General features: G+C 51.2%; 17 protein-coding genes and 3 long non-coding RNA genes across 37 annotated transcripts in view; 14 read left to right on the forward strand and 6 right to left on the reverse strand.

Annotated features, from left to right (window-relative positions):
• LOC127603506 (dentin sialophosphoprotein-like) overlaps positions 1–1,070 on the forward strand; it is a 7,662-nt gene extending 6,592 nt beyond the window's left edge. For all 4 annotated transcript variants that reach the window (XM_052069809.1, XM_052069808.1, XM_052069810.1 and 1 more), the window contains exon 4: positions 1–1,070. This exon is cut by the window's left edge. In XM_052069809.1, the coding sequence (XP_051925769.1) occupies positions 1–924 (924 nt within the window). In that variant the 3' untranslated portion in view covers positions 925–1,070.
• A 5,288-nt stretch (positions 1,071–6,358) lies between these two features.
• rps18 (ribosomal protein S18) lies at positions 6,359–7,614 on the reverse strand. The gene is made up of 6 exons (XM_052069894.1): positions 7,526–7,614; positions 7,156–7,254; positions 6,998–7,084; positions 6,821–6,922; positions 6,563–6,654; positions 6,359–6,491 (listed from the first exon to the last, which is right to left on the reverse strand). Exons 1-6 carry the CDS (start codon positions 7,526–7,528, stop codon positions 6,416–6,418), a joined length of 459 nt encoding a protein of 152 aa, XP_051925854.1. The 5' UTR covers positions 7,529–7,614; the 3' UTR covers positions 6,359–6,415.
• A 480-nt stretch (positions 7,615–8,094) lies between these two features.
• vps52 (VPS52 subunit of GARP complex) lies at positions 8,095–18,173 on the forward strand. Its single transcript, XM_052069851.1, has 21 exons — positions 8,095–8,113; positions 8,206–8,296; positions 9,195–9,276; positions 9,464–9,516; positions 9,587–9,662; positions 9,775–9,842; positions 9,924–10,099; positions 10,766–10,916; positions 11,625–11,725; positions 11,806–11,938; positions 12,964–13,021; positions 13,956–14,089; positions 14,476–14,631; positions 14,930–15,048; positions 15,148–15,271; positions 16,612–16,707; positions 16,774–16,881; positions 16,960–17,025; positions 17,102–17,213; positions 17,464–17,582; positions 17,668–18,173. The coding sequence occupies exons 2-21, from the start codon at positions 8,222–8,224 to the stop codon at positions 17,812–17,814; spliced, it is 2,154 nt and encodes a 717-aa protein (XP_051925811.1). The 5' UTR covers positions 8,095–8,113; positions 8,206–8,221; the 3' UTR covers positions 17,815–18,173.
• A 530-nt stretch (positions 18,174–18,703) lies between these two features.
• LOC127603510 (F-actin-uncapping protein LRRC16A-like) lies at positions 18,704–27,694 on the forward strand. 6 transcript variants are annotated; one of them, XM_052069816.1, is made up of 36 exons: positions 18,704–18,861; positions 19,245–19,342; positions 19,821–19,871; positions 19,931–19,990; positions 20,158–20,270; positions 20,370–20,467; positions 20,552–20,622; positions 20,807–20,880; positions 21,035–21,110; positions 21,187–21,275; positions 21,354–21,448; positions 21,558–21,644; positions 21,722–21,825; positions 21,891–21,968; positions 22,038–22,114; positions 22,251–22,355; positions 22,462–22,531; positions 22,616–22,697; positions 22,984–23,083; positions 23,157–23,211; positions 23,288–23,460; positions 23,537–23,605; positions 23,776–23,869; positions 23,951–24,049; positions 24,115–24,243; positions 24,326–24,436; positions 24,571–24,746; positions 24,841–24,928; positions 25,049–25,168; positions 25,236–25,302; positions 25,370–25,641; positions 25,718–25,818; positions 25,895–26,234; positions 26,586–26,616; positions 26,807–26,989; positions 27,365–27,694. In XM_052069816.1, exons 1-36 carry the CDS (start codon positions 18,828–18,830, stop codon positions 27,487–27,489), a joined length of 3,795 nt encoding a protein of 1,264 aa, XP_051925776.1. In that variant the 5' UTR covers positions 18,704–18,827; the 3' UTR covers positions 27,490–27,694. The 6 variants fall into 6 exon arrangements, with proteins under 6 accessions (XP_051925776.1, XP_051925777.1, XP_051925780.1 ...); XM_052069817.1 differs by having other exon boundaries at positions 25,895–26,225; XM_052069820.1 differs by having other exon boundaries at positions 23,200–23,211; positions 23,320–23,460.
• Positions 27,695–27,850: 156 nt separating this feature from the next.
• Positions 27,851–35,560, forward strand: LOC127603517 (venom phosphodiesterase 1). Of its 2 annotated transcripts, XM_052069835.1 has the most exons (25): positions 27,851–28,264; positions 28,903–28,990; positions 29,536–29,670; positions 29,749–29,874; positions 29,942–30,002; positions 30,082–30,179; positions 30,321–30,400; positions 30,489–30,608; positions 30,669–30,778; positions 30,853–30,918; positions 30,989–31,061; positions 31,191–31,299; positions 31,379–31,501; positions 32,151–32,182; positions 32,245–32,372; positions 32,445–32,514; positions 32,593–32,680; positions 32,761–32,933; positions 33,253–33,307; positions 33,381–33,535; positions 33,966–34,101; positions 34,161–34,229; positions 34,611–34,743; positions 34,945–35,101; positions 35,279–35,560. In XM_052069835.1, exons 1-25 carry the CDS (start codon positions 28,142–28,144, stop codon positions 35,447–35,449), a joined length of 2,679 nt encoding a protein of 892 aa, XP_051925795.1. In that variant the 5' UTR covers positions 27,851–28,141; the 3' UTR covers positions 35,450–35,560. The 2 variants fall into 2 exon arrangements, with proteins under 2 accessions (XP_051925795.1, XP_051925796.1); XM_052069836.1 differs by lacking the exons at positions 32,151–32,182; positions 35,279–35,560 and having other exon boundaries at positions 34,945–35,090.
• A 1,003-nt stretch (positions 35,561–36,563) lies between these two features.
• LOC127603518 (ectonucleotide pyrophosphatase/phosphodiesterase family member 2-like) lies at positions 36,564–43,485 on the reverse strand. 2 transcript variants are annotated; one of them, XM_052069838.1, is made up of 25 exons: positions 43,336–43,485; positions 43,082–43,187; positions 42,708–42,857; positions 42,513–42,638; positions 42,370–42,430; positions 42,192–42,289; positions 42,009–42,088; positions 41,345–41,464; positions 41,212–41,267; positions 41,054–41,119; positions 40,899–40,971; positions 40,397–40,505; positions 40,205–40,330; positions 39,845–39,876; positions 39,653–39,780; positions 39,443–39,521; positions 39,286–39,373; positions 39,044–39,222; positions 38,900–38,960; positions 38,393–38,532; positions 38,093–38,234; positions 37,930–38,007; positions 37,625–37,757; positions 37,397–37,550; positions 36,564–37,323 (listed from the first exon to the last, which is right to left on the reverse strand). In XM_052069838.1, the coding sequence occupies exons 1-25, from the start codon at positions 43,351–43,353 to the stop codon at positions 37,153–37,155; spliced, it is 2,574 nt and encodes an 857-aa protein (XP_051925798.1). In that variant the 5' UTR covers positions 43,354–43,485; the 3' UTR covers positions 36,564–37,152. The 2 variants fall into 2 exon arrangements, with proteins under 2 accessions (XP_051925798.1, XP_051925797.1); XM_052069837.1 differs by lacking the exons at positions 43,082–43,187; positions 43,336–43,485 and having other exon boundaries at positions 42,708–43,056.
• A 2,979-nt stretch (positions 43,486–46,464) lies between these two features.
• On the forward strand, positions 46,465–63,154 carry LOC127603509 (collagen alpha-1(XIV) chain-like). The gene is made up of 46 exons (XM_052069815.1): positions 46,465–46,766; positions 47,130–47,246; positions 47,321–47,464; positions 47,535–47,615; positions 48,743–48,901; positions 48,987–49,106; positions 49,182–49,346; positions 49,435–49,584; positions 49,989–50,158; positions 50,212–50,338; positions 50,429–50,574; positions 50,652–50,781; positions 51,140–51,279; positions 51,371–51,497; positions 51,574–51,728; positions 51,821–51,953; positions 52,085–52,129; positions 52,213–52,352; positions 52,709–52,838; positions 53,060–53,182; positions 53,267–53,416; positions 53,505–53,621; positions 54,117–54,266; positions 54,344–54,418; positions 54,518–54,657; positions 54,770–54,893; positions 54,988–55,131; positions 55,210–55,374; positions 55,444–55,482; positions 55,562–55,700; positions 55,781–55,923; positions 56,001–56,110; positions 56,266–56,424; positions 56,496–56,573; positions 56,681–56,821; positions 56,926–57,021; positions 60,271–60,324; positions 60,429–60,482; positions 60,570–60,623; positions 60,831–60,902; positions 61,524–61,559; positions 61,637–61,703; positions 61,794–61,982; positions 62,074–62,151; positions 62,222–62,377; positions 62,609–63,154. The coding sequence occupies exons 1-46, from the start codon at positions 46,688–46,690 to the stop codon at positions 62,809–62,811; spliced, it is 5,514 nt and encodes a 1,837-aa protein (XP_051925775.1). The 5' UTR covers positions 46,465–46,687; the 3' UTR covers positions 62,812–63,154.
• cibar1 (CBY1 interacting BAR domain containing 1) lies at positions 59,605–84,917 on the forward strand. The gene is made up of 10 exons (XM_052069902.1): positions 59,605–59,608; positions 82,715–82,759; positions 83,102–83,336; positions 83,490–83,558; positions 83,627–83,728; positions 83,912–83,917; positions 83,986–84,090; positions 84,157–84,270; positions 84,420–84,533; positions 84,600–84,917. The coding sequence occupies exons 2-10, from the start codon at positions 82,731–82,733 to the stop codon at positions 84,708–84,710; spliced, it is 885 nt and encodes a 294-aa protein (XP_051925862.1). The 5' UTR covers positions 59,605–59,608; positions 82,715–82,730; the 3' UTR covers positions 84,711–84,917.
• On the forward strand, positions 63,950–71,767 carry LOC127603523 (zinc fingers and homeoboxes protein 2-like). 2 transcript variants are annotated; one of them, XM_052069849.1, is made up of 3 exons: positions 63,950–64,753; positions 67,091–69,617; positions 70,299–71,767. In XM_052069849.1, the coding sequence occupies exons 2-3, from the start codon at positions 67,297–67,299 to the stop codon at positions 70,306–70,308; spliced, it is 2,331 nt and encodes a 776-aa protein (XP_051925809.1). In that variant the 5' UTR covers positions 63,950–64,753; positions 67,091–67,296; the 3' UTR covers positions 70,309–71,767. The 2 variants fall into 2 exon arrangements, with proteins under 2 accessions (XP_051925809.1, XP_051925808.1); XM_052069848.1 differs by having other exon boundaries at positions 63,950–64,235.
• LOC127603520 (zinc fingers and homeoboxes protein 1-like) lies at positions 73,638–79,094 on the reverse strand. 2 transcript variants are annotated; one of them, XM_052069840.1, is made up of 6 exons: positions 77,817–79,094; positions 76,626–77,261; positions 76,438–76,564; positions 75,123–76,223; positions 74,933–75,058; positions 73,638–74,738 (listed from the first exon to the last, which is right to left on the reverse strand). In XM_052069840.1, exons 1-6 carry the CDS (start codon positions 77,921–77,923, stop codon positions 74,409–74,411), a joined length of 2,427 nt encoding a protein of 808 aa, XP_051925800.1. In that variant the 5' UTR covers positions 77,924–79,094; the 3' UTR covers positions 73,638–74,408. The 2 variants fall into 2 exon arrangements, with proteins under 2 accessions (XP_051925800.1, XP_051925802.1); XM_052069842.1 differs by having other exon boundaries at positions 76,626–77,219; positions 77,805–79,094.
• LOC127603533 (major histocompatibility complex class I-related gene protein-like) lies at positions 79,240–82,721 on the reverse strand. 2 transcript variants are annotated; one of them, XM_052069871.1, is made up of 10 exons: positions 82,209–82,721; positions 81,392–81,667; positions 80,948–81,238; positions 80,589–80,873; positions 80,361–80,477; positions 80,265–80,291; positions 80,116–80,148; positions 79,930–79,986; positions 79,816–79,851; positions 79,240–79,750 (listed from the first exon to the last, which is right to left on the reverse strand). In XM_052069871.1, the coding sequence occupies exons 1-10, from the start codon at positions 82,300–82,302 to the stop codon at positions 79,734–79,736; spliced, it is 1,233 nt and encodes a 410-aa protein (XP_051925831.1). In that variant the 5' UTR covers positions 82,303–82,721; the 3' UTR covers positions 79,240–79,733. The 2 variants fall into 2 exon arrangements, with proteins under 2 accessions (XP_051925831.1, XP_051925832.1); XM_052069872.1 differs by lacking the exon at positions 82,209–82,721 and adding an exon at positions 81,783–81,804.
• A 590-nt stretch (positions 84,918–85,507) lies between the features above and the next one.
• Positions 85,508–88,763, forward strand: LOC127603529 (gastrula zinc finger protein XlCGF57.1-like). 2 transcript variants are annotated; one of them, XM_052069862.1, is made up of 3 exons: positions 85,508–85,837; positions 87,063–88,250; positions 88,626–88,763. In XM_052069862.1, the coding sequence occupies exons 1-2, from the start codon at positions 85,582–85,584 to the stop codon at positions 88,202–88,204; spliced, it is 1,398 nt and encodes a 465-aa protein (XP_051925822.1). In that variant the 5' UTR covers positions 85,508–85,581; the 3' UTR covers positions 88,205–88,250; positions 88,626–88,763. The 2 variants fall into 2 exon arrangements, with proteins under 2 accessions (XP_051925822.1, XP_051925821.1); XM_052069861.1 differs by lacking the exon at positions 88,626–88,763 and having other exon boundaries at positions 85,509–85,837; positions 87,063–88,573.
• A 76-nt stretch (positions 88,764–88,839) lies between these two features.
• Positions 88,840–94,378, forward strand: atf6b (activating transcription factor 6 beta). 2 transcript variants are annotated; one of them, XM_052069857.1, is made up of 16 exons: positions 88,840–89,118; positions 90,161–90,237; positions 90,368–90,449; positions 90,713–90,804; positions 90,897–91,047; positions 91,139–91,270; positions 91,579–91,700; positions 91,816–91,995; positions 92,077–92,159; positions 92,231–92,410; positions 92,485–92,598; positions 92,841–92,931; positions 93,010–93,077; positions 93,166–93,265; positions 93,360–93,444; positions 93,895–94,378. In XM_052069857.1, exons 1-16 carry the CDS (start codon positions 89,043–89,045, stop codon positions 94,131–94,133), a joined length of 1,872 nt encoding a protein of 623 aa, XP_051925817.1. In that variant the 5' UTR covers positions 88,840–89,042; the 3' UTR covers positions 94,134–94,378. The 2 variants fall into 2 exon arrangements, with proteins under 2 accessions (XP_051925817.1, XP_051925816.1); XM_052069856.1 differs by having other exon boundaries at positions 88,841–89,118; positions 92,074–92,159.
• On the forward strand, positions 94,342–97,057 carry LOC127603549 (uncharacterized). 2 transcript variants are annotated; one of them, XM_052069896.1, is made up of 5 exons: positions 94,342–94,422; positions 95,857–96,011; positions 96,082–96,194; positions 96,263–96,337; positions 96,609–97,057. In XM_052069896.1, the coding sequence occupies exons 2-5, from the start codon at positions 95,882–95,884 to the stop codon at positions 96,735–96,737; spliced, it is 447 nt and encodes a 148-aa protein (XP_051925856.1). In that variant the 5' UTR covers positions 94,342–94,422; positions 95,857–95,881; the 3' UTR covers positions 96,738–97,057. The 2 variants fall into 2 exon arrangements, with proteins under 2 accessions (XP_051925856.1, XP_051925855.1); XM_052069895.1 differs by lacking the exon at positions 94,342–94,422 and adding an exon at positions 94,631–95,032.
• A 34-nt stretch (positions 97,058–97,091) lies between these two features.
• Positions 97,092–98,655, forward strand: qrfp (pyroglutamylated RFamide peptide). Its single transcript, XM_052069897.1, has 2 exons — positions 97,092–97,880; positions 98,132–98,655. The coding sequence occupies exons 1-2, from the start codon at positions 97,875–97,877 to the stop codon at positions 98,534–98,536; spliced, it is 411 nt and encodes a 136-aa protein (XP_051925857.1). The 5' UTR covers positions 97,092–97,874; the 3' UTR covers positions 98,537–98,655.
• Positions 98,656–98,962: 307 nt separating this feature from the next.
• On the forward strand, positions 98,963–106,373 carry ints3 (integrator complex subunit 3). 2 transcript variants are annotated; one of them, XM_052069827.1, is made up of 30 exons: positions 98,963–99,124; positions 99,539–99,954; positions 100,162–100,245; positions 100,717–100,800; positions 100,885–100,998; positions 101,067–101,151; positions 101,234–101,300; positions 101,371–101,512; positions 101,591–101,720; positions 101,816–101,913; positions 102,017–102,208; positions 102,268–102,355; positions 102,433–102,512; positions 102,611–102,702; positions 102,775–102,881; positions 102,966–103,082; positions 103,166–103,295; positions 103,376–103,430; positions 103,510–103,613; positions 103,695–103,859; positions 104,064–104,217; positions 104,297–104,365; positions 104,425–104,500; positions 104,586–104,699; positions 104,838–104,886; positions 104,959–105,126; positions 105,313–105,413; positions 105,484–105,556; positions 105,932–106,091; positions 106,158–106,373. In XM_052069827.1, the coding sequence occupies exons 2-30, from the start codon at positions 99,871–99,873 to the stop codon at positions 106,233–106,235; spliced, it is 3,060 nt and encodes a 1,019-aa protein (XP_051925787.1). In that variant the 5' UTR covers positions 98,963–99,124; positions 99,539–99,870; the 3' UTR covers positions 106,236–106,373. The 2 variants fall into 2 exon arrangements, with proteins under 2 accessions (XP_051925787.1, XP_051925788.1); XM_052069828.1 differs by having other exon boundaries at positions 104,431–104,500.
• Positions 106,374–109,599: 3,226 nt separating this feature from the next.
• Positions 109,600–110,498, forward strand: LOC127603556 (uncharacterized). Its single transcript, XR_007963089.1, has 2 exons — positions 109,600–109,755; positions 110,342–110,498. It is a non-coding gene; the product is annotated as an uncharacterized LOC127603556 (long non-coding RNA).
• A 2,461-nt stretch (positions 110,499–112,959) lies between these two features.
• Positions 112,960–175,117, forward strand: khdrbs3 (KH domain containing, RNA binding, signal transduction associated 3). The gene is made up of 9 exons (XM_052069875.1): positions 112,960–113,395; positions 143,213–143,331; positions 147,349–147,465; positions 153,845–153,991; positions 154,665–154,804; positions 156,915–157,098; positions 165,746–165,828; positions 171,378–171,430; positions 173,642–175,117. The coding sequence occupies exons 1-9, from the start codon at positions 113,305–113,307 to the stop codon at positions 173,731–173,733; spliced, it is 1,026 nt and encodes a 341-aa protein (XP_051925835.1). The 5' UTR covers positions 112,960–113,304; the 3' UTR covers positions 173,734–175,117.
• Positions 131,510–135,138, reverse strand: LOC127603560 (uncharacterized). Its single transcript, XR_007963093.1, has 2 exons — positions 135,045–135,138; positions 131,510–131,685 (listed from the first exon to the last, which is right to left on the reverse strand). It is a non-coding gene; the product is annotated as an uncharacterized LOC127603560 (long non-coding RNA).
• A 30,407-nt stretch (positions 175,118–205,524) lies between the features above and the next one.
• The window catches only part of LOC127603561 (uncharacterized), a 4,820-nt gene continuing 2,844 nt past the window's right edge, over positions 205,525–207,500 (reverse strand). The window contains exons 1-2 of the long non-coding RNA XR_007963094.1: positions 207,332–207,500; positions 205,525–207,040 (exon numbers count right to left, since the gene is read on the reverse strand). The exon at positions 207,332–207,500 is cut by the window's right edge and continues 2,844 nt beyond it. This is a non-coding gene — a long non-coding RNA (uncharacterized LOC127603561). The remainder of the gene's footprint in view (positions 207,041–207,331) is intronic.

The raw sequence follows: 207,500 nt of genomic DNA on the forward strand, positions 1-207,500 counted from the left end.
GATGATGACGGCGATGATAACGATGACGACGATGATGATGACAACAATGATGATGACGATGATGATGACAATGACGATGATGATGACGATGACGACGATGATGATGACAATGACGATGATGATGAGGATGACAATAACGATGATGACAATGATGACGATGATGACGACGATGATAATAACGATGATGATGACGACGACGATGACGATAACGACAATAACGATGATGAAGACGACGATGACGATGATGATGATGACGACGATGATGATGACAACAATGATAATGACGATGATGACGATGATGATGACAATGACGACGATGATGATGAGGACGATGACGACGACGATGATGATGATGATGACAACAATGATAATGACGATAACGACGACGATGATGATGACGATGATGATGAAGATGATGATGATAACAATGATGACGATAACGACGACGATGATGACGGCGATGATGATAACGATGACGACGATGATGATGACAACAATGATGATGACGATGATGATGACAATGACGATGATGATGACGATGATGACGATGATGACGACAATGATGACGACGATGATAATAACGATGATGATGACGACGACGATGACGATAACGACAATGACGATGATGAAGACGACGATGACGATGATGATGATGACGACGATGATGACGGAGATGATAATGACGATGACGACGAGGATGATGATAAAGTCGATTGCAAGAACTCCCGCTTGGTGTTGAAGGTTGCGGGCAAGAATATCGTGTTGGATGACTCGCATGGTTCAGTCAACATCCAAGCTGACCAATTGGTCATCAAGTTGCCTTCGTCACGGTGCCCGCACAAGTGCCGGCGCGGCAAATGGCGGGGCGGCTCCCACGTGCATTCCGAGGTGGGCCCCGACGACGGCTCCGACGCGGCGCCTTAAGCGCCCGCACATCTCGGCTCCAGGCGTATCGGGAGTGCCTGGGTGTGGACGTAGCGAAGGGTCGGCAAACTGTGCTGCCACTCGTGCATTTTGTCTCGATGGCGTGTGAGGTTGTCGTTGCAAAATAAAAATGCCTTGAACGATAAGCTGCCTCGTGTCATTTGGCCCGTCTGAAAGGGCAGATTGCTCTCCCTGTTTGTACCGTACCGCGGTTCGATTCTGATTCTGGAGGTGGTGTCTGTGAGCCACCAAAGTGCGTGAAAATCCCCCCCCCCGCCAAGTAATCGGCCATTGGATCTGAGGGCGGAAACAGGAGGGAAAACCCTATTGGTGAGCCCGGAAATCAGGAGACCGAACCGATTGCGTGCAGGGCGGCCAGTCGGACAAGGCGGGCCTTGGGACATTCTGCATGCGCACGTGCGTCTCGGTGGACCGAGGGTTGTCTCGGACTCGGAAAAGCAGGCTTCTCCTTCGCGTCGTCATTTTCAGAGAGGCTTCGGTGGCCAAGAAGTCGCCCACTGGTGCTGCTCCCCCCCTGCCGGTGCGATTCTCCTCTCACGCTTGAAAATGGGAAGAATGGACTTTGGGTTGGAATATTTGAAACGAGAGAAGATGAGGGAGGCGGCCCGGTAGTCCAGTGGTTAGCACGTGGGCTTCACAGTGCAGAGGCACCGGGTTCGATTCCAGCTCCGGCCTCCCTGTGTGGAGTTTGCATGTTCTCCCCGGGCCTGATTGGGTTTTCTCCGGGTGCTCCGGTTTCCTCCCACATTCCAAAAACATGCGTGGCAGGCTGATTGAACACTCTAAATTGTCCCTAGGTGTGACTGTGAGTGCGAATGGTTGTTCGTTTCTCCGTGCCCTGCGATTGGCTGGCAACCGATTCAGGGTGTCCCCCGCCTACTGCCCGAAGACAGCTGGGAGAGGCTCCAGCATCCCCCGCGACCCTAGTGAGGATCAAGCGGCTCGGAAGATGAATGAGTGAATGAATGAAGATGAGGGAAGCGAGCGCGGCGACCGCAGCCACATTGGATTCTTTGGCTTCACATTTTAAAGATTGATCCGGACGATCACCCCAACCGCCTCCATCAGTGGCGCACCTAGCACCAAAATAGTTTTTCTTTTGTTTTTGTTTTTTTCTTCCCCGAGGTTCCCAAGTGATTGGTGGCAGCCGTCCAACCTTGGACTCGGTCCACGGAGTGACGGTGGCGAAAACAAGCCTTCAAACTGGCTCGGTGATGCGGGAGAGCGTGTCGTTCCGCATCGCACTTTTCGCCGTGCCTTTCTCCGTCGACGGGGCGAGGTACCAATTCAATCAGCCAAGCGAGGGCGCCCGAGATCTGGCAAACGCCGAGCGTCAGACTCGCCGCCCGACCGGCGGGCGTCTCGATTGGTTGCGGGAGAATGCGGGACCGAGGCGGCGCTTTCCCGGCCGCGCCGTCGGGAACGCGAGCCGGCGCTTGGACTACTCCATCGCGGTGGGATGCCTCGACGAGCGGCGGGGGGGCACAAGGGGGGGCCCCCGCGCTTGCTGTCGCGGCTTCAAAAAGGAGAGCGAGCGCCTCGGGAGCAGCGCTTGAGGGAGACAAACCGGTTTGTCCTTGTCGCCGAGTGACATTGGCCTTTTTCACATGGCGTTCCCCCATGTTCAAAGTGACTCATGTAATTGATTCATTACAGTAGGAAAATGTGAAGGTGAAATGTGGCTCGACAAGACCCGCCTAGAAGAAACCAAGCGCTTGCGTGAGAAGACAAGGGGAATTAATGAAGTGCCCCACCTTAAAGAGGGCCGCACAAAGCGAACCGACTCCTTTGTTCCCGGCTGCGAGGCACCATATAAAAACCTCGGCGCGCCACTGACGCCAACCTAGAGGCAGACTGGATTCCGCGCGGTGAGTACGTTCTTCGTCTTGACGGCCGTTCGCCGAACGCGACCTGTGTCTTGGACATACTTTGCCGTCGGGTCGAGCGATTGGGACCGGGAGGGTCCCGACAGACGTTGATTTGTGCGCTTGAGGAACTTTGTGGCGGTGGCGGTGTTTGGACGCCGCGCGAGCAACGACTGGGACATCCCAGCGCTGACAAACATTCTCGCGGTGCCTCTTTTTTTGGGGTGGGGGGGCGAAATCCAACGTTGGACGCCGAGCCCTCCTTTCTTTCATGTGCATTGAATGTGGTTTTTGGCTGTCTTACAGAATGGCATCTGACACAATGGGGAGCTTCAAGGTGTTCACGCTTGTCCTTTTACTGCTTGGTAAGTCATGCCGCTCTCGAACCGGCGCGCCGCACATCCCATGACAGCGACTAACCTGACGGAGAAACGTTGCCATTGACAGGAAGCATCAGCCTGCCCGCCTCTCTGGGACAAATTACTAACGATGAAAACGATCCACCCGGCCCCGCCCCCAGTGCGGCAACCAATCCTACATCTCCCGCGCTCGATCCGTCGTCATCAGCCACTCCGCTTCCCCCGACCGGCGTCCCACCTTCATCCGACATCCCTGGGGGATTGACGTGTGTGACTGAAAATTTCCTTCTCGGTTTAAAGCTCAACCAGGGTGTCGGCCTTGCCGTGCGTTTTTTTGGAAACAGAGTTTGGATTGAGGGAGTGGATTATTCGGACGGATACGGAGACCTAAGCACGGTTACAGATGGAAGCCCGGTTTCGGGTTCAAATTCGGACGTGCCTCCTCCTCCTCCTGCTCCTGCTCCTGCTCCTTCCGGCGGTGTCACCCCAGATGAGAGAAAGTAATCGGCACGCCTACCTTCCAGCTGCAGCTCCATTGTTACTTTCTTTCCTTTTGAAACTTAAGACGCCATCAAGACTTTTCTTTCGCTTGCCTTCTCCTCAAATCGGTTGCTCGTAATCATCATGTAGTCGTTCCGCGGTGTCATGAAAACACTCGATTGGTTTCCATGCCGTTTGCACGCTCATTTCTGGTAAACTTTTGTCGCTTCAATAAAACTCATGAGCTCAGGCTGTTTGTGGCTTTTTGTCTTCGTGTGCACGGTCGCACCAAAGTTGACGCGTCCCGCCCACGGTTCTCAGGCCTCACTCGGAGCCGGCAAATACCGATGTGTAATGAAGTGTAAATGTCCATCGGCGCTTCGTGGCCAGCGCTGAAAAGGCCTCGGCCGCCCCCGAGCAAACGGCCTTCGGGCAGCAATCCCAGCACTTTGGGGGCGTGCGGCAAAAATCCAGGAAACGTTGTCCGCCCACTTTTTGGGGCCGCGCCCCTAAAGGAATCGCTGCAGCCTGAAAATCTGCCACGACTTGTCAAATGTCCGTCGGTTTTTGACAAGCTGGAGAAGTTGCTGTGTACATTGCGACGCCCCGCTGGCTCGCATATCATCCTCGGCCGGCGCCGTTCCCCAGCGGCCTCCGAGCGCTCGTACGCTCACGCCGTAAAGCCATCGGCGGCAAACTCCGGTCCGGCAGGGTCACCGTCCCGCATGTTTTCCATCTCTCTCTTATGCACACACACACACCTGCTTCAAATGAGCTCTGTGGAAGCCTGATAGCCGCCATGTTCATTTGAATCGGGTGTCTTGCAACAGGGAGACATGGAAAGCATGCGGGGCGGCGGCCCTCTTTGGACCCGTGCAACGTTTTGCTTTTCAACTTCTACCACCTGCATACCGACGCGCCAACCACTCCCTTGGCCGGTCCTCATTTGTTCCGCTACGTGATCAGACAGGAGTCAGCGGATGGTTTCCCTCGCTGGGAAAGGGTTCAGGCGGGGCCGCGTCCTTCGTTTGAATTGGAATGAGAAACGATTCCGGTCGAGTGAGCGAGATCTCATGTTCTGTGAATGCGTTTTTCACCTTGGCCCCGACGCGAAGCTGGAATCTGCACAGGTCAGTGGCGTTCCGTCAGGGCCAGCAAGGCCTTCTCTGCTGGCCTAAACATTTTCAGAAAAGTAAATTTAAACAATTTGCTTTTCTGAGAATATCATAAATTTAATTTGTTATTTTATTTTCATAAATATTTCAACAAAATGATTCTCTGTATTCTTTACGTCATATTATTTACACTTAGTCGAGTGGCTTATTTTAAATAACATTGAAAGCCACTCGATAAATAACTCATTTATTATGGTAGAGTTTTTAAGATTTCAGCTAGCTTGTGTTGCCAGGTAAACTAAACTTGCTCGGGACCTTCAGGTTAAACAGAGCAGGCCCCTGTGCACTGTAAATGAACGGGCACAGTCGGGTTGCAATAGCCAATCAGATCACGAGTCTGCGTAGCAGGGCCAGCTCGAAGGCATTATGTCGACACTGGACGTTGCGTTCGGTGATTGGATTAGCGCCTGCTAGAGGGAGCTATCGCTGCATTTTAACCCAAAATGGCAGAAGAAGAAGACTTTGATCTGGTTGCAGGCCTACTTTCCACACAATTCCACTGGATTTACCAATTCAAGTTGTTTTACCAAGGCAGCAAGGAAAAATCAGAGCATGGCTGGGCACTTACACGCTACGGTGTGTAGTGTAGCGAGTTTTAAACGGTGCGTTTTAAAACGTTTGGGGACACTCGCGTAGGTCTGCGGCTCGGTGAACAGGCACTACGTTGGTGAGTAAATGAACTTTATTTTACATTTCTTCTTATTTTATTTCATTAGTATTAATGGTAACGAAATAAAATGACAAAGATACAAAAATGTATCAAATAAATCCGCTCACCTGCAATTCATAATGGCGCATTGTAGTCAGCTGCGTGCACTAAAGTTCGTTCAATCTCAGCTGCTCAACATTTTCAGTTATTTGCTGTTGTATCGCCAATTTTCAAAATGCAAATGATCTGTTTCCTTTATTTTCAAAGAATAGTTTTTGTTAATTTGTGGTTGGTGTCTTATATGAAACTGCGACATTGCGCAATTTAATGGACAGACTTGTTTATGATCACACAGCGTAGTTTGGGTGGCATTTTATTTTGTATTTTTTTCAATCTTTTTAGTTTTGACAATATTTGTACATTTAGTTTCCTGCTCTTAATTGTGAATGCATACTTGATGATTGATCTCCTGAAATTAAGTGCTGCCTGACTAGCCTATATTGTGTTCATGTATGTGACGTCACTGAAGGCCTGAAGATTGAAATGCACGGCCCGCCACTGGCACAGGGGAAGCTTTTTTAAACTTGGTTCTAAAAGTCCCAACGCCTGCAGCTGGCCAGACGTTCAATACATTGACCAATGAGCGGATGGGACTTTTAGGTCGGGCACCCCGCCTCACCGGACTCAATCAGTAGGTTTCTTCCTCAAAGCCATTGCGCTCTTCCACCTTGGCGGTGCAATTTTGCGTTCGACTGAACATCTGCCACCGTCGAACATCTCCGACGATTTAACGCCAAATCCCAAACTCGCAAGCCCGCAAATCCATCCACACAACGCAACTTAGTTGCATTCCAATCAGCCCACGAGGGAACAGATGACAACATGTTTTCGTTTTTGGGGGGTGGGGTGCTTTATTCAAAGAAAAGGATGCTCGCTGCCAGTTTACTTCTTCTTGGAGACTCCCACAGTGCGACCGCGGCGGCCGGTGGTCTTGGTGTGCTGACCGCGCACCCGCAGGCTGGAAGAGAAAGCGAGTTCAGAGGAGAGCTCCCCAGGGTTCAAAGTTCACACGGACCGACGAGGCCTCACCCCCAAAAGTGGCGCAGGCCGCGATGAGCTCGGATCTTCTTCAGCCTCTCCAGGTCTTCTCTCAGCTTGTTGTCCAAGCCGTTGGCCAACACCTGAAAGCAGGGCGCACGCATCAAGACCGCTCAACAACGCCCAGCCAAGTCGGGTTGGAGAATGGTGGTGGACTCGTATTTAGCGATTTCCATCAAATGCGGCTTTTCGCCTGTCGCGGGTGGATCTGCCGGAATGGGAAAGGTGGTGTCCTTTCCGTTGACCCACCTGACTGAATTTCCCGTCTTTGACATCCTTCTGCCTGTTGAGGAACCAGTCTGGGATTTTGTACTGGCGAGGATTCTGCATGATGGTCACCACACGCTCCACCTGCGAGACACAAAGCCCTCAGTCCAGCCGCAGCCGCTGAGATGAGACGCTCTCGCCCGGCACGGCGCAGCTCACCTCCTCCTCGGTCAGCTCGCCGGCCCTCTTGTTGAGGTCGATGTCCGCTTTCCTCAGGACCACGTGGGCGTAGCGTCTGCCCACTCCCTGGCGACAGTCCCCGAAATTAAATACGAGAGCAGAGAGCAGCCACTTGGCGGACTTGCTCCCCCACTTACCTTGATAGCAGTGATGGCGAAGGCGATCTTCCTCCTTCCATCTATGTTCGTGTTCAAAACACGAAGAATGTGCTGGAACTTCTCCGGGATAACCAAAGCCTACACAAACAACACAGCGAGTGTTGAAAACAACGCCGGAGCTTCGGTGTACATCGAGACTGCGAGTCGGCGAGAACGAGCCACTTGGAACGCTTAGCCGACGCGGTAACTTTGTTTTAGCGGCGACTGCGAATTCGCCTTGAAAGTCCACAAATTCAACGGGTCATCTGCTCACACACACGACGCGCGCCCCTTAAAGAGCGTCATGCCGCAGATGGACGTCTATTTGCAACGGATGGCGTTTGATTTGTATCGTTCGGCAGAATCTCACCATCTTGCAAGCCGCTTCAACGCAAAGAGGAAGAGACGCAATTCTCGCGACAGTTTGACCGCGCTTGGGCGGAAGTCGGTCCTTCTCGTTAAATCGTCCGATTTATTTGCCAACGCGGACAACTTCTTTAACGTTTGCCTTGGAGAGAGCATTCTCGTATTCATTTAGCTGTTTTCTCCTCAATTTGCCGAATGAAAATGCTTTCATTAAGTTCATTTTCCCTCATTCGTTTGTCGAGTTGTATAATTTATTGGAAAGTGGAAACAACAAAATGACACATGCGAGTAAAATAATGAATGTTAAACTGTACCTCTCATAAAAAAAAGAATTGCAGAAAAATACAGCATGAATTTTATTTTGACAATAAGCTGCATGTATTTAAATTGTATTTGTATTCATACCCGAAACAATTAAACATTTTGAAATTGTTTTACCATATTTGCGCTTGCAAAATAAAATGGCCACAAACATTTGCCCAACTCTAGCATGGTTAGAATGTCATGCACAACCCCAGACGAACACATCATTTTCAGAATTCAAGACAACGTGTTAAAATAATCACGAAATATGCAAGTACATCCTGAACAAGTAAGATTTTTTATGGTGGCGCATTAGCGAAAAACGTATGTGATTTTGCGTTTTGCTCAGGGTTTGTTTGGGGTTTTTTTCGTGCCTCAGAGTGACGTCACTTCAACAATGGCGGAGGCTGCAGCGGACGCGAACACGGCGGAGAGGATGACACAAGCGACCATGGCCTTCTTTCACGACGAGGTGATTTAAAAAAAAACTCTCGAGCGCTTGTAATGGCGGCGTCGTCGTCGTCGTTGGTGTTGTTCGTCCAGCAAGCCTTCCTCTTTCTCATTCGCCACCGTTCTTTGGCGTTAGCAAAACATGATGATGTCACGAATTGGCCGGTGGGGGTTTGTCGTCAGTCCACTTGAGTGGCACATGAGTTAGGACACCTGTTTGTAGTGCCGTTGTTCTTGTTTTTTTGCCGAGGAAATTTCCTTTCATATCTCTTCGGTGAGCGAGATGAGCTGACCCGGACGTACTTGTTCACTTGGCTGATGGCGGTCAGTCAGGCCACCCGGGAAAAGACTGATAAGATAAGAAGTCTCGCAATGGTGAATTTCCCAATTAGCAGCACCAAAGTTATGAAAGGAAGAAGTAGAAGAACAAAATATAGGAGCTGCTGGAAAGGCAGCCACTCTCGCCGCCATTTTGAAGTCAAAATAACACAACATAACACATAGGACACAGACAGTCGTCCAATCTTCAGCACTTTTCTGCAGAGTTTTAGAGTCCCGAATGAACAAACACCTCACAAATAGTGAAAATATGGCGGCTGTCATGAGTCGTACGCAGTCAGCAGGCATTTGGACTTCATGAAATGAGTGCGGGATGCGATGGCAAAGACGAGCTCTCATGGTGGGGTCAGAGTAATGCCACAAGTGACTTGGCGCAAAATCAGGGCTCTTAGGTCCTGTTCCTCGAAGGCCCCTATCCAGTCTGTTTTTGATCCCCCCCCCCCCCTCCAAAAAAAAATGCGTGCGCAAACAGCCCAATCAATGACAATGCATTTTGGGCAGGACTCTCGAAAAACAGAGGATTCGATACAAATGTACTCATGGAAAGAGTGTGAGAACAGGTTGCTTAACTTCCCCGCTAGATGACCGACGGGGAAATGGCCCAGCTGCACCTGGGAGAACTGGACCTGACAACCGATGAGCTGATCTTGGATGAAGTGGACCGTAAGACCCATCTTGGCACACACCCAGTCCAGCCAGTCCAATACATGAATACAACCCAAGCTTTATTTGTCTAGCACTTTTGCAACAGCCGCAGCTGTAATAAAGTGTTTTACGGAACATTTATCAATGTGTGCGCGGGTGTGCGTGTATAAGGCTGACTTGTTGACATGGCGTCTTGTCTCGTCAGTTCACATCCAAGCCAATCTGGAGGACGAGCTAGTCAAGGAAGCGCTTCAGACGGTGAGCATTTTCTTCACGATGGTACCGCCGTCTCTCACGTGACCTCGGCGGTGACCTGCTTTTTCGGCAGGGCGTGGACCTTCGCCAGTACTCCAAACAGGTGGAGGCGGAGCTTGAGCAGATTGAGCAGGCATCCATCAAGGACTGTATCCGAAATGTGGTCGCCGACAGGGCGCGGTGGGTGGGTGGGTGGGTGGGTGGGGGCGGGTTACAGCAAGTTGTTCTTTTTCCTGAGTGAGTGTGTGTGTGTGTCATCAGACATCAAAGAGAGCCAAAACATCGCTCTGCTGCACCAGCAGATCAGTGCCTGTGACGCCATTTTAGAGGTAGGCCTGGTTTCACGAGGGCGCTCCGCCGCCCCCTGTGCCCCCCGGCCGGCTCTGACCCGCGTTCCGCCGCCTTTGCAGCGGATGGAGGAGATGCTGAGCGGCTTCCAGAGCGACCTGTCCTCCATCAGCAGCGAGATCCACACGCTGCAGCGGCAGTCTCTCAGCATGAACGTCCGTCTGAAAAATCGCCAGGCCGTCCGCAGCCACCTCAGCCAGCTGGTGGACGAGCTGCTGGTGCCGGGCGCCATGATCTCGTAAGACCCCCCGCTTTGCCTCTGCGGGTGAAATTTCAGGATGAAATGAAGAGGGGACGGCGAGAGGCCATACGCTGTACCTAAAAGGAGGGGGTTGGTGGGGGGGGTGCGTTCTTGGAGTTTGGCAGTAGTGATAGTCTCGTGAGTGTAAAAGTGAGAAATACTGCAGAGGTATTGCACAGTGTAAACATTCAAGTTTTCACACCACGGGGGGGCCTCGAGGTTGGGCCGGCATCGGCCAAGTGTTCCCCTCCGAGTTCCTTCTGTAGGCCCCGCCCATTTTATTTAATTGATTTAATGAATTTGGTTTGTCACGTCGGCTTCACAGTGCAGAGGTACCGGGTTCGATTCCAGCTCCGGCCTCCCTGTGTGGAGTTTGCATGTTCTCCCCGGGCCTGCGTGGGTTTTCTCCGGGTGCTCCGGTTTCCTCCCACATTCCAAATATATGCATGGCAGGCTGATTGGACGCTCTAAATTGTCCCTAGGTGTGAGTGTGAGCGTAAATGGTTGTTCGTCTCTGTGCCCTGCGATTGGCTGGCAACCGATTCAGGGTGTCCCCCGCCTACTGCCCGAAGACAGCTGGGATAGGCTCCAGCACCCCCCGCGACCCTAGTGAGGATCAAGCGGTTAGGAAGATGAATGAATTTGGTTTGTTTGTTTGTCCAGCACCATCCTGGACAGTCCGGTGACGGAGCAGCACTTTGTGGAGCAGCTGCACGAGCTCAACAACAAGATCAACCTGGCCAAGGAGCTCAGCTTCCGAGAGACGCTGGCCTGCTCCGACATCCAAGACGTCGTGGACCGCCTCAAGGTCAAGGTGAGCTTGCGCCCGCTGCACCTGAACGGCAACCGTGACGGTTTCTCGCTGCTCGCCGGCTTAACCTTTGGCGTCGTCGTGTCACAGCCGGTGACGCGTCACGTCTTCATCATCAAATGCAGGGTTCACGTCATGTGTTTTTCCATCATTGGGGAGTTTGCGGCTGTCTCCATAACAGGGTCGACCTGTCGATCTTGTCCCGTCGACTTGCCCAGCCCGTGACGAGCAATCAGAGGCAGGGCCTGAGATTTTGCCTTCTGCGGGGTTTGCGTGTGCGCGTGCGTGCGTGCGTACGTGCACGTCGAAGGAAGTGCAGAGTGTTGAACGTTTTCCGGGAATGCAGGAAGCATTTTGAGTTGTCCTCGCTTTCAAAGCATGTGAACGGACGATGCTGTCAAAAAGGTGAGACAGAAAAGCTCTCTTTCGTCTGCACACCCCTGGACAGAGAAGCTTCAAAATCGTCACGTCCAGTTGCTCGCCCTTGTTTATATAGTAACGATGGAACAAACCGGGAACAACTCCCAAACCCCTTTGGGGGAAAACGGAGGGAGGGGCACAGATGGGCTGAAATGATTAGCCGATATTTGTCGACCCATGATTGACTTTTTTTTTTTTTTTTGCCCGCCGACACTTCTCTGCGTCGTTTTCTGAATTGATTCCTTTTTTTTTTTTTAATTTTTGTTTTGTTTTTCCCCTCCCTCCTCCCAGGCAGTGTGCAAGATTCGCGAGTTCATCCTTCAGAAGATCTACTCATTCAGGAAGCCCATGACCAACTACCAGATCCCGCAAAACACTCTGCTCAAATACAGGTGGGGTGGGGGGGTTCCGCGCGCGCCCGTGTGCGCCTTGCGCAACTGGCGTGAACACCTGCGCGCGTGTGTGCGTGCAGGTTCTTTTACCAGTTCCTCCTGGCCAACGAGAGGACGGTGGCCAAGGAGGTGCGGGACGATTATGTGGACACCATGAGTAAAATCTACTTCAGCTACTTCAAGTCGTACAGCGGTCGGCTGCTCAAAGTGCAGGTGAACAAACTCCCCCACGCACAAAAACACACGCTCAATGTCCTCTGTGTGTGCGCGCGCGCGCGCGTGTGTGTGTGTGTGAATGCAATGCAATGCGCACACACCCTTTAATTAGATAGCAGGTGGCTAATTATCTTTAATTGACTGAAGGTTTTGTCTTGAAAGAGTTCCAGACGTTGAGAAAAAAAAAAAAAAAGCAACACGGTCGCTGTAAAGGTGAACTCGACACGTGACGGCTGCGGCCGGAAACGTTCCTTTTTCCCCACTGAAGGCCTAGCGCAGGTGGGCGATGTATGTTCTAAAGCGGCCATGTGGGAAACTTGTCCGGGAGAGGGGAGGGGGGGGGGCACTGTTGGTGGTCCTGGTTCCTTTCAGGCGTTGAAATCTGTATAGTAGGACAAAGGCAAGAAAGTATCATCCGTGTGACACGTACACACACTGGGCGCCGCCCTTTTTTTTTTTTTTTGTCATTTGGGAGTGGGGGACCGAGTGACTGAAACTGCGGTGACGATCATTTTGTCTTTCCTGACTGCTCAGTCGCTAGAATTATCGCCCCCCCCCCCACCCAAAAAAAAAAAATCAATTGATGGAACGCTGCCCATGAGTCAATGTAACTCGATTGCTTCTCAATGGACCACCTTGGTCGTTGGGCTCGGTCGGCTCCTCGAGGGCGAGTTCTGATTGGACGGTGGGCGTCAAATTCCGTGGGGCTTCTCCCCAGTGGACGCCGCGGTCTCAACGGCCCACTTCAGAGGCGCCGACGGAAGCTTTTTGCTTGTAAACGCCACATCGCTGGGAGGAAAAACACAAAGAATGGCTGGCTTGGGCGCACGCTCCCTTTTGTCCAATTCCGAAGAACAAAGCATTTGTCTGTCTTTGTCTCACGTAGCTGAACATGGATAACGTTTGTGGTCAGGCGACTGTCATTTGCCCATTGTGAGTCATCGACGGTCAATTACGGGACGAACGCCTGCGAATCGCTGCTGTGAATCATCGTCTTCCTCTCTCTCTCTCTCCCTCTGTAGTACGAGGAAGTCGCTAACAAGGACGACCTGATGGGGGTCGAAGACACCGCCAAAAAAGGTAACGCTAAAAAGCAATGGGTGTGTGTGTGTCTCGGTAACGGCAGCTTTCCAATGGAATACTGTGTGTGTGTGTGTGTGTGTGATCTGATGACCACTTGGTATACGTGTGCAAACGTGTGCGCGCACGTGTGAGTTTCGTGGTACAAGTTGCACACAAGCATGTGAAGAGAACACAAGAAATGCCTGGAGCGTCTTGAATGTGCGGGTGTGTCCACCCGAAAAGTGCTTCATCACCTAAGGTGCAGCAGCGCAGCCGCACAAACGCTCTTCTGGGGCACAAGCGCGGCAGCGGCGGCGCCTCGACGGACAAGTTGAATGGCGCTCGTAAGCCCAAAAGCACTCCGATCCCAAAACCTCGGGAGAAAAGTCTTGATTGTGTTTTGGTCTCGGGCGGCGGGCTCAAGTCGATCTCGTCCTTTCTCCGCCGTGCCACGCAGCCGTCGGTGGCCGGATGACCGGAAGGTGCTTGACTTTCGAGTCGGTCGGTCCTCGGCGCGGCGTCGCCGCTCGGTCCGGAAGGCCGCCGCCCGACTTTCGAGCGCTACTCGCGCCACTCCTACTCTATCTGGCCTCCTTTCGGCAGCTCATTTTCGAGTTCTTTTGAAGATCCTCCCATTCAAAATGGCGCGCTCCCACCGTGCCTCGGCTCCTCCGCCCCGAACTTGATGAGAGGTAGTGAGAACCAAGTGGGGGTCTAGGAGGAGACGAAACCCTTTTCTATGGCCACCCCGTCCCCCCCTCGCTGCCAAACTCATTTGGACTCTCTGGCTGTCTTTGTCATTCATGTCGTGGTTTTTGCCGCAGCGCGTACGGCAAGCGCTCGGTCCACAGCGGCGCTTTTCGTTTCAAAGTGCCCCCGAAATTGACGCTTGAGTTGCACCGAGACTCAGCTCGCGCGATTCCCATTGCGCTTTTTGTCTCTTGGCCCGCAGGTTTCTTCTCCAAACCATCTCTGAAGAGCAGGAACACCATCTTCACTCTGGGCCAGAGGGGCGCCATCCTCAGCCCCGCCGAGCTGGAGGCTCCCATTCTGGTTCCTCACACGGCGCAGAGAGGCGACAGCAGGGTGAGCGCCGCCCGCCACCGACGACATTTCCCAAAGTCGCCCCAAGTTTGGTTTATTTGGTCCCCCCCCTCGCCATCCCCCCCTGCACTGGGTGTGTCGTGGAAAGCGGCAGATGCCATTAAAAAAAGGACTTCCCGTTTTCTGAATAATGGCAGCGTGGGAACGGTATTCTGCATGACAATTTCTGCCTCGCGTATTGCGGGCGTGGGTCTGATTTTTATCGAGCTGGAGAAAAGCCACAAGCGATACCGGATTTACACGGAGCTCAAATAAAGTGGCGGGTGTGCGAGATGCGTGAACGCCGCCTCAAGGTGCGATGGAGAATGTCAAGAATGGCGGCGGGCGTGGCGGCGCGCACTAACGCCGAGCTTGCGCTCCATCCTCAGTACCCGTACGAGACGCTGTTCCGCAGCCAGCACTACGCCCTGCTGGACAACGGCTGCCGGGAGTTCCTCTTCCTGTGCGACTTCTTCATGGTGGCGGGAAATTCCGCCCTGGACCTCTTCAACAGCATCATGGGAAAGACACTCGGCATGTTCCTGGTGCGTTATGTGACCTCGCTGGTCTTGTCGCGGGCCCCGTTGAGAAACGAGACAAAAGCCGGGGAAACCACAAGATGGGGTGCCCTGAAAAAGAGTCTGGGGTGGGGGGGGGGGGGCTTTTCTCCAATTCTCACTCGAGAGATACTCTAATAAGAAAAACTTTATTTGTCGCACAACGTAGACATTTCTAATCTCCAGCAGCAAAATTGAAATCAACTAGGAAAAAAAAGCCACTGACTAGCTGACCCCCCCCCCCCCCCCCAAAAAAAACCTGTGACCTGCTGTTGTGTGCACGCAGAAGAGTATGTCGACGTACGTGGCGGACTGCTACGACGGCATCGCCGTCTTCCTGTGCATCCACATCATCCTGCGCTTTCGAGCCATCGCCGCCAAGAGGAACATTCCGGCTCTGGACAAGTGAGCGCGCCTGCGCCTGCGTCCGCGTGTTGGCTGCCCGGGCCCTGACCGCCGCTGTGTGTTTGTGCGTGTTGGTGCCCGCCTGCGTACTTGCGTCAGGTACTGGGAGGCGGTGCTGGAGCTGCTGTGGCCGCGCTTCGAGCTCATCCTGGAGATGAACATCCACAGCATCAGGAACAGCGACCCGCAGAAGCTAGGGCTGCTCGACAGCCGGCCGCACTACGTACGTCACGTGCGCGCGCTCACTCTCCGCAGACGTGGTTTTTCCCAAGCGGCCGGCCCGTGTTGGCTGGACCATGTGAATGATTTCAAATGGTTGAGCTTAAGCATCAAAGAGGAATTGGCTCAACTCAAAAGAAACACATTTTGAGGGCCAATTTTCCAGAAAACATAATGCGGCAAATATTACCAGTTATTTTACTTTTTGGGTTTATTGGTTGGGATTGTCGAAAATGGGTGAAATTGTGTGTGAGAGACAAAACACGATGTGGCTTGATGTCTGAAAACGATGAGCATATGATGAAAATTCCCAACTGCCCACCTCAACCTCCCCCCAGCCCCCATATTTGGGATTTTCTTTTTTCCCCCTCCCTGTTGAAGTCACGAGAGAGGGGGGACAAAAATCCGATACACTTTGGCGATTGTTTTGCTATTTTCAGAGGTTGAAGTGTCTTTGCAGAACCGAGGCCGCGCTCAAGCTTTCTTTCGCGTTTAGCCTCTCGCTTTTCGTTCTTTTGGATTGGGCAGTTCCTGAACAGTTGTCGATTTTGTTGTTTTGTGTGGTGGCGGCGGCGTTGTTGTTGAGTGCCCATGCTCGTCAACACGGTGCCCGTTTGAGGTGGAATGAAACGTACGGCCAACGGTTGGTCCCTCGTCATCCAGCTCGGGGCCGCCGCGTTGGGCGACGTCGCCCTCTGCCGTTCAAGCGAAGGCGTGAGCTCGCCCGGAAAACGGGACGGCGGGACCGCTAACCCCGCTTCGACCGCGCGAGCCGGCAGAACGCCGCCGACGTCGAGTGAAAGCGAGCTAAACTCGTTCAAATAACGCTCGGGCCGTCACGTCACCGGGCCGCCGTCGCGCTCGTCGTCGCGGCGTACGCGGGGGAGGGGATCCGACGTTCCCCCGTCGCGCGCCCGATACGAACACGACAGTTGTGACGTTCGTTGCATTTGCCGGCAGAGGGCGATGTTGCCTCACGACAGGGATGGATGAAAGTGGATCCACAAATAATAATAATAATACATTTTATTTATAAGCGCCTTTCAAGACACCCAAGGACTGTCCCCCGAAGACAGTGGGCACCCGCAACTTCGTGGATTTATTACAATTGGTTTGTTGGTTTGCTTTTAATTAATTAATTTATGGGGAGTGTTGTAATGTTTGTGGCAAACGCCCATTGCGGTATTCCACTGCTCATTCAAGAATTTGGGGGAGTTAAAAAAAAGTGTGCGTTGGGGTGGGGGGTGGGGGTCCCTATTGTTTGGCTTTTCTCCCAATGCTGTTCCTTGGTTTTCGCCAAGCCGGCCGGCGTGCCACACGTCACTCGCGCATCTTCCGTTTCAGATCACGCGTCGCTACGCCGAGTTCTCGTCGGCCGTTGTCAGCATCAACCAGACGTTCCCCAACGAGAGGATCAACGCGCTGCTGGCTCAACTGCAGGTGAGGCGCGCCGCCGAAACAGGTCGGGCTCCGACCCGAGCGGGCCGTGACGCTGTTTTTTTACAGGCCGAGGTGGAGAACTTTGTGCTGAAGATGGCAGCCGAGTTCCCGTCCAGAAGGGAGCAGCTCATCTTCCTCATCAACAACTACGACATGATGCTCGGCGTACTCGCGGTGAGTCCAATTGGAGATGTCCAAAAAAAACAATTCACGACGACGACGCAGCTGGAAGTCGACGCTGTGTTTGTCTAGGAGAGGGCAGCAGACGACAGCAAGGAGGTGGAAGGCTTCCAGCAGCTTCTGCTGGCCAGGACGCAGGCGAGTGCTGTTCTTGCCAAACGCGCACGTGCCGCCCGCACTCCCGCCGAAACGCTCTCTGTCACGCTGCCGGCAGGAGTTTATTGAGGAGCTCCTGTCGGCGCCCTTCGGGGGGATGATCGCCTTCGTGAAGGAGGCCGAGGCGCTGATGGAGAAAGGCCAGCTGGAGCGCCTGAAGAGCGATGAAGGTGAGGGGGCGGCCGCTTTGCCGTATCCGAGCGCAAATCCTCCAGAGAGGCCGGCATTTCTGTCTCACGAGTGAATGGGAATCGGAACCGCGCTCGACAATCACTCAAGTACTTGTTGCATCCCGAGCGCACCTCCTGCAAATTTCGCCCGCATTTTTCACACGGCTGTGCTTTACTCGAGTATCTCGAAGTAGTGAAGAAGCGAGGGTGCGTACTTGTGGTGCGCTTCCTGACGCCTGTCTGCGTTCAGCTCGTATCTGCCAGCTGGTGCGAGGCTTCTCGGGCTCGTGGAAGCAGTCGGTGGAGGCCATGAGCCAGGACGTCATGAGGTCCTTCACCAACTTCAAGAACGGAACCAGCATCATCCAGGTGAGGATGAGGGGAGGGGTGGGCGGGCCGCCACTCCTTGGCGCCTGCGCGCCGCCTCCTTGACGTCTTTGCCGCCGCCCCGCAGGGCGCCCTCACCCAACTGATCCAGTACTACCACGGCTTCCACAAGATCCTCAGTCAGCCTGTGTTCCGCAGCCTGCCGGCCCGCTCCGAACTCATCAACCTGCATCACCTCATGGTGGAGGTCAAGAAGCACAAGCCCAACTTCTGACCGCCGTCCGCTTTCCAAGCTTGTGACGAAAAATCTGTGACGCAAATTTCATTTCAGCCGAATTGAAATAGAAAGGTCCTGGAGGGCCGCTGTCCTGCAACAGGGAGACTTGGGAAAACATGCAGGACGGCGGCCCTTCAGGACCCGAGTTTGACAACTCTGGACTACCTCAAGCGACACATTCAGCAGAAAAGTCACTCGAATGATGTTGGAGTGATACAAAGACTCAAATTGGGCAAAGCAACCCGGGAGGAAAAAGAACCGGCTGTCGCACAGAAAAAAAATCCAACCCTCGAGCAAGTTAAACTTCTCATTGACTATATTTTACTTGCCATTAAAATGAAAATGAATGCGCCGAATATTGATTCCTTTCAATGTGTGACAATATAGCGTTATTTTGCAACGTAAAAAAAAAAAAACGCCATAGTAAGAATATAACAATTGTTAATATACGATTTTTTTTTTCACATTTTCAGGTCGTGGTGTGCCGCGGAATTTTTGCAATGAAAGAAATGTGCCTTAGCTCAAAAAAAGATTGAAAAACACTGATTTAGAGAATGGCGCTAGGCGAGAAAGCGATTCTCAAAATGCTTGTCGATGAGTTTGATGATCAAAACATCAAAAAACTTGGCCTACAAATTGCTCCGTGTTAGCGAGTAGAATTTTTATTATTTTATTTTTAGAATTTTTATCCTGTCACAATGAGGTGCCCAAACTACTTTTTCGCCTTTCTCGAGGGACGCCAGCGTAGCCAAAAAGACGCTGCCGCCGCCCCCCACCGCCCAGGAGGCTGCACGGCTCTGTTCCGCGCGTGCATGATGCCGCGTTCTCCCCGCGGCGTCTTGCAGGCGCGCGAAGTGGGGGCGGCGCTGTTGGGGATGCTTTTTTTTTTTTTTTTTTTTTTTTGCCTCTCGGACTTGCTCGGGCTTGTGTTTGGGTGTTTCTGTTTCCATGCTGGCCGCGGAAGAAGGAGAAAAGGCGAAAAGGTTCCTCCCGGACGAGCGAAGACAGAAATGGAGCCGTCAGAATTCCCAGAAGACTTGCTCGGTGAGAACAGACGCATTACAGGGGGGCGAGCGGTGCCGGTACCGGTTCTTGTAGTTGTTGAGCGATCCCCAACTGGGTCCCAAAGCGGCTCCTAAAGCCACGGCGACCCGGCTGCCAGAAGACCCGATTGTCGGCCGTTGACTGGGAACAGTTCGTAGCCCGAAAGCATGCCCAACGCTGCTTGGAGGTCGTTCCCGAGTTGGGCGCTGGTGCTGGTTCTGGTGCCGTCTTGCAACTTTGGCAAAAGTTTGCCAGTCACATGCAAAAAGAATATTGCCACAAAACATACGCATGGCTCGATTGATTCGCTGATTTTTTTTCTTCGATGCCCCGGAGAGTCGTTTTTTTTCTCCCTGCCCATACCGTATGTCGTCGTCGTGCAGAGAGCGTTCGGGAGGCGGTGGGGCCGAGCCTCAAGTTGACCCTGAGCTGCCAACTTCAGCTGGAGGTCAAAGGTGAAAAGGTGGACAACAAAGTGCTGGTGAGTGACCTTTGACCTCCGCCACCTCACGGGTCTGTCTTCCCTTGCTGCGCGAGGCCTCATGGAACGGAACTTCATCCAGCTCCTCTCGGTTTGCGGCTTCCTTGTTTGCGGAAGCGCTGCGCATCGGTGAGGTTGCTGGTTCAATTCTATTCCATCAGCCGGTGCCCGCGTGAGCTTCACGCTGCCTTTCGCAATCTCTGTCTCGGGCGACATTCCCCCGGAAAGTGAGCGCATGTGGGCTTGTACGGACATGACCGCTGGCGCCCGCGTACCACGGTGGAGCCCACGCATGGTGACATGCGCCGAAGCGTCAGCGGTCGAGGTGGTGAAGGGCCCCCTGGCCGACACCACCTCTTGGTCATGCGACAAAGTGGGCACGTCTTCAGAAGAACGCCTTAGCTTTGAAACACTTACTTTGTGTGCGTGTGTGTGTGTGTGTGTGTGTGCGCGTCTGTGTGTGTGTGTGTGTGTATAGGCCTTGACATCACATCGAGCCTTCCTGCTCTCAGCACGCATCCCTTCCAAGGTCAGTGGATGTCTCGGTTGCGTGTGTGTATATGTCTTTATGTGTGGTGGCGTGTGCAGGTGGAGCACTCCTTCAGCTACCTGGACATTCTCGGTCTCCATAGCAACAAGCCCACTGAGGTGAGATGTCAGATATGACTGGCTGTTAGCAACACGCTAGCTGTTAGCGGTTAGTGCCACATTTGAAAGTCACACTTTCTTCTCGAGTGCTCTCCATGGAGCAGGGTCATGAGGCCATGTGCTGTGTGTGTGTGTGTGTGTGTTCCTGTTCGTGTGCGCACGCGCAGGTGCTACTGGAGTGCGGGCGTGGCCCTTGCACGCTGTGGTTTAGTTCCCAGGAGGACAGTGACCAGGTCATCACCCATCTGGGCTCGTGTCTCACCAGGATCTGCCCGGACACGTAAGTAGCAAGCGGGGGGGGGAGGCTGAAAATGTCGCTTTGGTGGCCTCATGCTTCACAGGTGCTCTGTCTGTCCCCCCCCCCCCTCCCCCCCACCAGGAACCCGCTGAAGAAGTTTGACGTGGCGCCTTGCGAGCGACGGGCCGCCCTCCAGGCCGTCTGGGAGCAGCAGGACCCTGCCGATCTTGGCCCTTGCGGTACGGTCCCTTGGCCGACGGGGTGGGGCTCCGGCGTTTTGATCTGCAAACAGACCGACTGACTCCAAGTCCTGTTTGGTCCAGGAGGATTCTCGGATCAGTACCGGGCCGTCTGTGACAGTCTCAACCTGGCCTACAGGGAGGAGGTCCAATGGGTCAGTGCCGCATAGTAAACTTTTCTACTGTTCGGGATTCTATCTTGATCGTCACCTCAGATGAAATCGGATCACGCTGGGTTGGCCGCACGGGTGGGAACCGTTCCACAAGACGATCACATATGATTCTCGATCGAGATTTGCGCGCGGTGTCCAGCCATCTCGCGTTGTGTTGTTGCGTCAGGACGTGGACACCATCTACCTGAGCCAAGACACCACAGAACTCAACCTGCATGACTTCAGTCACCTGGATGGCAGGTGAGTGCACGCGCGGCCGCCGATGCCGAGACCCCCTTCAAAAGGTCTCGCGCGTTGTCGACATGATGGTGTTTTCCTCTCATGCGCGGTCTGGTCCAATGTTGCCGCGTGTTTTGCGACCGCTGCCGCTGCTGTCTCCTTGCGTGTGGCGCAGGGATCTGGTGGCCATCGTTGGCACTCTCGAGTACAACAAGTGGTTCACCAAGCTGGTCGCAAAAGATTGCAAGCTGGTAAGACTGGCAAGTGCCGGTGTGGGGGGCGGGGGGGGCAGCGAAGGTTAACCTCTCTGCGCATGCGTGTGTGTAGTCGGCAGACGTGTGTGAGCAGATCCTCCGCGTAATGTCCCGATCGAGTTGCCTGGAGGAGCTGGTCCTGGACAACGTCGGTCTCAGAAGGTCAGAGCGGGCGAAATGACGTTGACTTGCTTCGATGTCTTGTTTTTTTTCCCCCATCTTTCCCTCCCTCCCCCTCAGTGACTTTGCTCACAAGCTGTCCTTGGCGCTAAGTCACAACCCCGCCTCCGCGCTGCACACCCTCAACCTGAGCAACAACTCTCTGGATGATAAAGGTTCAGCACACACGCGCACGCACACACACACGCATGAGAAAATGTCCACAAATACCTCACATATGTGCGTGTGTGTGTGTGTGTGTGTGTGTGCGCGCACATGCTGAAGGCATGTGGGCTCTGGGCGCTCAACTGGGCAAACTGGCGACGGGCCTGAAGAAGGTGAACTTGAGCAGGACCTCGTTGTCCCCCAAAGGTGCGTCCCGTCCGTCGCATCCGCCCCCCCCCCCCCCCAGCGCCCGCCCCGCTCATCCGTGTCCGTGTGGGCGTCAGGCGTGAACCTCCTGGCTCAGGCGCTGCTTGCCAACCCCGCCATGGCCGCCACCCTCACACACCTCCACCTGGCGGGAAACTCGCTCAGAGGGGACGACCTGCAGGTGGCGCTCCAGGTGAGCCGCACGCTCGTGACATGTCAGCAACTGGATTGTCTTGCTCTTCGCAGAACCTCCACCACTTCCTGAGTCAGGACAACAGCTTAGAAGTTTTGGATTTGTCCTGTACTGACTGTTCGTTGGAGCAGGTGAACACGCATGCGCTCTCGTTCCAAAGTCTCCAGTCGACTCATTGTTGCTGTGTGTGTGTGTGTCAGACATCAGCGTCTCTGCTCAGAGGATGTTTGAAGCGTCTACGTGTCCTCAACATGTCCAAGACACTCTACTCTCACAGGTGAAACACGTGACCAAGACGCGTAACTGTTGCGTGACGAGCATGACTATCCGTCACCGCGAACCGGATGTCACAGAGTTCTCGCCGACACCGCCCATTCATAAATGAGGCCCGTGTTGCCTGGTCGTGCCCTCAGGAAGTGCAGGGAGGTGCCAGCGTCTTTCAAGCAGTTCTTCAGCTTGAGCCAGGCTCTGAGCTCCGTCAACGTATCCGGATGCAGACTTCCCGCCGAGGCTCTGAAGTGCGTAGGAGCGCCGACCGATCCACGGGACCGGTCGATGGAGTGGTCCATCCCCTTTTGCCGCACACGTCGAAAGCTCTTCACGCGCCCGTTGATGTCTTGTCAGGGCGCTGCTGCTGGGCCTGGGCTGCAACCCCAACCTGAGCGACGTTTCTCTGGACCTGAGCGGCTGCGAGGTAACCATCAAAAAGGCAACCGGGTCCCGTCCCAGGCGGCCCCGCGGTTGAGTCACTTGCGCCGCTCTCTCCTTTGACTTGCAGCTGCGCTCGGCGGGCTCTCAGATTCTGGAGGGCTGCGTGGCCGAGATCCCCAACATCTCCAGTCTGGACATCTCCGATAACGGTGCCCGCCTATCTCTCCCCCGCCCCGCGTGTGGCATTTGCGGGAAACGGCCATGCTCGCACGGCTTCCTCCCGCGTTCGCAGGCTCGCTTCATTCAGAGACAAAGAAATGGCCCTTTGGTGGTTGTTTTTCCCGCGATTGACCGGCGACCGGTCTGGGGTGCGCCCGGCCGGCCTCTGGCAATAAGTCAGCTGAGATCCGGCGCGATCTGCGATCAAAACGAGGCGCATTAGCACACCGGCGAATCCACCCGAGCTGGTCCTCACGTCGTCTTGTATACTGTCAGGTCTGGACGGGGACCTGAGCACCCTGCTGGTCTGGCTGGCCAAGAACCGCTCGATCCGCCACCTTTCGTTGGGCAGAAACTTCCAGAGCATCAAGTCCAAGTGAGTCCTCGAGCAGCGGCGGGCGGCTCGTTATCTGGGCGAGGCGCTTGACACTCTTGTCGCCTCGTGGCAGGAACGTGGCGCCGGTCCTGAGCGACCTGGTCCGTCTGATCCAGGAGGAGGAGTCGGTGAGTGAGCGCCACCTGCGTTCCGACTCCGACCGACGATTGCGGCTCGCGGCTTACGTCGTTTGGCGTCGCCTAGCCGCTGAGCTCGCTGTCGCTGGCCGACTCCAGGCTGAAAGGGGACCTGGTCGTGGTCCTCAACGCCCTGGGAAGCAACACCTCACTGACCCGGCTCGACATCAGCGGCAACGCCATGGGTGACATGGGCGCCAAAATGCTGGCCAAGGCCCTGCAGATCAACACCAAGCTCAGGTGAGCGCACACTTGCGCCGGTCTCGTGCCGCGGTCCACGTTTTGCTGCCCACAGGCTTTTTGTCACCTTTTGTAGGACACTCATCTGGGACAGGAACAACGTCAGCCCTCGGGGTCTGCAGGAAGTGGCATCTGCCTTGGAGAAGTGAGTCACGCTCTGCCGGTCCAGGCCGGAATCGACTCGGATCGAGCCGGAAAGCGAGTCAACAGAAGAAAGACATTGAGCGCATAAGCGACATTTCACGTCGAAACCGCCAGTGTAACCGCTATCGCTCGATCGGCCGATGACGCTCAGTCGTGTTTTCTCGCCGTCAGGAACTTCACCATCCGCTTCATGCCCGTTCCCATCGTGGACGCCGCCCAGGCGCTCAAGACCAACCCAGAAAAGACGGAAGATGCTCTGCTGAAGGTTCCGGATCCTTTTTTGCTCGGGGAATTGCCGAGCGGCACTCTTCTACCGTGACCGTTGGCGTGTTGCCTCCGTGTGCAGATGGAGCACTTCCTGCTGAGGAACCACGAGAGCCGCAAGTACCTCCGGGAGCAGGCGTACCGGCTGCAGCAGGGCATCGTCACCAGCGCCACGCAGCAGGCAGGCCTTGGCGGGCGCCACGACCGGGCACCGGATTCTCGCTGACCCTCCGGTCCTCTGTGCAGATGATGGACACCATGTGTGTGAAGGTTCAGGATCACCTGAACTCGCTGGCGTTCTCCCAGGACCGCGCGGTACAGGAGGACATGAAAGTGGCGGAAAACCTGATGAGAGATGCACGGAACTCCAAGACCGTAGGGGGACTTGAGCTATGAACCCACGCCGGATCCGAGTCCAACTTTGACTCGCGCTTCTTCCCGCTCTGAACCCCTCCAGCTGCTGCCCAGCCTCTATCGGCTGGAGGGGGACCGTCTCCGCGGCGCCGTCCGGGGCAAACTGGAGTCCGTGGCAGCGGAGGTGGCGGCCGTGATGGACGAGGAGCTGGAGGTGGGCACACACCCCGAAAGCTCGTCTGCGCACGCACACTTTCAAGCCAGTCGCAAGTTCTGCTGGCAAAGTTCTGGGAGCGCAGCGGTGCGCCTCGCTTGTGGCATTTGTGTGGCTTCTTCTGGTCCCCGCAGACGATGCTGGCATCCATGTTGGAAGCGGCCTCGGTTTCGTGTCCTCACGTGATGAAGATGAGCGGTCTGGGTGCAGACCTGCTGAAGGCAGGCGCGGGGAAGATGAGCGTCCCTCGCGCATTCATCACCAAGACGCTCCTTGAACAGGCAGGCGTGGACATCCTCAACAAGATCAGGTGGCGGCGGGCGCGCCCTCTGCTCATCGGCACCTCAGCCTCCGCCTCGCAATGAGCTCCGATGGTCCTTCTCGGCTTGTGTCTCGATCCCCAGTGAGCTGAAACTCAGCGTGGCGTCCTTCTTCTCCGATCGCATCGTAGACCGGATCCTGGACTCTTTGTCCATGTGGCGCCACACGCTGGTCAGTTTCCATTTTCCTCTACTTTTCAACCGCCGGCCGGCCCCCCTCGCTTCGTGGCTTCCGTCCTTCACCCGTCTTGCCGCCATCTGTTCCATCCCGCTCGCGTCCGTCCATCTGCAGGCCAGCCACGTGGCGAGGCAGGGCCAACCCGCGCTACGTCCCGAATCTCAGGAGGTTTTGGAAGAGACGGTCCTTCATCCGGAGGGCGGCCAGGCGGAAGGCCAAGCGGACGCTTCCGTGGTGGGAATTTCTCCTCCTCCCGGTGAGGTTTCTTGGCTGAGTCGTAAAGGCGCATCTTTCCGCCCAGGTGACGGCCAAATCCAAACGGAAGAGTATTCTGGTGCGGATGCTGCGACCGGTCTCCGTGGCCTTTGGTAAGTTGCGGCGGATGCGCTCCCTCTTTCTTGACTTTCCGTGGGAAACCTGGGGCGTTCATCTCAGAGATGGAGTTTGACCTGGACAAGGCCCTGGAGGAGGTCCCTGTTCATGTGGTGGACCCGCCGCCCTCGTCCCTGCCACCCTCGTCCCCGCCGCCCTCGTCCCCGCCGCCCTCGTCCCCGCCGCCCTCGTCCCCACTGCTCTCGTCTCCGCCGCCCTCCTCCCCGCCACATCCGATGGTCATTTTCCCGCCTCTCACCTCACCGCCGCCTCTGCAGCATCACACCAAAGTGCGGCCGAAAGCCAGGAGGCGAAACAAACCCAGTAGAGTCGGCGTAGGTCACCGGGAACACAAAGGTCGGGCGGGGATACCGCGTGAAACTTCGGGTATTACCTTCTGGTTTCTTGCAGCGTGAGGCACCGCAGCAGCTGGGGCTTCAGGGCACCATGGGAAAGCTGGACGAGGGTGTGGACGAGTTCTTCTCCAAGAAAGTCCTGCAAGTCAGCTTGAAGTGAGATCCTCACGGCGCCCGCTCCCTTGAGCGAACCCGATACGCAGCAATCACGCGCACCTTCTTCGCCACGCAGACGCCGTGCCGCGCCGTCAAACGATCACCAGCCGGCCGATAAGAAACGGGGTTCCACGAGGAGTGGCTTCTTCAACCTCGCCAAAGGGCGGACATCCCGCTCGGAGAAAAATATAGGGGCCGCGTCCCCCGTCCCTACGCCCGCGCCCCGCCAGGGTATGTTCGCGGACGAGTCGACGCCCGCGTCGCCCTTCTCGCGACAGCGGCAGTCCCTCAGAGCGCGTCCCCAGGAGGACGGCCCCCCGCTTCCGCGGCACGTGGGCATCCCCGTCATGGGCGCCGACCTCCTGGCGGAGATCAAGGCACGGCAGGAGAAAATGGCCGCTCGCAAGGTGAGCGAGGTAACCGCGATACAAAACCATTCACTTCCATGGCAACGGGGTCAAGGATTCCCAACTGTCAGGGGGAGGGGACGTGCCGCTGATTGGCTGGCAAACGGTTTCGGGTGAGCCCCGCCTGTTGCCTGAAGACGTCCGGATACGGAGGGAGGGAGGGTGGAGGCGATATTATCAGTTGATAAATGGGGCGCTAAGAACAGTCAGTCAGGCTGTTGTCAGTGGGGAATTACTCCAAGTAGGTACTGGAAGTATGCGAAGTGTGTGGTTGGCTGCTTTTCCTTCTGGAAGCCTTGGAACGCTTAACAGACAGAATGAAACTAAAGAATTCCTTTTTTTGGGGGGGGGGGGGTCTAGTTGGAGTCATCAGAAGAAGAAGGCCACATGGGTAAGTCCACGCTAACGCTAATGGAAGCACTGATGCTACTGCCTAAGCGTCGATCGCTTTCAGTGGCTATTCAGTGATGCAACCCAATTCTTAATAACTCCTTAACATCACAATATGGCCCCCCCCCCAAAAAAGAAAAAGAACACCACTGCTCATTTCCTACATTTGTGATCGCGCAATGTCCTTCCAGCCAACTTGGCCATGGACGCAGACCGATCCCTAGCTGAGGCCGCCCCGAGGTCCAAAGCGCCCGCCGGTGTCGTCCCCGAGTGGCCGCTCTCCCCGTCGGCCGCCGAATCCCCGACTGCCCCCGGTCCCACGGGTTTCCCCAGTCTGCCCAGTCCCCTGAGCCCCAGTGGCGCCGTTGTGCCAGGTAAGGAGAGGCGAAAAGATGCTCCTGAGAAAACACATGACACACGAGGATGCGCTGCAAATGCTGACCGCGTTATCCTCTAACGTTAGCCTCCAACAAAGAAACTAAAACGAGTCCAGTAAGACACCACCAATCTATTCCTACCACTCTGACCGAGACTCGGACTGTGACAATTTTCTTAGACCTCGACGACTACGACGGTAAAGCTGTGAACACTTTGACGATGACCGCACCAGTAGTACTCCAGACACGTCGGTACTGTCCTACGAATCAACTCCTACTCCAGCAGTATTGTAGAATACGGCGCTCCGGTCCAAGCGCGCTCCGTGTTTTTGGGTGACCTTTGTAACAAAGTGTGTCGTGAATTCCCATTAGCCTGCGGCGTTCCCGCCGTATCGTTGCCCCGGCGACGCTGGTCCTCCCTCAAGACGTCGCCGCGCCGGGGTCCGGATGGGCGTCGGCGAGCCAAGTCCCTGCCCGCCTCCGCTCCGGCGCCATAGGCTCGGACGTCTCCCCAAACGATGCCAACGACGCGACCGCTGAAGCGCCGTCGATCGGAGACCCGACGGCTCTATCAAAAGGAGCCCCCGCCGGCGAACGCTTGGGAATGGCGCTCAGAATGAACGCTGGCAGTCCCTTTCTTCCTTTTCCAGACCGGGCGCTTTTCCGAAGACGGTATTGGTGAATAAAGTCTCGTTAACCCAATGTTACCAAATCATCTTCTCTTGTCACGGGCTTTGATTTGAATGGACTAACAACGGCGCTTACTCGCCGTTGCGAGGATCGAAGCCATCGGCGGCCATCTTACGTTGCCAATCTCAAGCCCTTGAACTTGAGTACTTTTGACGAAGTCGCACGTCCATTTCTGAAGGTGTGTCTCGGCTGCTCGGCCACCTCCGCCTACGTGGGAATGATTTTGGTGGGGGTCCAGTCCCATTTCAGCGTTCATCTCTCGCCATCGTCATGTCGCCTGGCCGAGGCCTCCGGACAGCACCGAATGGCAAACCGACTCTCTCTCTCCTTGCATATCTCGTTTCAATTCTCTGACGCCTGATTAGGCTCGACGATGTTTGGCCGCGGCGGCGTGCGTGGGTACATGCGTGTCCGGCCTTATCTGCGTCTCCCGCTTAATCAGTGAACGCAGTCACGCCCATGCAGTCCGGAGGTCGCCGGCCGCCGTCCTCGCTCACCGCCTCAACATCATCGCCGTCATTTTCTCCAGGACTCGCGTGCGCCATGAAGGCAGCGCCGAACAAGAGGAAGCTGATCCTGCTGGTGAGTAACCATCTTTGCCTTCACGCGTGGGTAAAAACCCGCCGCGGTTCGGGCGACGGAGGCTCAACAGTGTTGATCGGAAAGGAATCCCAGACTCGACGGGGAGCAGGGGTGGGCAAGCGCAGTTCCCGGAGAGCCGCGGAAGCCTGAAACGCCGCCGACGATTGGTGTCGGAGATGGCGGGTCGCGCCGCGTTTCAAGCGCCGGTCCTCTCTCGCCGTGACCTTTGACCCATACAGCTCCGTTGAAAAGGAGACCAAATCAAACCGAGTCAAACGTGGCAAGTGGTTGTCTGGGATCGTCCCGACGCGCTCCACGAAACACAGGTGAAGCAAAGTAACGTGGTCCTGGGGAGTCAAATACGCACAGTACAAAGGGGGCGGCATCTCAAACGTCACTTGCGGGAATGTAACGGAATGAATGCGGTGAGCCTCTTGAGTCGACTTGCCCCCTCTTCGTGGCCAATCGCATTCGAGCCGGTCTCGACTCTGAGTCGGCGGCCTCTCGTTAGCAACAAATGAGCTTCAGCTGGCCTCGGCAGTCTTTTCATTTGCTGGCGTTGCCGCGCTGTTCGGGAGGGTTCCCGTCCAGGACCCGAGCAACAACAACATGGGTTGTGAACTTGTTGTTTTTCTCAGGTGTGCGTCTTGTCCGTATCCTTGGTGACGCTGATCCTGGGCCTCGGACTGGGACTGGGTCTGGAACTGCGGAGGTGCCGAGACAGAGGTGAACTCCGAGTCGCAGAGCGACTTTCGCGCTGCCGCCGTGGTTGTTGCGTCATCAAGGAGATGACCGAATCCACACAAAAAAAAAGTCCCTCAAGTGTTTGAAGAGGTTTACCGCTCAGCAACTTCCAGGCCATCGGGAGGGAATGAATATTTGCCCAATGATTGCCGGCCTTTGCAATCATTCACTCATTCCTGAGTCCCTATCGCTAGCTCGGGATCTTTATGAGGTCAAGTCATCGAGTACACTGAGCGTCCTTAATGACATTATTGCCGCGCCCTTTCCAAAACGACCGTGAGCCAATATTGGCCAGCGAGTCTTTCTCAAGTCTCTCTCGGAAAGCCACGTGCGAGGTGCGGGGATGCTTTCCGGGATCGGGCCTCCCCGCATTCTGCACCGCGGACCGCCTGCCTCCGCGTTGACTTCCTGGTTGGGTTGCCGTGTCGGCATTTCCCCACGCGGGCATTGTGGCGCGGCGCCGACCTCGCGGCCCTTTCACACCGGGCAAACGCCCCCAACTCGGCTTTTGCTTTGTCGCCCCAAAGTGGGACCGCGGACTTCGTGCAGGAATCGCTGCTACCAGCCGTACGACGGTGACACCCCCGGGTGCAGATGTGACGACGCCTGCGGGGACAGCGGAACCTGCTGCCCCGACTACCACGACCTCTGCAAAGCCCCCGGTAAGAGAACGTCGGAACCTCGGCGCGAGCGGTCGCCCTGGCCGAGCGGCTGGCCAAACCCTGCGTGCGTGTGTGCAGCGGAACTGTGGGAATGCACGCGTCTGCGCTGTGGCGAGACCAGGCTGCCCACCAGCAGGTGCCACTGCTCCGACGACTGTTCTGCGAATTTTGACTGCTGCAGCAACTACCGGCACGTGTGCCAAGGTGAGAGGCGGCAAAATGCGGCGCCTGCGCGGCGAAGCTTGACCGTGAGACTCGTGTGCGCCGGCAGGACAAAGCCAGTGGGTGGAGGACGAGTGCGAGGACCTGTCACGCCCCTCCTGTCCACCAGGGTAGCGCAAACGCACACTCGCACGCTCGCGTACTCGTGCCTCGGCAGGCGCTATGACGGGCCTTGTTCTGGTGCGCTAGCTTCAAGCGCCAACCGCTGCTTCTGGTGTCTCTGGACGGCCTGCGGGCCGACTACCTGCGCCTGTGGAACCCGCTCATCCCGGTGCTCGCCAAACTTCGTGAGTGCTCACGATCGCGTTCTGCCATCTTAGGCCCTGCTACTCGCGTGAAGCCCCGACTAGCATGCGTCTTCCTTCGAGATGATCCTTTTTTTTTAATAATTGGTTTTATAGTTGTTGGTTTTTGTTTTTTTTAATCAGAGAAATGCGGAGCGTCAGCTTCATACATGCAGTCATCTTTTCCCACCAAGACTTTCCCCAACCACTACAGCATTGTGACGGTAACGTGCACACAAAAACACGCTGACACACGGTCATGGTTGGGCTGCGGCCACACCACGAAATCGACCCCCCCCCTTCTCCTGCCAGGGTCTGTATCCCGAGTCCAATGGTTTGATTGACAACGTGATGTACGATCCGGTGATGGACGCCATTTTCACGCTGTCGGGTCCGGAGAAGGAGAACCCGGAGTGGTACCTGGGACAGCCGGTAAGTGGCCAAACGTCGGTTGGCTGCATCGCGGATGACGGAGCAGGATTTCCTCTGCAGATTTGGCACACGGCAAAGTACCAGGGGCTGAAGTCCGGGACCTTCTTCTGGCCCGGATCGGACGTGAAAATAAACGGCAGCTTCCCGGACATCTACCGGCCGTACAACGGGTACCGGGGTCTTCGGTTTGCGTGTCGAACGGACGTCGGGCTCGCGCTGTGCATTTGACTGCTGTTCCCCGCAGGAAAATCCCGTTTGAGGAGCGAGTCCTGACGGTATTGAAGTGGCTCCAGCTGCCGGACGGGCAAAGGTGCCTCGGCTTCAAGTCCCCGGTCGGAGCTCGTGAGCCTCGGTTTCATGCGCTGTCCCTTCTCCTCCAGACCTGACTTCTACACCCTGTACCTGGAGGAGCCGGACAAATCGGGACACAGCTTCGGTCCTGTCAGTGGAGGGGTACGCTCGCCCCCCCCCCCCCGCCCCCCTCCCCCCGTCGCGAGAATATTCTTGGCCGGAATGAGAGAGAGTACTGTGGGGTCAGACGGGCGACACAGCGCCGACTGTTGTCATGTGACTCCGCTGCAGGTGGCCCAGTCCATAAAAGCCGTGGACAAGGTGGTCGGTCAGCTGATGAACGGACTCAAGCAGCTGGGACTTCACCGCTGCGTCAACGTCATAGTGGTCGCCGATCACGGTAACTGCTGCGACGTTTCAACCGCGGCGGCAGGAAGTAGCTCGGAAGCAGGAAGTAGCTTTCGACTGTGCGTCGACAGGCATGGAGGAGACCAGTTGCGACAGGAAGGAAAACCTGCAGGAGCTTCTAGGGGACGTCAGCGACTACATCGCTACAGAGGGACCCTTTGGACGCATCCGGGCCAAGAACCCGGGCGCCGACTGTGAGTAGAGAAGGGGGTTGCCGGGGGGTGGGGGGGTTATCTCTCCAGCAATTCTGCTACTGTGCCCAAACGATTTCTGCCAACTTGTCAAATGAATGTATTAAACTGTGGCAGCAGATGGGGAGGATAGCGGGGTGGCCTTGCTCCTGCCCCTCCCTGCTTGCGTGTCTCTCTCTCTCTGAGAAGGCAGCATTCCAAAACGTGTCTTTCCCGGGCGCCAGTCGCGTCAATGGGAAAACACGACAACGTTTATTGGTTGTTTGCGCTTGAGAAAAGGTCAGGCGCTTATTTGCAGACGCCAGGCCCCTTGGATGGCAACCGTCTCCTCGCAGGAACAGGATCACAACAGTTAGACTCCCTAGTAACGGGCCAGGAACGGAATCTTGAAATGCTAGCGCTGGGCCTCTTGCAAAGAAAATCCGCGTTGCTCTTCATTTATCCTGCAGTGACCCCCCCCCCCCCCAACGCTTCGCCATTCCAACACTCCGGCCACACTAGTACCACAAAAGCATTTGTACCCCAATTAGTAAAGGAAAATAGGCAGTAACTCCAGCTTTGATATGAACAGGAACAGAAACGGTTCCATTTACCCTAACTAGCAACAGGAACGGGACCAGGATCAGTCGCGTGTGTGTGTTGTGCGTTTCAGTGGATGCTGCCGGACTTGTCGCCAACATGACGGTAAGCATGTATTGTACATGGCACGTTGGAGATGCGACATTGCGGCCACTGCCGTTTGCCAGTGCAAAGGTGCGACGCAGAACCTGCGGCCGTACCTGAAGTGGCACCTGCCCAAACGGCTTCACTACGCCAACAGCCGTCGCATCGAAGACGTCAACGTGCTGGTGGAGCCAAAATGGCTGCTGGAGAGGTGCTCGCCTCACGCCCCCGACTGTTGCCGCCGCCACGCAGCCCCTCATCAGTTGCCCCGCTCTGCTTTCAGGCTTCCGGGGTCGCTGCGGTTCTGCTCCGGCGGCCAGCACGGTTACGACAACGATGTGGCCAGCATGCACGTGAGTCCCGACCGTCTCGCGCCAGCGCGGCCGGCTAACGTCACACGCCGACGTGGCCGCTTTGTTCCTTCCCACCAGGCCATGTTTGTCGCCCACGGTCCAAAGTTTGCCTCCGGCACGGAAGCGGAACCCTTCGCCAACGTCGAGCTCTACAACCTCATGTGCGGTCAGTCCGCGCCACCGGCGCGCCGCCTCCTTTGCGACGGCGCCGCCCTCACGAGCCCTTTTGTGACTTTTGGACCGCAGACGTGCTGCAGATCTCGCCGGCCGCCAACAACGGGACGCACGGCAGCCTGAACCACCTGCTGCGACTGCCTTTCTACACCCCGCTGGCCCCGCCAGAGCAGAACGTGCCCGGCGAGTGCCGCCTTGGCACGTTGCAGCCGCAAGACCCTCTGGCCTGTTCCTGTCCCCACATGGTGCGTGCCCGCGTCCGTCCGTTACGCTTACCGCGTTGGGGCCGTCGTTGTTTCTGGCACAGTTCCTGGCCCGGTTACGCTTTGTCTGACCGGGCCCGTTCCGGATCCTGTGCCTGGGATTGTGCCTGTTACTGTTACTTGGCATGCAGTTCACCGTTAACACCCTGATGTTGTGTCTGGAGCGGTTACTGGCCCCGTTACCCTTTCTATTACCGTTATTGGGACTGCTCGGCATCGCCTTTATGGTGACTGTAAGCGTCTCCGGCGTTCCTGGGGACTGTTGTCATGCTTTCTGCTGGCCGCCGGTGTTCCCCCTTAGAGCGGAGACGACGTCATGGCCGCCAACCGTCGCCTCAACATGACGTCCGCTCAAGGTGAGCCCGCCTCACGCGTGTTGGCCCGCCGCCTTTGCGCAAATGAACCTTCCGCCCGTTCTGATTGCCGCAGAGGCCGCGGCGCGACGGAAACACCTGATGTTCGGCCGGCCTCGCTCGCTGCGGCACCGGGAGCGTTACTGCATCCTCCACCAGGAGGCGTTCGTCAGCGCCTACAGCGCCGACCTGAAGATGGCGCTGTGGAGCTCCTTCAGCGTGGACATGCCGGTAAGCCCGCCGGCAGAACAACTCGCTTAGTTGTCGCGCCGCAGCTAGACTCTCAAGTCTGGACTTTCAGTACCGCTTCATCTCGTCGCAGGAAAGAAGTCTGAAATGAACCCAAGCGTATTGCTGCCGCCGCACACGGGTGAAAATAGTTCACCGTCACACGATCGCACAATTAAGTTCACATTATAAGGTTAAAGGTTCCTCATGAATGGAGCGCCAGATCCCGGGCGAGGGTCTGGGCCAGCGTCTAGTGCCTCGCAGACTCCATCCGTGCGGTTCTGCGGCGGAGAAGAGGGGAGCTAATCCCAAAGGCGAACCTCCTGTTTTACCGGTCGATCGTGGGACTAATATTCCAAGGGGAAGCGGCAGTACTGGTACTTGGTTACTTGCCACACGTGCTGATGCGGTTTCCCCACCCTTCTTTTGGTAGAGCAACTCGGAGCCGCTGCCGCCCGTCGGCGCCGACTGCCTGCGGGCCGACGTCCGAATTCCTCCGGCCGACAGTCGTCGTTGCGACGACTACGGCGACTTCCGCCGGGCCTTCCTGTACCCGCCCGGTACGCGTCGTCCACATGCTACGCCGTGACCTTGAGCGGCCTTGGATGACCTTCCTGTGGTGTTGCAGGTCTGATGGCGGAGCGACGCGACGCCTTGCTCAGCAGCCACTTGGTGCCCATGTACCCCGAGTTCCACAGTACGTACCGGACGCTTGTCGCGTGCCGAGCTCTTGGCGTTGCTAGCGCGCTGGCCGCTAGCTTCGACCGACAGCGTCAGCGTCCACCGCGGTGCCCATTCTCTGGGAGCTGATCCGCCTTCCGCAATGCGGCGAACAAAAAGAACGCCCAGTTGAAGCGTCTGCGCCAAAATGGAAAAGATTTCCCGGAAACGACAGCATCACGGCCCGTCTGCTACCGGGCGCTCTGGAATGTGAAGTCGGCCATTAGACCGGCGATTACCGTTGTTCGGCCCCACATTTAGCTCCTTCTGCAAATTTCTCCGTATGCTGTTGTAATAGTTAGTTTTGGGTGGACAAGAATATTTCACTTGTAATGTTGGACTTGCGTCGTGCCTTCAGGGATCTGGGCCTACTTCCACGGCACCCTGCTCAAGAAATACGCGGCCGTTTACAACGGCGTCAACGTGCTGACGGGCCCCGCCTTTGACTACGACCATGATGGACGCCATGACCGGCCAGAGCTCATCAAGCGGTAAGAGCAGCCCAGGGCGGGCGGGGGGGACCAAACGGGGACCGCATTTCCCTTTCAAAACGGACTCGAGGGCCGCACCATTTTCAAATGTTAAAAGAAGAACCAAAAGTGTGGCGATATGGTTCAAAATTGTCATTCAAATTGTTGACATAGCATGAAGGTCCGCCGGCCTATACGCTCACGCCACGCGGTGTCTTCCAGGTGGGCGACACCGAGCAACGTGTCGGTTCCCACGCATTACTTTGCCGTGCTGACCAGCTGCCGGAACGCAGGCCGACCGCTCCGAGAATGTGACGGGCCGCTGCGCGCCGTGGCCTTCCTCTTGCCTCACCGGCCGGACACCTCTGAGAGCTGCAAGGTAGCGCCTCACTTCCCAACGCGCGCGCCAGATCTGATGCTATCGCCCGCTCGAGGCGATGATCAGACCGCTCAGATCCACGCGAGCTTCGCGATCGTGTCGATGCCAAACGAGACCGAAAGGTCGGGGAAAACGCTCGCTACCGTTGCCAAAGTTCCAATGAATTTGCTTCAACAGAGCGCCGAAGACGAAGCCTCTTGGGTGGAGGATCACATTTGGTTCCATCAAGCCCGAGTCCGTGATGTGGAGTGGATCACAGGGTTGGACTTCTACCAGGAGAGTCAGCGACCGATGCCTGAGCTGCTGCGGCTCAAGACCCGCCCCACGGCCGCCACTCAGAAGCCTTGAATGTGTACGAGAATTAAAAAAAAAAAAAAAAAAAAGCATCAACACGTTCTGGTTTATTCAACATCAAACGGGAGGAGGGAAAGACGAGACCCGCTCCCCCACAAAAAATTTTAAAAATCCTAAGCGCGTTTGTCATGTCCCGTGTTTGCCAGCAGGGGGCAGGCCCTGTTGCCACCTACACACCTGTCACCCATTGGGGACTAATTACACGGGCTTTATTTGTGCGCTCTGGCAGTTCACTTACTGCCGGAGTATTCCACGCCGTGCCAATTCTCTCGCTTACTACTAATTCCATTCGTTGCCTTGTGGCTGTAATTGCGCGTCTTTATATCCGCTCGTGTGAATTTCTATAGTTGCCAATTCATTGTCCTTGCTTTTTTTCCCGCAAGCGTTTTCTGTCACCTCCTTAATTCATTCCTGGTCCTTATTTTTGAACAGCGCTTTTTGTTGTTTCTCCCGGATGGGTATTTTGTGTTTTTGTATTAAACCCTCGTTTGTTCTCTGACAAACCTTTTCTGTGTCTGCTATTTCGGGGATCCACTTCCTTATTTTGTTGTGCACGAAGCGATCATTCTATCGCTTCGGGCACAACGTGACAGCGTTGAAAGAAGTCACTGTTTCCCAAGACGCCGAAGATGGAGACGCACACGCCGAGTGTTCGACGGAGGGCTTCGGCGACCTGCCACCAAAAGGACCGGCCTGTCTCGTTGGAACTGTCGATGGAGTCAAGAGGGCTTTGGGGCCAAAAGGAGGCTTTGGACTCAAGCCATTTGGTGTTCGTGCACCTCAGGTAGGACCATTCTTGCCTTGTCTCGTCTTGCGTTCCGTTTCAAATGCGCCTCAATCAATCAATCAACTCGTTTTGCACACAAACATGTTTAGTGTCTGTGGCGGGAGCGCTTTGCCCGACTTGCTCAGCTTCTGTGCGCTCGCCAATCGGAAGCGGTTCGGTTCTGGCCGCGGCGTCGGCTTCACTCCGAGCAACGATCCAATTTCAGGCGACGCAAAAACCCTTTGTCTACACATTGCTAAATGGCTTTTCGGGTGCGCCCATCCCCCCCTAAATTCTTTTTTCTGAAAAGTGAGCTCCGACAAATTGGAAACGACAAAAGAGTTCACTCTACACGGCAAAGTCCTTTACTGGTGCCAATGTTATTTTGTTGCATGTGTTAAATAAGAGCCGGGAGCCGGACGGTGTTCCCCCGAGCGCAGCGTCAAGCCCGGGAGCCGCCATGCCGCGGGGGGGCTGCTGACGACAAAGGCGCTGACGTCAGAGCGAGCAAAAAGTTCAGGAGTTGAACGCACGCGTGTCCACATGTTGCCTTCACTGGATTTGGACACAATCGGACAAGAACTCGGAGAGAACTCGGTTCCGCTACGCTCCCGTCTTAACGTTGAAGGAACACCAAAAGTAAAGAGTTTGAAGCTTGTACCCGTTTTTTGTCTTTCGGTCAGTTGTGCGGGGTGGCGTCTCTTGGTTAGGCATCTTTTTGTTTTGCTCAGGTGTGCTGTGTCGGGTCAGGGGTCGCTGGGTCCGCTGGAAGCTGGTCACTCATCGGGAGGTCAGGCGGTCGGCCGTCTGATTCCGCCGGCTGGTCTGTCGGGTGTCGTTGGGTCGGTCGGTCGGTCGTCTGTCTGTCTCGTTTGGGTGCCGGGAGGTTTGGTGTCAGCCGGGCCTACGCTTAGAAACGAGCGCTTAGGCGTCAGTCGTCCGTCTCAAAGGTGTGCAGGTACGTCTTGAGGCTCAGGACGGCGTCGTAGCTCTGGTTGGTGGCCCGGTAGAGGTCGAGCCCCGTGAGTATCTCCACGTCTCGGACCCTGGCCGTATGAAGTTGCAGCAGCTCCTCCACCCAAAGCTGCTCGCCGTCTCCGCTCTGCGCGCAGGGCGGGCGCACGTGACCGAGTCCGCCTTAGCCGGCAACCTCGTCACGGTGGGGCGGAACTCACCTTGCAGGTCTCGCTGTTGTCGTCGCGGTGAGGAATCAGGAAGGCGAAGACGCGCAGATCGCCGTCGCACTCGTCCAGCGTTTGGTTGGCTTGGCGGCAGCCGGTCACCACGGTGAAGTAGTGGGTGGGCACGGGCGGCGTGCCGGGAGACCACCTGCGCACGCGATCGCGGTTACCCCGGGTGACTGTCGGCGCTCGCTCACCTCGCGCGGATTAGTGCGTGCTCACTCTCGAATCTCCTCCAGGGTATCGCGGCGTCCATCGTAGTTGTAGTCAAAGACGGGTCCCGCCAACACATTGATGCCGCGGTTCTCTTGTGCGTAGCGCCGAAGCAACGCCCCCTGCAGGTAGCGCCACACTCCTGAGGGCAGGCGCAGACGCGTTAGCTCACCCAAGGGCCGCGTTATGGCATGAACCCGAGACGCGGTGGGACGCTTCATCCCGGGAAGGACAGCGCCTCCTTTGTCTGGCTAGCAAAGACGCCGAGAGCTCTGCTCCGACATCGCGGGCGATGCAGGCGGCGCCTGACTTACTGGTGAAGGCGGGAAACATAGGTGCCGCGTTGGTGATGAGGAAGGCCTCATATTTGGACTCGGGTGACGACGCCAAATCTGTGGACCAGAAACCGAAAAAAACAAGTTGACTTGACACGCAGGCGCCGCCGCCGCCACGTTGCCGCCGCACGCACGTGTCTACCGGGTGGGAAGAGGAAGCCGTAGTCAAGGAGGCGGTTCTGCTCATAGGCGCCGCAGCTGGCGGCGTGCTCGGCTGACACTCGCTGGTCTCGCCGCAGGCACGGGCTGCCGGCGGAGCCTTCCGCAAGAGGAAGCGTATCGTCCTGGTGAAAAATAGCTCGGTCACGTTTGCCCAAAGGCGCGCCCGCTCATCGACTCCCTCTGTCACCGTAGCCCACGCTCGCGTCACCCGGCCGGCACGTGACAAAGGTGGAGCGGGCGCTGGCCGAGCCGAGGCGGCGGCGCGGGCATGCCGGCGTACCTGCGACGGCAGCGTGAAGGACGTCCACAGCGGCATGGCCAGCTGGCGGCTGTACGCGCTGATGAAGTCGTAGTGGCGCAGCAAAGCGTAACGAGCGTCAAACATGACGGCGGGGCGGCCGAAAGGTAGCTGGGTCACGTCTGCGGAACAAGCAACAGATGAGGGCTGACGGCATCCGAGGGAGCGGGGGTCGGGGGTGGGGGGCAAGGTTGGGGATGATGTCGAGGAGGTTTGGGCAGATGTTCGGCCCGTGTCCAACGATGGTTTCTAGTCGGGGTTGCTTCAAGGTTGCCAACGTTGCCCCCCCCCCCAAAAAAAAAATGTCGGCGACCATGAAAACTGTTGGGCGCCGTCTTTACGACCCTCAACGAACCTTGACAAAAAGCGAGTTCCGCTAGCCTAGCAAATAACTCTCAAACCTTCACCGCTCCGTCGGATTCGGTTCGGAGAGAGGCGAGTTGCGATACGAGCGGTGACGCGATTGAGGGTCGGGGGGGACACACGTACTGTAGTCGTAGAAGCCATCTTGGGCGGGGCCAAAAGCCTCCACGTTCGGCTCCACTTTGTTCTGCAAGCAGCCGCAAAAATGTCAAAGACCTTTTTGGGGGCGGGCGCCACTTTCCCCCACCCTAGTGGGTGTCGTCACCTGACCTCGTCATCGCAGCTGCAGCCGAGGTCAAAGGCGGCCGCCGGCACCTCCGCCGGCTCCTCGTCCCGTGCCGGCGGCGACACTTCCTCCGGCATTCGCGGCTGGAAAGGCGGCGACTTCAACATGCCGTTCAGGCTCCCATGCGTCCCGTTGTTTGGCGCCGGCTTCACGCCGAGAAGGTCTGCGATTGAGCGAGGGGCGGGGTCACCTTCGCTTGCGTGCTCTCGGCGCTCGCGTCACTTACCGCACATGACGTTGTACAGCTCGATGTTGTCAAACTCCGGCACTTGGGTGCGGAACCGGAAGCTGGGCCCGTGTCCCATGAAGATGGTCTATAGGTCGAGCAAGAACTTGGTCAGGACTCGCGTGGAAAACCACCACCACAAATCAAGTCGACGCACCCGCATGCTGGTGATCTTGTTGTCAAAGCCGTGGTCGCCGAAGAAACCGCAGCGCGGCCGCATCTTTTCTGGCATTTTCCTGCGGACGCGGGATCGAGGGCGTCAGGCTCAGGAAAATCAAAGGTGACGGGCGGAAGCGTCGCATGGAGCGTTAGTGAGCGTGTGAGAAAGGTGGCGGGCCGACGAGCCGGTGATGGGGGACGGCGTTACCTGGCGACGTGCCACTTCCTCTCCATGAGCAGGTGCACGTCCTCGATGCGGCGGTTGTTGGCGTAATGGAGCCTCTTGGGCAGATGTTGCTTGAGGTACGGCGTGAAGTGCTGCGTCGCCATCTTGCACTGCAACCCCGCAGAAGGTCAAAAACCACCCGCAACGCTCGCCGGGGCGGCGCCCCGCACTCACCGTCAGGTTGGCGACTACCTGCCGGGGGTCGTCTGTGGGGCGACACACATGCGGGCGCTCAGAACGGGGCGGCCGAGCTTCAGCGGGAAGCGGACCAAGTCGAAGCTTTGTGAGCAGGACGTTAACGCGGAGCGGAACGTGTCTGGTGGTCTGAGATGACCAGATGGCGAACCGGCGCCGAGCAGGTTGGCGAACGCGGAGCAATAAATCCGAGCGCAACCGAAAATGGGCTCCGTACGAGGAAGTCCAGGCAGCGGTCTGCCTCTGCCTCGGCAAGTCGAGTAGGAAGCGGTGGCTGCCAAGTCGGCAGGAAGCAGACGCCGAGCGGCGCGAAACGTGTCGCGGCGAGCGGTGACTCACAGGTGGCGGACTTGGCGTCCCGAGGCCGTATCCTGCCCAGCGAGCCCGGGATGAGCGTGATGTCGTCGATGTTGAGCGGGTAGCTGCTAAGGAACTCGGTGCGGTCGCAGTGCGCCTCCTCCATCCCTGCGGGGGAGCATGCCTAAATTGTCATGACGGTGGTCGTCCTCGGGTGGCGGGGGGCGGCCTCACCGTGGTCGCCCACGACGATGACGTTGACGCAGCGATGGAGGTTCATCTGCTTCAGGCCGTTCATCAGCTGACCGATCACGCCGTCGATTTGCCGCAGTGTGTTGTCCAGCTGCGCAAACACGCGGGATCATACTTGGCCCGAGTGTTATTTTCTGACGTTTCCGTAGCTACCGCCGAGTCCCTCCGCTCTCGATGGGGACTTTCGTCGGGGAAGAGTGGCCCCGGATCGTTCCGTCACGATCCTTTTGTGCTGATTATGGAGGAAGGAATGAGAGCAAGGCCGATGGATGCTTCATTCTTCCTTCCCCCCCAATCCTGAAACTCAGAGGTTGATGCGGAGCTTCTTTCGCGGTCTCCAAATCGGCCAAGTACGCGAGAGACTTGTTTTACGTTCTCACTGAGTTTCTGATGCTCATTTGGAATTTTTTTGTTGTTGCAGGGTCACCCACTCCGGAGGGATTCGGTTTTTTCCCCAACTAGTGGATCACAGAGTTGTCCTCACCTCGTTGCTCAGCGGGCCCCAGCGATGTCCGAATGTGTCGGGCTGCTCCGAGTGCACCGCGTACACGTAAGGCCTGTGGACACGCCAGCAGCGTACGACAACACAAAGGGGTTAAAAGCGGACGCCGAGCCCGGCTGAAGCGCGTTGTCTTGGACCTTTGTTGGTCAGGCAGTTTCAGCCACTGCAGGATAGTGAGGATGCGTCTCTCCAGTTCGATGACCCTGAACCCACGGTGATGACATCATCAGCAAAGGGGAGTCCACGCTAACGGAAGCGACCGGTACCGAGTACGTCAGTAGCAGAGTCCACGTACCAGGGCCAGAAGAAGGTTCCGGCTTTGACGCCTTGTTCCTTCGCTGTGATCCAGATCTGCGGAGCAGACCGACGCGTGAGAGCAAAGAGCGGGTGACGTCGCCGCCCGTACGCCCGCCGCCGCCACCACTCACCGGCTGCCCGCCCCACCAGCGATGGTTTAGTTTCTCTCGGGACCGCAGATTGAAGGTGGCGTTGAACACCGGGTCGTGCATGGTGTTACCAACGATCCCGTGAGATTCCGGGTAGAGGCCCTGCCGAGGTGGGACACGGTGGAACGTCACGTGCGGTGAGTACCGTCGCACCACCGCCCCTGGCGAGCTCCTGAGGTCCTGGCAGATCGCCACCCACCATGAGTCCTGAGTGCAGGGCGGTGGAACAAGGCAGCTCGACCCCATGCGCCCCAAGTCCCCACGAGGTCGTAGTTGGCGTGTCGGAAGCTAGTGGTCTCCACACACCAACCACGACCCCACGGGGACTTGGGGCGCATGTTCCTGAGGCCCTGACAAGGCGTCACCATCCCTGTCAGAACATCAACTGCCCAGCCCCGGTGGACCTAGCCCCCCATCGGGGCCAACCGCCACGGGGTGGTGCCTGCGCGTTGGCAATTGTGGCCCCTCGCGACTGCCCAGGTCTCGATGTAGCGCAAGCCCCCGAGCGATCTCTGGCAGACCCCTGGGACGTCGCCAAGGTCCTAACTAGCCGCCGTCGGCTGCAGTGCGGGGACCCCTGGCACGCGACCACCGGTGGCCCCCCGGTTTCGACTCAGCGCATATGGGCGGGTCACACCTCACTCACCGTGGCCAACGTGTACAAGTTCGGGAAGGTCTTGGTCGGGTAGACGGGCCGCATGTACGGAGCAGTCGTCCCGCATGATCCTGGTGGGAGGAAGCCGTTAGACCGAAACTGCAGAAGACGCGACATGGCGCCGCGCAGTGCACTTTGGGGTCAAGGTGCAGAGTGGGTTCTGGGGCCACCTACTGAGTTTCTGGATGTTGGGCATGACAGACACTCCCTTCTTCAGGTAGGACGCTCGGAAGCCGTCCACGGACAGCATGATGAGCGGCGGTCGGACAAAACTGCGGAGCACCAGAAACGACACAAAACATTTGCTTGCCCCACGCCAGCGGAGGAAGAGAATTTCTTTCCGCCGACTCACCCGGCAGGACACTCGGCAGTGATGATCTCCTCGCAGTCTCCTTGGAGCCATGACTCCTCACCTGGACAATGGCGGCAAAAGTAGTCAACTTGAGACGGGAGCGGGAAGGAGTCGGCCATGTCAAGCGGGACGTTCGGCGCTACCTTTGCAGACCGCCTTGTAGTTGGAGCAGCAGTCTCCTTTCTCCAGGCAGTCATCGGTGCAGTGGCAGGCGTGTTCGTCTCTCCTCTCCTCACCGCAACGCTCCGGACGGCACTCGAAGCGCCCCGCTAGCGACACGGGCCGCACGCGGGATCAACATGGACTCCGTGCGCGCCGGCGCGCGTGTGAGGACTGACCTGTTTTGAGGCAGTGCTGATCAAAGTCGGAGCAGCAGCTGTAGTAGGTTTTACACAAGTTGTCGCAACGGCACCCCGGCGGCTGGGCTTCCTCCAGCTCGAAGCAGCGACCTTTGCACGAGCCTGACGAGCTCACCCATTCGGACACCACTGCGGGAACACGGCGGAGGGGAGCCGGGACATCGCGGGGAGGCGGAGCAAAGCAGGAACACGAGACGGTGGGCATCGAGAAAGCGGACATGGGACGCGGCAGATAGCGGGGACGCAAGAAACCGGACACGTAGGGGTCAGGGGAGGGGGGGTACATGGAAGCGGGGACCGGGGAGGAGCCGGTCATCCGTGCCGTTCCAAAGTCTCCCGGGGCTTAGTCTCACCTTTGGTGTGCGCGGGCGGGGCGTCTCCGCCCTCGGCCGGTCGGCTGGCCTGAAAGACGTACGCCACCATGATGTCACAGCGCCACCCGCTCAACGCCAGCAGCAGCTGCACACGGACGTCATCAAAAGATACTTTGGCGTCTTTGTTGACACAGTCAAGCGCTTCATTGTCTTCGCCGTCATGATCGAGCCGAGTCGGCGCACGCGCTGATGTCCCGCGTGAGAACAAGACAAAGATGAAAAGAGACGCTTACCAAATAGTTGACGAGCATGTTGGTCGGCCAGACAACAAAGTGAGAAGTGAAAAGTGTCCAACGTCCGCCAGGAGAACTCGGTGCGCCTGTGCAGATCGATGCGCGACCACTCGCGCTCTGTTTCGCACTTTTTCTCTCTCTCTCTCTCTCTTTCTCTCTCTCGTCCTCCTGCCCCCGCTATGTGCTCCCCCCCCCCCTCCAACTGGGTCATTGTTTGTCTTGTCCAGCCAATGAGAATGGAGCAAAGGGGGGGTGGGGGGTGGTTTTGTGTGTGTGTGTGTGTGTGTAAGGAGGGCAAGCGTGGGGTAGGCGAGGGGGCGGGGGGGGTGGTGGTGTTCCAACCATTTCTGATGTGCAAGAGCCACCTGACATATGACCTCTGACCTCTTTCTTTCTGGTGTGCCCATCAACGTGGATGTTGGTAGTGGAGACTAAACGCCAACCAACAATGCAGCAGCAAGCATTGACACAGTGTGTGTGTTTGTGTGTGTGCGTGCACGCATGTCAAGAGCATGACGAAGTTGACAGCACATCACTGAGAACCTTCCGGAACACTGCGTTCTTCCCTCTTATGTCATTCAACATTCTCCTTGTCTTACATGGACCACACACACACACACACACACACACACACACGCCCCAGGGCTGGATTAACTTGCTCAACCAGCCGATGCCGCGATTGGCCATGCCGGCGGCCGTCACCCGAGGCCGTGCTTAGTGCTGTGATCCCGGCAGGAAGTTGAAGACTGAGGCGCACCTGTGCTGTGCCACCCCCCCCCCCCCCCCCGCACCCCCGCGCCGCAAGGCAGCCCCCATGCATCCCCATCTTTATCCCAGTGCTTCCCTCTTCCTCGTCACTTTTTCTCAGCGCCCCTCGGCACCCGTTGTCCCCCTTCACCGCCGCCCACGTTGAGGCCTCACCTCCCCCCCACGGCGGCACGACACCAGCCCTCGTCAGCGCTGCCCTTGGCTGCCTCTGGCCCCGTCTTCACCCCATCCCCATTGGCACTTTTAGCAAGCCAGCATTTAGCATAGCGCCGGCGGCGCCAGGATGGCGCCGGCTCGGCCATCATCGTCCACATTTAGCCGCTAAAGTGCACACCGGGGCCAATGTGGTTCGATTCGGCGTGTTTGTAGCACCGTTGGACAGCGTCACGAGCGGAGCGTACGCTGGCCTCTTGTTTCTGGATCCCGCTCTGCAATTGGATTTTTAGTGAGGTGTACAAAAACAATGGCTTGTTGCTTTTGTCAGGTCATCGTGCTTGAAAGTCACGTTTCTGGTTTTGCCATGTTGTTGTCGTTTTGGAACTTGATTCTTCACCTTGCCTTGCCTCCCTGGTTCCTTGTGCACATTGTGCACATTGAGCCATCTTCCTCATTGTTGCACTGACTCGCACAAAAAGTCAAAAGTGTGCGTGGGTGCGCCTTTGCGGCTCCAACTCGGCTTGTGTTGCGTGACTTCAGCTTGTGTTCGTTGCGCACATACACAAACTGTGTTTGGACTTCTTTTCATGTACTTTGGACAGTTAATATTTGCCCCACTGTGGCCTAAACACCCCTCCTGCGCGCGCGCGCACGTCAACGCTGTTGCAATCTTCGCATTGCTAACCAGTATAAATGAAAATCATCAAAAAATGTTTTTTGATGTTTTACTCACATAGGATATTTAATTGGGAGGATGGCAACAAAAAAAATGCTCATCTTAATCTTCTCTTCCTCGTCTTTCTCGCCAGCATGTTGACGCCTCGCGCTTTCTTTGGGAAGGTCCCAGAAGCAGAAGCCGAGGAGTTGTCGCGCCTGTACTTTGCTGCACCCTTTTGGCCAACAGAAGTAGTGCACATTTCACGGGCACGTCTCCGTGTTGTTCGTCAACAGGAGGCGCCAGTGGAGCGCCGGACGGAGAAATGGAAAGGTGGACGGCGCTCGATGGAAAGTCTACTCTCGCCCACTCCCCAAACTCTTTGACTCCTGTCAAAGGTTACCCGGGACCTCGCATCTGTTTTCGCTTGTCTGGTGAGTGATTGACAAGCGCTCGCGTGCGTGTGTCGAGTAAGCAAATTGCCGGCTGGCTTTGCTTACTTTTCGCTTGAAATTATGAAACTTGACTGGCAGTCTGGTGTAAAGTGCGAATAATTAACGCAAATCTATAGAGTCGAATCTATCGATTCAAATATTGACCTCGTTGCCATTTTCAACCGGGCAAAGCATCTCCCTGTTCATTTGCCGTCTGTGAATCTGTCGGTCTCGATATGTCATGTTTCGGTTTGTGACCAACAGGTGGCACTGTAGGGCTCCCGCTGCAGCTGCACACCTGTTGCTCGTTATGTCGTTATGAATTTGAAAGGACGCCCGGGCACAACCGCTCAGTGTTGCAAGTGCTGCTGTCATGTTTGTTTCAGTCGTTATGTTTGATCTTCAGTCATGTGTTTGGTTAGATACTTTGGATTTAGTTTTCTGAGTTTTAATACAATCTTTCAAGTACAACCTGGCTCCTCCCTCCTGCCTTCTTTTTGGGGCTCCACCACCACGCAAACGTGACAATATGCACTTTCAAACCGCCGTCTCATCAGCCGTTCCGTATTCCTTAAAGTAAGATTCCCGCAGAACACCAAGTCAAGAAGAAAGGTTCGATGTTGCGGAAACTTTGGCAAATCAACCCGTACGTAGTCCTTTCCGGCGAAAGTATTTTTATCAACCTGCCAACGTAGCTCGGTGCTAGCCACAGAGGGCCGGACTAGACAATGTGGACAGGCTGACATTCTGTCCATTTGGAGCGGCACCGGCGTGCCCGCTCAAATCAAACGCGTCGGTCGCTTCATTTATTCAGCTTTAATCGAAGAAAACGCAACAGAAAGGAAACGAGCCAATCGCAAAGGCAGAGAGGAAAGCTCCAGCTCATCGAGCCTTCACATGACCAAGTGGATTTTGGTCACAGTTGAGTACACTAACATAAAGTTCATCATCTCACAAAGTAAAATGAAAGGATGAAAAGTTTTTTTTTTCCTTTTAACGGATGAAACACGACGAAGCGCAATGAAAAGTGGGAAAGTTGCGCAGGGCCGACGTCCCGCAGAAGCGAAATGAGATTACGTCACGGCGGTATTTTGAATGCACTTCCGGCGGCGCGCGGTGCCGCGGGCGAGTGGGATTCAGGTTCAGATGAGCGGGACGCGCGGAGCGGGTCGGGCGTTTGTTGGGGGTTGTGCGAAGCGGAAGCTTATCGCGCGCGCGTGCACGCGCCGTCATCCCGCTGTGTCTGTCCGACCGACGCGGCGTTTCGCGCAGAGGAGAAGTTGGCCGCCAACTTTTGTGTTTGGATCCTTTTCTCCCCGAAGTCTAGTGCCGCTCCGCCATGACGTCACGCCAGTGGATGGTCACCGTGGGCTTCCTGCTCTTGATGCGCGTCCACGTCGCGCGTGTACAGGGACAAGGTCAGTTGGGGGCCCGGCCACGCACTCTGTCCGACGGGCTCGGATTGATGTCGACGTCATCGCGCGTTCACATTGGCGCGCCTTGATCGCCGCGGGATGCAGGCGCAGGCACAGGCGCACGTTTGCCTTTCTGCTGCAACCCATTTTTCTGCATTCGTCACTGTCGCTGCCTAAAATATGGACGAGATCGTTCATCTGCACAATTGACTTTGTTCTTAATTGGATGAAAAGCCATTTTGGCCTTTAATTGGAGGGGTGGGGGTGTCGTGCAAAAATATATTCACTTGTTCATTTCCCTGCGTGTGTTTGTCATCCTGCGCTCATCACGTTTGCCGCCGGTCACGGCGCATCTCCGGCGGTCAGTGTCTTCTCCGAGAAGGTTCCGGAGCAAAGTTCTCAGTCCCACACGGCTTTTGGTGTCCTGGAAGGAGCCCAAAGGTCCGCTCGACGGATACGTGCTGGCCTACAGCACGCGCCCCGGTAAGGCGGCCGCAAGCGCATACGTACGCACGGCGGCGTACGCGTGAATCTGACGGCCGTGCACGCGCAAACAGGTGGCGAGGAGACGGAGGTGAGCGTGGCGAAGGAGGACGCCGAGCTGCTGATCGACACCTTCGACGCCAGCAGAGACTACGCCTTCAAAGTGTATGCCCTCCGGGGGGCGCTAAGGAGCAAACCGCTGCTGGCCAGACACCAAGGTGAGGCGCCAGGTGACGTCACCCAGAGTGGACACTGACGGCTTTTTTTTTTGCTTTTGTCGGGGTTCAGCCGAGCGATCGGGACAAGAAAGGCTTCAGTCCCAAAGTCCGCAAGACGGCGGCCCCCCGCACGTCAACGCCATCACTGAAGGTAAGGCGGACCGGAGGTGACGACGCCCGAGGGTGTGACATCACGGCAGGAAGTCGAAAGGTCAACGTGTCCGTGACCGCCTTGAGTTCCGAGTTTGATTTGGGCGGTGGCCGAGTCGGCACCTCGCCGTACTGGGACAAGCAAATGAATTTTCCGCAATGGAAAACCACCGGTTTTGGTTTTGCCAAAGCCAAAGGACCAGTCAGACAGGGATTTGATGGACCCCTGTGGGAGCGGCGAGGCGCCGACCGGCATTCCGAGGGCTGCTCGGCCGCCACCGTCTTGTCGGCACTTGCCGAGCTGGCGGGCGTGGCTCGCACCTCCGCCGCCGACCCGTCAATCACGCCGGGGCCTGTACCCGCACGTTTGCTCCGCCGCCAGCCGCTTGTTTGTTTTTCTTGTCTTCTGATTGAGAAAAAGCCTTTGCTCGACTCGTGCCTGCCTTTCAATGACACGCCCCCCATTTTACGACTTTGCGTGACATGCACGCGCCGCACGAGAAGGTTGAGGCCGGAATCGAACCCACGGCCTCTGCGCTGTGAGGTGCAAGCCGGTCACCCACCGACGTGCCGCCCTGTAAAGATGGACAAAAGAAACGGGCGAACATCAAGATTTGTGCCCATCAAGTGTCCTCCTCTTTGAATGTTCAAATGCCTTCTTCGGGGTCCTGCTGACTTGTCCTGACTTGCGATGCGTTGGAAGGCAAAACCGAGCCCGGCCCCGGTTGTCATGACGAACACGACGGGGGAAAGGCGAGAACATTCCGCGGTCTTTCTGAAGCTTCCGCGAGCCCGGCATGATTCTGAACAAGTTGCGTCGCGTTGGGCGCTGAGACGAGCTTGCGGAACACGCCAGGAATTGCAAGAAGCTCAACTTTGACCTGCTGCCGCGTACCGCGTGGTCTTCCGGCCCATGTGTGTGTCTGTGTGTGGTGCCCGAGGTGTTCCGGTGCGTTGCTAAAAGTTGCCTTGTATGATGCGCATTCTTGTAAAAAAGTTCACAGATGACTGGCATTGAAAAACAAAACAAAACCCAACAAAAAAGATTTGATTCCTTACCTCCCGCTCGGAGACATTGTGCAAAGTCTCCACGGGTGCATGTGAGCGCTTGTGCCTGTGCCTGCTCAGGTGAGGAAAGGTTCACCTGCGACACGTCGGCCACCGCCGACGTGGTGATCCTGGTGGACGGCTCGTGGAGCATCGGCCGCAGCAACTTCCGACTTGTCAGAAGCTTTCTGGAGAACCTGGTGCAGGCCTTCGCGGTGGATGCGGATGGCACGCGTGTCGGTGAGCTCGCTCGCTCGCTTGCTCCCGGCCGCCTGCCTTTGATGTTGATTAAAGGGCGCGCGACATGATTTTGGCGCGTGCGCAGGCTTGGTGCAGTTCAGCGGCGAGCCCAGGGTGGAGTGGCACCTGAGCAGTCACGTGACCAAAGCGGCCGTCGTGGACGCCGTCAGGAACCTGCCCTACAAAGGCGGAAACACGCTTACAGGTACGCTAACGTCGCCCACCGCCGTGTTTGAACTTGCTTAGCGATCAAGGTGATGCGAAGATTTCCTCGCCGCAGGTTTGGCACTGACCTTCGTCCTGGAGAACAGCTTCAAAGCCGAATCCGGATCCAGGGCCCGTGTTCCCAAGGTCGCCATCCTGATCACGGACGGGAAGTCCCAGGATGATGTGGTGCCGCCCGCCCAGACCCTGCGGGACGCCGGGATCCGAGTCTTTGCCGTCGGTACGAGTCGGCGTGGCCGCCACGCGCTTTCCTGCAAGGTAGCGTTGACGTCCTTCCTTCCTCCCTACCTGCCGTCCTCGCCGGGCAGGCGTGAAGAATGCGGATGAGGACGAGCTGAAGGCCATCGCCTCGCCGCCCACCGACACGCACGTCTACAACGTGGCCGACTTTGACGTGATGGGCGACATCGTGGACGTTCTCACCAGGAGCGTCTGCCGCACAGTGGAGCAGCTGGCAGGTGCGCAAAGTCGGACGTTGACGTCGCGACCGTATCGGATGCGGCCATGGGTGAAGATGGGATTAATCACGCGCGGAGGTCGATGCGATGTGCTTTCAAGGAGGGCGGACAGTCTGACGTCGGCCTGTCAAATCTCAGACACGAGCGGTGCCGCAAGAATCATTGCGACGTCCGGCACGCAATCGAGCCACCCCGCCGGGCTCTCCGTTTAGGCGGTGGCCGTACGGCACATTGATTTCAACAAAGTGGGAGTCATAAGACATGACATCTATTCAAATGGACCGACTTTCCTGCGGGGTCAGCCCAAGGGAGGTGTGTCACATCCGATACGGACATGCCGATGAACCCTCGACCCGCCCGGAGATACGTCTAGTCCCCTCTCGCCAAGTTTGTTTGTTTCCTAGCTGGGGGCGATGCGGAGCCACCGCCCGAAAATGCGGCTCCTCCCCGTGATCTGGTGATCTCTGACATCACGGCTCGGAGTTTCCGCCTGACCTGGGCGCCGCCGGATGGCGAGGTGGAGCGCTACCGCGTGGTCTACTACCCGGCGAGCGGCGGCAAGCCGGAAGAGAAGGTAACGGCTGCGGCCTTCCCGAATGGCGCGGCGGTGACGCCTTGTGCTCGCAGGTGGTCCCGGGGTGGGAACGCAGTGTGTTGCTGGAGCACCTGAGCTCACTGAGCGACTACCAGGTGGCCGTGTTCGCTATCTACCGAAACGCCGCCAGCGAGGCGCTGAGAGGGAGCGCCAGCACGTGTACGTAGACCCGTACGCTGACGCCGAGGCCCCCCCCCCCCCACCCCCACCCCCGAGCCGAACCCTAACCTCGGCCGTGTCGACTCGCAGTGGCCCTGCCGGCCGTGGAGCGCCTGGACCTGTCCGACCCCACCCATGACACCGTGAGGGTCCGCTGGAGGGCCGCCCCCGCCGCCTCAGGATACATGATCCTCTACGCGCCGCTCAGTCAGGGAGAACCCGATGACGAGAAGGAGGTGAGGGGTGCCGAGCGTTGGGCGCGAGGGTATCGGGGTGTCGTGATGTCACCGTCATCTGATGACGTCGTGCGCAGGTGAAGGTGGCGTCCGATGTGGAGGAGGCGGTGCTTGAGGGTCTGACGCCGTCGACGGAGTACACGGTGACGGTCTACGCCATGTACGGAGAGGAGGCCAGCGACCCCGTCACCGGCCAGCTCAGCACGTGTAAGTTGGGACGGTGCTGCGGCCCAGAAGGCCGCTCGGTCTGCCGGGAGCCCCGGCGTCTTGTCTCTTCCCTGCCACACCCTTTTTTTGCCGCTTTCCGCTTCGTCACCTCAGCCTTTCATTAAGGTTCGTGACGGCTGGCCCGACGACGTCTGCGGCCGACGGCGCCGCTTCTTTCGTGTCGCGTCTTCTTTAATTCAAGTTGCCGAGATAAGCAGATTCCCAACATTCCTGAGGTCTCTTTGAGTTGTTGTCGCGCAAAACTTTGACGGATGGCTGAAACCGGGCCTGCTCGGTGACCGGCCCACCCGCCCCCGATTGGACGCCCGTGCCTCAGATGTGTGCTCGTCCCCCTCAGTGGCGCTGCTCCCGCCGACCAATCTGCGGCTGACGGACGTGGGCCACAGCTCCGCCCGACTCAGCTGGGACTCCGCCTCCGGGAAGGCCACGGGCTACAGCGTCATCTACGCCCGCAGTGACGGCGTCGAAAGTAACCAGGTCCAAAACAAGAAGACCAAAACAACACTGATAAATAGAAAGTACGCCTGTGAGCTGATGATGACGAGGAGGCCTTGGCGTGCATGCGTAGGTGGAGGCGGGCCGCGATACCTCCTGGTTGCTTCGCAACCTCAGCCCCCTGACAGAGTACACGGTGGGCGTGGTCGCCACGTACGACCAGGGGCGATCACAGCCGGCCACGCAAAGCTTCTCCACGGGTAAGCGTCGGGCCCCTCGCCCCGACGACGTCAAAGTCGCATTACGCGCCCACTCACGCGGGGGTTCCGTGCGCAGGGACCGTTCCAGAACCGGCCGACGTGAGGATCCATGACGCCTCCACTGTCGGCTTCCGGGTGTCGTGGCAGACCCCCGCTGACGACGTGGCACTCTACCGCCTCGGGTGGACACCCGCAGACGGTGGCAGTGATGGTGGCAGCGACAGCGGAGAGGTTAGTGTACGTGGCCGTGTGTGTGTGTGTGTGTATACTTGACGTCAAACACGAGTGTCGGCAACCTTCAAGATGCGCGTGTGCGCCGTCAGGTGCTGCTCAACGCCAACATAAACACCTACACGGTCACTGGACTCCGCCCCTCCACCGAGTACCAGGTCCTCGTGAGCGCCATCTATGGGAACGAGGTGGAGAGTGACCAGGTCGTGCTGCTAGAATACACCGGTACAATCCGCCCACACGCACACACACATCAACAGACACTTAACATGTACGCGGACGCGCGCACGCTCAGTCGCACACGTCGATTTTGGTGTTGACTCGAGTGTTGCTTTTTTGGGGGGATTCATTTGTAGTGGAGAAAACAACCACTGCCGCTCTGGTAACTGCCATCGTTCCAGGTGAGTTTTCTTTAGCCCCACCCAGTCGAACAGTGAGCACCCCTTTAATGTCTCTGTCGTTTTTGTTGCTTTTGCGAACGCAGCACCCCGCGGCGGTGTGCGGGACATGACCGTCGATGACCAAACCGCCTTTAGCCTGCGGGCGTCATGGCAACACTCGGACGCCCACGACGTCCGCCATTACCGCCTCAGCTACGGCAGTGCGGATGGCAACCAAGAGACGGTAAGAAGGGATCGTTAAAAGAAGATGAAACTGCGAGACCACATGCTTAAGGGAAGATAAGATAACATAAGAGGTCAATTGAACAGAAATCTAGAGAGTCACGTCGTCCAAGTCCACCCCTTGTGGCAAAATCGGGCCTGCGACATTCAACACGTGTCAGTTTTTGGTGGCCATCCGCAAATGTCAAAACTCACGTGATCCCGTTCAAATGTGGAACGGCGGCGAGACCCACGTTGTTGGCCACTCGCCAAAAAGCGCCAGCATATAGACCGCTGTACCGCGCCGATATTTGTGTGTGCGAATCGGGCAGTCGCGGGCCGAGATGAGCTGACGTCTTGTTTGTTTTGCCGTGTCAGAGGACGCTTCCGTCCACCCAGACCAGTTTGGTTTTACAACCGCTGTTGGCCGACACCCTGTACAAAATGGCCGTCACGCCCGTCTATCCGGATGGAGATGGAGCAACGGTCACGGCCAGTGGACGCACGCGTACGTTGGTTGCCGTGCTGAGGAAAATCAAGGCGCTGATTCTCCTTAGCCTGTAATCCTGGGCGCTCTCCCTGTGCCGTCTTTCTACCCGTCTCTCTTCTTTCTCTCCATTTTCTTTCTGTCTCTCCATCTTTGTCACCCTTACCTTTCCGTCCGTCTGCCCGTTCTTTCTGGGTCTCACTGGATCTGTCCGTCCCATCCTCTTTCCGTCTGTCTCTCAGTTCCACCGCTGCCTCCCAGGAATCTGCGCGTTTCGGAGGAATGGTACAACCGTTTTCGGATTAGCTGGGACCTTCCCGGTTCTCCCACAACGGGCTTCCGCGTGGTGTACCAGCCACTGTCGGGTGAGTGGGTCCGGCGGACACCGGCATCGTTGGCGCCGCCGCTTGTGAGATGGTCCTCTCAGGATCGCCCCACGCCACCCGCAGGACCCGGACCCGCACTGGAGACCTTCGTGGGCGAGGACGTGAGCACCATGATGATCGTCGGCCTTCTGAGCGGCGCCGAGTACGGAGTCAAAGTTCTGGCGTCTTACGGCGGCGGATCCAGCGAGCCGCTGTCGGGCCGGGCCAGGACACGTGAGTATTTCGGAGCCGTCGCCTTCGATCCCACCTTTCGACCTCCGTGCCAGTTGAAGATGAACGACGCGCACCGGTGCCCCGGCAGTCCCGTTGGCCGTGACCGAGCTGAGCGTTCACCGGCGGGGACCGAGCGGCATGTGCGCTCAGTGGCGGCCGCAGAGACACGCCGCCGCCTACAGAGTCGTCATCGAGTCCCCCGGCGGTGAGTCCCGGTGCCGCCTGCCGACGACCGCCATTGATTCCTCAGGTGTCTCAAGTACAGGGCAAAGCAAATATGGTCAGGGGCGGGCTTTGTGTCCAGGCTACGTGGTCGTTAAAATGGATTCCAGGTTTCCTCTCGCCGCAGGGCGAGTTGCCGTTTGATTGTGGAGACCCGGACTGATTGTGGCTTTTATCTGAATTTGGAGCAATCGTGTGACAAGTTGACCTCGGGCACGTTCCTTGTTGGTCGAAACAAATCGGTGTCCTTGAGTTTTCGTTTTGAGACTCTGTCGCGTTGTATTTTTCATTTGCAATCGTTTGCACTTGGAAAGAGAATGTGGGTAGCCGGTCACCGGTGAGATGGCTTAAGCTTGAAAATGTTTTGTCAGAGAAGTATCACGATCCGATGTAAAATGTCCGAGGGACAACAATAGAAAAGCAGTTGATTCCTATGAGTTGAGAACAAACAACACGGTTGCCACCCTCTTCGTGGCAGGCGGTCACGTGGAGGAAGCCAAGCTGAGCGCAGGATCCAGCCGGCACTGTTTCGGCAACTTGAGACCCGGGACGTCGCACAAGGTCAGCATTTACGCCCGACTGCAGGACGGAACGGAAGGCCCGGCCGTGTCCGCCACCGACGAGACTGGTGAGTGTCGGCGGACCGATGGTAAGGCGGCTTGACCCGGAAACGTAACTGTCGCGGCTTTGCCACTCCTTGTCCAGAAGCCGTCCCCGCCCCGACGACCGCCCTGCCGCCAATCACCACCCCGCTTCCCACGGTTCCCCCTGCCAAGGAAGGTAAGCGCATGTTCAACCGACCACCTGCCTGACAAAAAGATGAGGGGATTACTGACGTTATGGGGACATTCTCTCTCGCTCTCACACACACATACGCAGTCTGCAAGGCAGCCAAGGCCGACCTGGCGTTCTTGGTAGACGGATCCTGGAGTATCGGTGATGACAATTTCCTGAAGATCATTGGGTTCTTGTCCAGTACCGCCGGGGCGCTGGACCAGATTGGACCTGATGGCACCCAGGTAGGCTTCCCAGGAACGCCGCAGCTTGGCCTTCACCTCCGGCCAGCCTGTCGGCTTATCTTCACTCGGGTCACATGATCAAGATGGCGAGTCCACGTGCGATGTGCCACAGGTTGCCATCGCTCAGTTCAGCGACGACACGCGCACTGAGTTTGCGTTGGACGCGTACGACGACAAGGAGCGCCTCCTGGACGCCATCAACAAAATCTCCTACAAGGGAGGAAACACCAAGACAGGCAAGACATGATCCGTGATCCGTGATCACGCGATGGGATGACAGCGATGCCGTGCTCGGAGCGCCCTCTGCAGTGATGCGCTCTGTCTGCTTAGGTCGCGCGATCCGGCACATGAAAGACAACATCTTCACAGCAGAGGGCGGAGTCAGGAGGGGAGTCCCCAAGGTGCTGGTGGTCCTCACCGATGGCCGATCGCAGGATGACGTCAACAAGGTCTCCAAGGAGATGCGGATGGAAGGTCAGGAGAGGTCCCGGTGGAGCTCGCTGTCCCGCAATGCCCCCATGCTGAGCCGTAAACCCTGCGGCGTCCTGACAGGCTTCATCATCTTCGCCATCGGCTTCGCTGACGCCGACTATGGGGAATTGGTGAGCATCGCCAGCGAACCCAGCGACAGACACGTCTTTTTTGTGGACGACCTGGACGCCTTCAAGAAGATCGAAGAGAAGCTGGTGACCTTCGTTTGCGAAGCTGCCACGGCCAGTGAGTGAGCGGCGGCCAGGAACGTCCCCAATGACTTTTTGCTTCAAGACCGTTTTGGTGTGTCCGCAGCCTGTCCGTCAGTGGCCATGACCGGCGGCCCCGCTCCTGGTAAGACTCCGAGCCATTTTACCGGGGTTGCTCGTCCCGGATCTCCCCAGAAATGACGATGCCTCCGGCGCTTGCTTAGGCTTCCGCATGATGGAGCTTTTTGGGTTGTTGGAGGAGCGCTACAGCAGCCTGGCCGGCGTTTCCATGGTACCAGGAACCTTTAACGCATTTCCGTGCTTCCGCCTGCACGACGGCGCTCTCCTGGCTCAGCCAACCAGGTTCTCCTTCATCTCGGCTGAAAAAAGAGCACGCCTGTGCTGAGAACTTGTCATGTTCAGTACGCTCGGCCTCCCTTCAGGTTGCTGCACCCTGAAGGACTTCCGTCAGACTACACCATTACGCTGCTGTTCCGCCTGCTGCCCAGCACCCCGCAGGAACCTTTTGCTCTTTGGGAGGTCTTGAACCAGGACCGCGATCCGCTGGTGGGCCTCATCCTGGACAGTGAGTCTGGAATCTCGAGTGCACAATGTCTGGAGGCTGGCGGAGTTCTACGTCACCGGTGTCGATTCACGGCGCAGATGGAGGAAAGACCTTGACTTTCTTTAACAACGACTACAGAGGACACTTTCAGACCGTCACCTTCGAGGGTCCGCACGTCAAGAAACTTTTCCACGGGAGCTTTCACAAGGTTAGCATGCCACTGCTGCGTTTTGCCTCTGTGATTGTATCCCGCTTTGGCGGCCGCAGCGCCCCCAAGTGTGGCCGCGTACAAACGTAGAAAAGGGCCACATGGTTGTCCTCCGGTGAAGAAACCTAGTCCACTAAAAGGCGTCCTCCGCGCAGCTTCACGTGGTGATCAGCAAGACCAGCGCCAGCGTGCTCGTGGACTGCCAGGCCGTGTCCACCAAAGCCATCGAGGCGGCGGGAAACATCAGCACGGCCGGGATGGAGGTTCTGGGCAGGATGGTTCGCTCCAGAGGGAAGAAGGACAACTCGGCACCAGTAAGACCCGAGGAGACACCGCTGGCTTTTGCGCTGGGTTAGGGCAGCCACTGACGATCACCGTGTTGCAGTTTGAGCTCCAGATGTTCGACATTGTGTGCAGCACCTCGTGGGCCTCCAGAGATCTGTGCTGTGAACTTCCTGGTTTGGTTAGTCCTCCGTACACGTCCGGGGCCATATGCTCAGTGATCTAACGGCCGTGCCTCCCTCTTCATCATGCCGACGCCACCGCATCTTTATCGCATGACCACCAAAGCGCAACGAGGCCCAGTGTCCTGCCATGCCCAAGGCCTGCACCTGCACCCAGGACAGCAAAGGTCCCGCAGGGCCAGCTGGACCCCCTGGTGGGCCGGGAATACGAGGAGCCCGTGGTGATCGTGGAGCACCCGGTCCAGTGGTGAGTGCTGATCCGAATGGAGACGGGGATTTCGGGTCCAGTTCTTGATTGGGAGGGACCTTGTGATCCAATCTCTGTACAACGTGACGTCAACTCTTCCCCAGGGGCCGGCTGGACTGGTCGGTGAGCCCGGAGCACCAGGAGCCCAGGGGGCCCCAGGACCACACGGGCCCAGCGGACGCTCCATCAGGGGTGCCCCAGTAAGACCCCCAGCATCTTTGCATGCGCGCAGTCACGTGCATTTCAAATGCAAGTTCGGCCATTAACAATCCTTTGTCCCTTCCCAAACCAAGGGCGTCAAATGGGCGACGTCAAATTGTCCCTTTAGATCAGGGGTGTCAAACACATTTTTTATCGCAGGCCACTTTGGAGTTACGGCTTCCCTCAGAGTGCCGGTGCAAAGTCGCAACGTTATTTATCAGAATCAGAATCAGAATCATCTTTATAGGCCAAGTATGTAGAACACACAAGGAATTTGTCTCCGGTATAACACGCTGCACTAGTATCATCGTAAACAACAAAATCATTGAACCATTTTAGAGTATACCAGTAGTTTTGTAGTACCATTTTGTGGTGCAAGAGTGACTATGTCAGTGACTGTTTAAGGAGTTAATGGCTAGAGGGAAGAAGCCGTTTAAATGTCTACTGGATTTGGTGCGCATGGATCTGTAGCGTCTGCCAGAGGGGAGTGGCTGAAAAAGGTGGTGGGCAGGGTGCGGGGGATCCAGGAGGATTTTCCGTGCCCTTGTCTTGATTCTTGCAGTGTGCAAGTCCTCAAGAGTGGGTAGGGCGGTGCCAACGATTTTTTCTGCCGTCCTAACTGTCCGTTGAAGTCGGATTTTGTCCTTTTTTGTGGCGGCCCCAAACCAAACCGTGATGGAAGAACACAGGATTGATTCGATGACTGCCGTGTAGAACTGTCGTAGCACCTCCTGTGGCAGGCCATGCTTCCTCAGCAGCCTCAGGAAGTACATCCGCTGCCGGGCCCTTTTCAGGATGGAGATGGTGTTGACTTCCCACTTCATGTCCTGGGAGACTGTGATTCCCAGGAACTTGAAGGTCTCGACGGTTGACACAGGGCAGTTGGATAGTGTGAGGGGCAACTGTGGAGAAGAATGTTTCCTGAAGTCCACGATCATCTCTACAGTCTTGAGCGTGTTCAGCCCGAGGTTGTGTCGGCCGCACCAGAGCTGCAGCTGGTCCACTTGTTGGCGGTAGCGCAGACTCGTCGCCGTCTTTGATGAGACCGATGACCGTGGTGTCGTCTGCGAACTTTATGAGTTTGACAGCTGGATCTGTTGAGGTGCAATCGTTTGTGTAGAGAGAGAAGAGCAGTGGCGAGAGGACACATCCCTGTGGGGCTCCAGTGCTGGTGGTGCGTATTGATGATGTTGTTGCTCCCAGTCTCACCTGTTGTGTCCGTCCCGTCAGGAAGCTGAGGATCCACTGGCAGATCGTGGGGGCCACACCGAGGTGGAGTAGTTTGGGGGTGAGGAGTTCCGGGATGATGGTGTTGAACGCATAGCTGAAATCCACAAACAGAATCCTTGCGTAGGTCCCTGTGCTGTCGAGGTGCTTGAGGATGTAGTGCAGACCTATGTTGACTGCGTCTTCCACAGACCTGTTTGCCCGGTAGGCAAACTGGAGAGGGTGCAGCAGGGGTCCAGTGACGTTCTTTAGGTGGTTCAGCACAAGGCGTTCAAAGGACTTCATGACCACAGACGTCAGGGCGACAGGCCTATAGTCGTTCAGTTCCGATGTTGCCGATTTCTTGGGAACTGGGATGATGGTAGACTGTTTGAAGCAGGATGGGACCTCACACAGCTCCAGGGATCTGTTGAAGATTTGTGTGAAGACCGGAGCCAGCTGGTCAGCGCAGACTTTCAGGCAGGAGGGGGACACTTTGTCGGGCCCCGGAGCTTTCTTGATCTTTTGCTGCTTGAAGAGCCGTCTCACGTCCTGTTCGTGGATCTGTAGTGGAGAAAAAGAGGGTGGGGGGGTAGGTAGAGTGGTTTCTGGTAGAGGTGGGTGTGTGTGGGAAATGGGGGTGTCCTTTTCAAATCGGCAGAAAAACATGTTTAGTTCATTAGCAAGACCCTTATTGTTCACTGTTTGGGGGGATGGCATTCTATAGTTAGTGATTGCTTTCAGGCCATTCCATACAGATGCAGTCGTTAGCAGAGAACTGGTTTTTCAGCCTCTCTGCATAGCTTCTCTTTGCGATGTTAATTTCCTTTGTCAATTGGTTTCGGGCATGTTTGTACAGTGCCCGATCTCCACTTCTAAATGCGGCCTCTTTCTCTTTCCTGAGTTGCCTGAGTTTGGGAGTAAACCATGGCTTGTTATTGTTGAAAGAGCGGAAGGACTTCGTTGGTACACACATGTCCTCACAGAAACTGATGTATGATGTTACAGTGTCTGTGTATTCATCCAGTGTGCCCGTTGAAGTTTCAAAGACGCCCCAATCAGTGCATTCTTGTAGAGCTAGCTTTGCTTCATCTGTCCATTTTTTCACAGTCTTAACAACCGGTTTAACACATTTGAGTTTTTGTCTGTATGTAGGTATTAAGTGGATTAAATTGTGGTCAGAAAGACCCAATGCTGCACGGGCGACCGATCGGTATGCATTTTGATTGTTGTATAGCAGTGATCTAGAATGTTGCCTTCTCTGGTGAAACAGTCGATGTGCTGCTTATATCTGGGAAGTTCACGGTTAAGATGTGCTCTATTAAAATCGCCCAAAATGATCAGGGGTGACTCTGGGTATTTTAGTTCGAGTTTGTTTACTTGTTCGGCTAGCGTTTGTATCGCCGTGTTAGCGTTAGCTTGTGGCGCAATGTAAACACCGACTAGTAAAAAGGAGGTGAACTCACGTGGCGAGTAGAATGGCTTGCAGTTTAAAGATAGCGACTCCAGGTCCGGGCTGCGGTGTGCGTCGAGCTTCGTGACATCAGTGCACCATTCTTCGTTGATATAGAAGCAAATCCCACCACCTTTCGATTTCCCTGATAGCTCCGTGTCGCGGTCGGCTCGGAGAAGGCGGAAGCCGGGTAGATGTAGCGCGGGATCTGGATGGCGGTCACTGAGCCAGGTTTCAGTGAAGCAGAGCGCAGCAGAACGTGCAAATGTTTTGTTGGTCTTTGCGAGGAGACCATTATTACACATGACAATTTGACATTTCAGTATAGATTTCAACAAGAATCATGATAGTTGACACACATGATTTGCTCCCGCGGGCCACGTAAAATGACGCTGGGGGCCGGATCTGGTCTTGACACAAGCCCACCAAGTCCATTCAAGGCCTGTTCTTTAATCTCTGTGTGGGGTCTGCCAGCGAAAAAAAAAGTCGAAAATATGAAAAATCCTCCCGTGTGTACATGGCCCTCGTGTGCATCTGCACGTGTGTGTCTTCTGGTTCTACGTGTCTTCATGCCTGTCTTCACGTGCAGGGTGCTCCGGGTGAGCGAGGACAGAAAGGAGAGTCAGGTCAACAAGGTCTGCAGGTAAATGCTAGCAACGTGCACGCACTCAGGTGCACGTGAGTGACATGAAACACGCCTTAATGTGTGCTTGTGATTTAAGTGACCGTGAGTGACCTCTATTTCAGGGCGTGGCCGGACGAGTGGGCACTCCAGGCAGAGAAGGACCCCCCGGCCCCAGAGTGAGTCGCCTTGCACCCTCTCTCGTCACCACGCTTTGTTGTGACTCACACACACAGACACACCGCCGTTTTTTTTCTCATCTGCAGGGGCTGTCGGGCAAAGACGGTCCTCCCGGCCAACCGGGCCCCTCCGGAACTATTGTAAGTGGTTACGAATGACGCAAAGTTGTACTGTGGGGATTCTTGTGTTGCGACATCAACGACGTTCCCAGCAGGCGCTTTGTGGGATTGCCTCGCCGTCAGCAGGCTTTTCTTGACTCAACTCAACTTCAGTCTGTGTGGTACCACAGTCTGTGTGAAAACACCAGGGGCCCCAACATTGAACCTTGATTTTCCTCTCATCCGCAGGGAAGTCCAGGAGCTCCGGGGGCCCCCGGTACCACAGGACCCCCAGGAAAACAGGGCGACCTTGGGCCGCCGGTGAGTCCGACCGCTGAACATCAGACAAGCCATTTAGTCATCATGGCTCTGACCAAATTTGCCAGGGGGACAGGAAGTGCAGGAGATTGCTGGTGGCGGACCTCCTGTCCTGTCCAGCCCAACATTCCGGGACTTCTTCTCAGAAGAAGTGTCTTTCTTGTCGTCACCACATGCGTACGGGGTTTGTTTAATCTGCCCTCGCATTTTAACCCATCACAGTAGTGAACCACGATAAACACGGCCGCAACGAGGCGACTCGCAGCAAGCTCTACCGACTGAACTAGCCGGACGTGAAGGAAAGGGCTGGTCGGGGATTTGAATCGGGGACCACTCCAAGTGGTCTCTGAGGCCAACAAAGTTCAAAAGGCGCTCTCAACTGTACCGGTGTCAAACTGAGAAGGTTGTGATCCAGAGACACATTAGCCCTTGTGCCATGGCCCCACAAGAAGAAACTCCAAATAGCAGAGGATGCTTCCCAGCCGTCCGCCCCCAGCTCCTTTCTGCCGCCCAACTGCAGTCAGCCAATTGAGGAATCTTATCAACATTCCGACTGGTCGTCATCCATCTGGGCAGATCGAGAGTGTTTTCTTTCCATTGTCACTGTTTTCCTTCTCGCCGCAGGGTCCTCCAGGAACCAGGGGCGACAAAGGTGAACGGGTATGGCATCTTCTTTCCAACCCGCCGCCATTTTTAGTCTCCTCCTCTGAAGTGACTTTGTTGTTTGGCATTGCTAGGGCGACCTGCAGTCGTCGGCCACAGTCCAGACCATCGCCAGGCAGGTGTGTGAGCAGCTCATCCAGAGTGAGTATGGTAGCATGGCATGCTAGCCGTCGGAAAAGGTGCCACGGACGCCCACTTCTCCAAAGCTAACCGGCGCCACGCTGGTTGCAGGTCACATGGCTCAGTTCAACGCCATCCTGAACCACGCACCGAGCTCATCCGTGACTATCCGCAGCGTCCCGGGACCTCCTGGAGAGCCTGGTCGAAATGGATCCCCAGGGCCGCAAGGGGAACAGGGCCCCTCTGGAAGGCCCGGTTTCCCCGGACAAAACGGCCTGAATGGCCAACCTGGAGAACAAGGTGCGCTGCCCCGAGCGGATGAACTGGCAACCCCAAACTGGAATCTTGTCAACTAATGTGCGCGTCCATGGCGTGCATGTGGTGTGCGCAGGTCCCCCGGGCGAGAGAGGAGAAAAGGGCTCTCCTGGTGTCGGGGTTCAAGGCCCCAGAGGACCGCCGGGACCTCCTGGTCAGCCTCTCATGATCTTTGTCCTCCTCGCCAAGAGGTCGTGTCCTCACGTCGCGCCATCTTGCCGCAGGTCCCCCGGGCCAAGGCAGACCGGGCAGCCAGGGACCGACCGGAAGACCCGGGAACTCGGGGGTCCCGGGACGTCCCGGGGTTCCCGGCCCGGTGGGCTCTGCCGGGCCTCCCGGTTACTGTGACCAGAACTCCTGCGTGGGCTACAACGTCGGAGGTACGACGTGATGGCCGCCCACCGGGAGTGGTTTTAGGTGCTTTGCGTTTGGGGGCGGCTGTATTCTTTTTCCAAGCTCTCGTCAGCCTCTTCCTGTCCCACTAACCAAATCGAGACCTATTCGAGTGTCTGCGATGCCTGTATTCGGGGCTGACACTCATGCGGACGCGTCGCTCCGACGCGGCGCAGACTGACGGGCTGAGTTGAGTGTCGGCATTGCTGTTCCCGCAGTCCAACTGCCGTCCAACATCTTCCCCAACTATGGCGAGGTGGAGGACGAAGACCCGTACCGCTACTACCAGCCCGACTACCCGCCGCCGCGGCCCATCCAGCATGCAGAGCTTGACCCGGACCGCTCAGTACAGGAGCTGAGCCCCCAGGATGAGGGAGCGGGGCCGGACAGGAGGCTGAGGAGAGGAAGCGCCAGGAAGTGATGTCACCGAATTGTCAGAGTGAGGCGGAGAGCCCGCGGACGGAGCGTAGCTAACACATGTAATCTCTGTACATGATTCTCATTCAACAGCATTTCAGGAGCTCAGGTAGTTGCCCCACTCCCCCATCTACCCACCCACACCCCGGTAGGCGGAGCTAATGGGCAGATGTGACCCCAGCTCTCTGCGTCTGACCGGCCGCCGTCCATAAAAATGTTGGCCGCTCAGAAAGGGGGCACGTGATGACGCTTGACATCCAACAAGTGTTTGATTGAACTTGTGGCAGCAAAAGTAATTTATTTGGACGACTTCCTGTCCAGTTTGTCAACACAATAAAAGATTGACAGTACAGTCAAAGTGTGATGCGTCATGACAAGACGGTCAAGAGTGACGCCCGCGTGCGTTTGCAAACGTCATCCTGGCTCACCGCAGTGAGACCCCAAGAACCGTGTGAAAAAAGCTCTTCCGTTTGACACCATTCATGTCTTTGTGACTTCATCATCCACATCTTTTCATGTCTTCATACTTGAAGGTTTCCTTCTCCGTCCTTGAACCGACCTCTTGTCGCCTCCTGGTGACTTCACCACCTTTTCATGTCGTCATCTCCTCGTGTATTATTCATTTCTTCATTGCTGTGCCATTCATGTACGCATCTTTTCATCACATCTTGAAAGGTCCTCGCCTCTTTGGATTGTTCTCACTTGTTTTCATGCGCACTTGTTTATTTTCTAATTACTTCCTCTGTTCCTGTGTTCATCTTTTCAAATCTTTGTGATGACCACCGCTTCATGTCTTCACCCCAGTGCCTCCTTTCAGGCAGCTGCACTTTTTTTTCCTCCTAGGTTGCCAAGCAGCGTTGGCCAAGCTCTTCCCCTATTGGCTGGCGCTGGCTGCCTGGCAACCTCATCTGACCCCAGTCCTTCGGAGACCGCGCCCACGCGAGCTCCACGGTGAAAAAAAGAAACATCATTTTCAGCAGCAAAAACTTGACAGGTAACCCCCCCCCCCCCCAAAAAAAGGAATGTTCAAAATATGTACCCTCACTAGGGTCTTCATCACGTCCCGGGGTCGAAGGCCACGTGTAGTTCCTGCAGCGTCGTGCAGGTGTCGCCCCGCTCCAAGATGCGTCATCACTCCATCACGATGGGTTCAGAAGTCGACGAGACAGGAGGGGAGCCGTTTGTCCGGCCGTAGAACTCTTGTGACGTCACGACCTCCGCGTCCCGGTGATCTGCACGGGTTGAGGGCGAGGACATTAAATTTGCACAAATGCGAATGAGTGATGACGTAGGAGGGCCCGTGGTGCTGAACGAGCGCCCCTCCTTCCCCCCCAATGAGTGTGCGTGCGCGCGCGCGCCCTCTCGCCAATTGGATGTTTGCTGCTCCACGCGAGACTGCTTGACGGCTCCTTGACGCCACACCGCCAGGTAAGAAGCAAGACGGACACTTGGGCAACTCGTCGCTAGTCCGTTCGGGTCTATTTGAACCAAGTGGGAGTCGCAAAAGTCAACTTTGAAGCGCGGCCGCCGTTCGACCGCAGGCTAGGTTCGGCTCGGTTCGCCCGCCCTCTGGTTCGCTCGACGACGGAGCCGAAAGTGTCTGGAGTGGGGGGAGAGTTGTATCGTCACGCAGTCGCGAGCGCCGCCGCCTTTCCTCGACTCGGGGGGCAACTTTGGTCGCCCCCCACCCCCGCCTTCCACCCCTCGCTGGTCTAGTGAAAGTGCATCCCGAATGTTAGCCGTTAGCCGGCTAGCTTCTGGCTGAAGAGGAGGCTAACTTGTTTAGCTTGGCCGAGCCGTTCCGGTTCTGCTCGGGCTGTTTTGCCCGGCCGAGTTTACGGGCTCGCTCGAGTGCTTGTCGTCCGCCGGCGCCGCCGCCTACTCCTCCTCCTGGAAGTCTGCGTTTGACAACGCTAAGCTAACACCAGACGCCGGGGTCATCCGAGGTAACCTCACTGCGAGTGTGTACATGTGAACGCGATGTGTTCGAGTACATCTTAGTGTATTGTGTGCGCTTTTTGATTGTGTACATGAATGTGTGTGTTTGTGTTAGTTTTTTTGTTTGTGTCGGAGTAAATTTTTGTGCGTGCGCAGTGCTGCGCCCGGGCTGTCATTTTGTCCAGTGGAGCTCACGAGCTGAGTAAGTTATGTGATTGACCCCCCCCGCCCCCCACACTTTTTTTTTTAATATGATTTTTGAAATGGTCACTGCGGTGCAGATAACTGATCGTCTTCTTGGACTTGAGCGTCACATGAACGTCACATCATCCATGTGTCGGGAAAGGCGCGGCTCGCCACCGACCTCGACCAAGGGTAGACCTGTTGTTAGTTTTGGGGCAGTTGTTCGTCACGCCATCAGAACGGGACTCAGCGGACACTTGAATCGCGTTCGAGGCCGCAATGGCACGCCGCGACCTTTGCACTTTTGTTGTTTGTGTTCTTGCGGCCGGACGCGTCTTCCTCTTAAGATCGGGATTGGATGGAATGGCTTCAGAGCTCCGCGTGGCGGACAGACGGCGCAAGTACGCCGCTCTGCGCGACACGCGCTTTCCGGAGCCGTGCGGTGAGTTGCTGTCAGTTGCTCCGATGTCGATAAAGAATGATGTTTAATTCATGTAATTTTTTTCGTTTTGTACTTTGGGGTGTGGCAAAACGGCGGCGTCCCAAGTCGCCGCTCTGCGCGCCACAGAAAAAGATGCTTTTCTCCACTTTTGGCTCAGAAAGTGGCCTTCTGGCTGAAGCCGGCGAACGGTCTGCTGCGGATTAGCGCCGAACCGAAGAAGCTTGAACCAAAGTTTGCTCTTTGTCACGGTGAACGGGTGCTGAGCTTCTGACAGAAGCCCTCTTTTGCCGGATCTCGAAATGCTCACCAACAGACGATTGAGACGCAAATGCGACTTCTCGCCGGGAGCTTCGGTCCAACCGGCGGCTGCCTTGGCCACGCCCCCTCCATCCAAACAAACATCATGTGTCTGCCTATTGAGCACAAACGGCTCGCTGTTGGCAAACTGGCGCCATTTCCAGACAAACCCGTTTCACCAAAAGTGCCCCGAGGGAGCCAGGAATCGAAAAAGAAGCGACAATATGTCCTCAGACCTCACGGGATGGCGGCCGCCGCGCAGCCTCATTGTGTTTGCTCACAGCCCAGGCGGCCTGCATGTGCCGCTCGCCGAATGTCGAACCAAAAGTTCCAAAGGCTTCACGTGTTTTCGAGGGCGGTTTCCACCCTCGGAGATGAAAGGTCACCTTGTTGAGGGGCTGCGTCGACCGCCACGGCACAAAATATCAAGGACGCGATCGGAGAGCCCCCGCAGTAAATCGGCTTCAGCCACAACGGAATCGATGGCTATTTTGATCTCAGCCGTTCTGCCCCCAAACTCTGGAACTCACTTCCACCCAACATCCGAAATATCGATTCTCTTCCCACATTCAAAAGCCGCCTCTTCAAAATCGCATCCTCCGTTGAAATTCATCTCTTCTTTGATTATTTCTAATTTTATCCAAGCGAAACGGCGAAGCGCACAATGCGAGCGCGGGAGGTCCGCTCATTTTTTCTCGGTGGTCACTTCCTGCTTGGTGTGAGGCCCCCCCGATCGCTTTTTCCGCGCGCCTGTCGCTTCACTTTCTGCGGTGCGGCAAGGGCAAATGGTGTTCTCTGCTGCTGTTGCCACGGCAACAGCAACACAATGTTACCCCCCTCGGTCCCAGATAACGCGCGCACGCGCGTTTTTCATGGTGCTCGAGCGTGTGAAGTCATGCAAATGAATGGCAAGGAAGTTCATTAAGGGAATGATCAAAGGGTGTTTTTTTGCGATGCTTGAAGGCTCGTCATCTCGCCCTCTTCTCATCTTCCTCTTCAAAGCGCGCCCCCCCCCCCCCCCCCCCCCCCCGGCTGAAAGGCCGCCCCCACCCCACTCCCCCACTTTCCTACCCGGCCGGCCCCGGTTGCGGCTGTCGCTCGTGTGACGCCGACGGGGCTCGATGGGCTTCAGGTTGCCTCTCTTGGAGGTCGGCTCCGATGACGGCGACCTGCAAGTTAGGGGGGGGGGGGGCAGGCCCTCCAATGTGCTCAGTCAGTCCCCACACGGGACTCTCTTTTGTACGAATGATTGTGGAATGCGTCGTCAGCGTGACGGGAAGAGTTCCGTTGGGGGTCCGACGGGCGGGGGGGGGCGAGGAGAAAGCGGGGTGCGAAACGGGAGGAAGGAGGAGCTCGGTCTTGTTGGCCTCGCCAAAATGGCTTCCCCTGCATTGACTCTCTATCGTCTCTTTCTCTCGGCCAGGTCTGGAACCAGCCCAGGGAAAAGCCCCCCCCCCGCTCAGCTGACATTCCAATGTGTAGCGGGGCCCGGGCCGCCGCTCGCCCGCCCCCGCCCTCTCTGTCCCACTCGGGACCCTCCCCGGCCCGGCCGTCGCAGTCCATGAGAAGCACTCGAGCGGCGCGCCTGGCCGACGCCGGCCCCTGGTGGTCATCGCCCTGAAGGTCGCTATGCCCGCTCGCAGAAAGTCCTCCGCCCCCTGCGTGGTCCGAGCGCTCGGACCGAGTGACCCCGAGGCGACGCCGGACGCGGACATCTTCGACGTGGAAATGTTGCGGCAAGACAGTCCGACGGACAGGACCGAGCCTGACGCCAAGAGCCATTGCCCGCGGGATGCCCATCGTCCGGACCAGGAAAATCTCCACCCTGAGCCATCGGAAGAAGAGCGGTCCGGCGAGCGGGGAAAGGATGCGGCGCGCTCCGAGCGCCAGGCTCCGAAGAAAGAGTCCAAAGGCTACGAGTGCAAGTGCTGCCCGTTCCGCTCTCCGAACCTGACAGACTTTCAAGAGCACGTGGACTCCAGCCACCCCAACGTGATTCTCAATCCGCTGTACCGCTGCGCCGCCTGCGACTTTGACGCCAAGAAGTTTGAGCTTCTCACGGAGCACAACGACAACCTTCACCCCCACGAGAGCAACTTCAAATTCAAGAGGATCGAGAGGAACAATCGGACCGTCCTGGAGCAGACCATCCGATCGCAGGGCCGTCCTGGTCCCGAAGAACGCGGCGGTGCACGCGAGGCTTCGGGGTTCCCGCCTCGCTTCTTTACCGCGGCGAAGACGCCCGACCCCGTCGAGGGTCTCTCCGAGCGGCGGGATGGGATCGCGGCGCTCAACATCAACGGCGCCGTCATTATTCCCGAGCCCTCCGTTCTGCGGGACCCGTCGTCCCATGTCACCCCCGTGCTCCGCCGCCCGCCCAACTACCACTGCCAACCCAAAATCGCCGTTCCTCTGAACAGCAGCAAATATAACCCGTCCTTGGACCACAACCCGACTCTGATCGCCTCCTTCCACAAGTTCCCCTACCCGACGCACGCCGAGCTGTCCTGGCTGACGGCCGCTTCCAAGCACCCGGAGGAGCAAATCAAAGTTTGGTTCACCACCCAGCGACTCAAGCAGGGAATCACGTGGTCCCCGGAGGAAGTGGAGGAGGCCAGGAAGAAGATGTTCAACGGCTCCGTACCGGCGGACCATCACACGTTCGCGACCCCCGCCCAGCCTCGTTTCCAAAGCGTCGCGTCGACTCCGAACCCGGCCGCCGGGGTCTCTGCAGGCTCCGCTCACGCGCCGAAACGATCCCTGGCGGCTCACGGCGGTCCCGAGTCCAAGCGAGCCGGCGCGGCGGTGGCCCCCGGTCAAGAAGACCCCAAAGACAAGGCGCCCAACGCTCCCCCCCAACCGGAGTCGCCCGCCGTTGTGCCTGTGGTGACCTCGTCCTTGTCATTGTCGTGCGCCAAGGGGAAGCTAGGAAACCCCAAAACCAAACCGGTGGTCTCGCTGCCATCCATGGTCTTTCCGGAGTCCTTAACGAGGCCGACCATCGCGCCGCCCCCCGTCTTCGCCCCGCCATTTAAGAGCTCATTACTTCTGCCCCGACTTTGTAGACCTCTGCCGGCCGCCAACGTGACATTCCCCAATTTGCCTTCGCCTGTCAGCCCCGCCGCGGTCAGGAGGCCCCCCGTCATCCGGTCGGCAGCCACTCCGGCCAAGGTCCCCGCCGGCATCGCACAAGAAGAAGAGCGCAGCGACGGCACGGGCGGGACGCTCTCCGAGTGTTCTCGCGAGGCGGCGGCGCTCGGGATGGCGGAGGGCGGCGAGCTTCCGCTTGTGGATTCGCAGCGGCGCTCCCCGGCCCTCGCGCAGTTCCCGCTGCTGGAAAGGATGCGGGGCAAGACGGCCGAGCAGCTGAAGATCCTGGAGGAGCATTTCCTGAGGAACGTCTTTCTCTCGCAAAGCGACGTGGACCGGCTGGCCCTCGCCGCCGGTCTGTCCCGTCGGGAAATCGACGGCTGGTTTGCGGAGCGCCGGGCGCTGCGGGATAACATGGAACTGGCCCTCCTCAACTCCATGGGAGCGAAAAAGACCGAGGCCGACAAAGACGCAACCCTGCCCCTGAATGGGATCCGCCAGCCGGGCTCGAGCGCGCCGGGTGGCAAAAGTGGCTCGGGGCCGCCGCCCCGCTCCGTTCAAAGTTCCCACTCGCCGGCGCTTCTGAAGGAGCGTTTTGCTCAAACCGAAGGGGTCGCCGCTCTGTCTGAGGTTTGGCCCGGATTGGCCGGTGTGGACGTGGCGCGCTGGTTCTGTGACCGCCGTTCCACACCGCACGCGCAACTTTTCCATCGTGGCGCGGCGAGCGGAGGTGCGGGGCCTCCGGAGAAAAGCGCCGCGTCGAGCCCCGCCGAGCGCTGCCGGGAAGGCGGCGCCGAGCGTCTGGAGGCCCAACCGGGCTGGCCGCCGCACGCCGAGCTGCAAGACCGCCTCGCCGGCAGGTATTCCGTTATCCGCGCCCCCGCACTACTTTTCACACGCTGACCAGGCGAAGCCCCGCCTGTTGGCCAATTTTTTTTGTTTGTTTTTCTTGCGTACCCGAAAATAGTTTTTTTCTGGCAGAACCCTTAGCACAACCCGCTCTTGTAAGGTGCCAAGTTAGCAGCGTGACGGAAGATCCCGGTCAAGGTCGGAGGAAGCTGCCGGTGGCTAAAGATGATGGAAGCTGTTAGCGCACCCGCTGCGCTTCGCTAGCTGCTCCGACCGAAGTAGTTGTCTAAAAAAAGTCAAGAGTCTCCGATGAGTCTCATCAAACGTCATCGTTTTGATGCATTTCTTTGAAAGTTATTTCTTAATTAACGATCCGGCTGTGTTTCGGGACCATGTGTGCTATTTTAGTGATTGGCTTAGCCTCGGCTGGGCGCGTTGGGTGTGATTTTCATACTTGGATCGCGTCGCTCCACTTTGTGCATGCTCGATCAGCGTTTGTGCCCAAAATAGCGGCGGCGGCGCCCCCCCTGTGGTGCCCAAGTCCTGAAAGCGTTACTTTGACTCGCGCCTGAAAACGAGATGTCACACTCATCGGCATCGTCACTTCCATTTGCAAGCGTCACTCACTTCCCACTCCTCAAAACACTTTTCGCGTCGATCAATGTTTTTTACTCTTTGGTCTTGTTTTTCAGGTGCGAATGACAACGGTGGTCTTTTTCATCTCCCCCGTCGAGGACACGTCGAGAACAACGCCGCGTTGCCATCATCCCCTCCCCCCCTGTCTCCGCTTGCCAAAGGATGATTGACAGGAGGCGCGTCCCCACAACGATTGCTACGCTTAGCTGGTGCTGCTAACGCGCGCTAACGCCTTCTCTCAGGTTGTCTTGCTTTCATGGGTTGGGTTGGCAGCCATTTTGATTCCCCGTGTGCTGATTGATGCTGACTTTGGGACTTTTTTGGGTGGGAGGTGTCACCATGGAGAATGAACGACAACACCTTTGGCACTGCCCCCTTTCTACTTGCTGGAAGTCGCCACTCACGTGTGTGTGTGTGTGTGTGTCATTGTGAGAAATTATTTTATTTTTCAATGGCCTGCTTCCACTGGTTTGCAAACAAAAGAATGCCGCACACACACACCGCTTGGCAACAACAACAACAAAGTCAGTTGTGAGCCCAGACTTTTGTCTGCCACTCCCCTGCTGAGAAGGGGAGGCGGGGGGGGGTTCTCCACATAAGATCAGACGAGAAAAAAAAAGGAAAGGACTTTTTTGTTGAAGGGTGCATCGGAGAAGTGCTGTTTGGTTGTCACGTTTGGGCCAGCCAGCTTGCGGCTGTGTCCTCACGCGACATGTCACATGTGGTGTCCATGCTCCACTTGTTTGCTTTGCTGCCACTTGAGACAAGCGGCCCAAAGGACACCGAAAAAAGGTCCTTCTGCTACAACCGCACATGTCCGCACACCGCATGTACTTTTGCGTCGGGATGCACCGATAGCCGTACGTCTGTGCCGGTACCGCCAAGCCGCCATCTTATATTCCGCCTGCTTGGAGCATGCGCTGTGGCACGCATTTCATTTCTGTTTTTTGAAAAATCCGCTAGCGCCGCGTTGAATGCACTGAGGTGTTTTTGTCTTTTGATGTGGACCGTTTGAAAAGCCGAGTAGCAAACCTTTTCGTTTAGCTTCAAGCGTTTAGCCTCCGACCGTCACAATACGATTGGCGGTTGATTCATGAAGCGCATCTTTGTCGCAGTTGCGACACGAGATGTGACGGCGATTTGCTCTCACCGCGCAGTAAATGCAAGGATGAATAGCGGTTGTCATCTTGGCCCTCCCCAAGAAGGGATATCGGTGCATCCCTACTTTTGTGTCCTTTGACTCGATGAATGTCAAATTCCCCCTCAGTTGCCGTCACGCGTGGGCTTGACTTTCTGATGGGACGCCATGAATGTTGATGCTAAGCTAACGCACATGTGCTAATTAGCACCTGTTTCCTATCAGCTAGCTTTTGGACCAGGCCACGCCCATTCCTCTCACACACGCAGGCACGCCGCTGCTTTGATGAGCCGACCTTTTTGTCTCAGGCGTCACTTTTGGCTCACGTTTGTGATTTCAGGTCAAAGTCATGTGATGTCCTTCAATAAAGCGCTTTTTACACCGCCATCTTGTGCCTGCCATCTTTAAGGGTCGGTCAGGCAATCTTAGCGGTCGATGTTTGACGCAAAATAAACAAATCAATCATTCGCAATCCGCTGGAGTTCTGCCGACGAAATGCTGATGGAATCCAAATTTTTCATGGAGCGGTAAATGCTGCCAAATGTTTTGCAGAATGATGTGTTTTCAATGATTGTCCACTAGAGGGAGCTCTGAAGGGATGCAGTCCAAGCTCCAAGCGTCCTGAGTCAATGACTCGTTGTCCCACGCCGACATTTGCAACAACGGTGACGGCTGATTGAGTTGCGTTGGTGCCGCCACAGCTCCCCAGCACGATTTTGCTTTGCCGGCTAAATGCCCGGGGTTTCTTCCCATTGCCGGCAAATCCGTCACGTGTTAACAACCACGAGGCCAAACGGAAGAAAGTTTAGGGTGAGTTTGCGTGTTTTGTGCTTGAAAATTCCTCTCTGTTCAGTTCGACAAATGCTTACAGGACAACGGCGGAAGAGCTGGCCCACTTTAGCCGTCAAAGGGATCCCAAAATGTTTTATTCGTTGAATCAGTGAGTGGACATTTTGTTTCCTTCCAAATACGTGAACCTGCTTTGTTTCCAAGAATCCACATCGATCGGGCCCCGCCCATTTTACTTGCGTGCGAGCATCGGGACTGCTTTGATCAATCGTTGACCTCGGTTGATCGCATGTACGGCTGCTAGCATGTTAGCATCTGGCTAACAACCTTTTTTGTCTTTCAGGCAAAAAGGCGGCGAGCGGAGTTGGGGAATAAAAAGAAGACGCAAAGGCAAAACGCCGGATTGGTGATCAAAGGCGAGAAAAGCTGAAGGTGACTTTGTTCCCGTCAGACACGTTCAGGCTGACGAGTTAGTCACGAGAGCGCTTTGATGACGCCGACTTGATTTGTCTGCCTTTGAAGCGAGAGCCGCGCTCGGCGTTCCCGCGAGGCCGGTCGCCGTTTCTGTTCCTGTCAGGACGGCGGCTCTCGGCCGGCGGGCGCAATCGCTTTCATCGGTCGCCGTTTGAACCCGCTGTCGAGAGGCGTCTCGCGAACACAAAGCGTCCCGGCACCTTTTCTCCGCTTGGCCCCGAGAACCTGCCAGCGGTCCGTCACGCCGAGCCTAGAGATGGCGTCCTGAAGCGTGCGGGCCGGTCGATGGCGCGAGAGCGCAAGCGGGTCGTCCGTCATCCCGGAGGAGCCGGCCCACAGGACCGGCAGAGCCTGGCGGGCCGGCGCGGCGCGGGCTCCTCCGGGAGTTGGCTCGGCGAACGTCAGGAAAAGACGAGCGCTTAGTAGGAAGTGACAGACTCAAACGACACTTTGAAGCTCGTCAGACGCTTGCCGAGTTAATGCAGGTTAATGCCGACGCGCTATACATCAATCGCCGATGTGACAGACGCCACGTGTTGACGCGGTATACGCTCGGCGCTCGTCCCCGCCGCGTTTTGCGCGTCTTCAGAGCCACCTGTGCCTTCATGCGTCGCGCGGGCCGCTCGCTACCAGCTCACGAGCGCAAGGGGGGGGGGGGAAGCTGGCAAATTGGAACAGGAGGCGAACGTCCTGACGGACGAGCTGTGCGGCGGCTAAAGGCCGCCGCTCTCTGACACCTCACAGAGGGAATCCAGGGAATTTATTTGGAAGAATGTGAAATCCGTGTCGAGACCGACAACCATTTAGGCGGCGGTTCGTGTCGTCTTTGTGTGGCCATGAAGATGGAAAAATCCCCGCAGCTCTTTTCAATGAGAGGCGTGGCCACAGTCAGAAAAAAAAGAAATTGCAACATGATGTCTTTTGTCCCCCCCCCCCGTCCCAACAATCTTTTTCAAATTTTCCTTGCAAACAAAGGACGAGGAGAATAAATAGGTGTGCTGAGAAAGGCTTTAGTAAACGGGAAGTGGAAGGAAAAAAATAAAGCTGGCAGGCTTTTTGGCGCGAGTGTTGTTTTTGTTTTTTTTCTCTGCTGGATCGTGGCCGCCAGCCTTCCGATCCTGGAAATCATCTTTTAACCTGACGTTCCTGATTTTTTTTTTTTTTTTAATCTCAGGTTTTTCGCGGACGCAGGAACGTCGTCGGGTCTGCACCTCGGACGGAGGAAAAGCGCCACACGGGTAAGAAGCGGACACTTGGGCTGGGGGCCATATGGCTGAAAAGTAGATGGCGCCACAAATATTTTCAGAACGGGAAATGTCGAGAATTTGACTTTTTTTTACTCTTCAAAACCAGCACCCGTGGGGGGTGAGTGGGTTGGGGGGGGGTCAACATGTAATACTTGACCTTCGTGTACATGCAATGATGAGAAAGTCAAATGAAGCGGTGACTTCTCAAGGTTAAAAGAAATGATCGGGACAATCACGTTTCCAAGGACCGTCCGCTGTTGCCGTGTCCGTTGGCGGTCACGTGCAATGTCGTTGCCGCGGCGGCGGCGCAGTGGGAATCCCGATTTGCAGCCATGGTCGAGTTGTTGAAAGTCCAATGTCGGCGTCGCCCACGAATAGTCTTGCGTGAGCCTTCGGGGTGCCACTTGGGGGAGCCGTCGAGTCTTGATACTTGTGCATCACCCCGAGGCGTCCCATCGTCTCGGGATGCGGAAGCTCTTTATTTTTTTTTTTTTGCTCAAGAGTCGAGCAGAGTCGGCTCACGTCGGGCACCCGGATCGGTTCCTGCCAGGAGACGCTCGGTGGATCACGTCGTTCTCCGGGCGCCCTTGACCCTCCTCTTCGGCTTCCTCCCCGCCTCCTCGGGCGGCCGCTCGCTCTTCCGCGAGCTGCTCTTGCTCTTCCGCTTCCTGGTCGAGGTCACCGAAGGGCTCCCTCCCCTCGGCCGCCCGGCGTCCCACCTCAGAGAACCACTCCCTGATTTGCTGCTCGCTCATGTCCGACTTGGCCGCCAAGTCGCCCAGGTGGTCCTCGCTCAGAACCCGCCGCTGGAGGAAGTAGGCCCTGAGGAACGCCTTGCCGTTCTTGGCCTGCGGGCACAGACATGCATCATTTTCTCGGTTGAAATCGAGGATCTCCCCAGAGCACGTTTTTCGCAATCATGACCCCCCCGTCCCCCCTTACTCCGCAGTCTTCCATGTAATTGAACTCCACTTGTTCTGTTTTAGGTCAACTAGGATGACTGTTTTTCGAAGCACGTGTGCCCTTTGTTGCCTATACAGACCTTGCCAGGCGCCCGCACGTCCTGTTTTCCGACGTACGCCCGCCGCGTCCTCCTCGACCAACCCCGAAAACGCTTCCTGGACTTCTTGGGCATCCCGGCGGCTCCGTCCGGCGAGGTCTCGTCCACCTGCGGAACGCAAGACAAAGTCGGGTATGGCGCGGGGCGCTCGCGCGAGGCCGCGTGCCCCCACCTTGCCGCTGTGGTAGAGATCAAACCACTTGAGGTTGCTGTTCTTGGCGGCGTAGCGCGTGTCCCCGAACCAGTTGACCACGTAGTTACGAGGCAGGCCGCAGTCCCGCGCCATCTCGTCGTACTCCTGGGCCGTGGGCCAACGCGAGCGCACAAAGGCTTTCTTCAGGATCTCGAGCTGCGCCGGAGTTTTCTTCAGGACCCTGCGTCCCGCGGGCGGCGGGGACGCGGCCTCCTCGCCGCCTCCCCCCTTGGGGACGACCCCTTTACGCCTGTCGCTGAACCACGCGTCCACTTCGCGCCGCGTCAACTTGGTCTGCGTCCGCAGGCGCATCAGCTCGTCGTCGGAGGGCGTGTCGCATTTGCGGAAGCTGGACTCCAGGATGAAGAGCTGCCCGGACGTCTTCTCCTTAAACTTCTGAGGTGTGAAGTCCGGGAAGGCGTGACGCAATTTGACACGACGCTCCCTGGGGACGCGGGGCGAGCCCCGGTTGCCGGAGGCGGCGCTCGGCCACAAGTCGCCCGTGTCGTCGCTGGAGTCGACGACGACGGCGGGGGCGGCGCCGTCTTTATCGTCGGCCCGGACGCCGACCGCGCCGCTACCGTGGTGCAGGTCTCTGGAGTTCCTCTGGTTGTAGCGCGTGTCGCTGAACCATTTCTTGATGGCGCGCTTGGACAACCCGGTGACCTGCATGAGGCGGGAAATCTCCACGTCCGTGGCGAACCGGCGCCGGCCGTAGCTGGCCTTCAGCTCGGCCAGCTGCTCTTTGGACTTTTTGGTTTTGGAGGCGGAGTCCGACGCGGCGGACGAAGACGCCCTCTCCGCGGGGGATTCGGCCGCAGCTTCCGGGGCTTTGGATCGGGGCGCGGGGACACCGGCGACGGTGAGCGCGACTGGGGCCGCCGCGGGAAGACTGACGTCCGCCCGGCCCCCCACCTGCGCCAGGACCAGGCCCGGCGGGCCCACGATCTGACACGTCTGGAAGATGGACCGCAGGCCGTTGGCGCCCACGCCGGCGGGGATGACGGCGATGGCGTGGGGGACGCTCGGATGGAGAGTCTGGACGGCGCCGTTGGCCGTCTTCTTGCGTTCCTCCTCCACCTGCCGCGACAGTACAAGAGATCCACATCTGGAATCGGCCCATAGTTGGACTTCTTTCCTTTCGCTATTGCCGTTCCCTTTGAAGGCTCGCCAACGATTCAGAACCAATTCCCCCTCGTGAGAACACGTGTTCCCGCGGCGCTAGCTTTTTCACCGAGCGGAACCTCACGTGGATCATCGGATCCGAAAGGTGGGGAGGGAGCCCGGTACCGACCTCTTCGGGAGTCCAGCTGACGCCGTGTTTCAGCCGCTGGGCGGAGAACCACACTTTGACGTTCTCCTCGCTGAACTTGGTCTGCGACGCCAGTGCCGCAATCTCCGATGGCGACGGGTAAGGAAACCTGCACGTGGGCGGACGGGTCAGAGTAACGCCGCCGGCGGGCCGCCGCGCCCCCGACCTACCTGTTGTATGCCCCCAGCAGGAGGACGTTGTTGTCCATGGCGGCGTGGTAGGCCGGGATGCTGCTGACGGGGATGAGGAGCTGGCTCTGATTCTGCTTCTGCAACGCAGACAGGACCTGGGCCAAGGTCCCGGCCGACAGGGCGCCGCCCCCACCGCCTTTGACGTTCAGCGCGTCGGGGCAGTTGAGCACCAAACTCTGCGGCAGCCCCGTCAAGACTTGCAGCGGCGCAGGTACGGGGAGCTGCGGAGGGGCGGCGGCGGCGGCCGAGAAGGCGAGGGCAGCGTTGTCCTCGTCCATCTCGTCTTCGCTCTCCACCTTGATGACGTCTTCTGCAAACGTTCTGCGCGAGGCAGTGAACTTCTTGGGTTCCGCCCGGCTTCTCATGATGGGCGTCTTGCTGAGGGCGATCCCTTGACAGCACGCGTCGTCGTGCCCCCTGCCGCCGTCCTCCATCTTTGGAGGCTCTCCGTCCTCGCGCCGCGCGGCGTCCCTTGTCTCGAGCGGGCGGCCCTCCGGGGCCGGGTCGTCGAGGGTCCGCCGGTCGCCCGTCTGGTCACCGTGTCCCGCCCCCGCGTGCGTCAACTTGCCCTGGCTGGGTTCATGCCGCAGGTTGCGCATCGCGAGCGCGTCGTCGCTGCGGGAGAGCGTGAGAGCACACGTGTGAGGAGCCCACCAACCGACCGCAACGTTTGGAGCTAATATTTATTTGGAGGTGAGGGAAGAATGTTGGCGTCAACGTTGTGAAGAAAACAAGCCCCGGCCGGCGCTTTCTTCCCATGGCTTGAAGCCTCAACATGTTTTTGGACGTCTTTCTCTTGGGCAACTTTGCTTTCAAATGGTACCTTCTCAAATAGCAACTTTCACGTGCCTGACAATCCAAACGTTTATTGTTGACTGACAATTTGCAATCTGAAATTGCTTCAAATGCTTCCACAGGAGATGTGCATTGTTTTTCCTTTCAACAACACAACAACGCGTTCTCTGTACCGCCCACCGACGGGCCGGCCCTCTTTTGGATGTGTATCTGAGTTTTGCGTACTTCGGCCACGTGCGGAGGGATCCTACCTCCTAGTGCGGCGGTGACACGCCACACAGACGTACGACGCGTCAGTTACCGCTTCGGCGTGCCCCGAGTCCACGAACAACTTGTGCGTTTGCGCGCCGAAAGCTGCAGTACTTGCACTCGTACCTTCTCGAAGACGGCTCGGCGACGCCCCGGTCCGCATCCCCCGCGTCCCCGCCCGACGGCGGCGGCGGAAGCATACACGGAGTGCTGGACTTCCTGCGGCTCGCCATGACAACTTGTGGCCGAAAAAGGGCGGCTTCAGTTGTGGGCGCCTCGCTGTGGCATCTTCACGTCCATGGGCGGGGCTCGGGGCTTTAACTGCGGTCAGGGGTTCGAGTCAGGGTTCCATCGCGGTTGGTCCGCCTTCCGAGGCTCAAACAAACAAGCTTCTTGGGCGAACTTCCTGTTGAACGCACCGGAAGCGGAGTGGAGGCGATCCCAACAAGTCGAGCCGAGTCAAATCCGCTTCCGGTCGCGTTGGTCTCGAGCAAATTGGGTTTGCGATCCGGAGCGCTTGTCCCGCGGCGAGCTCGAGTGGCTTGCGGTTTGCTCGCCGAGTGCGTACGCGCGTGTTTTTAAGCGGCCGGTGGCGAGCGTCCTCGGCTACAGAGCTCGCGGTTAGCCGTGTAGCATCTGGGCTCGGGCGTCAGTCGAGCTGCGTCTTCCGCCTTGCCGACGACCAAGAGTCCATCTGATCTCGAACCGGACGGAACCGCGAGCGAGCCGCCTTCCGGCCGCGGTAGCGTCTCTCATGTTTTGTTTTGGTCGATTGGGCAACAACGATGGTTGGTCGAGAAACGCTTTCGGGGCTGGAGGCAACGTGACGGGGTACATTTTGAATGGCAGCAACGGCCAACGCTGACTTCCGCTTTGGTCCTTTCCGAGTAAAAGCTGAAGCCACCCGACGCCTGGCTTTGCTCCACGACAACGGGTGGATTTTCATTTGTTTTTTTGATCGTATGGCCTTTGTTTCCTAAAACTTAGCAAAGAACGATCAGTCATATTATTTGCGGGTCGAAATGTCATCGGACCGACTGACACTTTTCACAGCCTGTGCGATGACGTCAGTCGAGAGACAGCGCTCAGTTCATGGACCGTCGATTTGAATCAACGCGTCTGCATACGTGTTTTAAAATAATGCGTATTTCAATGTATAGCTGTCGAATTAAGATGAGGCGGAAGGCAAATTTACGCGGCGCCAGTTTTGACATCCAATTTAAATTTAGATTTCGTCAGTCTTTTGACTAAAATGCCATTTAGTTGAAGCCGCGACTGGTTTTGAGTCGACGGAAATTGTAGCAGAGTATAAATCGAGTGTCAATTCTAATCCGAAAACCTGTCCTTGCCTCTGCGACAGTCACGATTTGGACGTCAATGACCGGAGCTCCAGACTTTCGACTTGCGGTTGGAGTCCACCAGTGCGGCGCGGGCTTTCTCCAGTGCATGTGCGGGTAAACAATCACCTAATGAATGTTGGTTGCCTTTATTTTTTTTAAAGATCCAAAACTATTGTTGTTGAACTTCCCATGTCTTAAAATATAAAATTCTGGTTAAACACGTTTGGAGTTCATCGTTTTGAGTCGCACACATCAAATTTAATTTTTTAATTTTAATGGGGGGGTTGAGCACTGCTATCTCACTTTGTATTTCTTTGGACCCAACTTTTATTCACCCGCAAAATGATTTATATTGCACTTATATTGAAGTGTGTACAGCTCTTCTGAAATTTTGTGCAATGAAACACTTTATTGCACAAAAATTATTGCACCCCCCATCTTGCTGCTATAGACTGCAAATTTCCCCAGTGTGGGACTACTAAAGGTTATCTTAAAAGAGTCGAATCCGCAGCCCAAGCAATCGATCATTTGCAACGGAAAAGCGGATCAGCTCCCATGCCATGGCTGTGTCCAGAGATGCAAATGGCAACGCTGTGTTGTGCAACGGCACCATCTTTTCAAACACGATCGATGATTGAAAAGGAGCTCCAAAAGGGAAGCGGAGGCGAGTCCATCCACACCGATAACGTCACTGGTCCAGAGGTCAATGGGGTCGCTCGTCTGCGAGGGCGAGCCGCATGTTTCAACCGGCGTTGGTCAACGCCGGCAAACGACTGGGATCTTACCTGCGCCGGCCATCAGCGAGTCCTGCGAATTGGCAGCTGCAACGAGGCAAGATGGCGGCGGTCAAGCACATCTCGACGTGTTCCGCGAGCAGCTCGGCGACACTTTTGGCCTACCTGAACTGGAGGAGGAGCCAGGGTCCAAAGACCTGACGGCGGCCGGCGGGAGAAGGCCTGGCGAGACAAGAGTTCAAGAACGGTCACTACAGAGCGGATGGCCAAGTGACTTTGCTCGAGACGTCAACGAGAGTTTTGTTTTTTTTCTGGAGGGTGGCCGGCGCTCTTGGATGCTTTGCTCATTACCTTGCTTGTTATCGAGTTGCTGGAGGTAATCCGCTTGAACAGTGACAAAAGGAACAAGGACAGAAGTGTGCATTAGTTACATCGTCGTCATGTCGGGCTGATGATGTCATCACCCCAAGGTTGCATTTTTGTCAGCGGACGCAAAATACCCCCGTCTTTGGCCTTGTCAGTAGCACCTGCGGACAAAGACGATCAAGGCGTTAGCATATGACGCTTACGATTGGGGAAGCCGGCGTTTCCGCTACCTTTGAACTTCCTGCGCAAAAACCAGCCCAGCGCAGCCGCCAGGGCCGCCACCGAGGCGCAGCCAGCAATCGAGCCGCCAACCACGTTAGCTGCGGGAGCGCTCGAGATCTTGCCATCTGGGTAAGAAAAACATTGTCTTAAAAACAAAACAACACTCTATACTTAGCACAGCCAGTTGGGATCGCCAATCAAAGACCGCATGGGGGGGGGGTTATGTGCCGCCTCACCCCAAAGCGTTTCCACGTGAAGTCCGGTCGCGCGATGTCGCAGGACGCATGTGAATTGGGCGGCGTCGCTCGCCAGGACCTCCACGCTGTCACGCCTCTGGAAGGTGTCGTCTTCGTTGGGTCGCACGCCCGACGACGTCACGCCGTCCTCTCGGGCGAGCGTGCGGCCGTTCCTGCGGATCTCCAGGACGACGTCCTTGAGGGGGAAGCCGCTGGCCAGGCAGGTCAGAAGAAGCGTGCCCGGCGCGCGCGCCTTCCTGCCGATCATGTGCACGGAGGGCGGCGCTGTGGACGCACGCGGGCATCGCTCAGCACCAAACTCGAACCCAGAAAACGTGTGTGGAGGCCGGCGTACATACGCGTGCGCTGCCTGTGGTTGCTCCGGTACCCGAGGAAGCGCTGCATCCAGGTGATGCACTCTTTGTTCAGGTAGGCGCGCGTGTAGTCCTTGAGGAGCGCCACGTCGTCCCACTTCCTTTTGGTCTGCAGTGCCGCGGGGGCCGTCGCCACCCACTTGGCATGCTTGTAGTCGAAGGAGAGGAAGTCCAGGCCGTCGAAGCTGTACGTGTCCACGCCGCCGCGGAACGACACTGTGCCGTTGGGATGCAGGTCGCCGTGGCAACCGTGCAACCACTGGAGGACGTGCATGTCTGAGGTGGGTGGGGAAAAAAAAAGGCGCACGCCTATACATGGGAACCCGTGTTGACATGACCGAAAACATTGACTCCGCCCACACCTTAGCTGCAAGCCAATGAGAAAGTGATAGGATGGAAGGTTCCACGAGCGGTCGACCGGCTTCCTACCCGACCGGTTGTGTCCCATGCGCTCGAGCAGGATGTCCACGTTGACCTTGAACCACTGCTGTTTTCTCCTCCTAGACTGGGTGCCTTGCTCCCAGTAGGTGGCGCTCAACTCCTTGGACATCCAAGGTTGCTTGGGGACCTTCCTCTTGGTACCGCTGTCATAGTAGTCAATCACGTGACCGTCCAGCACGCCCATGGCCATGAAGTCGTACACGCCAGCTGGGAGCGACTCCCCCCCCGAAAGTTGGGTGTAGATGTACGTCAGGGTGTGAGTCTCTGGAAAGGAATTGTGTGTGTGTGTGGGGGGGGGGGGGGGGAGTTCAGGTGATGACATCACTCCCACACACGCACGCACACAAACATACTAGTCTAATGTCGCTAACACACACACATCACTGGTGAAGACGGGGGCTGGGTGAATTAAATCGGGTGTGTCAAAACCCGGTCCTCGAGGCAGCAGGTCCCCAAGATAAAGTCGACCTCCGCCACGGACCGGCGCATATGCATGCGCGCACGAAAAAAAATAAACCCAAAAAACGCACGCGCACACTTGTCGTGTCTGACACCCAAGTGACGAACTTGACACACGCACGTTTGTAACAAAAATAAATAACAAACTGTTTGTTATTTATTTTTTAAACTTCTCCTTTTGTTCCACCTTTTGGATCTTTCTGTCTCTCCCACGCACGCACACACACACAATTTGTCGGCCAAAGCCAGTTTACTGTAGCTTTTGCGTCTCATGGGCCTTCAAAAGTTTACTTTCTCTTTTGAGTTGAGATGACGTCGGTCAAAAAAAAACACCAAAACAACTTACCGTCATTTGCGATCAATGGCGCGCCGAACCCGAAGCACAAAACAAAGACAAGGACGAACATCTTAACGCTTGACCGAAACGTCGCCTGCCACATTGATAAAGCAAATGGCCAAATTTCCACCAAGAGTCAACAATCGGTCCGACCCGACAGTCTTCTCTCTCAAGGTGTCTCAGGTGATGCGTTTCTAATAGCTCGGAAATACGAAAGTCATACCGCCCTTCACCTTCTAGTGTCTGTTCACACATTGCTTTCATTCCAAAGCGCGCATAAGACCCGGATATAAAACCGCCCTTTCTTTTCTTTCTATCATCGACGGCGCGTTCAAATTCCACTCGCCAGACTGGCTCTTGCTCGCTCGCTCGCTTCCAGCGATAGCGTCAAATCCTACCTTTTTCTTGGGACCGGAACGCCGCGGCATCCATGGCAACGCTTGCTGCCGCTCGTGTTAGCTAAACTGCACGTCTTGTGACGTTCGGTTGACTGCTGTTGTTCTTGTTTGTTTGTTTTTTTCCTCGGCAGAGATGAGTCGAACTCCGGATGCGCGAGCAAGGTCACATTTGTTCGTCATTGGCTTGGCTTGTGTTTCAACGTGGAAGGCTCTTAGCCGAACTAGTTAGCCGCGTGTTGCTAACACCCCCGAAAAAAAAGAAACCGACCCGCTTCCTCGACGTCCCTTTGCGGCGATCGGGCAAGGGATAAATGATTAAATGATTGCGAACCCAGCGGGATCTTAAATGGACATTTTTTGGGACAACCTCGCTTTGCGAGGGCTCGTCGTCCATCTCGTGGGAGGGCATTTCACGATTGTGCCCGTCACTCGTTGTATGTCGCTAGCATGGATCGATAGCCCAAGACGTTATCGTTGTTCATGTGCGTTTGTTTGCTTGTTCAGGGACAACCAGACCAAGAGGATCCAGGAGAACATCAGCAACGTGGAGAAGCATTTCGACGAGATGTGTCAAATGTTTGCCGCCTACGGCCGCAAAGCCGCCAGGCTTCGCGACAAGGCTGATGTCCTCGTGCGGGAGGTGGCCGACTACGCAGACACCGAGACCCCCGGCCTCAAGAAAGGCATGAAGCGGTTCGCCGAACACCTGGCCCAGATTCAGGACTACCGGCAAGCCGAGGTCTGGACCCGCACGGGAGTATTTGTGGACGCATGCCGCATTAATTGGACGAATCGACAGATGCATCGGCGGTCAGGGGCAGGATGGATGGATGGATGGAGGTCAATGGAAGCAAGTCTGGCGTAGTGGTGACGCGGGGTGCTTGCTTTCCAGGTGGAGCGACTGGAGGCCAAGGTGATTGAGCCGCTGAAAGGTTACGGCGCGGTGGTGCGACGCAAACGGGTGAGGCGGCATCGCGTTGGCGTGAGCAGGGCCAAGGGCCGGCGGGGTGACGGATGCCGCTTTTTCAGGAGGACGTCAAGGCGGCCCAGAGCGCCAGGTCGCGTGAGTCCAAGCAGATGCTGCAACTGGAGCGCACTCGCCAACGAAACCCGTCCGACCGACAAGTCATTGTATCCTTCACGGACAATTACCGCGCGGTGGCACTTTGCTCCGAATTCGATGGACCCCCCCCCCCCCCCCCCATCGGGATGCCACCGCCTTGGCTTGATTTATGAAAGCAAAATTGCAGCGTTGGTCTATCTGGTGTATCTGAAAGCAATTGCTAATTCCTCTTTCCTTGACCCCGCCTCCAGTCTCAGGTGGGCTGTCCGTCACGTGTGGTGCATTAGATGATGTCGATGATGATGCCGCTTCTGGTACGCATCAGGCCGAGAGCGAGTTGCAGCGGGCCACCATGGACGCGGCGCGCACCACGCGCCAGCTGGAGGAGACCATCGATGACTTTGAGAGGCAGAAGATGCGAGACATCAAGGTGGGACGCGGCCAGGGCGGACGGACCGCCACCGCGTACGTCGTCTCCAGCGTCTTTCTTTTTCAGAGAATCCTGTGCGACTTTGCCAGCCTGGAGATGTGCTTCCACGCCAAGGCCTTGGAGCTGTACACGCTGGCCTACCAGAGCATCAGCAGCGTCGACGAGGACAACGACCTGGAGGTACGCCACATGCTTGTCCGCGTTCCGAGCTTCCTCGCTTGGCTTTTTGTTGCGGGCGCGTTGTCCTCACGGCATGAGAAATGACTTTAAATAGCAACAAGCCAGCATGCGATTTCCTCCCAAACGATTAAATGCGTGCACACGGTCAGGTGTTCAGGAGCTCGCTTCACCCGCCCGACTACGCCGAGCGCTTGGATGTGGTGCGTAGCAACTCTCTGGATGGGACCGCAGCCTCCTTCCTGACGCCGGCGGGCACCTTCCAGGTAGGGCCGAAGCCCGCCTTGCTCCTCTGCGCCGTCACACGTTTTTCACCCGATTGCTCGCCGTAGCAACAGAGAGGCTCTGGGAGGCAAGCCGAAGACGAGGAAGATGAGGAGGACGAGGAGGAGGAGGAGGAGGAATCTGAAGAAGAAGAGGAGTCTGATGAGGAGACGCGATGATGATGATGATGATGATCCCCAAATTGGAAAATACTGTTGAGGGACACATTTGGTTCAATGAGTCTGTCATTGAACCAAATGTGCTAACTAACCAACAAACATGCCGTCTTTGATCCACTGGTGAAAAGGACACTTTGATTCGCTCCTCTTTCATTTATAATTGTTTCAAACAACAAAATGTATGCAGGCAAAGTGGTTAAGATTGCTTGACTGTTTGTGTCTTATCTGTTATATTATTTTGTCATTTTATGTTAACTGTGCTTTTGATGGCGACGCGGGCACCTGCACCGGCTCCTCTTGTTGAGGGGGAAGACATTTCAGCTGTGCTTTAAATTGCACAATTGACAATACAGTTGGGCTTGACTTGACAAACACAAGTGAGTGAGTGTCAGTCACAAGTAACACAATATTATGGATTGGTATCATACATGTCATAACTATTTGCGTTGTTGGAAGACCCCCCCCCCCCCACACACACACACACAAACATACACACAATTGTATATTTGGAGCTTTACAACTACTTTTGGGAAATGGCTCATTTGTTGCCAAAACGTGCCCATTTTCTGAATCAAATATACATTGTGTGCCTGTGCATTGACACATTGTTTAATTTTGTTTTCCGTCGTTTTCATGGTTCAATGGAATTCTCTCTCCATGAGACAATGGTGTGAATCAAACACATGAAAATAATGCAATAAAATAAAACAGGCTACTAGGTTTAAAAAAACACAAATGTTTCTGGAAAATATAGCCGCGTTTGAACAAACCAAAGGGACGTCGGCCGGCGTACTGCGCATGCGTTCATGTCAGGTGACCAAGGCAACGCGGAAGTCTCCCATGTTTACGTTTCGTTTGCTTTGTGGTGCAAATGGCGGACGAGGACAAGGAAAAGCAAGGCCTCGTTCGGCGGCGGCCGGAGCCGGGCGGCCGAGACCGAGAGAAGAGCCTGAGGGCGGCCGTCGAGCGACAACTTTCGGCGGCGGCCGAACGCGTCGTACGGCTACTGCAGGAGCGGCCCAGCTCGGGTGACCGTCGGCTCAGGCGGATGGTGATGGACGCCGTCGCCGCCGCTGTCGAGCGAATCTTCAGCGAGTATCAGGCGGTGGCCGCGGGAACGGGAGCTGGTCGGTGTGAGCGAGTCCTTCGCGTTTGCGCTTACTCGAACGTGACCGCATTCGCCGACAAATCACAACCTGTCAAAATGCGGCCCATTTTCAAAATCTCATGAGTTATCACAGAGAAAGTTTCTTGTGGCGGGGGGGGGGGGGGGGGGTAATCGTCTATGTCGTGTTATCAAGTCAGGCACACGTGAGTCCAGCTGTCGTGTTAACGTGGATAACTTTTATTGATCTTTCCCGAAGCATGTATTCTCTCTCCAGTCACTCTCTCGTCTCCCGCTCTCGACGCACCCCCATGACGTAGTCGCCCCGCGACTCTATCGTCATGCTGTACACCAGGGGTGTCCAAACTTTTTGCCAAGGGGGCCAGATTTTATGTGGTAAATTTTCGGGGGGCCGACCTTGGCTGACATTCTTTACATTGAACAACAATATTGTTCAACAAATTTTAGTAAGCCAGTCTGTTTCCATTTTTATTTTAATTTCAACAATCTTAAGAATTTCTTTTGGTTCATTTGAAACAGGTATATCACATGCAACTGCTTATTCACTTGACTTTTTCTTAAACAGAAGTCTCCTGAGTGCAAATTGATTGATTTGAAACATAAAATGTATCACCATGACTTTTCAATAGTCACAAAACCTTTGACTCGAACAACAGGGAAATGAACAAGCAATACACATATCCACAACTGCAAGGATCATTTGAAATATGACATATCAGTCAATATAAACACGTTAACTTGTGAGTGATGCCCTCTAGTGCCTAAATGCTATTACTCATTTAGTGAATGCCATTACTCATTTAGCCACTAGAGGGAAGCAGTACTCTATGAAACATCACTCACCAGTCTACGAGACCTCAGTCAATGCAACACGTGTTCCATTGCGCCCAACCTGCGGGCCAGACGGCACAGATTTTATGACAGGGGCCGAGGGCCCGATGAAATTCGACCGTGGGCCGGATTTGGCCCCCGGGCCGGACTTTGGACATGCCTGCTGTACACAATTACACCACAGTCTATAGGGCAGGAAAAGTCAAGCTTGATCGTTTCTCAAGATGTCTCCTTTAGCGAATAGCTCATGTGCGTTCGTTGTCCATTAGGAACTTCTGTTTCGGACAATTTGTGGGGCATTTCATATGCCTGGGCATCAATGTTTTGGGGAAATTGCCCCCAAAGATGGTGGCCAATTGTCACATTGCTAATCACTGGTGCCCTTTTCCTTACAGATGTAAATTACACAGAGGTTGAACCCGCTACGTCGGAACGGGATCGCCCCACCGGCTTCCCCGCCCACGATGGGCCAAGAGATGTCGGCGGCAAGCCGCACCGATGCCGAGTGTGCGGCAAGTCGTTTGGCAGAAAAGGCTTTTTGATGAGGCACGTGGACAACCACGCCGATGACGCAGAGCCCGCATGCGGCCTCTGTGGCGTCCGCGCCACCTGCGGCGAGGACCTGCGGCCCCACCTGCAGACGCACCGCGACAGCAACAGGACCTGTGACGCCTGCGGAAAAAAGTTTCTCTCCGCCCGAGCGCAGGAAACGCACCGGCAACTCCACCTGTGCCGGCAGAATGCTCAGAGCCACCGGCCCAGTGGGCCCCCGGAGGTCCCCGTGCCCACGGCCCCGATGGGTCTGCAGGTTGAGGGTCAGGGCCGCGGTGGGGGCGCCATTGAGGAGCAGATCCAGGACGGCGTTAAGGACCGCGTTCAGGACCGCGGGGAGAAGCGCGTCCGTGGCTCGCGTGACCGGCCCTTCCCCAAGAGTTCGCCGGCGTCGGCGTGCAGGGGTGCTTCGGATCGCCAGCCCTTCATCTGCGAGTTCTGTGGGAAGACCTTCACGGAGAAGGCGGCGCTGAAGCGGCACCTGAAGCGGCACACGGGGGGCAGGCCGCGAGTCCACGGCTGCGACGAGTGCGGCAAGAAGTTCACCATGAGCCAGCACCTGCACGTGCACAAGAGGATCCACACGGGCGAGAAGCCCTACGCCTGCCGGGTGTGCGGCAAGACCTTCCGGCAGGTGGGGAACCTGGACGCGCACGCCAAGATCCACACGGGCGAGAAGGCCTTCGTCTGCAGCCTGTGCGGGAAGAGCTTCCGCCAAAAGATCTCGCTGGAGACGCACGAGCGCTTCCATCGGAAGGACAAGGTCTTTGCTTGCCACGCCTGCGACAAGAGCTTTGTGCAGAAGGTGGACCTCAAGAGGCACATGCTGACGCACTCGGGCGAGAAGCCGCACGTTTGCCGCATATGCCAAAAGCGCTACCAGGAGAAACGCTCGCTGGAGGCTCACATGAAGGCGCACGTCGCCGCCGCTGTGGCTCACGACGCCGACAAGCGCCCTGAGCGCCAAGACTTGCTGGAGCTCTGAGTCTGGGGACAAGTACATCATCCAGGCCTCCCAAAACAACAGCGAGGTGAATTTGTTTCGGGACCGCTCTCATTACTCCAAACTCTCCACCCTGTCTCGGCCGAGTGTGATTTGATTGTTTTCGCTGGGGAAGTCAAAGAAAAGACGAATATAAATTTGTATATTGCCAAACGTAAAATTGTTCCACTGGTGATTTGTGTAAATACGTATTTTTGACGTCCGTCTGAAGCACATTTTCATTCTTGCTTATCGAAGAAAAGAACCGCTCAGATGTTTGAGGCATCACTTCGACTTCAAACTGCCCCCCAAAAATTTAATATGGAAAGTCGAAACGTGATGCTTGGGTAAATTCTCGGTTGTGTCTCTTTATGTTTGATTTCTTCATTTTTGTCTTGTTTGTTTTCACGGGATGTTATGGCAGGAAGAGCACGTTTCGAGCACGCGATAGGATTTTGGTCGAACGTCATTGGCTGAGCGAGTTCAAGAAGGTGTCGTAAATGTGAACGCTGTCCGTGCTTTCTTCCCGTCGATCAAAAGCGATGACTTCCTGCTGCCTGACGTCACCACTGCTTGCTGGCGTCATTGGCGACTGGGCCTGTCAATCACCGTGATCTCGGTTTATGAGCGCTGGATGGGCGGAGCTTCCCGTGGAGGACATTTCCTCGTCGCTTTCGTCCAGGCGAGTGTCGAAGCAAATTCGGACCAGCTGAGCGTCGCGTCAGGATGAGAAGGTCGCAAAAGGTGGAGACGAGCTGAGATGAAAGAGCCGTGGCGCGCCCGCAACAAAGGGATAACACGCCTGAAATAATTCCCAACAAATTGCTGCTCCCGCTGCGCGATGAGTCTGGACATGCTGTGCGACTCGGACGTCGGGCGATTCTTTGCCGACAATCTGCTCACCAGCGAAGATTGGGGTGAGTCGTTAGGCGCTAGGCGTTCGACGCGATTCCACATTGGACACCTCCCTTCCGACCATTGTCACTTTTGTCTTTTTGTTCCCCCCCGCCCCCATACATACACACGCGCGCACACTTTCCGCCCTTCCGGCGACGTCAAACGTCACGTTTCATTCTTATTGACGTCGTCACACTTGTTTTTTGCACGCTGCCTTTAATCTGACGTCACGGATGCGTTGCACGCGGCCTTGTGCTTCCAACCCGGATATGGCCACTTGATTAGGTACCCCGAGCGGCACGCTCGTAGCCGTCGCTTCCGCTTAGAGCCGAGCGAAGCGAAACACACCGACGCGGTTGTCTCTTCTCGAGTTGTCCACCAGGAACTTGACCGTGTGTGACGACCAAGACCGTGACTATGACGACGCTGATGATAATGACGATGATGCAACAGTACTAGCAAAGCGAGAAATATTATTGCTCGGTTCTCCCGCTGTGACTAGAGAAATCACGCCAAGAGCGTTGAAACGCGACATTCCACGGAAGTTTGCGGCCCAGTCATCACTGTGTTCATAAAATCCTCAGAATTAAAATAAAACGAGTAATTTCAAAGATTGAAAGATGAAAACTGAGTCGAGAGGGGGAGGGGCGGAGCACGGCAGTCTACACAAGTGCAGTTTAAAAACCATGACCAGCTGGCGCATTCAAGTTTGCCAGTTGTTCTGGTTGTACAAAACAAAAAATCGATTCAGTGGACTTCTGTGATTCGTTGGAGATGGCAACTGAACCGATGCTTAAATAGCCAAATTTCACAAAGAATTGAATTTATTTACTTTTCGGGGAACCCTCCAAAATTCTTCAGTAAATGGAAGTTTAATGCCAAGAATTGTTTTCCACCGACTATGCTCAGAATCGCTTATCTAGTTCCCTCAGAGCTTGCTGATGAGCCAATTGTTTGAATCGGGTGTGTTGCGGCACGGTGAGATTGGACAGCGGACCGGAGCGAAACGTGGGGTTTTGTTGTCTTAAAACGTATGTGTGTGTGTGTGTGTGTGTGTTTCAGACGCGTGTTTGTATCGCTGCGACGGCGTGGAGGATGATGACAAACAACTGGGCCTGGCCCCCGAGTATGACACTTTGGTACGTTAACAGCGCCGCTTAACCTGCCTTAGATCTGGAGGCCGCTCTCATGTGGAGTCAGGACACATACATGCACCGCACGAGACCTCCTGTCTTTCTAACCCCCCCCCCCCCCAAACCCCCCCGCCAGTTGGACGACGATCTGGCCCAGCCGCTGGATGGCGAAGCCTCCTCGTGTCCATGGCGATGCATGCCCGACGATCGGCCGGCAGGTGAGCAAACGTCTTACCGCCACTTTGCATTGTCAACCAAACACGCAAACTTTGCTGGCAGGTGGCGTCAGCGCGCAAAGCAACGTCCAAAGCATCTCAGCTGAGCCGAAGGAGCTTTGTCCATTTTTTTTTCCCACATTGGGATGCGTGTCACGGTTGTCACGGCAATGCCCGTTTGACCGTTGTCGCGACAGTGTGAATTTGAGTGCCTGGGTTGTCACGGCAACAGCAATTTGACAACGCAGGTTTGCACGTGCGCGCAGTGTTGCAGGTGAAAGCCGAGCCGGCGTCCCCCGTGTGGTCGTCCGAGGCCGAGCGGTCGGTGGCGGCAGGGGCGGCTCCTCCTGATCCCGCGGTGGGTCCGACGACCGTCCGAGACGCCGCGAGCCATTCTTCACCCTTCGGCTTTCTCCCGGTTTCACTGCCGTTTTTTTTTCCGTCTCGCAGGTTCCCATGAAAGGTGAGAACCCCCCGACGCCTCCCTACGCATTTGGAGACGTGATGTCCCCCCCGCCCGATCTCGCCGCGGCCACGTTGACGCCCGGCGTGGCGCCGCGGCTTCCCGCCGTGGTGACGTCCATCCGAACGCAGGCGACAGGTGCGCTTGATGATGTCATCCGGTCAACTGCTCTTGCGTTGTAAAAAGGCGGCTTTGTTTGACGCCGCAGGACCCGCTTGTGCGTTCTCAGTGGTCCCGGCGCTGAAGACGAGCACCCTGGCCGCCAAACCGCCCCTCCAGCCACGCCCCTTGTGCCTGGCCGCCGTGCCCGCCAAGGCCCTGCTCCTGCGTGGCCTTCCCGCCATGGAGCCGGCGCGACCCGGTGAGGTGATTGCCAGCAAGTGGCAAAACGACGCAAACCAAATTGATGGAAAAAAAAAAACCATCATCTTCGATCAGGCAAAAAAATTGAGCGGCGTGCTCATGAAAACGGACAGAACTCGCGCAGTCCCACGCGGCCAGAACACGGCTCAAACTGAACTCCTCCCCGCGCATGCGGGGACAATGAGCGCACTACTGCTAACTATTGGAGCGGATGTGCAATTGCAGTTTCTTCTCATCGTGCCTCAAAGAAGGCGCCGCCACCGCTCGCCCAGATTGCGCTTTGTGACGTGCGGACGATGTTTGCAGTGGTGTGCCTGGCGTCGGCCCCCACCGTGGTCAAGATGGAGCACGCCGTCTCGCCCGCCGCCACCAAGCCCATCGTCCCGGCCAGCGCCACGTTGCCCGGCAACGGCCCCAACGACGTCGACGTGAGTTGGATCAAATAATCCTCCGCATGGGAAATTTGGAGTTGACGGCAGCAATGCGGGGGGGGGGGGGGCATTTTTGGGAATGCTGAAGTTTCCGGCGTGGCTGGTGTCGCAGATGAAAGTTCTGAAGCGGCAGCAGAGGATGATCAAGAACCGCGAGTCCGCCTGTCAGTCGCGCAAGAAGAAGAAGGAGTACGTGCACAACTTGGAGCTCCAGCTGAAGGAGGCTCAGCAGGAGAACCAAAGACTCCGTCGTGAGAACCAGGAGCTCCGCCAAAGGCTGGAGGCTGGCCGGGTGCGCCACCGTCGCCGCCGCCTGCTCTTTGCCTTTCAATCCGGCAAGGCGTGATGCAACTTCCCTATCCGTTTGTAGCAGGGCGGCGAGTCTCCCGGGGGTAAACGAGCCGTGTGCGTCATGGCCGTCTTTCTCTTTGTGACCTTCAGCTTGGGACCGGTCAGGTAACGCCACCGAACGGGGGGACTTCTAGTCGCTAGATGCGCCGTCACCTCAAAATTTGTCCCGCCCGCAGCATCTTGGACAGGAAGTTGACGGCGGGCTTTGGCGACGGCGCCAGATCCTTGACGGGTCGGCGGCTCCTGGAGATGGAAACGGCAGAGCGGGTGACGCGGCGCCAGGAAGTCCCCGCCGGCGTCGCGCCGGACGATGGCGGAGAGCTGGAAACTTTTGCGGCGGAATCTTTACCGTTCAGGTGACGACCCGTCCGGCCCCTCAGCTCTTGACCCGTGACCCCGCCGCTCATCCGACGTTGACCTTCCGGTGCAGGAACGCCAGTTCGGCCTTTGGCGCGGCCAAGGAGGAGAGCAACCTGCTGCGCCGCCTGGAAGGATACTTTAGCCACGCCCACTGCCCGCAGTTCAACCGCTCGGAGTCACTCAGGTCAGCCACGTCGCGTGACGTTCAGGGTGGACTCAAAATGCAGTCGATGCGATTGGGGAATCTTGGTGGCAACTCCAAACGTTGCCCCCGCCCCCCCAAAAAAAAACACAGATTGAAAATGGATAAACAACAACTAAAAAAAGAATTGTTTCCTCAAATGGGGTCTGCGTAATTTCTATGCCGCCTGCCTTTGGTTAAACGTTCTTTGCGGGGGGGGGGGGGAATATTTGTTTTATTTGCAGGCTGGCGGCAGAACTTCGCGGCTGGGTTCAGCGCCATCAGATCAACCACAAGAAGTCAGGCGGGAAAGTCAAGAAGGCCAAAATGGCTCAGGTGGGTTAGCTCCTCTTGCCGGACCGCCGGCGGCCGTCCACGCGACCTCTGAGAGCATCGTGTGCGTCTGTCCGACAGCGGGCCCAGCTGAGGAAGGCCAACGTGTCGCGATACCTGCCCATCCAGACTCACCGCTCCATTGAAAGGTGCGAAATCAAGCAGAGCCCATACCGCCTCCTTTCTTCCCTCGGCTGACTCTTGTGCCCGCACACGCACGCAAACGCTCTCTCGCAGTCAGCTGCAGCTGCTTCCCGGGCCCGAGTTGACCTACGGCGACTTCCTGGACTCGATCGACCGGCGCGAGGACACCTTCTACGTGGTGTCCTTCAGACGGGTGGGTGTGGCTGACCCGGCCGGCTCGCTGCCCCCCCCCCCCCCCCCCCGGACGCTCCCTCGTCCGCTTTTTCACGCTTGTCGCATGGCCGCAGGACCACCTGCTGCTGCCCGCCATCAGTCACAACAAGACGCGCCGGCCCAAGATGTCGCTCGTCATGCCTGCCATGTCGGTCAACGGTAAGCGCCAAACCTCTTGCCCCAAAATGTACAAACATCTGCGCTTCCGTCCCGAACGTCGTTCATCATAATAATGATAACAGATGCAATAATGTATTTGGTAGTCTTTACCAGCCTTCGATGCAGCATCAGGTCAAAATTATTTTCTGAAAGGTCACAAGGTCAAACTTAAAAAAAAAAAGGGAAAATCTTGCCAAACCCGATGAGCTCAATTAAAAAGTGAAGACGTTTTTGAAATCGGGGATGCATAAAAGCTGACTACAATTCAAATTTGCTGTTGACCAGTGTATTGGGTTTTCCTGATTGAAATGGAACTGGAATCTCTTAAAATGACCCCCCCCACTCCCATCTTCAAAATATTCTTGAATCTCTTTGACAATCTAATTTGTTGTCGAATGTCATCTTGACGTGCTATCATTCCCGCTGTTTTGCTTTGCCCCCGGCCACTAGAGAGCCTGTACAACGCGTCGCATGGCTACGAACTCATGATGCAGGTGGACTGCGAGGTGATGAACACACGCACCGTCCCCATCAAGTCGTCGTCCGTGCCCCCCTCGCGGCGGGACCCGCCGCCGACGTCCCCGCCGCACGCTGCCGCCTCCAATCACTCGGCCCTGCGAGGACGCCACCAGCATCAACCGCCGCGTCCCCGCGCCGAATACCTCCTCAGTCAGTCCGAGGGCGTCTGAAGCGCGCAAACGGAGGACGCTTGGTGTCCCCACATGAAAGCATGCTGATGAGGGGGGGTTCTACTTGTATTTAATGTTTGTACATAGTGATATGTAAATATTTATTTTATTATTTTTATTTTTTGCATTTGGTCTTTGGCGAGAAAAGTTGTTTTCATGTTTGTTTTTGACGTCCTTAAAAGGCCTTGTCCGCTCGTCACTTCCCGTTTACCCGTTCGGTCGAATTAAAGCTTGAGCGCCCTCTACTGGCGGCCCGGAGTGTCTCTTTGTACCGGGAAGTACAGTCCAGGTACAGGTACAGTTTCTTTCCTCCATCCCCCTAACAGGAAACATTCGAGGTCCAGACCCAATCAAAACTCGCCAGTTGCTATGAAGTTTCCACAAGCCGGAAGTGTCCCTTTTGGGGGGGGGGGGACAAGGTTGTGTTCGCGTTTCAATGGCTGCTGTGGTTGTTGAATTTGAGTTTTTGCCCGCACGGTACGTCACATGATTTTGACACGAAAGTGGTTTTCTCTTTGGGGCGGCGGCATCTCCTTTGCCCCCCGCCCGGTCCTGTGGCGCAGGTAGGAATTACGAGCGCGCCCGGATGCTTAGTCCCGCCTCCTAAATTTCACTGCTGAACGCTGATTGGCCGAATGCTGAGCGATGCGACATTTGAATTTGGACTGGCTTTCTACTCGACTTGGCATTTAAAGTTGCTTTTTGCCAATCTGCTCGGACTTGGCAACTTCTCGGCGCACGTCCTGGTAAATTCAAGAACCGCGGCGAGTCCACGAAACGGACGACACGAGATCAAAGAACGACAACTCGGAAGTTCCTTCTTTGGGCCGAGCACCGAAGACATTTCAGCGTACTCGCAGAACTACATTCGACTACTGAGAAACTGCCCTCGTTTACAGGTATGGGTATACCTGTCAACTTGTACGTTTATTAATCATTTCAAATCATCATGTACGACGTGTATTGCTCTATAAATACTGTTGACTTGACTTTTATACGGGGCGAAAAAAAACTATTGTACAAACCGATCTCACAAAGACCATTTTGGCTCAAATCCAGATCGTCTCCCTTGCTGGTAGCCAACCACAATGCCGTCGTAGATCGCTACTATTGTCACGGCTAACCAGCAAAAGTAATCCTCAATCGTATATATATTTTTTTCATCACTGCGTACGGTCGGATTGATAAACAGCGTTGTGCGCATGCGCGGTAAACCGTTGTAGGTTTTTTTGTTGCTTTGTAAGGGGAATCGTACCGAGATTGACAGGTATGCCAACCACTGGGCCGTTCAGCTGACAGGGGGAAGAAAAAAATCTTACTGTACTTCCTGATTTATTATTTTAGTACTAGTAGTATTGTAGTGTGGATTTTTTTAAGTGGGTGTATGCGATTCTGGGATGTTCTATATATACATTCAGAACATCAATCATAGGCCACAACACCAGTTAAACGAACGTTAAATTTAATGTTTTACTACTCCAAAATAATCACAGGCCAACGTTATTAAGCATAACTCGCATTAGAACAATGATCAACAAACATTTCAATCACCCGCAGACAGCGTGATTGAAATTGAATGTGGCGTCGGGAGAAGTGGGTGGACGGCGTAGCCACGCCCACTACACCCCTGATTAATACTACTTGTAACGGAGTGGCAAGGTGTCTTGGGTGTTGTTGTCATTCATGTGTCGCGTGACCAGTGTGCGATTTGTGGTCGCGGCAGGGTTTGCGTGTTTGCGGGCGGCGTCATGCGCCACGACTCCTCGTCCAGCCGGAGGAAAGCCAGCCACCCGCAGCGCCGCCCGCCGCCGTCGCCCGCGGCTACCCCCCGCGGGCACCGCCCGCCGTCGTCGCCGCAGCCAGGCCCTTCCGGGGCCGGTGAGCCAGCCTCTCCGCCGTCCCATCCTGTCCCGACGACGGCTTGTAAAACAGGTTTTTATGTTTGCAGGGCCGTCGCCCAGGAGGCGAAGGTACCGCCCGGGCACCAAGGCCCTGATGGAGATCCGCAAGTACCAGAAGAGCACCGAGCTTCTCTTCAGAAAGGCGCCCTTCTCTCGCCTGGTGAGGTGTCGTCGGCTCACGAGTTAGCTTCTTGGTTTATCGCCTCATGTGCAAAATCCACCCCACAGGTTCGTGAAGTGTGCCAGGCTTACGACAGAGGTGCCCTCCGGTGGCAAGTCTTCGCTCTGATGGCGCTTCAGGAGGTAAGGTTGCCCAAGGGGCCCAAAGGTCACACTTAGGCCGCCATCTTGGTGGTACCCGCGCAGCTGCTCAGCGCTCCAAATTCCCTTCCACATCAGTTTGCTTGATGGAACCACACAGTAGCCACATCAAAAGCATGCCACTGAATGACACTTTGAGCCCGAGTCTTTGCTTTGAAGTGTCTTCCTGATACCCAGCTCCACCCGAACCCATGAAACAAAAAGAGTGTGCATCGTTCGCTTGCGTGTTGACGGCGTGTTGGGATCCTTGCAGGCGGCCGAGGCCTTTTTGGTGATGTTGTTCTCCGACGCCAACCTTTGTGCCATCCACGCCAAGCGTGTCACCCTGTTTCCCCGCGACCTCCAGCTGGCCCGACGCATCCGCGGCACCCAATGCACGTGAGGCGGCCATGCGGCGGCGCGAGCACTGGACGCTGACCGCCCAACCCAGCCCGTGTCCTCGAAATCCTTCAAATTGCCAACTTTGTGTTTTCCCAATAAAGTCATGTGACAATGGGGTGGATCATTTCTTGGCCCCGCCCAGCCAGCCAACCAGGTGACTGCTCCGTTTGCCGTGTCAAAGGGGACATTTTGGCCCCGTCTCACCCCCCCAACCCCCACCCCCCCCAACCGACGCTTCCCTGATGACGTCGGGTCTCGGACACGACAACTGCATCCCCGCAGCTCTAACGTCAAACAAATAAAGGATGCGCGTCGCCATCATTGCTGTTTGTCGGTGTGGTTTGTCCCTGCTCTCATTGTGATCATGTGACCACATAAGCCAATCAGAACGCTTGTTTGATGACGCAGCCCAACTCATTCAGTAGTGGGGAAATTTGACTCCCAAAGGAAAGTTTGTCAGACCCGATGGACGCAGTCGCGCTTTTACCTTCTTCTGGAAGCCGCGAAGTGAAAAGCGGCGCTCACGTGTTTTGGACTTGGCTTTTGACTGGTCGGCTTTGCCAATCGAAGCATTGTGAGGTTGAGAACTTTGCCTTGACTTGGCCGCCGGACCGAAGATCCTTCCGACGCGCCCTCAAGTGTATCAGTCCCAACGCACTTTGCCGATAAGCGAATGACTTGGAACTCCGTCGCTGGGTTCACAAGGATTTGCCGACTCTTGAGTCACCAACCACCGCGACGGGATTTTCGATGAGCCCTCCGCCATACAGGCTCATGGCTTCTATCGGGAAATGAGTCGCTCATTCCCAGCGCAGTGGCCATCTTCGAGCCGGGCCACCCGCAAGGACATTTGGAAGGGCAAAGCCTTGTTGTGCCTGCTGGGCGTCTTGGAGATGTTTTTGTGCTGACGAGCATGTTAATGAGTTGCCGTCTCGCCACCAACGCAAATCAAGCCGCTAATTAGGCCAAAGAGTGCTCGTTGGGAGGCGCCTGCAACCAAAATGGCTCAAAAGGCTCGCCAGCGTGCGTCAGCGGGGCGGGGGGTGACGCCCACCGTTGACCTCCTGTGGCAGATCGCCTTTAAAAAGGGTCGGCAGGCCGGCGCCGGAGAACGCCGCCGCTGCACCGAGCCGAGCCCATGACGGTAAGGAAGCTTTATCTATTCCAACGGAAACGAGACGTCAGCCTCATCGCATCCTTGCGTCTTGTTGGTTTTGAACCTGCGAGCCCCAATCGTTCAAAAGATAGCAATTGGAGTCTTGAAAAGTTTCCCTGTGGGTGCAGTCGGTACTTGTTCCAGATGTTTGACTTCCAATTCAAATGTCTGAGCCTGCGCCTGTATTTGCCTGCTCGGTTGTGTGGGCAGTGGTCCTGATGTGCGCGCTTGCATTTCAGATGAAGGCGCTTACGTCTGCGGGCAGCTCCCAGCTGGCCCTCCTCTCCCTTATGCTTCTGCTGCCGGTCCCCCGCAGCGTGACGCCGCACCCCGGATGTGGGCCTGAGCCTCCCGCCGTGGGGCTCCTGCGGCTGCCCTCGCCGTCCTTCCGGCTCTCCAACTCCCTGGAGCTCGCTTCTTCTTCTTCCCTCTCCTCAGAGGTATGGGGGGCCTGGCCGGGAGAAGAGGCGGAGCTCCAGAGGCGGGCGAGAAAAAACGCCAACCAGGGCGGCGACGGCGGCGGCCCACCCGGTGAGGCCCTCACCTCCATCCTGGGCGGCCTTCAGAGCGTCAGCCGAGAGAAAGGCGGATTTGGCTTTCGTTTTGGCAGGAACTCCCGGACCCGAGGGCGCGGGCCGCCCTGATGCTACCCAATCGGCCACCACCGGGTCTCTCTTCTCCGCTATTAAATGCATGAAACGTCCTCTTGTCCCAATGAATAAAGCTGTCATTGGGAATCTGGTTTACAGCCCGATACCACAAAGACTGGATGTGTGTTCTTCTTTCATAAGGCAGCAGACACCGTCCGTCGTGGTTCATGGAGGGAGCCTTGATGTTGTCGAAAAAGTCACATCTTGCCTCAAATCTATCATGTTTGAATCAATTCATTCGGAGGAGAAACCGTGAAGGACTGACAACTGGGGCCTTGACGAGAGGTGATTGCAATAGAACACAATTCTTTCAAATTGAGCAGCGCGATCCTGGAATAAGTTGTCGCTGAATTTTTTTCTCAAATCTGGAGGTAGCGCTTTTATTGTGAAGGTTGACAGCGTTTCCGGCTTGCTCGGCTCGTTGCGGTTGGATACTGGTGCCGGCGCGCGCACGAGTATCGAGGGCGAGCAAATGACGTCACTTCGACGCGTCGCCGAGGAGCTTTGTTTTCACATCTTTTATTCAGCTTTTGTTTTGCCGGTGGGAACGTCAAGCGGAGCACGCGACCGACGTCAGAGGAGGTAAACATTCACCCGCGCGCCACACAAACGCGACGTAACACGATAATCGTCGCTCAAACTTTCTTGCCTAAACGGTTCTGACGCACATTTGCACGCTCAATGGATTTTGTCCGATAGAGAGGAAGAGCTACTTTATTGTAATGTGCCACGAGTCAGCGACGTAGAGAGGATCCCCGCCTATTTTTAAACTTGGTTGAACACACGAACACACACGCTTAAACAAGTGTCTTTTGGCTCTCCAACAACACATGTCCAGTGCTCGTCACCTCCTCAGCTCACACCACACTACAACATGGCCTTGGTTTTGTGTACAATCATACGTCTTTTCTTGCTGTACGTTGTTGCTGCCATGTTAATGCTCTTATTAAATATGATTTAAAAAGAGAATATTTATTTGCTTCGCCGTATCACAAGGAATTTCTTGAAGTGGACGTCAAGGTTTCCAGCCCAAATCGTTGATTGGCTGCGGCTCAGCCAGAAGGACACCCCACACCGCCCCCTCCTGGCCTGATTGGGCGATAATCGCGTCACTCCGACGCGTCGGGACAGTGATTGGCGGCAAGGCCGGAAGTAATGTCCGTTCTCTTCCTGAAGTGGAACAGTGGCACGGAGCGGGACAGGAGGAAAGCTCCTCGAGTGGAAGTGTGACAAAATAAAAAACAAAACAACCTTTGCGCCACTTCCACGCGCGCTCTTCCGGCGCCTGCGTTTTCGGCGTGGAAGGCGAAGCGAAGCAGCCGCCGCAGATGGAAGCTGTATCGGCCAAGAACAAGGCGCAGGGCCGCCTGCTGGTGTCCACGCAGCTGGACGCCAAAGACGAACTGGAGGAGGTAAACCCGCCGCCGACGGCTCGCTCGACGTTCGCTCTCCTCTTCTCGCAAAACCTCACAGGGACCCGCGGGCTCATTAGCATAGACACTCCCTAGCTTAGCCCGCGTCTCTGTACCTTTTCACTTGGATCCGGTAGACAATCGCACAAGTTTAATCGGAACTGCGCACGCGACGCCTGCTCACTTTTTGTTTATGTGGGTGTGCAGAAACTGGAGCGTTGCGTCGGGGTGGTTCACTCGATGACCAATGGCCTTTCAGAGAGAGAAGCCAACGACGCTCTGACCGCCTGTGTAAGTTCATGACGTCATCAGGTGCAAAACACACACACACGAGGCAGACAAGGAGGCCGACTCCATCTCATTTGTTCTTTGCAAGCTCCTCACTGCTCACTCCTCCCGAGCTGAGGAGAGCAACAGAGCAGCCAGGACTAACAGATGCTTAGAAATAAATGGCTCGCTCGCTCGTTCCTCGATGATGGCAAAGCTGTGTCTGAGTGCAAAGCGGCCTTTCAAAAAGCTCGACGAGAACCACATCTTGTGTACTATTGCCAAATTGTTGGGGAGGGTTTCGTTTCGTCAACAAAACAGACCAATTTCCAGTTCGCAGTACAATACAATACATCCTGATATAAATAGCGCTTTCACAACAGCTGCAGCTGTAACAAAGCGCTTAACAAAACGGTTCACATCAAGTAAAACTCTGACGTGAAGGCAATTGAAATGCAATCGCAGCCGACTGGTGGAAATGTCGTTGTTGTCCAGGCGTGTAAAGGCCAGCAGCAGCACGAGGAGGTTTGCCTTGGACTCTTCGCTTTGCTTCTCGCCGAGCCAGCTCAGGCCCAGAGGGTAACAATGCACGCACTCACGCATTGCCGTCATGTGTGACATCACCACGACAACTCTTGGGCGTGTGTGTGTGTGCATGTGCAGTGTTACAGGGACCTGACTCTGGTGAACAGAGATGGAATGAATGTGGTCCTGGTGAAGATCAACCAGATCTTAATGGAAAAGTTCCTCAAGCTCCAGGACGTCCCCAGAAAGCAGGTAAACTGGCACACGCGCGTGTGTATCCAGGAGGAGGCTGGTGCTGAAATGTGTGTGCGGGCATACAGTTGGTGTGGTTTGTGCGAGAGCTGGTGAAAAGTGGTGTGATGGCAGCTGATGGCGTTGTCATGACTTTGCTCAAGCAGATTGCAGGTCGGACACACACACACACACACACAAACACACACACACACACACACTCGCACAAAATGCTCACGTCACTGCATGCATGCAGGCGGAGATGTGTCCACAAAGAACTTGTGGTTGGCTGAGAGCGTCCTGGACATCCTGCTGGAGCAGAAGTATGACACACATGCAAATGAGCCCTATTCCAAAGCGTCTTGTCAAGCCTGTGTGTGCGCGCGTGCGCAGGGAGTGGCTTTTGAAAAGTGGGATGCTGATCGCCATGTCGGTGTACACGTACCTGCGCCTCATCGTGGACCACGGCGCCCCCAACCTGCTTCCTCTGCGCCAGAAGGAAGTGGACTTTTGCATCGGGATGCTGCGGGAGAAGGTGAGGAGCGCGGCGGCGGCGCTGCGACAACAAGGCTCGCCTCCTTCAAGCCGCCCCTCCTCCCCCCGCTTTGCACAGTTCTTGGAGTGCGTGATCATCGGCCGAGATTTGGTGCGCCTGCTGCAGAACGTGGCCCGGATCCCTGAGATGGATCTTCTTTGGAGAGACCTGCTCCACAACCCTCAAGTCCTCAGTCCGCAGTTCACCGGTAAGACCGCCGCCCTGTCTGTGCTCGTCTCCGTGGCAACGCTCTGGATCACGAGTGTGTGTGTATGTGTGTGTGTGTGTGTGTGTACGCGTCAGGTGTTTTGCAGCTGCTCACGGCGCGGACTTCCAGAAAGTTCCTGGCGTGTCGTCTGACCCCCGACATGGAGACCAAGCTCCTGTTCATGACCTCCAGGGTAAGAAGCGGCGAGTTCCCGCGGCGGCGAGGTCAGGCCGCCGCAGCCGGCTTCCCCGCCCGCCTGGCCCCGCACCCCCTCGCTCTCTCTTCCGTGCGCGCAGGTGCGCTTCGGGCAGCAGAAGCGCTACCAGGACTGGTTCCAGCGGCAGTACTTGTCCATGGCCGAGAGCCAGTCGCTGCGCTGCGACCTGATCCGCTACATCTGCGGCGTGGTCCACCCGTCCAACGAGGTCCTGAGCTCCGACATCCTGCCGCGCTGGGCCATCATCGGCTGGCTGCTCACCACCTGCACGGTAAGCGCGCTGAGCCGCCGTAAGCCTTCCGCCTTCTCACCCCAAATGCCTTTGCGCAGTCCAACGTGGCCGCCTCCAACGCCAAGCTGGCGCTCTTCTATGATTGGCTCTTCTTCAACCCGGATAAGGACAGCATCATGAACATAGGTGATACGCTCGCTCGCTCGCACGTCAACTGGACTTGCTCGATGACTCGTAACAAAAGCGCCTGCGGCGCCACGCAGAGCCAGCCATCTTGGTGATGCATCATTCCATGAAGCCCCACCCCGCCATCACGGCCACGCTCCTCGACTTCATGTGTCGGGTGAGACTCCGCCTCCTCCCCCGTGTCGCTTTGCCGCCGCGAACGTCCCGGAATAACATAATATAATAAATAAAAATAATTTCCTCCTCCACCCTCAGATCATCCCGCACTTCTTCCCTCCGTTGGAAGTTCAGGTCCGTCAGGGCGTCTTCAACTCGCTCACGTTCATCATGGAGAAGCGAGTGCTAGCGTAAGACCCGCGCACGCGCGTGGCGAATTCCTTGTGTGGGGCTGGGGGTTAAAAGGTCATGTGCTCCTGCAGCCACTTGGCGCCGCTGTTTGACAATCCAAAATTGGACAGAGAACTTCGCTCCATGCTCAGGGAAAGATTTCCAGAGTTTTGCAGCGCCCCCTCGCCGCCCATGGAAGGTGCGCCCACACACGCTGGCACGCACGCACGTACGCACTCACTCGGATGCCGCACAAACTGTGTGTGTGTGTGTGTGTGTGTAGTGAAAATGGAGGAGATGGCGTCCATGGAGATGGAACACATGATGGACAAGGAGGAAGGTTGCTACGACAACACAGAAGCAACCTTCAGTGATGATGAGGAGGAAGTCAACAGCAAAGGTCATCATCTCGATCGTCTTCCCAATGATTCGATTCGTAATTTATATTCACGTTAGCTCGTGTGCGTGTGTGTGTGTGCGCAGGAAAGAAGCAGGAGTTCAGATTTCATCCAATCAGAGAGGCTGTGGTGGAAGAGCCCGCTGACATCACACCCTGGCTCGACCAACTGGAGGACACCATGAAGGACAAGGTCGTCCAGCTGCAGAAGTCAAGGTCAGAGGTCGACACGGACGCCCAAGTTGTGACTTTCGGTCCATTGCTCGGAATCGGTTAATTGTGCCAATTGCTCCCAGTGACACGGAGACGCAGTGTGAAGTCATGCAGGACATCGTGGACCTCATCCTGGAGGTCAGCGCGCACGCACGCGCACCCACGCACGCGCGCGCACGCACAGGTTTAAACCACAGGCCCGCCGCGCATGTTGCAGGAGGACTTTGACACGGAGCAGATGTCGGCCTTGGCGTCGTGTCTGGCGGAGATCTTCAAGGAACATTTCCGAGGAGACGTCCTCCCCGAAGACATCACTGACGAGTAAGAGCGGCCGCCGGTCGCCGCCGCGTGTGCGCGCGCACGCGCCCAGCGCGCTCCTCGTCAGCTGCACGCCTGCCTCAGATCGCTGGAGGAGTCGGTGTGCAAGGCGGTGTGTCTGGTCTTCCGGAACCTGGTGACCATGCAGGAGGACAACAGCGGCTTTGCCGTTCTTCTGGAAATGCTGGCGGAGCTTTACCAGAAGCAGCCCAAGATCGGTTACCACTTGCTCTACTACCTCAAAGCCAGGTGACGCCTTGACGCCAAATGACAGCCGACGAATCGCGTGGCCGCACTCGACAAAGAGTTGAAGCAAAATCTGCGGCCGGGAACTTTGCCAGCGATTGGACTTGCGCGTCGAGTGCAGGCGAATTGAAGCGAGCGTGCCCGGGTGACGTGTCTAACGTGTCTAAATGTGCAATTGTGTGTGTGTGTGTGTGTGCGCGCGCTCAGCAAAGCGGCCAACGGCAAAATGATGCTGTACGAGTCGTTCGCGCAGGCCACGGCGCTCGGAGACCTTCACACGTGTCTGATGATGGACATGAAGGCGTGTCAGGAGGACGACGTGCGCTTGCTCTGCTACCTGACGCCCTCCATCTACTCGGAGGTACGTTCGCGCGTTCGCGGGTAGGGGGTCGGGGGGGGGTTGGTGTGGGCAGCCGACTCTGAGCTCTGCCGGGTTGCAGTTTCCAGATGAGACGTTGAGGAGTGGCGAGCTGCTCAACATGATCGTGGCCGTCATCGATTCCACTCAGGTGGGTGAGAGGACGCGGCGGGCCGCTTCGCCGGGCACTAACGCGGGCGTGCGGTGCAGTTGCAGGAGCTGATGTGTCACGTGATGATGGGGAACCTGGTCATGTTCCGCAAAGACTCCGTTCTCAATATCCTGAGTGAGCGCACGCGCACGCTTGACGCAAACGGCAGGGGGGGGGGGCGCCCTCTTAAACACTTTGTTTTTCCCTCGCCCCCGGGCAGTCCAGTCTCTGGACTGGGAGACGTTTGAGCAATACAGCACGTGGCAGCTGTTCCTGGCGCACAGCATCCCTCTGGAGACCATCATCCCCATCCTGCAGCACCTCAAGTACAAAGGTAGCCCTCCTCGGCGACCCGATCGTCACTCCGACGACGGCAGCCGGCGCCAGCGATCCGAGCGCGCGCTGGTCTTGGTTGGATGTCGCTCCCGCTGATGCCGCCTTCCCCTTTGGCGCGTTTGCCTTTTTCGTGCAGAGCACCCCGAGGCCTTGTCCTGCCTTCTGCTACAGCTGCGGCGAGAAAAGTAACACCGCAACGGCGACCGCCGAACCTTGCGGCGGCGCCTCTCTCATCCGTGCGTGCGTTTGTGCATCAGGCCCAGCGAGGAGATGGTGAAGATGGTCCTGAGCAGGCCCTGCCACAGCGAGGACCAGTTCACCACCAGCCTCCTGCGCCACTGGGCGTCCAAGCACGACGACGCCCTGGCCGAGCACATCAAGGCGCAACTCATCAAGAACAACAACCAACCGAGAAAGAGGCAAAGGTGCGCTCGGCGAGGCTCGCATCCAGCATGCGCAAAGCCTCCAGTCCAGCAGGGGGCGCACACGCAAAGAAAGACTATCAAGAGTGACTCCAGAAGATGCTGAGGATGACGCTTCCATGACAACAAAACACTATCCGTCTTCGCATTACAATCAGTGCGTGCGTGTGTGTGTGTGTGTGTGTGCAGTCTCCGCAGCTCGAGCAGCAAACTGGCTCAGTTGACGCTAGAGCAGATCCTGGAACATCTGGACAACCTCCGATTGAGCCTGAACAACACGAAGAACAGCTGTCAGTACACACGCGCGCGCGCGCGGGGCTCCGTTGACCCGTGCTAATTCTTGACCTTTGGTGTGCTCAGTCTTCAGCCAGACGCCCATCCTTCAGGCCCTGCAGCACGTTCAGGCCAGTTGTGATGAAGGACACAAGATGAGGTACGTGCCTGCGCCTGCGCCCGGCTGCTGCTTTTCTGGGGAAATTTCCGGATGAACCCAAAATGCCGATGGAGTGTAGTGGGCTGGCTCATATGGCAAGGCGCCACCTAGTGGTAGCGTAGCGTCGGACAGACGTCCACTTGTCCCTCCAAAATGCAATAAGGAGACTTCCTGTTGGGAATTTTGTCATCCGAGAGCAAACGGTGAAAAGAAAGAACAACCCCCCCGCCCCCACCCACCCCCATTTTTTTTGAAAATCAAGGTCAAATTGGAGTGACCCCTAAAAGTCCAAGCGCATTTTCGGTTCATCCAGAAACGTTGACCCCCGCCCGCCCCAAAAAGGCGCCGCTGGTGACGGGGCGACTGGCCGTGCAGGTTCAGCGACCTGTTCGCCTTGGCCGAAGAGTACGAGGACTCGCAGGCCAAACCCGTCAAGTCTCGCCGGAAGGCGGCCGCCACGTCGCCGAGGTCGCGCAAGGGCGCCGCGCCGCCCAGCAACAACAACGAGGAGGAGAGCGCCTCCAGCAGCGCCTCGGTAGGTTCGCCCGCCGACCCCCCCCGACCCTCCCACGTTGATCTCGCCTCCCGTTTTGTGCTTCAGGAGGAGGAAGACTCCAAGCCCAAAGCGCCCAAGAGGAAGAGGAAGTGCTCTTCGGCCGTGGCCTCCGACAGCGACTGAACCACGTTTGCCCGCCATGCGCTGTGCCCCGACTTTTAATTTTTTTTTTTCGGTGGGGTGGGAGGGGGGGGACAACTCTTTGCTGTTGTTTTTAAGCTGCCCCTTCCTTTGTCGCTCCAGTAAAAGACTTTGTATGAAGCCGCCACATTTACTCTTCTTTTCAACACTTCCTGTTTAGTATTGTGCACTGCGAGGTGCGGGGCTGGTTTGAGATCCTTTAGATGCCCCGCCCACATCATCACTCGTGATGGGCATCATCAGCCGGCCGGCTGTCCGAACGATCTCCTTGAGGCGGACGCGCCGTGTTTAGTCGCCTCCAGACAGGAAGCGTCTGTGATTTCTGTGTGGCTGTCATGTCAGCGGCCAAGTCGGGAACGCATCCCTGAATTCTCCATCCCACCTCGCGGTCCGCGTTTCTCTCCTCGCCACGCCCTCGGTCCTCCCCCGCGAACAGGAACGGACTGCGCGCCCACCACGGGCGTTGTGACCGAGAGACCTCCCGCCCGTCCCTGCTTTCCCGCCGCTCGATGGCCAGGACCGAGAAGGTCGGTGCCAAATGTCCCTCGCCGCACCTGCCCAAGGTCACGACCCCCTACGGGTTCTGGCACGGAGCCCCGAGAGTCCCCAGGGGGTGACGGCCATCTCCCCCCAGGCAAGCTCCAGGCATGCGATGGGACACCAAAGAGACGTGAGGGCGGAGCTACGGTGACATCACTTCCCGGTCAGCCACTTGTAACTCTTGTTTCTAATAAAGCGAATTTGAAAGATGACCTGTGAGCTATGACCTTTTGGTTTCCATCAGAACCTTTTAGACGGGCGCGGACAGCTGTTCGTCTCCAGACTGTATTCGGATAACAATCAAAAGGTAAAAAGAAATAACCTGTCGTACTAAAATACTGGAATCCTACTTTTTAATTTTAAGAAATTGGAAGTGTTACCTGTTACAACATTTGAGTTACGTAACACCAAATGTAAAATTTTAGCACGCAATGTTGTCGATGGGAAGGGTATGTTGTGAACAATTTGTAGGTCAGGGAAACATTTGCTCTTTTCTGCAACTGCTGAGGATCAAGCGGTACAGAAGATGAATGAATGAATGAATGCAACTGCTGCCTTTCATTCTGTCTATTTTTTAAATTTTTATTTTTAAACAAAATGCACATGAATTTTTGTTGTTTCTGTGCCAAATGATTCCAACTTCAGTCAATCCGTGAAAGCAATTAAGTGAGCCACTCGAGTTAAATACGCATGATTCATATGTCCAAAAACATGTGCTCTGCGTGGAAGACTAAATCAAGTCTAACTTGGAATGTCACTTCGCCGGTGCGGCATTAATTTTCATTAACATCACTTTGACATTGTCACCTGAGTGCAAAGAGAATTACCCCCCCCACACCCCTCACCCCCACTATGGTTTTAAGGCTTGAGCGTCATGTGATGGCCATCATTTTTGACATATTGAACAATTTATGCATCCATTAGCTTCATTCATGATTTAATTAGACCACCATGTTTTCTTTTTTTTTTTTTTGACAGGTTTGACCTCCTTATTTCCTTCACCCGAGCTCATTACTTCCCCGAGAGGAGGCTTTGTGCACGGCACGAGCAAGAACTGTCGAACTCGCAGCCTTGCCAGCATATATTGACTGACAAATGAAGGCAGAAGGTAAACTTGATTTCCATCAAGGTAAATAAATAGACATGACCTCAGTTGAACTGTTGGTGATCAGTACAAAAAATCTCCACAAGAGGTCAGACTGGACCGTTGTCACCCATGACGGACCGTGTGGCGATACTTGACAACTCTTCGGACAATCATGCAGATCGTAAGGTACGATTAACAAACACATCCAATTACCGTCAAAGCGGCATCCGTTGAGCAAAATGTGCACTCTTGTATTTCTGCTTTCTCTCAAGATTTCTTCATATTTCCCATGACATATCTTCACTCCGTACTTATGAAAAGCCCCGGTGGAGAAAATCTATAACCCAACCAGGAAAAATGGATTCGCTCGTCGTTCTGTGTGGTCCGAAATTGCCCAGAGCCATTACAAGGGAGACTGATTTTCTCGGCGCATTGAAGTGGAACATTCACTCCTTGTAGGACTTTTCGCCACATCTGAAGAAAATTATCAGCAATAGCAACGTTGCTCCGTCAGCTCAAACATCGGAAGAATTTGAAACGGAGAGCTACTTCTTCGCTCGTAATTTATTCAGGTAATACGTACCAGTTTCATATACACTCCTGAAAATAAAAACACATTTTGCACAAATTACCTCAAAATACACAATATCCTTTTCATTCGTTCATTCATTCATCTTCCGAGCTGCTTGATCCTCACTAGGGTCGCGGGGGGTGCTGGAGCCTATCCCAGCTGTCTTCGGGCAGTAGGCGGGGTACACCCTGAATCGGTTGCCAGCCAATCGCAGGGCACACAGAAACGAACAAGCATTCGCACTCACACCTAGGGACAATTTAGAGTGTTCAATCACTCTAAATTCCACGCATGTTTTTGGAATGTGGGAGGAAACCGGAGCACCCGGAGAAAACCCACGCAGGCCCGGGGAGAACATGCAAACTCCACACAGGGAGGCCGGAACTGGAATCAAACCCGGTACTCTGCACTGTGAAGCCGACGTGCTAACCACTGGACTACCGGGCCGCCCGAAATAGACAATATCAATCATTATATTCCTCAAAGTGAAAAAACACTCCACGTTATGATCACAAAAACGGTATGGAACACGTTTTTTATAAAGCTTAGCGGGTGTTCACATCTTCAAATGATTATTTCCTGCAGCTACCAGATTGAAAACCTCTGATTTTATTCCAATGCAAGTAGTCACTATTTTAGAAGTATAATAAATTGATTGGGTTGTGGGGGGTGGTGGGGGGGGGGGCGATATAGTATGTTGAATTTTAAACAAATATAAAGATATGTAACCTAAATGCATCATGGACACCTCACAAGGTACCAAGTGCATTTGTGTGAATTGAATAAGAAAGTGACAAGCAAAGTAAAAGCATTTTCATATTTAATGTCATTTGAAAACAGTTTATAGATAGATGAAACACCTGTCGGCATAATTCCCCAAACCCCCCCCCCCCCCCCCCCCCCCCCACTGCTACTCTTGTTCTGATTTCTATCAGTTAATTTATTTAACCCTTCAGTCTAAAAAAAGCAGCCCGGCCGGCAGCGAGCTGGTGACAACTCACTTCCCGCTCGCCTTGAACCTCATTGCTCTTGGAGGATTTATGTTTTGTGTTAAGTACGGCCGAAGCTACTCATGTTATTTCACTCCGTCGATAGCAAATACATTAACAATATCCAGTCGCTTGCAAGCACACTATTCATTTCGGGACACAGTGTCGCTACTGCTCCAATCGATGGCCATTGAGTCCGAAGGCCAGCCAGGCGAGCATCTGGCTTCCCCCCCCCCACCTCAGCTCGTTGTCACCTTAGGCCGAAAGAGGACGGAGACCCGGGACATCAGCCCTAAAAGGGTGAAGAGGTGCAAGGTAAGAGAGGTGAAGGAGCGCTTGTTCTCAACAGGAAACACCTGCTACCCACCCCACCCCCCTCAGATTCCCAAATGTCCAAAAGATTAATCAATATCAGAGAACGCAACATTTGAATTGCCGCGCACTCGTGTAACCTCTGTCCCCGAAAGTTCTAAAATAGCACAAAAAAAAACAATCATGAGTACAGTATAGCCCATATGCACTTTTTTGGGTTCGTAGTTCAATTTAAAAAGTGACACTCGGAGACCGTGTGTCCCATTTTCTTTTCTTTGAAAACAAATCGTGTGTAAAATGAATTCCTCATTCAAAAAATAGAAAACATGTTTGTCACGGTGAACGTCAGCCTGTAAAGACCACTGGACAGTTTGGATGATGACACATCAGACAGGCAGAAAATGGCACCTTTGATTGCTTCCATCATGAGCGATCACACTGTTCATAAATATTAATTTTGTGTGACATTTTCCATCTTGGGTTTTGCTGATGCGTTTTCTTTTCTGTTTGATGTTGGGGGGTCACTTGATGCGCCTTTTGTCTTTCGCTGAGGATTTGGCGTATGAAATGTTATTTGACGTGATTAAAGGCCACCGTTGAGTGGAGCGGACACTTCTAATGGGGGGGCAGAAAGTGGCGGGGCCGGGCCGAAGAGCGACACGAGCCTTCTGACAGCCCCCCCCCCCCCCAGAACAGCTCAGAGAGACGGCCCGTCAGGAAGACCGTACTTTGTACCATTTGTGTCCCCCAAAAAAATAAAAATAAATTACAAATAAAGACATGTTGTGTCAAGTCACAGGCAGATTTGAAGTCATTTTGGCACTATATTGTTTTTCTGTCAACGTAGCTATGAATCCCCACAATTACTTTCGCAACGGTTCCAATTTAAAGGGCTCTTTGGCTCGCATTAAGACAGAATCCAAAGTACAATGTTGTGAACCGATGAGACGCATGCTCAATATTAACCGGCAGTTTAAGTAGAGTGCCACTCAAGCGGGGGGCGGGGGGGGTTTGTTATCAAAGGGTAAAACCCCTCCCCTACAAAATCCACTCCCCCAAAACAGAAAATAATCGTTATTTTGCCCGTCTGGATTTATTTCAAGCAGCTACTTGTTGTTTCATGAGTGCGACATAAAGAAATATTTTGATTGTGAACTTGGCCACTAGGAGGCGGTGTTATCACTCTGCCGAAGCGAGCAACCCACTCGTGCGGAAAGAGCCAATTCGGGTGTTGAGGGGATCTCCGATTTGCTACCGCGCACTTGTTTTGTGTTGCGCACTAACCGCCAAGTGCACCGCCCTGCATCATTTGCCCACATTTGCGTTTGTTTGTTTGTCACTATGCGAAGTGACGCGGCATCGAATGATTCCTCAGTTTGACGTGAAGCACACTCGGTTGAAAAGCTGATGAGACAAGTCAGTCCCTTCTCATCATGCAAGATGTCACAGTTGAGGAAGTCGGCATTTCACTAATGCGTCCTTTTTCCGGTGTTGTGGGTGTGTGTGTGTGTGTGTGGGGGGGGGCGCTGCGGTATAAGAGCTTGCTATTCTTCTTCCCCGTCTGACAGGACATTCCTCATCGGTTGTGTTCGCACTGCTCCTTCTGGCCTTGTAGGACTTAAATAAAAAAGATCTCGCGGAGGGAGGGGGGGCCCTCTGATCGGCGCCTCTGATCGGCGCCTTAGATGACGGGCTCCGGCACAAGTTTTTTTTGTTTTGTTTATGAAGACAGGGCGCAACAGCTGGCAAGCATAACTATAAATAAAGTGCTCCCCTGCACGGAGAGATTAGTGCATTTGAGCTTTTTTTTTAATGGTCTCCGGGAGAGATTAAAAAAGTAAGCTGATTCATAATGCGCTTCTCTTTGCGGTGAATCACTCATATACCCCAAGAGGGAAGTCGGGTGGGGGGGGGGTGGGGGGGTCGAAGACAAGAAGTTACATGGATAAAGAGGAGCAGCTTGTCTCGCTGGCTGCAGTTTTGTTAATCACGCACCGTTAGCACCCGCACGTATTCGTTAAAGCACTTTCGGAGCTTTTATAAGTTACCATCCGACTGCTTGCGCGTCTAACAAGCTAAAGAAGAAGAAGATTTAAAAAAAAAACAAAAACGCGCCAGCCGTCTCACACATCATAATTTATAAAGAGGGTACATATTTCCCGCGTGGGTCTCACCTCTATGTCGCATATTCGCCACAAAATGGAATTTTATGAAAGGAGGAGAAAAGAAAGCAATTATGTAACCGGCGTCGATCGGCCTGCAGATACAGAACTGTATATCCACCCACCTAAAGGCTATCTCGGCATCCTCGGCAAATATTGACACTTTTCTTATCTCTTTGCACACCTTCTAAGAATGATGGAGCTTGTTTAGGATCCGCCAACAAACGATATAACTATTTGCAGAAAAAAAACAAGAAGGAAATTGGCTTTTCGCATCCATCCCGCCTCATCACACTGTTCTCTAAAACACACCGTATATTATAAATCTTGTCTTCTTATTTCATTAATTCATAAACACGGCTGCTGGTAAAAAAAACACGCCTGACCTGCAAGAAGGTGATTGGATTGCCGGGGAACTATTGACAACATGTCCGTACAATTCCAAGCGATCAATGGTTTCAGTAAGCTTAAGAGGACAATCGCAGCGACGACGCGGGAGGCTTCTGCTTGTTAATTTTTCCTCAAGTGGTTCAAAGAAGAAATGTGCGCAGTCATTTCTAGACCGGTTCATCTCTCAAAATAGGGAATACGGTACAGTGCGTTCAACTCAATCTGATTTATGGCTCTTAATCACAGAGGCTGGTTTATCCGCTTAGCAAAACTCCCGATGGCACCGATCCACGTGTACCTACAATATGTTGACCATCAAACAACAGCTACCCAGCATAACGTGATGTGAGGTCAACAGTCAAATGATAAAAAAAAAAGTTTGGGAAAATGATTGTCACGGAGCGCTGTCTCGAAAAGACCTTGCGGAGTTCAACTCGCACGTAAATATCTGCGTGAACAAACGGAAGACTGCTTTTTCACATCGACTTTGAAGACACGAAAAGAAATTTGTCGACGAGGAACGAAATTAAGTTTGTAGGTCAAGGTACCGCCGCATGCGCTGGCTGCGATTCAGCACGACGGACAGTTCTTGGCATTAGCCCCGCCCCCTTCGCTCCTCCGCCGTCCAATCGGGAGGCGTCGCTTTGGCCCGCCGGGTCCGTTCCGTGGCGAGCTTCGGGCAAACTGTCCGCCCACAGAGGAGAAGGACAAACGCGGCAGGGGGTCCACGCGGCGTAGATTCTCTCGGATGGGATCGATACAACAACATTGAAGCTCCCAATTCATCCTTTTTTTTATTTGCATCTCTGCGCGCGCGAGCGAGACCAGCACTGGAGTGGAAGAAAATGGTCTTCTAGCGCCAGACATTACGTCGTTTTCTCCAATTATTATTTTTTTTGGACGACGGAACCGCTCGAAGCGTGTCCAAGTTTTCCCCGAAGTGCACCTGAAGAGGGGGTTTTCTGGGGGGAGGGAGGGGGTGGGCTTGGGCAGGAACGACATGGGGAGCGAACAATACTTGCCGGAACTTCAGGCGGAAAAGGAAATGCTGGACCCGGCGTTCCAGCACTCTCTGCGGCTACTGGATCAAGGTAAGGTTCGGCCGTTCGAGTGACTGCACGCACAACGATGAAATATAAGAACTGGGCATAGAATTCTTACCGTGGGATTTCGCAACACCTTATTTAAAAAATGTGGATTGTTTCTGCACTATACCTTGTGATGTGTGTGTTTACTTGCAACCCTATTGTTCACGCCAAGAGTATGATGCAGGACAGTTTAACAGCATTTTAATAGTTTTTTTTGGATCTTATTCGATGGTGGACGCTCATCACGTCGGAAAATGACTATTAAACTCATATAAACGAAGACATGTAGCCTGTTAGCCTCGTTGCTACCGGCCACAATTACTTCCGCGTCGTTGTCTTGCCAAGTCACTAATTGGCGCAGCTGGCTTGGCTTCTGGGTCGACAAAGTGACAAGGTTCAATTTCCAATCGGTGAACGTTCGCGAGCCCTCCTGCTGAAGGTGTGGCAGAAAACGAACCAGCAGATGGATGGATAGATGAGTAGTTGGTTCGCCTGCCTGACAGTTTTGAGGTTCACGTTTTTAATCTGCCCAGTCCAGTTTGCTCTCCAAAACGTGCATCTATGTTCATTACAGACCGCATTGTCCATAGGCGTGCAAGTAAGTGCAAAAATGTGGACGTCCGCTCTCTTTTTTCTCTAATTGACTGGGTGACCAGTCATGGGTGTTTGCCTATCACTCTAAGTAAGATGAAATAAGCACCAGTTGCCAGTGACAGAGAAGGCACTTTTATTTGGATCCCACCGGTCATGCAGATACAATACAATACAATACAATACAATACATGCTGATTTATATAGCGCTTTCACAACAGCGGCAGCTGTAACAAAGCGCTTTACAAAACAGTTAACATAAGGTAAAATAATAAACACAACACATAACATAAAACACAGACAATAGCATCCATAGTGCGAAAAAAAAAAGAAAACAAGGTTGAAGTTGAAAATCAAGATAAAAATTCCGAAATAAAATGATGAAACGGGAATACATAAAACAAAACGGTCAATTTAATTTAATGAAGCCGAGGGTTGTCCCTCCTTGATGATCAAATGAAAAAATAAAAATCACAAAATAAAAGCAAGCTCTTGAAAGTGAGAGCTAATATTCTTGATTTATGAAAAAGCAGCAATTTGCACAAACCTTAAATCTGTGACGTTTGTTCCACAGTTAAGGAGATGAAAAAGAGAATGCTGCTGCTTTTGGTTCGCTTCTGGTTTTATTTGTTATTCTTATTTTTAAATGAAAGAGTCCCGTAATTCTCGGGCCATTCAGAGCCTTGTGGGCCAACAAACTAATCGTGTGGTGTCGTTTTAAATGAAACATGGCGGCCTCCGTCGACCACCGTAGTCTGTTCTCTTTCCCGATTTTTGTCTGTCGATAATTTACCTCGGCAAAGCCCTGCGGAACGCCTCATGCGGGCGGCGCGCGCGTCCAATGTAAACATTCGCTAACTAATTCATGCTTTCATGCTCTCTGCTTGTCCCGCGTTGCCTCCGCTTCCCCAAGCCGGCTTCCTTCTGGGCCATAAAAGACGCTCTTGAAAAGTGAGGCAGAGTTTGTTTGCTTCCTCCCCAGCTCCAGTCCATGCATATTCATCTTTGCTCGTATAATTTATAATTACGACCACCAGCCACAGAGATAACAGATTGTGTACAACTCATCTGCCCACAGTTTTTCTTTCCTTGCAAAAACAATTCACCTATGTCGCAGCTAATTGACAAAGATCCACGATTGTTGTCACATGTACTAAATTGCGAGCATTCCCGCCGCGTCGTCGTGGTTGCGGTCGAGCACCCGGCCAGCTGTTGGTAATAACACTTCTTTGAGATACCCTTGCGCTGTTAAAATCTTTTCTGAAAGCGAGTTTGCCCTATTTGTGTGAGAACAAGAAGTGCAGTTAGACACGACGGCAAGTGGAAGCATTAATCCGTGACCTTTTATAACGTGAAAATGTCCGAAAAAACAGTCTGCCGCCACCGTAAAAGCCGCAAATCCCGTTATCTCGCTTTCGCGCGGCAGATGGAAGATGGCACCGTTTAATACGGCATTTTCCTCTGCCATCTTGCTGGTGAATTTTCAACTCGATTAGGCCATTGGCAGGAGTAACTACAGTTAAAGCACACAAAGCGGGAATATAAAATTATTCCAGGTCTGGAGAGAGTTCTTTTCAGATGAAATTCTTTCATTGCGTTTCTTTCCCCGCATGCAAACAAGCGAGGTGGCGAAAGGATGAACAGGAAGGTTTGCCGCGCAGGCGATTGCATGAAACGGCATTCATAAAGACGACAGCGCAAAACTGACCCTTGTGAATGAAGAGATCCCCCACGGCTCAATCTGCAGTACACTAGAAATGAGCAGAGTTCGCAACAAGGGGAAGTCGCGAGTCAACGGCGTTGGCGCGAAATGAAATTGCCCATCCGTCGTCGATGGCGCTTGTCCTCATTCGGGCTGTGGGTGTGTTAGATCCTATCCTAGCTGAGATTGGGCGAGAGACGTGACACACCCTGGACTGGTCAGGCAAGTCGGCCGATGACAAGGCACATGGACACAAAGATTCACGCATCAGGCAATTTGACATCACCGGCCGTCGGCAAATCGGTGTGTCTGTCATTAATCTTGGGCTAGATAAAACCGAATTACGCTTATCCTTGGGTGTCTTGAAAGGCGTTTATAAATAAAATGTATTATTATTATTATTATCCCCATTTTTTGTTTTGGATTTAATCACAACTGTGGCACAGATATCTTGAGTGACAATTCCAAGTGAATAAAATGTTCTGTACCTCTAAGCCTCCCCAACCCCCCACCCCCTCCAAAAAAAAAATCTCGTTCTATCGACAGTGTTGATTCTGCTTTGTCAAACCTGAATCCACTTTCCATCCAGCTTTCTTCGACGCCCATGCAAATATCTGTGCACAAAGGCGGGGCATCAACTGGAGTTTGATGAAAACAATCTCAAAAGTTGCTGGTGTGACATCATCAAAACTTTGTCCCCGTTTGGTTGTCGCCTCACCCCTTCAAGTACATTTTTAATCGGATATTCCACAGTAGCCGAGCGCCTAACTTCCTCAGCTCGTTTGCCCTCCAAGCCAAAAAAAAAACCCGGCAACTCTTAATCTCTTAAAACTCTCCGTTTTGGGATAAGCATCCCCATTTTCAGGAAAGATGCCCCGTCGTTAATTTATACGTTCCCATCTCATCAACAGAGCAGCAGGGTATTTTTTTTACCCGCGCTTGAAATTGGCCTCGAGTGTGAGCACTTCCTGGGTGAGAATGCCCAGAAGTGAGCAAGAATCAGCTCTGGCATGCGATCAAAGGCAAGCCATAGCGATTTTTTTTGTGGCGGGGAGGGGGGGGGGAGAACAGTACTCTCCGGCGATAATGATCTCCCGATCCCCGGCTGGCTGACGTGCCGAGCCACCCAGCGAGCGGTCCTGAGCGGCCCCCTCGAGAGCGCCGGCTGGAGACTCGACCCCCCCCACCCCCCAAGCCTGAATTTGTGAACTTGTTGTAAGAGGGCAGACTGGGGGAAGAAGCACCAGCCGGCTGCTTTGCATTCAGACGAGCTGAGCGAGCAAGAGCCTTTGCACAGTTCTTTGCCTCGCCCCCGATCCGGAGAGGAAATGTGGACCAACAGGCAGCTGCGAAAACCAAATAGCACCTTTTTTACACTCCTGTGCTCGCTAATATGGGTGGCGTGCTATTCAAAATGAGAGCGCCATAATCTTCTATATATATATATATTGCGCGTCGTCCCGCACGCGGTCTGTCCTTCCGTCTGTCCCTTTTCAAAACGTACCTACTTCACCGCGCCACTGCGCCGCTCAGGCAGTGGCTCACTACGATCGCGCGGGCATCTTAGCGAAAAAATGTTGTCTACCCACAAGCATAGCAATAAAATTGTTAGTTATTTAGTAGAGCTAAACATCTCTTTATTTTCACGATAAGCAATGAAGATGAACAAAAAGTTGAACCAAGCAACAACACTTTTGTGGGCCCAAGGCCCACCTTACCAGCCTTCCGCAGGAACTAGCTGATGAGCCGCCCGGAGGGCGGCGAACCAGCTAGTGATGTCATATTTGTGAATAGTGTCGCATCTCGGCAATCTTGTTTGTGCGTTTTAACCTGAAAAAAAGGATAAAGTGGGGAAAAATGTTGTATCATGGTCCACACGATGATATCTGATCCCAGGTACACTCTCGTCTTTGCTTGAACTTGTGAAAAGTAGTTCATTTTGTACAAAGAGAACGCGCGCCAAACTTAGCTTGCTGAAAAGAACGTCCACCGAACTCAAATGTCAAATCAGCCTGCCACGCATATTTTTGGAATGTGGGAGGAAACCGGAGCACCCGGAGAAAACCCACGCAGGCCCGGGGAGAACATGCAAACTCCACACAGGGAGGCCGGAGCTGGAATCGAACCCGGTACCTCTGCACTGTGAAGCCGACGTGCTAACCACTGGACTACCGGGCCGCCCATGTTGCCATCTTTATTGCACAAATAACACATTGGACATGGTCGTCACGCCAGATATGCTTTGCTTGGTCGTCAAACTCAAACACCTTTGAAAGAGGCTCGTTAGTCAGAGCGCGCGCGCTCGTTGCTTTCCCGTTTGGGCGCCGCCGTTGTCGTCCGAACGATCCGTCGACACGTTGCGAGGATGCAATTTCGCCATTTGCCGCCTTTGCGCTCATCGTATGCGTTCAAGCTGTCGAGACTGTCAAATTCGCCGACGCCGGCAGACGCTCAATCAAAGCTACGAGATGAGGCGCCTTCAATAATACGTGACTTTTTTTTTTTCATCCTTGCAAGATGATCGTCGTCCACAGCTCATTGGTTCACCTCGATGCTGTTTTAGGTATGACCTTAAAATAGGCGATTGGAATAGTACAACGGATTCCTCTTCGGCCTTTCGTTTAAACTTGGCGAGCGCCATTTTCGATTCGCAATTAATGAGAATTCTGGACTGGTCTCAGACCTACAAAGACATTGCTGATGCCAGTCGGTCGTTACAACTCTTGGTTCAATCTTCCAACCCCCCCGCACCTCCGAAAAGCCATTTTATATTGGCCGATTGACGCGACGGATTCCAGGTAATAGTCACGTATGATGTCGACCCAGCCCCAAGGTTTTCGATCACGGCCAAATGGCTCGGCTGCAATTTCACCCACGATTTCATCACTGTCATGACTGCGGTGACCAAACGACAAGTTGGCCAAACCTGACCTGCTCCAAAAGGCAGCAGTGGTCTAATGGTGTTACTTTGTCATTTGTGACAGTATGTGCACTTCCCACCTGCCTCCCCCCACCCCCAACCCCCCAAAAAGGGAAAAAAAAAATCACACATGCCTCAATTGCACACTGAGTACACTGAATGTGTTTAAAAGGTTAGCCTGGAGGGTTCTCTCGATGTCCCGCGCTGAAAAAAAAAATGTTAGAAGAAATGCAGAAGTCTACTCAAAGTATCTGGAGCCATATGATTTTATTTGATGAAGTAAAATGGAGTCATTTCAACTTTTTTCTTTATTTTTTTGCCCGTTTGACTTTGGAAAACGTCTCGATCTTGCCGCGACAGCCGCCGTTTTTCCTTCCACCGCATCTTCATTTCGTTAGCTGGCACGTCTGTAGAGGATTGCGCTGGATTAGCTTCTCCGCCTTCCCAACTGATCCCATCCATTTTGTGTAATCCAACTCAATTTAATTATGTTTATCGTTCCACCTCGCCGGCGCGGCGGCGGCGGCGCACCTCGGCCAAGATAAGCCTGCGCGTCCTGCGTCTGCACGAGCCTGTTGCTGCTTAAACAGATGCTGCGAGTAGAAAAGATGCTGGACAATGAAACCGATTCCCGCCCCCAGGTTGTAGTAATGCTCTCTGATTGACAGTTGAGTGCACATTCAGCGGACGCTCCCACACGGTTTGGGGGCTCCAGTGACCCAACTCTTTGTATCCAAAGAATGAAAGACAATTTTTTTTTTTGCACCATCTGGATGTAGTCTGTATCCATAAAAGTGTTCTGTAGTGAGAAAATATGTTTTTGTGCCGTGACTGGTTGTCTGTGCAAATTCTCCACGAGACCTTTACGGTGTCCCGCTGCTTCCTTGTGTGTCCCGACTCTATTTTAAGAGCCTGATACTAAAAACCAATCGTGCAGACTTTTTAAAGGACGTTGACTTTACCCCCCTTTTTTTTAACGTGCCAGGTTGCCATACAAGCCAATAAAACCGAGTAGCATGCCAAACACAATATGTCCTTAATTTTTTTTTTTTTTGCGAGGCTCTGCTTTTTAGAGCAAAGTTTATAAGATATTTCCGGTGGGGCGACGCCAGCAGATGTGTATCGTTGCCATGTTGCAATTGGCTGTAAAACATTCATTCAAGTCTTACAGCGGAACCATAAACAAGAGGTCAGATCAGGGGGAAATGAGCATCATAACAAGCGCGCCGTCGACTCTTTTCCTCTTGTTACACAATTACCGTAACCGTTGTGAGTTGGAACACTTGGAACCGCCGGCTCATGTGTGCTTCTCGCCGTGTCGCTTGGCCGGCGTGTCTCGTTAAAGTTCTGCCGTGGCTTAGGCCAATAAAAGGCTTGCTTGGTGGTGGTGGTGGTGGTGGGGGGGATGTACATCTCTGCCTGCTCGTTAAATTTGGAGCTGCAGCCACATTGTTAGTTACTGTAGTGCCCCGCGTGTGGGGAATTTTGAGGAGAGTTTGGTGTATCTTCAGCAAATTAAATTTTGCTTTTTGCTGTGGAAAGTCCGCGGCTTCACAAAATGAACTACATTTTGTTGGAGGCATAGAGTTAAATGTGACACAGTGCCCCCCCCCCCCCACCCCAAAAAAAGTAACAATTTGAGCCATCTTTCAATGTCCTGCAGGCGTCTATCTAGACTCGGGTTTGGCGTTGGATCAAATTGCCTTGAGTTTGTTGTTGTTGGGATAATCAACAATAGCCGCTCCAAAAATGTTTCCACATTTTTTAAAAATTATTATTCATTCTAGTTGCTTTAAGCTGATATTATGTTGCGCCTTTCTTTCTTCTTGGCCGTGGCAAAGAGCCGCGGTGTTCTTGCCGTAGCTCCGATGAATGATTCCGTGCATTTTAACGTTCTCGGTCTTGACATGTTTCCATTGACCCCCCCCCCCCCCCAGCCCCAAAGCACAGCATCTCCGTCACTTTGTCTGACAGTTATGAAATTAGAACCGCCCCGCTCCTCCTTCCTCGCTCGCAGAAGTTTCAGCTATTGATCAGACACCTCATTCATTAGTTGACGGGATCACACGTCGCGCTCTCGTGCCATAAGTCATGCACGTCTGCCACAGACGAGTGTAATTACAGCGGGCGTCCAAGTCAACACTTGCAAACGTGTCGATGAGAGGCCGCCGGGGAGGTGAATGGCTAGAAATCAACTTTATAGATCTGCGGTTCGCGCCCGCGCCCCGCCGGATGGCCGAGGTTTTAATTACTGTCTGACCAGCGGCTAATCCTGCGTGAAGATGGGCCACGTTGATATGAGGCTATGAGGACGTTAATGGCTTTCTTTCACCGCGGTTGTTGTATTGACGGCTTCTCATTCCGCAGCGCCCGATCGGGACTTAAGCTGTGAGCTGTTGTTGTTGCGGTTGCGGGTGTAGAGAAACTCGGAGGCCTCGCCTTGGCGGTCTCGGTCCCCTTCCCGAAATTTGACGGAAGCTAACAGTGTTAGCGCAAGCCCACAGCTGTCAGTGCGAGTACTTTAGCAGGTGGCGTGCATGAGCCGGTAATAAAACAAACTCCAGCACGTAAATGAAACAGCTGCCCACACTCGGAGTAACTTATTTATGGTCAGCGCATTGATTTTTTTTTGCATTTTTTTTTAACAACCAAACACAAAGGACCTTGACGCATTCTCTGTCTTAGGTCATCGTTTCATTCAGTAAGAGGAGTTTCCGATCAGCTGGAAACTCTAGGCCAGGGGTGTCAAACTCATTTTTGTCGCGGGCCACATTGAAGTGACTGTTTTCCTTGAAGGGCCGTTATGACTGTGAAAGCATTTAAAGAAGCCAAGAATAATGGTTGAGTCAATGATTGTTTAAGTTACTGTGATGAGGGATTTGGTAACAAGAAAATGCTCCCATCATCTCTCTTATTTATTACATCAGAATCAGAATCATCTTTATTGGCCAAGTATGTAGGACACACAAGGAATTTGTCTCCGGTATAACACGCTGCACTAGTATCATCGTAAACAACAAAATCATTGAACCATTTTAGAGTAACCAGTAGTTTTGTAGTACCATTTTGTGGTGCAAGAAGAGTGACTACGTCAGTGACTGTTTAAGGAGTTAATGGCTAGAGGGAAGAAGCTGTTTAAGTGTCTACTGGATTTGGTGCGCATGGATCTGTAGCGTCTGCCTGAGGGGAGTGGCTGAAAAAGGTGGTGGGCAGGGTGCGCGGGATCCAGGAGGATTTTCCGTGCCCTTGTCTTGATTCTTGCAGTGTGCAAGTCCTCAAGAGTGGGTAGGGCGGTGCCAACGATTTTACATATGAGGAGTTGAAATTTTGGTTCAGATTTTAGCAATCATGACATGTAGAAGTTGACATGTCTGATTTACTTTTGCGGGCCACATGAAATTATGTGGCGGGCCAGATCTGGCCCCCGGGCCTTGAGTTTGACAGGGCAATAGATGAACTCGAGGCAATGGATGAAAAAAAAATATATTTGCTGCTGCGGTAGTGAAACATGTAGTGCTCAAGAATTTAGTAGAGAACCGTACAAACGGCATGCCTCGAACATGGCAGACATAATGCATCCATAAAACCGATCAAATGCAATCTCTCGATCACTGATCTTATTAAGGATTATGCCACAAGTGGTTTAGTCAGGATGGGTTTTCTTTGGCTTTTTCATGTGACGCCACGTACAAAGAAAAGAAAAAGTGTCAGGGCCGAAGCAGAGACATTTTATGGCGACCATAAAACCAGAAATGGATCTTATTGCAATGGTAGCATAGCGGCTAACACACCTGTTCATAAAGATTTTATGAATGTAAAACAACTTTACAAAATCCTACCGTCTCATTTAATAATCTCATAGAACAAACAAAAATATCATTGCAAAAAAATAAAAATAATTTAAAAAAAGCAACCTTCCTGAAATGTGTTGCAATGACACGATTGGCTTTTTCTTTCTACTCGGCCTCTGTTTGGGAAATCCACACAACTGCATGACGCTTTTGCCCAGTATGTGTCATTGATCTCACTGTCACAAATAACCCCCCCCCCCCACACACACACACACACACACACAGGCACGCGCGCATCCATGCGATTGCACGGCAAGGGGTAATTGGCAGCCTGCTGAAGGGGACCAGTGCCATATTGAGTGGCCACCTTCGATTCATCACCTGGCACGGGGTGGGGGGGGGCTGATTCCTTGTGAGTCAGTGTGGTAATCATCTTCATGAACCGTTAACACCGACCACGCCATTTGATTGGACTTTTAAATTATAATACGTACAACATTACTCCCTCAACCAAGAAGTGTTTCATATGTGTTCATTGAAGAATGCAAGTTGTTTCCGCTTCAGTCATTCTGCCAATTTTGACTCTGCATGCAATTTTAATGTACAAGAAGTCATTTTTAATTGCGAGACACAGCTCATCCCAACCCGCACGTGCATCCCATCACTGCCTACGAGACATGCTGGTAACTTGAGTATGAAACATCTTTGGAAGAAAAAAAAAAAAAAATCTCGGGCAAATTACAAACAGATAAGAGTGTGACTAATGTAATCTGGATTAATTATGCTAAAATCATGCTAATCATTTCACCATTTAAGGGCGAGTGTACACAACACTCAAAAATGTGGATGCTGCCACACAAAAATCTCATTGACATATAAACAGAGCAAAGCGTATGATCTACGACCAGTCTTGGCTGCTCTTCCCACCAGATATCACAAATAACCCCCTTGGGCAAGTCGCTACTGTCTGCCTCATTATCATATTTATTTAAAGTATCATATGACCCATTTTATTCCAACATGGGATCCTCTTGTCTTGATTGAGCGATCCCGTATTTAAGGGCAGTCTCTCCGGAGAAACTGCTGTGCAGCAAAGGAGCATTACTGTTCAACATTATGTTGGGTCTTGGGGCTTGGGCCTGTCCCGGATACAAGTGGCCGAAATGAGTTTTCTCCGCAGGGTGTCCGGGCTCTCCCTTAGAGATAAGGTGAGAAGCTCAGTCATCCGGGAGGGGCTCCGAGTCGAGCCGCTTCTCCTCCACATCGAGAGGAGCCAGATGAGGTGGCTTGGGCATCTGATTCGGATGCCTCCTGAACGCCTCCCTGGTGAGGTGTTCCGGGCATGTCCCACCGGGAGGAGACCCCGAGGAAGACCCAGGACACGCTGGAGAGACTATGTCACCCAGCTGGCCTGGGAACGCCTCGGGATCCCCCGGGGAGAGCTGGAAGAAGTAGCTAGGGAGAGGGAAGTCTGGGCTTCCCTGCTAAAGCTGTTGCCCCCGCGACCCGGCCGCGGATAAGCGGTAGATGATGGATGGATGGATGGATGTCCTTGCCAATGCAACGGAGGGAGGGAGACGCCTCCAAACTAAGCAGTGTTTGTAGCGGAATACAATACAATACAATACATGCTGATTTATATAGCGCTTTCACAATAGAGCAATTCCAATGCTTATTGATTTGAAATCATTTTTTCGGTGCATGTTTCCCCTGCGCACTGATAGCAATTTTAGTAAAATTATTTGTCAGGCAAGACATCATTCCCATACATTTTTCTGTTACAGTATCAATGGATGTTTTGTTAAACTTTCGTCAAAATGGCATTCATTAAAAAAAAAAAAAACATCACAGTCACTTGATCACGTGAGCGCGGCATGATGGACGGCGAAAATTAATGGCTGCCGAATCCAAGGGGGCGAAAACCGGTGAGATTTCGCGAGTGTATGTTATTTTTTGCCCATTTTGCCATGACATTAAGTACGTCAACTGCTGCCTGCTGTGTGCACAGTTTTTTTCAAACAATCGCCGACTTTACCGGAAGTCACGGCATACGAGCTTTATAGTTGTTTTTTCGTGATCACGTGAGTGCGCCATGACGGACGGTGAAAATTAATGGCCGCCGAATCGAAGGGGGCGGAAAAAAAGGTGATATTTAGCGACTGTGTATGTTATTTTTGCCCATGTAGCCATTCTATCAACCATTTCAAACTGCTGCCTGCTCTGTTCGGCGTTTTTTAATCATATCGCCGACTTTACCGATTTAAAAGTTTATAAAAGTCTGGACGCGTACCATTTTTTTTGTCACAGGCTGGTTCCCTGGGATGAGATGCTACGCTCACACCGTCGGGAAAGATAACTTGTAATGGCTAAGGTAAAACTTGCTTATGATGCCATCTGACGTTTTTTTTTCCTTTACATATTCCTTCCTATGTTTGCGACCAGCTACGTGCAGTAATTTAATGATTTTGAGTGAAATATATGAGCAATGTTCGAATCACCCTGTAAAAAAATGATAGATGCGAATTCTCGAATACTTTGAGGTCTCCCAGTCCATCGCAGTCTTTTATCTTCGTCAGCAGTTACGTGATTAAAAAGCCCAGTTTGCTTCACACATTTATCAATTAATACATCCGACCGCACAGGAAAATACCGTTTTGATAAATAGATACAGGACTAGACACTTTCCAGGAGTTTCAACTGATGCAAATAGTTAAAATTTGCAACTCAGTGTAGACTGAGATTGGTGAACGTAAACACTTAAAAGGAGCGCGTCTGATGATCCCAGCAGTAGCACAACGGAAAAAATCCATCCATTCTCCACCTTTCCACGTCAGTGGCACCCCAAAGAGCCAAATATGTCACGAAACAACTTGTTAGTGGCGGTTGGCCTGTGGCCTGTAATGGAAGATATGAATAGCAATCCAGCCGTCAGATTCAGCTTGCAGTTATTGAATAGTTTCTCTGGATATGTTTCTCCAGACGAAGCCACGGCTTGCCTGTATTGATTTGCCGCTTGGAAAAAACGAACGAATGCTCTATTGGTGTTCTGTTTGAACTGATGCAGAAACACGCTTGTCGGTCATTGACTTTGGATGAGGCAGAAGGTCTCAACGTGGTCCATCTCTTGATCCCGAGAGTTCGCTCCTCACTTCTGCTCCGGCTGGATTCTGTCCTACAGCGCTCCCGTTTAGCTCGGACGCAAGGTTTCATTACCCCTGCCTGAGTCAAACTGCTGCGAGCCGTGCACTGATACTTGAACGGAGACATAATTAATGAGTTGTGCTGAAGTCTGCTTCTCTCCTCCCCCCCCCCCCCTCCGAGGGAAATTCTGTTTCGCGTCTCCTCGAAGAAAGCAATGCAGCTGCCGAGGTTGCCGCGGCAACCGCGATAACAAGCCGCGCCATAAATGAACTATGGAGAAAAGGAAGCTGCTCGTTGAGCTGAATCTGAATGTTCTGTTTTTTTCTGGACAGGGTACTGTTGAAATTACCGTGGCAAGTAACCGTATTCAAAATCTTCGGTCGAGATGATAGGAGTTTGTATTTTCACAACCATCCAGACATTACCGCGATTGTACAATTAGCCAAATGAAGAGACACTTTTTCCAGACTCTATTCACACAACCAGCCGTTGGAACCAAGTCTGACTTTCGATATCCTTAAAACGTGCGGGGTGGAGGTGATTGTTTGCCGATGCGTCCGGTCCAGTCAGGTAGAATAGACTTCGGTTCTCCTTGACCCTAAAGAGGTGAGGTGCTATCGAAAATGGATGGACGGTTTCAGCTCGGAGCCTGTTCCAGCTGACCGAGTGCAAATTCCACCGTGGGCATTTAGTGACTTGGACTCATTCCACGCCAGCTGTATGAAAGCCAACTCTGCAAACTACGGTAGTACCGGTGCCTCCACCCTCTTCCCCCATTTTGTTCAAACTTTCATCTGCATGTAAAGTTTTACTCCTAAAATCGAAATGTGATCATCTAGGGGCCAAATCCGGTCACTCGCACTTTCAATTCAACAGCTGTGTTATGAAGTGAGGTGCGCCATGATCTTTGTCTAACGGCAGCTTCGAGGGAGGCCGTAAACCAGCTGTTACGCTCTCGCGTCGACGCAGACTCGTTTCCCTCAATTTTGCAACTGTTGCCAGCACGCAATCATCACAAGTTGCAAAGAATCATTCGTTCTGCTTCGACGGCACGCCATCCTTAAACCTGGTCCTTGACACCGTAAGGTTCAAAGTAAGGTGATATATTGTTTATCCATCCATCCATTTTCTGAACCGCTTAATCCTCACTAGGGTCGCGGGGGGTGCTGGAGCCCATCCCAGCCGTCTCCGGGCAGTAGGCGGGGGACACCCTGAATCGGTTGCCAGCCAATCGCAGGGCACACAGAGACGAACAACCATTCACGGCCACACTCACACCTAGGGACAATTTAGAGCATCCAATCAGCCTGCCATGCATGTTTTTGGAATGTGGGAGGAAACCGGAGCACCCGGAGAAAATCAACGCAAGCCCGGGGAGAACATGCAAACTCCACACAGGGAGGCCGGAGCTGGAATCGAACCCGGTACCTCTGCACTGTGAAGCCGACGTGCTAACCACTGGACTACCGGGCCGCCCTGATATATTGTTTAATTGATGAAAAAAAAATCTTTAAAATCCCCCAAATTGGGGCCCTGAATCAGATGAGTAAATAGCATTGTATAAACATTAACATGGCAGCTTAAAAAGGGGGGGGGGGGGGAAATATGTTGACAGACTGTTGTCTCCAGTTTTGAATCGCCTTTAGCATTTTCGGTACAGCAAATAACAGCCAGCAAAGGAAATTGCCTTGAAGTAGACGTACGCATTGTTCTGTCAGCCCCGTACGATAAAACAGATTTACAGATTAAAATGCATGCAGTCCCGTGTCCAAATTTTAACTTAATCAAGACTTATATTTATATTCTTAACGATCTGGCTATGAAACATTTCGAGTCTGTGCCAAAGAAACGAGATGAAGGGACTAGAGCAAATGTGCACGTTGTAAGTTGTATTATGAAGACTCACATTTTCATGTACCATGTTTGTTCATTGGTGACTTGGATGTAGAAATGTAGAACAGGAAGGGATGGAAAACAACTTTGGTTGGATTTTATTGATACTTTTTTTTCCTATGATGTCAGATTTGTTGAGGCCCTGGGAGGGGGAAGCTTGGCCACATGTATAACCAACTAAGTCAATATTTCCATTTCGTGTAACGTAAATGAGGGGTGATTTTGTGTCACTTAGCTTCCTCTCTTTGTGAGGGGAAAGGCTTCTCTCGCTCTTTTCTTTTTTTAACTGCATTCCCTGTTAAAAATAAACAAGCGATAGAGATCATAAATGGCTTAATCTCCTTATATTGTTGCTATTGATTTGCGAGCGAAAAAAGATTTGGAGAGCAACTATCACGATATGACAATACCAATTGGCTGAAAGTCGACTGCTGTACCAACGGCGCACTTTCCGCCGCAAAGTGAGTCTGACCTTTCGCCGGCGAGTTTCCATTATCCACTGCACACACTTTGCACGTGGACACTTTAAGAGCTCATTTCACACTTAAGCGAGGCGGCCCTTTTTTATTATTATTATTATTTTCAAACAGAAAATCATTCTCATTTATTGTCCCAGATGTTTTGGCGCGGGTTTTAAAAAAAGACCGCTAACCCGACAAAATTGTTTGCCAGTTGGGCGTTGCAATGCTAATGACGGTCAGTGGCCGGTTATGCTCGGAGGCCTTGCGCACGCCTCTGCTGTGGCGTGAGAGAGGATTCTCACTTTTCCATGACACGGAGCCGCATCTTTGGTGTGAACTGTCAGCCTGCAGATGATGCATACCGCTCACCCCCAACGCCCCCCCCCCCGCCCCCCCACCTCCCCCGTCTCATTTTCCCAGCCATATTTGCTCATATGCATGTCTCAGGTCGCTGCTCTGACATTGACAAAGATTACTGTCACGCAACGTCTTTCTGGCACGAGTGGTGGCCTACATCTCGGAAGGACATTTGAATGGAGCAATGAGTGGTTAAGATGCTCGGAAGTGGGTGGGGGGGCGAGAAGGGGGGAGAGACGATCCTTGTTATTTTGACGTTGCCCCTCCCTTTTTGTTGTTCTTGCTTTTCGGGATAACTTGATGGAAGAAACACGCCGGTGGGTGACAACAGGCAGCAGAATATGGTTAAAATGTTGATGTGACACTTCAATTTCCTCTCCGTCAGTCAGCGCAGCTGCCGGATCTTTCTTATTGCCGAGCTCGACTGACAGCTCCAGATGGATTAGAGACCTTCGGTTAGCAGCAAAAAATATGTGATTACTTTCATGCAGATACTTGCTTGCAAGCGATGCTAAAAAAAATAAATAATAATAATTGTTATTAAGAATTTAAGTGAGTGCGTTACAGGGAAAAAAGAAACCCTACTTCAATTACTGTCGAGGATATTTAAACGTGTCTTGTTGTATATTTGATGCCGGAAATGCTTTCCTCAATAATGGCTGCCGTTTTGAGAAACTAGTAATCAGAATCATTCATTCATTCATCTTCCGAGCCGCTTGATCCTCATTAGGGTCGCGGGAGGTCCTGGAGCCTATCCCAGCCGTCTTCCGGTAGTAGGCGGGGGACACCCTGAATCGGTTGCCAGCCAATTGCAGGGCACACAGAAACGAACAACCATTCGCACTCACACTCACACCTAGGGACAATTTAGAGTGTTCAATCAGCCTGCCACGCATGTTTTTGGAATGTGGGAGGGAACCGGAGCACCCGGAGAAAACCCATGCATGGCCCGGGGAGAACATGCAAACTCCACATTGTGAGTTTTTCGTGCTCACTGCTGCAACACTTGCACAGAGGAGCACAGAGTGATTGATCAACTTCAAAAGCCGTACCGGCATCGAGGAGGGTCAGAACGTTCAGTTTTCCATTCCTCGTCTCCATCACTTTGAGGGAAAACGCCAACCATTTCACCCTGACGCCGCAATACTAGTTGAACCGCAGCATTGAATACGTACGCTTCTGCTTGTGGAAGAATCTGCAATATTGTTTACTTTAAATACAGAGCAATCGCAGCATGAAGGTGATGACCCCCCCCCCCCCTCCTCCCGGGGTCTCTATTTGCCCTCTGCGGCCTCTGTGAGATTGTCATCAAACGGAGGCGTCCTGGAGAGACAGCCGGCGGCACTGCTGAGTCAACAGCCCCCACTGTGGCCCAGAGTGCTCCATTAGCTTTACCTGCCACCTCTCGCCACAGGACGCCCACAGCGCTAAATGAAGCCCAGGCATATTTTCATCTTCCCGACAGCCTGGCGGCGGCGGCGGCTGCTGCTGCTGCGGCTGTGAGAGATGGAAGTCGTCGGCGTTCAAACCCGCGCACTCTTTTAGTTGCAAGGCATAGTGGATGGGGGAATGGCTCTTCTAGACCTTTCAGCTTGGCTTGCCGCGCCTCGGTTTGTACTCGAGCCGCTCTTGATGGACAAACAATTTGCGACTCAGACCAAGCCTGCAAAGTAACAAGGCTCTTGTTATGCGCAACATTTTCTATTATTTAAATCGCAGACTTCCATTTGCCACCCGGCGCATCATCGCGTGACCGCATTCGGCCGGCGAATCGATACCATCTTCACGATGAGATCGTGAAGAGTTTACAGCAAGGCGGGCGGCATGCTGACGGAACTTTTTCCACACTTCAGATGAGCATGAAAACAGTCTGCCAACCTTTTACTGCTCACGTCGCGACTGGTAACGCACCCACGCGCAGATCCGGTAAAAACAACCCGCGTTCCCGTGGCCGATGTCATTAAAAAACAAACAAATAAATGATTAAAAAAAATCTTCTCCATCCCGATATTGTTTACTGAGGAAGTCGGTGCGAAGCCACAGGTGCTGCGAGCCAAAGTGTCGCCCCCCCCCCCCCCCCCGACACGCCGGTCGATAATGAAACAGAGTGAGCGACGCAAAGAACCGGGCAAACTCCTTTTTCATTTCCTTAATCTCTACCCGCAGGCTGGTCCAGTGACGCCCAGCCATTATTTTTCCGGCGCTTGTTCACTCATACGGTCTCCTATGGGGACTGGATTAAAGGCAAGAAGAATCCACTGCGCCACTTAAAGAATGTGCCGTGATTCCATCACCTTCATAAAGATGGAGGTCGACCGGGACTTTTGACCACCAAATCGCAAACATTTTTCATCACGTTTGCGTTTGTCTTGGACGAATATCGGCTTTCGCTTCCCTAAAAATCAGACTTTTTCTCCCTGCTAGTTTTGAAATCAACAGGCTGACACCATCTCACCTCATAAACACTCGCCAAATGATTTAATCACGCAGGAAGGCGGACTAAAATAGAGAACCTTTTGTTCCGATTTGGCAACCTGCGGCAAAATGCTAAGCAAATATGCTAATCTATCTCCCGACTGAGCGGCGATGCTTATTTTCCCAAATTACAGCCAATTAATCCACCATTAGTGCCATCAGTCGGGTCGCCCCAACACCGAAAGAGACAATTTACCCTTTTAAATCAAATTTCCAGAAAGCTCTCCTGCAAAATGAGGGCTGACGCTAAACTGAAAGTGACAATTAGGCTCGCTAATTGAAGGACAGTACGAAGAGATCCATTACCTCCTGAAAGGATTGCCGAAAACGGTGACTCGATGGAGTGACTGACCAGTTAATTGCACCCGATTTAACATATCGTTACGTTTTTAATAAGAGGGCCTAGAGTAGCTGTCATTGAGTGGGTCAATTGACACTTGATGAACGTAGTTTGGAGGGGTGGGGGGTAAATGTCGAAGATGGTCGCCGTAGCGTCATGTTGACATGGAAGCAATGAGTCTAGTTGCTCGGGCGTCGGGTTCATTTGCTCTGCACGTTCCCTCCTCTCATTATTTATTTAGTCGGAGTGCACTCTTGAGCAGCGTGACCTTTAATCGCAGGCTTGGCCGATGCAACCGCAGCGAACGCTCGCAAGCCCTTCAAAGCGCTTCGTCCACGCCAGGCAGTGAGGATCCCTTGCGATGGAAGCGCTAAAAAGCGCAAGACAAGCTACGGATATGCAACTGGGGGGTCATGGCGGGCTGAGGAGTTTAAAAAAAAAGAAAATGACCGTGTGTTTTGAAACACTTCTGATACTCAATTTGAATGAATATCAAGTTTTATAAAGGATCGTCGGCGATAGGCACTCAGAAATAATGACAAGACACTTCTGGCTACCAACAATAGGCACTTTATTGGTCCCACACAGAAATGATAACACAGTTCAAACAAGTTGTATGAAGCTAAAGAGGATGGAGAGCCAACACCCTCAGCAGAGTGAGCTTCAATACGAGCTGGGCGTTCGTACGCTAACCCACAGCAGACTCTACTGAGGAGCATCGCTCCCCTCCTTTTATCCTCTAAAGTGTGTGCATCGGGAGGGGTGAGTGGCCATTCTCATCCCTCCCTACGCCACACTGTTTGTTGTGTAACCAAGTGGCATTGATCACAATCAAGTTTCGACAATTCAAGCAAAGCAGACTAGACAAGTAAAGTCGTCAAAGCAGGCTCAAGAGTTTATCTCTGAAGTCGTCAAGGCAGGCTCCAGAGTCCATCTCTGAAGCTGCTTAGGCAAGCAAGTCACCAAGTCATGCAATCATCCCAAAGCAGTTTTTCACTGAGAAGATATACATTGATTAAAGAAAACATCACAAAATATCTTAATATACCACCGTGAATTCTCATAAACTCGGGTCAGAATCGGGCCTTTTGCAGATAAAAATTTAGTTGAAAGTAAATTGAATCCAACTCCAATCCGACTGTATCGCTAGCACACGGATTAGATTGCCTCCGTCATCGAAATACGGTAATTGTTGAAACATGCGCAAGCAGGTCGCCACAAACAAAACAATTATAGTACACACACACACACACACACACACAAAAGTTTGGTAAACATGCAAGCTGAGTAAAGGCAAAGATAAGACTGCTTCTTGAGAATACCCCAGGTGATTAAATCGGTATGCGAGAGCAGGAGTACAGATGCATAGTATCGGAGGTATCGGTATCGGTCCTTAGAAAATTAACAAACACTTCCAAATCTTTTTGAAAGTCTTCCCAGTAGAATAGAAGTTTTTATGACTGCAAAGGGGGGGCAGGCCAGCTCCATATTTTCTTTCATTTTTCAGTCGCTGTACAGCGGGCGCAATGATCGGATATCCAAATACTTGCGTCCGGATTGAGCATTTCTGAAAACAATCTGGGGCTCTCAATTAGTCTTGACTCAATCAATGAGCGTCTGCCTCGCTCTTGTCGTACAAACGATATTAGATTAGCAGACAAGGAGGATATCAGATTTGGGTAGAAAATCTCTTTTGCCGCTTGAATTCGCCGCGCGCGTCTTACCGATTAAGCCGCTCAGCTGCGCGTTGGCCTCCATCTTTGGAGACCTTTCAATGACGATGCAGGCTGAGGCGTTCAAAAAGGGGGAGGGGTGGTGGTGTCCATTTACCCCCGAGAGGGAGCCGCTGTAATCCATCAGCCTGGACGCTGCCCGCTGAGCACCGTCCGCCCCACCCCCCCGCTAACCGCCCCCTCCACACCCTACCTCCCTTCCAACATCTCTTTTTCTTTGAGGCTCCCCGCAAAGCTTCATGGGAAATACTCCCTTAGGTTGATCCAGTTTGACATTTTTCTGTCTTCGCCATCTTTTTTGTGTGTGTCGAAAACACATCCCAGGGCTCGCAACTGGACCCTTCGGCTGAGGTGGCCATCGACAGACCCTACACACTCGCACCCTCAACGGGAAGTTGTGGCTCTCAAGGCCGGGGGGAAGTGTGACTATCCAGACGGGGCCTTTTTCACTGTCGTCTTCATTCGTTCTTTTCTCTGTTCCCTCGGTGAGCGGGACAAGTTGAGAGATCATCAGGCGGCTGATTGCGCAATCGTTGCCTCGCCACGCATCCGTGCAGGGCGCCGTTGGTTCCATTGCCACTCGGCGATGGCGTGATTGTGAGCGTGAAAGAGCTTCCATCTCTATATTCATTCATTCATTCATCTTCCGGGCCGCTTGATCCTCACTAGGGTCGCGGGGGGTCTTATCCCAGCTGCCTTCGGGCAGCAGGCGGAAATGGTTGCCAGCCAATCGCAGGGCACACAGAGACGAACAACCATCCACGCTCACACTCACACTCACACCTAGGGACAATTTAGAGTGTTCAATCAGCCTGCCATGCATGTTTTTGGAATGTGGGAGGAAACCGGAGCACCCGGAGAAAACCCACACAGGCCCGGGGAGAACATGCAAACTCCACACAGGGAGGCCGGAGCTGGAATCGAACCCGGTACCTCTGCACTGTGAAGCCGACGTGCTAACCACTGGACTACCGGGCCGCCCTCCATCTCTATATGCGCCCTGTTATTGACCGATGATCAAGTTGGGATCTTGCACGTCGACCCCCCCCCCCCCCCCCAGTCTGCCGCAAAAATGCACGTGAGAAGCGGAATCGAAAAGGGATGGATGCCAACTAATCATCCGGCGTTTTAGACGCACCCCATTTAATCCCCAGTGGGTCGTCCAACCTGGGATGCTGCGGAAGCTTGACTTTGAAAGTGAAGGAGTAACCGCTCATTATGATGATTTCAGCGTGTATCTTGATAAAACTGCCGACGATGAGGTAGAGATAACGATGTTCATTAAGCCCCGCAGTTTTATCCTCGGATCCCCCCCCCTCCCCACCCTGACCGGCCCCCTTTCTCACAGCCTAATGACGTTTTTATGGGTAACTTCATTAGGGGGAAAAAGATCCCGAAAGCATAAACATCAGCGCCTCTTAATTGTGGGATGTGGTGGCCCTTCCAGTGGTTCCTTTTTTTTTTCTTGAGGTTGAAACTAAAAAAGAAGGCAGTTTGGATGATTTATTATTCAAATGTTGATTTTTATCTTTGGGGCTTGATTCTTTCTAAAGCCTGCCCCCGCCCCCGCCCCCGCATCCAGAACTTTCGGCATCTTCTGGCCTTGCAATTTTGTCGTACACAGCGGTGTGCTGATAGCCTAATGAAGACAAAGCAAGTGGAGGCTTGCCGGCGCTGATCTCAACAGAGACGGCGATTGGTCGCCACTTTGCCGCTTGTGTCGTATAAGCTCTGCGTTTTCCTCATTATGTGCGCGGCAACTCACCCTGTTAGGTTTACACCGCACTTGTGTGTTTTTTTTTTTTCTTCTTTTAAATCAGCATAATTGTTCCATCATAGACTGGCGGGCGCTCCTTTGTTGGTTCAAGAGAGCGAACGGTAGTTTCCAGGTAAGGGCACTAGGGGGTGTCGTTTTCGGTAAGGTTATGAAATGCAAAGCGTTCCACCGACGTAAGAACCACTTTTGTTTTGACTCCTCCATGACCCCAAAGTGGCAGGCTGTTTTGAAACACTTCTGCTACTCAATTTGAATGAATATCAAGTTTTATAAAGGATCGTCGGAGATAGGCACTCAGTAATAACGACAAGACACTTCTGGCTACCAACAATAGGCACTTTATTGGTCCCACACAGAAATGATAACTTAAGAAGACTTAAGAAAACCTTTATTAGTCTCGCAATGGAGAAATTCCAGATTCACAGCAGCAAAGTAGTTCAAACAAGTTGTATGAAGCTAAAGATGATATACTCTTACCGTATGCCAGTAGGATGGAGAGCCAACATCCTCAGCAGAGTGAGCTTCGATACTCGCTGGGCGTCCGTACGCTACCCGCAGCAGACTCTACCGAATGATCTCGGTCCTCCTCCTTTTATTCTACAATGTGTGCTAGGGAGGGGGTGAGTGGCCATTCTCACTTCCCCCCAGCCACATTACTCTTGTTGTGTAACCAAGTGGCATATCTTATGAGAACATCCTGTTTTGTACTTTTTCCACATACTATCAGCAGATGTACTTCTGCTTTTAATCATGAGTTTTCGGCAATAACGGGATGTGTCTCAAGAGTTTCAGTAAAAACATGTTATTCAAGCATTTATGCAATAGACAAACTTTAAACACAATAAGCATTAATACAACGATATATATTGATTAATGAAAACATCACTACACTATTTATTATACCACAGGCTATTTTCCAATTGATTTTGGACATCGGACAACAATCATTCACGTTTTTGATGTCCCCCAAAGTCGGGATAGGTCGATTTAATTTGGCGAATTGACCATGAGGATTGTAATGGAATGAGGATTGTAATGGAGTGAAAATGAAGTTCACCGTTTGGCTTATTAGTGATGCGTATCGCGTTGCAACTTTGCGATCGTTTAGGTTTGTTGTTGCTCCTCACAATCCCCGCTGCAAACATGCCGAGCGTCTGGTTGTGATTTGTGGCCTCGGCCGCTCTTGACTCTGACTCGATTGCACAGTATTGATCAAGTAAGACAATAATCAAAACACCCCCATTCCGTCATCAGAAACGATTTAGGAGCCTTCAAAATATTTCCTAGTGGCTTTGTGTCATCTTAAGAAGAATCCAAAGCAACTGTAATTTGTTCGGTGTTTATTAAAAATTGCCTGTTAGACAAAACGTGGGAAAATCAGCGAGTTTTATTTTCTGTAAACAGTACCCAGTTTTTCAAGCCGTCACGCAAATAAAAAATGAAAGCCCTCGCCACGAGCGCGGAGAAGAAGCTCACTTGCCCACCCTCACCGTTTCTGAAATGTCAACGGTCCGAGTTGGAGAGCGGGACTTTGTTCGGGGGGGGGGGGGGACTCTTTGCTCATTTCTGATGTCTTTAAACAGAATATCTAATGACGTCGTGTTCGGATCAGGACTGTTGGAATACTATTAACCTATTTCTGACGCCCGAGGAGCAAGCTAATTCCACATTCAGAATTTCAAAGTAGAATTTTCAGTGATGTTTTTCTTGATTCCGACGAGACTCGCGTCTACGAAACAGCTCGTAGCATGAGGAAGAATAAAAAACCCGGCGGTCTTGATAATTTACCGTAACTTCTCAGAATCCTGGCAACCTAACTTTTTTTTTAAAAATTTCGACACCTCAAGGAGTGGCGCACACATTCCTCGCTGCTTCCCCGTGATTTGGTAGATGAGGTGTGAGGATTTTGGCAGGTCGAGAACACTTGAGATAATCCCTTTCGCCAAAGTGTGTCTTCAAGTGAACAGGCGCCAAGATGAATTCACCCCGCAACTCTCGAAATGCTGATCAAACAACGCGGCTCTCAAGTTGATGACGCAATGTCACACGGGAAGCGGGAAGCCTGCAGCCATTCTGCCAGTCGCGTCCCAAGTACAAATGTCGCCGAAAATTGCAATCGCCGCAGCTAAGAACGGCAGCTTTTACACACGCGTGCGCGATTTAGAAGACGGACGACGGTGTCTGTTGCGAGCTAAATGGATCCCTGACACTTCACGGGCCTCCGTGTGAAATGAAGGAAGCACCACTCAGGGGGCTCTCTGTCTTAATCCGCGGACATTATCTCGACGCTGTAAGCGGGTCTTGGCTCGTTACCTCGCAGTCGAGAGCCAGTCTGGCAGGGCTGCAGAGAGACAGTCGCAGGCTAAACGAGGGAGGGAGCGAGGGGAGGGCCTCCCCGACCGCTCAGAATGTCATCTTCAGATTAGGGGGGGGCGAGACGAATTCCTGCTGCCAGCCCGACCTTGTCGAGGCGTCGGAGGAGCGGGGAGTGAAAATGACGATTTCGGCACAGGAGTGAGCGGAGGAGTTTCCGTTTTGGTCGCGTTTCCTCTTTTGAGGATCACGGCGTTGACTTTGCGATTCAGGCGCACGGGCGGCGCTCTTGAGATGTGTGCAAGGCAAAAACTGTGTCTGGCGCTGACCAGACCGCCTGCAAGCCTTGGCAGACGCTCGCCTGACAAACAACAGAAACATAGATGCTCGTTTGTCCTAATTTATCGAGACGCGGGGAAGCATCGCCTTATGCAAATACAGTTTTTGCCCGGCATTAATGACGTTTTTACCGCGTGCGTTCCCTGTTATCTCTCCCCTAATGAACTTAGGTATGACCTCACTCCTTTTAAAACGTTTGCTTTACTCGCATGCTATGCGTACATTAGTTTGCCCTCTTTGAAAAAGTAAATATGCCAGACATCGTTCTGCCGCGTTATGGTGGTTCATCATTTGCCTCTTTTGTAATATACTGCAGAGTCCAAATTTAGAGGTGTGCGACTTGTGTAGAAGGAGCACCGAGATCTCCAAGAAGACAGAAAGCTAGTTTTGCCATGTGGTATAATAAATAGTGTAGTGATGTTTTCATTAATCAATATATATCGTTGTATTAATGATTATTGTGTTTAAAGTTTGTTTATTGCATAAATGCTTGAATAACATGTTTTACTGAAACTCTTGAGACACATCCCGTTATTGCCGAAAACTCATGATTAAAAGCAGAAGTACATCTGCTGATAGTATGTGGAAAAAGTACAAAACAGGATGTTCTCATAAGATATGCCACTTGGTTACACAACAAAAGTAATGTGGCTGGGGGGAAGTGAGAATGGCCACTCACCCCCTCCCTAGCACACATTATAGAATAAAAGGAGGAGGACCGAGATCATTCGGTAGAGTCTGCTGCGGGTAGCGTACGGACGCCCAGCGAGTATCGAAGCTCACTCTGCTGAGGATGTTGGCTCTCCATCCTACTGGCATACGGTAAGAGTATATCAATCTTTAGCTTCATACAACTTGTTTGAACTGTGTCATCATTTCTGTGTGGGACCAATAAAGTGCCTATTGTTGGTAGCCAGAAGTGTCTTGTCGTTAATTCTGAGTGCCTATCTCCGACGATCCTTTATAAAACTTGATATTCATTCAAATTGAGTAGCAGAAGTGTTTCAAAACACCATGATAGGTTGGCAATCCGTGAGAAGACTTGACAAAGTTCAATGTTTTTCGCAAGTGACTTTGACAAACGACTTGAAGCAAGCACGCTTTGTCTCTTCACGCTGCAAACAAGATCGGGAAAAGAGGCCCTAAGGATTCATTTATTTTCATGGGTTGTAATAAGTTTGAAAGTCGGTATGCTGCTGTTGGTTCCTGAATAATCCGCGACGTCTTTGTGTCAAGTAAACCCGATAATACTGACGGTGTCAATTAAAAAAAAAAAAAAAGCGTCTTTTCTGGGAAATCCGTCAACGTGTTTCATGCCAAGCACTCCGGAATCTTGTCGAATCTGGTTAAGCTCCAGAATTTTACCAAATTAGTGGAGTCGTGTGAAACCGGTGCGTCGGAATGGTTCACAAAATAGCGACCCAGTTCTTTGTGGTTTGGTCTCGCTCGAAGCTTCTGTTATAAGATAATGTGAACGGCTAAGAAATAGTTATTATGGGTATTATGAGTCCATAATATTCATTGCTTTGGACACGTAGCTTTTTTTTTTTTCCCGCTAAGGTATATATTTTTCTGCAGATGAATAATGAATGCGACATTTCTGCTCCATTGCAAAACAAAGTAATAAGTCTGTCGGCAACAGATGCACTAAAGAGTAACATATAAACTCTGCGCCGCGTTTCATTTGACTTTCTTTTATTTTTTTAAACTGTGGGCACTGAGGGTGCGACTCGTGCCGTCTTCCTCCCTGCACGACTCAATTATTTTTCGGCAGATGCACATTGAAATTGATAAAGCAGCTCAGCAACAACAACAACAAATATCGTGTCACCCGCTGTCACGCCGCGTGATTAGAAGTGAGCGTAGCATGGCCGGGAGGTAACGTACTGTATGTGACAGCAATTTCGCTGCAAAAAAAAAAAAAAAAACCCGCGCTGTGTTGCTTAATTGAAATGTCATTTTTTTTCTTATTCTTCTCGACCAAAGAGATCATGAATGCTACTCTACCTCCTGTCAGCATGTCTTTATTGCCGCTGAAATGTTTTGCACGCCAGGCAGGCATCGCCAGAAGACACCGCGCGTGGATAAATACCACTGTGAGATGAACACCGCTTTGTAGCTTGAGCCACTAATGCGCCAAACATATGCCATGAAACAGTTTTATGTGCAACTAATTGTAAAGCGCCAGTCGGTTCCGCTGCATTGAGTGACAATGAAGGTCGCATGCCGACTCGGTGCCTCCTGACGCGTTTTTTTTTTAATTTTAATGTCTTCGCTCCCTCTTGTATTTTTGTGTATTCATTTAAAGCGCGAGACCCAAATTAATGTTGCAGTTGCCTTGAAGAATATTTTTGTAGTTTGTAACCTTGAGGAAAATGAATTCATTACACGGCTATGAACATTGGCCTCACACAAAAAATGAAAATAATTTATTTTTGGCTGTATTCATACGAATGTATAAGGCTGCAGCGGTTAGCCACCGATGCTAATAGAGCACGCAAGGTTTTGCATCGGGAGGTGACTTCTTGTCCGACATGAAAGAAATAACTTGACCGTGCCACAAAAATCGTAAAAACAAATGTTTAACATAATATTTTTACCCTTTCAGGCACAGCGGTTACTACGGTGGACACCTTATTATGTTATCAAGGTATTATTATTGGTGCATGAAAGACACAAAAAAAGCACACAATGCATTCATATCCTATTTGGTTTATTTTGAAGTTGGTCTTCTCACCGCAGTGGTGGCACGTTACCGTCCTGCAAATAATTGTTGCTAGAGGTGGCTTGACTTCTTCCTGGCTGTGCACAATACTGTTAAAAAAATAAATAAAAGTCCCTCAATAAAGTAGTCAGAGGTTAACTGAGGTTAACAAAGCTACTCAAATTACTAGGGGATTCGTTTTACCCTATTTAAAAAAATCTTGTTGCAAATTTTGCAAGTTACTTGGAGGCCAAACTCAAGTTTTAGGACCTTTGACTTCAGGAGATTCCGCTGCATTGTAAAATTCATCCATCCATATGGAGACAATTTTTTACAGCCTTTTATTAAACGTCTTATCACCACTTAGCATTCCAACAGGCCGATTCATTCAAGGTCTTTGTCGTGCTTCTCCGAGTGGCCACATTAGAATATTGCCGCATTTGCAGTCACTGGAGAATCTCCTAAAAACAAAACAAAAAAAAAATCCTCATCACAACAGACGCATTATGCTCGCGTCGGCGTTTGGATCTCCTCCTTCACAACAGCTGTTAATGATGCAGAGGTGGTGCACAGTTCAGGTTTTTTCTGTTTTAGGTTTTTTTTATAAACGTCGCCCAGAAAAAGCACGGTGTGTTCGCAACCACCGGCTGACAACTGATCCGAAGCCGCGTTTAGGTTGCACCTGCTGGCCAAGTCAAAGGTCAATTCGGTTGCAAAATGCAAAGTTCTACTCCGGTCAAATCTTCGATGAGAGCAAAAGCGGGCCAAAAGGAAGTCGAAACTTGTCTCGGTAACAATCTCAGCCGCGACGCATCTCACTAGAGGATGGGGGGGGGGGTCTCTCTGGGCATGTTGCTAGGTGATGCATTAATATTAATGTTGTTGGATTTTTTTTTCTTCCTCAGAATGTTGTTTTGCGCCACTCTGACTATAAACTGGGGCTCTGATATCTCAATCTCCCTGATAGATTATTCTTTATCCTTGGTGGTGGTGGGGGGGGGAACCCTAAGAAAAGAGACTCCTCTCAAATAATTGTAATTAGTTCCTGCAATATTAATGCAGCTGGAGCTTTATTGATTAATCACTAGCCCCCCTCCCCCTTTTTTTTCCGCATCCAATTTGCACATCTGGCTTTGCATAATCGAATAATCTTGTGTATGTGGTTGCGCCGTCGACGTGTACAACGTTCGATTTCTATGTTCTCACGGTGGTCAGTTAGGAGAAAAATAATTATTCAGGCTTTTTTTAAAAAACTTTTGTCATTCAGTTTTACTCTCAAGACCTTTTCCTTCGGCGAAGATTGCACTCACAAACTATTTCGTGAATAAATTAGTTACTCTAGTAAACTGCATCATTTTCATATTATAGTTTTTTTCATGCGATACTACTAACCATGTGACATGTAAATGTATGACCCCCTTTTTAAGAATATTTTTAGAGTCTGAATAATACAATTTTATTCAGGTGAAATTTTGAATTATTTTGTTGATATTTTTATTTTGATCGATTTTATGCAAATTTATTTTTACAAATAACATGAGAATTGTGTTGTCACACAAAGAAAACAGTATTCAAAACAATAACATGACAGTGTGCTAGCATGTCAGCATTTAGTTTACTCGGTCAAAATGTGACGGGAATAAAGTGGAAAGAAGGATCTGCCGTTTTTCACTCGTACACATTTTTTGCACTTTTTTTTCTTTCTTTTTGGCATATTTCAAACTCCTTCACAGCAAATGAAACAGTCACCCAAAAAAAACCCCAAACAACAATAATAATAATAATAAAACACTGGTGGCTTGGGGCACTGTCATCTTTTTCTAAATCATTTTTATGCTACACGAAACAAATCTGAAATGGAGTTTGCCCTCCGTCTCACCCTTCCTCTTGCCATTAGTTTTTTTTTTCTTTCTTTCTTCTTTTTCTCGTCGGCTCTCCGCATTCATAAGTTGCCCTTTCCGCAAAATCATTTTACCACCACCGAAAGGCCGCTGTTATCCATCTGATTAAGTGTTCAAGGTTATGCCTCTAAATACATCACAGTCCAGCGCCTCGACAAGAAAAGATGGCGAGAGCAATATATATATATATATATATATATATATATATATATAGGCGGCCCGGTAGCCCAGTGGTTAGCACGTCGGCTTCACAGTGCAGAGGTACCGCAGAGGTACCGGGTTCGATTCCAGCTCCGGCCTCCCTGTTTGGAGTTTGCATGTTCTCCCCGGGCCTGCGTGGGTTTTCTCCGGGTGCTCCGGTTTCCTCCGACATTCCAAAAATATGCGTGGCAGGCTGATTGAACACTCTAAATTGTCCCTAGGTGTGAGTGTGAGTGTGAATGGTTGTTCGTCTCTGTGTGCCCTGCGATTGGCTGGGAACCGATTCAGGGTGTCCCCCGCCTACTGCCCGGAGACAGCTGGGATAGGCTCCAGCAACCCCCGCGACCCTAGTGAGGATCAAGCGGTTAGGAAGATGAATGAATGAATATATATATATATAGGGCAGCCCGGTAGTCCAGTGGTTAGCACGTCGGCTTCACAGTGCAGAGGTACCGGGTTCGATTCCAGCTCCGGCCTCCCTGTGTGGAGTTTGCATGTTCTCCCCGGGCCTGCGTGGGTTTCCTCCGGGTGCTCCGGTTTCCTCCCACATTCCAAAAACATGCGTAGCAGGCTGATTGAACACTCTAAATTGTCCCTAGGTGTGAGTGTGAGTGTGAATGGTTGTTCGTCTCTGTGTGCCCTGCGATTGGCTGGCAACCGATTCAGGGTGTCACCCGCCTACTGCCCGAAGACAGCTGGGATAGGCTCCAGCACCCCCGCGACCCTCGTGAGGATCAAGCGGCTCGGAAGATGAATGAATGAATGAATGAATATATATATATATATATATATATATATATATATATATATATATATATATATATATATATATATATATATATATTTTTTTTTTTGCTGTAGCTTGTAAGGACATGCTCAAATGTCCAACTCCACTGGGCACCGGAAAGGGCCTCGGTAAAGGTCCTTCCGAGTAAATCCATATCGGCTCTAATGTGAACCAAATACACTGGAAAAATGGCTTTGAGGTCGGTAAATTATCACTAAATTTGAGCAAAGCAAAGTGTGGTGCAAAAAAAAAAATCAGCAAATCAAAATCACTGAATGTTCAATTGAAACAGAGTATTTAATACAACGTTTCTAGGAATGAAGCCAATTGACAAAATGAATCAATCACATGACCCACACCGACCCCGCCGATAACGTCTCCTTTTGTCTTTCAGAAATCGACAAGATTCAGAAGGAGGAAGGCAAGGAGGAAGAGAAGTTCATCGACGTCGTCATCAACAAGAACATGAAACTGGGCCAGAAAGTTTTGATACCAGTCAAGCAGTTTCCTAAAGTAAGCCGACACACCCAACATGCGCCATTTATTTATAGACAAATGCAAACCTGCTCCAGTTTGCTTTTTAGTTCCTCACTACTGCCCCTTGATATTTTGTTGTTGCAGTCGCCTAGACTATATTGTTTGATGTCACATAACAACTACACCTACTGTAGTAAGTAGAGCGGCATTCAGGAGTTGTTCCTCCCACTTTCTGTCGTGTGCGCGGACACACACACACGCACGCTACATCTCTATTACACTGACCTTGATCAATGCCACTTTGATGTCTCACCATATTCATACGTCTATGAATATTTATGAATAAGATTGAGGGGGAATTATCTCACAGCCGATTTCATTTTCTCTCCTCTCGCTCGAGGTAAATAACAGCCATTTTCGGGGTGCTTGCACTAAGACATTGGCGGTGCCCCGTTACAAAGCAAAAACGGGGGCACTGTCGCCAACTGCAGCTTGAGGTCACGGCCATGCTTCATGTTGGCCAATGAGTGTTTGCGGTTTTGGCTTTATTGAACAACCAGTGGTTTACTGTAAAATTGTAAAATTAAAGCGTGAACTGTGGATAATGCGCTCTGCTCGGGAAACATTCTCATGACCGTGCTGGGAATTTGTTTGCAAACCAAGTCGCAACCGTCACTGAGATTCAGATCATGGCGTCCACTGTAAATAAGATGTAAGAAGGGCTCGAGTTAATTGGACGAAAGGGACGATGAGCGTCGATGCTTGTGTTTTCGATGCATCGAGTCCGGCTTCAGAGCTGAACGCGTGCGCTTGGACATATTTGATAAGGTGACGAGCCACTGATACGCTGTTTAGAGCTCCAACAAGCCACCGCGGGGAAGACAAATTCAATTTGTTCTCTTTGGCAGGAAACAATGGCGGAAGTCATTCATCTGAATTGATTTTTTTTTTCTTCCCCCCCTTCTCACTCTCATTTGTGTTGCCGAGCATCAACTTTCGGCTCTGGTATTCATTCAGATGGCGGAACTCTTTCCAAATGACCATTTCGGGATGTGTACGCGTGTGTGTGTGTGTGTGTTTTCCCTGTGCAAAGGGAGCTCTTTGCTTTCCAGTGAAAGTGCACTGCACAGATGGGCGTTCCATTAAACCCCAGGTAGTAAAAGCACTCGTAGACTGTACTTAAGTAGATGTAATTAAAATAAAAAGTGCAGATGAAATAACTGCACCGTAATGAGTTACATCCTAAAGTAAAAATGAAGATATATATATATATATTATTTATTATTTTTTTATATTTGTATTATATTTCAAAAATACAATACAATACAATATAAATCAGCATGTATTGTATTGTATTGTATTTTTAACATTTGGTTTTACAACTTAAATTCTTGGCAAAATGGGGGAGTGGGGGTATGGCACCAAGTACTAAGTTTCCTCTTTTGTTAACTTGTTTTCATACAATAAAAAAAAAGGGGGGGAAATATTTTCCATGTTGTCGTTTAAGAGCTAGTAGCGGGATAACTTTTATAACAGACTGCCGTAGAAACCCTCTAAATTAAAAAAAAAAAAAACTCAGAAGCTGTTGTGTTTTTTTTTTTTAATTGACACAAGACATAATGTATTCGTCACGAATCCTTCTTTGAGCAGACATCATCATTTACCTTAAAAGAAAAAAAAAAGAACTATAGATGTGGAGTGAATCTGTTGGCGTTGTTGTTCATGCTTCCTGATTTCTGTTCTTCCTGATCTGTCTGGAAATTTTTCTCCCTGGCGCCATTTTCATCAAAATCGAAACTCACATTTGTTATAGTTGGGATTGTTTTTGCGTCAGCCCGTCAGCTCCTTGTTTGTTTTTACCCTGCTGTCTCGTGTCACCATCATCAGTCTGTTTGTCCCATCTCCAGATGAACGTGACAACAAATTAGTGTCTGCGCGTTTACCGTCTTCCTTTTTATGACCTAAGCACAGTGAGTAGTGGCTAGCTCGTGCGCCGGATCTCGTGGCGGAAGCCCATTAGCAAGGCGAAAGGAGTCCCACTGGTTTCTTTCCAGTGCTGTAGTCTTCTTCCCCTCTCTAGAGAAAGAAGCCATTTTATCCCAAGACCCTCCTTCTTGTCTTGCTGCCCCTCAGCGCGACGACTCCGCTCGGACTCTCTTTGAGCACCAGGCCGCGGCTCGTGAGACATTCCGCGAATGATGAAAAGATTTCATGCGGCGTAGCCATAAAGCAAGCGCCACCACACGTTCTTTCGCCGGTTTCAAGATGACGCTTAGAAACGACGCCTCCCCCCCTCCCTTGCTTTTATCCGAAGAAAGTGGAGGTTCTGGTAATTCTCCCCCTCCCCCGGCCCCTCCCCTACACATCCACTTTTACCGCGACCGTTTCCCAACATAGCATCACAATCCTCTCCCATGACGCGGTGACATCATACGAGTTCAGACGGGTCACATAATCCCTCATGATAGCGAAAGCATTAGTCACAGGACAGATTTTTGTCGATGATAAACAGCGGGGGATTTATTTGTTTGGAAGACTCATATATTTGGATAATTTTTTTCCATATGAAAAATGGTATTACCGCTCAGACCGTATTGACTGACTGATGTCAGTTTGAATGCAGCGAGGAAATTGCACGCACTCCACGTTCGCAAATTAAGTTGGTGCGTCTTACGAATGAGAATATTGAGTATATTTTAATCGCGGACATACGATTTCTCTCTGTGGGCATCGATCAAAATAGCATTATTATTTCATACGTGGGCGGCCCGGTAGTCCAGTGGTTAGCACGTCGGCTTCACAGTGCAGAGGTACCGGGTTCAATTCCAGCTCCGGCGTCCCTGTGTGGAGTTTGCATGTTCTCCCCGGGCCTGCGTGGGTTTTCTCCGGGTGCTCCGGTTTCCTCCCACATTCCAAAAACATGCGTGGCAGGCTGATTGGACGCTCTAAATTGTCCCTAGGTATGAGTGTGAGTGCGAATGGTTGTTCGTTTCTGTGTGCCCTGCGATTGGCTGGCAACCGATTCAGGGTGTCCCCCGCCTACTGCCCGGAGACGGCTGGGATAGGCTCCAGCACCCCCCGCGACCCTAGTGAGGATCAAGCGGCTCGGAAGATGAATGAATGAATGAATGAATGAATATCATACGTTAATATAACAAGTAGAAGCCGTCGCATGTTAAAGGAGGTCCTGTAAATTTAATGCGCATCCACTCATAATTCTCGTTTGCGTTCTGCTGAAAGGCTCCATGCAAGATCACGATTCAATTCTGCAAATTAAGTTTTAGGAACGCAAAAACACAGAAAATGCAGATCCCCTTTGATGCTTTCAGCAATGAGCTTTACTGTAGAATGCGGAATGAATGAATGAATGAATGAATGAGTGAAGTAGGAATTGGCAGGTGCCTCTGAATAAGCTCCGTGAACAAAAGGCACACATGAGAAAAGGGCGAGGTGAGGTTGTTACCTCCCGCCAGCTAATTGATGACTTTGGCTGTAAAAAGAGACGGCCGAATAAGTCACTGGCGAAGGGACCATGGAACAAGTCAGAAAAAGGTTTTGGCCATCTTTTGTCCTCACTTTGACCGTCTCCGGCTGTGAGCGGAATTGGGTTTTGGCGAGTGTTACGGTTTCTCTCGCTTTGATGGGTCTCTGAACGCAGCGCCGCTTGGCACTGGTGATGGCACAGCATTTGGCTTCCTTTCACGGACCTTAACGCCAGCGACCTTGCGAGTTCATCTTCGCTCGGTGGTTCCTGAAAATTCAGAGAATAAAGACTGTAATTCAGTAACCCGAGACAATTTGATCACCAGCGTGCGATCGACGGTGACTCGGATGGCTCTTGTGTAACAAAAGCCCCGACGGTGACAAAATACGGTTGATTTACCGCCTGTATCGATCCGACTCGCCATGCAAAGAAAAGGTTTTATTAGTTTCGGTGAAAAGCTTCTTCGGGTTAAATCTACATCAAATAGACGCCGGGCGTCTTTGCGCTTTATCTCGAGCAAACAGCTGCTTGATTGATCCAGCCCAACAACTCTGTTTTCTTTCCTGCAGTTTAATTTTGTGGGCAAACTTCTCGGGCCACGTGGGAACTCATTAAAGAGGCTACAGGAGGACACCCTCACAAAGATGTCCATTCTGGGCAAAGGATCCATGCGGGACAAAGAGAAGGTAAGTGAACTCTCCGCTTTACCTTTTGAGCTAAGTGACCTACTCCATTTTGAAACGTTGGTTGCACTTTTTGTTTTTGTCGGCGTAAACACGCATCATACTAATCAAACATGTTTCAGGAGGCTAATGCTCCTCTGTTGAGTTTTTAAAATGTCAGTCAGATAAAGTACAAGAGTCATAAATTCATTCATTCATTCATCTTCCTAACCGCTTGATCCTCACTAGGGTCGCGGGGGGTGTTGGAGCCTATCCCAGCTGTCTCGGGCAGTAGGCGGGGGACACCCTGAATCGGTCGCCAGTCAATCGCAGGGCACACAGAAACGAACAACCATTCGCACTCACACTCACACCTAGGGACAATTTTAGAGTGTTCAATCAGCCTGCCATGCATATTTTTGGAATGTGGGAGGAAACCGGAGCACCCGGAGAAAACCCACGCCACGGGAGAACATGCAAAACTCCACACAGGGAGGCCGGAGCTGGAATCGAACCCGGTACCTCTGCACTGTGAAGCCGACGTGCTAACCACTGGACTACCGGGCCGCCATAAATTCATTATAATTTTGTTTTCCCTCAAAAGAAAACCAGTCACTTGTCACGAATATTCATTCCAATAAAAAAGGCTGTGAAAAAATGACGGACGCAGTGGCCACTGGTCCGGTTTCAACTTGGCGCGTTTTTCGGACCAAAAAAAAAAATTCTGCCTCGAGTCCATTTCAATTAGACAAAGGAACGTTTTTTTTGTGAGAAAATGTGGACACTCGCGCAGCGGGGAGAGACAAAAACAGACAACAAACACATCGTGGAGCCGAAGAATGCGCTCGTGTCGACCGTCAACGGCAGCCAGACAAGAAAGACTTAATTCGCTCGAATTCAGTCGGTTTCTGAAAAGAGACATTTGGAGCAAAATTCACGCTTAACAGGGCCCTATTTATCAATTATTATGTGGATGTCTGAAGCCAGCATATAAATTGACGCCAGCGGCAGCTCAGAAGGATCAGAATTGATTGCGGACTTTGTTAGTGGGGGTGGGGGGCGGGGTGTATAAATCGACTTGGCCGGCCGAGCTCGTCGGCGTCTGCGAATTGTCGGCCACAATGACTCTTGTTATTAAATAGCGCGTTCTTTTTGATTCCGGTGATCAATAGTCTCAGACGATCCGGGAAGAGATCCGTCACGGAGATGCGCTGACCTCGGCACCTGCACCTGTCCGCACATGCCTGCTGTGCGATTTAAGACCCGGCAGCTCAGCTTCTAGCCGCTTTTCTCTTTTATTAATGTCGGTGAGAGACTTGCTCCCTATCTTCAGCCCTTTTGCTGACTTTCCTGCTGTGGATTTAAGGAGGATGTGCCACTGTAGTTTTCAAGGCCTCGGAATTCCTGCGAGCGTGAACCAGGAAGTCAGGCCGCTGCACGGGCAGAGAACGCACGATGGCTCTTTCAAGCGGTAGTAAAAATACAGCCCCGCCTCCTTTCCAAAGACACGCTCCGATGCTTGCTTCTATTTATATAATTATATTTCTATGCTGGTAAAACGTTGCATCCGAGGCTGCACTTTGGGTGGGGAAGTTGCCACGCCGCGGTGGACGGAAATGCCATTGCACGAGTCACGAGATCCGGCAGTGCGTCGGGATACAATACAATACAATACAATACAATACAATACAATACAATACATGCTGATTTCTATAGCGCTTTCACAACAGCGGCAGCTGTAACAAAGCGCTTAACAAAACAGTTAACATAAAGTAAAATAATAAACACAACATATTACATAAAACACGGACAGTCATGCAGTTCTAACCACTTTTCCGTCACATGCTTTGTTGTTTGAAGCAGTCTGAGATGAAAGAGGAGAGAATCAAAGTTTCCTTTAACCAGTGGATCAGAGACGTCATGCTAAAAATGTGCACACGTCGGCTACAAGCTAAGTTTCAAAGTCAACAAGAAGCTGTAGCATCCATTGACGAAAAAAGAGATTGGTTCACTTCTCCTGTCCCATGGAAATCCACTTCAATTCCAAGCGGCGACTCACGGTTCCAAATACGCATCGGCGCTCTTCGCCAACGCTCCTCTCTCCTCATCCTCAACTTCAGTGGCCATCCATTCAGCAGCACCAACGCCGACTGTCCAACAGCGCCAACATAGCCACTGAACAAAACGGGGTTGTGAAAAATGCTGCCCATTACAGGCGCAAAAAACGCAAGCGCCCCAGGTCTGTCCAGCACCGACAGTCAATGGCGCCGACATCCCTCCCAATCAAAATCTGTGCTGGTACAGTCGTTCTGCCGAGAAGGCGCAACCACCAAGCACAGATACTTCTCCTTTGACGAATGTCGTGGCCAAAAAACGCTGAAAACAGTCCATATCAGGTCCGCATGATGAAACAACAAACAACATGTGACAAAACAAAAGACAAAAACACCAAAAAAGAACAAAAAAGCAAGGCTCTTGAAGAGCACTTGCTGAAGGCTGCCTACTCGGGCGCCATCTTCGAAAAAAAAAAAAAGATGAGAGCGCCTCGCTCTCTTGTTTAACTAAGACGCTGTAAAGCGGCGGGATTATTACCCGAATATTTGCCGCTCTTGTTGACAATAGCGTCAGGGCCGGAGGTGTTTGAGAGGCGCCGAGCTGTCGGGACCCCGAGTTGGGCCCCGCCTCGTTATGGCACCTCAGCTGTCCCCGCCGCTGTCAAGGCGCCATGATGTAGAGGCATCTGTGCTGCCCACCCCCCCTCCCTCTTGTTCGCGCCATAATTAACTCATCCATTTTCTTCCCTGGGACTTTCTCTCACAATCCCCACGTAGACCGTAAAATTAATTTACTATGCTTCGCTTACGGCGAGCCCAGTGTGATTGAATTCTTGTTTTAATTGTCAGGGTGTATCCCTTTTGTCTTTTTCTGTGGACTTTTTGGTGTTTCTTTGGAGAATAATAGCGTCATATGTAGTGCTTACCTAACGTATTAGACTCCTCGGCATCCAAAGAAAGACGGCTTGGAGTGCTGGCATGCAGGCTTTTAGCCGGAAGAATTGGTTTGCGATGGAGCACGCAGGAGGTTAACCGAGCAATTGCGGCTTCTATTCCCGCCACAGATGATGAAACCAAGAGCAGAAAAGATGAAAGCGTGCGCGTTGTCATTGCAACCGATAATGTCTTGCTTCACCTTGTTGACGCATCCACCAAGCTGACGCAAATGTATGTTTTGCAGAATCGGAATGTTCGGACGATGCACAATTCAGTTGAATTTGTGATTTGCCTCAAACTTCAAAACATCTTGGATGTACAAACAAGCTGCTATTTTTGTTTAAAAAAAATGCCTTCTTTGCTCTATCACCACCAGTCAGAATTATGAGTTGCACGTCTTCCATTGAGCACATTTTCGGTTGGGTTCGATGCATTCATTCATGTGCTCTAATTATATATATTCATTCATTCATTCATCTTCTTAACCGCTTGATCCTCACTAGGGTCGCGGGGGGTGCTGGAGCCTATCCCAGCTGTCTCCGGGCAGTAGGCGGGGGACACCCTGAATCGGTTGCCAGCCAATCGCAGGGCACACAGAGACGAACAACCATTCACACTCACACTCACACCTAGGGACAATTTAGAGTGTTCAATAAGCCTGCCATGCATATTTTTGGAATGTGGGAGGTAACCGGAGCACCCGGAGAAAACCCACGCTAGGGCGGCCTTGTAGTCCAGTGGTTAGCACGTCGGCTTCACAGTGCAGAGGTACCGGGTTCGATTTCAGCTCCGGCCTCCCTGTGTGGAGTTTGCATGTTCTCCCCGGGCCTGCGTGGGTTTTCTCCGGGTGCTCCGGTTTCCTCCCACATTCCAAAAATATGCATGGCAGGCTGATTGAACACTCTAAATTGTCCCTAGGTGTGAGTGTGAGCGTGGATGGTTTTTCGTCTCTGTGTGCCCTGCGATTGGCTGGCGACCGATTCAGGGTCTCCCCCGCCTACTGCCCGGAGACGGCTGGGATGGGCTCCAGCACCCCCTGCGACCCTAGTGAGGATCAAGCGGTACTGAAGATGAATGAATGAATATTTTTTTTTAATGTCATTTGCTTGCGTTTTGTCTTTTTAGCCAAGCCAGTAGCATCCTCTCAACTGACGCGTGACAAATTCAAACTACAGCACTCGAGAAGGCGGCTAAGATCATCATTCAAGCTACTTGGCCCGTTCTCTCCCGTTGCTCTTTTGTAGTCAAACCATGTCGCGCTTGAGCTTTTTTGCCATACGGAAAACGTGACGCTGTGGCAAATTGGCCTAATGCAAGTGTTTGTCATCCAACCGATTTGGAAAGCTGTTATTATCGCCTGCCTTCCTTTTCACTCTTTTCCTATCATTCCTTTTAGTCAAGAAATGACTACATTTTTTACTTCCCGGCGTCAGTCTGATGCTGTCGATTGGCCAGGATTCCTCACCCGACTCCTTTCTTTTAATATTTAATATGAAAGGGGATTTAGCTCTGTTATTCCTTCGCCTTCAAAGCCCCGTCTGCAGAAGCTCCAGCGTCCACCCTGCTTGTTTCCAGAGTGAACCGCTATTTTTCGAAGAAGCTATATCGGGGTGGGATGGAGGGGGTTGGGGGAGAGTGGCGGGGGGGAGTTGCACAAAGAAGGCAGATACCGCAGATAGATGTAAGAAGCAGACAACCGTAATCTGTCGCAGAGGGCCGCTTAGCTGCCGTCTACACGGCTGGATCGTCTTTATCAGCGCTGATAACATGGCCTCCATATGCAGATGACGCGTTCAACCATGCGGATTGAGATACCGCGCCTGGTGTGCTTTCCAATACGTTCTAAGAGTCGCGTATTAAATGCAAGGTGCTGAGTTGAAGATGTTTTCGTCGGCGGTCGCGTCTTACGAGCTTTTGTTTTCTTGTTAGTATTTTTTTTTTGAAACGGTTGCTGTGAGGGTTTATCCGTTTTTTTACAATTTCATGGCTGTCGCGGGCTGTATAGTTTCCCCACAGCCGCTTTGAATTTTAAAGCAGATGCGCTGAAATGACTCACGGTATCATTAGAATGAGTCGTCTTTTTAAGACAATCATGATTGTTTTCCCAAGCTCCCAAAATGTACATATCCCTACACGTGAAAGGGAAAAGCAGGGCCAGATCTGCGTCCCTCTTGCTTACACACTCGACACCGGCGGCTCGGTTAAAAGCCTAGATTTATGGAGAAAATTAACATCTCATTAACATACCACTGGCGCTCTTAAAAGAAGGTTTTTTTATAATTAGATGACATCAGATACTGGCTCGTTTGGTACTGAGGCGGGAGAAGGGGAAAAAGGAAGCGGCGCCTATCGGAAAGCCCCCGGAGAAGACTCTTTCGGTGGAAAAGGGAGAAAGTGGGACACACTGAACCTGTTGTTTCTTCATGTGATGTCATCGGAGACATTTGGGGCTTTTGTCGTCCTATTTCCTGCCATCGTGATGATCCTGGCCTGCTTCTGTGTGGCCCTAAGTGGTCCGCAGCCTGCCGCTGTTTACATGCTATCGTTTCTCATCGTGGTGCGGCTGTTCTGTTTTTTTCTGTTTGTGCTTTTTTTAACTTCAGAGGTGACCGATCATCAAAAATAAACACGTGAGGGGGTTAAAACGCGCGTAATTCTTCCCCTTAAAGCATTTTTTGTCTCAAGCTGGGGAAAATCAGGTGGAAGTAAAACTGACGTGAAACAAACTTTTTTTTTTTAACAGACGAGGGAAAACCTTGAGCGTGCCATTTTAGCTGCAATATTCATTCATTCATCTTCCGAACCGCTTGATCCTCACTAGAGTCGCGGGGGGTGCTGGAGCCTATCCCAGCTGTCTCCGGGCAGTAGGCGGGGGACACCCTGAATCGGTTGCCAGCCAATCACAGGGCACACAGAGACGAACAACAATCCACGCTCACACTGACACCTCGGGACAATTTAGTGTGTCCAATCAGCCTGCCACGCATGTTTTTTGGAATGTGGGAGGAAACCGGAGCACCCGGAGAAAACCCACGCAGGCCCGGGGAGAACATGCAAACTCCACACAGGGAGGCTGGAGCTGGAATCGAACCCGGTACCTCTGCACTGTGAAGCTGACGTGCTAACCACTGGACTACCGGGCTAGCTGCAATATATCGTTGAAATATCGAAGGGTGCCAAAGTCTCATTTGAGGAAGTGGCACCTGTGACAGGACAGAACCGATCAGTGGTGACTGACGGCTGCAGTCCAAATAAATTTAAGGATGCCTTTTTACTAGTGCCCCCCCCCCCCTACCCAGACATATCTCCTCCAGTAGCGCATCACTCTCTTCCCGTCATGGGAATCTGGGCCAATCGCGCAAGCTGACAGCTAACTGGCATCCCATTTAACTCCAATGTTTTCGCCTCGTCAGGAAGAAGAGCTACGCCAGAGTGGCGAGGCTAAATACCAGCACCTCAACGAAGACCTGCACGTCCTCATCGAGGTCTTTGCCCCTCCGGCTGAGGCTTATGCCAGGATGGGTCACGCCTTAGAGGAGATCAAGAAGTTTCTCATACCAGTATGGGGCATACACACACACCCACACACAAACACTCTCAACATGGAAAATGTCCTCAATGGGACAATGACCTTTTTTTTTTTTTAATCACATACATACACATTGGAGTGCTCCTACCCCCATATCGTTGTCGGAAGCAGCCTGCCGCACCGAGTTTATTTACTCTCCTGCCATTTATTATAGATGATCTCTGCAATGCTCTCAGCAATACTGATTTACATCTCATTAATTATCTGCAGCCCAACCCAACCAGCGGCCAACACCACCCCGGCTCACTGATGCCTTTTTTTTTCCCCCCCATGGAACACGGTGACACATAAGACTCGTGTCGAAACACATTTAAATGCTTTTGCAGATGCATTCCAATGTAGTGGTATAGTTGATGCATGAAAAAGCAATTGGATGTGTGTGTGTGCGCGCGTGTGTGTGTGTGTGTGTGTGTGTGTGTGTGTGTGTGTGTGTGTGTGTGTGTGTGTGCTTTTTCTAGATACATACTGTCTCATGAACAGCAGCAAGTACCGGTTTATTAATTAATTCTTCCTGGTGATGTAGCCCTGGAGATAAAATCTGTAATTGAATACAGTTTAATTGAAAGTGTGTGTGTGCAGGCATAAGAGTTTTTTTTTTTCATGTTATTTTTTTTAAACTATGCGATGTGTGTGTGCGCACGCAGGATTACAACGATGAAATCAGACAGGCCCAGCTGCAGGAGCTCACGTACCTGAATGGAGGCTCGGAAGATGCCAAGGTGCCAGCGGTAAGGGGCAAGTCAGCCACCCGTGCAAGAGGGACACCTGTGCCAGGACCTCCCAGGTAATGTGCTTCATCTTCTGTGTGTTTGCGCACTTGCATCCGTTTCATGTTGAGAAGCCACCGAGACGGCATTTTCCTCTTAATTGGTGGCCACGTCGGATCCCGCTCGCATTTTCACGGTTGTTAGTGTCTTTTTAGAGCTGCAAGCAAGCGTCTGATTCTGCCATCCAGTACAGGAAGTCGTTTTTATGCAAACAACTCGGGATCGGTATGAGACACCATTGTGTTTTTGTAGCGATTTTAAAAGGGGCCAAGGGGATTCTAAGACGGTGTGTTTTCCGTGAAGATATCTTATAGCGTTATTTAATTGTTTTCGTGTGCGTTATTTAAGACAAACATGATGATTTGAATGCATGTAGCGTTGAAGTGGCTTCTCGACTAATTACATACAAGGTCAAATAAGGAATGGATCAGCAAGGTGTCTTTTGAAATGTGGTGTTTTTTTTTTAATCTTATAACACTTGGACTTTTACAATGATTATATGAGCATAAAAGTCTTTATTTGCGAGTGAGGGGCCTGCTTTCATCATCGCCATCCCTCTGAGCCTCCAGAGTCTCGCTTCCTTTGAGACATCACAAAAATAAAAATACTGGTGGCCATTCCAAGTTTTTTTTTTTTTTTTTTTTTAGCGCTTTGAAGAACAACCCTCCACACACACACACAAGTGTGTATTTGTTTATCTTTGCTATAAAAGAATATAATAGAATCTGTTAATCAAGGACACCCAAGTTGCTCTGGGTGTCCTGGGTGTTGTAGATATAACATGATTAGTGCCTTCAAATCCAATGTATTGATAGAGGTTGAGTGCAGTTTTCTTCACTAAGATTTGTGAGTTATTTTTTTTTTTTGCTTTGAAATCAAGGATTAAAAAAAAATGTTTGGGAAAAACCTTGCCCCTTGACCTAACTCTTTGACCGACTCAGCATCAGCCTGTTCTCGTTCCTTTCAAGTAAACATCCACCATTGTCCAAAATCGTCTTAAGAATCCCAGGTTGCACCGATGCGCCGCGCACACGGAATGAAAACGATAAAAAGCAAATGACCCTCAGAGCCACCTTTTGTAGGGTTTTTTTTTTCTATTGCTACACATCATTTAACCGCCCTTAGAGACTATTTAGCCGATAAAACCTGATAAAAGCGTTGACACCTTAAACAAACCGCAAGCTCGGCCAACCTTTGACTTCATACATAGAAAACATGTCAGCGCTGTTGGATAGTCGGCGTTGATGCTGCTGAATGGATGGCCGCTGAAGTTGAGGAAGAGGAGAGAGGAGCGTTGGCGAAGAGCGCCGATGCGTATTTGGAACCGTGAGTCGCCGCTTGGAATTGAAGTGGATTTCCATGGGACAGAAGAAGTGAACCAATCTCTTTTTTCGTCAATGGATGCTACAGCTTCTTGTTGACTTTGAAACTTAGCTTGTAGCCGACGTGTGCACATTTTGAGCATGACGTCTCTGATCCACTGGTTAAAGGACACTTTGATTCTCTCCTCTTTCATCTCAAACCGCTTCAAACAACAAAGCGTGTGACGGAAAAGTGGTTAGGACTGCACGACTGTCCGTGTTTTATGTTATGTGTTGTGTTTATTATTTTACTTTATGTTAACTGTTTTGTTAAGCACTTTGTTACAGCTGCCGCTGTTGTGAAAGCGCTATAGAAATCAGCATGTATTGTATTGTATTGTATTGTATTGTAAAACTGCAGCGTTTTGTGTCAGCTCAGTGGGAAGAGTCAGAAAAGACTGTCCAGGTCCAAATCTCAGGGCCTCGTACAGTATTTTCCCACTCAATGGCATGCTTGCGTGTTTGTACTACTAACAGAGGGCGTAATGTAGACGAAATGTAGCCGGTGCGGAAGGCAGCTTCCTTTCAGACAATAAATGCAGGCAGCTCGTCATAATGAGCGTGATTGCAGTTGACATCATATATTATTGATGATATACGATACTATGAGTGTAACGGTATCCCGAAATGCTTTGGGGAGACGTTGACACGGCGCACACGTATATATCTACCTCAAATAGTTGATCACGTGCTGTTTCCTGCACCAACTCGACTCGTGGTGTTTACGCACTTTTGGCCCAAGCTTTGCGTCTGTGTGCCCTGTCAGGAGTCGAGGAGGAGTGCCGCCTTTGCACGCGGCCATGCCCAGGGGAGCGGCGCCCAGAGGAGCTCCGCCCAGCCGCACAGCATCTGCAAGAGGAGGGAGGGGGGTGCAACGGGCCAGGGGAGCCCCCCCGGCAACTGCATATCGACCGGTTCCACCCATTGTCCAGGACACTTATGACGAATATGTAAGTGACTGTTGCCGATATATCGATCAGTCCGTTTTTTTCCCTAAAGTCAGCTGGGATGTGCTCCAGTTCCTTGTCACCATTAACAGGAGAAGCAGTATGAGAAATAGATGGATGAATGGATGGTGTATGGGGTATATATATCTTCTTTTTTTTTTTTTTTGCCTGTGAAGTCAAAAAAAGAGATGTGGCTATGATATCTAAATCTACAAGAGATTAAGTGATGGCTTCGGCGCATTTGCGGACACATCTTGTGTCACTTTGTCAAGCCGGATGGGGCCAGCAGCTCCTGCCTCAACATCCCAAATGTTAAGAAACGCAAGAGCGGAGGTGGCCCGACTTGCGTTATTAGCGCAGCGGCCCGTGCCTAAGCACATGTGACAGCTTTATTCAGCGGGGTTGCAATTCAAACGCGTGGAGGTCGAGGGAATGACTCCGCACCAGCTGTTTCCCATCATTGTCACCGTTGTAAACTACAACCCACGACACTGGCACCTGTGTTATCCGGTAGGGGACAGGGGGGGAAAAAAAAAAGGATCCCGGCATCTGCCAGATGATAAATCTAAGCACATGGCGGCAAATTAGACGCAGAATGAGTTGCTCCGTGTTATCCGAATACATCACCGTCGCAAGCCAAGTGTTTGCCATCAGGTGCTGACAAAACCCCTTTTGTAGTCATCAGTGACATGACAAAGTGATGTCGCCGCTACGCCTCCGGTTTAAACATGCATTTATTTCCGAACTTGTAAAACATGCTCCAGCTGTTCTTTTTTTTTATTAGAGAAGACACGCTAGGCATTCGTTTCTGAATTCAAAACAGTTTTCGTGTGTCCCTTTAACCTCCCACCCCCACCTGAAAATCTTGCTAAAATCGAAAGCATTCTGAGTACCTCATGAGTAACATGTTTGCCGAAATAATGGCATCGGTGGATTAAAAAAATTTTTTTGTGCTTACTATGCAAAGCAGTTATTCTTATTCTACGAGCATGCCCTAATCAATCCACTAGTGCGGTGCGATGGCTTTATAAAATTCGACTAGTTAACATCGATACGTGTCACTGTCCTACTCGTGTGTAGAAATAAATAGAAACATTAACATATTATGAGCGGCCCGGTAGTCCAGTGGTTAGCACGTCGGCTTCACAGTGCAGAGGTGCCAGGTTCGATTCCAGCTCCGGCCTCCCTGTGTGGAGTTTGCATGTTCTCCCCGGACCTGCGTGGGTTTTCTCCGGGTGCTCCGGTTTCCTCCCACATTCCAAAAACGTGCATGGCAGGCTGTTTGGACTAAATTGTCCCTAGGTGTGAGTGTGAGCGTGGATGGTTGTTCGTCTCTGTGTGCCCTGTGATTGGCTGGCAACCGATTCAGGGTGTCCCCCGCCTACTGCCCGGAGACAGCTGGGATAGGCTCCAGCACCCCCCGCGACCCTAGTGAGGATCAAGCGGCTCGGAAGATGAATGAATGAATGAATGAATGAATTAACATATTATCAAAACTTTACTGTGGTCATGAAGCTCTTCGGATGCTAAGACCAGGACACTTGCCGTTCATGTGTATTTGGTTTGGCATATTCAATTCCAATACCAATTCACATTCATGTACACAAGAAAAGAAAAAAAAAAGTATTTTCCTCATGTCCCCCCCAGGCCAAGCTGGACATGTTCAGCCCTGTCGAGGGAGCCAAGCAGTGTTAATTGCATCCTGTTCAACTGTTCCCCTTTCTCCATTTATAAGCTTACTCCTTTTTTTTTCACCTTCTTGCTTTCCTTTCCTCATTCTCATTTACTATATCCTGAATGGATGGCGATTGTAAATGATGCCCAGCTGGGTATTCAGCGCAATAGATGGACCGTTTGGACGGATGGATGAGTGAGTGGTACAAGTCAAGGTATTGGCAAATATATGCTCATCCAGATGGATTATTGCAGTGCGTGATGGACACGTCGGTGGGCGGATGATGGGTGAAACTCCTCTGCATTTTCTCTTTCCGATCCACCGCTGCAGCACGAAGGTCATCCGCTGGTCAGCGTGAGCCGGGCGTCACATTTTGATCTAAAATGCCTCCCGGTGTTAGGTGTGCAAATGGAATGGTGGGCCGTGTGGGTGTAATTGATGGGCCGGTGGCCCGTCCCCGGATGTACCGAGGCCTAGAGGTGAAGCAAGAGGCAGCGCTATTCCTTTTCCTCTTTTCAATGCGTGGGGGATTTCTGCAAGGCTGTTTCATTAATGGGCCCGCGCTTCGCAGCAAGCGCGGGGAAGATGATGTGAATTTTGATTCGGGTGCGACTAAACCGAGACTATAAAAAGAGAGCAATCTGAGAGAGGTCCGAGTCATTTGTCACAAAATCATTTTGTTTGTTTGTTTGTTTATTGAACATAAAACATATACAGTAATAATTTGACAGAAAATAAGGTAGATTAAAAAGTAAAAAGAAAGAAATCAGTCTTCATTCAACACAGTTATTATTTTCAAGGGGGTAGGATCTAGTCCTACCCCGTTATGTGTTTATATCTACTAAATCATTTTTATATCAATCAGAAAAGAAAAAGTAAGAAGAAGTCTCCATTAAGGCTCGTACTTTACCCTTAACCGTGATATTTTCACAACTTTTGGTTTGTATCGGGATTATATACATCCTCACCCTGGCACTCTTGTGTCAATTTTCTCTTGTATTCATAATGGATATTTCAATACCTTTCTCTATTTATCAACTTAGTTCTGATTTATCATTATATTTAATGTTTAGAATTTATCATTTAAACTCTTATTGATGTAGTTTGTTTGTACTATAGTTTTGCTTACAGAGATGTGTAACTTGAATACAGTTAAGTCCTAAGAGAGTCATATGTATCATGTGTAGACACCCTGTCCCGAGCAATCACAGGCTTGTGCGCTTGTCGTTGCTCATGAAGCGAGAAATTAAATGCTTAGGTCAAGCCTATGAGAAGATCTGATCGTTATTTTCGACATACTTTCAGTGTTGGTGAGTGAACAGGATTTGGAAAGTTCATTCATTCATCTTCCAAACCGCTTGATCCTCACTAGGGTCGCGGGGGGTGCTGGAGCCTATCCCAGCTGTCTTCGGGCAGTAGGCGGGGGACACCCTGAATCGGTTGCCAGCCAATCACAGGGCACACAGAGACGAACAACCATTCGGACTCACACTCACACCCAGGGACAATTTAGAGTGTTCAATCAGCCTGCCATGCATGTTTTTGGAACGTGGGAGGAAACCGGAGCACCCGCAGAAAACCCACACAGGCCCGGGGAGAACATGCAAACTCCACACAGGGAGGCCGGAGCTGGAATCGAACCCGGTACCTCTGCAGTGTGAAGCCGACGTGCTAACCACTGGACTACCGGGCCGCCGAGTTGGAAAGTGATGAGTTGAATTTGACCATCCCCAGTTACAAAAGGCGTGCAGGGTCGTGCGAGCATATTACCTCTCGGTTGTTTATTTTGACTTCTCCTCTCAGGGTGTAATTTTGTTTTTTTTCAATTGAGCTGTAACTGTCGGTTTTGACAGAGAGTTATCTTGGTTTATTTATTCATCCATTGTCATGGTGGCAGTTGAAGATTGAAGCGTCAGCAGTCCAAAAATGTCATTTGCGTTTGTACAAAGAACAATTCTTCCTTTAATCACTTTAGCCCGGAGAGACGCCCGGTGCTCTCTTGCAATGGAGTAAATAAACAAACAGCCCTGGTCACCGTTTGAAGAAATGGGTTGATTTTTTCCCAAATGAAGTCGAGCCTTGCGCAGGGAGCGTATCGATGTCGCCCTATCTGCTGCGGTGTTGTTGCGGAGCAGCGGTGATAGCGCTGTAGTAACACAGAGAAGCGAGCCCTCTGTTCGTCTTTCGTGGCCTCAGAGGCCGCCGCCCCTTATCTTTTAACAACACGCCTCTCAGCCGTCCTCTGGCATACAAATGAAAGAGTCACTTAGGGAGCACTATCTGCCTCCCTTTTGCCGGCTCTGCCCCATCCAATAACCCCCCCACCACCTCTGCCTCCCAACACTGTCACACTAATCCTGTCTCATGTTTGGCACAGCAGTGTTGCATTATTGTGCTCGCCAAGATATTTTCGAGTAAAAGGGGGGGGATATCAGATATCTCAATCGCTTCACTCGCTGTATTCCCGCCGTCTTTTTTCCAACAATTTTCCACACGTTTGGCTCCGAAGAAAAGAATCCGCCGACAAGGTGATTTATCAGTCGACAAGCTCTCGCTTGTAAAGGGAAAGGGGGGGCTCTAATAAATGGCAATAACACCGTTAAAGGTTAATATGCTCCTCGGTACAAGGTTATACAAATGGAGTGCATCATCCAGGGAACTGTTTGAACTGACAGTGGCGAGTTCAGGAGAGAGAGCGGAATACTAACGAGCGCAATGCTTAAGAACAGCAGCTACTCGAAGCGCTAACATGTCCAGTACACATTTGCGAGAGCGCCGCACCTCATTCCGTCCACATTCATGGTCATGTCAATACAACAACTGTCTTGAAATGAATGTTTGCAACTAGAATGAACGTGTCGACAATTGATGATCGGACCGGGGCAGCTGGCGTGGTGAACTAGCATCTCGAACATCAGCTCATTTTCGGTACTTCACGAATTGAAGAGCGCAGAAGTATGGTAGCAAGTCTTTGACTGAGTACATTGGACTACGTTTTGATATTTGGAGAAATTCGACTGTCTTTTTACATTATCAAATATTCTATTTGGTGTTTGAAACGTTAACACAGTAACTGCCATTTTGGGGAATTTCCTAGAGGCAGGAAACTCACCCAAAATGGCTGCCTCACTGCAAGATGGCCGACATATGATTCAATTTCTTGCGCTAGGAACTTTTTTTTTTTGTTTTTCACGGCTTTTGCAGGGTTGCGTTACATCCACTGTACATTTCCACCAGGATACTTTCCACAGTGCTTACAAGCACTGGCCAATTTTCAGCCATATTGAGGCCTGTCAAAAGAGTTGATTCATTCGTCATAAAAGTCTCAACAACTCAAATTAAAATGCTTGCGCTTTGTCCCCGGCTGTTGCCCCATCTTTATTTTTGTAATATAAACAATATTGCCACTTTTGGTGGCAGGGGTGGGCTTCCGAGAATTCACTATCCAGTTCGTGCCCGTTATTTCCAGATTTATGAGAGGACCAACATTTTATAGAAACCGACGCTCAAATAGGTCACACCTACCCCTGTTGTAAGTGCCGTTTTGTGTGCACATTGACCCACTTGAAATATGCGTTGATTAATATCCTCCAGAACCATCCAGTGAGTCGAGTCCACACTCAGATTTCACCTTAAAGCGCCTCAAAGCACTTGTACGAACTCAATGGGGATGCAATTAAAGCCGTAATAAAGACTCAAGTCCATTGTTTAACCACTTTTTGGCAGTGCGGAATGTAAACGATAAAGCAATTTGCCGTCAAGCGTGTTCTCTCAGGAATTTTGTGGCCGTTAGCACAGCAATTAGTAGAAAACGGACATATTTGAGTGTTGGAACTTGGAATTATGCACAAAGCTTTATATGCAAACACAGTGTGACACATTGTTGTTGGGAAATAGTCCAGTTAGAATATATTATGAAAACGGTGCAGGGTTTTCCAACTCAATTCTCATGAGAACACAGCGAATAGTCCAATTTACTTGCTTTCGGATGTACAGTAACTCATTTGGAAGTTTGCGAACTTGGGTTTTCTTATTGTTGCATCGACATTCTCACCAGGTTCAAGCTCAAATGAAAAAAAAAACAATAACTCATTAATTTATGATCAAATGGCCGTACGGAGAACTATAGTATCTGGATCATGCATGAATTTTGTATCAAAGCTCCGTATTTCCTCTTGAGAGCCGAGTGCAAATGTACATATTTCTCTGAAGTCGAAGCAGCTGCGTATTGTTCTGTTTTTTTTTTTTTTTTGCGACCATTTTCACATGGCAAATGAAAGCAACCGCCTGCGTGCGCCGTATTCAAACGGACGGCTGTTATTCTGTCCTCATTGTGGAGATTTTTTTTTTTTTCCGGATGCTTTTTCCGCACGTGACAGCCGACTGTTATCCAGCGCACCCTTTGACTGTATACAAGCGCCGTAGTGATTTTATTTGACAGCTAAGACTGTGTTTTCACCGCCGTGCTACATGGTTTTACTTTTTGTGTCGCTGCTTATTCAATATTTATGACAACACTTTTTTTTTTCCCCAGCCTAGACTTAGAGTTGGATCATGGATATAACTTTATAACAATAAAAATAAACACTGCTCAGTTTTTTTTTAAACCCAAAAAGATTTCTTCTCAAACTGACATTTCTGACATTTTACCTTGTTTATTTCAGCAGTCTGTCCGTGAGAGTGACTGAGGGAAAGCTGCGCTTTGTGTGAGATAAGCCCACTCGCTGACTGGATGCAATTGTGATTTCATATCGAGGTTGTGTTTTGTTCACTTTGCGCCGGGAGCAAGGACTGGAGTGGCCGGCCAATTTGTCGGGCAATAATGCGAATGCAATTTGCTTTTATTCACGTGATAGCTTGTCACACGTTTGTGTGTCGCATCCGTATTTCAATTAAAAGGTCTCGTTACATGCGGTGAGTCGCATTAATAAACATTTGACCGTTTTAGAGCAAATGCCTTCCCGCCAGAATTTCAATAGCAAATTGTACACAAACATGCATGTTGGGAGAAATCTACTCTCTATCAGGGGGCGTCCAAATAACGGCCTGGGGAGGGGGCATTTATGCTCAACTATTTGCCTTATCGCCTTTTGACAGTAAACTGGGATCTAAGTTCATATCCCAGCTGGCTTTAGTGAGAGTTGGGTGGATCAATAACCAATCAGTTTATTTAAAATAAAGAAAATAAATAAAGAATTAATTAATGCAAATTGGGAGGGGGCGGGGGTTGACTGAATAAAACGTCATAGTTTGATACCCAAATTGAGTTTATGCCCAGGACCCAACTGACACCCGTGGTGCCCCATATTTGAATCAATCTCTCATTCCATTGCCTACTAAGCTTATACGTACTGAACACAGATTGAAGAACTTTGTACATCTCGGTCATACAATACCTCACACTTTATTTTCCAGCAGACTGAATGATATAAGACTCCATTTGGAGACTGAACGATATAAGACTCCATTTGAACTCTTGTCATTTTGAGAGAAAAAAAAGTGCACTTGTAATCAGGCATTAGTACCTTCATAATAAAGTGGATGTGATGAGCATTTCATGTGGGGCTAAATCTTCCAGACATTAATTTCATGCATGCAAATCAGACGGCGATGGAATTAGCTGAGAAGTGCGCTGTGGGGGGAGGAAGTACGTCGCTAGGGGTCGAAACCTTTTGTGCAACGTAAGTCCCGTTTATTCCGAATTAGGACGGGTGGGGCAGCGGTTGGCTTTGATGTTTCTCTTGGCGGAGGGGGTGCTGCGCGGGTGCCACGTGGACGAGGGCGGGGGGGTACATTGCCACGGTCCAAACAGATGTTCAAGGCTCAGGCTTTGAGGCGGTGATGAGACGTGACCGCCGCACGTGTCCTTCCATCCCGCTGTCACTCAATTGAAAAAAAAAAGCGGATGCAGGCGCTGCTCTGGCGGCCCGAGCATAGGAAGCAGATTGGCCTGTTTTGATGCCACGTGATTTTTTTTTTTAGCCTTTTGGTCGAAATTGCGGCCCGGTAGTCCAGTGGTTAGCACGTCGGCTTCACAGTGGAGAGGTACCGGGTTCGAATCCAGCTCCGGCCTCCCTGTGTGGAGTTTGCATGTTCTCCCCGGGCCTGCGTGGGTTTTCTCCGGGTGCTCCGGTTTCCTCCCACATTCCAAAAACGTGCATGGCAGGCTGTTTGGACGTTCTAAATTGTCCCTGGGTGTGAGTGTGAGCGTGGATGGTTGTTCGTCTCTGTGTGCCCTGCGATTGGCTGGCAACCGATTCAGGGTGTCCCCCGCCTACTGCCCGGAGACAGCTGGGATAGGCTCCAGCACGCCCCGCGAGCCTAGTGAGGATCAAGCGGTTCGGAAGATGAATGAATGAAAATGTGGAGGAAATGTGCGCAACTCCAGCCAGTCGGAGTCTTCCTTCTAACCGTTGGTTCGCAAGTTGAAATAAACAGAATTCGCCGATAAATGAAAGAAGGAGAAACCATTTTGACGAGAGACGTTCCTCCGCTAGCAACCTCTCCGGAGCGACTTGGAGGTGGAAGCTGCTGTGCGTGTTATCTCGTCAAAAAAAACAAAACAAAGCAAACCAAGAAGCCTGTTGAGTCAATTGAACAAGTAGCACCCGAGTGGAAAGCATAAAAAATGCAAACAGGTTTGCGACAGCCTGCCCGCACAAACATTAGCAGTTTAGTCGCTAATGACGAGCCGCTAGCCACCGGATGAAAGCAGCAATCAGTCGTCTTTTGATCAGTCCCATTTGCAAGTAGCAATGACGCTCGCGCCGTAGGATGATAATGTCACTCTTATTATGTTTACATTATTAGGCGTACTTTATTGTTCCTGATTGGTACATTTCGTAATGTGTTGATGAATTTTGTTCTCCATTCAACTGTTCCGTGACACACAAAAAATGTTTGGGGACCACTGTGGAAAACTCTTAGTTACCTTTGGGAATGTCGCAATGTCATTGTCGGAATCTTGTGTTTCAGGACTACGACGACGGCTATGGAACGGCGTATGATGACCAAGGATACGAGTCCTACGACAACAACTACACCAACCAAGGGCAGAAGTAAGTTCTGTTCTTCCCATCTTCCCCCCTGACTCACCAAACATTCCCGGAGTGTTTCGTCGTCTTCAAGTCGAGCTCATCAGAGAGTAAATTAACTAGTTATGTTTGAATTTTGCAAATATCCACCAGCAGTGTTGAGCTTGATTTACAATCCAATTGTTGAGCGTGAGCGAATCGGCGGCGGTCACGCTCCGATGGTCTTGGTCTTAATGAAGTTTTTGTTTCCCAGCTTGACTTTGGTATTTTTTTAAAAAGGTGATCGCAAAATTCCATTTAACTCATTCACTCCCAAAGACGTTTTTAAACGTCTTTTTAGACTTGGTCCAGAATTGGCTGGTACTGAATGAGTTAAACAAGTCAGCTTTTAAGATGGGTCACACGGTTCATTATTATTATTTTTTTGTTGTAATTTGTGGCAACTGCATTCTTTGTAAACTCTCATAAGGGGATGTTTGTCCATTAAACAAAAGGGCCCTCCACATAAATGCAGAATATTGATTTCTTTGTATCCAGGGAGCGATCGCTCTTCCCATGCCGCGCTAGGTCAAAAAGGCTTTTGCGTTGTGTCCTGCAGTATTTTAACAGTGCGCAACAATGCATGTCTGCCAGCACCTTTTTTTTTTTTTTTACAGAAATAATGACTGTTGGCCCACTTAGAATGTCCACAATTGGATTGTATTGGCAACAGCTTGAGGGGTGAGGAAGTTGCCGTATTTCTCCTTCGTGAGCAAAGCTGGTCGATGCTTTCCTTTATGGCTCTGTCGGGATGAACTTGATGTCACCTGGGGTTTTTTTTGTTGGGGTGGAGGATAGATCATAGTGTGATTGTGTGACACCCCCCCCCCCCCCCCCAATGCCTCCTCCCTTTTCAACATATCAAGGTTCGTAACTTAGAGATGCTTACCACCAGACAACAAAATCATTGTGTGTGTTTTGGTGAAGTCGATGGGAGGACAGATTGAATAATTCGATGTGTTTTCATCACGGCGGCAATAATTGCTTTTAACACACTCTGGTCACAGCTGGCGCTCTTTCGCCTCTATTGCACCTCTGATACTAGTCGATAACAAGCAACACAATTGACAGTCAGTTAAAAAATGTAACGGCATTGAATTAGCCCGATGGCTTCTACCACCAAGCCGATAGAAAGTGTCCACGCAAACCGCTTTTCTTGGCATTAACAGATTGCTGTCATGACACCTTGTCAAAGGCTTTCACATCTATATAGAATCAGTTTTTATTTTTTACCACTGCAATGTAAACCAATTGAACTCAAATTTGATGAGGAAAAAACCCAAACAATGTGACATGGCGGTATTCTCTTTTTGGCCCCAAAGTTAACAACCAACTGAGTGACCGTTCTGAAATTCTATTTGCAAAAAGGATGGTGCACATGAATACACTGTGACACTAATATTCTTTTTTCAAAAACATTTTCTAAACAGAAATGACGTCACCTTGTGAAGACGTTTTACAACATTCCCAAGCAAGACGTGACAAAGGAAAAGGACACCTTCCTCCAAAACACGAACTCCATGCGTTTTATTATTCTTTGGTGCTCTGCGCTATATTTGCCAGCCCCCTTTGACAGAGCCGTTTAGTCCCCCCCCCCCCCACCGTCTTTCTATAAATTTAGCCAATTGGCTGCGCTAGCTGTCAGACTGAGACACCTGCAGTGCTGCTATGTGCCTTGATGTTGCTTCAAAGTTGACAGCTCATCAAGAGGAGTGACAGGTGCTGCAGCGGGAATTTGACCGTATCTGAGATAGAGGGGGGGGGGGCTGTGGCAGGGGAAAGCCGTTCAAAAAAATACACCTCTGCTCAAAGAAGCATATTGGACGTTTAATGCTGTTACATTTTTTTTAACTGATATCAAAAGAATGAGTGGCTGTATTTCTCAAAAAAGAACTTTATGCGCCTTCTTATAGTGATTGCATGGGAGGCGGGGTCAGCTTGAGTGTTAGCTTTCTAATCAGCTGTACTATTGGGCAATCAGCGTATGCATCAAGAAGATTTTGGCATTTGACTGTGTGTGAGCTTCATTTCACAACTAAACTGGGAACAGGAAATGGTTCTGCTTTTGCCTCACATGTGTTTCTTTTCTTTTGTATTGTTCACCACCGGGCTGCCGCAATCAGAAGGGTCTGTGTGGGGCATTTGCACTCAGCACTTTCCTTTGCAAGCCGGTGCCAGATGAGAATGAAAGGCGTGATTGCAAAAAGTGCATCACGGACATGTGTCACCAGAGGAAATGTGGTCCTGTTTAAAAAAAAAACACACAAACAAAACAAAACTGGCTTTCGGAGGAGAAAAATGACTGCCATTTTTCTTCTCCCCCATTTTAAAGTGGCCAATGAAAAAAGAGTGGCTGATGCAAAGTTAGAAAACCTTTCACCGCTAAAATGCTGCACTTTGTGCTGATAACAAAACAGTGCCCATATTGTGCTTTATTGTCCGACGCCCTCGTCGCTCGGCTGGCTTTTTGCACAACATTGCTCACCGGCTGCTTTTGGGGCCAATTTGCCAGTGTTGAAGCGGACAAATGTGCAAAGGTCCGCTGCACAAACACCCAAGAGTGGATCACCTGACTTAGAGGAGAAACGTTCGCATTGTAAAACTACACAAGTGGTGACAAACTTTTTAATTGTCTCCCATCTGGACATCTGCTTTTACAACTACCGTTGATTTGTTTTTCAATGCAGAAGACCTCTGAGTTGTAGGTGCACAAATCTGGTTGTCACCATCTTACACAGAACATTGTACTGTACCGAAATGGATCACACAGTGCGATGGAGATCTATTATGGCGCACCTGGAGAATGGAATGTGGTGGCGCGGTAGCTGCAAAACCTGCCCTCTGGTGGCTGCCTTGCATCATTTAAACGATCCAATCCTCTCCCTCGTACCCCTGCAGCCTCCTTTAACGCCCTCTGAGGTCTCCTCAGATTCATCACCGAGGACGGCAAGAGTAATGGCGGCATAAGAAAACACGGTCCACCCGGGACGTGTACTACATCATTCAATTTTAACACTCCCATCTGTTTCGCCCTAAAAACAACATCAGGGCTCAGGATGAGGCATTTACAGAAATGACAGATGCACTGCAAGCTTTTTTTTTTTTTTTTAACCTGAGGGAAAGAAAGCCTGGAATCGCCTTCCCAATGAAAGACACATGCTCTGCTGTTGTCTTTGTGTCTCCTGGCCCAGACAGACCTGCTGTACTCTTTGCGAGGTGACACAAAGCAGCGATGACTTTCTCCGAATGAATATCGAATCAAAATATGACCTCATTTGGAACGGCAAAACTCATTTACACCCGTGGCAGCGCCATATCGCATGTAAGATCCACGTGCCGCATGGCAGACAAAATTAATCACAGATGGGCACAGAGGTTTTTCCACTTTTGATCGAATAGTTTGGTATTTTTCATCATAGTTACTATTTTTTTTGACTCGTTTAAAAAAAAACGGTTTTAATTCGTTTTTAGAGTAGGTTTGTTTTTGTTTACATCTTTTGAAAATTCTTCATATGAACTTTTATTAGTTTTAGTTTGAATTGCTTTGAATTGCTCTGCGTGGATAAGTTTTTGGGTGTGATCAGACTCATAATAAAAAGTGATTTCTTTGATGGCCTTCACCCTGACACTGGTATGAGTGATGCAAGAACCGCACTTAAAGAAACACCGCCATCTTTAAATTATGGTTAGTTAACACCTCTCTAACATTGCAGATTAAAATCAAGCGCCATTATGTTTGTAAATGGATCACGTAAAGTGCAGGTGAATCGTGACCTTGAAGTGCAGTTTTGGTTTCCTGCTGTCAGCTGCACTTGTGTGACTGAGAAGAGGCGCTAAGTGCAGCAGTGGCAGTTTCGGGCTCAACTGACTAGGAAAGATGATGCTTAAAATAAATCAAGATCAAAAAGATGACAGGTACCTTGGATTGGGGTTAGTACTAGCTAGAATGTTTTTTGTTTTTTTTATACAGTCGGAGAACAGGAAAGCCCATCATTACACAAAATGTGTTCTCTAGCTCAGTTTGTATTTTGAGAAAAGGATTCTTAGAATATTCATTCATTCATTCATCTTCCGTGCCGCTTGATCCTCACTAGGGTCGCGGGGGCTGCTGGAGCCTATCCCAGCCGTCTTCGGGCAGTAGGCGGGGGACACCCTGAATCGGTTGCCAGCCAATTGCAGGGCACACAGAAACGAAAAAGCATTCGCACTCACACCTAGGGACAATTTAGAGTGTTCAATCACTCTAAATTCCACGCATGTTTTTGGAATGTGGGAGGAAACCGGAGCACCCGGAGAAAACCCACGCCACGGGAGAACATGCAAAACTCCACACAGGGAGGCCGGAGCTGGAATCGAACCCGGTACCTCTGCACTGTGAAGCCGACGTGCTAACCACTGGACTACCTGGCCGCCTTCTTAGAGTATCATGATGCTTATTAAAAACAAACAAAAAAAAAGAGATGAGGTCAGCCTCACAGTTCTCAAAAACTCCCTCAGTCAATGAGTAGTGCCACCGATCTTCCAGTGACTGGACATCAATGCAAGATTCACATTGGCACACATGCCACAGGCTGATTGGAAGCCACACACCACCCCCCCCCTCCCCACACGCACACACATTGCAGTTGTCCTGACTTTTTTGGCAGAAAGTCGCCCCAACACATTGTCTAAACTGGGTTGTTTGTTGTCACATTATTAGCACGGTCAAATTTCTGCTCAGCCACGCTTAAGTCACAAGCCTCCGTACGGAGCGGTCTCGTGTCACTGAGCCGCCAAAGCACTCTTAAGATGATTCTTCCCGCCGTCCTCTATTGACCTCTACAGTGTCTTGTAGAAAAGAAAACAAAACCTCACACAATAAAACATGGCTGTTAAGTGTGGCTCTTAAGGCTGTTGACTTTAAATTACAATCTTCTGCATGTTTCTAGGCCGCTTTAGATGTTGTTTCCCTAGCACGATTTTTCCATTAAAAAAAAAAAAAAACTAGCGATATTTCAAAATACTTCCCACCCCTCTTTGTCGCTTCATTGAAATGTTCCGCATCAAACTGTTCATGACATCAGAAAAAAAAAATACACAAAATAGGAGCAATCTTGTTGCCTTTTAGCAACCGCTGCTGCTGCCGAAGCTACTCCGCCGCTGTCACGCTATGTTTAAAAATAAACAGTTCTTCGTTACTTCCAATCTGTCACCTCCGCGCCCAGAGCGCTTGCGCGGCGCTGAGGTTTCAGGTGCTTTCTGCCCTCTAATCTGCGAGGTAGCGAGACGCCCGTTGTCACTTCCAAGCCCCACGTGAGAGACGGACAGACAGACAGACAGACAGGCAACGAGGGCCCCAGGTGTGATGGCCGGTGTCGACTTCGTGGCAGCATTATGATGAATTGCCTCCACCGCGACTGAACCGTTTGTTCTGTCAGTGTCTCGGGTGCATGTGAACGAGTTTTGCCTGTTGGCTGTGAAGTGAAGATTGTGTAAATGTTGACAAGAATCAATTGAACAAAACTGATTCATTTTTTTTTCTTGTCTGCTTACAGCTCAGATGACTACTATGAATATGGACAAGGCGGTGAATCATATGAGCTGTACGGTGAGTTAAAAAAAAAAAAAACAACGTATCAGCATCTTTTCTGCCTTCTCACACCGATGTCCCGCTTATGTCCCCCAGCTACTTTCCGGCTTGACACCTCATTTACTCGTCCTTTCTGTTGTATTTTGTTAGCTTGTTTTACACAGGAACAACATTTTGCTTTATGACATTGCGACTTTGTTCTTCGTAGCCTTCCAACTTCTGTACATCATTGTGATTGTATTCTATTTATTCTTGGAAACGCCAACACTTGCTGATATCTTTGTTCGACAAATTGCCTTTTTGTCTGAAAATTGAAGTCCCACTTATTTTCTGATTGTCTCTCATAAAATTTCGACACCAGCTGATTGGATTTCTCCACGTATATACGATACGAAAACCTTTATTAGTCTCGCAATGGAGAAATTCTCAATTCACAGCAGCAAAGTTAGGAAAGGAAGAAGTAGAACAACAAAATATAGGAGCTGCTGGAAAGGCAGCCACTCTCGCGGCGCCATTTTGAAGTCAAAATAACAAAAATAACACAACACAACACATAGGACACAGACAGTCGTGCAATCTTCACCACTTTTCTGCATACACTTTGTTGTCTGAAGCAGTTAGTGATGAAAGAGGAGAGGATCAAAGTGTCCTTTCACCAGTGGGTCAGAGACGTCATGCTGAAAATGTTTTGAAAGCAAACACGAAGCTGTAGCATCCATTGACGAAAATAGATTAGTTCACTTCTCCTGTCCCACGTAATCCGCTTCAAGCTCCAAGCTGCGACTCCCAGTTCCAAATCTGCATTGGCGCTCACGCTCCTTTCTTCTCATCGTCGGCTGCTCAAGCCTTACATCCATCCAGCCGCAGACCGTTCAACAGCACCGATCTCTCCGGTGAACAAAGTGGGGCTGTGAAAAACGCTGCCCATAACAGGCGCAAGACACAAGCGCCCCGGGACTGTCCAGCAACGACAGTCAAATGGCGCCGACATTCCTCCCAGTCAAAAACAGTGCTGGTATACCCATGCTGCCGAGAAGGCGCAACCACCGAGCACCGAGTCTCCTCCTTGATGAATGTCGTGGCCAAAAATGTTGAAAAACAATCCACATCAGCTCCACACGACGCAACAACAAACACAAAGTGACAAAACAAACACAAAAACAAAAAAAAAAAGCAAGGCTCGTGAGAGCACTTGCCGACGGTTGCCTACTCGGGCGCCATCTTGACTTCAAAGTTTACCCATGCTCCATGTTACCATGTTCAAGTCCCCATACCCATACTCATATTACCCATATGCAAAAATTGTGACTGGTATCGTAATCGTTAGTGTTCTCTCTCCTATACTATTAAGCCATAATATTGGATTAGTTGCTTATTCAACGTATAACTTTAGTCGAGTAGCATTACTGCATGACATAGGTTACTTTTTTTCCCATATTGCCATCACAAAGTTGAGATGATTTTTTTCACTCCATTGTTAGACCCGTGACTGCAGTGGCTTGGTTCACTTCCACTTTTGACGACTATTTGACATTGTGATTTAAAAAAATAAAATGTTTTGGGTATTTTGGATGCAATACCGTATTTTTAGTCGGAGCGATTGGCAAACAACTTTCCAACTTTTCTGGGCAGTAAGCAAAAGAATCACGCTTATTTAGCTCATTAGTATTTTGCGTGGCGCCACATAAAATAAACCTGCCAAGTGTTTTACTGTATTCTCTTGGCATGGGTCACCCAAAGGGCGACAGCTCAAAGGAAGCTGATAACGGAATCCAAGCGGGGGCCTATCCTTGGTTTCAAAACACAAGGTTAAAACGGTGTATTTCTTCAAAGTGACACCCACTGAAAGGGTGACAGATTTAATTAAGGGGTATCGGCTGTGTGCTGACAGCAGTTTGTACGCAGAGGGCGGGGGAAAAAAAATATGCAAGCCTTTGTGAGTCTGAGCTCCAGGGAAGTCTTGGCACTGGCTTCAGATCAGACAAAAGGTGCCGTCGATAGTGGCATTTTCGCACGGAAAGTACCCGCGGCTGATCTGGGCTCCTGGTAATTGTGACCGGGTTGGAGCTTCTAAACGGGCCCTTTTCAAGTAGACGTTTGATCATCTCGTTCAATTATCTGAGAGGAGTTCTGCCAAGGTATGAGTCGAGTCAGTAGCCCGTCGCTTCGGAAATGTGAAAGGTTTTGATGTGCGGGTGTTTCAGTAACTTTGCAATCCTGTTTAATCAGGTCAAGAAGAGTGGGCAAACAGTCGCGGAAAGACGCAGTCGGCGAGGACGACCAAGGGAGCGTACAGAGAGCAGCCGTACTCCAGATACTGAACTGTGTCACGGCCCACGCCCGAGTCCTCGTGGCAGTTCCAACCCAAGTAATGGATTTTTTTTTTTTAATGGACATCCCCACATTTTTAGCAATGCTAAAATGTGAAATTTAAAACATAACATCTCTAGAAAGACTCTGAGTGAAATCTGGTTCTAAAAAAGGAAGCCCCACTGCCAATAAAATTGTCATAACGTAAGACAGTGTCCCAAGCCCTGAAGTGAAGCTCCGCTAAAACTTTTATAAGTGCCCTGTCAAGCTCACAAGATAGTGGCAAATTCCTTGTAATGAAGCTCCTCAGCTTGCTTCAACATAGTTCGTAGGCACCAAGATGCCACTAGAAGGCTCAAAAAGCAATATGTTTATATTAGAAGAGGCTTTAGCCTGAGCATAAAAACACAGGGAATAGGTGACATTTCTACCTAAATAACAGAGGACAGGTTCCCCCTAAAAATCTGCAAATACGGGAAATCATGAATTGTGAATATGTGGAGCGAAAACTAAAACGTAGTTCTCACATGGAGCATGAAGCGTAACTGCCTGATGAGGTCGCCATACGTCTCGTCCATAAACAAATACTGGACAGCTCAGCTTCACAAAAAATGGCCTCGTCACGCATGGTGGGGGGACATAAAAAAATTGAGTAACATTACATTATCTTCGAAGCCGGTCTCAGTTCATTCGATAAGATGGTGTATGCTCCGACATTAAATCTGTTCACAAGGGTGTACCACAGGGTTCTGTGCTCGTTCTACTTTTATTTACCATTTATGGTAACACGTTCGTCTGAATGAAACAAGCTACTTTCCCCCCTAATATCGTGATTTTATTCCTGTGGTATAATAGCATTGTCTTGTAAAAAAAAAAAAATTCCAACACACTGCACTTTTCTCACCTTTTTTTCTCGTCACGTTACAACATTTTCTCCATCAATTCACACTACTGTATGTAATGTACTCGGTGACTCCAAAATACATCTCTATTCTTGAAATATTTGTGGGCCTCACTCTGTCCTTAGGAAAACAACCGTACTCCTTCTGGGAAATACAATTCAGGATGTCCTTCCATCTTGCCAGAAATTAACATTATGAATCAATGTGTTTTGAGTTTCTCTCCGTTATGTAACCGGGACGACGACTATTGTATCAAGCTAATTTCACTTTTGTAGTTGTTGCGGTGAGCTATCGCTGCAGCCCGCGAGTACAACTCAATGTATCTCCCTCGATATACTTCAATGAAATCTTGGTTCATTGCTAAAGATGTAATGGTTAGTAGTAGGATGTGCGGTATTGTAGATATCATCTTTTTTTTTTTTTGAGGAGTAAGTGAAAATGTGTCCCTTGTAAGATATGAGTTTTCAAAAAAAAAAACAAAAACAAAAAACAAGTCATACCTGTATACATATTGTATTGCTGTTTCCTCATTTTTGTAAAATAGTAGTACGTCGCTGTTAAAGGGCTTATGAAAGCATGGCGTGCAATGTGGATGTTGTCAGCTGTTTATCATGACACGGTTGTGTTCATAAACCTCTTTAATACGCCTAATAAATAGGAATTTAACATCAAACATACAGATGTGCAAAATTGTCCCACAGGCATTTGTTGTTTGTGATTTTCAGGTTATTGTAATGTTTTTTTATTTGTCATTTTGACATGATGGTAGAATAGAAGTTCTAACGTTTAATTATGAACTTGACAAACTCATACGCTTGTGAATATGTTACCCCACCAAGTTAGACTTGTTAAGCTTGTATGTATTTTTATTTTGAGCTTATATAAGCCCTTTAATATTTCCCTCTTGTCAATGCTGAATAAACATTTTGGGAAAAAACAAAACAAACAAAAAAAAAGCCCTGGTGTTATTGACTTGATAAAATCCAACTTTAATTTAAACTAAAAGACACTCAGAGAAGAGACAAAACAACAAAGATTGGTGGGATTTTGGGAGCTTAACTTTGTGGCGACTGAGATTTAGAGAATTTTGTGCCAGCGACGTTGCCTCTCTTCTCCGTTTGTCCGCATAATGTCGAGCACCTTCCGTAGACAGACGTTAACTCTGTGAGTGTTTACCCTGACAGACATGGCTCGTAGGCCCAGCGTGAAGGTCTCCTCGTCACACTTTCAGACCAAGTTCACTTGCCCAGCTGGGGGATTGCTCTCTCTGTTCTTTTTTTTTTGTTTTTTGTTGTCCTTTTTTTGTATTGCTCTTTCTGCTCTACTCCACGTGGTCGCGTGGCCCTCATTTAAAGAGCCTGCCTTTTGCCCTGTCCGTTAAAGAGACTCTAAATGACCCCCAGCTGACCTCAGCAGAGCGAGGATGGCAGTAGCTGTTTAAAAAGACCGCCAGCCCACCAGGTAATACAACCAGACCCGGATTAACCTCTCGCCTAACATAGTTTCACATAAACGCTCTCTAAACTCAAATGTAACATGTTTATGTTGTCTGTTTCTAGGCCGCTAAGCTGAGAATAATTAGCCATCTTTAACAACAAATGTAAACTATGTGATAAATCGCTGTAACATTTCAATGAACTTTTTTAAGGAAGCACATAATGGATCCGTAAACTGTCTTGTCTTTTTTGTTGTTGTTGTTTTTTGTGGTTTTTTTGTTTTAATCAGTTTTAACTGATGGACTCATTTTGTTGTTTATATTCCACCTTAGGTTGACCTGCTGGGCCACCCGTTACCTCATTGACACAAAAGGTTTGTAAAAGTACTTCGACTTTTCATCCATTTTTTTGAAAGCCAAACCTGGTGCGCTGCTACCCAATAACATGAACATCCTTTTTTGATATATTTGGTTACATGTTAATAAAAACATGAGTTAAATTGCTTCATAGCGACAGTAAATGGGTATTATTAGTATTTGGCTTGAAGTGACGCGAGTGGCATGATAGCAACGTTAATGGCGTTGTGCTACCGGCAGACAGTACACTGAAAGCTGTTGCTTATATTTGATGATGGCTCATATTCTTCTTTCCTTCCCCCCCACAGATGTGACGAACAGCACAAAGAAAATGAAACCCCCAAAAGACTCACAAAGGATCCCAAAGATACATCTCCCCATTGGCAAGTGTGTTGGACCAACATGTTCTAAGGTGAATCCTGCAAGGGAAGTTGAGATGCAATAAAAGGAGGAAGAGGTAGTTTAAAAAAAAATGGGGGAAAAAAAAGTAAACCCATCAGCAAAATGGAATTCCTTATTCTCTAGAGATTTGTCTGAGAACATTTTCCCTCCGATTTCCACGGCCGCTTGTATGTACGCAAGTTCCGTAGGCGCAGGAATGCTCTGAACTGACTGCGAACTCGCTCTTTTGAAGAACATGGAGGGGGGAGGGCGGCATCTCCCTCCTGCAATTAGACAGTACCTGCCACTTAATTAGCCGAGAAAACTCAATAAAAGATGCTTTATATGCAAAGCTAAGTGACATCACACACTCGCTGTTGGCTAATTAACCTCCGCGCAGTCCACTTACCATCAATAAATAAGTGCCTTACGCTTGCATTGTTGTGACACTCTTCAAGGTTTAGTCTCATGACTAGTGAGTGTTAAAAAAAAGGCAGCTGTTTTTATTTTCCTTTTATGCTTCCCCCTCCCCCTTGTAGTTCTGTATGCATAATCATGATGTCAGAAAGCCCCACCCATGTGCAGTCTGTTCTGCTTGTACCTCTTAATGAGAATCGACTTCCTTGGCTGCTACAAATCCAAAGTAGCTTTCAGTGGGAGTTGGGGGGGGGGGGTGGGGTTGAACATTCCGCCTGGTGCGTAAGTCCACAAAAGCCTGAGTATATTCCGTTGCGGCGCGTTATGTCCTGGGTGCCAGACAATGGTTTTCCATTAGAAGGGGACGAAGCTCGGAGAAGACCTCTGGGCTGAGCCTCAGACAAAAACAATCGACCTGACGCTTAGATCCCTGCCCTCCCGCCTTCGGGTTCTCTGAAGTGACATCAAATAATAATAATAATAATACATTTTATTTGTGGGCGCCTTTCTAGAAACTCAAGGACACCTTACAACAAGCAGTTAAAATCATGACAATGACAGATAATGACAATGTTATCTGGGGCAGGCTGGTACGAGTTCAAAAAGTAAACAGGGTTTGTTTGATTAGGGATGCATAGAAAGAAAGGAGGCGATGCCACGTTTTACACTATGTTCCCGGAACCTGAGTTGCTATATAACAAACTAGCTGGTTCGCCGCCCTCCGGGCGGCTCATCAGCTAGTTCCTGCGGAAGGCTGGTAAGGTGGGCCTTCGGCCCACAAAAGTGTTGTTGCTTGGTTCAACTTTTTGTTCATCTTCATTGCTTATCGCGAAAATAAAGAGATGTTTAGCTCTACTAAATAACTAACAATTTTATTGCAATGCTTGTGGGTAGACAACATTTTTTCGCTAAGATGCCCGCGCGATCGTAGTGAGCCACTGCCTGAGCGGCACAGTGGCGGCGCGCAGCGGCGCGGTGAAGTAGGTACGTTTTGAAAAGGGACAGACAGAAGGACAGACCGCGTGCGGGACGACGCGCAATATATATATAGATAATACAGTCGTGACCGGGGGTGTCTAGGTTGGCTGGGGTCATTTTTGGTATTCGCCAACATCATGTTAAAGTCACCGTGGTCAGAAATTGTGTTTCCAAGAGAGTTTAATAGAAGATTGTAGAGAGAGGAGAAGCGGCAATAAAACAGGCCAAATCAAGATGTCAGGAGTTGAGGCATTTTGCATATTTACAGCAATAATGCCGTTGCGCAAGTGTGCACACCCTCTTAAAACATGGGTTGCGGCTATGCACATAATCATGTTAAGTTAGCCAGCATTTAATGTGCCTCTCGGGAACATGAAGTTAAAATGTTCTAGTAGGTTTTGCCTGACATCATTTTCAAGGAATCAAAAAAAAAATCACCATTTCCAATGGCCACCATAAATTAAATACATTGGAGTGGACCATGACTTCTTTCGGCTTTTAATCTCTGATCTGGACATTTTGTATGAGCTTGGGTTTGTGCTTTCCACTCGGCAAGTCAAAAGCAACACCATATCATGATTGGAATGAGCTGTAAAGTAACACTCTAATAATGCAAACAATCCATGAATAGATCTTCCAGACACCTTCAGCAGGCACGTTAAAAGTCTTTACCTTAACACCCCCCCGCCCCCCGACCCGTTCTTAGGGAACGCTGACCTTTGAAACGACATTTGCCTCCTGTTAAGCCGAGCATGTTTGGCATTTCAAGGGCTCCTCTTGCGGCCATCGCACATTTTTATAACCGCCGCACGGCGCGCTAAATAAACAACAGGAGGACAAGCACCAATGTGCTTGTCTTGTCCCGGGAAAAGTCGGATTCCTCTTTCCCAGCCTTTGATTGCCGTTTATGAAGTTTCGCTCTCGCCACTACTTCAATGCTCATTGACGGTGACTTTGGGTGTTCGATCAGCAGTTGGTTCCATTGCCCGCTCATTAAGTTGAAGAGCCATTGAGCAACACTGAAGGCCACTTCGGGTAATTTGCAAATAATGTACCTTTAATTGTGCTGTTGAAGAGAAGCACCGGTGTTTTGCTAATATTTCCTGTCCACCCAGCCCTAAAAACACAAAAACATTTCATTCAAAGAATATAAACGTCCATTTGTCCAATCAGTGCATGCATCGCAGTCGATGTAATTAGTATGGAGATTTATCATTTTTTAAAAAAACGAAATAATGAGTCAGACCCCGTGGTGCAGTATGAAGGGATAAAGTGTAGCTCCAAACCGGCATGAACGGATGTGCCGCTTTCTTAAAAGTGTCTGCGTCTGCAGTCTGTGCAGTTTTTTTTTTTTTCCTGGGCTTGTGAGGTGATCCCTCGGGGACCGGGCTGAGCACGTAGCGGCTTTAGCTCCACATCAGTGTTGGATGAGGAGATAAAAACCACAGCGTCCTCGGGATGAGACCCGGACCTTGTGACCTCTGGGGCAGTCTCCCTTACAAGAATATTTCTATAGCATTTCATGGCCCTTTTTTTTTTTTTTGCCGCTTTCACCCCTCATTTGTAGTCTTTTTGTTTGCTGACTTGAGCTCCATGTCATGTTTTTGGAGCCAGAAGACAAGCCTGTGTGTTGTTAAAGTAAAAATTGGCAACTTCCAACTGGTAGATAACGCTGTTCATTTTCCGGGTAGCGCCAACTACTGGCAAAGGGGGGACTTTCTTGTCATCAGATTTGATTTGCCTTTACTGTTGGTGGCTGGTCTGGGTACCATTGTCGAGTACCCGATACCCTGAAATCAAGCCAGTATCAGCTGGCCCAGCGATACGCTGTATCAGTACTAGAGTAAAAAAAAAAACGCTCACTTTTGGTCACCAAGGTTTCATTTTACGCCTCGCTGACAAGTGTCTGACAACATTGAGCAAGAGTTCTGTATAAAGCTCTTCGCATGAGATGGAACATGTGGAAGAGACTCTGAAATTGTTTGGATACCCTCCTTGTTGTGTACGTCTTGCCTCTTTTAATGAGTTTAAGCCGAGTCGCCATTGGCTCTCTTGCCGGCAGTTTGATGAGGGGGATCAATACTGCTCACATGTACAGTCATTAAACATTAAGGCTCTCGCTTGCAGTCAGCTGGTTGCCACAGCAACTGAAGCCCAGAGCACAAGTTCAAAGGTAAAAAAAATCTAAAATCTGTAAAAGCGTAAATCCACGCAAAGCATCTTGCGACGCGTTTATTTTATATTGCAGACGATGTATTTGGGCTGCAACTTCAAATTTGAGTTCTTGAGGCTAAATAATAGGACGGAAAAATCCAACTGTATAAAAACGCTACTTTGCCAAGATTAAATTATGCCAGTGGGGCACAGTGGAGTCACGTTTTAGCTTCAAGTAGCGGGCGGTGTCTGGGTTTACAAAAAACAAAATTTCAGCAATATGAAATAGATATTGGTGTCACTGTGTTTTTAATATTTGTCAATTCAATGCGATTGCATATTCCTCAAAAAAAAAAAAGCTGCACATGACAGACAGTTTTTCCAATGGCTCCCTTCTGGGAGATCATTTCACGTTGTAATTGGTCATCTTTGGAGCGAGCTGAATGAGGTCATTCATTTTGAGTGTAATTAAATTGCGGCGTTCACTGTGCAAGGGAGCTGTTGGAATGCTGATGATAATGTCGTGGGGGACTGTCGTAAATCAACTCGGTGGAATTTCTCCACATTCAAGAGGCTTCCGAGTGCCCAATGTTAATTTGCCACGTTTGCGTGAGAGGAGCCGATAGCGTCCTCCTCCTCGTTCCGTCCTCGGCTCACTTTTGTACTGACGGACAATTAAATAAATGACTTGTGGGGGAGGAGCGCGCTACCCTGGGGTTGATCGAACAGGACAACTCGAGCAGGGTGACTTTGTTTTCTTCCTCTTTATCCAGTTGTGGCAAGAACAAGGTCTATTCGTTTGACTTTGCCAAACGACACTCAAGGATCCTTTTGCTTTTGTCACAGGGCAACTACATCCTAATTTGACAAATTAAAGGACTCAGCATGGACAGTAATCCCTCGTTTTTCGTGGTTAACGGGAGACCAGAAACGGACGGTATTATTTTAGATGTCAATAGTTTCAGCTGTAGCGTCTTAAGTAGTCTCACAAGCATTTTTTTGAGCATGTGAGCGAGCAAAGCATGAAGTTGCAACCAAGTTGTATCCTTGCCTCTGTGCAAAGAAAAAATCAAGACAAAGGAGCAAACGTGACCCACGTTTTCTTTTTTTTTTTTTTTTCCACCAAACCACGCCTCGAGACCCGAATCCGTTGCCATGGCAGCGTGAAATGAAGGCAAGGTTGACAGGGGTGCAGTCACATATTGGCATTGCCTCAAAGGTAGCACCTCCCACTGCCCTCCCCTACAGCAGCTGTAGCGCCACATCAGCGTCAGGCCGACCGCTCTCCCCGAAGGGTGGCAGCCGCGCTGGACCGGCTGGGACTTAATTGGAGCTGGAGGACACCATACAGCCACCCTATCCCCCAGAACCCCCTCGCCGCCCCCCGCCTCCCACCTACCGCCACCGCCACGCTCCTACAGCTGTGCCGCCGCTGGCCTTATGGCGGAAAAACCAAACCAAGTGACTCCAACCCCGCAGGTCGGAGGTTGCCACGTGGCCGCTCGCCGGACTTTTTCGGGGCCGCGTGCTTTGGACGCCAAGTCTGAGTGAAGCCCTCAGCAAGGCGGGACTGTCTCTTTCTCTGAGCACAAAAGACAACGTTAAAGTGAGCTGAAGTGTGCGCGACAGCGCACGTCGCCCTCTGAGATGTGCACATTGTAATCGGGCTTGACTCTTTGCATCGTCGAGCAAACGCGGGCAACAATTGCGTGTGTCCAAACTGCTTCCAGAAATTAATACAATGCGCTGTCAAGCTCTGAAAAATCACAATCGTAAAGGAGACGATTTTGGGCAGACTCCTGATGGTACTGGCCGTGGTTTTGGTACCTGTGCAAATCGCTATTCCCGCGTTTTGCCGACCAATCAGAGGATATAATAATGCTGGCGATAATGCGGGCCAGCTCGTTGGCCCTGCAATGCAAAGTTGAAGTAAAATTTACAGTGACAATGGTGTAGCACATAGGTGTAACCCGGATTATGGCATGAGGCAATGGGGAGTGGACATAACCAAAATCTATATTGACTTAAAAGAGTAGCGTCGTTAAAAAATTGCTTAATTAAACAGAATTGAATATTGCCGTGGCCCGAGCGAATCAGGGCACAAAATACTAGTGAGGTGCAGTTTCTCACCTTCGTGACGTCACGAGCGTGCGGCGCAACCTATCTCGGTCTCTTTTTCTGACGGGACCTGAACGCGAGCGGACGTATTCTTCGCCGTTGTGAGGAAGTGTTTCGGGAGAAAGAGAGTCATTCTACGCAACCTCGAGTACTGCACTGGGCTAACGTAGCTGTTAGCATTACGTACCGCCGGGATTTCGCCGACCTTATAACATCGTCGGAGTATCGTTCAACATTCTTCTGGCCGGGTCTTTTGTGGAGTTTCAATTGAGGACAGCGCTGGGATTAGCGTGCCTTCAGTGGAGTGGATTCCATTACGGTGCCCTGACGTCCAAAAGTGCTGGAAAAGGGGGTACAGTGGTGGTGGCGAGCCAACCAAAGAACACACAATATATTACATTTGATCATTTTTAATTTGTGTTATTTGTGTTGGTGATGTTTAGAAGAATTTATTTTGTACGACAGGAGCTGACAAGAACATTTTGTGTTTAGTTATTTCATTCAGATTGAAAGGAAAAAAAAGGGAACTCACACCGGTGTTGAGAAAGGTGATCACCAATTATTTTGCTTGAGGGAAAGGTCAACTAAGAGGTTGAGACTAAATTGTATTTATTTACTTTCTTTTTTCCACTGTGGTTCAAGTGATAATAATTTTGTTGTCCTGTGTCTGTTTGATATAAAAGTTAATTGTTTTTACAACTGTTGTCTTGTTTCTTTGCCCATGCCACCCCCTCAATAGTGACATCATTGGCTCCAGTGAATCGAACCTAGTGTCCCCTTACTGGTCCAAGTAGAAACCCGTTGTCTACCCATAGTGTTTTATCATCTCCAGCAATTATAAAACAAACGTAGCCCTTGTTACATAGACATTGAAATTTGTCCATATCCTAGATGCAGGGAAAAAGATCGGATTTTGGATCCAAACGCCCATCCGTGGGTGAAACCCAAGTCCGGTCCTCGAGAGCCACGTATCCAGCCTATGATGGATGTCTCCCGCTTCCAAGGCACCGAAATCAAATGATCGGGATCGTTATCAGGCTTCTGTAAAGCCGGCTGATAAGATGAATGTTTGAGTCAGGTGTCTTTGGAGCATCTAAGACGGGTCGGATCGGGGGCTCTGGAGGACCGGACTTGGGTTACCCCTGTGATGTAAGCCATTCAAATGTCTCTTCTCTCTCACCGTCGCCCAGACAGCGGCTGGAGAGAACTTGTCCTTTTCCATGCGGTGAGTCGACAATCGATAGGAAATAAACATTCAAACCTGCGCGCGAGTCATTGAGTTGAGCTTTGAAAAGATGATTATTCGAATGGATAGAGTACCCGTGCAACTGCGTGACAAACACATTTGAATAGCTCCTGTGATAAACAAGTTCCTGTTCAGATACATTGTTTTTTTTTTTTTTTTTTTTAAATGGCAGTGGGGAAACAATTACCGAGTCTTAGTGAGACTTCATTTCCATAGTACAGGTTGGTGTGAACTCGGCGTCACCCCAACGACAGCTGCTTCCCCCGCGCCTTCTTTTCACCAGCAGGCGATATATCAGCATTATAAACGGAAGGAATGCTTTGTCCTTTCACACTCTAATTACATCGACTGTGTACGTCAGGCCCATACAGTACCTCCATAACGCACATTTCAATGTGACAAACAATGCACGTGGCTCCAAACACTATTTTTCCCGACTCAATAGAACAGCTGTGCTGCTAAGCTAACAGTTGTTTTTCTTGACATTTGAAGGTCAGTACGTTTCAGTCAAATTATCCTCCACTTAATTTTTTTCTTATTTTAGCATATTTAATACTGTGCATCAGTATTTCAGTTCAATCATGTTAATTATACTTTTTTTTTTTAGGAATAAAAGCTCCCATTTGTATGAACACTTTGGCCTACTGCACTGCTGTATGTTCTTGACAGTGCTACGTGGAGAGCTAATTATTCCTTTCGGTCTGGCCCGGATACAAGCGGCTGAAATGAGTTTTCTCCGCAGGGTGTCCGGGCTCTCCCTTTGAGATAAGGTGAGAAGCTGGGTCATCCGGGAGGGGCTCCGAGTCGAGCCGCTTCTCCTCCACATCGAGAGGAGCCAGATGAGGTGGCTTGGGCATCTGATTCGGATGCCTCCTGAGCGCCTCCCCGGTGAGGTGTTCCGGTCATGTCCCACCGGGAGGAGACCCCGAGGAAGACCCAGGACACGCTGGAGAGACTTTGTCACCCAGCTTGCCTGAGAACGACTCGGGATCCCCCCGGGGAGAGCTGGAAGAAGTAGCTAGGGAGAGGGAAGTCTGGGCTTCCCTGCTAAAGCTGTTGCCCCCGCGACCCGGCCCCGGATAAGCAGTAGATGATGGATGGATGGATGGATGGTCTGGCCTGCCACTTCATTTTATGTGGCCCACGAAAGCAAATCATTTGCCCAACTTGCGTGACCCTTGCTAAAATCTGGACCGGAATGTTGTCACGAGTGCTAAATAACGTTGGGGTTTTGTCATAGTTTTGTTACCCCTGTTGACGCTCACTCGAACCATCGTTGATCAAACGATTCGAGCTGGCCTGACTGTACAAGTAAGGATCCGGTAGTCCAGTGGTTAGCACGTCGGCTTCACAGTGCAGAGGTACCGGGTTCGATTCCAGCTCCGGCCTCCCTGTGTGGAGTTTGCATGTTCTCCCCGGGCCTGCGAGGGTTTTCTCCGGGTGCTCCGGTTTCCTCCCACATTCCAAAAATATGCATGGCAGGCTGATTGGACACTCTAAATTGTCCCTAGGTGTGAGTGTGAGTGTGAATGGTTGTTCGTCTCTGTGTGCCCTGCGATTGGCTGGCAACCGATTCAGGGTGTCCCCCGCCTACTGCCCGGAGACAGCTGGGAGAGGCTCCAGCACCCCCCGCGACCCTAGTGAGGATGAAGCGGTTAGGGAGATGAATGAATGATTCAACGTTATTTTGTGGTTTCACGGTCATGACGTACCAACTCCAAAGTGGCCTGTGATAAAAAAAATAGTTTGACACCTCTCTGGTTTGGGTTGTATTGGGTCTATTGCTGTTCACCGCGTTAGTCTTACTGTATATATAAAAGAATGAGTACGACTGATTTTACATGCTATAGCACCCGCGTTGTTTGAGGTCACAGCCCCGAGGGGCATGTTACAGGTCGGTGCCCCCCCCCCGCCATCTGACCTGGGCAGGGCCCCCACAATCATCATCCTCGGGCTCTTTTTTAGATGGCTGTGCATAATGCGGAGGTTTTTGTTCTTTGAAGGATGAATCAATGTGGCATGAAGAAGAGAATTTCCAGCCCATTTCCCCACTCTGATTACCCCCCCCCCCCCACCACCACCACCACATACAGCTCCCTAATAGCTTGTTGTGTGTCATAAATCTCCTTTTTACCACCGCGCCATCACGGTCGTACGACTTGCATATTCAAGGGAACAAGGCGTTGGGATTTGATGACTGGCAAGCAGGAAGCGCGAGGATTCGGGTGTGTTTTGGCGGTTTTTGTCGACTTGGACGTGTTTCGTGCGAGGGTAGCGCAGGTGCCTCGTGTTTGTTTACCGTCGTCTTTCTTCTTGACTTTTTGCGATCAAGTAGCCTGTGTTGTAAATCTTGTTGCTTCAGGTCTTCTTCAGAAGACAGTGGGGAAAATCTCCGTCAGACATACGCAGTGACATGAATACACTTTAAAAAATGATGTTGCTGTCAAGAACTTGGCATGGAAATGTGACACAAAAAAATAAAGCGGTCATGAAGAGCAGCGGGGGAGCACTGAGCATTAGTCATCCCTGCACACGAACACTAATTAAGAGGGGGGGGGGGGAGGGAATAGGGGAGTGATTTTCATTTAGCGTTCCCCATCTAATCATTTTATAATAGAGTTTTTGTCCTCGGGGTCCTCTCTCACACGGCTGCTTGATTTGCCGTTAAAAAAAAGTGTGAGGACGTTGTTCGGATGCACGTAAACACGATAGTGAAGATTAATTAGACTCGATCGGTCGAGTGCGGAGCGAAGGATGAATGGTTCACAAAACCAAAATGTGTCCATTTGGTTGTCTGTTTGCAAGCAGGATGATACAAGGCAAGAGGAGAATACCGTTTTTTTTTTTAGTCTAAAACAAAAAAGGTACTTGCATTGTGTACCTAAACGCCAGATATAGAAACAATGAGAATCGTGAGTTTCCATATTTATGTTCTAACGGTAGTTCATTGTAACCATTTCCAATAAAATGGCCGTCAGCTGCGATGTATGATCCAGCACGAACATTTAGAGATGTAAAAACATGAACATGTAACACGGTATAAGCATGTCAATTACAAATACGCGTATAGGAAGAAAAAAAAAGGATTTTCTAAGACAAAACAATCCATCTGTCACCAATTTAAAATGTGATCCATATCTAAAACATATTTGCACCAAAATATATAAGAGATAAGAACACCTTTATTAGTCTCGCAATGGAGAAATTCCTGATTCACAGCAGCAAAGTTATATGTGCCTCCCCTCGAGTTTTATACAAATGGAATGGAAACGGTGTCGCGATGTTATATCGTACGAAAAGTGTCCTTCTCATTTTTTGTGGTCCTATTGGCAAAAAATAGAAAGTGTGTCCCTCATTCCTCTTTTAATGGCGTCAGTGTTGAGAAGCATGTCCATTCTGGCTTCCCCCTCGCAAGCAGATTGTCAGCTCATCCCATATTCCATTGACTCCATTTGCAGCATATCGAGCAAATCCAGAGAACAGCAGCACTAAATCCACTTTCCCCATTTCACTCCAAAACCCTAAGCCCCCGTGGTGACGGCCATTCTCTGCGCTCTCTTTGATTTGACATTCCATTTTATAACTCGTGGCCAGCGGGGCCCGACCGCGCTGCCACGGCAAAGCTGATGCGGAGGGGCTCATACTGCCACAAAGTGGCCCTCCAGTGCATGAATGAGCAAAGCGGCGTAGAGGCCGCGGTCAAGGTTATGATGCCACCAGAGCCATTTCTTTTCGGATCCTCGCGTACGGAGCCGCCGGGAAACCATTTCGGAAACCGCGCCGCTTTGTCTTCTCGTTAGCAATTTCATATCTGGTTGAAATTAGCAAATTGGCCCGAGACCGTAAATTCATATTTGCATCATCTATTTGAGATCAGCTTATGTCTTGGAATAGTTGGATACATGGTAAAAAACAAAAAAACAAAAAAAAGATGTTCTTTTAAATTACTTTATATATTAAAATAAATAAATAAATAAATAAGTTATTTTTTCCTCTGGGTGGTGCTTGCAATCTTTTTCTTACGATGCACCGTTATGGCACATTTGTTTCTGAAGTCATCCTGACTGCGAAAGAGGCCGCGAATATACAATCAAAAATGACATGTGTGCCATATTCTTGAAATGATTATTTTTAAAAATATATGGATGATGTAATCATATTTCATCCTTTTTTTTGTTTTTCAATTATCCTCATTTTTGTTATTGTCTTCACATTAGGGGGAAAAAAATTGCCCCGTTTCACATGCTAAATATGATTTTCAGTTTTGTTAGGACCGCTTCCTTTTTTTTTTTTTTTTTTTTAAACAGATTTTTCCACAAAACGTCTGCTCTCCAACAATGCCGAGAGCTTATCACAACTTTTTTGGAGAAACTTTTTTCTCCATGACACAGGGCACTTGCCTCTCGGCTCAAATCAATCTGTGGCCTTGGCAAGAACTTTTCACAAACCCAGACGGTAGTGCGTTTCTTTTGCTTTTGTCCATTTCTCCCATTCTTTCTCCCTTGTCGAATATTTCTCATAACAAGCTCGGTGAAATGACAAGCAAGACTTAAGGAAACAAAAGGACAGAGCGTGTCGCTCCGATCCCTCATTGATCAGGCCTCCGTATCAAATGCATGGTATCTGATTCACATCAATGAGCCACTTTGTGGGCGGATGTGGAGGGGGGGGGGGGGGGGGGGGGCTCTGCAGCTCCAGCACCCCATGGCTGGGTTAAAACCATGTAAATATGATCCACATGATTTATTGGCCTGCAGCAGATTTACGACCGAAGGAAGAAAAATGTTGTCTGCGGAGACTCTGGCTTCCTCCCACATTATGTAAAGAAAAAAAATTGCAAGAATTTCAAGGCGACAAATATTGAAAACATTTCAAGTTGGGCAATTCAACCAAATGTTTTTAGGTGCTGCGGAGATGCTCGTGTTTTAACGTTTATACCAACAAAAAAATACACTTTTTTTTTTTTTTACAATGCACGTTACATCCAAGATATACTGACTAGCATGATGTTGCTTCGAGTATTTTTTTTTCACGAAAATCTACATGAAAAGACCTAGTTTTCTGAATATGCGGAAGGATGCGTGCCACAAAATCCTGCTCGCTGAGCAATTGTAGGCGTCTGCATTGTTTGTCCTTGGCCAGCAATAGCTTTTAGTCTCGCCTTATTGTAAAGCACCGAGGTGCCGTCCGTTATCATTGTTGAGGTGCGGCGTATTTTTAACAACCTCCCCATGTTTGCACTGACCCCTTTTGCTCCCTAGATTGGTTATTGATCGCGTTTCTCCTTAAATGTAGCGCCACATGCGCTTGTGCGCTTGAACCCAGATGTCGAATCGCGGCGCGCTTTACTGTATCTCGTTGCATGAAAAATGCTGAACGGGATGAGCCCTGTCATCTTCTCCGACGGCCCCCCCCCCTCCTTGTAAATAATGATTATTTCACAGGCCCATCAATTCTGCTTTGTGGAGCAATATTTTGGAGCGCACTTATTTTTCCAATTCAATAGCTCCTCATATTTCATTACCTGAGGCGGCGTTGTTTTTTCTCCACCGCAAAACAGCGAGCGGGGGACGCCGCTTGCTGTAATCCGCGGCGGACGGCGACGCAATCGATAAACATGATAGAGAGTCTTATCAATCAATAGCACTTTGCCTGCGCATCAATCGGGACATTTGAGCAACTAGCTAAACTGCTATCTAATAGATTTAGCTTGATTATTGGATTCTTATATTTCGCACAACGGCGGATGCAAACGGAACACAAGTGCTACTAAATCATCAGCTGCGCAAGGTCTGCGTGCTTAAATTTGAGCATTGACACCGCTAATATAGTAAGTGAAGAACTTCAGGTCGCCGAAGTAGCCGACTTAGTCACGTGGAAATGTTGTCACGCTCACTGTAGCTCGGCTTTTCTTTCACACTTGATGGGCGGCGAGTCTTCTACATAATTAGTTGGGTAGCTGGAGACGTGGCCAGTTGCATGTAAGCAATCAAAAATTCACTTTTCCCACTTGTAAATATATGCTTGGGTGTAATCTCTCACCGCTTTGAAATCCTACTAAATTTCTGTGTGAAAATAAAATAGCACGGTGTGGCACAGGCGCTTTCTCCTCCGTACTTAAGGTCTGCGTTTCCAACGAGCGCAGCGTTGCGTGTGTGGGAGGATATTCTTGCATTTGAATAGAATTCTCATGCACTGTAGCAGACGTGGGCGGCCCGGTAGTCCAGTGGTTAGCACGTCGGCTTCACAGTGCAGAGGTACCGGGTTCGATTCCAGCTCCGGCCTCCCTGTGTGGAGTTTGCATGTTCTCCCCGGGCCTGCGTGGGTTTTCTCCGGGTGCTCCGGTTTCCTCCCACATTCCAAAAACATGCGTGGCAGGCTGATTGGACCGCTATAAATTGTCCCTAGGTGTGAGTGTGAGTGCGAATGGTTGTTCGTTTCTGTGTGCCCTGCGATTGGCTGGCAACCGATTCAGGGTGTCCCCCACCTACTGCCCGAAGACAGCTGGGATAGGCTCCAGCACCCCCCGCGACCCTAGTGAGGATCAAGCGGCTCGGAAGATGAATGAATGAATGTAGCAGACGTCATTAAAACAGAGGGAGGGTTTGAGTCGCTCAATTTTTATTTTTTTTTCCCCCCATCCTCGGTGGCTGACATGACTTCTTGTATTGCTTTAAATCACATAACACATGCAGTCTTGGACCAAAGGAATCCATATGTTTTTGTTTTTGTTTTTTTGTTGCTAAAACCGAAAGCAATTTGTGCTGAAAGGCGAATCATTCAAAGAATGTTTGCACAGATCCGCTCTAGCTTTGAGTTTCGTCGTAGGATGGCTGCCGCATTTGTTAGACACCGAGGACATTGATTATTCACAAAGGGCTTCATGGGACCCCGAAATGTGCCAGCGGGGTGTCACACCGACACACAATAAACCGGGACACTGCGGCGCACACACCACAGGCTCGATAAGTGCTTGATCCCACCGTTTCTTAGAAAGACGAGCGCGACCAGGGCCGAGCTTCCGACCGCCTTAGACGCACTCTCGCTCGAGCAGAGTGACATTTCACGGCGAGCGGCCCTGCTGCGCTTTGCCTCTGCCCTCGCTGTGACTGATTTTTTTTTTTGCACGGCTGCGACCGACTTGGCCCAACTCTCTCGAGCACGCTGGCGCTGGTCGAGAAGACATCACGTCCGCAGGGGTCTTGCTGATGAATGCTGCTTTATGTTGTGGATTAGAAAGATTTTAGTGCTCAAGATGCCTTCCATGTCAGGATTGCAGTGGGGAGCTGCAGGGCTGCACTTGCACTCTTTTGTTGTTGTTGTTGTTGGTAAATGACACGAGCAACTTTGCTTTTCCACCAGAAGCCAGCAGAATGTGCTTTTTAAAATGTGGGGCTGACAGCCGGAATGGTGCCTTTTGCTCGGAGGTGAAGACATTGCTAAAACTCCACTTTTCCTCCTCCCATCCCAAAGAATTGTGCATGTTAGATAAACTAAATTGCCGTTGGACATGATTCTTCTTTTGCTTTCAGGTTGTCCCGTTATGGGCTCTTCCCAATTCTCCTTTCTAACGTCAACTCCTCTCATGACTTCATTTCTGACCTTTGGCATGAATGGGATTCGTCAGCTTGTTTATCAGTACGGTGATAGATCCCGGCAGGGCTTGGTCAGCATCCCCCCAGGATTAGCGAAAATATGTGAGTAACTGCCAAACGAATGGCGCAAAACGGGAGCAAAGCAGTATATTTCTATTGGGAACGGGTAAGGCCCGCCTCCTTCATTCAACATCATCGCTTGGCACCCAAAACAAACTTTTTATAAGAAACTGGATTTTGACCTGGTAGTGTATTTGACCAAATAACACATAGAACATGTACTTAAGGTTCAGGGAAGTGCGACGTGCCCTATGATTGGTTACCAACCCACCTGTCACTCAAAATCAGATGGGGTAGGCTCCAGCTCACCTTTGACCCTATCGAGGAAAAGCTATAAGGAAAATATATTTTTTCAAGACTGACAATGGAATAGCGGGGCTAGGGTCATAAAACATTTTTTTTTTAAATAAAGTTGAATAAAATGCGATAAACTAATTTCTACTCAGTGAGGGCTGGAAAATTGAATAATAAGATGAACAACCACTTTTCTGGATACTCTTTATTGTTTGAAGCAGTTATAGATGAAAGTGGAGAGGACCATAACATAACAGAAAGACACGCTTGAGGTCTGATAAATGACAATACGAACTTAAAAACGTGATCTAGAAATAAGTTAACACTTGATTTCTTGACCCAAATGTGCCGTCGTTGATGCCAAGTTGCTATCGATGTCGCTTAGTAAGCTTAGCTAAACTTGTGACGCTTCTTTATCGGATCAGTCTTGCTGCTCCCAGCTACCCACTGAGCAGGGAGGATTTGATTCCTTCGCCCTTACATAAGGTCTACTTGTACTTTGCCGTCTTGCTGTGACATTTTTCAACCGAGCAAACATTTGGCGTTTTCCTCAACCGGAGGCAGGCGATGCAAAGCGTAACGAGACTCCCCCCGACTCGTTGCAAAGCGAGAAAATTGCCACTCCGCCTGAAGACACGTCGGCTGTTCCAAACGACGGAGAAATACATCATCGATCTTATCGCTGCAAAATGTTACATTTATCTCGTTTTTTTTTTTTTTTTTTTTGCAAACCTGCCTCAATCAAATGATTACACGTGCGCCGTGCAAAAACCTATTTGTTTCCCCTCACTCTAATGGTCCCCTCCATATGGGCTCTTTCCAGTCCGGTGATCACAACCTTCAATTTTTTTTTTTTGCTTTCTGTGCCTCGACGCCGGTTGTATGGATTGCAACGGGTCAGGCGCATCTCGTTCGGTGTTTCATTATTCATTGTTCTCATTTTCCATCCTCCGAGATTTCATTTTTCTTCAGGAAGTCATCGAGAAGGCACCGTGAATGCCTATTTCCTGCTGGGCGCTCTCTGGAGGGGCTGCGAGAACAGCAGGGGGAAGGAAGGTGGGGGGCGCGGGCAGAGAGGGGTGGGAGTGTCTGAGGCGTTGCGATATGGAAATGCACGATTGATAGAGACGACACCAAAAAAGAAAGAAAAAAAAATCAACCTGAACTGAAATTGCTTTCTTTGCCATTGATTGGAATCACAGCATATATTAAGTGACTCATTTATTACATTTGACCTCTCATACATGACTTTATTCAGCATTGTTTGTTTTTATTGATTCATTGTTGTGTGTGTGTGTGTGTGTGTGTGTGTGTGTGTGTGTGTGTGTGTGTGTGTGTGTGTGTGAAAACTGCCCAAACAAAGGTGGCGATAATGCATTGTTGTGGTCAGCATGCTCGATTTATTGGCCCGCCGCTTAGCAGAATTTTATCAGCGGTTCTTGCCTGCAGCGTGACTGATGCAATGTGTGCGCGCTGACAAGACAAGAATACATCAGCTGATATGAAAGTTTTATGGCGCATATTGTCATTCTCAATGAAATGTGCGACCCTCCAAGTTGCGGCGAGTGTGGTGGTTTTTTCCCCCTTTTTTTCTCTTAAACCGAAGAACTAACACGATATAAGTGAAAATATGTGCTTGCATGAATCCAAAAGTGGAGTTACAAGGCAATGACTGGACAGAAATGATGCTGTCCAATACGGTTTGGGGATGATTTAAATTGTTTTGAATGATGGTGCAAGTAGTTCCCGTGCCTAATATTTAAGATTTTAATATTAATAGCTGCAGCTCGGGTTGTGACCAGAACAAAGCGGTCCTATAGACTTTGCACTCGCTCCCAGTCACCTTCAGACTCGATTTTAAAATTCTGCTACCGGCCGATAACTCGGCGAACTCTTTAAAAAGAATTAAACCTAGCCAAAAGGAGCTCGGAGGTCTGCAGACTTTGAGGAATTAGAGGAGCCCAGAGTTCAACGCAAACACGGTGAAGCAGCATTTAGCCGTTATGCTGCCCGCAAAATGGAAGAAGCTGCCCGCAGAAGTGAAGCGAATTTTGATTTCTCTGCTTTTGCTTCTGAATGTGGCCCGCTGTTGTTTTGTAACTTTTCGGCGTTGTGTCTTTGAGTCGCCTTCTATAAAACGTGCTAAGTAAATAAAGCGGCCTTTGCTTGTCCATGTATTTTGCTGGGCCAGCATAGGGCCCCAAAAATGTTAAAACGCAAATCTTACGCTGAATGTCGCTGCTGTTTTTTAGGAGGCGCGCAGTGGTTCTATATTGGGGTCATTTTTAGGGCGTAGTCTACTCTGCAATTGGATTTTGGTCGCCGCCTCCCACCAAAAGTCAGCCGAGATAAACTTCGGCTTCACCTGATTCACCAATGAAGTGATGACAAAAAATGGATAAATTCTCCCAGCGTCCAATCAAAGCCTGGCTGCCCATTCGCTTGAATATTAATAAGTGTTAATGAGCACTAACTAACTAATAAAGGCCACGCCGTTCACATTTACGAGGTGACGAGGCGCAATTGGACCCGCATAAGATGTTCACGCAAATGAGGTCGCCATTTTCCCAAATCTTTTTCGGCGTTACATTTCTTTTGATCCGATACATTTTGTTCCTGCTTATCGACTGCAGACATTTTGTCTATTCCAGCTTACCTGACGCCATGTTCTTTTTTTAAAAAAAAACATCGATTCATTTTTTTTTTTAACCTCGGGCACGAAACTAAACCAAAATAGATGAAACCGAAGAAGAAACGGCTCTCGAAAAAGCATTTATCAAAATTGAGTGACTTGACATCTCTGATCCGAAGTCATGCGGTGTGCCCTCTTGGTATCAAAGTCTAGCGTCGTCAAATATAACACGGCAAATAAAACCTAGTGAGTTGTTTTTCCTGTGAACTACACGAGCCTGATATCAATCAAAGTCGGGCAGAACGCCGGCAGCTGATAAGATTCCCACAATGGGGGAGGGGGAGGGTAGGAGATGACATTACCGGGATGCTGCTGGTGTCACCGGTGGTGTGGGATCCGTTGTCACATCTCCCCCTCAAAGGTTGTCACCTGCCGTTTTAGCACCGATCGCATTATCGATTGACTTTTTCAGCGCCGCATTTGGAGAAATCCTACCCAAGGTGACACAGTGGAGGAAACGAAGCTTCTCCTTACCAAAGAAGCTCTTAGATGAGTTAATTGAATGTCTGCTCTAAGCAAATTAGCACGACGATGTATCGTGTTCTCATGGCCTCGTTGTTTGCCAGGCGCCAGCGGAGAAAAACGAGAGTCCCTCCGCGACGCCCCCACAAAAGACTTTGGCTTATAGGCGGTTACACATACGGCTCTAATGGAGATCCCGTAAATAGGCAGCGAGTGTGGCAAAATTAATCATTTGAAAGGAGCAGTTTCCGATTTATGCAGAGTGTTACTTTACAATTTCCGCACGAGGGGGCTCTCCCGCCTCGGGGACACCGTTTCAGAAAGTGCAGCGTATGAAACTGTTTGCGTTCAAGTCGCTTTCAATGGTCTCGGGAGTGGCTGGCCCACCCTTAGGTGTGGAAACGAGAAAGTGTTTATATTTTTGAAAATGGCGTTCCGAATTGTTTAGAATAATGTATAAAATGCAGCATTGTCACGGCGAATGGTTACCATCACGATGAGTTTTATTCCTTAAAAAAAATTATAATAAAAAAAGTATACTCAAAGCTAATTGTAGCAATGTGCACAGTGTAGCCCTAACACATAAAATAAAAACTAAACTACTTCATGATGTACTGTATGTAAATTTTTCATTAAAAAAAAGAAAAATCTTTAAAAACAAACATTTGCTGCGCTTAGTTAATGGATGATCCAAATAATGGATTCAGCCTTAACGCTGAAGCTCCACACTTCAATGCCAAGTAGTTCTCAGTCCAATCCCGTTTTCAGCAATTAGCTTCAAACAGCTATAATTGAGCTAGCGTGCGTTATTTTATTTCCAGTGATTCTCACTTGGCCCAAAACCTTGTTTCATGCCAAGTGCTGTCATTTTCCATTTCACCAAATTTATTTGGCACGCTGAATCGAACAAGCTTCATTCTCACTTTTTGTCTTTTTTTTTTCCCCCCCCCGGTCAATTTGCTTGAAAACCGCAACACTCATGCCCAACTCTTTCCACTTTTCGCACCAGTGATGGAAAGGAAGACAGAAAATTATTCGATGTAAACGTTTTTTTTTTTTTTTAACGTGCATGTGACACTCTCTAAGTTTAATCAGCTCTCGCCTGCACTTTAGCCTCAAGGCGCAAATTCCCAACTCGATCATTCGCACCTTTTGCCTGCTCAAATTGTCACGGCGTTGACAACTTTAATCAGCTTTCAGGATCTTTTTTTTTTTTAATTCTCAACCGAGCTGACACCTGTCGTCTTGATTAAAGAAATGAATCAGCTTCTTGTATTCTATAAATATGTCTGATGAATCTTCGCGCCTGCTTCCCGAGGATCTATAATTACTGCGGTCATATCCAGCGCGGGCAAGAGAAATTTGATGTCCCCCCCCCCACCCCCGCCCCCCCTCCCACCCCCTCCCTCCAGAGTCCTTCTCCGCAACCCAATAATCCCCAGGAGAACAAAAGCGAGCTGTGAAAACATAAATAGAAGCTTCGAATCCCAACTCTCTACTCGTCGACAGCTGCCTGCGCTAATTAGCCATCGAAGCTCTTGGGCAGCTAACGCCCCTTCGCGATCGTTAATGCCGGTGGTAGAGCTTGCTGTCGCCATTTGTGTGGTGTCCTGTGAACAAATTTTCACTTTCTCCCCCAAATGGATCACGGTGGCAAATTGTTGGGAGTTCAAATCAAAATCAAAACCTCCAAGCCTGAACTGTTGGCCACAATACGGTCAATGAGCAGTGAACATTGGAAGCAATTTTTTGTTTGTTTGTTTTAGATTTAGATTTATGTTTTTTTTTTTTTTTTCCTATTTCCTTTACGTCCTAAAATCTGCAGTTTATAATTTAGACCTGATTTCCTCAAGATTTGCACATTTAAAATTTCATTTGAGGGCGGCCTGGTAGTCCAGTGGTTAGCACGTGGGCTTCACAGTGCAGAGGTACCGGGTTCAATTCCAGCTCCGACCTCCCTGTGTGGAGTTTGCATGTTCTTCCCGGGCCTGCGTGGGTTTTCTCCAGGTGCTCCGGTTTCCTCCCACATTCCAAAAACATGCGTGGCAGGCTGATTGAACACTCTAAATTGTCCCTAGGTGTGAGTGTGTGTGCGAATGGTTGTTCGTCTCTGTGTGCCCTGCGATTGGCTGGCAACCGATTCAGGGTGTCCCCCGCCTACTGCCTGAAGACAGCTGGGATAGGCTCCAGCACCCCCCGCGACCCTAGTGAGGATCAAGCGGCTCGGAAGATGAATGAAATTTCATTTGGCGCAATCTGGAAGCAGTCTCTGCAAATTTAGCGTGCGCAATGCGATTGATCAAACCTTGGACAATTTTTGCAGCACTGTAGTTGGAAAATGCGTCTGAAGAGCAGGTTGAAGCCACGCCATGCAAAGTGGTTGCAGCACAGTGAAAACTTTTTCACTCGTGGAAACTCGATTGAAATGCCACAAACGTTCAATTTTGGAACTTTTGGTTTGTCAGGGACGATTTGGAGACGAGAAGGAGTCATGCCATATCAACATTGACGCAACTGTATTTCTTCGGCGGCTTACTGCTTTTTTACACTTGTAATAGTGAAGAGACTAAAAGTAAAATAAAGATGCGCACAGACTGTCGTGCCAACTTCTTATCATACCCATTTAACAGTTGAAACAGATTAACCACCATAAAGGTCATCCAAATCAGCCGGTTTTTCACATGTTCTCTTATGTCAGAGAAGATCATTGCAAATCCTGACGGGTTTCTGCTGTATTAGGCGTGAAGCCGCCGTGTTGGGTTGCAGCTTTATTGTTGTCGCTGACACATAACACAGCTCGGTGTCGTGGTTTATTAATCCGCGTATCACTGTCGGAGCAAAGCTAGGGTGTATTCCTTGTTCGCCTCGACTTTAGCAAAGTCTTCCCCATGTGACCGCTGGACTGCGTCCCTTCCATTTGTCAATGATGACAAATCGTCTTGTTTGTTGGGCTGCACAGATGGTGTGGTTTTGTTGTTGTTGTTTTTTGCATAGTGCAAATGGTTCCTTGGGACCGTCCAGAGCAGAGGGCCCCCGCGAGGGGGCTGGCCTTGCTGTGTGAAATCGCTCATTTTAAGAACTGACACGTTGGATTTCATGCAACCCACTGACAATCTGATCAATTATGCAACTAATGTGTGATAAATTCCAGGAAAATGCAATCGCTTTGCCTCTCCGCTGTTGCTTCGTGAGCTGCGGGCGCTTTGGAATAGTTTAATGCAGGGAAGCCAAAGTTATGTTTGGCGCACCATATGGTGCCCCCTCAGAGGGCCATTTGGATGGTGAAAAATCATTCAAATGTATAATGAACCCGTCCGAATGTCATTTTTTTGCCTCTGCATTTGAGTTCTGCTAACTTTGTTTTTAGCAGCACATTTCAAATCAGACGCCAAGGAAAATGGTGACCAGCAAAACCATTTTGACCCCGCTTTTAATTGAAGAAGGTGGAGTGAAACCGCTGACATTCGCGCTTTCACTCCACATCAATTTTAACGCGCCGCCACGCCTTGGAAGACCTTCCCCGAAATGCGTTTCAATCAAGTGCGGAGTGCAAATTGCCATGAGTCGAAGAGACGCGTGAGTTCACGTGGCCCGCGGCCTCTCCCTGCCCCAACGGCCGGGCGACTTTTCGACTCAACACATTAGCCACGTGTTGACAAATGAGTTTAACGAGCAGCGACGGGAGAAATGACGCAACGCGCACGCTGATGTTACCTGGAATGAAGGCGTACCATCAATTAAGTCCTCCGTCAAACAACGAGGGGCCGACTATTTCACTTTAATGAAACGCCATTCGCCCATTGCCAATTTTAATGTTAATCTGCGATTTTAATTTTAGAGGCACAAATGAGTTGCAAATAAAAAACATTCTTAAGGCTTGACCCTCATTTTCATTCCGCGCTTACACTTGTATGTTTTTTAATTGTTCTGATTATTAATTTTGAATATGGGCTTTTTCCCAGCAACTCGTTTTACGTACCTTATTTTTGCGGGTTTATAAATCAAAAGCAGTTCTTGGACTTCCAATGAAACCGATTGTTTGATCAAAAGTGATTCTGTTGCATTCAAGTCAGCCCGAGGCTAGCGACAGCCGATTCCAACGGTTTTGAGACCACATTGTGAAGTGGTCGGCAATGACAGGCCATCAAATTAAAACCCGAAGAGCTTCCATTTTTAACCCCCGAGCGCCTCAAAAGCCATCTTTTGGCATTTAGCCACACCCGCAGTCCGTCATGCGAGCGCACAGCGTCTGACAGCAGGATGCGGCTCGTGACAACATAAAAGCTACAGCGCGCCGATGGTAAGATGACACGCCGCTCATTTGCTCGCGGAGGTGAGAAGTCCTCACCGCCGCCGTGCCGATTGACCTTGGCGGTCGCGTCCCTTGGGGGCGGAGTGAATTAATAGCTCACCTTCATATGATATCGACGATATCGACGGCTATTCATGTCACTTATTTTGAGAGCGTGGAACCCGATTTGGCCAGTTGAGTGGACGTCGACCCAAGTTTTAGACATTTCTCCGATTTCTCTCTAATGAACCAAACGGAGCAATCGAAGCCGAACAGTCTTGCTGCTCTATTCTCCAGTGTGCTTAAAAAGGGAAACAAAAAAAAAATATTCCTGAAAGTCAGCGGCGCTTCAGACGTAAACATTAGCCTCATTCAAACCGAACAGAAACCGCGCTCACTAGTTCCGCCAGTCTGTCGGCAATCAAGTGAAAGTTCACCAAAGTTCGCCGCACATTTCCTTTCGAGTTTTAGCAGCGAGGTGCAGATGAGATCTCGTTTCCATTCCTTAACGGTGCAGTCGGCGGCATTAGAACGCGGATAGTTCAATTTACGAGGTGAGATTTGAAGCCCTTCTGCTGACTTTGGCAGTAAGGCATATGCCTGACAGGGGGGCGGGAGTGGGGGGGGGCTGTGGATGATGTGTGAGCGGTCGAAATATATGATCTGTATAATGTATATAATATTATACAGATGTAATATATGATCCCCCCCCCAAAAAAAACCCCTCCAATCCTGAACCTAACCATAACCTCAAGCTGTTACCATGGTGATGAACATTCTGCGTCTCACCCATTGGGTCGCTCGTTGCCCTTTTTAAACTTGGAAAAGAGGAGCCATTCGAAGGAGCGAGTGAAGATTGCGTTGGAGCGTACCGTACGCCCGTCCTCCGCTCTCACTCCTCCACGGGAACATTTGCATAAGAGTCTTGGGGTCGCTCGGCGCTTAGCTCTGATGAGGAGGAGGTCCCGCTCCGGTGAAGAATATAGCAAGCCAAGTGCGAAATGCAGCACACGAGAAGACTTTTGCATTTCTCGCAGATTGTCAACGCCGCGTGTGGGCTCGTTGCGAGGATCTAATCCCAGTACGTTCCTTTGCTGGAAATAAGAAATGCGCAATACTGTATTAATCATACACGTACCATTTATCTTTTCCGAAAGTTCATTTTGATGGCTTGTGTGCTGTAGTCATATGTAGTATGTGCGGGGGGACAACTGGGTCCAAATCATCCGGTTTCATGCAGTTGGTCCAAAACTAAAACTGGACTACAAACCACGCGTCTTTGTTCAACTATCTATGCCAGTAATGTGTAGTGGAAGGCAGAAGAATGTTCTTAGGATTGGCCTGTGTAGGCACGTTTGGACTGCGTGACGTCCATTTGAATCCATTTTACATTGAACAGGCGGCCCGGTAGTCCAGTGGTTAGCACGTCGGCTTCACAGTGCAGAGGTACCGGGTTCGATTCCAGCTCCGGCCTCCCTGTGTGGAGTTTGCATGTTCTCCCCGGGCCTGCGTGGGTTTTCTCCGGGTGCTCCGGTTTCCTCTCACATTCCAAAAACATGCGTGGCAGGCTGATTGGACCGCTATAAATTGTCCCTAGGTGTGAGTGTGAGTGCGAATGGTTGTTCGTTTCTGTGTGCCCTGCGATTGGCTGGCAACCGATTCAGGGTGTCCCCCGCCTACTGCCCGGAGACAGCTGGGATCGGCTCCAGCACCCCCCGCGACCCTAGTGAGGATCAAGTGGTTCGGAAGATGAATGAATGAATGAATTACATTGAACATTGACGTAAGCGAAGTATATCACTTTTCACGACCATCACTGACTCTCCCAATCATTTTATTACATTTGATAACGCTTTCCTTAAAAAAAAAAAGACGTGGGGGGGAGAGACTTCTCTTACATAAAATAAATCGGAGAACAATCGGCTTTGGCTCCAAAAAAAAGCACATGTCTGAGTGATTTATTTTGTGCTCAGGTTACAAAAGATCCAATTAGAACGTCACCCCGTGCCACTCAACCTGCTAACCCGGGCTAATATTTTTATCATTAATTCACTGGAGTGTGTTCGATGACAAGAATTTTCATGTGCACAATGGAAATTAAAATTTTTTTTTTTTTTAGAACGGAGCCGCGCCACAATTTGCGTCCTGCCCAAGTCTTAATTATTGCAGGTGCAATTTAGTGCGGCTCCATGAAAAGGCGTAGGCGGGATCGATATGGAAATGCGGCTCGTGCTGCGCCGCTATGATTTGCTACACTTTGAGCAGCAGCGGGTCGCCACTTTTGAGGAGAGAGTGCAAGAAAAGAGAAATAATCCGAATCAAACAATGGGCTTTCCGTTACTAATCCGGCAGATCACATGCAGTATGCGATTGCTTTTGTTGATCGGCGTTCTTCAGACGTGTCTGAAATTGTCTTTTTGAGAAAAAAAAAGCCATTTTGTCAAATGATTCGATCTTATTGCACGTCTTTTTTTTCCCCCCCACAACGGTTTTAAATGAATCTCGTATCCAAATCTGATTCTTACATCATTTGTAATTTTGTAATCAATCAAACCCGGACGACGTCATGAGCTTTCTTAGCGGCCGCATTGTCACGGGCCTCGCCGCGCCTCCTCCAATAAAAGCGCAAGTTGCCGTCAGAGTCGAATATCGCCGCCAGTTGCGAAGAAGCTGTGACCTGCTTGCGGAAAGTGCGGCAAAGCCCGACGCCGGTTTAGCAAACAATAAGTGTGAATATTGATGAGGCTGTGCGCCGGTCCGCGGAATGCGCGCCCATGCGTGACTTGTTGCTCACTTTCAGCGTAGCGAGACCAGCCGCTGGCGCCGCTACGCTGACGAGATTCAGAGCAAGTTGCTTGGGTTGAACTTTTCTCAAAAGTGTTTGTCGATTGCAGTCAAGTAAAGCGATGAACCTGAGATTGTTCAATTCTTGCTATCCATGCTGTCAAGGTTGCATTAAGATTCATTTTTCAGTTTTTCAGATCACTCTAACGTTAAAAAAAAAACATTAAAAACTGTACCCGAGGTCGCGAGATATTTTCTTCGGAGTGAGTGCCGAACCCCAGCAAGGTCCCGCTCGGTACGTGACCGCTGACAGAATGTGAGTCGGCCGACTTAGTGTCATATACGCGACTTAGCATAATCGCTCCGCCGCCGGAGGAAGGAGTGGGCGGGGGGGCGAAATGAGCCGAAATAGCTCATTAAGTCAACCACTTGAGGTCACGCCGAGGTTTTGACTCGGTGGCGTTGACATTTTGTATAAGGGGTCGTCCGGCGCGGCCCTTAACGGACATGAATTTTACAATAATAGCAAGCGATCAAAAGCCACCTGTGAAATAGGACGGCGTTGATGAGACTATTTTGACTTTCCTCTTATTGCAATGACTCTAGCTAACAGTTTTTGGGCGGTAACACGTTCATGTAAGGATATTTTATAAATGCACGGTTGCCCCCTCCACCCTTCAAAAAACATTTCGATGGCATGCTATTGACACTTTGGCACAACTTGGACAGTTTCACTTCACTTTGTTGCTAGCAAAGTAGCATTTCAGAAATCAGGATAATCAATAGGTCTAAATATTTTGAACCCACAAATCCACAATTCATCAAATCAAACGCAATGAAATTCTATGAAAACGCAATGAAATTCAATCCTGGTTGACTTCAAAAATCGCCCAATTCATGAATAAAGCACATAATCATCTCCTTTGGCAAAATATCCAGAAGCTTTTTGAAATTAGAGCGAGTTGTTATAATCTAAGAGGGTACTATTCATTCATTCATTCATTCATCTTCCGAGCCGCTTGATCCTCACAAGGGTCGCGGAGGGTGCTGGAGCCTATCCCAGCTGTCTTCGGGCAGTAGGCGGGGGACACCCTGAATCGGTTGCCAGCCAATCGCAGGGCACACAGAAACGAACAACCATAAGAGAGTACTAATCAATACAAAAAAAATGCAAAACATTTCTTCTGATTAAATATGACCAATTCATACTAATATGACGGCGTTTTATACCAACTTCTTTTTTTTTGGCACCGTGACTATATTCTCATACCTGTGAACTTCAGCCCCCCCCCCCCATATTTTTCTTAACGTTACATTCCATCGCGAAGAGAACCCCTTGTTCTAAATAATTTCAGATGTCGTCTTCCATTCAGCGCGCACATTCATTCATTAGGCTTTCATGTTTGCACTCGCATGAACATCGGCACCTAATACTCACTCCGTTTACGGCCGCGCGCGCCGCGTACTCTCTCGAGGGCAAAAGATGTGGCTCATTACGTGCTAAATGCTCCGTCATGCGCGCCGACGAGCAGTTAAATTTCCGTTGCCGCCGGACAGTTGGCGAGCTGCCCGCCGCGTCCGAAATCATACAAAACTCATTTTTAAAGGGCGTCAAGCGCCATCGTGTGCAACCGGTCCACAAATGCAGATCTTGCTTGTTTGTTAATATCATTGAAAAACCTTAAAAAAGATAACAAATTACAAGTTCGACCCCCCCCCCACGTGCGATACCGCTGTATCGCATGTGTGTGAAGGCGCGTCTACATTTGAACTAGTGCAGAAAACGCACCGGGGGCAAAACAATGTATTCAATCGAAAAAAAAAAGTGTCCTGTGATTTCCCATGTGCATATCAACAAACGGAATTCATTTTCAGAAATGCGAATCGGAGGAATACCGATAAACATCACGGAGAATACCTCGACAGTGAATGCCAACGTTAACCATTAACATATTGAAATTGGACAGCTGCTGTGTTAATACGGACCTCTCCTCCTTTTGCAATATTGCGCAGGCAAAATATGCCGGTGTGTGTGTGTGTGAGAGAGAGAAAGAGCGAGAAACCAAACTTGAGCCGAAAGGAACAAATCATTTGATGAAGTGCCAGAGGCTTTCGCCGCCGTCGTTTATCGTGGCGACGGCGACGGCAAAAGAGCCGTGACAAATCGCTTTGACACTCCTTCTCGGTGATACAAACGTCAGGCTTTTGTGTCTCAAACCAACGAAGGCCTGCCTGAGCCTTTGTGATGAATCACCCGCCGCCCAAAATCTTATCTGCCGGCTTGCGAACTGGCACTTTCCCCATGATATCGAGCAGTCGGTGCTTCGAGGAATCAAAGGGCCTTTATGGACAATAATCCCGCCCTTTAAAAAAATTAATTCTTTGGTCATTTCTGCAGGAAAACAAAAAAAAAAGGACAAAGTAGGGAAAGAAATGCACTTGTCTCATTGCTTTCGCCGCCCAAAGACTTGCAACACTTGTCCTGCATCTTTGACATCTCAATTGCAGCCCAGAAAAAAAAAAAAAAAGTACAATGGCCTGGATATTTGACCCCCCCCCCCCTCCCCTCCCCCGCTTCCCTATAGAATTGAAAAGCGAGTGATTCATTTGATTGGTTCCCCCCTTAGGCGTTGCGTTCTCCGACTTGCGCCGAGTCTTCCCCACCCAACTGCCGCGCGACTCCCGATGGCATTTCTTTGCGCGTACAGTCTCCCCTCTGCGCACACTTTTTTAAACGAGCGCTTTCTCTTTGCTGGCGCCGCCGTTCCCGCTAGCGATATTATTCACAGAAATAATAGCGTCGATGCTATCAAGTCCATTTTGCTTTTATTTCACACCGATGATGATGCGTTTCATCTCTTTCCGATTTAAGGGAGCTTTCAGGAAAGCAGAACTGAACTCGTGCGCACAGTGAGGGGGGTGTGGTGGTGGTGGGGGGAATAATAATTGCCTCCAAAGAGGGATTTTGTTTGCATCAGATAACCCACGTTGTCATATTGAAAGTTGCAACAAAGCAATCACCTGAAAGCACGACAGTCTCCTCGGTTGCACTATTTGGATGAAAGTAATCCTTTTGGCATTGTTGTGTGTCCCCCCCCTGAAACAATGGTAGTGTCGACATAAGTGCTCATAAAAAAATGTGTGACATCATCATTTTGAAAATTGACCTTAAAGGTGCCAGTTTGCCCTCAGAATGCAACCAGTCCGCATTGTGCTCACTTATTCTGTGGCGAAAACGCAATGAAACTTAGGACTGACGTAGCCCCCATGCCCCCCCCCCCTCCCAAAAAACAAACAAACCAAAAACCAAAAACAACTACAGGTATCCTGTTGCTCATTTTGCGGGCAACACGTGATGCCCTGTCATGACTGCGCTTCTGTGTCATGAACGCGTTAAGCGCACCGCCGGCGACGGCGCTCCGTTTGTGTTTAACGACGATGAAACGGCAGCGACTTGCACATGCTGCCGACAAATCCGACATAAAAGCGGAGCGATTTTTGTTCATGGCCAAAGTTAGAAATGCAAAGGGCTGCCTCCGTCATTAACTCGCACATCTCATTAGACCCCCGGTCTCTTGCTTATTGTGGAAAATGTATGAAAAACAATGCAGTCGGTGACTATATTTGGCACATAAAGGGGCGGGGCGGGGTGGGGGTGGGGGGAGGATATGGTCTTCTCATTAAAAATCTATGTCGGGCCCTTCAGAGCTGAGCAGAGATGATTTCACGCTTGGTTGCGTCATTGGCTAGGTGAGCCACCGCCACACGCTCACATCGACACGCGGTCAAAAAGAGCCACCATATCCGAGTGCGCCGGAGTTTTCTGGATGATATTCAACCCCTGCGGCCCCCCTCGCCCCCCCACGGTTTTCACCGTTTTTCAATGCCTTGCTATACTTTCAAATTATAACGCTAGTAAACCAGCGTACTCCCAAATTCCGCTCGTCAAACGTGAAAACGAACAAAGTGGTCGGCAAACCGATGACTCCTCGTACGTAGAAAATGATGGCAGATATTTCAGACGCACACGCTACTCCTACTGTTACGGGAAACGACAAAAAACACCCATTTTACACTCAACGTGACGCTTAACACTATTTTACAAAACACATGAAAACCAGATTTAAACCCTCAACCCACTCATCGCACCAGGTTTCTTCCTTTTTCACTTGAATTGTACACAATCAAGAATTGAAATGTGTTCATTTTTACACCCAAGCTCTTAATGAACAAATCTCATGTGTATTAATGAGACCACCCCCCAATCCCCCATCCCCCCCAAAAATATCCCACCAAGAACATCTGCAGCTCCATTTTTTTTGCCTCTGATTAATGTGATATTCTTAGAGTCTCCTTAGCAGACCAACAGACAAGATGTTCAATCAACTATGCATGACTTGACCTTAATGGGTTTTTGACTAGGAGGCTTGGCTTGGTTATTAGAGAACCAGCTCGTGCGAAACAACCTTGTCCCCCCCCGGGAGGGAAATTACAATAGTGGAGAGGAAAACCACATTACGGCTGAAGTAAAGTGCCTCTTTAGACTCTTGGCTGACGTGCCCGTTTCCTCGCTTTCCAATGCGACGGCCGCTTCATCGCAAAAGACCAATAAATACATAAATAAAATAAAATAAAAATTCATCTGTTACTCGAGCAACAAAATTCCTTCAAAAGGCATTCTTCGCGTTCCCTTGACGTTTGACTGTCGCGAAAGTGGCTTGGAGTTTGACCCAATTGTAAAAAGTTTAAGTCCAATGGTGATGTCTGCATCAGCTAGCTGTCAATGCATGCCCGTAAAATACGTTTAAACTGTCTTTTACTTTTTTTTTTTTTTTTTGCTTCTTTCTTTGGATTTTTGTAAGACTTATTCTGGCAGAGATATGTTTCAAATTCAAATTTGAAAGGACTCCAGTGAGTTTGTCAGTTTACCCGTTTTATTTTGGTGGGGTTCCACATCCTGTTTTGTTGCCCTTCCTGGTAGCTTGACGACATTCTCTTGTCAGCTTTTTGTCACGAATGACTGCGGAAGGGCCAGACGATGATTGTAATTAGTCTGTCCATTATTTTAGCCACCAATCAGTGAACCGGATTAAAAAACATTTTTTTTAAATTCCATCCCTCTATTCAAGAGATTACAGAAAATGCTAATTTACTACCATTCAGTTATTGCTTTGATGTGTACTGTATGTCAGAAAATAGGCAAAAATGTTGATCACTGTTTACCAAAGGAAAAGTAAATAAACACAACATACAACATTCTTGTATTCGAACAGGTTAAGTAATGAGTCTAACCAGTTCAGGTTGCGCCCTGCCTGGTGCTCTAAGACAGCTGGGATAGCCTCCAGCACGCCCACGACCCTCATGAGGAGAAACCGATTAGAAAATGGACAGATGAATGGATATATCGTCATTGGTCTGCTTTCTCTGTCAAAATGTTCCAAACTTATTTTATCCATCACAGAATTTATGCTAAAGCTCTGCTGTTTTCCCGATTAGCCGCGGCTTTTGGCGCCATCTTGTGGCAACGTAGTGCGCAAGCCCTTGACAGCACACAAATGTACTATCAACGATCGTTTACGTGATCATATAAACGCACTCCCAATTGTCTTAAT

Source organism: Hippocampus zosterae, chromosome 7 (genome assembly GCF_025434085.1).
Source record: "Hippocampus zosterae strain Florida chromosome 7, ASM2543408v3, whole genome shotgun sequence".
Lineage (NCBI taxonomy): Eukaryota > Metazoa > Chordata > Actinopteri > Syngnathiformes > Syngnathidae > Hippocampus > Hippocampus zosterae.

Bases quoted from the DNA above. Each gene is read 5' to 3' on its own strand.
- rps18 (XM_052069894.1), bottom strand. The intron at 6,923-6,997 runs GTGAGCTGCGCC...TGTGTCTCGCAG, and splicing joins GCGAGCTGACCGAGGAGGAG to GTGGAGCGTGTGGTGACCAT. The intron at 6,492-6,562 runs GTGAGGCCTCGT...TTTCTCTTCCAG, and splicing joins GGCCTGCGCCACTTTTGGGG to CCTGCGGGTGCGCGGTCAGC.
- vps52 (XM_052069851.1), top strand. From the start codon at position 8,222: ATGGCGGAGGCTGCAGCGGACGCGAACACGGCGGAGAGGATGACACAA. The intron at 15,272-16,611 runs GTACGTCACGTG...CTTCCGTTTCAG, and splicing joins TCGACAGCCGGCCGCACTAC to ATCACGCGTCGCTACGCCGA. The intron at 17,583-17,667 runs GTGAGGATGAGG...GCCGCCCCGCAG, and splicing joins ACGGAACCAGCATCATCCAG to GGCGCCCTCACCCAACTGAT.
- LOC127603510 (XM_052069816.1), top strand. From the start codon at position 18,828: ATGGAGCCGTCAGAATTCCCAGAAGACTTGCTCG. The intron at 22,356-22,461 runs GTGCGTAGGAGC...ATGTCTTGTCAG, and splicing joins CTTCCCGCCGAGGCTCTGAA to GGCGCTGCTGCTGGGCCTGG. The intron at 25,642-25,717 runs GTAGGTCACCGG...GGTTTCTTGCAG, and splicing joins ACAAACCCAGTAGAGTCGGC to CGTGAGGCACCGCAGCAGCT.
- LOC127603517 (XM_052069835.1), top strand. From the start codon at position 28,142: ATGCAGTCCGGAGGTCGCCGGCCGCCGTCCTCGCTCACCGCCTCAACA. The intron at 28,265-28,902 runs GTGAGTAACCAT...TGTTTTTCTCAG, and splicing joins AGAGGAAGCTGATCCTGCTG to GTGTGCGTCTTGTCCGTATC. The intron at 32,681-32,760 runs GTCAGTCCGCGC...TTTGGACCGCAG, and splicing joins GCTCTACAACCTCATGTGCG to ACGTGCTGCAGATCTCGCCG.
- LOC127603518 (XM_052069837.1), bottom strand. From the start codon at position 43,044: ATGACCGGCTCCTCCCCGGTCCCCGCTTCCATGTACCCCCCCTCCCCT. The intron at 40,972-41,053 runs GTCCAAGACAAC...GCGTGTCCACAG, and splicing joins AAACTGCCTGACCAACAAAG to GCCTTACGTGTACGCGGTGC. The intron at 38,533-38,899 runs GTACGTGTGTCC...CTTGTTCCGCAG, and splicing joins AGATGGCTTCTACGACTACA to ACGTGACCCAGCTACCTTTC.
- LOC127603509 (XM_052069815.1), top strand. From the start codon at position 46,688: ATGACGTCACGCCAGTGGATGGTCACCGTGGGCTTCCTGCTCTTGATG. The intron at 47,247-47,320 runs GTAAGGCGGCCG...ACGCGCAAACAG, and splicing joins GGCCTACAGCACGCGCCCCG to GTGGCGAGGAGACGGAGGTG. The intron at 53,417-53,504 runs GTGAGTATTTCG...GTGCCCCGGCAG, and splicing joins GTCGGGCCGGGCCAGGACAC to TCCCGTTGGCCGTGACCGAG.
- LOC127603523 (XM_052069849.1), top strand. From the start codon at position 67,297: ATGCCCGCTCGCAGAAAGTCCTCCGCCCCCTGCGTGGTCCGAGCGCTC.
- LOC127603520 (XM_052069840.1), bottom strand. From the start codon at position 77,923: ATGGCGAGCCGCAGGAAGTCCAGCACTCCGTGTATGCTTCCGCCGCCG. The intron at 76,565-76,625 runs GTAGGTCGGGGG...GCCCACGTGCAG, and splicing joins CTGCTGGGGGCATACAACAG to GTTTCCTTACCCGTCGCCAT. The intron at 76,224-76,437 runs GTCGGTACCGGG...CTGTCGCGGCAG, and splicing joins TCAGCTGGACTCCCGAAGAG to GTGGAGGAGGAACGCAAGAA.
- LOC127603533 (XM_052069871.1), bottom strand. From the start codon at position 82,302: ATGTGGCAGGCGACGTTTCGGTCAAGCGTTAAGATGTTCGTCCTTGTC. The intron at 80,478-80,588 runs GTGAGGCGGCAC...TTTCTTACCCAG, and splicing joins TCACGTGGAAACGCTTTGGG to ATGGCAAGATCTCGAGCGCT. The intron at 80,292-80,360 runs GTAGCGGAAACG...CTTTGTCCGCAG, and splicing joins TTTGCGCAGGAAGTTCAAAG to GTGCTACTGACAAGGCCAAA.
- cibar1 (XM_052069902.1), top strand. From the start codon at position 82,731: ATGAGTCGAACTCCGGATGCGCGAGCAAG. The intron at 82,760-83,101 runs GTCACATTTGTT...TTGCTTGTTCAG, and splicing joins ACTCCGGATGCGCGAGCAAG to GGACAACCAGACCAAGAGGA. The intron at 84,271-84,419 runs GTACGCCACATG...GCACACGGTCAG, and splicing joins ACGAGGACAACGACCTGGAG to GTGTTCAGGAGCTCGCTTCA.
- LOC127603529 (XM_052069862.1), top strand. From the start codon at position 85,582: ATGGCGGACGAGGACAAGGAAAAGCAAGGCCTCGTTCGGCGGCGGCCG. The intron at 85,838-87,062 runs GTCGGTGTGAGC...TTTTCCTTACAG, and splicing joins GGCCGCGGGAACGGGAGCTG to ATGTAAATTACACAGAGGTT.
- atf6b (XM_052069856.1), top strand. From the start codon at position 89,043: ATGAGTCTGGACATGCTGTGCGACTCGGACGTCGGGCGATTCTTTGCC. The intron at 91,996-92,073 runs GTGCGCCACCGT...ATCCGTTTGTAG, and splicing joins AAAGGCTGGAGGCTGGCCGG to CAGGGCGGCGAGTCTCCCGG. The intron at 92,599-92,840 runs GTCAGCCACGTC...TTTTATTTGCAG, and splicing joins AACCGCTCGGAGTCACTCAG to GCTGGCGGCAGAACTTCGCG.
- LOC127603549 (XM_052069896.1), top strand. From the start codon at position 95,882: ATGCGCCACGACTCCTCGTCCAGCCGGAGGAAAGCCAGCCACCCGCAG. The intron at 96,012-96,081 runs GTGAGCCAGCCT...TTATGTTTGCAG, and splicing joins GCCAGGCCCTTCCGGGGCCG to GGCCGTCGCCCAGGAGGCGA. The intron at 96,195-96,262 runs GTGAGGTGTCGT...TCCACCCCACAG, and splicing joins AGGCGCCCTTCTCTCGCCTG to GTTCGTGAAGTGTGCCAGGC.
- ints3 (XM_052069827.1), top strand. From the start codon at position 99,871: ATGGAAGCTGTATCGGCCAAGAACAAGGCGCAGGGCCGCCTGCTGGTG. The intron at 100,246-100,716 runs GTAAGTTCATGA...GTTGTTGTCCAG, and splicing joins ACGACGCTCTGACCGCCTGT to GCGTGTAAAGGCCAGCAGCA. The intron at 105,127-105,312 runs GTGCGCTCGGCG...GTGTGTGTGCAG, and splicing joins CAACCGAGAAAGAGGCAAAG to TCTCCGCAGCTCGAGCAGCA.
- khdrbs3 (XM_052069875.1), top strand. From the start codon at position 113,305: ATGGGGAGCGAACAATACTTGCCGGAACTTCAGGCGGAAAAGGAAATG. The intron at 165,829-171,377 runs GTAAGTTCTGTT...GTCTGCTTACAG, and splicing joins TACACCAACCAAGGGCAGAA to CTCAGATGACTACTATGAAT. The intron at 171,431-173,641 runs GTGAGTTAAAAA...CTGTTTAATCAG, and splicing joins TGAATCATATGAGCTGTACG to GTCAAGAAGAGTGGGCAAAC.